Genomic DNA, 288,358 nt, shown 5'->3' with positions numbered 1-288,358 from the left:
AGCTCATTTTCCCAATCAACTTCTAAGAAATACTTCTTTAGGTCTTGATAATTTCCCTTTTTATAGTTTAGGCTCTTTTTCTAACTGTCATTGCTGTTTACTATGTCATATGCTATCCTGAAGTTATAATTTAGTACTGCATGATCGCTTTTGCCGAGTGGAGGGTGATATATTAAACTGTCAATATCATTTTCTTGCCTAGTAAATATTAGATCTAGCACTGAAGGTACATCAAGTCCTCTTTTTCTGGTGGCCCTCACATGTTGCGTTAGGAAGAACTCTTGTACAAGATCCAGGAGCTTTTTGTCCCAGCAGCTTTCTTGGCTAATTATATCTAGAGTATTCCAATTTATATTTGTATTGAAATCCCCAGTTAGTATAATTCTTTCTGATTTCTCTTCCATTTTATGTAGCAATGATCTTAAACTCTGAATTGTACTCTCTGCCAGGTCCACATATTCATCTCTTTCCCATGTGTTTGATCTGGGTGGCATGTACAAATTGGCTACAATTACATTACCTTCAGATGTGTTGATCTCTACTGCAATCAGTTCTACTTGTGATGGTATATCTAGTTTTATTTCACTGACTTTTAGGTTTTTCTTAGTTAATATTATAATTCCTCCTCCTTTTTTTGAATTTCTGTCTCTTCTCCATATATTGTATTCCTCTAAGTTTAGTATGTCATTGGATATCCTTGGTGTTAATTTTGTTTCAGTTAGGCATATTATTTGTGGTTCATTTTCTCTGAAATAATCATTCATCTCTAGTAATTTAGATACCATTCCGTCCACATTTGAGTACATCAACTTTATCTTCTTGTTTATATACTTGTCATGACATGGTTCTACTACCTTCCTCCTTTTTCTTCCATCCTGTTTGTGTACCACTTTCGTACCTGCAATCCTATTACTTTGTAAAAAAAAAACTTCTTCTTCTCCTCTTCCGATCTTCCCTCATTTTTTGTTTTTGCTTCCTCCCTTTTCTCTTTCAGTAATTCCAGTTCATCTTGTGTTAGGCATCTTTTTATCCATACATTTTTGAACTCCTCTTTTTCCATAAGATTCTTTGCATTTTTTAGTATCTCTTCCACAGTGTTTACACTCTGGAAAGTCACCTTTAGAGGTCTTGTCTTGCTTTTCTCATATTTCCCTAACCTTTTGTGTTCCTCTATGTCTTTACTACAGATTTCCTCTGATACTTCCTTCAGTAAGCTCATTACATTTGCCATCTCCTTTTTGTCTCTTGTGATCTTGTTTTTTAGATCTTCCTCTTCTATACCAGTGATTACTTTAGATTTGTTTATATCTACTGAATCTCTGACTAACTTTGGATTGTTTTGAATTATTCTTTTCACTTCCTTTTTAATGCTTTTTTCCTCCACCCTTGTTTCTAAGTCTTTCTTTACTTTCACCATTTCAGAATACGTGGTTTCCACATCATTTTTGTAGCTTTGCACAGCTTCATTCACCTGTGTTATCTTCTCCTCAATATCACTGCTCTGGTCAGTAAGACTGCTTACTTGCCTAATTGTCTCTGTGTCATTTTTTAAATCTTCCATAACACTCTCGTGATTGACTACTGTACTTGCCATTTCACTCACTTTCTTCCTAAGTGTACTCAATTCCACTGTTAGTTCACTGATGGTTGTGTCTTTCTTATTGGCCTCCCTTCCCAGTTTTTCTATCTCTTCCTTTTGCAAGTGCATCTACTTCTTTATTTCATCAATTTCATTTTTGAAAGCCATTTCTAGTTTGTGTACACGTTCAGCCAGTCTATTGTGAGTCTCCACTTCAACCAGTTCTTGGTAGAAATCATCATTTTGCTTTTTACCTTTATCCCTTTTCTTTTCCAAATTGCTTTACTAAAGTATGTATCTATTTTGCAATACTAATGGTGCAAAGTATATACTTACAATCCCCGTGTTGTTGTAGTCTAAACAAACCTCAGATGACTCAGCATTATTTTTTCGTCTTGTTTTTCTTTCCTGTTTGATCAAGTCTTGTTTAAACTCATTATTTTTTTCCTTTTAATAATGAAAAATCATTTAGTCTAACCTAGTACAGAGCTTGACTCATGCAAAGATACTAAGTTAGGCAATGCCACTGGCCGTGTTGATTCGGTACGGAGCGCCGATGTCGCACGTCCTACTCGGTTGAATCCCTCCACGTGTGTGTGTGTGTGTGTGTGTCATTGTTTTCCTTTTTAAAACCTCAAATTAATGGATTTTTTGGAAAATTGTCTGATGTATAAATATGTAAAAAAGTTGATATATCTAAGCATTATATATTTAAAGTATTTTCTGTATAATGTTTAGATTCAGTGCTTATTGTTCCCGTATTTATTATTATTATTATCACCACCACCATTACTGTTATTATTGTTATTATTATTATCATTATTAATATTATTGGTGTTTCTTGATTTATTATATTAACACTTGGCTTTATTAATGTACCGTATATCGTCATTTGTGGTATTGCTGTATGTTTGTTTGTTTTCTTGCAGTATGTGTAGTAGACGTTGCATTGTATGTTGTAATTATTGCATGTTCAACATTGGTACTCCTCACCCTACCCTAGGGAGGGAAAGGGGGTCCAGATGGTGATAATTTGTGATTTCTTTATTATTAATATTGTTAGCAATATTATTATTATTACTACTAGTATTATTGTTACTATTATTACTATTGTTATTATCTTTATTATTATTGTTGTTGTTATTGAGTGTGGTAGGGAAGGTATATGGAAGAATTATTATAGAAAAAGTAAGAGAGATATCAGAAGTCCTAGTGAGTGATGAACAGGGTGCCTTTAGGAGTGGCAGAGGATGTGTGGATCAAATATTTGCAGTGAGACAGATAGCAGAGAAGGCTTGTGAGAAGGACCATAAGGCATTTATGGCATTCATGGATCTGGAAAAAGCATACGACAAAGTGGACAGAGAAGGATTGTGGAAAGTTTTGCGCATGTATGGTGTAGATGATAAGCTACTAGGTGCCATCAATAGTATTTATGATAGAAGTGAAGTATGTGTAAAGGGTAAATGGGCATCTAAGTGAATGGTTCGCGATCGGTGTGGGCTTGCGATGAGGTTGTGTGGTGTCCCCATGGTTGTTCAGTATATATTTGGGGTGATGAAAGAAATAAAAAACACGAGTAAATGAGAGGGGGGTGTCGTTGGTAATGAATAGTGATGGATGGAATATCTCAAATTTCTTGTATGCTGATGATGCAATACTACTTATAGATACCGGACAAGAACTTGGTATGCTAGTGCAGAGTTTTGCTGATGTCTGTGGTCATCATGCCTTCACAGTAAACATAGAGAAGTGGAAAGTGATGGTTATTGAGAGAATGGGACTCCCAGTGCAATGTCTCAGTGAATGGAGAGTGACTGGAATTGGTGAGAGTGTTCAAATACATGGGTACAGTGATAGAAAAGAGAGGAAAGTGTGCAAAAGAAGTGGAAAGTAGAGTTACATAAGGAAGGAAAGTAGCTGGTGCAATGAAGGCCTTGATAAGAAAGAGAGACTTGAGTGTTGCAGCTGCATGAGGCTTACATGAAGGTGTCTCAATGCCAACTTTAACATGTGGATGTGAGACTATGGTGTGGCATGAAAATGCAAAATCAAGAATAAGAGCAGTGGAGATGGAACTGCTGAGGAATGTATGTGGAGTATTGAGAATGGATAGGATACGAAATAATGTGATTCCTGAAAGGTGTGGAGTGAGGAAGTCAGTGGACACCAGAATCAAAGAGAGTGTACTGAGATGGTATGGTCATGTAAAGAGAATGGATAACAACAGTGTTGAAAAAGGGATTTCTGAACTAATTTGAAGGAGAGAGGAGGCGAGGTAGCGCAAGAAGGTGGAGGGATATGGTGGATGAGTGTGTGAGGAAGAGAGGTATGGAAGTCGGCGAAAAAGGTATATCTGAGCGAATTTGGAGGAGGAGGAGGTGAGGTAGGCCAAGGAGAAGGTGGAGGGATATGGTGGATTAGTGTGAGGAGAGGTATGGAAGTCAGTGAAATAGGTATATCCGAGCGAATTTGGAGGAGGCGAGGTAGGCCAAGGAGAAGGTGGAGGGGTAAGGTGGATGAGTGTGTGGGGAAGAGAGGTAGACCAAGGAAAAGGTGGAGGGATATGGGGGATGAATGTGTGAGGAAGAGAGGTTTGGAAGTCGGTAAGGGTAGGAGACTGACAAGAGATCGAGCTGGCTGGATGAATGTTGTGAGGAGAAGTGCATGATAAGAGATTTGGCACCCCTTTTTAATGTGACAGCGTCTGGATTGACTCTGTCGGATATGTTTATGTGAAGCTACAGAACATGGTGAATGTTTTTGGCATATCCGATAAAGCCAGGATTCCAGGGGCTTGAGTGGTGAGTGAATGGAGGCGTGGCCCATTGGATTGAGCAAACTTAGGCTGTCTGGACGTTGCTACTCTTCACTTTGCCCTAGGGTAGGAAAAGAGGTCCCGTAGATGATGATAGTGTTATTATTATTATGTATGATGGTGCTAAGGCTGCAGTGCGTGTGGATGGTGAACTGAGTGAATTTTTCTCTTTGAAGGTTGGGTTGAAATGGATGTGTCATGTCTCCATGGTTGTTCAGTCTGTACATGGATGGGATAATAAAAGAGATACAGGGTAGGGCAGTGGATGTTGGAGTGGCCCTAGTGAGAGAGGGTAGTGTTTGGAAACTACCTGTACTGTTGTTTGCAGATGATACTGTGTTAAGTGAAGACGAAGGGGAGCTGCAAGGCTTGGTGGATGAGTTTGGGAGAGTGTGTAAGAAATGGAATCTAAAGGTGAATGTAGGGAAGAGTAAGGTGATGGTCTTAGAGAGAGGTGAAGTCAGTGAATGTACAGTGAGGTTGGATGGTGAGGAAATGGAAAATGTAAGTACATTTAAGTACTTGGGGAGTGTGATGAGTAAGGATGGAAGTTTGGAGGGTGAAGTGCTTGAAAGGGTACAACAAAGAAGAAAGGTTGCTGGTTCCTGGAGAGCAGTGATAAGAAACAGGGAAGTGAGCACGGAAGTGAAAAAGTTACTACATGACTGTATTGTGATACCAACTCTAATGTGTGGAAGTGAAGCTTGGGCGTTGATGGAAGGACACAAGTCAAGAGTGAGAGCAGTGGAAATGAGTAGTTTAAGAGGAGCTTTTGGAGTCACATGGAGAGACAGGCTGACAAATGAAGATATAGAGGAGCATTGTGGCGTGGGTGTGGTTGTGATAGGAAGCGTTAGGAGGAACACACCGAGGTGGTTTGGCCATATGGAAAGGATGGAGGGTGAGAGACTGACGAGGATAATGTATGTGAATGAGGTGGAGGGGGGGAGAGGGAGGGGGAGGCCGAGGATGAGATGGAGGGATGGGGTGGAGAGGTATATGAGAGAGGAGGGTGTGAGTTGGGAGCAGGGCAGTGACATGGCGGGGGACAGGGCGACGTGGAGGCGATTTGCTTGTGGCCACCCCGTACGGGATTAAGGCGTCAGGCAATAGATAGATCGATTATTTTCATCATTATCTATTTACTCCATGCATAAAATTTTAACCATAAAAAACTTCCATGATACAGTGAACTCTCAATTATTGTGCCTAATTCAGTGAACCTCTATCCCGGATATTGCCTAGTACCCCCATCGGCTCAACATTGGGCAGATATTACATCACTATCCATCTTGACCCTCTATCCTAAAAACTTTCCCATGAATTAAAGAAAACTAAACATAAAATACAATACAGTAATGATAAAGTACAGTAATAGAGTAAGGCGTCAAATCGGATATTGTTACTATCCGTCTCCAATCCTCTGGTAAAAATTCTCCTGAGTAAAAGATGTAAACTAAGCATAATATACAATACAAGAATGATAAATTGATATTGTACAGTAATGACGCAGCACAGACGATACAATACAGTAATACAGTAAGGCGTTGAATTGGATATTGTAGTACTATCCGTCTCGACCCTGTCCTAAAAATACACATGAATAAAAGATTAAAACTAAGCATACAGTACAGTAATACAGTAAGGCATCTACCTGGATGTTGTATTACCATCAGTCTCGATCCTCTATCCTAAAAATTCCCCTGAGTAAAATATGAAATATGCAGCCACCGCCACTAACACACATATATATATATATATATATATATATATATATATATATATATATATATATATATATATATATATATATATATATATATATCTCTTGAAGGAAGGGAAAAATATGATGGTGTATAACTTAGTATAGTAAAAGAATATAATGGTATATACTTAAATATGATAAATCCATAGACATTTTATAAAAGAAAATAATTGTGTATAATTCAGTGTAATAAATCTATATGAAACCAAAGAATATAATTATGTATATTTCAGTATAAATCCACATCCTGCTTATTGCCCTGCTCACAGTACCTACATTCTTCATTATTCTTCACGCTGCTCACCACTACCCATCCTTCATCATTCTTTACACATCATCACTACCCTTCTTTCATCATTCTTCACACACTGCTCACCACTACCCTTCCTTCATAATTCTTTACACACTGCTTACGGTACCACTAACCTTCCTTCAGTACTCTTCACCCACTGCTCACCACTATCCTTCCTTCATCATTCTTCACACACTCTTTACCACTACCCTTCCTTCATCATTCTTCACATACTGCTCACCTATATCCCTATTCTCCCTCTTCACCTGATTTGCCACCTTAAATATCACCATCTTCCTTTCCACACAGTTTAGGTTATCAAGAAAATTTCTCCTTGGCTTAGATTTCTCCCTTTATACCTATCTTCTAGCCCTACGCATGGCAGACAAGTATTCAACTTTATCACCCTTCGTTCATTCCCGTAAAAGCCTTCGTATCTCCCTTCTCGCATGTTCTATACTCTAGTCCCACCATCAGGTTACTTGACGTCTTGGGTGACCTTGTGTCCATCCACTCGATGAATTATTAGTAACTGTAGTGATCATTAACACTTCCATCCATGTCTCCCTGTTCAGCCACCACTCTCATAATCTCTCTGTTCAGCCCACGATTGCCTATTCCCCTGTCAAAAGCCTCCCTTACTGCTTGGTGTTTCAGTTTCCATATTTTCCTCTTAAGTACATTAGCCCTCTTTTTTTATCATCCTCTTCTTATATTACTATTATATACTATAAGAATACAATGCAATAAAAGTACAATACAATACAGTAAGAATACAATATATTGAGTACAGTACAATGATAATACAATACAATAAGAATACAATATAGTAAGAATACAATACAATAAGAGTACAAGACAATAAGAATGCAATAACAATACATGGAAATACAATAATAGTAAATATAATAGAATACAGTATTGGTGCACACACTTCTCACTCCTTTTATCGAAGGACAGTAATGTTAAATACGTTAAGGTACTATTAAATACAATAAGAATACAATAACAATACGTGAAAATATAATAACAGTACATATAATAGAATACAGTATTGATGCACACACCTTGCTCCCTATAGTCATGTGCATTAACCATATGTACACCAAAATATAATAACCATAAATACATGAAACTACAATAATAGTAAATACAATAACAATACAGTAACAATACATTAAAATACAATAATAGTAAATACAATTTAATATAGTAATACAAAACTATAATAAAATAACAAAATAAAAACTATTACATACAAATACTGTAATAATTGATTCAGTACAGTAGCAGGAAATACATAATACAATAATAAACTTGAAAATACAATAACTACATAGAGACAGTAACTATGGAAATGCACTGAATACAATAACAATACACATGAAAATACAATAAAATAAAGTAACATAGGTGCAATATACTGATGATAAATCACAGTATAGATGAATATGTAAGAAGGCAGTTGAAAAAAAAAAATGAGTTGTCAAAATGAAGTTGTTACTGTATATATAATTTAGTTGTATATGCCTACTGCCTTTTTTATATATCTTTTGCAAGTTTATTTACTGTATTATGTGTGAATTTATAAAGACATGAAAAAAAAAATATCCTAAAAATATCGGCAGAAAAATTTTGAAATTAAAATACCAAAAATTTCACGTCATTGTACAGGAAAAATATACTAATAAAAGTTTTCCCCATATAAATTTTGAAATACGATTTTTTTTTGGTTACAATGCTATTTGTGTGTGTGTATTGGGTTTATATATTTTTAAATTATAAATATGTACTGTTTCTATTTTTTCCATGTATTTGGTATACCATTTGTGCTACCCCCTGCCGCACCCCTCCTTCCTTCCTTCCATTCCTTCCATCCTTCCATTCATTCCTTCCTTCCTTCCTTCCGTGCCTTCCATTCCTTCCTTCCTTCCGTGCCTTCCATTCCTTCCTTCCTTCCTTCCATGCCTTCCATTCCTTCCTCCCTTCCTTCCTTCCTACCTACCCTGCCTCATCCCCCATATATACCTAGCCTCACTCCCCCCCTTAGTACCGTCTCACATTCCCCTATGTACCCTGCCTCATTCCTCCCCTACATACCCTGCCTCACTCCACCCCTACATACCTAGCCTCACTCCACCCCTATATACCCTGCCTCACTCTCCCCCTACATACCCTGCCTCACTCTCCCCCTACATACCCTGCCTCACTCAACCCCTACATACCCTGCCTCACTCTCCCCCTACATACCCTGCCTCACTCTCCCCCTACATACCCTGCCTCACTCAACCCCTACATACCCTGCCTCTCCCCCCCTACATACCCTGCCTCTCCCCCCCTACATACCCTGCCTCACTCCCCCCCCTACGTACCCTGCCTCACTCCCCCCCTACGTACCCTGCCTCACTCACCCCCTACGTACCCAGCCTCACTCACCCCCTACGTACCCAGCCTCACTCACCCCCTACGTACCCTGCCTCACTCACCCCCTACGTACCCTGCCTCACTCACCCCCTACGTATTTGGTAATTTCCAGTGGCTTGTTGCATTGGAATGTGAGGAATGCAGCATATAAATATCCATATAATTCTTGTTTTTTTTTTTTTTAATTGGTTTGTTTCATTGGAATTTGTGGAATGCCGACCTAATGGCTTTTCATAAGTGATTAATTTTACTTATTACACCTTAATGTTATTCTCTGTTACATAAATCCTTCCAATATTACTGTACTGTATTACTATTACTGTACTGTCTACTATGACTGTGCTATTTTTACTATTACTGTGCTATATTGCTGGTACTGTATTATTACTGTGACTACTTTTATCACTATGACTACTGTTACTACCGGTATTACTGTTATTATTATTGTACTATTGTTATTGTAATGCTGTGTTTTTAAGGCGACTTCTCGTCGTAAAAGCACGAGCACTGGGACGGGGTCCTTTTGCTAGACCGGATGTAATGCACTAACAAAGGAACAGGGCATAAAAAGAGACAGTACACCGAATCACATCTATTGCTTAAATTCTATCCCTTACAGTGCTACATACACAATATTTGACACACAGTAGAACAGAGATACAATAATACACTTATAACTTGATCCAATATACATTTACACAGGGCACAGGGCAGTCAGGGATATGTGTTACTGTTACTTAGAGGAGATATCACTTCACTGCGGTTGTCAATTGAGAGTAATTGTCGTGTCACTGGTGGATAATAATAAACGGGGGAGTTTCACTTGTATTCACTGTGATCGGGAGTCTGTGGGGGAGATGTTACTATAATAGAGGTAGGGTGCGTATGGCGACATCCGACACTGTCACCTAGTCTCGCGGGGGAGCACTTCACTTGCCTTTCGGCTCACTCACGCACCTACCTCCAATTCCACAGAAAACTCCCCGCTTCCTTCCTATAGAGGGGGAACTGAACTGTTTAACGTTTACGCACGACTTACTATGATACCACTGTTTAATATAACTTTTATTAGACACTGCCACTGTGCATTGGATCACTGTCACTGTATTAAGGGTCACTGTCACTGTCACTGTTTTACACTTGTTTCTTGGGTAGTGGAGTCACTGGTACTTACTGTCAGGGAGGCTCCCTTGTTTAGGGCCTCGACCTGAGGGGCGGCTCCTTCCTAGGGCCGCGCTGGTGGGGTGCAGGGAGGCCCTGTAGTCTGAGGGCCTCGACCTGATCGGGGGCCCTCGGGACTAGGACCGAACAGTCGGAGGATTCGGGCCTGCTTCCTCTGCTGCCGGGGCGTGAGGGAGCCTGGGTCGCCGTTGTCGGGGACCGTGGTGGAAGGCCTGGGCGTCCGGGGGCTGCAGGTGCTCAGGGGGAGAGGCGCCGTCAGGGCTGGGCTGCGGCAGCGTTTCCTGTAGGGCTCCGACAGTGCTAAGGAGCGTCCGGGTGTGGGCGGTAACTCCGCAATCGGGCCTTGCCACCACTCTAACACCTCCGCTTGGCCAAGAAGCCTGGATGGCGACGAAGGGCTCCCCGGAGGGAAAGAGGCTTGAGGGAGACTCATGCTCTTCGTGGTTCCCTGAGTGTGTTCATTGGGCTGAGGTGGGGCTCTACTTCCCCTAGTATGGACTTTGGCTGGAGCCATGAACTTGCCCGGCGTGCGAGGGACACCAGTAGGGTGATCGGGGTCGCCCTTTCGCCAAGGCAAGAGGCCGTCAACGTGGTGTTCCTCCCACAGTAGGGGACAAGCCGGAGTGAGGGGCTCAAGAGCCGCACTCTCTCCAATTCGGACAGATCCTACCGTCAGGGAATTCTCCACCCTGGTACGTGCCCCGGCCGTAGCCGAGTGTCTGCCCGTACGGGAAACGACTAACGGAGAAACGGGATCACCCGTCTGCTCCGGCGAGAGGCCGGCCCCGAGTCGCCGCTTCCGTAATTGGGTAGCGCTACACGTACGGTAGCAGGGTCTCTCTACCCTGGACCGTATTCTGGCCGTAGCCAAAGTACAACTGGAGAGAGATGCACACAGGCAACTCTCTCTCCTCAGTGTGTTAAGGCCGGAGCCTGGGATCACCTTCCCCTTTACACACTTTGTCAGGCCGTAGCCTGTGTCTATTTCTCTTTTAAGGCCGTAGCCTTGGGCCTCTTCCTGCCCTTGGGCCTCTTCCTGCCCTAGAGGGTGTAACAAGACCGTCAAGACGGTGTTACCTGGGACTGACCTCTTTTCAGTCCCACCCCTGGTCTGACAGTCACTACCCCGCCCGCACAGTAGTTCAGGTTGTCTGAACGCCTGGGGTTGGGGCACTTGCGGGGAATAGGGGCTCAGGGTCGGGATGCCCCGATGACCCTCTTGCCCGAGGTCATTAACCTCACCGGTGTGTCCTCCTGGGGTGGTGGTGGGGTGGCGGCTCGGCGGTGGTGTGGGGGATGATGAGGTGGGAGGTCCTGTGGCGGTCTCGGCGGGCATTTTACCACCCTCCGCGTCGTTGAAGTCACGGCCCCGTGACTGGAGGTGGTAGGTGGTGGAGGTGGCTGTCTGGTAGGCCGGGGTAAGGTGTTGGGTGAAGCTGACCCAGTGCGTGGTGACGTGATTGGGCTCCTGGTGGGGGCAGAGCGTGAAGTGGAGGGAGGACGGCTGGTTGGTCCGGTGTAGGAGGCATAGCAGGTGGTGGGTGCCTCTGATTCTGGTTGGTGGGTGGTTGTGAGGTTGCCATCGGACCCTGGTTATCTTCATCTCGGGGAATGGTGCCTGGTGGGGAGATGAGATTTGAATGCTGGAGAGTGATGGGAGGTTGGTGCTTTTATTTGGGCTAATGTGGTGGGAGGAGCGTTGTACTTTGGGGAATTGGGAGTTAGGAAAGTTCCAACGTGCTTGGTGGAGGGGTAGGGTTATGGGGGAGGTATTGGGGGTGGGTGGTGATGGTGGATTTTGGGGTAAGTGGGTGTTGGGTGGGGGTGTCGGGGTGTATCTCGTGGGTGGGCGTGAGAGTCGTCCCGATCTGGTGGTGGTCGTGGTTATGGTGAGTGTGGGTGGTGAGGCTGGTTGATTGCATGGTGGCGGTGAGGGTGTACGGTGGTGAGGTGGGTGGATGGTTGGTGGTGCGGTGTGACGTGTATAATGGGAGTGGTCATGGGGGAGGTCGGTGGTGGGTGTGGGGTTGGCGTGATTCTCGGGGGAGGTGGGCGGTTGTGGTGGCGAGGGCGGCCTGGGTGAGGTGGACTGGGGGGTGGTGGGTGGATGGGTGTTTGGTGGGTGAGTGTCTGGTTGCGAAGTAGGGGTGGTGGTAGGTGGTTGCGGTGATGGTGTGCTCGGTGGAGAGCTGGTAGGCGGAGAGTGTGAGGAGGGGGGGGAGAAGGAGTAGTAGTAGGAGTGTGGGGGGTGAAGTTGAGGAAGGTCAGGGTGGCCAGGTGTGCAGGCCTGGGTGGAGGTAGGCTTAGTGCGGGGGTGGGCAGTGTCGGGTGGGTTGAAGGGACGCACGTGGCGGTTTCTGTATGTGCGGTGTTGCCCATGTTGATCCACGGTGACTTGATACGGATTAGGCACCCACACAATTTTGTAAGGTCCATTGAATCGGGGGGCGGTCTTCGGTGGGGTAGGGAGGTTTGCAACCACCACAGATTGGCCAGGTGTATATGGGTTGGAGTGGGTTGTGTCAGGTGCTAGGTCCTGCTTTGAGTGTAGGTGGTGGAGGTGGCATTTGAGGTGGTGGAGAGGGTCGGTGCTGGAGGGTGGAGTGGGCAGTTGTAGGAGGTGGCGGAGGGGTAGGAGTAGGGGTGGTTCCCCGAACACTCTCTCGTGCTGGGTTATTCCATCTTCCCTTGGGCACGTGTTTAACCCCCATTGTACGATCTTTACATGTGCAGGCCAGTCTTCATTTCCCGTTTGCATAATGCGTGTGCGAACTTGGTTCATCAGGGAGCGGTGGCTTCTTTCGCATACGCTGTTGCCCTGGGGCCAGTAGGGAGATGAGTGGGAGATGCTGTATCCAAAGATGTTGGCTAGTTCTTCCCATATTTTCCCCGTAAATTCAGGGGCATTGTCCGAATGGATGGCCTGGGGAATCCCGAAATAAGGGAAAACATGTCGGGTGAGGGCGTCGGCGATTGACGGTGCAGTGTGGTCCTTGGCGGGGCAGGCGATGATGAATTTAGAGTACACATCCACGAAGGTAATTATGTACTTATTGCCGGATTTTGGTGTAAGGGGGCCGACGACGTCTAGGGAGAGAAGTTGCCACGGTTTTTGTGCTGTGACTTTTCCTGTAGGGCCTGGTGTTCGGGTGATATCTTTGCCAAGAGCGCATGCTCGGCATGATTGTATGATCTTCTTTGCGATGGTGGATGGGTTGGGGGTCCAGTACATATTGTTAAAGATCTGTAACAGCTTCTTAGTTCCTAGGTGGATGCCGTTGTGGGCATGGAGGTGGAGCATGGTGTCGTGGGCCGTGGCTGGGCTGAGGACAGTGTGTCCGTTTGGGTCAAAAAGATGTTCGCCATGCAGGTGGAGTTTGTTGAATGTGGTCTGTGGAATCCAAGTGGGGCGTTGTTTGTCAATCCACATTTTAACCAGGTCGGGTTCTTCTTTGATGGTGTTGATTGGGAGACGGGATAGGGCATCAGCGTTGGTGTGTAGCTTGCCTGGTCGGTACGCAATTTCGAAGTCGTATTCTTTGAGGGTTTCCCGCCAGCATATCAGTTGGGCGTTGTTTGTATTTGACTGTCGTAGCCATTGTAGGGATTGGTGATCGGTAATGACTACTACGTGGGTGCCCGAGATGTAGGATTTGAAGTACTCCAGGGACCAGATGATCCCTAGACACTCACGTTTTGTGGCCGCGTAGTTCCGCTCTGCCGTGTTAAGGGTGCGACTGGCACAGGCGATGATGTGTTCTCTCCCATTTTGTACCTGCGCAAGGACAGCTCCTATGGCGATGAGGGACACATCGGTATAGAGGCGGAAGGGAAGATTGTAGTCTGGGAACGCGACTACTGGTGAGGTGGTTAATTTTGATTTGAGGGTGGTGAAGGCTGTCTGTCTTGTCTCGGTCCATAAAAAAGGTTCGCCCTTTTTTGTTAGTTCATGGAGGGGTTTTGCGATGTCAGCGAATCCTTTGACGAATCGCCTGTAATATGATGTTAACCCCAGAAATGCTCTGACTTCGTGCACGTCGCGGGGGAGTGGGATGTCTGCGATGGCTCGAAGCTTTTCTGGGTCTGGTGAGATGCCCTCTGCATTAATTAGATGTCCTAAGAAGGAAACTGATCTCTCTGCTAATACACATTTCGTAGGTTTCAGTTTAAGTCCTGCTTGGCGTATGCGGTGAAACACTTGCTTGAGGCGGTGAAGGTGGTCGGCCCATGTACGACTGAAGACAATGACGTCGTCGAGGTATGCTAAGCAAGTCTCCCAAGTTAAACCGCTAAGGACTGACTCCATTAAACGGGAGAATGTGGCAGGAGCATTGCAGAGTCCGAAAGGGAGGACATTGAACTCGTAATGTTTGCCGTTGGATGTGGAAAAGGCGGTTTTGTGTTTGTCGTCGGGATGCACAGGGACTTGCCAGTACCCCGACTGTAGATCTAAGGTGGAGAACCATGTCGAGCCATGTAAGGAGTCTAGTGAGTCGTCGATACGTGGCAGGGGAGTTGCGTCTTTGACTGTGACATCATTTACTTGGCGGTAATCAACGCAAAAGCGCATTGTCCCGTCTTTTTTTCTTACGAGTACCACCGGAGAGGACCATGGGCTAGTAGAGTTGGAGATAACGCCGGCATCTAGCATGTCCTGGACCTGCTGGTCTTCTTCCTCTCGTTGCTTAGGATTTTTCCGTCGTGATGGTTGGCGAATTGGAGGTCCTGTTGTGTGTATCTCATGGCTGAGATAGGTGGTATGGCCAAGGTCGGTCGGGCCTGAGGAGAATAGATCTTGAAAATCCAGGAGGAGTTGTCGGAGGCTGTTGGTTTGGGCTGGGGATAGGTGTGATGGTAGGGTGGGTAGAGTGGGCGGGTCTGGGGGCGGCGTTTGGCATGGTTCGGCTTCTTCAGTGTCGCCGATGATGAGTCCTCTTGGTAAGGTTAGTGGTGTGGTAGCGAGGTTGGCGACACGGATTTCTTGGGCATGTGGGGGAAGGAAGGTAGGGCTTACTAGACAGGAGGAGAGTGGTCCGGTGGGGATGGATGGTGAGAAGAGAACGGAGGTATGAGAAGGTTTGTTAAGTTTTACCCAAGCTTCATGATGTGGTGGAATGGTGATAGAGGAGGCGACAGTGGCTGGAAAAGATGGGGAGGGATGTAGATGATGAGTGGTGGGTGGTGGTGATGGGAGTCTAGTGGTGTGAGGGGCTGGGTTGGGTGTAGGTGTGTCTGTGGTATGGGACAGGTGAGTGTCTGATGGTAGTGTGTGGGGGTGTGGGTTTTTGGTGTGCCTTCGTTTTTTTTTTTTTTTTTTCTTCCTTAGTCTTGACTGCTGGTTGGTTGTGGTGGGCTGGATTGAAGTGGAGGCGGCGTTGATGGCAGTCAATGGTGGCATGTAATTTCTGGAGGAGGTCCAGCCCTAAATATCCATCGTATTGACTGCATGTTGAGTTGAATATGATGAATGGGTGGCTAGTGGATATTTGTTGATGGGTGTGGGTCTGAAGGGCCCGAGTTTCCCCACAGATAGGCAGGGGGCCGTCCCCTGCGTCGACGAGGTTGGCTGAGGTGGGGAAGAGGGGGCCGAATGCACCCATGTGGCGGGAGTAGAAGTGGGAGTAGAGGCACGATCTGGCTGCTCCCGTATCCACTAGTAGAAGTGCCTTGACCCCGTTTAGCCAGATTTTGTCGTAAACAGGGGGTCTGTAGTTGTGTGAGGTGGCCCCCGCCACCGTGGGGAGGTGCGGGGGCGGGCCTAAAAATCCATTTGCTGTGGAGTGGTGTCCTCTTGGTCGTCGTCGTCTGTTCCCGAGAGGGTGTGCGTCGGTGTGTCGTCTTCCTGGGCGTCGTCGTCTAAGGAGGAGACTTTCTTGCGCCCTTGTTGAAAACTTCTGCGCCTGCTAGCTTTGAGCTGTTCCCTAATGTCGTGTAGAGGGCAGGTGCGGCTGCAAGCCGTGAATTCCCAGGGGTTAATGGTGATGAGGTTTCCTTGTTCCCTCGGGTTTGAGCGCTTCTTTTGGGGGTAAGCTCTAGGGACTGTGGGCGGCTCAGTGGCTGGCTGATGTGGCGGCAGTTTAGGTTTGGAAGAGGGTTGTTGCCTTGTAGGAAAACGTGTCACCGCGTGGAGTGGTTGTGGTGTGGGGCGGGCGGCAAGCAGACGTCGGACGAGTTGTAGGTCATTTTCCATGTCCCCTGACGGGTCGTAGATTGAGAAATGCTCCCTGACTATGCTGGGGAGGATTCTCAACAGTGCATTGAATGTATGGATATCCCGGGCATTGGGTGGTGCCTCAGGATAGGCAGCGCTGACGAGGCGCCTAGCCCGGGTGAATGTATCATCCAGGTTTCCGTCGTAGGTGAGGGCGTCGAGTTGAGAAAGAGCGACAACTCGGCCTATTGATGGCGTGAAAGCCTGTCTCACTATTTGTGAGAATTGGTCCCATGACAGTTCTGGGACGATTTTTGGTGCGACACTAGTGATTATTTTACCCAAGTTAGGTAGAGTGACAGTGATCTTTTCTCTGTCTGAGTCAAACCCTATGTCCAGGAGGGGTTTGACCATGTCCAAATATACGTCTATGTCACACTGGTCCGGGTTGAACCTCGGCAATTGGATGTGCGGTTTAGCTGCCATTGTAAGTTCCCTTTCGTGTTCCTCCATGCGTTACTCGGATCTAGGACCACCGCTTGCCACCAGTGTAATGCTGTGTTTTTAAGGCGACTTCTCGTTGTAAAAGCACGAGCACTGGGACGGGGTCCTTTTGCTAGACCGGATGTAATGCACTAACAAAGGAACTGGGCATAAAAAGAGACAGTACACCGAATCACATCTATTGCTTAAATTCTATCCCTTACAGTGCTACATACACAATATTTGACACACAATAGAACAGAGATACAATAATACACTTATAACTTGATCCAATATACATTTACACAGGGCACAGGGCAGTCAGGGATATGTATTACTGTTACTTAGAGGAGATATCACTTCACTGCGGTTGTCAATTGAGAGTAATTGTCGTGTCACTGGTGGATAATAATAAACGGGAGAGTTTCACTTGTATTCAATGTGATCGGGAGTCTGTGGGGGAGATGTTACTATAATAGAGGTAGGGTGCGTATGGCGACATCCGACACTGTCACCTAGTCGCGGGGGAGCACTTCACTTGCCTTTCGGCTCACTCACGCACCTACCTTCAATTCCACAGAAAACTCCCCGCTTCCCTCCTATAGAGGGGAAACTGAACTGTTTAACGTTTACGCACGACTTACTATGATACCACTGTTTAATAAAACTTTTATTAGACACTGCCACTGTGCATTGGATCACTGTCACTGTATTAAGGGTCACTGTCACTGTCACTGTTTTACCCTTGTTTCTTGGGTAGTGGAGTCACTGGTACTTACTGTCAGGGAGGCTCCCTTGTTTAGGGCCTCGACCTGAGGGGCGGCTCCTTCCTAGGGTCGCGCTGGTGGGGTGCAAGGAGGCCCTGTAGTCTGGGGGCCTCGACCTGATCGGGGGCCCTCGGGACTAGGACCGAACAGTCAGAGGATTCGGGCCTGCTTCCTCTGCTGCCGGGGCGTGAGGGAGCCTGGGTCGCCGTTGTCGGGGACCGTGGTGGAAGGCCTGGGCGTCCGGGGGCTGCAGGTGCTCAGGGGGAGAGGCGCCGTCAGGGCTGGGCTGCGGCAGCGTCTCCTGTAGGGCTCCGACAGTGCTAAGGAGCGTCCGGGTGTGGGCGGTAACTCCGCAATCGGGCCTTGCCAGCACTCTAACGCCTCCGCTTGGCCAAGAAGCCTGGATGGCGACGAAGGGCTCCCCGGAGGGAAAGAGGCTTGAGGGAGACTCACGCTCTTCATGGTTCCCTGAGTGTGTTCATTGGGCTGAGGTGGGGCTCTACTTCCCCTAGTATGGACTTTGGCTGGAGCCGTGAACTTGCCCGGCGTGCGAGGGACACCAGTAGGGTGATCGGGGTCGCCCTTTCGCCGAGGCAAGAGGCCGTCAACGTGGTGTTCCTCCCACAGTAGGGGACAAGCCGGAGTGAGGGGCTCAAGAGCCGCACTCTCTCCAATACGGACAGATCCTACCGTCAGGGAATTCTCCACCCTGGTACGTGCCCCGGCCGTAGCCGAGTGTCTGCCCGTACGGGAAACGACTAACAGAGAAACGGGATCACCCGTCTGCTCCGGCGAGAGGCCGGCCCCGAGTCGCCGCTTCCATAATTGGGTAGCGCTACACGTACGGTAGCAGGGTCTCTCTACCCTGGACCGTATTCTGGCCGTAGCCAAAGTACAACTGGAGAGGGATGCACACAGGCAACTCTCTCTCCTCATCGTGTTAAGGCCGGAGCCTGTGATCACCTTCCCCTTTACACACTTTGTCAGGCCGTAGCCTGTGTCTATTTCTCTTTTAAGGCCGTAGCCTTGGGCCTCTTCCTGCCCTTGGGCCTCTTCCTGCCCTAGAGGGTGTAACAAGACCGTCAAGACGGTGTTACCTGGGACTGACCTCTTTTCAGTCCCACCCCTGGTCTGACGGTCACTACCCCGCCCGCACAGTAGTTCAGGTTGTCTGAACGCCTGGGGTTGGGGCACTTGCGGGGAATAGGGGCTCAGGGTCGGGATGCCCCGATGACCCTCTTGCCCGAGGTCATTAACCTCACCGGTGTGTCCTCCTGGGGTGGTGGTGGGATGGCGGCTCGGCGGTGGTGTGGGGGATGGTGAGGTGGGAGGTCCTGTGGCGGTCTCGGCGGGCATTTTAATTATTACTGTACTATCGCTATTATTAGTATTACTGTACTACGATATTACTATTATTACTATTACTGTACAATTATTACTATTATTGTACTATTACTGTTAACTCTTATTACTATTACTGTACTATATGTTATTATACTAGAGTTCCCCCAATCATGTGAAAGAGAAGGAGAGAGTGGGTAATTTAAAGGGTAACCATAGTGATTTTGTTCTCAGGTCTCTCTCTGTTCTCCTCTGTTCTCTCCTCAGTTCTCCTCTCTGTTCTTTCCTGTTCTTTTCTGTGTTCTTTTCTGTTCTTTCCTGTTGTTTTCTATGTTTTTCTCTGTTCTCTTCTTTTCTCTTTTCTGTTCTCGCCTCAGTTCTCCTCTCTTCTCTCCCCAGTTCTCTTCTCTGGTCTCTTTTCAGTTCTCTTCTCTGTTCTCTTCTCATTGCTGTCTGTGTTCTCCTCTGTTCTCTCCTCTCTTCTCTGTTCTCCTTTCTGTTCTCTCAGTTCTCTCTCTTCTCCTTTCTGTTCTCTCCTTTGTTCTCTTTTCAGTTCTCTCTCTGTTCTCTTCTCAGTTCTCTCTCTGTTCTCTTCTCAGTTCTCTTTTCAGTTTTCTTTGTTCTCTTCTCATTTCTCTCTGTTCTCTTTTGTTCTCTCCTCAGTTCTCTCTTCTCTGTTCTCAGTTCTCTGTTCTCCTTTTGTTCTCTTTTTGTTCTCAGTTCTCTCTCTGTTCTCAGTTCTCTGTTCTCCTTTTGTTCTCTTTCTGTTCTCAGTTCTCTCTCTGTTCTCCTGTCTTGCCCTCTCTGTTCTCTGTACTGTACTATTATTATTATTACTGTTACTGTACTATTACTATTATTGTACTATTACTATTATTACTATTACTGTACTATTTTATTACATACTAAAGTTCCCCCAATCATGTGAGGGAGGACGAGAGAGAGAGAGAGTGGATAATTTAAAGGGTAACCATAGTGATTTTGTCCTCAGTCCTCTGTTCTCTCCTTTATTCTCATCTCAGTTCTCTCTGTTCTCCTCTCAGTTTTCTCTGTTCATTCCTCAGATCTCCTCTCTGTTCTCTTCTCTTTCTCTGTTCTCATCTCAGTTCTCTCTGTTCTCTCCCCAGTTCTCCTCTCTGTTCCCTTCTCAGTTCTCTCTGTTCCCATCTCAGTTCTTTCTCTGTTCTCTTCTCAGTTCTCTCTGTTCTCATCTCAGTTCTTTGTTCTCTTCTCAGTTCTCTCTCTGTTCTCATCTCAGTTCTCTCTCTGTTCTCATCTCAGTTCTTTGTTCTCTTCTCAGTTCTCTCTCTGTTCTCATCTCAGTTCTCTCTCTGTTCTCTCCCCAGTTCTCCTCTCTGTTCTCATCTCAGTTCTCTCTCTGTTCTCTTCTCTGTTCTCATCTCAGTTCTCTCTCTGTTCTCATCTCAGTTCTCTCTCTGTTCTCATCTCAGTTCTCTCTGTTCTCATCTCAGTTCTCTCTGTTCTCATCTCTGTTCTCATCTCAGTTCTCTCTCTCTGTTCTCATCTCATTTCTCTGTTCTCCTTAGTTCTCCTCTGTTCTCTTCTCAGTTTTCTGTTCTTCCCAGTTCTCCTCTGTTCTCTTTTCAGTTCTCTCTCTGTTCTCATCTCAGTTCTCTCTCTGTTCTCATCTCAGTTCTCTCTGTTCTCTTCTCAGGTCTCTGTTCTCATGTCAGTTTTCTCTCTCTTCTCTTCTCAGTTCTCTCTGTTCTTACTCTGTTCTTTGTTTTCTTGTCTGTTCTCTCTTCTCCTCTCTCTTCTCTCCCCATTTCTCTGTTCTCTCCTTAGTTCTCCTCACAGTTCTTTGTTATCTCCTTTGTTCTCTCTGTTCTCTCCTCTCCTCTGTTCTTTTCTCTCCTATGTTCTTATCTCTCTCGTCTGTTCTCTATTCTCTCTCATGTTCTGCTCTCTCCTCTCTGTTCTTCTGTTGTTTCTTTCCTGTGTTCTCTTGTTCTCTGTTGTTTTCTGTTCTCTGGTCTTCCCTGTTCTCTCCGCATGCTAATTCTTTTAATAAGGAAAATTAAAATCAGGCTTGTTTTATTATAATTTTATTATTATTTTATTATTATTATTATTATTATTATTATTATTATTATTATTATCATTATCATTTATTAATGTTAGTATTAGTATCATTATTGTTATTAGTATTGATAGGAAGTTATTATTGTTACTGTTGTTATTGCATTATTATTATTATTATTATTGTACTCGTCAGTATTATTGATGCTTATTATTGATGCTATACTTTACCTTTGTAAATAAAATATATGTTAATAAGGTAATAAGGTATAATATATATTAAATATTAAGTCATTGCTTTAAAGGTATGTGAATTGTTATTAGGAAAGGTTAGGGTACATAGGATATGGTACACACAGGATAGGGTACACATGGTACACAGGATACGGTACACATACAGTACACACAGGATAAGTTACACACAGAACAGGGTACACTCAGGATAGGGTACACACAGGATAGGGTACACACAGGACAGGGTACACTCAGGATAGGATACACACAGGACAGGGTACACACAGGATAGGGTACACACAGGACAGGGTACACTCAGGATAGGATACACACAGGACAGGGTACACACAGGATAGGGTACACACAGGACAGGGTACACTCAGGATAGGATACACACAGGACAGGGTACACTCAGGATAGGATACACACAGGACAGGGTACACACAGGACAGAGTACACCTAGGACAAGGTACACATAAAATGGGGTACACATAGGACAAGGTACACATAAGGTGGGGTATACACAGGACAGGGTACACTCAGGATAGGGTACATATGGTACACGGAATAGGGTACACACTCAGGACAGGGTACACACACAGGATAGGGTACACACAGGACAGGGTACACACACAGGACGGTACACACAGGATAGGGTACACACACAGGACAGGGTACACACACAGGACAGGGTATATACTCACACGATAGGGTACACACACAGGATAGGGTACACACACAGGACAGGGTACACACACAGGATAGGGCACACACACAGGACAGGGTACACACACAGGACAGGGTACACACACAGGACAGGGTACACACACAGGACAGGGTACACACACAGGACAGGGCACACACACAGGACAGGGCACACACACAGGATAGGGTACACACACAGGATAGGGTACACACACAAAACAGGGTACACCCATAGGATAGGGTACACCCACAGGACAGGGTACATTCACAGGACAGGGTACACACACAGGATAGGGTACACCCACAGGACAGGGTACACACACAGGATAGGGTACACACACAGGATAGGGTACACTCACAGGATAGGGTACACACACAGGACAGGGTACACACACAGGATAGGGTACACCCACAGGACAGGGTACATTCACAGGATAGGGTACACACACAGGATAGGGTACACCCACAGGACAGGGTACACACACAGGATAGGGTACACACACAGGATAGGGTACACTCACAGGATAGGGTACACTCACAGGACAGGGTACACTCACAGGATAGGGTACAACCACAGGACAGGGTACACACACAGGACAGGGTACACACACAGGATAGGGTACACACACAGGATAGGGTACACACACAGGATAGGGTACACACACAGGATAGGGTACACTCACAGGACAGGGTACACACACAGGATAGGGTACACACACAGGATAGGGTACACTCACAGGACAGGGTACACACACAGGACAGGGTTCACACACAGGACAGGGTACACACACAGGATAGGGTACACACACAGGATAGGGTACACACACAGGATAGGGTACACTCACAGGACAGGGTACACACACAGGATAGGGTACACACACAGGATAGGGTACACTCACAGGACAGGGTACACACAGGACAGGGTACACACACAGGACAGGGTACACACACAGGATAGGGTACACACAGGACAGGATACACACAGGACAGGATACACACGTTAGGGTATACACACACAAGATGGGGTACACACAAGATGAGGTACTCACAGGACAGGGTATGCACACAAGATACATACAGGATAGGGTACACATACAAGACTGGGTACACACAGGACTGGGTACAAACAGGACAGGGTACACACAGGATAGGGTACACACAGGACAGGGTACACACAGGATAGGGTACACACAGGACAGGGTACACACAGGATAGGGTACACACAGGACAGGGTACACACAGGATAGGGTACACACAGAATATGGTACACACACAGGACAGGGTACACACAACAGTGTACACAGGACAGGGTACACACTGGATGGTACACACAGGACAGGGTACACACACAGGACAGGGTACACACACAGAACAGGGTACACACATAGGACAGGGTACACACACAGGACAAGGTACACACACAGGACAACGTACACACACAGGACAACGTACACACACAGAGTACACACGCAGGACATGGTAGGGTATACATACGGTGGTATACAGGGCAGGGCAGGCTACAGTACTGGTTGGATGGAGGGTTTACCTGGTGGGTTGGGTACTTCTCTGGTGGGCTTGGTTGGAGGGTTTTTGCTGGTGCCACCTCCCCCAGGGGGGACTTGAGTGGGGGTCTGCTGGTCCCTCCCCTGGGGAGCATGAGAGGGGGGGTCTTCTGGTGCCCTCCCATGGGGGGCTTGAGGGGGGGGATGCCGAACCCTCCCCGATGGGTTGGGGTTCATTCATCTCCCCCCCTCCCCCCGACTAATGAATATATATATATATATATATATATATATATATATATATATATATATATATATATATATATATATATATATATATATATATATATATACACACACTATGTGGTAGGTGGGGGTGCTCCCCATCCACTCACTCGATGTAGTGTTCTCTGATGCCTGCCCCTTCCTCCCTTCCTTTCTTCTTTTCTTCCTTCCTCTTTTCTAAGTCTTTCCTTCATTTTTTCCTCTTCTGTATGTGTGTGACTCTACACTGAGTGACAACCCAAATGATTTCCTGTACACCTGGAAACCATTTACCATGCTGGGTGATGACCATACAACTAGATTATGGCACCTGGTGGTTTAGTGGGTAATTACGGCACTCCAATGGGATTGATTCTGTGTAGGTTTATATTCAAGGGATGGTTGGGGTTTATTGCCCACGTAATGCCACTCAGGGATGAGTGAGGCTGGTCACTCTCGTCTTAAATGTCAGAACCAACTTGCCTAGCCCCGGGCTTCTATGCTTCTCATGGGGCAACACAGGATTTGATGATGTGATTCTGGCCGTATCTGGATGTGAACCTGGTGGACTGCAGGGTGAACTTGTCTTTTTTCCTGCAGCCCACTATCCAGTTTTCAAGGGACAGGGAGGAGGGCGAGGGAAATATAAGTGCCTCCACAAAAAAGCATCGCCAGTACCACACACTGAGTACAAAACAATAATATAATAGTGTAAACTGGAGGAAACTGTCAAATTAGCTTTATTGAGTGACAGTGGGAACTTTTATGTAGATATTTTTGTTATGAACTTTAAGAGATTTATAATGAAGGTGGACTTTATGACTGGTGGTAATAATAGAAGTGTTGCATCATTAACTAGTAATATCTTGCAGTGCAGTGTTGTCCATCATCAGCAGTGGAGTCACCTCAACTCATCATCCTGGCTTCATGATGGCAACAAGATGTGTGCAGCTTTTATGCCATTGGAGTGTTGCTGTGGCTCTTTACATTGCACATCAGTAACAAATAATAATCTGATGGACTGGTGTTTGATGTGCTGCTGCTACAGTAAGGCAGGTTCCTTGTTTGTGTACTGTTTGTAAACAAAATACCACATATTATTAATGCTTTATATCAGGCAGTGTTAATGGTTTATATCAGGCATTGCTTATGACTTATACCAGATATTACTAATGGTTTATTCTAGACATTGTTAATGGTTTGTACCAGGCCCATTCAATGATGTTTTGATAGTGGTGGTGGTGGTGTTATATATAATGTGTTAAGATGGTGGTGGTGTGATGGCAGAAATTAATTTGAATGATTGTTAGGGTTTGTGTGCCTGGCACCTGATCATCAGTCCTGTTATACTCTAGTGGTTTGTTGTTATCCGACAGAACTGGGCCACTCCCACAACTTGTTTACCAGGTTGTGGTTGCATGAAATATGATGAGCCTTAGTTATTTAGTTAGGAAGTAGTCTCCTTGGTTGTTAGTCAAATCTGCCCTCCTGTTTGAAGACACTTTGCCATCAACTAAGATGGAAAGGGTTACAGATCTTTGTCAGGGTAGGGTAAATGCTGTGTGCCAGGGATATAGGTGTGTGTGTATCAGGTATATACTGTAGGTGTGTGTGTATCAGGGATATAGGTCAGTGTCACACACACAAATATCGTAGATTATATCTTGACAAGGGGTGGGGATATTACCGTTGTTCAGTACAGTATACACGTTTGTTCGTTCATTTTTATCAAGGTATATGTGAGCAGGAGAAGGGAGGTTAAGAGACTGGTGAAGGAGAGTAAAAAGAAAGTGGATGAGGAGTTTGGGAGGAATCTGAGTGTGAAATGGAGGGAGAGTAAGAAATTGTTTTGGAAGGAGGTAAAGAAAGTAAGGCAGTGTGAAAGGGGAAATAGTAGGGGAGTGAAAGATAGGAATAATAGATTGTTGGTGGAGAAGAGAGAGAAACTGAGGAGATGGAAGGAGCACTTTGAGGATTTGTTGAATGTGGAGAGTGAGAGCAGTGCGAGTATAAGTGGTTGGGGAATGGCTGGGAGAAGAAGAGATGAGAGGAGGGAGGAAGAGATCAGTAGGGCGGAAGTAGTGGAAGCGATGAAGAATATTAAGTTGGGAAAGGCCCCAAGAATTGATGGAGTGTGTGGTGAAATGCTTAGGTATGGGGGTGAGATTGTTGTGGAGTGGATATGGAAGTTGTGTAGATTGGCTTGGGATGAGGGAAGGGTTAACCAGAGGACTGGAAATCAGGTATAATTGTTCCTTTATACAAAGGAAAAGGAGAGAGAGAAGTATGTGGTAACCATAGGGGTATTTGCCTACTTAGTGTGACTGGTAAAATATATGGTAGAATACTCATTGATAGGGTTAGGCATATGACAGAGGAACTAGTTGGAGAAGAACAAGGGGGATTTAGGAAGGGAAAAGGGTGTGTAGATCAGATATTTGTTCTAAGATGTTTAGTGGAGAAGTATCTAGAGAAGGGAAGGAAAGTGTATGCTGCCTTCATGGACCTTGAGAAAGCTTATGACAGAATAGATAGGCAAGGTATGTGGAAGGTATTAAGAATATATGGAGTGGAGGGGAAATTGTTGAGTGCTGTGAAGAGTATGTACGAGGGAGCTAGGGTTACGGTGCGAGTGGATGGTGAGCTGAGTGAGTTCTTTGATCTCAATGTGGGACTGAAACAGGGTTGTGTGATGTCTCCGTGGCTGTTTAATATATACATGGATGGGGTTGTAAAGGAGGTGCAAGGTAGGGCAGTGAATGTGAGGGTGGCTCTAATGAATGAGGGTGAGATTTGGAGGCTTCCGGTGTTGCTGTTTGCTGATGATACAGTACTGTTGAGTGAAGGTGAATGGGAGTTGCAAGGTTTGGTGAATGAATTTGGGACAGTGTGTAGGAGGAGGAAGCTGAAAGTTAATGTAAACAAAAGTAAAGTTATGGTGTTTGAGAGGAATGAAGTCACAGAGTGTGCAGTGAGGTTGGATGGTGAGGATATGGAGAATGTGAGTGCATTCAAGTACTTGGGTAGTGTGATGAGTAAGGATGGAACTTTGGGGGATGAAGTGCGTGAAAGGGTATAGCAGGGAAGGAAGGTTGTTGGTACACTGAAAGCAGTGATGAGAAATAGGGAGGTGAGTATGGAAGTTAAGAAGTCACTGCATGATAGTATTGTGATCCCTACCCAGACGTATGGAAGCAAGGCATGGACCTTGCAAGAGGGGAACAAATCAAGAGTGAGAGCAGTGGAAATGAATTACTTGAGAGGAGCATGTGGAGTGACGTGGAGGGACAGGTTGACGAATGAAGAAGTGAAGGAACGCTGTGGGGTGGATGTGGATGTGGTTGAGAAGATTAGGAGAAATACACTGAGGTGGTTTGGACATGTGAAGAGAATGGAGAATGAAAGACTGACTAAGAGGGTGTATGTAGGTGAGGTGGAGGGAGGGAGTGGGAGAGGTAGACCGAGGATGAGGTGGAGGGATGGAGTTGAGAGGTATATGAGGGAGGGGGGGGTGAGTTGGGGGGAGGGTAGTCAAATGGTGGGTAACAGAGCGACTTGGAGGCGTTTTGTCTGCGGCCACCCTTTGCGGGATTAGGGCGTCGGGCTATAGATAGATAGTCAACCTACTTGCACTGGTCAGCATTGGTCAGCCAGTGGCGGCTTTCCACGCTGTCACAGGAAATGTATGGGATAGTTTGGGTGGTGATTGTTCGCCTGATTTTGATAATTTCTGTATTGGTGTATTATGATGGGTTCATTTGTTATTAATGGACCAACAATTAATGATAACCCTATGCCAGGAATTGGTCTCCCTCATAATTGGTGATGATAGTAATTAATTGTAGTGGTGGTGGTAGTTGTGATGTTGATAATTTTAGTGGAGGTATTGGTGGTGGTGATGATGATAGTTGTGATCCTGTTAAATGTGATGGTGTTGGCAATTGTAAAGGCTGTTTGTGATGGTGCTAGTAGTTGTAAAGGTTGTTCATGATGGTTGTAATTGTGATGGTGTTGGTAATTGTGATACTGGTAACTGGTGTTGGTAGTGATGATATTGGTACCCACTATTCACCCACCTGCCCATTCACCAAATCATGCAACTGTCTTTATCTGATTACCTTTTTATCAATTTACCCACCTATTTACCTGGTTGCCTTTACTGGTTTACCCACCTGCTTATTTACCTGTATACTTATCAGTTTACCCACCTGCATATTTACCTGTATACTTATCAGTTTACCCACATACATATTTACCAGGTAGCCTTTGTTGGTTTACACACCTACATATTTACTTGTACTCCCATCAGTTAACCTACCTCCATATGTACCTACTTATATGGTTACCAGCCAGCTTGTTGACCAACATAAGTTTACCTGTGTATTTACTTTAATGTTTATTTATCTGTTGCTGTCAGTTTAAATACAGATAGTCCTCATCTTATGACGGGGTTGTGTTCTGATGGATCAGTTACATGGCAAAAATGCCTATACAGTACAGTACTGCCAGAAGTTTGACATACAGTACTGTACACATAACTGTCACACATGTGTGCAGACACTTATAGTTAATAATATGCATAAATACTGCAAATAACTAACTCAGAATATAGAGGAGTATTTAAATAATTACAGAACAGCAGTAATAAACAAATAAAAACAATTCCTCCATGAACATCTCAGCTGCCATCACGTTGGCACAGCAGCCTCACCTTGACATTATGGAACATTCCTTTAGCATCACATAGAAAACAGGCTGTAGGCTTGGCTTTGAGATGAAACAAGTGCATCCTTGGTATCAAACTGTATACAGTGTGATATATATATATATATATATATATATATATATATATATATATATATATATATATATATATATATATATATATATATATATCTTTGCAGTAAAAGAAACTGTAAACAACAACATGTAACAATGAACAGTACATTCAAATATTGATGACACAGCTGTTTATTACAGCTGTACAGTATTACTAATTTGACATTCAGTGCCATTATTCTTACCGCTGGCATCACAATCAGTTTATTGTGTGAGCGATCCTCAGGAACTCCACCACTGATGACTACAACTGCTGTTGGTTGCAACTCGAAAGTGCTTGTGAAGGCTGTATGGGGCCTTTGTCGTAAGTTGAGGACTGCCTGTGTATTTTTAATAAGTGAACAAATAAATACAACTGAAATTAAGCATTTTTGACATGCCATATAATGTATTAAAAATTGCTGATGTAATTCATGTTTAAATTGCTGTTCTTATATCACATTTTAAATCCTGCCAACTGGTTAGGAGGGAGTGTTGGAAGTGGAGCCCGTGAGTTGTCATGTACTGTTTAAAGAATTATGCATGTAGTGAGTCTCTGCTGATTAATGTTGATATAGAGTTGTATTGAAACAACTTTGTATGTACATACAGTAAGTCTGCTGATTTATGTTGTTATATAACTATACTATGATTGTACCCCTGTACAAATAATAAAGGTGAGCAAAGTGAGTGCAAGAATTATCGTGGCATAAGTTTATTGAGTGTGGTAGGGAAGGTATATGGAAGAATTATTCTAGAGAAAGTAAGAGAGAGATCAGAAGTCCTAGTGACTGATGAACAGGGTGGCTTTAGGAGTGGCAGAGGATGTGAGGATCAAATATTTGCAGTGTGACAGATAGTGGAGAAGGCTTGTGAGAATGATGTAAGGAGTTTATGGCATTCATGGATCTGGAAAAAGCATATGACAAAGTAGACAAGAGAAGGATTGTGGAAGGTTTTGTGCATGTATGGTGTAGTTGGTAAGCTGCTAGGTGCCATCAAGAGTTTTTATTATGGTAATGAAGCATGTGTAAGGGTTAATGGGCATCTAAGTGAATGGTTCACTATTGGTGTGGGGTTCGACAAGGTTGTGTCATGTCTCCGTGGTTGTTCAATATATATATGGATGGGGTGATGAGAGAAGTAAAAACACGAGTAATGGAGAGAGAGATGGCGTTGGTAATGAATGGTGATGGATGGAATATCTCAAATTTGTTGTATGCTGATGATGCAGGGATGGCGTTGGTAATGAATGGAATATCTCAAATTTGTTGTATGCTGATGATGCAGGGATGGCGTTGGTAATGAATGGAATATCTCAAATTTGTTGTATGCTGATGATGCAGTACTGCTTCCAAATACCAGACAAGAACTTGGTAGGCTATTGTAGTTTTGCTGATGTCTGTGAGCGTCATGCCTTGAGAGTAAATGTAGAAAAGAGTAAAGTGATAATTATTGAGAGAGAAGGTGACTCCCAGTGCAATGTAACGGTGAATGGAGAGAGACTGGAGTTGGTGAGAGAGTTCAAATACCTGGGTACAGTGATAAAAAAGGGAGGAGAATGTGCAAAAGAAGTTGAAAGTCGAGTGACACAAGGAAGAAAAGTAGCTGGTGTAATGAGGGCCTTGATAAGAAACGAGGCTTGAGTGTTGCAGCTGCACGAGGCTTACATGAAGGAGTGTTAGTGCCAACTTTAACATATGGATGTGAGACTATGGTGTGGCATGGAAATGAAAAGGTTAGAGTAAAAGCAGTGGAGGTGGGACTGATGAGGAATGTATGTGGAGTACAGAGTGGATTGGATACGAAATAATGTGATTCGTGGAAGATGTGGCATGAGGAAGTCTGTGGACACCAGAATCGAAGAGTGTACTGAGGTGGTTTGGTCATGTGGAAAGAATGAATAACAATAGAGTGGTGAAAATGGTATATCTGAGTGAATTTGAAGGAGGGGGTAGGTGAGGTAGGCTAAGGAGAAGGTGAAGGGATATGGTGGATGTGTGAGGAAGAGAGGCTTGGAAGTCGGTGAGGCTAGGGAACTGACAAGAGATTGAGCTGGCTGAATGTATGTTGTGAGGAGAAGCACATGATCAGGGATTTGGCACCCCTTTTTAATGTGACAGTGTCCGTATTGACCGTGTTGGGAATATTTGTGTAAAGCTACAGAACGTGGTAAATGTTTTTGGCGTATCAGATAGAATCAGGATTCCGGGGGCCTGAATGATGAGTGAATGGAAGCGTGGCCTATTGGATTGGGCAAATTTGAGCTGTCTGGACATTGCTACTCCTCACCCTGCCCTTGGGTGGGAAAGGAGGTTCGGATAATGATGATATCCAACCAACAGCAGGACTACATTGTTCATCTCTCCACAGTGCCAAAATTGGGTTTGTAAATCGCCTTCCATGACATTCTAAGTTTCTTCTAAATTCACTCATTCCTTTTTTATAATATGTTTTATTGTCTTAGTCCATTATTTAAAAAAGAAAAAAAATTGGATAATAAAAGACCAGAGTATCGGATGATGTCATTTTTTGTTTGTGATAAAGCCGGATGTGTGGGGGGAGATTTATGCATTCTTTTATGCACTATTAATTATTGTAATGCTTAATTTCTTTGTTTTTCTTTAGCTTTCATGATTATTATGAATGCATATACAGTATATTTATATGTTAGTGAAATATATCTGTACAGTATGAAGTTCTGTAATTGGGGTCATAGGTATGGGGCCATATTTTACAAACAACGTACAGGGTTTTGCCATCAGCGATCCACTAAATTGACGGTTTACTGTATGTCAGACGTGGCAGACTGACCAGCATACAGCTGCACTGTCCTGAGTATATACACTTACTCTGCTGCTATACAGCTGCATTGTCCTGAGTATATACACTTACCCTGCTGCTATACAGCTGCATTGTCCCGAGTATATACACTTACCCTGCTGCTATACACCTCCATTGTCCTGAGTATATACACTTACCCTGCTGCTATACAGCTGCTTTGTCCTGAGTACATACACTTACCCTGCTGCTCTGCCAGTTAACCTTGATAATGTCATCCTTCATTGATGTAATTTATTAATAACAAAATCGTTCAAAATATATACAGGTAGGTCCTGTTACACAAGCCTGAGCATTTTAGATCCATTCTCGGACATCCAAGGTTCCAAGCTTTGCCAATCTGCTGTTATCAGTGAAAGCTTGGAGGTGAGAGGAAAATTTGCCTCTTACAGTGTTTTGATACAAATTATACTGCTTGTTGACATGTTTATTATTTAGGGTTGCTACACGCTCATCTTAAATGTCAGGACCAACTTGCCTAGCCCCGGGCTCCTATGCTGCTCATGGGGAAATGTAGGATTGAATGATGGATGGATATAGTGTTTTGATACAAATTATACTGCTTGTTGACATGTTTATTATTTAGGGTTGCTACACTCTCTTCTTAAATGTCAGGACCAACTTGCCTAGCCCCGGGCTCCTATGCTGCTCATGGGGCAATGTAGGATTGGATGATGGATGGATACAGTGTTTTGATACAACTTATACTGCTTGTTGACATGTTTATTTTTCAGGGTTGCTACACTCTCATCTTAAATGTCAGGACCAACTTGCCTAGCCCCGGGCTCCTACGCTGCTCATGGGACAATATAGGATTGGATGATGGATGCTACATTCATGTTTCCCTACAAGTTGTTTGCAATCACTAATCAGATTTACAAGTTTGTGGACTAGATGCAATATCAGTGACATTTCTTGGGATATTTATGTTTCTGTTACAACAGATGAGCATTAGTATAGAATTTGTATGTGTGTTTTAAAGGTAACTTGTTTATAATTCCTTTACATAATATTATAGATGTCAGCTGGTGGTAGTCAGTTAACCTAACCTATTACCCATAAGTTATGTACTTTTTTTTTACAAGTTTACACTCAACAAGCAGATTTTCATAAGCATAATTATTACTAGTAACATCAGGACCCACCTGTATATGTTTGCAATATTAATTTGTAATGGAAATGTACACTTCCATATGTTTGCTATAGTAAGTTGTAATGGAAATGTACAATTGTAACTTAAAGGTCTTGAGTAAGGAAGATCCAAATCCACAGCCATCGTGACAAGATTTGTACTGTATACCATTGGCTGAGTTGATCCACCATTTGGCCCAACACTGACGTACAGTGATGGATTCCTTCCCCACCCCCCCGTGAAACAACCCTTGGCTGGGTTGATCCACCATTTGGCCCAACACTGATGTACAGTGATGGATTCCCTCCTCCCACCCCCAATGAAACAACCCTTGGCTGGGTTGATCCACCATTTGGCTCAATACTGATGCACAATGATGGATTCCTTCCCCTCTCCCCAATGAAACAACTCTTGGCTGGGTTGATCCACCATTTGGCCCAACACTGATGCACAGTGATGGATTCCCTCCCCTCCAATGAAGCAGTCATAGTTTTAATTCACCCCATAATTCAGGGACTTTCAGCTGCAGGTGTACCTAATGTACACACAGAGATATATATAATGAACATATGTTTATGTATTAAGATATTCAAACGTCAGACTTCAAACTTTATATTGTACCAGTGCACTGCATGTCCTAATTATAAATCATTAAGAGGGGTTGTTGTATATTGTGTGCTTAGTATCTGCAGTTTTATTTATCTCAGGACTCGAAATGGAAGGGCCAGAAATTACCTTTTGTAACCCTTTGATACAAAACACCTTTTTGAATTAAAATGGCAGCATAGCATAAAAGATGTTACCACACTGAAGGATAAACACCTGTATTATCATTCGTTAAAAATAAACCACCTGTAGGTAGTAAGCATAAAAGATGTAACCAAGCTGAAGGGCAAACATCTGTATTATCATTGGTTAAGAATAAATTACGTATAGTCAGTAAGCATAAAAGATGTAACCAGACTGAAGGACAGACACCTGTATTATTTTTGGTTAAGAAGTATATTATTTTGTACACATTAGTCTTGTTATGTATTTCTGTCTCTCTTTTCTGTATTACTACGTATCTTACTGCCCCTCTCTCTCTCTCTTCACTGCCCCCCCCCCCTCCTCTCTTGTCTCGTACTGACCCGCCCCCTCTCTCTTGTCTCATACTGACCCCTCCCCTCTTGTTTCTTACTGACCCCTCCCTCTCTCTTTTACTGTCCCCCCCCCTTCTCATTTTCATTGCCCCTCTTTCATTCTTATTGCCCCCATTCTCTCATTTTCAGTCCCCCCACCCCTCTGTCCTCTGTTCTCTTATTGCACCCTCCCTCCTCCTCCCTTTCTCTCTTTCCCCCCTCCTTTCACTGCCCCCCCTCACTTTCTCTTACTGTCTCTCTCCTTACTAACCCCCCTCTCTCTAACTGTTGCCTCACTCTTACTTTCCCCCCCCCCTCTCTCTCATTGAACCCCCTTCTCTTTCTTGCTGCCCCCTCGTACTACCCCCTAATGCTCTTAGTGAACCTCCCCCTCTTTTTCATACTGCCCCCCTTCTCTCTTTCTTTAACTGTCCCCCTCTTGTTTCTCCTTCTTACAGCCTCTCTTTTACTCTCTTACTGCTGTTAGGACTCCATATTATAATTACAAATCATAATAGATAGATAGAGAGACAGATAGAAGCAGGGAGTCAGATGATGAGAAGGTATTGTGTCTACGAGAATCGAGCAATGTTAAACATGCTTACACACTCTAACTCAAGGAATGCTTTATAGGCACACGACAGCGCCTAGTGACCATACACACTTACACACAGGCTTCTAGAACTTTCCACTCACAAGGAACACACTTGATACGTCTCCTGTTTCACCAGAATTTAGGAGAGGGCAGAAAGAAGCTAGCCATAGAACAGACAGGTCGCAGGGAGAAGGGCTTAGCAACTTGAGAGAGAGACAGAGAAAGCAAGACAGAGAGATAGCTAGTGGGACTCTACGTCGCTCTGTGTGAGAGACTTGCTAATATTTCCAAGACAAAAAAAATAGTCCCACACTATTCTTTACCTCTCCTGTCACTACATGACAAATGGGAAAGAAGATTAGCTACTCACGAAGCTACTCAAGTATAACAACCGCTCGTCCACAAGTCTAATATATATATAACAACTACAAGTAACCACAAAGGAGTTGCAAAGTCTTTATGACATTTGGTGGCAGCGAACGTATACGAACCTCGTCTACGAATCAACAGTGAATTCCTACAAAATATCAAGATTGAAAACAAGAATACCTCTCACAACCAGCTCCTGACAGTTCTCTCCAACCAGCCCCCTCCGTCTCCCCAATCATCACGCTGATGTAGAGGTGAAGAGATCACACGACGCCTTGCAAGTAGTTTAACAAAGTACTGATACAAACAATCTTGAAATTTCTACGACGAACCAACGAACTACAACCATCTACAATCAGCTACAAGTAACAACTCTGCGAGTCGTCTGTATAATCTTCTAAACGCACCTACAAGTAGCGGCAGTCTTCATCCTACAATGAGTAAATCACAAGAAAAAAGGACCACGAATGCCTCGAGGAAGAAAAACGGAACAAACAAACGAAGTGAGACACGACTCATAACTCATCTTACTCACTCGTCTTCACTCAAGTTACTCATCGCTACTCATTCACTCACCACAGCTACCAGTGTGGGAAGTCGACGTCATCATGCGTGCTTGCTGAAGAGACGCCACGTCAGTCAACTCACCACTTGCACCATCACTAACACCATTCCCACCACGGTAAAAATTAGTGAGTTACATAGTTACTTCATTTATACAATACACAGTGATAGACAATAAGCTTCTGCACAAACATATAAAACGTGCTGTATAGTTACAGCTTAAATACACATACTTACTACAGTTATCTGCATAACTCAAGCACTAAATAATCACCAACAATATTCTACACTGTATATATTCATTCATTTATTATAACATTTATTTTTTTACCAACGAATGTTACCATTTATACCTACATAAAATACGTGTTTCATACATACAGCTATACATTATTACATCTACAAAGTAATAAAGAAAATATACCATCACAGTTACTCAGTGAGCAATTAAAAGAACTGTATTTAACATTTATTAATTAAAGCTACCTAGTGGAAACAGACAAATTACGTTACAAGGTAAACTAGAGAAAAAAAAAAATGGCCAACACAAATGACGTTAGCAAGAGTGAACATCTTCAACACAATCGTGAAGACAATAATTTCCACACAATGCTGACACACATATTACTCACGATAGGTACAAGTGAACAACAAGTCAGTGTATATGGTTAATACTGTATACAGTGTATATATATATATATATATATATATATATATATATATATATATAAAATAACAAAATATGGGACTATATTATATAATTTTCAGTAATACCTGTGCAATATAAACTAAACTTTAAAAAAGTATCCCAAGGAAATTAGCCAGTAATTATGCAACCATGAATAACATGGAAAAAGCGTACACAAGCGAAGAAAAACAAACTATAGAAAAGCAATACATACAAAAAAAAAAAAAAAAAAAAGTAATAAAGAAAAAAGAGAAATAGAGTAAGATCACATAACAAACAAATGAAAATAAGTGTAAGTGTTACTACATATGTCAAAATACCACATAAACTACAAACAAAAAAGCAAATTGTTGTCTCCACAAGCAAGTGGCATGACACATCATCACTATCATCGACCGCAGCATGACCGGATTCATATGTCAGGACTGCAATTATTACAATTATGTAACTACAAACAATATGTACCATTTATGTAACAGTTGCATTAACAAGATGTAACTTTTATGTAACTTTAACTACAATTATATAACTACAAACGATATGTAACATGTAACGACAAACGATTGCATTATGTTACACTTGCTACAATTATGTAACTACAAACAATATGTACCATTTATGTAACAGTTGCATTAACAAGATGTAACTTTTATGTAACTTTAACTACAATTATGTACCTACAAACGATATGTAACAATTATGTAGCGACAAACGATTGCATTATGTTACACTTTGCCAATTATGTAACAGTTGCATTAACAAGATGTAACTTTTATGTAACTTTAACTACAATTATGTAACTACAAAAGATATGTAACAATTACGTAACGACAAACGATTGCATTATGTTACACTTTGCCAATTAACAGTTGCATTAACAAGATGTAACTTTTATGTACCATTTATGTAACAGTTGCATTAACAAGATGTAACTTTTATGTAACTTTAACTTCAATTATAAGGCCAAGACACTTATGTAACAGTTGCATTAACAAAATGTAACTACAATTATAAGGCCAACACATGTATGCATTTCACTACAAAAACCCAAGTACATACCGTATTACAGTTAAATAATTTACTTTAATGCATTTATTCAAATATGTATACAACTTGTTTAAAATGTAATATTACTAAATAATCACTATTTACTATTATATGTATACAATATTCATACAATTATGTTACTTTTACAATATTATGTATTTCACTTAATTAGCTTATAAGTTCATCATAATGTGTATATAATATGTATTAATATGTTATGACTATTAACTGTCGATGGTACGCCATTTTCGCGTGACCGAGCAATATGTTAGGACTCCATATTATAATTACAAATCATAATAGATAGATAGATAGAGAGACAGATAGAAGCAGGGAGTCAGATGATGAGAAGGTATTGTGTCTACGAGAATCGAGCAATGCTAAACATGCTTACACACTCTTAACTCAAGGAATGCTTTATAGGCACACGACAGCGCCTCGTGACCATACACACACATACACACAGACTTCTAGAACTTTCCACTCACAAGGAACACACGTGATACGTCTCCTGTTTCACCAGAATTTAGGAAAGAGAGGGCAGAAAGAAGCTAGCCATAGAACAGACAGGTCGTAGGGAGAAGGGCTTAGCAACTTGAGAGACAGAGAGACAGCTAGCGGGACTCTACTTTATACGTCGCTCTGTGTGAGAGACTTGCTAATATTTCCAAGACAAATAAAAATAGTCCCATACTATACTTTACCTCTCCTGTCACTACATGACAAATGGGAAAGAAGATTAGCTACTCACGAAGCTACTCAAGTATAACAACCACTCGTCCACAAGTCTAATATATATATAACTCAACTACAAGTAACCACAAAGGAGTTACAAAGTCTTTATGACACTGCCTCCCCTCTCTGTTACTACTACTTACTGAATCTCCCCCTCCCCCCTTCTCTCTGAATCTCTCACTCATTGTCCCCCTCTCCTCTCACTCTTATACTGAAACCCCTCTCTCTCTCCTATTTAGTACTCCTGTCCCTCCTCTCTCTTTTTGCCCCCCCCCCCCATTTCTTACTGTCCCTCTTTTTAACTGCTCCCTCCGCTCTCTTTCTTACTGCCTCTCTCTCAATCTCTTAATCCCCACCCCTTCTCTGCTACTGTTCCCCTTCTCTTTTACTTCCCCCTTTCTCTTACTACTCTTCATGCCTCTCTCTTTGCCCCCTCCTCTTCTAACAACTGCCCCTTTCTCGTTTGCAGTCCCCCCCCCTTTCTCTCTTGCTGCCCCCCCTCTCTTACTTCCTTTATCATTTACTACCCCCCCCCCTTTCTCTTACTCTCATGAAACTTCCTTCTCTTACTATCCCCTCTTTCTTGTACTTCCTCTCACTGAACTCCCTTCTCTCTTACTATCCCTTCTTTCTTGTACCTCCTCTCAATGAACTCCCTTCTCTCTTACTAACCCCTCTTTCTCGAACTGCCTCTCACTAAACTCCCTTCTCTCTCTTACTATTCCCTCTTACTAAACTTCCTCTCACTGTCCCCCCCCCCCTCCTCTACTTCTTACTGAACCATTTTTTTTCTTAGTCCCCCCCCCCTTGCCCTTGTTTGTCTGTCTCTCTCTTTCTCTTTCATACTGCCCCCCAGTTCTCTCACTGCCCCTCTCATTCATTGTCCCCTTTCTCTCTCTGTCCCCCCCTCTCTCTGTCTCACACTGACCCCTCCCCTCTCTTTCTGTAACTGCCACTCACTCACTACCCCCCCCCTCTCTCTTACTGCCTTTCCCTCTCACTGAACCTCCTTTTTGCTTTCTCATACTGTTCCCCCCTCCCTTCTCTCTTATCGTTTCCCTCCTCTCTCTTCCTGTCCCCCTTCTCTTTCTCTTCCTGTCCCCCTTCTCTTTCTCTTCCTGTCCCCCTTCTCTAATTCTCTTCCTGTACCCCTTCTCTCTTTTAACTGCCTCACTCACTACTCCCCTCTCTTATTGCCCTCTCTCTCTTACTGCTGCTGCTCTCTTTCTCATAGTCCCCCCTCTTCTCTCTTTCTCTTCCTGTCCCGTCCTCTCTTAACTGCCTCACTCACTACCCCCCCATCTCTTACTGCCTTCCCTCCCTCTCTGTTTCTGAACCTCCCTTTCACTTTTAAGCTCCCCCTCTCACTGCTTCTGCTCTTTCTCATACTGTCCCCCCCCCTCTCTTACTGTCCCCTTTTCCTCTCTCCTTTCTGTCCCCTTCGTCTCTCTTACTGTTCCATTTCTTTCTTACTGTAACCCTTCTCTCTCTCTTGTACAGTCACTTCTTTTGTCCCCGTTGTCTCTTTTACTATCCCCCTTCTCTGTCTCCCTTTTCACTCTCTTACTGTCCCCCTTCTCTTTTTCTCTTAGGGTTCCCCCCCCCCAACACCTCATTGGTCCCCAGACGGAGCATAATCACCTCGGGGTGGGCCCCGGATGGAGCATAATCACCTCGGGGTGGGCCCCGGACGGAGCATAATCTCAGCTGGGCCCTGGACAGAGTATAATCTCCCACCCAAGGAGATTATGCTCCGTCCGGTGTAGCGTCATGATCTGTCCCCCTGTCCGCCCCCTACGGCGCATGCGCGGAAGTTGCCAGAGGCCGCCACAAATATGCCATTTGTCCTCTGATCTCTGTAGGGGTAACATGATCGGAGCCTCTCGCCCTTTATTTACAAACGGCAAATGGTCATTCCGGCGTCTCATATCATTCGTCTCAAAGCTTTCTCGGGTAGTTTTCGCCCTTAAATTAAATTAGGTTAGGCGGAAAGCAGTAAAAATTCGAATTTCTAAGGTATGAATGAGTTAAGTTGGATAAACATAGTTATAATTAATCATCTGGGGACGAGTTATCTAATCTGTTAGGCGTGAGGATTGCCTTAGCTTTGAATCTTTACAGGAATGAGTCAAGCTCGTATTGTCCCGTGTATTAAACCGTTTTTATCATACATATCCTTGAAATTATAAATAGTTTTGGCACACACTACCTCATTCGGTTGTGCATTCCACTGATCAATTGTCCTATTAGGGAAACTGAATTTCCTTACATCTTTATCACCTCTATTTTTATGCTGTATTTTGCAATGTCCTCTTGCTGAGGCTTCACACATATGATATATATTCATTTATGTCTATTTTCTGTTCCCCTGATATGCATTTATATAGCATAATCATGTCTCCTCCTCTCCTGCAGCGTTGGTAAATTCAATCTTTCCAGTCTTTCTCAGTAACTTAAATCCCTTAAGCTTGGTACCCATCTTGTAGTGGCCCGTTGTACTTTTTCAATCTTATCTGTGTTTTTTGAGATGAGGATTCCAGACTACTGTGATGCATACTCCAGAGTTGGTCTGATGAATATCTTCCTCAGCATATCTTCATTTATATACGTGAATGCTATTCTCATATTAGCAAGCAATGTATACATGTTTCGTACCTTCTAACTGATGTGATCATCAGGAGATAGTCTGTTATTGATAATTACTCCTAGGTCCTTCTCCTTTTCTGATATGTGTAGGGTTGATCTTCCTAACTTATAATACCAATCTGGTCTTTTCTCACTTTTACCAAATTTTATTACATGACACTTGTCCACTTTAAATTCCATTTGCCATTTATTGCTCCATTCATGAAGCTTGTTCAATTCCTCTTGCAGCTCTTTGCAAGAATCTATGTTAGTAATTTTCTTTTGAATTTTTGCATCATCTGCAAACATACTTAGATAGCTTCCTCTCTGCGTTATATATTCACTTTAATACCCACCCAACCCCTTTTAAATGCCATAGAGTCAATAAGTGGCTTGGTGCTGGCTTTTCCTTTTCTTTCCAATTATCCAATCCAATCCCTTTAGTTTGAGAAATCTTACATCTTCCTTTAGTTTTGAGAAATCTCACATAAGTGTTAGGCTAGTCCAGTATAGTTCAAGTTCAGTCAATGTGAAATGAAAATTAGCCTCTGAATTTCATTTATGGAAAAGTACTTTTAACTCCAGACACTATGAAAACAGTATGCACTCCAGTAGGGTATGCTTAGTGAAGTTTCCTGTTCACACTGTTACAGCACTTCTACTGATTCAATGGATAATGATAAAGTTAAGACCCTTATCAGTTACGTTACTGAGATCACTTCAGATACTAGTTATGGGAAATAAAAAAAAAAAAATCCTAAGTTAGGTTATTCAGCACATTGGGTACATTACTACACATCACTGATTGGCATATTTTAATACCAATCGTTTATTTAAATCTGCACACATGTGCAGTAACATATACCCTGTCGTGTCCAGTAGCACAGGATATATTTATATACTGTACTATCAGTGGAAATGCAATGAACACAGTAATAAAAAAAAAGAAAAAAGCAAAAGTTAGCACCAAGCCAATGAAAATATGGCACTGAGGTGGAAGAGGGTTGGGTGGTTATTAAAGTGAAAATATAAGGCTGAGAGATAAGACACATGAAGTACAAGAGGAGGTGAATATTAAGCGCCAGTACCAAGCTAAAACAATGACTACATGGCACTATAATGGAAGAGGGTTTGGTGGGTATTAAAGTGAAAATGTAAGGCAGAGAGGTAAGACAGATAAAGTACAGGAGCAGAGTGGGAAGAGGGGAAGGATGGAGATTAAAGTGCCCTTTTTGCGACAAGCAGGGATACTGAGGAAGTATTCTGTCCCCCCTCCCCAGAAGGGTACTATCAATGGAAACTAAGTCAGCTCCCAGTCACGGTTATCTCACGAGTCCTTTCCCCTCGGGGAGGGGGGGATAGAATACTTCCTCAGTATCCCTGCTTGTCGTAAAAGCCGACTAAAAATCCTTCCCCTTTTCCCCCCTGCTTCTTGTACTTTATGTTCCACCTCTCTGACATATATTTTCAATACCCACCCAAGTTAGTGCCATATAACTTAGTCATTGAATGGAATGGATTATTTAAAAAAAAAAAAAAAGAAAGAAAGAAAGGAAAGCGAGCACCAAGCCACTCAATGACTATATGGCACTACAATAGGAGTTGGGTGGGTATTAAAGTGAAAATATAAGGCAGAGGTGGGACAGATAAAGTACAAGAAGCAGAGGGGGAAAAGAGGAAGGATGAAGATTAAAGTGTTCCTTTTAGACGGTTTTTACGACAAGAAGGGATACTGAGGAGGTATTCTATCCCCCCCCCTCCCCAGGGGGAAACTTAGTCATTGAGTGGCTTGGTGCTCGCTTTCCTTTTTTTTTTTTCTTTTTTTTTTTAAATCCATTCTATTTCATTCCATTCCATTCATGAGTCCTTTACTCATCCCTCTTAACCACCTGTGAGGTCTACAAATACCTGTACACTAGTCAAATTTAACACAGTGAGAACTACTCAGCTACAGACCAGTATCACTGACCAGTGTTGTAAGATACTAGAAAAGCTGATAAGGGAAGTTTGGGTAAGACATCTAGAACATGGTATGATAAAAGAGAGGCAGTTCGGTTTTAGGAAGGGAAAATCATGTGTTACTAATCTTCTATGCAATTATGACAAAGTTAGAGAAACATTACAGAAAAGAGAAGGATGGGTGGACAGTACCTATTTAGATTTTAAGAAAGCATTTGACAGTACCGCACCAGACTTTTATGGAAACTGTACCATCAAGGAGGTATCCAAGGCAATCTCCACTGTTGGATGCAGGATTTTCTCAGAAAAAGGGAAATGAGAACAATATTAAGGGGGAATTACTGATCATGGAGGGAAGTGACCAGCGGAGTTCCACAGTGCTCAGTTATGTTTTTAGTATATTATGTTTTTAGTATATATAAATGGCATAGATAGTAATATTGGAAATGGAAGCTATCTAAATATGTTTGCAGATGATGCAAAAATTCAAAAGAAAATTACTAACATAGATTCTTGTAAAGAGCTGCAAGAGGAATTGAACAAGCTTCATGAATGGAGCAATAAATGGCAAATGGAATTTAAAGTGGACAAGTGTCATGTAATAAAATTTGGTAAAAGTGAGAAAAGACCAGATTGGTATTATAAGTTAGGAAGATCAACCCTACACATATCAGAAAAGGAGAAGGACCTAGGAGTAATTATCAGTAACAGACTATCTCCTGATGATCACATCAGTTAGAAGGTACGAAACATGTATACATTGCTTGCTAATATGAGAATAGCATTCACGTATATAAATGAAGATATGCTGAGGAAGATATTCATCAGACCAACTCTGGAGTATGCATCACAGTAGTCTGGAATCCTCATCTCAAAAAACACAGATAAGATTGAAAAAGTACAACGGGCCACTACAAGACGGGTACCAAGCTTAAGGGATTTAAGTTACTGAGAAAGACTGGAAAGATTGAATTTACCAACGCTGCAGGAGAGGAGGAGACATGATTATGCTATATAAATGCATATCAGGGGAACAGAAAATAGACAAAAATGAATATATATCATATGTGTGAAGCCTCAGCAAGAGGACATTGCAAAATACAGCATAAAAATAAAGGTGATAAAGATGTAAGGAAATTCAGTTTCCCTAATAAGACAATTGATCAGTGGAATGCACAACCGAATGAGGTAGTGTGTGCCAAAACTATTTATAATTTCAAGGATATGTATGATAAAAACGGTTTAATACACGGGACAATACGAGCTTGACTCATTCCTGTAAAGATTCAAAGCTAAGGCAATCCTCACGCCTAACAGATTAGATAACTCGTCCCCAGATGATTAATTATAACTATGTTTATCCAACTTAACTCATTCATACCTTAGAAATTCGAATTTTTACTGCTTTCCGCCTAACCTAATTTAATTTAAGGGCGAAAACTACCCGAGAAAGCTTTGAGACGAATGATATGAGACGCCGGAATGACCATTTGCCGTTTGTAAATAAAGGGCGAGAGGCTCCGATCATGTTACCCCTACAGAGATCAGAGGACAAATGGCATATTTGTGGCGGCCTCTGGCAACTTCCGCGCATGCGCCGTAGGGGGCGGACAGGGGGACAGATCATGACGCTACACCGGGGCCCACACGAGGTGATTATGCTCTGTCCGGGGCCCACCCGAGATGATTATGCTCCGTCCGGGGCCCACCCGAGGTGATTATGCTCCGTCCAGGCCCCATAGTGACATGACCATCACATAATGTAACAGGTTATTAAATAAATATATAATGTAATAATTTTCTCTATTCTCATGTCTGGGAGAGGGTTTACCTCTCCCAGACATGAGATGGAGGAGGAAGGGGAACAAGGAGGAAAGGGAAGAGGGAGGAGGAGGGGGAAGAGGCAGGAAAAGGGAAGGAGAAGAGGAGGAGGAGGAGAAGGGGAAGAAGCATAATTAGGAGGAAGAGGAAAGGGAAATGGGAGGAGAGGAGGAAGGAAAGGAGAAGAGAGAGGAGGAAGGGGAAGAGGGAGGAGGAGGAGGAAGAGGGAGGAGGGGGAAGAGGGAGGAGAGGGAAGAACCAGGAGGAGGAGGTAGGGGATGAGGAGGAAGGGGAAGAGAATGGGGAAGAGAGAGGAGGAGGAGGAGTGGGAAGAGGCAGGAGGAGGAGTGAGAAGAGGCAGGAGTGGGAAAAGGCACGAGGAAGGGGAAGAGGCAGGAGGAGGAGGAAGGGCAAGGGGAAGGGGAAGAGGCAGGAGGAGGAAGGGCAAGGGGAAGGGGAAGAGGCAGGAGGAGGAGGAGGAGGAGGAAGAGGAAGAGGCAGAAGGAGGAAGGAAGGGGAACAAGGAGGAAAGGGAAGAGGCTAGAGAAGAGGAAGAGGGAGGAGGAAAGGGAATAAGGAGGAGGAGGGGGAAGGGGAACAAGGAGAAGAGGAAGAGGGAGGAGGAGGAGGAAGGGGGAGAGGCAGGTGGAGGAAGAAGAAGAGGGAGGAGGTGGAGGAAGGAGAATAAGGAGGAGGAAGGGGGAGAGGCAGGAGGAGGAGGAGTGGGAAGAGGCAGAAGGAAGGGGAAGTGGAAGAAGGAGAAGAGGGAGGAGGAGAAGGGGAAGAAGCATAATTAGGAGGAAGGGGAGAAGGAGGAAGGAAAGAAGAGGGAGGAGGAAGGGGATGGGAAAGAGGGAAGAGGCAAGATGAGGAGGAGAGGGAAGAGGCAGGATGAGGAGGAGAGGGAAGAGGCAGGATGAGGAGGAGAGGGAAGAGGCAGGAGGAGGAGGAGAGGGAAGAGGCAGGAGGAGGAGGAGAGGGAAGAGGCAGGATGAGGAGGAGAGGGAAGAGGCAGGAGGAGGACGAAGGAGAAGAGGGAGGAGGAGGACGAAGGGGAAGAGGGAGGAGGAGGACGAAGGGGAAGAGGGAGGAGGAGGACGAAAGGGAAGAGGGAGGAGAAGGGGGAAGAGACAGGAGGAGGGGGAAGAGAGGAGGGAAGGTACAGGAAGGGAGGGAGGAAGAAAGGGAAGGTAAAAAGAGGGGGGGGGGAGAGTGGAGGTTGAGGGGGAGAAAAGAAACAAAGGAGAGGGAAAGAGGTGGGGGGGAGGTAAAGGGGGGGAGAGAGAGAAGTAGAGGAGAAGAGAGCGGTAAAGGGGGGAGGGGTAAGTAGAGGGAGCGACATGAAAGAAATGTAGAGAGAGGGGGGGACGTAAAGAGTAAGAGGGTGGGTTGAGGGAGAGAGGACAGATAGGGAGAGGAGGGGGGGGAGGTAAAGGGGAGGAGAAAGAGCGGTAAAGGGGGGAGGGGTAAGTAGAGGGAGCGCCATGAAAGATGTAGAGAGAGGGGGAGAGAGGAGGGTGGGTTGAGGGAGACAGGACAGGGGGGGGGGTTAGAGAGAGAGAGAGAGAAAGGGAGGAACAGGAGGTGGAGATGGAAGGAAACAGGGGGAGGGGGAGGTAAAAGGGTAGAGAGAGGGGGGGGAGATGTAAAGGGAGGGAGGGACGTAAGGGGAAAGACGGAGACACACTGGTTTGAGAGTTACGAAGCAAAGGGAAGAAGGAAGGACAGGTAGGGTGAAAGACAAAACAGACATTGGGCTGGAGCAGTTTACAAATCCTATATCTGAGTATTAATAATGTTTTCTATTTACTGGAAGCTAAACTGCCAAAAGCAATTAATATCCAACAGTTGCTAGAAATTGTTGGGAAAACTAAAGATACATAGTACTTGTAAATGTGAAAATCTTTGTTGTTTGGGCTTAGATTAAAATAATGTTTTCTACTTAACAATGATGATTGTGTGGCTATACTTCTTTCATTTTAACTTGGCCCAGGTTTTCCACTTATGCATCTGCTTTTTCTCCATATCACTCATGATTAGCACCATATTCTCGTGCTATTTACTCAGGATTACTAGACACACTGACGTCCCTTTTAGGCCAGGTTAACAAGAAAAGACTATATTGTTACCCTGAACTTCATATATCTTGTAATTACTTAAAAGTACAAAATAAAGTAATGCATACACTATGGTTTTTCTGTGTCCTCCCTATAAGTACTGGGTGTACAGCTACTACTTTAAATAGTTACTAATTATACATACTGCTGGAATAAACATATTCTTAACCTAAAAAGTAGATACATACAAATATAAGATGGACAGAGACATACTTTATGTATAAATATATAACCAACTCTAACTTATAAACCATCATACTCTGGCCTGATGAGATTTGGGGGGAATAAATTTACATCACTGGCCTCAAGGGTCTACTGTGTCAATCATGAAATAAGGACTCACAGGAAAAGGGTGTGATGCCGAGAAGGGGTTTTTAGTTCACATATTTTCCGACAGATGGCACCACTTGCAATTCTTAAGAAAATGCAATGACCAGTGGCGCCATCTATTAAGCCACAAGTAAAACTTATAAAAGTTTCCACAAGTTCTCAGTACATGACACCACTTGTTCTTTTATACTCTGCCTCCGGAGGGCGCAGGGGGGAAGTGGAAAGGGGGAGAGGAGGAGGGAGGGAGAGGGGAGAGGAGGAGGGAGGGAGAGGGGAGGGGAGAGGGAGTGGGGGGGAGGGGAAAGGAGGGAAGGGGGAAATGGAGAAGGGAGAATGGAGGGGAAAAGGGGAGAGAAGGGAGAATGGACGGGAAGAGGGGAGAGAAGGAAAAATGGAGGGGAAGAGGGGAGAGAAGGGAGAATGGAAGGAAAGAGGGGAGAGAAGGGGAGGGGAATGAAGAGGAACAGAGGAGGAAGGAGGGGAGAAGGGGGAAGGAGGGGAGAGGGGAGAAGGACGGGTGAGGGGAGAAGGGAGGGGAGACAGGAGGGGTGAGGGGAGACAGGAGGGGTGAGGGGAGAAGGAGGGGTGAGGGGAGAAGGGAGGGGAGAGGGTAGAAGGAGGGGTGAGGGGAGAAGGAGGGGTGAGGGGAGAAGGGAGGGGAGAGGGGAGAAGGGAAGGGGGGATGGGAAGGGGAAGGAGGAAGGGAGTAGGAGGTGAGGGGGAGGGGGGAGGAGTGGGGGAGAGGAGGGGAGGGGGTAGGAGGAGAGGACGGGGTAGGAGGAGGGGATGGGGTAGGAGGAGGAGGGGATGGGGTAGGAGGAGGAGGGGATGGGGTAGAAGGAGGAGGGGACGGCGTAGGAGGAGGAGGGGACGGGGTAGGAGGAGAAAGGGATGGGGTTGGAGGAGGAAGGGATGGGGTAGGAGGAGGGGAGGGGAGAGAGAGGAGGGGAGGGGAGAGAGAGGAGTGGAGGGAGAAGAGGGAAGAGGAGGGGAGAGAGGAGAGGGGGAGGAGGAAGGAGGGGAAGGGCAGAGGGGAGAGGGGAAGGGCAGAGGGGAGAGGGGAAGGGCAGAGGGGAGAGGGGGGAGGAGGAGGGAAGGGAGGGGAGAGGGGAGGAGGAAGGGGAGGGGAGAGGGGAGGAGGAGGGAGGGAGGGAGAAGGGGTCAAGGAAGAGGAGAGGGTGGTGGAGGAAGGAAAGGAGCGGGGGAAAGGAAAACAGAAGCAGGAGGCGTAGGATGGGGAGAAGGAATGATTCGGATGAGGATGAGGAGGAGGCGAGGGAAGGGGAAGATAAGAGAGGAGGATGACGACGGAAGAGGTATGACAGTCCTAACGCCCCCGGTTAGCTTGCACAAAATCACAGTGAAAATCAGCTGTTTTGAGGTTGATTTCGAGGCCATAAACAGAAAGTCAGCAATATCTCGAAAACGGTGCATTTTAGAGCAAAACGGAGCAAGCAGGTGACCCCTTTGTATGACCTGGGCCTGTTCTCTCCTTCCCAATCGACTGAGCAAGGTTTCATCCACCTATCACTCATGGGGAAATAGGTAATATGTAATTTTGGTTAAAAATTATTTTTTGATGTAAATATCTTACACATTCGTCTCAAAATGAAACAGCTAGTAGATCTGTGAAATACCTATCAAGGCCAGTTAATAAATATGCTAACACCAATTGGGTTCAGTGGGTACAAATGAGTAAAATATCGGAACAAAAACATGAATTTGTGACGTAAATATATAATATATTCGTCTCAAAATGAAAAAGCCAATAGATCAATGCATTACCTATGGAATCCAAGCAATAAATATGCTAAAAACAACGCGGTTCAATAGGTATGAATAGGCAAAATCCTTGATACAACAAAGTATATGGGTGTTTCACTCCCCCTTCCATACAATACTTGCGTACTATCGGTATGTGTGTGTGTGTGTGTGTGTGTGTTGTGCACATATTCATGTACAGTGATAAATGTGCACATAATGATCCATTAACTTGTTACATGTGTATGTATGTCATGTGCACATAATGATCCATTAACTCATTATGTCTAGATGTATGTATATGTATACCGTGTTATGTGTACATAATGATCCATTAATTCTGGTTATGTATGTACTGTATGTATAAATGTATGTCATATGAACATAATGATCCATTACCCTTGGTTGTCTGTCTGTATGTATGTATGTATGTGTCATGTGCACATGATCCATTACCCTTGGTTGTCTGTATGTATGTACAGTGTCATGTGCACAAGATCCATTACCTATGCTTACGTAGTCTGTCTGTATGTATGTCATGTGCACATGATCCATTACTCTTGGTTGTCTGTCTGTCTATCTGTATGTATGTGTCTTGTGCACATGATCCACTACCCTTGGTTGTCTGTCTGTTTGTCTGTATGTGGCATGTGCACATGATCCATTACCTTTGGTTACATATATATGTGTATAGCAGACCCACACACCACCCCTGACTGAGACATTTGTGTGCATATGTATTTTTGTATGTATCTGAGTGTATGACTTACCACGTGAATATGTTATACAGTATACCTGAGCGAGATTTAATTTGCTAAGCTAAAGTATCTGTGGACTGAAGATATAATTAACTAATGTGATAATTATACAATCATATACCACCACAATATAGACAATCTATTGCTATATATAATTTATGTACTGCATATATATACATATGTATATACTGTATATATATATATATATATATATATATATATATATATATATATATATATTCATTCATTGCCAGACGCCATGTATCCCAGACGGGGTGGCCAAGGGCTTAGAGTTAATTGTTTTACGGGGAGGTGCACTAATCCTCCACCAACCCCACTTGACACGTAGGGATGCCAACAGCATCTGGTGTTCCCAGGCGGTCACCCATCCAAGTACTAACCAGACCCAACGTTGCTTATATATATATATATATATATATAATATATATATATATATATATATATATATATATATATATATGTATATTATATAAATATAGATAGATAGATAGATAGATAGATAGATATATAAACTCAAGACATAATTAACTAGACAAGCAATATAAAACCAGATGTCAAAACTACCACCACACTATTAATGATACACATCACTATAGTCTTCAGATACTGATATGTTTAGGTGGCTATATCTCATGCCTCCCATACACTTTTCAGAAATCTTATGCTCTTTTCAGGCAAATTTCATCATTATTTTACGACACGCAATTAAATTTTACGCTCTTTTATGCTGGTAACTATAGTTTTCTAATGCTTTCTTATGAGTTAACTAACCATGAATCATCAAGTGGTAGGTCAAAAAACATAACTAAAAACATAATGCATTGATCTATTTTGGTGTAAACTGCAACATCAGTATTCTGTGCTGGTTCAGTAACAATAACTGAACTCAAATTAACTCAGATGTCCTTCAGAGTGGACGGTAACTAATTTTACAATAAGCATACATTCAATGCAAACCACCTTAGTTTACTGTGAAGCTAACAGCACAACATTTTGTGTCCACTATTAAAGATGCAACATCAAATAGTACATCTGGAACACTATTAGATTCCCAGGTATGAACAACAACTGTTTCTTAATTCATATATTCGTGGTATAACGGGAAATTCCCAAGTATGAACAATAACTGTTTCTTAAAAATTCATATATGTGGTATAACAGGATATATACCAAAAGAAGCTAGTTGAGATGAGAAAATATATAAAAAATATAACAAGCATAATACCAGACTTGTGGTATAACTAAAATATACCAAAACGTGATATGAGGTATGAGACAAAATATATCAGAAAAATATAACAAGCATAATACCAGACTTGCGGTATAACAAGAAATATACCAAAAGAAGTGACTTGAGGTATAACAAGGCAACATATATAAGAAAAATAAAACAAGCATAATACCAGACTTGTGGTATAACAGGAAATATACCAGAAGCGTGTATGTGGAATAACAAAAAGCATAATAGTGGCTTTGGGATACAACAAAAGGTACCAAAAAGAAGAAATATGAGGCACAAAGAGACAAATACTGTGACTTCATACTGACCTATAAAAGCCCATTTCAAACATACCGGTATGTATGTATATATATATATAGATATATATATATATTTATATTTATATATATATATATATATATACAGTATACATAAAAAATACAAAATTATCACACCATGCTTTGCTGTACATTTTTTTTTTTTTTTATGAAACTGAATCACTTCACGATGTCACCCGTATTATGTCACCAAACGCCAAGATAATCCAAGTACCTCTTATGACTAAATCTTTAAGTAACGTCACCAAGTATTATGTAACCAAGCATATACTGTAATGTCACCAAGCATATACTGGTACTTCGTCACCAAGCATAGATTTTAAAGCCAACAACCATTTTTTAATGCCACTAATTGTGTTACTAGACAAACTTTGTCAAAAATTGCAACTTTCAGCTAGTGTGATCTTCATTCATATGCTTCTAGCTCCTCTAAAATATGGTCATAGTGAGGGACGCCTTCACGTGGTGGCGCTGATGTAACTGGGTGCTTCTACTGCCCACCCACACAAACATCCCTCAACTATCTCCCAAACAAGAATCGTACCCTGCAGGAGAACAATTTCAACATCCCTCGCCTCATATTCCAAACAACGGTTGTGGGCTGCAGGAAGGCAATTTCAGGCTGCAATCCACAGGGTTTATATTTCTAATGAACCTGGAGCCACAGCAACAATATATACATGAAGATCACTCTACCCAGGTCCACCACGAGGAGGTAAGCTGCTCGGACCCACACCATGCCCGTCCCAACCACCCTTCCATTGGACATGCTGCCATCATCATTGCATAGGCCTTGCAGTTTGATATGCTGAAATCTGTGTTGAACGATGGCAATAGGCGTTTGACATTTGGAGAAACGTTTCAAACTGGAAGCATTAAGTTTAGTCTTCAATTTCTTCTTGATCTTTGTCTTTGGAACACTCCAAGAACAGGAAGTGGTGTGTGTGACAAAGAAACCACACCAAGAGCAGGAATTGGTGTGTGTGACGTAGAAATCACACCAGCAACAGGAACTGGTGTGTGTGAGACGCAAAGAAACCACACCAGGAACAGGAACTGGTGTGTGACACAAAGAAACCACACCAGGAACAGGAACTGGTGTGTGATGCAAAGAAACCACACCAAGAACTGGAACTGGTGTATGACGCAAAGAAACCACACCAGGAACAGGAACTGGTGTGTGACGCAAAGAAACCACACCAGGAACAGGAACTGGTGTGTGTGACGCAAAGAAACCACACCAGGAACAGGAACTGGTGTGTGTGACGCAAAGAAACCACACCAGGAACAGGAACTGGTGTGTGTGATGCAAAGAAACCACACCAAGAACAGGAACTGGTGTGTGTGACGCAAAGAAACCACACCAGGAACAGGAACTGGTGTATGTGTGGAATTGTAAGCTCACGCTGAGAACAGAATCGAATGCTGGCCACAAAGCAATCCCCGCTGGTGCAAGCTTAGCACCTTCCAAACGAATGTACATCGAAAGAGTTCTTGCTAGCGAATCAAGCTGGCCTATACCACAGGCTTTATCCGGATATATTTTTTATACAGAGTAGCTTGGTGACATTTTGGTGACATCATACTTTAGAATACCTTGGTGACGTTTCGGTGACATTGTACTTTTATAATATATAAAAGTACGTCTAATCTGGAAACCTAGCAGCTTGGTGACATTTTTAACGATTAAAAATCTCACCCATTTAGGAAGCTAATGGACTGGAGGCACCCTGGAAGACACACACACACACACACAAATGCCTTTCCGAAGGCTTGCTAGTTACTACAGAATATTCAGGTGGTCCATGTGGCTGTGATCGAAAGCGATCCAACTCAAGGGGTGTTTGGGGTGCCATGCCCATCAAAGCAATGGTGTGTGAACCATAGCCATCAGAGCAATGGTGTGTGAAGACTGGGAGGATGTGAAATATGTATCAGCGTCCCACGTATGACATTCAGATAAGTGCTGGTGCCCTGATTAACGAGCAACACATCGGCCCAGACTATACTCAATTCAACAAGTCCGACACCATCAGGAATGACATCAATGCCTCAGATGTTGATGACCCCACAGATATGGTGCCAGGCAGGGTGAAAATGGCATATAGCCCGACTGTTTGTTGTACCCAGGGGTTATGGCCTCAAAAGCGTTCTCTCAGGTACATCCAACACCCACACGGCACATAATAAACATTTGTGATAAAAATTACTAAAATCAAAATTGAAAATACATTATTCAATGGAAAAAAATACAAAACAAGCAACCACGTGATTGTCACACGCAAGGGTCGAGTGAATGTGATGGCCGGAACGTCCCCCCTTTGTGACATCTCGCCGTTCACCTTACGTGCCTGTTGTGGGTTCGCGCAGTACATCCTAGGGCCAGGGCATCACATTTAAGACCCCTTCTTAGCGACCCCCTGGTAAGAAGACCATCCCCACACAACATACAAGCATGGCGAGACGACATCAAATTGACAGAAACCGGGGGGAGGTGTATGTGTGGACTATTCTAAGTACCCAGCCACCCAGGCCTCACACGAAGAGAGACAGTGAGAGAGAGGTAAGGGGGAGGGAGGGGGGGACATGACTCAGCCAGGGAAAACACCTGATATTCGGTCAGCTAAACGGTACGGTAAACTATACCGTGTCTGGGCTTGGCAAATTTTTACGGCCGGACACCCACTCCTGACACCAACCCTCCCCAATTCATCCGGGCTTGGAACCGGCATTGAGTTGAGCCGGCATCCTCCTGGGATCAAACACAACTCAATGGCTGGGTTAAAAGGTCATATACTCCTTCTAATTTAACTTGGCCTAAAACTGCCATCTACCCATGATTCCCTGCAAGGTTAACAAGCACCTGTCACCTGGTGTACGGATTATTTTTTTATATTTTTCCTCCCTCCATTCTGTTATTTTATAATCATCATCATCATCATCATCATTGGGACCTCCTTGCCCACCCAGGGCAGGGTCAGGAGTAGAAATGTCCAGACAGCCCAAATTTGTCCAATCCAATGGGCCACGCTTCCATTCACTCATCATTCAAGCCCACGGAATCCTGGCTGTATCGGATATGCCAAAAACATTCAACACGTTCTGTAGCTTCACATAGCCTAAACATGTCCAATAGTCAATCTGGACACTGTCACATTAAAAAAAGGGTTGCCAATTCCCTGATCATGCACTTCTCACAATATTCACCTTCAGCTTGGCCTACCTCGCCTCCTCCCTCCTTCAAATTCATCCAGCCAGCTCGATCTCTTGTCAGTTCCCTAGCCTCACCAACTTCCATACCTCTCTTCCTCACACACTTATCCACCATATCCCTCCACCTTCTCCTTGGCCTACCTCTCCTCCTCCCTCCTTTAAATTCACTCAGGTTAACCTTTTTCACCACTCTATTGTTATCCATTCTCTCCACATGACCATACCATCTCAGTACACTCTCTTCGATTCTGGTGTCCCCAGACTTCCTCACTCTGTGACTTTCATGAATCACATTATTTCGTATCCTATCCACTTTCTGTACTCCATATACATATACAAGACAACAGCAATAATAATGCAAATATATCAATGGAAATTACAATAGGAAAAAATCTACATGAGTAATCAGAAAAATCGCACATCACAAAACAACAACAACAACAATAATAATAATAATAATAATAATGATAATAATGTACAGCAAATGCATAATAACAGGGAGAGAAAACGAATAACTCCCCTACATTTACTGCAAGCCAATTCAATATGCATTTTATAACCTGAGGCTGTTTCCCTCTTTTTCTTTTCTTTCTCTTTTCTCTCTCTCCTTTTTTTTCTGTCTGATTGTAAGTTTACTGTTTCAACGTAAAAACATGACCCCTTTCAGCTCAGTGACTATTTCACTAGTAACCAAGGAGATTCTAGAGTACAATTGCAGTTGATTGATTTGATTAGTAACCAAGGAGATTCTGAAACCTGACTGCATGAAATAGAAGATTCATTTGACTAGTAACCAAGGAGACTAGTGTACAATCACATGAATGAGGTTTGATTTGACTAGTAACCAAGGAGGTTCTAGAATATGATCGCCGGGGAGGTTTGATTTGACTAGTAACCAAGGAGTATGATCGCTGGGGAAGTCTGACTAGTAACCAAGGAGATTCTAGAGTATGATGGCTGGGGAAGTTTGACTAGTAACCAAGGAGATTCTAGAGTATGATGGCTGGGGAGGTTTGATTTGACTAGTAACCAAGGAGATTCTAAAGCTTGATTGCAGGAAAGAGGTTTAATTTCACTAGTAACCAAGGAGATTGTACAGAACGATTGCTGGAAATAGGTTTGATTCGACTAGTAACCAAGGAGGCTCTTAATGAACTTAGACTATAATATTTTTTTAACAATCCAGAAATTAATTTGGTTTGAATAAAAAAAAAAGACAGGTTATAAATTACTTAGCCACATGTTAATAATAATAATAATAATCTGTCTATCTATATACCTAGGCTGCTTCCGCCAAGGAAAGGGAGGTAGCTGAGACAGGACGACACACTCCCCATTTACTCATCCATTCAAACACATTCATTCGCATCTTAGCCCCAAAGGGGAGAACGGACAGATCCTCACCGCACCACACCGCACAAGGGTCAACTGCGCAATGCAATCAGTGACATCCGCAGCAGAGCCCGACAGCAGAGCTGGTTTACCCCTGCCACATCATAACAGACCCATCCCCTTACCCGCACCTGACCTCACTAGCTGATAAGACCAAATGCAGAATATCCCCTCAGGGCTGCGTCATCACTTATTCATTCACAATTTCTCTCCATTTATTTCTTGCACGCACAGCCACTCTTCCTTGCTCAACAGACATCCCTCTCGCATCCAGCGCTCTCTTCACACTGTCCGTCCATCCTATTCGTGGTCTTCCTCTCAGCCTTACACCTCTCACACCAGATCTAGTTATCTTTTTCACCAATCGCTCATTATCCATTCTCTCCATATGCCCAAACCATCACAACACCCTCTGCTCAACTCTACCAGCCATCTCCCGAACAACTCCAGTTCTCCTTCGCACTTCATCATTTCGCACTCGATCAAGACACCTCATCTCCATTACATTCAAACTTTTCCTCTCTGCTACACCCATATTCCATGTTTCAGCCCCATATAACGCAGTCGGTACCACAACACCCTCATACAGCCTTCTCTTTACATCCATTCTAAGCAAACAACATCTAAACACTTTTTTCATTCCTCCCAACACCTTTCCTACTTCATTTATTCTAGACTTCACTTCTGCATCTATTCTTCCATCCACAGCAACATGTGACCATAGATATTTAAAACACTCTACCTCCTCAAGCAACTCGCCATTCAAAACTATATTCATCCCCCTACCATCTACCAACCTCGTACACTTCATCACTTTACTCTTATTCTCATTTACTTTCAATTTCCTCCTTTCACACACCCTTCCAAACACCTCTACCAACTGTCTCAATCTCTCCTTTGAATCAGCCACCAGTGCAGTATCATCTGCAAACAGCAGCTGCTTCAGATTCCACTCTCCACCATCAACATTCACCAGACTCAGACCTCCACCTAAAACTCTTGCATTCACCTCCCTTACAACACCATCCATGTAAATATTAAACAACCAAGGCGACATCACACATCCCTGTCCCTGCCCCACTCTCACGGGAAACCAATCACTCACAGTATTTCCCACTCTTACACACGCTCTACTATTTACATAAAAACTTTTCACCCCTTTTAGTAACCTACCATCAAGTCCATATAATCTTAAAACAGTCCATAAAGCTTCCCTATCAATTCTATCATACGCTTTCTCTAAATCCATAAATGCCCAAAACACATCCTTGCCTTTCGCTAAATACTTTTCACACACTTGTCTCACAGCAAACACCTGATCCACGCATCCCCTCCCTCTCCTAAAGCCACACTGCTCATCACCAATCACTCCCTCTGTACCCTCTCTAACTCTCATAACACTCTACCATACACCTTACCTACAACACTCAACAGACTTATACCCCTAAAGCTAGTACATTCATACTTATCACCCTTGCCATTATACAACGGGACCACACAAGCACTTGCCCAGTCAAATGGCACCACACTTTTCACAAAGCACACATTCAACAATCTTACTAACCAGTCAACAATAGTCACTCCACCACCCTTCAGTCATTCCACAGCACACCCATCCATACCTGCAGCTTTCCCTGTTTTCATCTCCTTTACTGCCTTCTCCACTTCCTCCTTCGTGATCAAAGAATCATTCAACTCTCCCAACACATTTATTTCTTGCACCCTTCCATCCGCCACCATCTCAGCCACCCTCTCCTCGTCTACATTTAACAATCTTTCAAAATACTCCGCTCATCTCTTCCTTACTGCATCCATCTCAATTAACATCCTTCCATCCTCTGCTTTTACTCGTTCTTCCTTCCCAGACTCTCCCTTTCGCACCCTTTTCACCTCTTTCCAAAACATTTTCTTATTCTGTTGAAAATTCTCTGTCAGCCGCCTACCCCACCTCTCATCTGCTGCCACTTTAGCATCACGCACAGCCCTTCTCGCCCTATTCCTCTTTTCCTTATACCTTTCATGTGACATCTCATCCTTCCTCTGCAGCCGCACTTCATATGCACGTCTCTTCTCAGCCACAGCCATACTTACTTCGTCGCACCACCATTCACTTCCTTTTCTTACACCACCACCCACACGTCTCACACCACACACCTCTTCTGCATGCCCCACCTCAGCACTCTAAAACAACTGCCATTCCTCATCCACACTACCATTTTCCCGATCTTTCACTGCGTTCCACTCATCTTTCAATTTCTACCGATACTCTATCCTTTTCTCTCTTTTATCTAACTCACTCACTTTCAAAACCTCCCTGCCACACCTACCCCTCCTAGCTCTCACCCATCTCTTACCTACTCTTAATTTTCCCTCCACCAGGTAGTGGTCAGACATACCTCCACCCTCCCCTCTCAGAACTCTCACATCCAACAGTCTTCCTATTACATTCCTAGACACAACCACATAGTCCATCAAAGCTCTATCAACAACCCTTCCACCCTCCTGTCTCACGCATGTATACTTATAAATATCTTTCTTCTCAAACAGCGTATTTCCAATCACCATCTCTCGCTCAACACACATCGCTACCATTCGTTCCCCATTATTATTTCTTCCAGGTACACCATGCATACCAACTACACCTTCAACTGCTACATTTCCCACTCTAGCATTCAGATCTCCCATCATTACCACATTCACATTCGCTCCAAAACTCTGCAGACACTCATCAACATCATTCCAGAAAGACTCCCTCTCTTCTTCAACCCTTTCACTACCAGGCCCATATGCACTCACAAACACCCACAACTCACGTTCAAATTTCGCTTTCACCTACATCAGTCTCGATGACACCTCCTTCCATTCAATCACACACTGCTGTACTTCCGGACTCACTAACAAGGCCACACCTTCTCTTGCCCTTCCTCTATCAACACCTGACAATCTTCCATTCACACTTCCAAACATAGACTCACCCTTCCCTTTCATCTTCGTTTCACTCAAAGCTAACACATCCAACTTTCTTCTCACAAACATTCTCCCAATCTCCTCCCTTTTAGCCTCAATCGTACTAAGTCCACGCACATTCATAGACCCAATCTTCAGAGTACGGGGATAACTCCATCCCCCATCCTTTTCTCTGCCCTGTCTCTTTTTAGGAACTAAAAAACAGAGGAGGGGGTCCCTAGTCCCCTCACCCCGCCCCTTTTAGTCGCCTTTTACAACACGCAGGGAATACGGAGGCAGTATTCTTCCTAACACAACCTGGCCGCAGAGTAGTAGTATCACCCCAAAGTGCGGCCAGATTGTGTCCCCCCCGCCACAGGGAGGATAATAATAATAATAATAATAATAATAACAATAATGACAAGCTGCTCCTCCACTTATGAAATTATAATTATCATCACTGTCATTATCTATCTATCATCTGTCTATCTGTCATTGTTTATTTATCTATTAGTTTATATATCACTATCTATAAATTATCAATCACCATCTATCTATCATCACCACTACCTATCACAACTGTCTAGCCATCATTATCACCATCTACCGTATCTATCATCACCATCATCACAACTGTCTAGCCATCATTATCTATCACCATCTATCTATCATCACAACTGTCTATCCATCATTATCTATCACCATCTATCTATCATCATCATCATCACAACTGTCTATCCATCATTATCTATCACCATCTATCTATCAATCACAACTGTCTATCCATCATTATCTATCATAATCACAACTGTCTATCCATCATTATCTATCATAATCACAACTGTCTATCCATCATTATTCATCACCATCTATGTATCACCATCATCACAACTGTCTATCCATCATTATCACCATCTATCATCATCACAACTGTCTATCCATCATTATCTAGCACCATCTATGTATCACCATCATCATCACAACTGTCTATCCATCATTATCTATCACCATCTATCTATCATCACAACTGTCCATCCATCATTATCTATCATCAACACAACTGTCTATCCATCATTGTCTATCACCATCTATCTATCACCATCATCATCACAACTGTCTATCCATCATTATCACCATCTATCTATCATCATCACAACTGTCTATCCATCATTATCTATCACCATCTATTTATCACCATCATCATCACAACTGTCTATCCATCATTATCTATCATCATCTTTCCATCATTATCTATCACCATCTATCTAATCATTATCATCACAACTGCCTATGATCTCCAGTCTTTTAAACGCAGTGTGTCCAGGCATCTCGAAATGATCGGATCTTGAATTTGGCTCTCTCTTGTATTTTGTTTTTCTCTTGGAGGGAACTGTTATTGCGGGCTCATGGCATTTGGTTCCTTCTTCCTCGCTTACAAAATAAAGTCTATCCATCATTATCACCATCATCACAACTGTCTGTCCATCATTCTCTATCACCATCATCACAACTGTCTGTTCATCATTATCTATCACCATCATCACAACTGTCTGTTCATCATTATCTATCATCATCTATCTAATCATCATCACAACTGTTTATCCATCATTATCTATCACAATTGTATCTATCATCATCACAACTGTCCATCATTGTCTATCACCATCTATCTACCTATCTATCACCATCATCACAACTGTCTATCCATCATTATCCATCACAATTGTATCTATCACCTATCTATCAATCTATCTATGAGAGGAACTCAATTTAGTGGTGATGCAACTCTCAACATATCTATCCAATTATGTCAGTCTATCTATCTATAACATTTATCTATCTGCCTAACTGTCTACTGTACCTAAAAGGTGAAGGAACTTTTAACACTATTTATCCACCAATCTACCACTATCCACCAATCTATCAGTCTGTCTATCTATAACATTTATCTATCCTATCCACCAATCTATCAGTCTATCTATTACACTTATCTATCTGCCTATCAGTCTATTTAAAAAGGTGCAGCAACTTAACATATCTATTTCACAGGAGCTCATATGGTGGAGAAACTAACATCTATCTATCTATCTATCAATCTATCTATCAAGTGGTGGTGCAACTGTCAACATACTTTAACTTGGTCAAAAAAAATGCTAGTCACAAAGAAGTCCTATGGAGGAATGTATTGCATAGTAATAACACTAGAATATGATGCTAGTCACAAAGAAGTGCTATGGAGGAATGTATAGCATAGTATTAACACTAGAATATGATGCTAGTCACAAAGCAACGCTATGTAGGGATGTATAATATAGTATTAACTCTAGAATATGATACTAGTCACAAAGAAGTGCTAAGGAGGGATGTAGAACATAGTATTAACACTAGAATATGATGCTAGTCACAAAAAAGTGCAATGTGGAGATGTACAACATAGCATTAGCACTGTAATATGATGCTAGTCACAAAGAAGTGCTATGTGGGGATGTATTGCCACAAAATTACAATATATTGGCCAAGTTAAACTGAAAGAAATATTGAATAACTCACGATTTTGATGCATTGTAGTTGTAGTGGTGGTGGTGGTAGCAGCAGCAGCAGCAGTAGTAGTAGTAGTAGCAGTAGTAGTAACAGCAGCAGCAGTACTAGTAGTAGTAGTAGTAGTAGCAGCAGCAGCAGTAGTAGTAGTAACAGCAGCAGCAGTAGTAGTAGTAACAGCAGCAGTAGTAGTAGCAGCAGTAGTGCTGACAATTTCCTCATCATCGTCACTACACAGGATGGCCTTGCAGGAGTGCTGCTTGCCTGTGGTTGATGGGTCTGCTTCTTTAGACAACTGGCGTAACGCAACAACTGAAAAAATAATCTGATTTTAGCAAGCGATATCTAGTTAAGGAACTCACTCTCTCTCATGGTAGGTTTTATCTAACCATCTATCTACCTCTATCCATCTGATCTACCTTATCTATCTATTCATGTATCTACCTAGCAAACAATCACTCTATCATCTAACAATCAATTCATCTATTGAACATAATAAACAAACAATGACTTTGTGTGCAAGGGAGGCATCATTCATTTGTATCGTTTCAGGAACATATTATTAACATGTTACAATCTTCTGAGTAACATTATTAACACATTCCGATCACTGAGTAACACATTAACACATTCCAATCTTTTCAGTAACACATGAACCCATTCCAATCTTTTGCGCATCACCAATAACCCATTACGATCTCTTGCGTATCACTAACAACACATTACAATCATTTTGCATAGGGTGTGCCTGTTGAGACAGATGAGAATTGAAGTGCTTTAGTGGACATTTGTGCCGGGAGGGGGTTGGTGATAACCAATACCCTCTTCAGGCACAAAATGATCCACAGGTATACATGGCGAGTGATGATAAGGGTGGGTGGTGAACTGAATGAAAGGAAGGCAATGATTAATTATGTGTGTGTGGATGAAAGGATGCGAAGGTGTGTAATGGATGCAAGAGCATATAGAGGTTGGGGGAGTGGACTTTCTGACCACCACTTGGTGGTGGTCAGAATTAAGGTCCAAGTAAAACGGAGAAATAGAAGAAGGGAAGGACAGGAGGAGGGAGTAGGTTCAAGGAGAGTGGAAGGTTACAAGAGGATGAGAAAAAGGCAGAATATAAGAGAGAAGTGGAGGGGCGATTGGGTAAATATGGATTGGAGCAGATGGACGACGTGGAAGGTGTGTGCAAGATATTTATAGAAGAAATCTGTGCAGCATGTGAGGTGGTGTGTGGGGTGAAGAGAAGACGAAAGGGGGTGCAAGGAACAACTTGGTGGAATGAAGAGGTGAGACAGGCTGTGGCACAGAAGAAGAAAACATATAGTGAGTGGATGAGAAATAGGGTGTGGAAGACGTTCAGAAACAGAAGAGTTATATGTAGAGAAGAAGAGAGAGGTGAAAGGATTAGTGAGAGAAAGAGTAAAAGGAGGGTGGATAAGGAATTTGGAAGGAATTTGAGTGTAAGGTGGAGGGACTGTAAGAAAATGTTCTGGAGAGAAGTAAAGAGAGTCAGACAGGGTGGAGATGAAGTTAGTTGGGGAGTGAAAGATAAAAACGGTAAATTACTAGTAGAGAAGGGAGAAAAAGTGAGCAGATGGAGAGAACACTTTAATGAACTGTTGAACACAGAGAATGAAAGTAATGTGAGTATAAGTGGCTGGGGAATGGCTGGGAGAAGGAGGGATGTGAGAAGAGAGGAAGGAATCAGTAGGATGGAAGTTGTAGAAGCAATGAAGAAAGTCAAAATGGGGAAAGCCCCAGGAATTGATGAAGTGTGTGGTGAAATGCTGAAGCATGGGGGAGAGATAGTAGTAGAATGGATGTGGAAGATGTGCAGGTTGGCCTGGGAGGAAGGTAGAGTCCCGGGAGGATTGGAAGTCAGGTATAATTATTCCTTGTACAAAGGAAAAGGGGAAGAAATGTGTGGTAATCATAGGGGCATTTGTCTTCTTAGTGTAACAGGAAAAGTATATAGTAGAATACTTATTGACAGAGTTAGGGAAATAACAGAGGAATTAGTTGGAGATGAACAGGGAGGTTTTAGGAAGGGAAGAAGTTGTGTATATCAGATATTCATTTTCTTAGATCATTAGTCGAAAAGTTTCTAGAGAAGGGAAAGAAGTTGTATGCAGCCTTCATGGATCTGGAGAAAGCATATGACAGGGTGGATAGACAAGGATTGTGGAAAGTATTATATATGGAGTTCTTGGGAAGTTGTTGAATGCAGTGAAGAGTATGTATTAGGGGGCTAACTCTGCAGTGCTTGTGGATAGCGAACTAAGTGAATTTTTCTATCTGAAGGTTGGATTGAAACAGGGATGTGTCATGTCTCCATGGTTGTTCAATCGGTATATGGATGTGGTTATAAAAGAGATACAAGGTAGGGCAGTGGATGTTGGAGTGACCCTAATGAGAGAGGGCAGTGTTTGGAAACTCCCTGTACTGTTGTTTGCAGATGATACTGCGTTAAGTGACGATGAAGGGGAGCTGCAAGGCCTGGCGGACGAGTTTGGGAGTGTGTGTAAGAAACGGAATCTAAAGGTGAATGTAGGGAAGATTAAAGTTATGATCTTCGAGAGAAGTGAAGTCAGTGAATGTACAGTGAGGTTGGATGAGGAGGAAATGGAAAATGTGAGTACCTGTACGTTTAAGGACTTGGGTAGTATGATGAGTAAACATGGAAGTTTGGAGGGTGAAGTGCTTGACAGGGTACAACAAAGAAAGGTTGGTGGTTCCTTGAAAGCAGTAATAAGAAACAGGGAAGTGAGCATGGATGTGAAAAAGTTACTACATGACAGTATTGTGTTACCAACTCTAACGTATGGAAGTGAAGCTTGGATGTTGTTGAAGGGACACAAGTTAAGAGAGCAGTGGAAATGAGTTATCTGAGAGGAGCATGTGGAGTCACAAGGAGAGACAGACTGACAAAAGAGGATATAAAGGAGCGTTGTGGTGTGGATGTGATAGAAAGCGTTAGGAGAAACACAATGAGGTGGTTTGGCCAAATGGAGAAGATGGAGTGAGAGACTGACGAGAAGTGTAAGGGAGTGAGGTGGAGGGGGAGAGAGGGAGGGGAAGGCCAAGGATGAGATGGAGGGATGGAGTGGAGACGTATATGAGAGAGGGGGGTGTGAGCTGGGAGCTGGGCACTGAAATGGCAGGGGACATGGCGACACGGAGGCGTTTTGTTTGTGGCCACCCCGTACGGGATTAAGACGTCTGGCAATTGATAAACAGATCACTAATAACACATTACGATCTTTTGCGTATCATTAATAACACATTACGATATTTTGCGTATCACTAATAACACTTTACAATCTTTTGCGTATCACTAATAACACTTTACGATCTTTTGCATATCACTTATAACACATTACGATCTTTTGCGTATTACCAATAACACATCACGAGCTTTTGCGTATTACCAATAACACATCACGAGTTTTTGCGTATCGCTAACTGCATATCACTAATAACACATTACGATCTTTTGCATACCGTATCACTAATAACACATTACAATCTTTTGCGTATCATATCACTAATAACACATTACAATCTTCTGCGTATCATATCACTAATAACACATTACGATCTTTTGCGTTATCACTAATAACACCTTTCAATCTTTTCAGTAACACATTATTAACACATTCCAATCATTTCAGTAACACACCAGTAAAACATTCTGATCTTTTCAGTAACAGTATACCATACAACTAACACAGTTCGATCTTTTCAGTAACACACCATCAGCACAGTCTTTTGAGCTACACAGTACTGTATTAACACATCCGATCTTTTGACCAACACTTTATCACATTCCGATGTTCATAGTAATATGCTAGTAATATATTCTGATCTCTGAGTAATAATAATAACACACTCCAATCTTCTGAGTAACACTTTTGTAACACATTCTGTTCTTCTGTTCCCATCCTCTGCGTAACACATTCTACCATGTAATCATGTACCTCTACAGTAGGTGAAGGGAACAATTAGTGTGATAGGTGAAAGTAAACTATGTTCCTTATTATTACCATCAAAAAAAGTTACACCCACATGCATATACTGAAGCTATTTTTAGAACAGTAAACCCTCGCTTTCCCATTTCCCACTACACCAGATACCAGGATTAAACTCCCACATACATGTACTGATGCTGTTTTTACTACACTAAAACCTCGCTGTACTGTACCTCGCTGGACCGGATATCGGATTTAATGAACACTTTGAGATCCCTAGACAAACCTTTGTGTACCAGATACCATCCAGTTAAATGGGACAAACCATGTGGACCAACTAAACGACTCTGGGCCCTCCGGACAATTTTTTATAATTTAACATACACTATCAATTACATAGGGCGTAGGACACACCGATGCTGGTGGCGGTTCTTCCCTACTGTTTGGGCTAGTCATGAAGAAATCCAATGCAAGGGTGTGAAATTATGGACAAAGTCAGTGTAAAATGGGACGTTTTCATTCTGTGTACTAGAACCTGCTGCTTCACTCATTATTATTTCCATCGTGAGTTTGAAATCCCACTTCAGGGGAGGACCATCAGACCTACCAGAATATCAGCATCATCAGATTGGAAAGAATGTAAAGTAGTAATACTGTCCTATTCCGGCACTAAGCTACATGAAATTAATAGGCTGCGAAAGGACAACAAACCGGACAAAGTTAAGTTAAGAGTACAGAACAATGTAAGAAAATTAGCTGCAAATGGAAAAGGTGTCTCCAGTAATTAGTGCAAGTTAACATTTTTCAGTTTTTTTTTTTTTTTTTCTTATACAGGATTACAACACAAAACCATTAAAAACCACCTTACTCCTATTTACCGCCTTTAACATACTTAATATTAGCAACTAGAATTGGCTTACCTAATACTGACAACTAGATGGAGGGATAGAGTGATGTAGGAGAGTGCAGTCACATGGCAGGGACAGGGCGACGTGAGCGGGGGAGGAGTTGGAGAGGGGACAGCAAAATGGCACAGGACAGGGCAACGTGGTGTGTGCCCATCCTCTACACCCAGGGAGGGGGGGGGGGCCGGGCCCGGGCCTTCCCCCTTAGCTCTCTGGGTCCTTTAAAAATTTATATGTATTTATTTTGATAACAGCAAAACATGAAAAACTGGCAAGTACAAACAAATAGGTAAATACATGAGCCAGCAGCTCTGACTCTAAACCTACATATGACCTCCCAGTAATAATCGGATTACCTGACCTCGCCTCACTACGGTCCCCCCCCCCCTTTGAAATTCCTGGGTGCGCCCCTGTCTATACCTATGGAATGAAGGTCCCTGGCAATAAATAAGATAATGTAAAAAAAATCAGCTGCAAGTAGACAAAACGTGTAATTGGAAAAGGACAGCTTTTCAAAAATTTCTATCAACAGCCGAGAACTATTAACTATCCAAAAACAACAGAATTTCCCCTCCAAAAAAAACAAATCCTACTTATCTTATTAACTTATAGATTAGTAAATAGAATAATGGAAGGAAATTAAAGTGGCAAAAAAGGCAAAATCAGAGCAAGAATTTCTTGTCTAAAAATTTTGGTATAAACCCTAAAAAAACGACAGCCATTAATCATATAAATCTGCAAATTCCTTTACCATACTTTTATTTTAGTTACCTCCACCAACTTATCTAACATTAATAAGTAGAATAAATTGTGTAAATAGCCTGTGATGAAAAAAAAAAATTTGAATTATCTCAGAGTACTTGGTATGGCAACGTTCGTTGGTATCTGGTCTCACAATATAACCACTCATCAACCTAATTTCCAAAAATGCCTTAGTATACTTATATCCCAGTTCTCTCCATTAACTTTTCTAACATTAATAAGTATAATTAATGTAAGTAAATTATTCACAAGTGGTCAAAAATGATCAGAATACAAAAATTACCAAGGCAACCATCTTCTGTGTACCTCTCACAATAAATCATCACATAATACACCAAGATTATCTTCACATATATCCTATTAATCTCTATTCACTTCTCTGACATCAGTCATAATAATAATGTGCGCAAAATACCTAAAAGTAATAGAAGAGAACGGGATAAAGAGTAACTAACAGGACGAAATTTGAAACGACTGAAAAACAATCAAGAAATAACTATACTGTTTTTACACTAACTTGGCCCAGATATTTGTCCTTTGCAGCATATTTCACAGCTTATTGATATAAAAAGACAATTCTACGGCTCTACATACATTCCATAGCACTTCTTCGTGACTGGCACCGTATTCTTGGGTTAATCTTTCGTTAAAACCCAGTATTCAAGGCAGAGTCTGACAATTTTAGGACAAGTTAGGATAAAAAAGGTATAATCACATAAATACCCTAACCATATTCACCTCTTTCTTACCTCTATTAACTGATTTAACATTAAAAATTGGATAAACAAGCTGTACCAGTAAGTAGGTAAAAGGTGGAATTAGAGACGGGGACTTAACAACTTTTAGATTTCACCTCACAATAGCACCAATCATATCCTCAAACAATCCTAATCTCCACTTACTTATAATTACCAGTAAACAGAAACGTGTTCATAAAATAGCTGCAACTAGAAAAAAAACTAAATTAAATATCAAGACGAAATTTAAAAAACCTAAAATCTATCTATCTATCTCTCTATTGCTGTCAATAATTTATCACAAAACACCAATTTCTTTACCATACTCTCATCCTCCTTATCCCTATTATATAACTCATTTAACATAACAGAAAAAGGTGAATAAAGAGGCTGTAACAAGGTAGAAAAATGGAGTTAGATCAGGATATCAAGACAACTTTCATCACCTAATAGTAACACAATTTCATCATAAAACACAAAAATTCCCTTAACATTTATATCCTAGTTATCTCCATTTGCTTATCTAACACTAGGAGGCATATTATTGTACATAAATTACCAGCAAGAAGTCAATATACATAGGTTTATAGATGGATAATTATCTAAACTTTCTTACATTTGCTCTCAGAAAAACACTAAGATATCCTTAACTGAAATCTGAGACAGTGGTTCCCAAACTTTAACATCTGCCGGAACGCTTTCTCAATCGCTGTTGCTTCTCGGCACACACACACACACACACACACACACACACACACAATGATGCGAATCAATTGAAAATCACCGTAGAGCTTCGTCATTTTTACAGTTTTGTGTGGTGTATGGGCTTGCTTTTGGTCACAGAGACTATCAATATCTGAGAGGATGCTTGTTAGTTGCAGGCGCTTATCAGGTTCTGCATCCAACTTGTATTTGTTTTTAGTGGCAATATAGCGTGAGAAACCATCTTCACGCCTATACGGTGTTGCAAATGGCATCAGATGTTTCATAGCTCGTTTTGTAATATCAGGATACTCGTGCAAGAGCTTTGACCAAAAGGTAAGCAGCGAGTCTTTATCAAATGTTGTTCTGAGCGTTTGTTCTCTTGAAATTTCAATCAGTTGCTAATTCTCGTTCACAGACAGGGTTTGTCCTATTACAGAACCAGAATCCATAAATGGACAGAGGGTCTGCCTGCCTGGGAAATTATTCCCTCAAAGTATTAATTGTTTTAAACGGTGAACAATGCATTCTCCTGAACTTCCATCCAACTACAAGGAATTTTTAGTCAGGAACAGACGAATAGTTGGAAAACATTCATTTTGTTTTGCCTTTGCAGAATCAACCTAAAAGTTTACTTTGAGAAGATTCAATTTTGTCCTGAACCTTCAGTATGTCACATCTGAGCCTTGCAATGGCAAGTTCAGTGGGTTTAGTTTTTTAAAAACATCTGTAAATTATCCGTTCATTGACTAGACTTAGTCACTAAACCTATTTGACAGAGAAAAGATGTTTCCTGTTAGAAAGATTCTATCTCATTTTTCGTATCTCACACACGTGAAAGAATTTTGTCGCGGGATAACCAGCGCACCTCCGTACGCAGTAACTGGGCCCCATCTCCTAGCCAAGCCGTACGCAGCTGCGAATTTCGTGGTCTAGCTTTGATGAAATTTACCACCTTGAATACCTCATCAAGCATAACTTTAGTTAGCATGGCATCTTTACTGCAAGTGCACGTCTATGAAGGCAGCAGCGTCTGCCTGATGGAGCAACGTTTCTAATAAGAGCCAAAACACCTTTTTCTGGGCCTGTCATTGCTTTTGCACCATCAGTGCAAACGGCAGTACGAATACAGTACTAATTTTAGCGAATTAAGTTACAGTACACCAATTACTACGAATTTAAAATTCAAATATTCTACAGTTTCTACCCTTCATTACAATGTAGCTGTCAATAATCACAGATATTTAAGTCTGACACGTATTGGATGCGTGCCTTGACACACGGAAACTTTGGTAGCCTACCACGGAATCGCGTAACCCTTTGGGAACCAATGATCTAAGAAATTTACATTATCTAATTATCTATCTATCTATCTATAGCCCGACGCCCTAATCCCGCAAAGGGTGGCCGCAGACAAAACGCCTCCAAGTCAGTCACCCACCATTTGACTCCCCTCCCCCCAACTCACCCCCCCTCCCTCATATACCTCTCAACTCCATCCCTCCACCTCATCCTCGGTCTACCCCTCCCTCTCCCTCCCTCCACCTCACCTACATACACCCTCTTAGTCAGTCTTTCATTCTCCATCCTCTCCACATGTCCAAACCACCTCAGTGTATTTCTCCTAATCTTTTCAACCACATCCACATCTACCCCACAACGTTCCTTCACTTCTTCATTCGTCAACCTGTCCCTCCATGTCACTCCACATGCTCCTCTCAAGTAACTCATTTCCACTGCTCTCACTCTTGACTTGTTCCCCTCTTGCAAGGTCCACGCCTCGCTTCCATACGTCAGGGTAGGGATCACAATACCATCATGCAGTGACTTCTTAACTTCCATACTCACCTCCCTATTTCTCATCACTGCTTTCAGTGTGCCAACAACCTTCCTTCCCTGCTGTACCCTTTCACGTACTTCATCCCCCAAAGTTCCATCCTTACTCATCACACTACCCAAGTACTTGAATGCACTCACATTCTCCATATCCTCACCATCCAACCTCACTGCACACTCTGTGACTTCATTCCTCTCAAACACCATAACTTTACTTTTGTTTACATTAACTTTCAGCTTCCTCCTCCTACACACTGTCCCAAATTCATTCACCAAACCTTGCAACTCCCATTCATCTTCACTCAACAATACTGTATCATCAGCAAACAGCAACACCGGAAGCTTCCACATTTCACCCTCATTCATTAGGGCCACCCCCACATCCACTGCCCTACCTTGTACCTCCTTTACGACCCCATCCATATATATATTAAACAGCCATGGAGACATTACACACCCCTGTTTCAGTCCCACATTGAAATCAAAGAACTCACTCAGCTCACCATCCACTCGCACCGTAGCCCTAGCTCCCTCGTACATACTCTTCACAGCACTCAACAATTTCCCCTCCACTCCATATTCTTAATACCTTCCACATACCTTTCCTATCTATTCTGTCATAAGCTTTCTCCAAGTCCATGAAGGCAGCGTACACTTTCCTTCCCTTCTCTAGATACTTCTCCACTAAACATCTTAGAACAAATATCTGATCTACACACCCTTTTCCCTTCCTAAATCCCCCTTGTTCTTCTCCAACTAGCTCCTCTGTCATATGCCTAACCCTATCAATGAGTATTCTACCATATATTTTACCAGTAACACTAAGAAGGCAAATACCCCTACGGTTACCACATACTTCTCTCTCCCCTTTTCCTTTGTACAGAGGAACAATTATACCTGATTTCCAGTCCTCTGGAACCCTTCCCTCTTCCCAAGCCAATCTACACAACTTCCATATCCACTCCACAACAATCTCACCCCCATACCTAAGCATTTCACCACACACTCCATCAATTCCTGGGGCCTTTCCCAACTTAATCTTCTTCATCGCTTCCACTACTTCCGATCGGTAGGTCGGAAGTAGTGGAAGCGATGAAGTAGATAAAAGTAGGTAAATTACCTGTATCATGTATATGGGAAGGGAACTGGTGCAGCATCCTTACCGCGACGAAATATGGGGACGTAACCTGAAAAGCAGTCAACAATTTTACACCATAAAACAATAAAAGTTCCTCACCATTCTAACCTCTAAACAATCCCTATTAACTTGCCTAAAATTAACAAATGCAATAATGTAGCTAACTTGGTTGAAAACGGTTATGTTTGGAATCAAAGCTAAGTGCATGGGACGCCGGCTTCTTGGGTGTCTGTGCACTCCATCACCATTTACCATCTCAAAACACCAATAACCATTATGATACCTAATTCAAAGTTATCTCTGTTACCTTTACTAAAACTAGTAACAAGAATAAAGTGGGCAAAATATGTGTAAGTAGTCAAAAATTTGAATTAGGACATACTTACGAAGCCAACTTCTCGGAGTCGCCTGCCCCAATCTCATCAGTCACCTAAAAGCATCACCATGAAACCTTTTCCCTACCATACCCACCTCCAAGTGATCACCATTAGCCTATCTAAAATCAGTAAATATAGTAATGTTTGCAATTTAACTGTGACTAATAAAAAAAGATGAATTAAGGTCGGATGCTTACCGCGCTGTCTCTTTTCTTTCCTCAAAATGGCGTCGGGATACAACTTCCTGTCCGATCTGCTTGGCATTCATAAAACACCTTCAACAATTTCTGGGATTTTCTGGCGTTCATTAGCAACTTACTATTAACCGAAAAAGGCTTGTTTGGTCAAATTTTTTTCAGTTTAATATTTCCCTACCTTGGTTGCAGTGAAAGAAAAAATATAAAAAATAAAACATTCTTATCCACGCGCACCTGCTGAAAAACGTTTATAATTTTGGAACCTGCCCGCCGATTTCACAAGTTCAAAGTTTGCTTCACTCATTTCACTTTAAACAGACCAAAAACTGTCATCTGTATATTTTGACCGATGAGTTACAGCAATAAATTAATAACAGAATATGCAGCTGCTCATGAAGTGGTGTAGGAATAATGTAAGGCTGCACTATTCTCTATGCCATTTAGCTACGAGACGAGCAACAAAAATTTGAGCCAAGGAGCTTGTAGCGTTGCATTATGATCAACAGCAATGTAAAAGATTCTGTGCTAAATAAGCTATTTGCATGAATTCCAAGACTGCATGATAATCTAATTGGTTGATGACAAGACGAAACCATGGCTAATAAGTACGATTAAAAAACAAAAATCCACATCTCCCCATATCTTAAGGTTTTAGTGTTTTTATTCTATCTTGACCTAAAACTGACATTTTAAATGCTGAGTTAACTACAGATAAACAGATGAGTACGAGGCTTGTCACGAAAATCTTTTGGAGAAGATCCATAGCCATATCATTAGAATAAGGGGCTAGTCACGAAGTGCAATAGAAAGGATGCAGAACCATAATATTAACACTTGAATACGAGGCTAATCACAAAGAAGTGCAATAGCAAGGATGCAGCCATTACATGAACAAATACGAGGCTAGTCATTAAGAAGTGCTAGGGAAAGGAAGCAGCCGTAACACTAGAGTACTGTAAAAGGCTTGTCACGAAGTAGTGCTATGGAAACGAAGTAGTCACAGTATTGTCTTTCTGCCAGTTATAAGAAATAAGCTGCAAACTGACGAATATCTGGACCAAGTTACAGAATGAGTGGTGAGAAAAACTGGCACCAAGCCTAGAGAGGCTATGTGACACTAAAGCAGCAAAGAATGGAGGACAATCAAGTTAGATGCAAAATACGCAGAGCAGAAAGAAAGTCAATAATCTTAGAAATAGAAAAAGTAGGAGAATCACCAAGGAAATCAGAATGCAACGAGGGGCGGAGCAATAATGAGAGGAAGGGAAAAGCAGAGCGACGGTCGCAAGGTATGAACAGGCATTCGAGAAAAGGATGTCTGATAGTCAAGGGATAGTTACAGAGTGCACAAAGTGGCGGGAGGGTAACCACTCATTATGTGACCATGAGTGAGGCGAGTGTGACCCAAGCGAAGACGAGCAAGGACAGTCTCCCATCGACGACTGGGATGAGTAGAAATAGGTCGTGGAAGAACAGAAGGTTTAACGAAATGAAGTTAACTGGGGGTCTCAGGAATAGGTCAAAGAAGAAGCAAGTAAGAACAGGAAAACAAGGGCCGTAGCCTATCTCCTCCTTAGACTTATCACCAATTATTTACCACACTGCAACACCCGTACAGATAAAGGTTGGTGGGGTTGAGTGAGGTGTTGTGTCCAAGAATTTAAAGGTATGTCCTTGAGAATTAAGGTCCCCGAGAATTAAAGGTTTGGCCCCGAGAATTTAAAAGGTTAGCTCCAGGAATTTAAAGGTTGGCGGGGTAGTGGGATGTGGTGGCCCCTGGTGGGAGCGACGGCATCACAACAACTGCGTGTGTTGTGGAGGGGAGGGAGAGAAGGTTACTATTTTACCGGTCTCCTTATTATCATATTCTACATGAGTTGTATGACGGTCAGTAATGGATGGGAGGGATTGAAGGAGTATAGTTGGTGTGGTAGTAGAGGAAACTGAAGGAAATTGTCGCTAAGAAAAGAGGAGCGAAGAAGAGAGGGAGGGTAGAAGGTCTTGTTTACTAACTGATAACCACTTTCTATTTGCAAGGTTTCTCTGAGAGAGCAGCCATTACACAGTTTTGTTAAGTATATGATGCCAAAGATCAGAAAGTTCAAAGTAACTGCAGTTGGAGGAAGGAGGGCATGGAAGACAATGTGAAAAGGTAATAGTGAAGTGTGGAAAGTCGTGGAACATGCTACACGACTGATAGATAACGGCGCTCTGAAGGGAAGTTTCATTATTTCATGGTAATTTGCATGTGCGCTCATGATTGTTGCTGTGACAGGTATACAGAAGTCATTTAAACCTAGCTGAATCCTATTTCGTCAGATGTTACAAGCTGGTAGTCTGTATTTGTAACAACCTATTTAGGACTGGATTTTTTTTTTTTTTGCATTGCAGGCCATGCATGATCCAGTTATTTTTATGATGTTCTGTAGTTAAATCTTGCATGTGCAAACACCATCTCTTCTATGACACATTTGTTGGAAATAAGTACCGGTAATAACAGAGGTGTAACTATTTCATATTCAACCTAACCAGTTGGTGGCCAGAATGAGTCACATCATTTATTCAGGCTGGCCACTGAGTTATTGCCTGCCAGTTCAGTTTTGCTGAGGACACTGTAAAAGTAACAGGCTCTCTTCCATTCTTGTTTTTTTTTTTTTCCAGGAATATTAAGCCCATAACTAAAGCAAAGTTGGGATTTGTTTAGGTTAGAGCTAATTTCTTGCGGTTCTTGGTAATGCTAAGTGGTGTCAGGATAGGGTAATGCCTCAAATGACTTGTAATTCACATTAATTATTTGCAGCAGTGATGTGGCATTTCCAGATTTCCTATGGAAAGAAAATGTTGACAAAATTCTTTGTTATTTTTTGTAATTAGCATATATAGTGGGCTTTTGAAAATGGTTTCAATCTCTCTATCTATCTATCTATAGCCCAACGCCCTAATCCTGCAAAGGGTGGCCGCAGACAAAACGCCTCCAAGTCACTCTGTCACCCACCATTTGACTACCCTCCCCCCAACTCACCCCCCCCTCCCTCATATACCTCTCAACTCCATCCCTCCACCTCATCCTCGGTCTACCCCTCCCTCTCCCTCCCTCCACCTCACCTACATACACCCTCTTAGTCAGTCTTTCATTCTCCATCCTCTCCACATGTCCAAACCACCGCGGTGTATTTCTCCTAATCTTCTCAACCACATCCACATCTACCCCACAACGTTCCTTCACTTCTTCATTCGTCAACCTGTCCCTCCACGTCACTCCACATGCTCCTCTCAAGTAACTCATTTCCACTGCTCTCACTCTTGACTTGTTCCCCTTTTGCAAGGTCCACGCCTCGCTTCCATACGTCAGGGTAGGGATCACAATACTATCATGCAGTGACTTCTTAACTTCCTTACTCACCTCCCTATTTCTCATCACTGCTTTCAGTGTACCAACAACCTTCCTTCCCTGCTGTACCCTTTCACGTACTTCATCCCCCAAAGTTCCATCGTTACTCATCCCACTACCCAAGTACTTGAATGCACTCACATTCTCCATATCCTCACCATCCAACCTCACTGCACACTCTGTGACTTCATTCCTCTCAAACACCATAACTTTACTTTTGTTTACATTAACTTTCAGCTTCCTCCTCCTACACACTGTCCCAAAGTCATTCACCAAACCTTGCAACTCCCATTCATCTTCACTTAACAATACTGTATCATCAGCAAACAGCAACACAGGAAGCTGTTTGCTGATGATACAGTATTGTTTCAAAAATTCATAAATTGGGATTGCATTGTTGTACTTCATACTGTCTATCTTAGATTCAATGGAATTTGAAGTGTTTATTAAATCACTGAGTACTATTTTGCTAACCTATATCATATTTTAATGGATGTCTCCTGTGCGATCTATTTAAAGATAATTACTCAGTGATTGCACCTACCTTCGCTATCACGTGGTCATGTGTTAATTACCGAACACACCATGATTCCTGAACACTTAATGCATGATAGTGTTTTGGCACACGTTTCGGCGAATGCACATGGAACAGTTTTTAGTCTCCTGTGGTTTGCATGATGTAACTACATTAACCTGATTTGAAAAATCTGTAATACAGAGTTCGAATTTTTGAAAGTGTGATGGACATGTCTCATTGCTCTCTCTGGTTTTGCTCTGTTTTCACGGCTTTTATCAGTTAATATCTCGAAGTGTTTGTAAATTCACAAATCTAAATAACTAGTATAGCCGAGAAGTGTATTAATTTATGAGAAAGTGGTGAGGAATGGTGGGTAAACTAGTGAACAGTAGGAGCACTAACTCTGGGAAGGTTCAAACAGTGAAGAAGTTGACGGAAACAGTGGAATCAACATCAGCTAGGGACACCTTTTGTGGTAACGTGGAAAACGTGTGAGAGATCTGAATCCTGCCTTATGCTGTGAAGTCTGAGAGTTATGTCTCCACATTCACTGTGAAAAAATTCCCCTTCAAATATATGACATCATGGTCAGTGAGGAAGTTGGTCAACAGCTGAACTGGTATCTTCGTAAATGTGGCTATGAAAAAATGCATAAAAGATAGTAAAAGGTCTAGAGTCAACAGGATTCTTTTTTCTTTTTTTTTTTCCCTCTATGTCCAGCTCTGGGCATAGGCATCACAGCCTGCTCCAAAGGCCCAGTAGTCCTATGTAAGAAGTATGAAATGTTCAAGGCAGAACTATGTGAGACCAAGGAAGCTGTGAAGGAGAAAATGGTGCAGGTGGATGATAAAGGTAATAGCATGGGTTTATTAGAGGCTAAGACCCTTGAGGCAACTGATTATATACAACAGAATGAAACAGTGAAGCTGGACCTGGTGAAACAAGCTGAGGAATTGGAAAGTAAGCTATGAACAAGAAATCAAGACCATGGGGAAAGGAAGGAAAAGGCAAATAGTGAAAATGAAGGCAAGCAATAGCAGCCTTAAAAGCAAGTTGAATTTGTAATAGGTGAATGGAACAAAAGGAAGACAAGAGAAAGCAATATACAGTAGTATATGGACTACCAGAGGTGAGGACTGAGAGAGTTGAGGATAAAATTGATGGTGACAAGAACTGCATACAGAAGGTGCTTGATGCTTGTGGTGTGAGTAACAGTCAGGGAAAAATTGGGAAGATGATCTGATTGGGAAAAATCAGAACAGCCAATAAGGATAGGCCATTGCTAATTGCACTCACCAACATCTACACAATGTCACAGATATTCAGGAACATCAGTAACCTCAAAGACAAAGATGAATTCAGAAAGATTAGTATACAGCATGATATGACAAAGCTAGAGAGGGAACGAGAGATGTCTCTATGCAAGGAGACAAAAAAACGGACAGAAACAGATTATTCAGGTGCAAAATACTGAGTGAGGGACCCACCATGGAGACATCGGATCAGGGTAACTACAGGATGAATTCAATAAAAGACGAAGCTTCTGCAATTCCCAATGATGTAAATAGGCTACAGATAATACTGGTATGAATTAATGTTGATGGGTTTACTGGGAAAAAACTTAATGAGCTGAAATGCAGAATTAAGAAAATGAGGCTTCTACCACACATTGTGGCACTGCAAGAAGTCAACCCAAAGCATTGTAGATATGAGAGGATTCTGGACGAATAGGGCCTATAGTATTGAGAACTATGAAATGATTGAGAAGAATCTCTCCAGTAAGGATTACAATACGAATATAAATAATGCAAGGGATGAAATATACCACTGTACCCTTTATATACCATAAATCCTCTGATAGTGAATTTATCTGTCTGGAAATTTTCAGTACCGTAACGATAAACTTTTTCTTTGCCTCGGTTTACAGAAGCCCAAATAGTGACAGAGGTGATAATATTAAGTTACAGTATTTCAGTTAATGCAGGACATGAGTGACATGCAGTTCAAGTATAAGGTGATTGTGGGTGACTGATATTCCTCAAGTTAATTGGGCTAGATACTTATCATTAGCAGGAGTGGATGATATTTACACCTTGTCTCTGGAGTGTGACACATGAGGGAAGTTACTGGAACCCAAGGTGATAACAGGGGCAGTACTCTGGATCTGATACACTCAATCCTCGTAAATTGCGCGTTTATAAATCATGTATTCGTAAATCATGGTTAAGTGGCTGTCAGACTGTCGGCACCATTAAATCGGTTAAGTCACGAAAATCACGGACCTAGGCACCAAAGTGGGCCTTTTCTGAGGAGAATCGTAAACTGCGGCATTCAATTTGAAAATCGCGACCCAGCAACCAATCACCACCTGTCCCTGGTGGCAAGTGTGCATACTAATGCCGCCACGTTGTTGTTCTTCCCGCCAGTCCGCACACTACAGACCATCGCCGTGGAGTACAAGAGCTACCTGCCTTTTTTTGTGGACCTTCCCCCCTGCCTTCTACCTTCCATGGCCCCTCCCGAACCCCCAATGAAGCGCTCTAAGCAGTATGGCATCAAGAAGCAGCCGCCGTTGTAATACAGTCAACGTTTGGAGAAGGGAGAACAGCATGAGGGAGCACCCCCACCTCATGCTGAGGGGTTCTAAGTTCTTCCCAACACCACCCCACTCCATTCACTTAAGCAATATCGTCATAGGATTAAGGTGAGATCCTGTAACATTGCTTATTTCTATTAAATACTTGTACATGCACTGAATATTCCTAAATTTGTATGTTTGTGTTTGATGGTGCCTAGATAAGTGTAGGTAGGGTGCTGTGGGGGGTGGTTGGCCAAAGTCCAGACCCAAATTCATTTTTCATATAAGAGTTATTATTTATAAACCACGGAATTTGTAAATCGCGGCAGGGGTCCAGACCCAAATTGCCGCGAGTTATGAGGATTGAGTGTATTAAGTAATTATGAAACCATAGTAGAAGACATCTGTGTTGACAGTCCTTTGAGGAAAAGTGACCATGCCTGCATTGGGTTTTATTGCAATGTGGAGGAACTGCAGGAAACAGGTGAAAAAGTATTATACAGTATGTGTATGAAAAAGCCGACTGCAATCTCTATCTATCTATCTATCTATTGCCAGATGCCTCAATCCCGTTCGGGGTGGCCATAAACAAATTACCTCCACGTCGCCCTGTCCCCCGCCATTTCACTGCCCTGCTCCCAACTCACACCCCCCTCTCTCATATACCTCTCCACCCCATCCCTCCATCTCATCCTTGGCCTCCCCCTCCCTCTTCCCCCCTCCACCTCACTCACATACACTCTCTTCGTCAGTCTTTCACCCTCCATCCTCTCCACATGGCCAAACCACCTCAGTGTATTCCTCATAACGCTTCGTATCACATCCACATCCACACCACAACGCTCCTTTATATCCTCATTCATCAGCTTGTCTCTCCATGTGACTCCACAGGCTCCTCTTAAATAACTCATTTCCACTGCTCTTACTCTTGACTTGTGTCCTTCCAGCAACATCCAAGCTTCACTTCCATACATTAGAGTTGGTATCACAATACTGTCATGTAGTAACTTTTTCACTTCCATGCTCACTTCCCTGCTTCTTATCACGGCTTTCAAGGAACCAGCAACCTTTCTTCCCTGCTGTACCCTTTCAAGCACTTCACCCTCCAAACCTCCATCCTTACTCATCACACTACCCAAGTACTTAAACGTACTCACATTTTCCAATTCCTCACCATCCAACCTCACTGTACATTCACTGACTTCACCTCTCTCAAAGACCATCACTTTACTCTTCCCTACATTCACCTTTAGATTCTGTTTCTTACACACTCTCCCAAACTCATCCACCAAGTCTCATGAAGCAGAAATTGGCAATTGATTGGAGGAACTTTTTATCATCTGAGCCAGACATAGAAGGGAAGTGGACCAAATTCAAGAAGATACAAGATGCATTTGAAGAGTGTGTTCCCAAAAAGTCATTCATTATTGGTAATGCAAAAAGGAGGCTAAACAGGAACTTACCAGTGAGCAGGAAACTATGGCGTAAAATTAAGAGAAAACAAAGACTGTGGGAACAGATGAAGAGACTGAAAGACAATTACTATAGGAATGGTGAGAACAGAATGGAGGGAAGGATGAACACTGAAACTGAAAGAGCACATTGGAGAGTCAACATTCCGAGTGAGAAGAGAAACAAGGAAAGCTGTGAAGAACGAGGAGCAAGAAATAGCAAGGCCTGTGAAGGAGAACCCAAAATTATTCTGGAAATATGTCCAGTTGAAGACTACAACCAAGGCAGGAATTCCAGAGTTTTACATTGGTCAAGACAAAGAAGGGGACGATGGGAGGAGGTAGCTAAGATATGCAAGGAGAGTGGAAAGGTTACAAGAGGTTGAGAAAGAGGCAGAATATAAGAGAGAAGTGGAGGAGCGATTGGGTAAATATGGATTGGAGCAGATGGGGGACGTGGAAGGTGTGTGCAAAATGTTCACGGAAGAAATCTGTTCAGCATGTGAGGTGCTGTGTGGGGTGAAGAGAAGACGAATGAGGGTGCAGGGAACAGCATGATGAACTAAAGAGTTGAGAGAGGCAATGGCACAAAAGAAGAAAGCATATAGTGAGTGGATGAGAAACAGAGGCATGGAAGAAGTTGAGAGACTGAAGAGAGAGTTATATGTAGAGAGGAAGAGAGAGGTGAAAAGATTACTTAGAGAGAGTAAGAAAAGAGTGGATGAGGAATTTGGAAGGAATTTGAGTGTAAAATGGAGGAAATGTAAGAAAATGTTCTGGAAAGAGGTAAGGAAAGTTAGACCGGGTGGCAATGAAGTTAGTTGGGGAGTGAAAGATAAAAATGGTAGATTACTAGTGGAGAAGGGAGAAAAAGTGAGCAGATGGAGAGAACACTTTAAGGAATTGTTGAACATAGAGAATGAAAGTAATGTGAGTATAAGTGGCTGGGAGAAGGAGCGATGTGAGGAGAAAGGAAGAAATCAGTAGGATGAAAGTTGTGGAAGCAATGAAGAAAGTCAAAATGGAGAAAGCCCCAGGGGTTGATGGAATGTGTGGTGAAATGCTGAAGCATGAGGGAGAGATAGTAGTAGAATGGATGTGGAAGATGTGCAGCGTGGCCTGGGAGGGTAGAGTCCAGGAGGATTGGACGTCAGGTATAATTATTCCCCTGTACAAAGGAAAAGGGAAAAAGAAGTGTGTGTTAATCATAGGGGCATTTGTCTTCTAAGTGTAATAGGAAAAGTATATGGTAGGATACTTATTGACAGAGTTAGGGAAATAACAGAAGAGTTAGTTGGAGAAGAACAGGGAGGTTTTAGGAAGTGAAGAGGTTGTGTAGATCAGATATTCATTCTTAGATCTTTAGTGGAAAAGTTTCTAGAGAAGGAAAATAAGTTGTATGCGGCCCTCATGGATTTGGAGAAAGCATACGACAGGGTGGAGAGACAAGGATTGTGGAAAGTATTAAGAATACATGGAGTAGATGGGAAGCTGTTGAATGCAGTGAAGAGTATGTATGAGGGTGCTAAGCCTGCAGTGCATGTGTATAGTGAACTGAGTGAATTTTTCTGCTTGAAAGGTGGATTGAAACAGGGAGTGTCATGTCTCCATCGTTGTTCAATCTGTATATGGATGAGGTTATAAAAGAGGTACAAGGTAGGGCAGTGGATGTTGGAATGGCCCTAATGAGAGAGGTCAGTGTTTGGAAACTCCCTGTACTGTTGTTTGCAGATGATACTGTGTTATTAAGTGAAGACGAAGGGGAGCTGCAAGGCTTGGTGGATGAGTTTGGGAGAGTGTGTAAGAAATGGAATCTAAAAGTGTATGTAGGGAAGAGTAAAGTGATGGTCTTCGAGAGACGTGAAGTCAGTGAATGTACGGTGAGATTGGATGAGGAGGAAATGGAAAATGTGAGTGTGTTTAAATATTTGGGTAGTGTGATGAGTAAGGATGGAGGGTGAAGTGCTTGAAAGGGTACAACAAGGATGAAAGGTTGCTGGCTCCTTGAAAGCAGTGACAAGAAACAAAGAAGTGAGCATGGAAATGAAAAAGCCATTACATGGCAGTATTGTGATACCAACTTTAGCATATAGAAGTGAATCTTGGACCTTGTTGGAGGGACAGAAGGCAAGAGTGAGCAGTGGAAATGAGTTAATTGAGAGGAGCATGTTGAGTCACACGAAGAGACAGACTGACAAATGAGGATGTGGAGGAGCATTGTGGTGTGGATATGGATGTGATGGGAAGCATTAGGAGAAGCACACTGAGGTGGTTTGGCCATGTAGAGAGGATGGAAAGTGAGAGACTGACAAGGAGAGTGTATGTGAGTGAGGTGGAGGGGGGGAGGGGGAGGCCAAGGATGAGATGGAGGGATGGAATGGAGAGGTATATGAGAGAGGGGGGGGAGTGAAATGGCGGGGGACAGGGCGACATGGAGGCATTTTGTTTGTGGCCACCCCTTACAGGATTAAGGCATCTGCCAATTGACAGATAGATAGCAGACAAATCTAATAGGATGGCAAGTGACAGAGAAAAAGCTGAGGATCTTTCAAGGCACTTATCTAATGTATTTGTATAGGAACCAGATGGGCATTCCCCAAAGGGGACAGAGGAGGCAACATCGCCTTTGCTGAAACTAGACATCACCGGGGAGAAAATTAGGAGAGTTATACAGAAGATGAAGGACAAATCGCCGGACCCTGATCAGCTATACCCAAAGATAGTTAAAGAGGTGATGTAGGAAATAATAGAGATAGTTAAAGAGGTGATGTAGGAAATAATAGAGATAGTTAAAGAGGTGATGTAGGAAATAATAGAGCCACTGAGAATCCTCTTTAAATGTTCCTTCCACACCCGACAGTTACCAACAGATTGGAGGCAGACATCATAGCAATATTCAAAAAAGGGGACAAAAGTGACCTGGGAAATTTAAGACCTGTGAGCTTGACCAGTGTTATTTGTAGGTGTTTGGAGAGTTTGATTAGGGAGGAGATAATGGCTTCCTTGAGAAAAAATAACTTGTTCAGTAAAGAGCAGTACAGATTCATATCGAGAAGACCCACAGACCCACAGCTTATCAGAGTACTTGACAACTGACAGTGGATGAAGGGAAAGCTGTGGATATAATTTACTGTGATTTCATGAAGGCTTTTGATCATGTCCCACTTAAGAGGCTCCTGGAAAAAATCTCCTGTTGTGGCATACCGGTAAGGGTTACCTACCTAGGTTGGATTGAAGAGTTTCTCACCAAGAGGAGGCAGAGAGTGGTAGTGAATGGGGTGGCTTTGGAATGGAGTGATGTCATCAGCAGTGTACTGTACCTCAAGGACCAGTGCTGGGACCATTGCTCTTCATCATTTTTATGAATGATTTGCCAAGTTCCATAGAGAATGGAAATGATACATATCTGTATGCAGATGATACAAAAATATTTAGGACGGTAGAGAATGAATATGATCATTTCAAGCTCCAGAAGGATTTGAATAAAATGAAGAACTGGACAGAAAAATGCCTGCTTAGTTTTCATTCAGAAAAGAGCAGGTGCATGAGAATTAGCAGAACAGAATTAGGAGACAGTGATTATCACCTTTAAAATCCAGTTGAAAGATCTACAGTGGAAAAGGATGTTGGTGTAGTAATTGATGATGACATATGAATTGGAGCAGATGGGAGACATGGAAGGTGTGTGTAGGATATTTACAGAAGAAATATGTGCAGCATGTGATGTGGTGTGTGGAAGGAAGAGAAGACAGAGGGGGGTGCAAGGAACAGCGTGGTGGACTGAAGAGGTGAGACAGGCTGTGGCACAAAAGAAGAAAGCATACAATGAGTGGATGAGAAATAGGGGCGTGGAAGAAGTTGAGAGGCGGAAGAGAGAGTTATATGTAGAAAGAAAGAGCGAGGTGAAAAGATTAGTAAGAGAGAATAAGAAGAGAGTGGATGAGGAATTTGGAAGGAATTTGAGTGTAAAGTGGAGGGACTGTAAGAAAATGTTCTGGAAAGAGGTGAAAAGAGTAAGATAGGGTGGAAGTGAAGTTAGCAGGGGAGTGAAAGATAAAAATGGTAGATTACTAGTGGAGAAGGGAGAAAAAGTGAGCAGATGGAGAGAACACTTTAAGGAATTGTTGAACATAGAGGATGGAAGTAATGCGAGTATAAGTGGCTGGGGAATGGCTGGGAGAAGGAGGGAGGTGAGAAGACAGGAAGAAATCAGTAGGATAGAAGTTGTGGAAGCAATGAAGAAAGTTAAATCGGGGAAAGCCCCAGGAATTGATGGAGTGTGTGGTGAAATGCTGAAGCATGGGGGAGAGATAGTAGTAGAATGGATGTGGAAGATGTGCAGATTGGCCTGGGAGGAAAATAGAGTCCCGGAGGATTGGAAGTCAGGTATAATTATTCCTTTGTACAAAGGAAAGGGGAAAAAGAAGTGTGTTGTAATCATAGGGGCATTTGTCTTCTTAGTATAATAGGAAAAGTGTATGGTAGGATACTTATTGACAGAGTTAGAGAAAGAACAGAGAAATTAGTTGGAGAAGAACAGTGAGGCTTTAGGAAGGGAAGAGGTTGTGTAGATCAGATATTCATTCTTAGATCTTTAGTGGAAAAGTTTCTAGAGAAGGGAAAGAAGTTGTATGCGGCTTTCATGGATTTGGAGAAAGCATATGACAGGGTGGATAGACAAGGATTGTGGAAAGTGTTAAGAATATATGGAGTAGATGGGAAGTTGTTGAATGCTGTGAAGAGTATGTACGATGGTGCGAAGGCTGCAATGCCTGTGGATGGTGAACTAAGTGAATTTTCCTCTTTGAAAGTTGGGTTGAAACAGGGATGTGTCATGTCTCCATGGTTGTTCAGTCTGTACTTGGATGGGGTAATAAGAGGTACAAGGTAGGGTAGTGGATGTTGGAGTGGCCCTGGTGAGAGAGGATAGTGTTTGGAAACTCCCTGTACTGTTGTTTGCAGATGATACAGTGTTGTTGAGTGAAGACGAAGGGAAGCTGCAAGGCTTGGTGGATGAGTTTGGGAGAGTGTGTAAGAAACAGAATCTAAAGGTGAATGTAGGGAAGAGTAAAGTGATGGTCTTTTGAGAGAGGTGAAGTCAGTGAATGTACAGCGAGGTTGGATGGTGAGGAATTGGAAAATGTGAGTACTTTTAAGTACTTGGGTAGTGTGATGAGTAAGGATGGAGGTTTGGAGGGTGAAGTGCTTGAAAGGGTACAGCAGGGAAGAAAGGTTGCTGGTTCTTTGAAAGCTGTGATAACAAACAGGGAAGTGAGCATGGAAGTGAAAAAGTTACTACATGACAGTATTGTGATACCAACTCTAATGTATGGAAGTGAAGCTTGGACGTTGTTGGAAGGACACAAGTCAAGAGTGAGAGCAGTGGAAATGAGTTATTTAAGAGGATCCTGTGGAGTCACGTGGAGAGACAGGCTGATGAATGAGGATATAAAGGAGTGTTGTGGTGTGGATGTGGATGTGATAGGAAGCGTTATGAGGAATACACTGAGGTGGTTTGGCCATGTGGAGAGGATGGAGGGTGAAAGACTGACGAAGAGAGTGTATGTGAGTGAGGTGGAGGGGGGAAGAGGGAGGGGGAGGCTGAGGATGAGATAGAGGGATGGGGTGGAGAGGTATATGAGAGAGGGGGGCGTGAGTTGGGAGCAGGGCAGTGAAATGGCGGGGGACATGGCGACTTGGAGGCGATTTGTTTGTGGCCACCCCAAACGGGATTGAGGCGTCTGGCAATGGATAGATAGATAGAATATTGAAGTTTTCAGGACATCTCTCAGAAAAAATTACTACGGCAAATAAAATAGTAGGAATTGTTTGAAGAACATTTATTAGCTTGAACGCAGTGATGTTTAGATACTTAAATATAGCCCTTGTTTGCCCACACCTGGAATATGCCAATCAAGTATGGAATCCTCAGTTAAGGACATACGGTAGAGGCAATGGAGAATGTACAATGCAGAGCAACCAGGCTCCTGCCAAATACAGTATGAAGAACTTGTCATATGAGGAGACACTGAGAGTCGTGAATCTACCCACACTGTTATAGAAGATCAAGAGGAGATTTAATTGAGGCCTTCAAGATTCTCAGTGGAAAATATGACAAGGACTGCAGTGAGGACATTTTTCAGGAAAAGGAGGAGAGCATAACAAGGGGTAACTCTAAGAAGCTGTTTAAACCAAGATCGAGACTGAACGTGAGAAAATATTCTTTTCCCTCTAGAGTGGTAGGTATGTGGAATGCATTACCAGAGTGGTTGATCAATCACGAATCAGTGGCAGTGTATGAAAAACAACTATATAAATTCTGGAGTGACCAAGAGCAGAGGTTTAATTACGAGGCACATATATCCACCACACGTAACCAAGACGTCAGCCATAAAGTTAGTGTTGACGGTGAAGAAGGTGTAGAGCTGGAGTCACAGGCTCATTAGCCACATCCAGATGATCTTATGTAAGAACAGAACAAGGCAGGGTTTTAGCTAATTTAGGATATTAGTCAGATCATCAGCTGCATTATAAAAGATTGTTCAGTTGGCTCAAAGAGTTTGGGTAGGCCACAGTTTGATAAATGGACGTGTATTATAAAGAGGGTTTACAGTGTATAAAAATACACAGTTAGGTGTAAATGGGGGTGTATATAAAGAGAGTTTATAGTGTATGGAAATAATTTTAGTTGAGAGGTACATTCTGGTAAGAAAGATCATTTCAAATGGCAAATAATATTCAAGATGTCATGAATTTCCCAAATTGTGTTTTTATTCAAATTCACGATATTGTATTATTATGGAAACGCAAGATGCATTAGTGAAAAAAAAAACAGAAATATTCACTCAGCTAACTGTCCCGGGAGTGCTGTAATTGGGATTGTTCTCAAAACGTTCGTTATTGTTTCATTAGTGATTGTTTTTATGCACGCCCTTGGTGCATTGCTGAGTGATAATTTTGTGTATTAATCGTTCCTCTACCTTGCCTCACTAGCTGTCAAGCTAAGCTACTCCTACTTCTGGTGATCATGTATTGTTTTGTGGCTGGCGTGAGAACATGAGTCAGTTGGTGTAATGCTGCCATGGGAGGAGGATCTCAAGAACAGTACTGAGCAGTGAATACCCCATCTTGTGGCTTATCACCCAGTCTCTAGCAGTTCTATGACCCCTGCATCTCCCCACCGAGTTGGTAACAGTGGATGCCAGCAGTGCAGTGGCCTGAGTAGCAGTACCACCCAGTCTCTTTGCAGCCACAACCCCATTTTCTCCTATGACCAGTATTTTCTTTCTGCGTTTTCTAAGCTTAAGAGTATTAGCTAGTTGTCTGATTTGAGTGAGTGATTACTCATTTATCTTAAGAATTAATTTTGTTTGTAATTAATAAATTTACAGTTCTTTTCTTTGGGCTTGATTAAATGTAAGAATTGTGTTTCATTTCTCCATATTGTGCTTACTTTAGTTTGCCACTCCCAGTTTGCACAAACTTCTTGTATCAATCACAACTGGTAGTTAAGCCAGTTCTTTCATATTAATTCGTAAATCTGTTTGTGCCAGCCAGGAATTAGCATCAGCAAGAATCTGTCTTTATTAGTACAGTATTAATTATTGACAATCAGGGGTAAGGACGCTTTCTCAGAGGCCAGCAGTATCAACAATTCAGCATTTATGAGTGATTAGCCTCCACTGTGTACTGTTGAGAAAGTTTATGAAATTCACTTCTTTAGGGAATCGGCGAAGTAAGCCAGAATAAAGTAAAACTTACTACCGGTACTTTATTTCATAAGTCGTTAGCCCTCGTGTCAGTGGTGACTTTCCTTTTTTTCTCCCATAAGTAGTGGAGATATATTCAGTATATTTCTTTTCCCACCATGACAACTGATGACTATTTGCAATTTATTCATATTTCACTTCCCCCTTGACACAAGGTATCATATTGGTCTCAAACTGTACCAGTAGTTGATTTTTTGACAGAGTATATTAGTATTCATTAAATTTACAGTAGATTTAATATGAATTTTTAGAAATAAGTGATACATTGTATCAGTACTTACAAAAGATAAATTGCTCTGACCTGTCACTTTACGTTTGGAGTGCTTAATGATAAACAGTGGTGTTTTATATAAAATATGTTTTTGTGTCGATGAATATCTATATACAGCAATGAGAACATGCTAAAGGAAAGTGTGTTAGATGGGCAGTTACTGGATATTTGTTTGTGTTTGTTCATTAAAAGTAAGCTAATGCATGTCCATTAACTCCCTCTCTGTTCCGAAAAGGAGGATGGTTGACAGCAGGAGAATGGCTTCTTCAGCCTTTAGTCTACTAGGTTCACACCCAAATGAGTGTGGGACCATGACAGCATCAACAGGTCATTGTACTTTTTATGTTTCAGTGAGGTTGGGCTCTACTTTTAACAATGGAGGGGCAGAGCGGGACTGAGGGTGGGCGGGGGAGTTGGAGAGACAGGACCTATGATGCAACTGACCAGATAAAGCAGCTCCTCAGGATTCCTCCAGATCATTTGACACAACCTAGCTCCAATGGCAAGCCATGCACGCCTTCACAAGGTGTACCTACTCACAAACAGGTACAGTAATGTATTGTAAACCCTGACAGACTCAAGATTTGATAATACAGAAGAGCCCCTTTAACTCAGACCCCTGTTATGCAGACAAAAAAAAAAATCTGGGTGAACAAAGTCAGTTAACTCAGACCAGTGGTGGATTGTTTCATTTTGTTTCATTTTTGAAGACTCGAACATGCTTGCATGTGTCGGCCTTGGTCACCTAATGACGGCTTCCCATGCTGCTCGATCTCTGGCAGCCTTCCTGTTTAATTCCTTAACCCTGAGGTCACACTTAATGACCTCCTCCCAGGTCTTTTTTGGTCTACCCCTCACAGCCCCACCCCTAATGTTAATGCTTCACATTTTCTGCATCCTAATTATCATCCTTCATCCTCTCCACATTCTCAGACCACCTTAGTCTACCTCTCCTCATTACAACACCAATACACTCTTGTCCCATCCTACCTCTCGACTCTTCCATCGTAAACCTAGTCCCCCCAGGCCTTGCACTCAGGGACGCACTGCACGTCCACCTAATCTTTGTCATTTCTGTACATTTGAGCCTGCGAATATCCTATTCCTATGCTGCCCATGTCTCACCAGAAAACATTTTTTTTTTTTTTTTTTTAGAGGGGGGGGGGTACTGGGCAGAGAAGTTCACATACTATAGTACCTACACTTGTAATCTGCATCTTCTGTGGTTTGGTACTTATTAAACTACTGAAAATTTCTGTGACTGGTAATTGTTGAAGCAGTGTAATACAGGTAGATAACATAATGTATGCTACATCTTTTGAGGACTGTCACTGGTGTAGCAAAACTAAATCAACTCCTAACTTGCAGTGTGGCTTAATGTCTGGGTTTCTGACAAAAAAAACACATGTGATTGTAATAGTTCCAAAAGTGCAGTAGATGCTCCATTTAACAAACTCCGATGTAGCGGAAGGTGGAGATAACGGAATTATTTTTTTCCGGTGTTTTTGCCCTATTGAACGGGAATTCCATACACAATAATGCATTTCTGGGTATTAATTATGGGTTCAAACTGCTGTGTGTAGCATTCAGAATTAGCATAGGTTGCTAGTTTTGGGTTGCCTTCAAGGATTTAGTGGAAAATAGCTTGAGATACCAGAAAATTTTCCTTTATATTGAGCCTTGGTTACAGAACTCGATGTAGCAGAAAATTTGAGATAACGGAATGGTGGTTGGCTGAATTAGTTTGTTAAATTGAGCATCTTCCTTATATTTTACTAAATTATATGTCCCAACATTCACTGTACAAAGAGACTAAATTAGATACTGAATGTATTTAACCCATTCACTGCTTCAGTATTTGTTTACATGTAGATCCCGTGTGTGGCAGTTTTCAAATATTTAGGGAAAAATATTAGAAAAAAAATAATGTTGTCAAAAGATAGAGAAAAAAATCCCGAATTCAATGGTATATAGCTATAGAGAAAAAAATCCCGAATTCAATGGTATATAGCTATAGAGAAAAAAATCCCGAATTCAATGGTATATAGCACAATATAGCAAACAAAAAAATTACCTCTGAAACAGGTCCATGAAGTAATAAATATTCCCTGTGCGGTGGTGCCGGGTGAATGTGTTATGGTCGCACTGTGTCGTCAGTGTCAATCTTGCGATCAGATAAGGTGTAAATCAGAATTTGAACCATCACTGTCATCATCTAACAACGTATCACTGTCATCACTACACTCATCCAGAGATTTCATCCAATATTTACTTGGGCTACTGCCAGCAGCAGCATGGAGAAGATTTCATACCATTACCTTCTGCATTTTGTAGGTAACTGAGCTGAGCTCTGCTCCTCATGAAAATGCATAATCTATGTATGACACTATTCTATAGGATGCCATGAGTTGCTAGCTGATTTATTTCATGTCATTTCTGACAGCGGAATTTTTGAAAGCAGGAAATCATATATGATACAGCTGCAGTCAGAGCCATTAGGACTCAAATATCATATATGGTACAGCTGCAGTCAGTGGGTTAAACAGAAGAGAAAAACATTGTCTCATGTGTACATGATCATTCTATGAATTAGTAAGTTAAGTCATTTTCATACAGTGCTTCTCTCATCCTTTATATGGTTGGGGGGGGGGGAAGTTGAGTATGGTGGTGGTTGAGTACCTCATAGAATAAAGTCTTTTGTATGTTTTTTCTTCTTTGAAAACACATCATTGACAGTTGTGACAAAATTTTCTATAAGGTTATCATTGGACGGTTCACGGTGTATGCATAATTTTGCAAGGCCATTCAATCTTTCTTCGCCCGTAGTATGATATTATGATATTATATGGTTAAGCATAGAAAAACTTCATTCAGCTGTAGCAGATAAAATAGGCAGAGTGGCATAGATAAGCATCATTTTCTTTGTAACAGGATCACTTTGTGAACACTGCTCATGTGTATCAATTATAGTATTCAACCAGGAGCTTTTAGGTACAGAAGACCATTGTGATCTCCACACAGTATGTTCAGTGAAATATCATGGATATCATTCAGTCCCAGCACTGGATCATTCAAGAGGTAGTCTTTATATATCAATAAAGCTGGAGACATATCATCAAAAGAAGTTCAGTGAAGATAGCTTGGAAGTAAGGAACACATTGAGCTGGCAGTAGCCTGATAATTTGAAGAACGTTCCTCAAACTGGCTGAGTACAAAATCTAAAAAGGGGATAAAGACTGCTCAGCAGTAGTAATCACTGGGACTGTAATATGGATGATTTTATCTGTGAGACTGTCTTTTTGCAAACCTGGGCACAGATTCATTTACTGACCATTGATTTCAAGTCCGAACTTGATTGCATTATCTTAAACTCCATCAAAAACTTTATCATTTTCTCTCATACTTTGGACTCTTTTGTGAGCTGACTTTATGTGAGTGGAACATTTCAATATATTGGTACTGTTACCTGACTGTGTTGTGACAGTGGCTTGCTGTCGGTTTACAGTGCACAAAGAACGTTCAGTGAAACAACCTAAAATCAGTCTTCTTAAGTAGACCATGAACATTTCCGGCATTTGTCCAAGATGCCGTCTCAGTGAGAGCTTCAATGACATAGGGAAGTAACAGATAATCTTTTCATAGTCAGTAATCTCCATCAACATACCCATATCCCACACCAAGCCCTCTTCCTCCCATCATCCCCTAACATCACCTTTTGCTCCCCAAACCTCGTCCCCACAACGTCCTGGAGAGTGGTCAAAACCCTTGGCTCTGACCACCTCCCAATCATCATCATTACCAAAACCAGAATCACCCCAGCTGGCCACAGACACACACACACTGATTATAGGAGAGCCAACTGGGATGTCTTCACAACTGAAACAAAACAACACTTTGAAACATTAAATAGTAAGCCATCACAAACATCAGCACCGCTGTGCAAACATTAAACAGTAAGCCATCACAAACATCAGCACTGCTGTGCAAACATTAAACAGTAAGCCATCACAAACATCAGCACTGCTGTGCACACTTTCAGTACAATTATTCAAAATGCAGACAAAAGACACATCCCTAGAGGCAACAGAGACACAACCCCAACTTCACTCTAAACACTTGATCACAAAACATACATCAGCAAATGCTACAAAATATTAAACAGCATCACACTCGTCAATGCAGCACTACACAGTCACATGCTGCCATCACAACAACAGACACCATACCTTCAAACAAACAACAGGCAAACACTCTCATCAGTCACTTTTCACATGTCAGCCATGTAAACCCCCATCACGACGACAGACGTATCATCCGACACAAGAGACAGTTCCCCACAGACCCAGACTTTGCACCTTTCACTTACAACCAGACGAAGCACATCATTAGCAACTTTAAGAACTCATCTGCCTATGGCCCAGACAACATAAGCAACATACACCTTAAACACCTTGGACCACGAGGCATACAAGCACTCACCAACATATCAAACTACAGCTACTCACACAACATAATACCAGACATCTGGAAGCATAGCACTATCATTACTATCTCCAAACCCAACAAAGACCCCACATTACCTTCCTCACACCGCCCCATCCCACTCCTCTGCCCCCCTCCAATTTCACTGCACGACTGGTACAACTAGTTACACCTCACACCCCCCTAGCCCCATCACAACATGGTTTTAGGCCACTACACTCCACAAACACTCTTCTTACAGGCCTTACACAGTGAGTTTTTGATGGCATGAATTCAGCTAGGCCACCACACAGAACACTCCTAGTCACACTAGACATTAGCAAAGCATTTGATGCCATGCCCTGCCACAACCTTACAAACAAAATATTCAACACAAACATGCACAATAACACAAAAAGATGGCTAGCAAACTATTTAGCAGGCTGATGTGCACACGTAACATTTGCCGGTCAATCTCTGAACATCAGAAACATCACAGATGGCATCCCTCAGGGATCTGTTGTATCCCCTACACTCTTTAACCTATACATGCATGACATACCCACACACCACAAATACACATTGCTTCCAATGTGGACGACATAAAACTTACTACATGTACACACCAAAACGCAGACACAGCTGCACACATCCTCCAACCTTTCTTCAACACACTACACGAATGGTTCACCACAGACAGGCTCAAAATAGCCCCAACCAAATCTACAGTGACCCTTCTCACAAACTGGACAGCAGAACAGAGTCACATTCCACACCTCACCATAAACAGCATTCCCCTATCCTCCCCACACACACACACACACACACATCCTTGGTGTGTCATACAATACATCAATGTCATTTACACAACACATCACAAACATTAAAGATAAATTAACACCAAGACTCAACGCCTTGAGGTCACTTGCCCATACAACATTTGGACACACCAAAGAAACCGCCACCACAATATATAAACAATATATACGTTCAGTGATGAATTATGCAAGACCTACTTGGGCTCCTAACCTCACTAAAACACGCTACAACACTCTACAGACCATACAGAACATGGTCCTAAAAATAATCATAGGCTGCACAGCTACTATACCCACAGACCACCTACTCCAAGAAACCAAAGTCCTCAGAGTCAAGGATCATCTAGATACAAGAAGCACCCAAATTCTCGCTGCAGCCTCCACAAATGCACACCATCCACTACATTACATGGCAGCACATCCACACATGCCAAGGAACATCAGAACAACACCCAGCACACAATACTATACCGGTACACAAATACAGTACTGTCATCTCTCCCCCCTCACCCACCTCAGACCAACTTCCAGAAGCATATCCATATTCAAATCACTCACCGGTCCATTCAGTCACTCAGAGACAACACATAGCTGGATGCACGGTTTCCTGATATCCACCCTTCTGAATCCTATCTCCCTCGCGAGGACAGGGTCCACCAGGCCAGGCTGAGATGTGGACATCATCCAGCCCTCTTGAGTTATCAAAAGAGGCTGGATGACTCTGTTGCTGATGCCCATCCAGGATGCAATACAGCATCCCATACTATTAAGCACATTATGTAAGAGTGCATTGCACACAGTCACCTGCGCCAGCAACACAACATACGCTTCTTGAGAGCTCTGTGGGAAAGCCCTGTCTCAGCCATGGCTTTCCTTAGGGACTCGGGGGCTGTTCGGCCAGCCTACCTAGGGAACAACTACTACTACCTCTTGAAAACAATTATAGCATCATGCCCATCTACCTACGTAGTGCCACTGAACTTGTGCAACCATAATATCTGTGAGGATGACTTCATTTCAACTTTCCAGATTATGTTTTCCATAGCTTTTATTCTCTGTGATGAAAAAAAAAATCATTAATGTCATCCCAACAAATACAGATGGCAGGCACCTGGCAGGATTTTAAGATCAACAGATTCAAACAAGGAGCAGCACAGTTATTATATAAAGCTGCAGGGTACTTTTCTCTGATTATGGCCTGGCATCCTTTCAAAGCACCACTCATAGCACTGGCACCGTCATACTCCTGGCCAGTCATGTAGGACTAATCAATTTTATGTCTCATTAATTCATTCATTATTTTCTCGGCTATAACCTCTTTGTGAAAAATCATCAATTTCTACAATTCCTAGAAAATCTCGCACTTTTCCTTCATTTAAGTACCTGACACATTGATAGTTATTCCTTCTTGTTGTTGTTAGTTGTTTCATCGGCTATTACCAAAAAGAATTTAGATTTGTTAATCCATCCATCCGTCTATCATCCAGTCCTATGTTGCCCCATGAGGAGCATAGGAGCCCGGGGCTAGGCAAGTTGGCCCTGACATTTAAGATGAGAGTGACCAGCCTCACTCATCCCTGAGTGGCATTACATGAGAAGTAAACCCCAACCACTCCTTGGATATAAACCTACACAGGATCAATCTAATTGGAGTATCTTAATTACCTAATAAATCACCAGGTGCCAGAATTTGGTTATATGGCTACCATCCAGCTTGTCACTGAGTGTAGTCACCCATAGGCAAGAAGGGAGAGGAAAGATGAAGGAAAGAAGAATTCTTTGTGAAATTACATCAGAAGTGTGCTCATCAGTACAGTACAAGCAGTAATATCATTTTGTGTACTCTTACTAGTGTATATTGCATTTTTTTTAGCATTTTCGAAGTGTGTTTCTAAGTCAATATCCCCTCTCCTGAATGCAGACCGTAAGAGCTTGCGAAAGTTGCCGTCATTCCCTTCTCTCTCACTTTCGTGAATATTGCCATCATCTGTATGACCTCTCAGTGATAAAACTTGTCTTCCCAAATAAACAGTAAGGTGTATGATTCCTTCCAGTCCTTTATGGTTCAAAGATACTTCTAGTTTATGTTGCTCATCAAGTAATGCATCAATATTGATCGTAGGATCTTTCATTCTTCCAGGAAAATTGTCTGCTTTTGCTGCATTTGTCTGGTGATATTCTGTCTGATTGTGTCGAACCAAATAACCATCATTACCAGTCAGCCTGTCAGATCTCATAAAGGATTCCATTACTAATGATTTCAGTCCCTGTTTACTTTTGCCACTAACCTTTTGCTCAAATACTTTGCATACTTTATTAAATAATCCAGACTTTACATGAGAATAAACTAACCATGGATAATGATCTAAATGGCTTCATCCAAGATATTGCTTCTTTCTGCTTCTAACTATGTATGGTAGTTGAAAGTTATTCCCAGGTCTCCATGAATTCTGTAGGATATCAACCATATCTTTATCAGTTTTTGAGACTCCAAACCATAAACCAAAGTCCATGACTGACAAGGTGCTTTATCTCCACCTTTTGTAATAGAATACAGGTAACTCAGAGTATCAGCTTCAATAGTTGGTTTTTCTTAAGATTTATGGAACATAGAGGGTTCTGTTTCATTGGAGGTGAGGCATTCCAGCCACTGCTATGCAGTGGGTTCTCCAAAGTTTCAGCTGAGTTACCACACTGCTTTTCATTCCTTGAACCAGGCCTAGTTGAGAAACAGAACATTATAATTTTTTTTATGGCTCTAGAAAACACAGAATTTAAGGGAAAGGTAAAAATAAATAAACAAATAATCATCCTGAAACTAGGGCAAGTTACCTAATGCCTCCCTTTGTGTACTTCAATATTTTTATATTGTAAAGAAATCTATCTATTTATCTATTGCCAGACGCATTAATCCTGTAAGGGGTGGCCACAAACCAATTGCCTCCATGTCCTCCGCCATTTCATTGCCCTGCTCCCAGCTCACCACTCCATCCCTCCATCTCATCCTTGGCCTCCCCCTCCCTCTTCTCCCCTCCACCTCACTCACATACACTTTCATCAGTTTCTCACCCTCCATCCTTTCAACATGGCCAAACCACCTCAGTGTGTTTTTCCTTATGATTCCTATCACATCCACATCCACACCACAATGCTCCTTCATTTCCTCATTTGTCAGTGTCACTCCATGTGACTCCACATGCTTCTCTCAAACAGCTCATTTCCACTGCTCTCATTCTTGACTTCTGTCCCTCCAACAACGTCCAAGCTTCACTTCCATACAATAGAGTTGGTATCACAATACGGTCATGGAGTAGCTTTTTTACTTCCACACTCACTTCCCTGTTTCTTATGACTGCTTTCAAGGAATCAGCAACCTTTCTTCCCTGTTGCACCCTTTCAAGCACTTCACCCTCTAAACTTCCATCCTTACTCATCACACTACCCAAGTACTTAAATGCACTCACATTTTCTATTTCCTCCTCATCCAGGCTCACTGTACATTCACTGACTTCATGTCTCTCGAAGACCATAACTTTACTTTTCCCTACATTCACCTTTAGATTCCGTTTCTTACACACTCTCCCAAACTCATCCACCAAGCCTTGCAGCTCCCCTTCGTCTTCACGTAACAACACAGTATCATCTGCAAACAACAGTACAGGTAGTTTCCATACACTGCCCTCTCTCACTAGGGCCGCTCCAACATCCACAGCCCTACCTTGAATCTCTCTTATAATAAACCCCATCCATATACAGATTGAACAGCCATGGAGACATGACACATCTCTGTTTCAATCCAACCTTCAAATAGAAAAATTCACTCAGTTCACTAGCCACAAGCACTGCAGCCTTAGCACCCTCGTACATACTCTTCATGGCCTTCAACAGCTTCCCATCTACTCCGTATATTCTTAATACTTTCCACAATCCTTGTCAATCCACCCTGTCATATGCTTTCTCCAAATCCATTAAGGCCACATACAACTTCTTTCCCTTCCTAAAACCTCCCTATTCTTCTCCAATTAATTCCTCTGTTATTTCCCTAACTCTCTTAATAAGTATCGTACCATATACTTTTCCTGTTACACTAAGAAGACAAATGCCCCTATGATTACCACACACTTCGTTTTCCCCTTTTCTTTTGTATAGGGGAATAATTATATCTGACTTCCAATCCTCCAGGACTCTACCTTCCTCCCAGGCCAGTCCACACATCTTCTACATCCATTCTACTACTATCACTCCCCCTTGCTTCAGCATTTCACCACTCACTCCATCAACTCCTGGGGCTTTCCCCATTTTAACTCTTCATTGCTTCCACAACTTCCATCTTACTGATTTCTTCCTCTCTTCTCACATCCCTTCTTCTCCCAATCATTCTCTAGCCACTGATACTTGCACTACTCTCATTCTCAGTGTTCAACAATTCCTTAAAGTATTCTCTCCATCTGCTCGCTTTTCCTCCCCTCTCCACTAATAATTTACCATTTTTATCTTTCACTCTCCAGCTGTCTTCTTTGGGACCATGTCTAACTTTGTTTACCTCTTTCCAGAACATTTTCTTTCATTCCCTCCATTTCACACACAAGTTCCTTCTAGACTTCTCATCACTTTCTTCTTACTCTCACTTACCAGTCTATTCACCTCTCTCTTCCTCTCTACATATAACTCTAGCTTCTGTCTCTCAGCTTCTTCCACACCCCTGTTTCTCATCCACTCACTAAATGCTTTCTTCTTTTGTGCCACAGCCTCTTTCACCTCTTCAGTCCACATGCTGTTTCCTGCACCCCCTTTCGTCTTCTGTTCATCCCACACTCCACATCACATGCTGCACATATTTCTTCTTGAAATATCTTGCACACACCTTCCAGGTCCCCTATCTGCTCTAATCTATATTTACTCAATCGCTCCTCCACTTCCCTCATACATTTTGCCTTTCTTCCATCCTCATGTAACTTCTCCACCCTCCTTTTATGTATTACTTTCTCGTGTCCTTCCCTTCTTCTATTCCTCTATTTTATTTTGACTTTAATTTTGACCACCACCAAGTGGTTGTTTGAAAATCCACTCCCCCAACCTCTGTATACTCTTGCATCCATTACATACTGTCTCATCCTTTCATCCACACCTACATAACCAGCCATTGCCTTCCATTCTTTCAGTTCGCCACCCACCCTTCTCATCACTCGCCACGTATGCATGTGGATCATTTTGTGCCTGAGAGGGTATTAGCTATCACGAACCCCCTTCCGGCACAAGTGTCCACTAAAGCACTGCCATTCTCACCATCTCTGCAAGCACACCCCACTTACCACTAGTCCATCCACCGTCCCTTTGCCTACTTTTCCATTCATATCTCCAATCAAAAACACTCTCTCATTCCTTTCAGACTTTTCCATGCACACTTCCACATTTGTCCAGAACATTTCTCACTCTGCTTGCATGATCTTACATTGATGCATACACGCACACAATCGCCCACATTTGTAGTCCAACTTTCAATCATACCCACACAGTCCTTGTGCCAACTGATCCATACTCTCTTATATTCTCCTTCCATGTGTTACTCATAACAATAGACGCTCCTTCTTTTGCCCTTTCATTCTCACCTACTCCTGTGCAAATACCCCATCCTTACTTCCATTCTCTCACACTCTCACCTCGCCATTTGGTTTCAGTTAACCCACATACATCCACTTTTGCACCCTCAAGCATATGGACAATCACTCTTTCTGTCATCTCATTATTTGCATCTCTTACATTCCATGTAGCTAACTGTACCAAGTCCTGAGTTCGGTCCTTAGTCATCACCTTGGGTCAGTTCTTGTCCGAGGCTTCTTGTTCTTATTTTAGTTACCGGTAGTTGTTTTCCGGGGAGGGGCACAAACCCTCCGCCAATCCACTTGTTGTCACGTAGGGAACACGTGTTGGTTGGTTATAAGGTTACCACCCAGCGTTGTAAATGCTTTCCTGGTTTACAGGAAATCATTTGGCTTGCCACTTAGTGTAGAGCTACCCTAAAAAGAGTATCACTGTACTAAGTGGGTGGAATTTTTGTTTGAATTTCAAAAATAAATGTTTAATATAGAAATAATTTACCAGTAGTTTTCACTTTGGCATATTTTTCATTGAAGGGGTACAGAATATCATGAAGCATAAGAAAGTGATATGAGAAAACTCCAGTCTCCACTACTTGGCACGAGTTGTCTCAAATAAATACAGTACAAAATAAATGAAATTTCGGCACATGGACAGCCATGCTATTGATTGCATGCTATTTGGAATGATATATATATATATATATATATATATATATATATATATATATATATATATATTTTCAAGATAAAGATACAGTATACAGGGAAGATGTTCACAACGACTTTCAGCCCTTGTGTAAGCCTGCCCCTATACATAAAGAAAAGTGTCTGTCTGTCCAAGAAAAACTGAAAATCCTTGAAATGCTAGACAAAGGGGGAACTTCAGGCCAAATTGGGACTGAATATGAATTTTGAAATTGTGTCTCTGATAGTTACTGTATAAAAAAACAATCAGTAGTGAAGCAATTTAGAAAGATAAATTGGGAAAATTTAGATTAGGCTGTCTATAGATGCTATAGATGGTACTTAAAGCAAACCTTCAGTGGGTATTGGAAAGGGATTGAAATTCAAGCAATTGCTGAATGTCTAGCAAAACATATGAAATAAGGGGGTTCAAAACCAGTGCCAGGTGGCTCTTTAGATGCATAACATGTGAATTGTAATTTATGGTGACCAAAACTATCTTTGAGACTATTTAAAATATGTTTGCTGTGATTCGGACAACCTCACGACTCGGATGGCCCCCTACCCCCACCCAGTCAATAGAGGGATTCTACTGTGTAAAGTAGCAGCTAGATGTATTGATCCCAGCTGTGACCTCAGATGATGAAAGTCTGTTCACCTATTGTTACTCATGTCTTAATCCTGTAAGGAGTGGCCACAAATGAATCACCTCCATGTCGTCCTGTCCTCCACCATTTGTCTTCCCTCCTCCCCTGCTCATATAACTCTTCACCTCCTCCCTTTACTGTATTTCATTCTTTTCCCCTCCTTCCTCTCCCTTAATGTAACCTAATCTAACCTAAGTTAGGTTAAATATTTTTGCTGAACATTAATAACTTTTTCTTGTCATCAGGTTGTGAATAGAGGTGAGAGTATGTGTGGCGAAAGCCCTGGCAGCAGACATCAGCGTTGGCCCTCAACCAGGTAAAATATGCCTTGTGGTTTAATCTTGGGACCAAAATATTTTACAGACTTGCAGACAAGCAGCTGCAGTGTCATTTTTAACTAATCCTTCACTAATATCTGTACCTGATTCTTTCATTATTAGGGGCAGTGTGGTGCAGCCCTGACATCTGCAAACCTAACTTCTGGAAAACCTTATTTACTTATTTTTTTAAATAAAAGTAATGTGATCTTTCTATGGCAGATCATTAAAATAATGAAAAAGAAACATTATGAATGAAGAACTGAGTTGTGTGTTATTGAAGATAAGGGGATAATTACCCGGTATATGGAAGATTGTGCCACGTTGAAATACGGAGGATTTGTTCTGTTCTGTTTCTACTGTCCAGATTAATTTGAGTAATCTTTGTAGGTATAATGATGGGCGACACAACAGTCCAGGTCGAGGTGGCTCTAGGCAGTTCACTGACACAGCCAGAGGTCATTATGATATGACTAGGAACCAATATGACATGGCAAAGACTCCACCCCAGCGCTACATTCCTTCAGGTTCCCGACGAAATGATGGCTATGGCAGTCCTGGCAGAGGAGCCAACTCACAAGGATATGAGGTAATTACCGTATGTATTTTTGCCAGCAACTTAGTATACTCCTGAATTTTGCAGACGTACTGTAGCCAGTTTTCGTCAATGACAAATTCTGATGAGTGAGAATTATTGCCACTTTTTTTTTTTTTTTTTTTTTTTTTAATACTGCTGCTGTACTGCACTTTATCTTTCTAGCTTGCTGCTGTACTGCACTTTACCTTTCTAGCTATATATGTTTAAAATGGTGAATACACTAGTTTAATCCCTTAAACGCGGATCGTTGCTTTTGTGACGATCGCCAAAAAGGACATAATGGCGGATCATTGCATTTGCGATTTGAGTTAATTCTGAATAAACGCAGGCAAGCATGTTCCAGCTGGTATTGTCTATCAGTACTGCCACCCTTTAGCTACAATTAGCATACTTGACCTTTGTACTACTGACCTCCGTTGTTGCCAAGTATCGCGTCCCCCCCCCCCCACGGTCCGGCCAGCCTGGCTGTGATATATGGGACCGTGCTGACTGCTCAGAACTGTCAATCTGCGCTCTCCTCTCACAAGCAGTTTATGCTAATAGGAAACGCTTGTTTCCCCAGTTGTCACACTAGCTTTTTTTCGCGCGGTTTTCCCCTGTTTAGCGTCAGTTTACCGCAGGCTTTCAAAGTGACATTATGGCGAGTTCTAGCTCTTCCGAGTCAGTGCCTTCCAGCCCTCCGCAAAAGGGCTTTGTGACTTCAACCCCTTCTAAACCCTTACTAGGGAGTGCATATTGTACAAATACGGATTCCAAACTACCTGTTCGTTGTAGTATAAAGTTTACTGTGACAGAATGAGGCTGTGGTAGAGGGGAAACCAGGTTGCTGGAGGTGTGAAAGTGAAGATTTTGTTACCCGACTTTGCAAGTCTCCACAAGTCCTTGGGTAGTCCATGAAGGCTCAACACCTGTCTCTGGAGAAAGCTGAATGTAAGCACTATCTGCCATACCAAGTATAATGTTCTAGGGTTAATCTCTGATTTTTGGCTAATATTTTCCTACAGGTACTCAGACCGCGATCCAACCCCGCCACACGGGGTGGGGTCAGCTGTCCATGGCCGCGTTTTAGAGGTTGAACAAATATTATACAGGAGGACTCTGATGATGTCCCAAATTATCATTATGGTACAAAATGTCCCATAAAGATTAGAATCTGACTATTTATATGATAATTGTGCTCACTAGAAAGTGTCATAAGTATGTCATAAATGCATCATCTTGTAATCAGGTTTATCAGAGTGGGGTGGAATCGTTGGGAATATCAGCTTGTCTCAGTCAGAGAGTGCACCGATACTTTTTGGGGAAAATGCACACTATTATTACCAATTGAATTTTTTACACTTATTACTATAACTGCTATTCATTTTGTATTTTACTGCATGTATTTATATATGTTCTGACATCTGTGGAGAGTATTGTAGGGAAGGAAAAAAAGATTTTAAGCTCTTTGTCTGAGGATCTGTGTGTGTCCTGAGTCCAGAGAAAAAAAAAACATGGTAGATATTCAAAGTAGATGGTGGTGGTTTGCTGGCAGCTTGTTTGTTCATACCAAAGCATAAACTGACTGACACACACACACACACACACACACACACACACACACACACACACACACACACACACACACACACACACACACACACACACACACACACACACACACACACACACACACACACACACACACACACACACACACACACACACACACACACACACACACACACACACACACACACACACACACACACACACACACACACACACACACACACACACACACACACACACACACACACACACACACACACACACACACACACACACACACACACACACACACACACACACACACACACACACACACACACACACACACACACACACACACACACACACACACACACACACACACACACACACACACACACACACACACACACACACACACACACACACACACACACACACACACACACACACACACACACACACACACACACACACACACACACACACACACACACACACACACACACACACACACACACACACACACACACACACACACACACACACACACACACACACACACACACACACACACACACACACACACACACACACACACACACACACACACACACACACACACACACACACACACACACACACACACACACACACACACACACACACACACACACACACACACACACACACACACACACACACACACACACACACACACACACACACACACACACACACACACACACACACACACACACACACACACACACACACACACCTCTTACAGGATTTCAGCACGTGCAACACTTGCATAGCAGTTGCCACTTCCCCATGGTGCTAGGTGATGGCAACCATCATCTGCTCACATGATGTAATACTACCCACTTCTTCCATCTTATTCTTATATCTCTGTCTACACTCCTCTCGCACTACTTCTCCCTTTCCTTCCTGTCACTTTTTACTTTTCTTTCCACTTCAGGTGGCTATACACTGAGTAACAAACCTAATGGTTTCATGTAACCCAGGAAACTATTTGCAGTGTTAGTTGATGACTACACTGATCCTGTGTTTGTTATGCATAGTTAGTACAACACCTAGTGTGTGATAATGATAGCACAGAATCTTTGGTATTTATCCTAATTGAGAGAGTGTGTAAGAAACGGAATCTAAAGGTGAACGTAAGGAAGAGTAAAGTTATGGTCTTCGAGAGAAACGAGACCACTGAATGTACAGTGAAGCTGGATGAGGAGGAAATGGACAATGTGCGTTCATTTCAGTACTTGGATAGCATAATGAATTTAAAGGGTGAAGTGCTTGAAAGGGTGCAGCCGGGAAAAAGAGTTGCTGGTTCTTTGAAGGCAGTGATAAGGAACAGGGAAGTGAGTATGGAAGTAAAAAAGTTGCTGCATGACAATATTGTGATACCAGCTCAAAAGTATGGAAATGAAGCTTGGACCTTGTTGGAAGGACACATGTCAAGAATGAGAGCAGTGGAAGTGAGTTGTTTGAGAGGAAGATGTAGAGGTAGTGGAGAGACAGATTGACGAATGAGGAAGTGAAGGAACATTGTGGTGTGCATGTGGATGTGATAGAAAGCCTTAGGAGAAAATCATTGAGGTGTTTTGGCCATGTAGAGAGGATGTAGAGTGAGAGACTGATGAGTGTATGTGAGAGGTGGAGGGGGGGGAGGCCGAGGATGAGTTGGAGGGATGGAGTGGCGAGGTATATGAGAGAGGCGTGTGAGAGCTGGGAGCAGGGCAGTGAAATGGGGTTAGACAGGTGACATGGAGACAATTTGTTTGTGGCCCCCCCTTACAGGATTGAAGTATCTGGCAGTAGATAGGTAGATAGATAGTACCAGGCACCCCACTTGTAAACCAAAATTTTCCCTTTTGCAACAATTTGGGCATACTAAATACATACACTTTGTATCAGAAACACACATAGGCATGATTAGGTTATGATAAGGGCACCATAAGGAAGAAACACCATATAGAGACCTGAGATGGGCTTGAGGTAAGGTTTATAGGCCAAGGGGTGGAGAGTTAGTGGTCTCATCCATCTGGGATTAACTCCTTAAGTAGGGCCTCATCTTTGAATCCCTCAAAGCCATCAGAAACCACAGAATTTGCACCATCATTATCAGCGGAAGCCAGTTCAGATGCTTAATAATTAAGGTTTTTAGCCAAAAAATGCACGATAACAGTAGGAGTGCAGATTTTCATCTAGGAGTGATAACAAAAACAGCAATAACCAAGCGCAAGATAACCATAGGATCACTGCGTATACCCAAATAACAGGGTGAATTGGAGCCTGCTATGGTCCCCCTGTTAACTGGGTGGAGAGAGAGGAATAAGGTATCCATCCAGGAACCAAACTTCCACATGTTTCCCTATGTCTCTTTGTAGCGAGGCACTGTCAGCCACGTGGGAACATTAGTTCACAATTTGAGATGGTCCTGGAGGGGTGGTTGCTTGCCTGTGGTTGGTGGGTCTGCTTAATTAAACAGACTGGGGTTGATCAACAACAACTCATTCCCTATTGATATTTTGCTAGTATGGGGAAGAGTTAATTGTGATAAACTCACTCTTTTTGAGTAGGACATAGTATTGGACCTCTAATTATGGGCTGTTATAGTTGTAATTTCATTAGTATAGTAGCTGCTAGATTAACCCATTGCTGATGTTGGATTTCCCTCGATTGTTTATAATTCTTTAACATGGTTCGAGGTTTTTTCTCCTTTCTTTCAAAAGTCTTCACTAAAACTGAATAGTCATCTGATGTTAGCATGAATAAAATATTTATAGTGTTCCATTGCTCTTAACCCCTCAAGATCGATGCCACACGATCGTGCTTTTGTGCAATTTGACACGCCAGCCTGTCCCACACGATCGATAAAGACACACAAAAATACTGGGGGAGGGTAACTCCACCCCTTTGGTGATGATTATAGGATCAGACCAATGAGAGCTAGAGTGTCTGGGGAGTTATGGCGTGATTGGCCCCTAAGGTGGGGGAGAAGGAACCCCCCCCCCACCACTGTCACTTACCTCCCTCAGCCCCATTGCATCATCTCCACATTTTCCCCTTCCAACCAACCATACCCCATCATACCCCCTAGAGCGGTGTGTGTGCATAGCAAACCTTCTTCCCTCTCCCTCCTCCCCCTCTCTCCTCCTCCCCCACCAGCCAGACACACTCCACCTCCACTTATCGCCTGGCTTGTTTTGTTGCTGTGAGTGTATGCCACACTGACCTTTCATGCCTAAGGAACACTTCACATTGACATTAGTTATGTATATATAATTATTTACCATAAATAATTCATTTTCTGTACATTTTCTATTTTTGCCCATGGGGGATTGGTAACTTTTTTGCATCTTTGATGGGCGATTGTGCAATAACTATTTGATCAGTCTGGCTGAAACATACATTTTCAGGTGTGTAAATTCAGTCTCTTGAAATGTGGAAGAAAAATTTTTACCTTGATGAAAGTCAAAAAATCGACCCTTTTTGCAGCTAGAGGGACAGACCTGCTGAGCGAATTACGTACTTTAGGGGTTAATATACACATGTTGCAGTTTTTTTTGGTGAGCAGGAATACATATAAAATGGATAGTGTGAAATTTGATATAATAAATACCCAATGATGTTTGATTTGACGATTGCAGCAAAAGGACTTGCGGCACACCGGCAGTAATGGACCGCGCCTGCCTGTCAGCTGCATGAACAACAGCAATAACAACAGTGCTCTGGCTGATTCTGAGCCTCCAGATTTTCTGCCTTGCCCGGAAGTTTTAGCAGAACTTGAACAGCAATTTCTGTTCCCTCTCAAAAAGGTTAGTTTGAAGGTGATTACTGTATTTTAAGTTTGACTTAACCTTAGTTCACTAGATCTTTATCTGTCTTTATAGGCTTTACTTAGCTTCACTTCACTAGATCCAGTTGTCTACGTACTGTATTTTAATCCCAGAGAAGCTGTCCACAAACAAATCACTATCATATTAGTTTTTCCTTGGCCATCAGGCTGCCCTGCCTCTAACTCAAACCACCCTTATTTGTTTACCTCTCCACCTCGTGCTCGATGTCTTCTCCTCCCTCTTTCCCTTCACCTCACTTTCATTCACACTTCATCAAGATTAACTATAGAAATCTGGAGGGTTTCCTTCAGCTGAGTAAATTTAGTTTGGTATTGGTATGGCTCAATGTAAATCGTATAAGTGGAGTTGACAGGTAGGTGGTATTAAGTGTGTAATTGTGGATGTTTATACCTGTGAAGTGGAGTAGAATGACAAGGGCTTGAATGCTGTATGAATAAGAGTGAGTCCCATTCAGTTTGGCAAACTTTGGCTATTTCCTCTCCTCATGCACACACACTTTTTTTTTTTTAGGATGGGAAGGTAGGAATGATGATGATGTAAGTTACCGTTTGTTTTAGGGGAAACAGAACCAGGTAAGGTTGATAAATATTTTCAACATGCTGATAAGGACAATGAATATAAAAACCACAACCATCCTAATGATAACAGTATTATAGTCATAACATGAATATGAAAACCACAACCATCCTAATGATAACAGGAGTATAGTCATAACATGGTACTACCTTGTCTGCAACTTATCCATCTTGTAGTGCAGAAGGTCCTTGTTATGTGTGTCACCATCTAATCCATTTTTGCCCCATGAGGTGCGTAGGAGCCCGGGGCCAGGCAAGTTGGTCCTGACATTTAACCCGCCCCATCCCGACGACGTATGGGTACGTTGCAACGATTTGCATTTGCCAGTCCCGGCGACGTACCAGTACGTCGTGCAATTGCAATGTCGCTAATTTGCACAATTTTCAATTTTCGCACGTGATTTTTCGTATGTATACACGGGACACCTTCCTCTATTCCTGTACAAGATACCAAGCAGGGACAATGCCTTACACTGCATAACCTCCCCCCTCCCCCCCTCAAGACATTGTCTAGGCAAAGGACCTGTTACCAGTGACCTGGCTAGTAAAGTTATTCAGGGCCAGAGTGATTCCCCAATCGATGACAATGTGGAGGACAATGTTTACATAGCATTAGAAGAAGAAACAGCCAGAAATAATGATCAGGTAGTGTGGCAAAAATAGTTCAGGTATGGTGATTAGTTAGTGAGTGAAACAATGCTTATAATGCCTTTATTACTGCTTGAAAACCAATATACTGTCATACTACATATACATTCGTACCAAGTAAATAAATAAATACCGTTTATGAGTGGATAAAATAGTTTCCCTCCCATAGAACTCGTTTTCTTTGGTGCCAGCATGTTAGAAAACCCACTCAGGTAAGGAGGAACTCCTACCTGGATTGGGCACTTTAAACCTCAGGTGAGCGATTTCTCTATGAATTTTCGATGTTTCTCACCAAAAGCGAAGGTTTTAGCCAAAAAAAAAAATTTCGAAAATACCTCGGGACTGGGGGATGTCGGAGGTGCGGAAAACCTCGGGACGTGACGGGTTAAGATGAGAGTGACCATCCCCACTCATCCCTGAGTAGCATTACCTGAACAGTAAACCTCAACCATCCCTTTGATATAAACCTGCACTGGCTTAATCTGATTAGAGCACCATAATTATCCACTAAACCACCAAGTGCTTTAGTTTGGTTAAATGGTTACCACCCAGCATAGAAAATGGTTTCCTGGTGTATAGAAAACCATTTGGCTGGTCGCCAGTGTAGAGTCACCTGTAGAGAGGAGGAAGAGGAAAGAAAGACAGGAGGAAAGAAGGAAGAGAGGAAAGGGCAGGCGCCCGAGAGCAGTACGACATCGAGTGAGTGGATACATATTTTTTTTTTTTGCCATTAAATTTCTGAAAAAAAAAAAAAAAAATACAGTATATATATATATATATATATATATATATATATATATATATATATATATATATACTGGTATATATAAAAGTGCCATTGCTACTGATACTAGTAAAGCACATTTGCTAGTTTACCCCCATTTACATTGCCAGTTTTATGGAAAAAGGTGTGATATCTTGGAAGACATCTCAACCTACTGTATAACAAGGACTTACTGTACTGTACTGTACAATATTGTACTGTTATCCAAATGCGCAACATGTCCTCGTTCCACGTGCTTCATGACAATAAGTTTACATTTTGAGTTTGTTGCCTTATAAAAAGCTGATGGACTTGCATTAAAGGACGGGAAAAAAAAAAAAATCTTAATTTTCATTAATTTGACTAGTTGAGTGTTGATTGACATCTAGTTTATTCTTACTTGTACCAGACATTTTTTTATTTTTTTCCAGCTAAGGAAAGACCTACAGTAACGAAGGAGAGAAGGAAAGTTATATTTAACCCTTCCAGTTTAGAATATCTCTTAAACTTAATGAAACAGTATTAGGGTAGCAAGAATGTAGTATATATAGAAGATATTACTGGACTGAAGGGTGTAAACAATTTCTCTAGCATGTCATAATGAATATGGTGTTGGTTTTCAGAAATCACTCAAGTTCCCCAAAGCAAAATACTTCTGTCGGCTGTGTGATTACCATTGTGACTCCTTGGCTGTTTGTAGAAGACATGTAATGGATTCCAGGCATAACAGACTCAAAGAGGTGAGTTGATTATTATGCAGGGTGTAGTTGAACGTATAGTTTATTCAAGGAGGTTGATTGAGTATAATAGGATACTGCTGAATATGCAGTAGATGCAGGTAGGTAAGTTGAGTATTATAGGATAAAGTTGAATTTTTAATGGACTGAGGGAGGTGGGTCAAGTATATGTTTTATATGTTAGAGTTGACAATGCAATGGACTCAGTAAGTAGACTAAGTATGTAGTGGACTTAAGGAGCTGGGTTAAGTATCGCAGAATCATATTATTTTTATTGTTTATAAAGGCTCCAACATGTTTGCATGCATCAGCTTTGGTCACCTAATGGCAGCTTTCCACGCTACTTGATCTCTGGCAGCCTCCCTATCCAGTCACTTATCTCTGAAGTCACACTCTATGACCTCATCCTTTTTTTTTTTTATTACAGTACTTTTATTTGTTTAATTTTTATTTTATTTTTATTTTTATTTTTTTTGCCACTTGCATCCCTACCCCTGATGTCCACACTTCACACCTTCTGCACCCAGTTGTTATTAAGGTTAAAATTTGGTAGACTGTGAGAGGTACCGGTACTGGAAAGGGATGCCATTGCATGGTGGCATCAGAATAACCAGCCGGATTCAGCTTTATCACCCGTCCTTACCCCGGAGGGGCTTGTGGACAGGTGTTGTTTTCACTCGGTTTGTCTGTGTCTGTCTGTCCGTGTGTCTGTCTGACTGTCTGTTAAAGGCTCTAACATGCTTTGCATGGATCAGCTTTGGTCACCTAATGGCAGCTTTCCACACTGCTTTATCTCTGTCAACCTCCCTGTCCATTCACTTATCACTGAGGTCACACTCTATGACCTTGTCCTTTTTTTTAATTACTTTTATTTATTTTTTAAATTTTCTTTGTATTTTTATTTTTTTGCCACTTGCATCCCTAACCCTGATATTCACACTTCACACCTTCTGCACCCAGTCGTTATAAATGTGGTAGACTGTAGGAGGTACCGGTACTGGAAAGGGATGCCATTGCATGGTGGCATCAGAGTATCCAGCCAGATTCAGCTTTATCACCCGTTCCCACCCCAGAGGGGCACGGGGATGGGTGTTGTTTTCACTCGGTTTGTCTGTTTGTCTGTCCGTGTGTCTGTCTGATTCATAACAACTTTACACGAAAACTACTTGTGCGATTTTGACTAAAATTACAGGGATGATGGGCTAGGATCACCTGATTAAATTTTGGGCCGAGTCCCAGGGTGTAGGCCCAAAAAATGTAAAAAAAATAAAGAAAAAAGAATAATAGTAAAATATCAACATGAAATCACAACCTAAATGTGCATCTTTCAAATCTGCATCCTATATCTTTTGTCATTGCATCAGGGGGGTCACCCCCTAGTTAGCAGTATGGGGGTCAATGTCAGGTGGGTCAGGCCTAAAATTTTAAATGGGCATAAAATCGTCAGTTTTCACCTGATTTACTCCAAATTTGATATATGACATCTTTGACTAGATATCCTGTTGTGCTTATATGGCAGCACTAAAGTGACCGCTGGGGACGGGCTTGCTGTGCTTTGGCACCGCTTCTTGTTGCTTTGTTATGCAACTGTCCCTTAGCTCCCTCCTTGTCTCTCAGATGTGGGTAGGTGACTGCAATAGGGGAGTTTTAACCTGCAGTCTACGAGGCTCGTGTCTGTACGAACCTGGGGCACCAGCAGTAACAATAGTTGAAGCATCTGTAAAAATATGTAGAGATGATTTTTCTTCTTGGAGTGGACCTAAGGTTCTGGGAGCCTGAATGATGTATGAAGAATTGTGTGACTGATTTCATTGTTCATGCTGTTATTATGTCTTTCACTTTGGTACATTACGTTCTTTCTTGTTTCTTGAATCAGTATTTTTCACCAATTTTTCAGGTAAGGAACAGTGAGACAAAAATTGTGGAATGATTTAGTACAGTACCTGTGTACTTATTGAAATACAGTGAAGTAAAGCAAAAGAAAATGAGTACTGTTTCATGTTTTCCACACTTGTTTTTTTGCTATTTTAAAAAATCTAATTTCTTTTGTACCTTGTTTTTCACATACATTTTTCATGGCTCACTTAGGCAAAGGATCTTGAGACAACACTGAAGAATGTTCCGCCACCAGTGGATGCACAGATCGTGGCAATTGAGAGTCTGGTAAAGGCAGTAGCGGCTGAGTGGCGAGTAGATGAGGCTCATGCATGCCAGAGACAGGAAGTGGCAGCCAGACTAAGTGACCTCCTGAATGCTGAAGTCAAAGGTGAGTTGGAAATGGTCGTGATAGTAGTGATTGAATTGGTGGTGGTGGTGGTGGTGATGATGATGATGATGATGATGATGATGATGATGATGATGATGATGATGATGTCTTGACAGGGTGCAGCCTGGAGGTGGTAGGATCTACACTGAGTGGATTTTGCCTCAAGAGCAGTGATCTCAACCTAGATATTGTAACCCCAGCTGACTTGACCCCCTCTACCCCTCTACTGGCTGTCAGAGACCTGGTAAAGCAATACCAGGAGTACAGGTTAGTGCCATCTTTCTTATCGTTTCCTTTTTAGAGTGATATCTTCTTTTCCTTCTTTACATGATACCCAGGTGGTCTAGTGGTTAGAATGCCCCATTTAGATTAATGGCTTTGCGTAGGTTTGATCCCCAAGAGGTGACTGGAAGTTTATCACACATGAAATGCTATCAAGGGAAGTATGCTGATCATCTTTCCTTTAAAACATACTTCACTGTGGTTCCTCAGTCTCAGACTGTGTTGATTATTTTTGTTTTCTGTTGTTCCTCCTCTCTTCTTTCCATTTTTGCTTTGCTTACAGAAAGATATTGAGTTTGTAGACACCTGGAATCACTTCTATAAGTTGCGACTTCTGTTTGCACATGATGGTCTACACTGAAATGCAGTTGGCTCTGCTCGTCTTGGTCATTTATTGGATGAAACAGTGCTTTTTCTCTGGCAGAAAAGCACTCATCATATGAGGCGTATAGGCGAGTTGAAGTAGATGTCATGAATCATAAACAGGCAAATGGAGGCAAGCATATTAAAGCTCTTCTTGTGAACACGCGTAGTTTGCAAAATAAATTTTCTGATTTAGAGGCATACCGTATGTTCTTGCTGAAAATTATGATGTAATAGGCATAACAGAATCATGGCTCAACACGGAACGAGATTTTTTAATGGAGTATAACATACCAGGTTACGGTATTTTTAGTAGTGAGAGAAATATTAAAGAGTTGGGAGCAGTGTACTGTTTTATTTTAAAGTAGGACTTCATCCAGTTGTAATTCATAAGCCCTCTGTTGACAATGTTGATAGTATTTATCTTCAACTTAGAAATACATCCCGTGGCAAAACAGTACTTGGATTGATGTATCGTCTGCCCATGCAGTCCAGTAACACAGATAGTGATATTTACAACCAAATTGCTGAAATATGTAGCACCCATAATACTGTAATCTTTGGTGATTTTAATTTACTAGTTGCCAAGTGGGAGAGAGACTGTTGTCATTCACAGGGTTGGACCTGTATGCTAACTTGCAAGAAAGTTCATTGCATCAGTTCGTAGACTGCCCAACACGAGGAGTTAACATATTAGACCTGATTTGGGCCACATTGGAAAACTTGGTAAATAATGTTATCATAGGGGAAGGGCTTGGTACTAGTGACCATCGCATGGTCACATTAAATATTAGTTTCAGTGACGACAATGTCAGGGCTGGTTATGAGAAAGTGCCTGACTACAAGAGAGCAGATTTTAAAAAATTAAGGAAATAATTGGTTCCAGTGACTTGGACCCCATTGTTCAAACAGTGGATATTAATGAAGCATGGAAAATACTCACAGATATTCTCGGTAAAGCAGTAACATTAATTATTCCAATGCAAAACCAATGGCCTGCTAAAAATAATAAACCCAAATGGTGGAATGTGGAAATTAAACGTTGCCTATCAGCTAAAAAACTTGCACTCAAAAGTTATGCTATAACAAAGAATCTGTCTATCTATCTATTGCCAGACACCTTAATCCTGTAAGGGGTGGCCACATACAAATCACCTCCATGTCGCCCTGTTCGCCGCCATTTCACTGCCATGCTTCCAGCTCACACACCCCTCTCTCATATATCTCTCCACTCCATCCCTCCATTTCATCCTTGGCCTCCACCTCATTCACATACACTCTCCATCCTCTCCACATGGCCAAACCACCTCAGTGTGTTCCTCCTAACACAGTGGTTCTCAACTCGTTTCAGGCCATGGACCACCAGCCCAATGAAAAAAAATATCGTGGAAAATTTCATTTTTGAGTAATGATAAGTAAAGCATAGACAACAAACATTTTGGGTAGAAATATATTTCTGGCAAACAGAATTTTGAGAAATGATATAAAATAGTAGACAGCTGACATTTTGGTCTGAAATATATTTCTTCCAAACATAATTTCCAGGAAATACATGAACACTTCTCTAACATTCTGCTGTGAAATTGATTTCTAACAAACAAAATTTTGAAATTATGTAGGAGTATACAGCCAACATTTTTCTTTGCAACCAGACTTTTGGATTCTCTTCTCATTGACAAGCTTTTTAATGTTAGGAGTGGTACTTGGTAATGCACAGTGAATATCGCTTTCCACTGCAAGCCGATTCCTCTGTTTAGACGTAATGTGCAACAAACATGAAAATCTGCTCTCACACATGGAAGTTGATCCAAATGGCAGAAGATATCTGACTGCATGTGTTGACAGATCTGGGTAAGTACCAGTCTTACTGGAATAATCAATAGGATTAATACAATAAAATGAATGGCCAGTTATTTATTTTGATAAAATTTTTCATACTGAATTTTCAATAAATTTAAAAATATATGCACCAATCTCCAGTTTATTACCAAATATTGTGAACATCCTGTGGACCACCCAGAAAGTCACCATTGACCACCAGTTGAGAAACACTGTCCTAACGCTTCCTATCACATCCACATCCACACCACAATGATCCTTCACCTCCTCATTTGTCAGTCTGTCTCTCCATGTGACCCCACATGCTCTTCTCAAATAACTCATTTCCCCAGCCCTCACTCTTGATTTCTGTCCCTCCAAGAAGGTCCAAGCTTCACTTCCATACGATATAGTTGGTATCACGAATCTGTCATATAGTGATTTTTTCACTTCCATGCTCCTTTCCCTGTTTCTTATCACTGCTTTCAAGGAACCAGCAAATTTTCTTTCTTGTTGTACCCTTTCAAGCACAAAGAATAAAAGTGATAAAAATAAAAATGATGCTCTTCATTGAAATGCAAAAAAATTAATAAACCACACTAAGAAAAACTTTGAAAATTAAGTTTCATATGCAGGCATACTCCGGTTTAACGATCTGATTGGTTAGGTAAGACCCCATCGTTAGACAGGGTATTGTATATTGGGGTACTTTTAACTTGTATTTCAATGTGGACCATTTACCAGCTTTGGGTTTCCCCCCAAACCAGGTTCAAAACCCACCCAGATGAGCCCAAAAACAGGTTTAAAGGCAATCTAAATGGCCTAACAGCTGTCAGGGAAGCTAACCCAAGCCTAACACCTGTAAATAACTCACTGAAAGCAACAAATATAGCATGAAAATCATAAGGAATAGGTTAGAAAATATCAAACACCTCTCATCACGTTTAAGTCCATGACCAGTCCTGGTCATCATCCTTTCTATTCCCCTGAGGCTAGGGGACATTTGGTGCTCCCCAACATTCAATCACCCTTCTCAAAACCTTCAAACCCGGGCCAGAGGGGGGTGGCGATGGAGTGCAATATGATGACAGGCGGAGATGCAATGACTCAGTTGGAGGCGATGGGGTGTGATGCGCTGGCTCAGGCGGTGGCGATGAGGTGCGATGTGATGGCTTTGGGGGTGGCGATGGAGTGTGATGCGATGACAGGAGGTGGTGAGGGAGACAGCTGCGATGACCGGTGAGATGGCGAGGGAGACTGCTGAGATGAATGATGATGTAACGATGGAGGCTGTTGCGGTGGCTTTCGTCTTGGCCAGGGAGACAGAGACAGTGGCCGAGGTGGTGTGGGAGATGGAGGCTGGGACGAGGAAGGCAGCGATGGAGTGGCAGAGTGCCTTACTGGAGACACAGGTGACACGGGAGACAGCGATCAGCTGGACGTTAGGGTCCAGCACAACGGGCTGAGCACATCCTCGGCAGGAGGTGTCCCTTGGTGTTCCTCTGCTGGTTGAAGGCTGGGGAGATGCTCTGCTGGTTACAGGCTGGGGAGATACTGTGCTAGTTGAAGACTGGTGAGATGCTCTGCTCGTCAAGGGCTGGGGAGATCCTGTGTGACTTGCTGGCCTGGTGGTGGCCTACTTGATGAAGGCTGTGATCATAGTCTGCCTGGCTGCCATTTTCTTCTCTTTCAGCATCGTCCTGTAGACTTTCATCCCCTCCTTGAGCTGATTAGCTGTGTCTCTGCTTTATCCGGGCGGGGGCCATGTGTTTGCAATAGGTCAGTTATCTTGTCCAGCTTTGTTAGCATCTCCTTCAGGATTTTGATGTTCAGAGCTCAGACGTCAGGCACAACCTCCTCCTCCTCCTCTGCCTCTTGGTATGCCCACTGGATCTCAATATTGAGGAGCTCCTCTTTGCTGAGGTCCTCACTGTGGCTCTCGAGAACCTCCTCCAAGTCATCCTTGTCGACCTCCCTGAAGCCCGCCTCGTGTGACAATTTGACTATGTCCTGCCACACACGCTCAACAGGCAGATCGTGCATGCCCTCGGGGAAGCTGGTGAAGGAGTGTACGCACTCTGGCCACAGCTTCCGCCACACACCGTTCATCGACGCCTGGCTAGCCTTGTCTCATACAGCAGTTATATTTTCAAGGGCGTGGTGTATGTTGTACCCCTTCCAAAACTGCTGCACTGCTGTCCTGTCTTCACAGTTGCAGGCCCTTACCAACTGTGTCATCATCCGGCGGAGGTAGTAACCCTTAAAGGCTCCGATCACCCCTTGGTCCATCGGCTTCAACAAAGATATGGTGTTGGGGGGCAGGAACACCACCTCAGTATTGCTGGCCCATTCCTTCATCGCAGGCGGGTGGCTAGGTGTGTTATCCACCACCACGAGAAATCTGTTTGCGAAATTTTCACATGACGCATACCTCTTCAGCACACAAGAGAGGTACAAGTGGAAATAGGATGAACAGATGTCTGAAGTCAACCAGGCCTTCTTGTTTGACTGCCAGATAACCCCAAGGTTCTCCTTAACATATCCCACCAGAGCCCTGGGGTTCTCAGAGTGGTAGACTAGGAGCAGCTTCAACTTGAGGTCGCCCTCGGCGTTGCCCTCCTGCAGCAGTGTCAGCCGGTCCTTCAAGGCCTTGAATCCTGGTGTAGACCTTTCCTCCGTTGCAAGATAAGTCTTGGAGAACATTTTCTTCCAAAAGAACCCAGTCTCATCAAAATTCAGGACCTGCTTCACACTATGGCCACCCTCCGCAATGATACGTTTCAGCTCGTCAGGAAATGCTGCCACCACCACTGTATCTGCACCCGCCGCCTCACCATAGATCTTCTTTTAGTGGGGGTTTGCCCGCCTCTTGAACCAGTCAAACCACCCATGGCTAACCTTAAAGGTCTTGCTTTCATCCAGATTCTGCCTGACCTTTAAGTTGTCACAGAGCGAGAGCTCCTTTGTGCATATTATGGCTTGGCTCATGGGTCCCTTGCGCCGGTTCTGATCTTCCACCCACATGCGAATTATCCGCTTCAGCTCCTCCATTGCAGGCTCTCACTGGCGGGTGATACGGGAGGTGGATAAGGTTGCAACCTCCCCAGCAGCAGCCATAATGGCCTCCGTCTTCTTTATGATGGTGGAGACAGTCGACTGGGCCAGGTGGAGAGCTGAGGTGATAGCACACGCAACTTTGCCATTGTCATGGTGCTTAAGGATTTCCAGTTTCACCTTGACAGTGACACAGTCTGATGCACATGCTTTGCGGGAACATCACCAGCACTACCACTAGCAGGCCGCTTACGTCCATGACTATGGCCACCACCAGCACCACCACATGCAGCACCCTTACCAGACATTATCACATATTTGGCCCCAAAATCACACAATATTGCACTCCACACACGATCAGTATCACTGCTCTACTCATGGCACTGCTCAAACACAGTTGCCATGCACTACAATTGCAGCTTGCGTAACATTGGTGGTACAACACGATGCATGGTGGGTGAGCGTAAGGGAGATCTTCGCTCTGAGATGGCTGGTGCGAGAAGAGCGATATGGGCGAGCGTGGGGTGAGCGATGGCTATTGGGCCTACGTGAGCGTTTCTGCTCATCCTGGGAGGCTGGTGGGCTTAGCTGGCTGCAGGAACGTGCACTATTCAAAATTTTGGCCCTTTGTCTCTGGGTGTGACATTGTAGGGCCCATCATTAAAACGGGCCTCGCTTATTGGGTATTGGGGTGTGATGGTATTTGTACCCTCACTGCTAAGCCGGGGTATCGCATATCGGGGTATTACTGTATCTGTAAATCCAGCCTGAAAGAATTTTTCAGCTATATCAGAAACAAGGTAATATCACCAATAATTGGCCCACATGTAACATTTGCCGTTCAGTCTTCGAACATCAGAAACTTCACAAATTGCATCCCCCAAGGATCTGTTTTGTCCCCTACACTCTTTAACCTATACATGCACAACATACCCACACTCCACACACCACAGATCCACATACTGTAGCTTCCTATGCTGATGACATAACACATGTACACACCAAAACGCAAACACAGTCGTACACATCCTCCAACCTTGCCTTAACACACTACATGAATGGTTCACCACAACCAGCCAAATCACCAGTGACCCTTCTCACAAACTGGACAGCAGAACACAGTCACATTCCACACCTCACTATAAACAACACTCCCCTACCACACACACACACACACACACACACACACACACACACACACACACAGTGATCATGTGGTCATTGAGTTCCAGATGCTAACAGGGAATGTGGAGCCAAGAGATGAGCTTTATAGCCAGGGAAAATACAACTGTGGGAAAGCAAACTTTACAGGATTGAGAATATTTTTTCAAAAATGCAGATTGGAGAAAATTCAGAGAAACAAGAGAGATACAGAGGAAGTGGGATATTTTTCTAGGCCTCTATAATTCAGGAGTGGAGAAATTTGTGCCAAGAGTAAGGAGGAAAGAAAACAGGAAAAAGGAGTGGTTTAATAGAAGGTGTATGATAGCAAAAAGAGAGAGAGACATGGCATGGAACAATTGGAGAAGGAGAGGTAACAACAGAACAAAGGAAGAATATAAAAGAACTAGAAATGAATACACAAGAATACGTAGAAAGGAAGAAAGGCATTTTGAAAAAGGTATAATAGAGAAATGTAAGGATGAACCCAAACTGTTTTATGGATTTGTCAATAGCAAATTGAAGCAAAAAGAAGGAAGGAATCACCAAACTGAAAGTGGAAGGAGAGGTCTATAAAGATGCGGCAGTGCAGGCTGAAATAACAAACAAATGTTTCCAATCGGTTTTCACTAATGAAAGGGGTTTTGTGGAGGGGGAGGGAGTGACTAGAAATGTAGTGATAAAAGATATAAAAGCGGAAGTGCAGGAAGTGTATAAATTACTGGAAACTCAAGATGTAAGGAATGCCCCAGGACCGGATGGAATCTCTAATTGGGTACTGAAGGAATGCAGTGAACAACTGGCAGATATGATTCACAGTTTAAGTGTGTGTTTTCTGGAAGAGGGGAAAGTGCTTCGGAAATGGAAGAAGGAAAAAGTGGTACCAGTTTACAATGGAGGAAACAAGGAAGAACCCCTGAATTATAGACCAGTGTCCCTGACCAGCGTGGTAGGAAAATTGTGTGAGAGAATCCTGAAAGATAGATGGATAAAATATATGGAAGAGATGAATATTTTGGCTGAAAGTCAGTTTTGATTCAGAAGTGGAAGGTCATGTGTTTCCAACTTGTTGAGCTTTCACTCAAGAGCTATTGATGTGCTACAGGACAGAGACATCTGATAAATTTACCAATATGCTGGGAATCGAACCAGGGACTCTCAGGTGAGAGCCAGGCAGCATACCACTACACCACGACCAGGTAAAAGTTAACTCATGTTGTCACAATCTTGTAACCAACGTCCCTCCGCCCCCACTGTGGGCATCAAGAGGATGAGTTAACCCCCTGGCACTCGGGCAAGTAGATGCTTTTAATCTATCCCAAGCACTTACGGCAAGTCAGAATGAAGGGAGAAACCTGTACTGTACACAGAAATTTATCAGATGATTTTTCCTGTGTACAGTACAGGTTTCTCCCTTCATTCTGACTTGCCGTAAGTGCTTGGGATAGATTAAAAGCATCTACTTGCCCGAGTGCCAGGGGGTTAACTCATCCTCTTGATGCCCATAGTGGGGGCGGAGGGACGTTGGTGACAAGATTGTGACAACGTGAGTTAACTTTTACCTGGTCGTGGTGAAGTGGTATGCTGCCTGGCTCTCACCTGAGAGTCCCTGGCTCGATTCCCAGCATATTTGTAAATTTATCAGATGATTTTTCCTGTGTACAGTACAGGTTTCTCCCTTCAGGACAGAAACAATTGGGTGGATTGTGTGTATTTAGATTTGGAGAAGGCCTTCGACAAGGTACCCTATAAGCGACTATTGTGGAAATTGGAGCATATACGAGGACTGAAGGGTAACCTCCTGGAGTGGATGAGAGACTTTTTGAGAGACAGACAAATGAGGACAGCAATAAAGGACAGGATGTATGGATGGAGGGAAGCAACAAGTGGAGTCCCACGGGACTCGGTGTTAGCACCAGTAATGTTCCTGATTTACGTAAATGATATGGGAGATGGAATGAACAGTTATGCAAGTCTGTTTGCTAATGATGCAAAGATCTTGAGGAAAGCAGAAGTTGAGGAAGACTGTAAAATCCTGCAGGAGGATCTGGATAGGATACGTGATTGGAGCCAGATGTGGAAAATGAAATTCAGTGCAAAAAAATGTAAAATACTGGAAATGGGTAAAGGTACCAAGAGGACATCACTGAATTATTTGATGGGTAATGAACCAATCACAAAAGCGAGAGAAGAGAAGGATTTGGGAGTGCTGGTCCAGGAGAGTTTATCACCTGAAAAACACATTAACAAGACAGTAAGAGAGACATATAAACACTTGACTAACATAAGAGTAGCATTTCATCACATAGATGAGGAGAAAATTGATAGTGGCCATGATCTGCTCCAGGTTAGAATATGCAGCAGTAGTGTGGTCCCCACACAAAAAGAAAGACATAAACAAGATTGAGAGAATACAGAGAACAACAACCAAGATGGTCTCAGCCTGCCCAGCCTGGCAGATCAGTCTTTACAAAGAGAGGCTGGAAAAGCTGAATATACCTTCCTTAGGGGAAAGGAGAGAGGGGGGAGACATGATTGCAGTGTTCAGGGCCATGATGGGAGTAGATAAAATTGACAGAGAGGATCTGTTTGTATGGGATACGGGAGTAATGAGGACACGAATGAAACTGAAGAAGCCAAGCTGCTTGAAGGATATCAAGAAATATTGTTTCCTTGTAGGTGCATAGACTTGTGGAATAGCCTGGACAAAGAGATCATCCAGTCTAAAAACTTAAACTTAGTTTAAAACAAAATTTGACTTACCTGTACTGAGAAACAGAGACGGGACTCCACTAGCGTAGCTCATTTCCCGTATATCACAACTAGGTAAATACAAATACTGTCATCTCTCCCCCCTTGCCCACCCCAGACCAGTTTCCAGAAGCATATCCATACTAAAATCACTTGCCACTCCATTCAGTCACTAAAAGACAATACACAGCTGCATGCACAGCCTCCTGATATCCGCCATGCTGAATCCTATCTCCCTCGTGAGGACTGGGTCCACCTAGCCAGGCTGAGATGTGGGCATCATCCAGCCCTCTTAAGTTACCAGGAGAGGCTGGGTGACTCCATTGCTGATGCCTGTCCAAGATGTAACACAGCACCCCATACTGTTAAGCACATTATGGAAGACTGCATTGCATACAGTCACCTATGCCAACAACACAACATACACTCCTTGAGAGCTCTGTGGGAAAGCTCTGTCTCAGCCATGGCCTTCCTTAGGGACTCGGGGCTGTTCGGCCAGACTGCCCAGGGAACAACTACTACTATTACTACAGTTGGCCCACTATGGTCACTGCACGCAACTCTGAGGTTGTTATTATCGTGCCCTGGCAATCTACCATTCAAAAGTGTGTCTGATTTTGTGTATAATATGTCGCATGTGATTCATGTATAATGTTCATGTATAATTTACTCGTGCATAATAACATGATTCATGTATAGTATGATACAAAATTGGACGCACTTTTGAATGGTAGGTTGCCAGGGTACGATAATGACAACCTCAGAGTTGTGTGTCGTGATTATAGTCACAGATAATGGAGACCATACTGAAGATGAAACAGAGATGGCTAAAATTCTCAACAATTTCTTTGCATCCATATTTACAACTGAAAATACAGAATCCATTCCCATAGCTTTAACTGATACCTTAGAAGAGGGCACCATTATTAGTGACATTGCTGTTAGTGAGAATGATGTATGACTTGCCATTGGTAAACTTAAAGTGAGGAAAACACCTGGGCCAGATAGAATATATCTGTTTATTCTAAAGGAAGCAGTGGATGTAATATGAAGGCCATTAGCTGAGCAATTCAATGAATCACTAAGAAACAGTAAGGTGCCTCGTGAATGGAAACTAGCAAATGTAACCCTGATATTCAAAAAAGGCATCAAATTGCAGCCAGGAAATTATCAATCAATAAGTTTAACTTCAGTGGTGTGCAAGTTATTGGGAACTATTCTTAGAGGTAAATTTGTTAAGCACTTATAAATAATCACTTCAACGATTCACAATATGGTTTCGAAATAATTGCTCTTGCCTCATTCATCTCTAGGATTTCTTCTAGGACATGTTCAGTATTTATGATGAGACCAGATCTGTTGACATTGTATATCTCGATTTTCAAAAAGCATTTGATAAAGTTCCCCATAAAAGATTACTTCAGAAATTGAATGCACATGGGTTCAGAGGGATTATGCTTGGGTGGATCTATAATTGGCTTACAGAATGTAACCAGAGGGTTGTAATAATGGTAAAGAATTGGACTGGAAAGATGTTAATTAGCGGTGTGACACAGGGCTCAGTACTGGGTCCTATTCTGTTTTTAATATACATAAATGATGTAGATGAGAGTTTAATTTGTAAAATAACAAAATTTGCTGATGTTACTAAAATTGGTAACAGAGCAGACGCATCTTTACAGAGGCAGGCAATACAGTTACCTCGGTCAACTGTTTAATTGGGCCCAAACCTGCAGATGGACTATAATATTAGTAACTGCAAAGTGCTAAACATTGGAAATCGAAATTTAAAAGCCATGAATAACATTCAGCTTGATAATGTCAGTCATGAAAAAGACATAGGAATTATTATAACAAATGATCACCAAGCAAACAGTGTAAGGAGGCTGTTAAGAAAGCCAACAAATTAATCAGATTCAGTGGTAGAGCATTCGAATATTAATCCAATAATATCATCCTCACATTATATAATTCTCTAGTTTGGCCACATTTAGAATATTGTGTCCAGTTCTGGTCATCTTATTACAAAAAAGATACAGAGAAACTTGAAAGAGTACAATGACCGGTAACCAAAATGATATCTAGCTTGAGAAATAAACCATACAAGGAGCATTTAGAAGCCCTGAATCTCTTCACCCAAACTAAAAGATTACGAGGAGATTTAGTTCAAGTATTTAAAACATTCAAAGGGCATGATAACAAGGCTTTTGATAAATACTTCACAGTTGATCTCTTGAATTGTATTAGAGACAGTGGGCACACAGTAATTGGCATACGATTCCAGTCGCATGAAGCTAAGCATTTCTTCTTTAATCTATCTATCTATTGCCAGATGCCTCAATCCTGTTTGGAGTGGCCACAAACAAATCTCCTCCACATCGCCCCGTCATTTCACTGCCCTGCTCCCAACTCACACCCCCCTCTCTGATATACGGTACCTCTCCACCCCATCCCTCCATCTCATCCTCGGCCTCCCCCTCCCTCTTCCCCCTTCCACCTCACTTACATACACTCTCTTCGTCAGTCTTTCACCCTCCATCCTCTCCACATGGCCAAACCACCTCAGTGTATTCCTCATAACGATTCCTATCACATCCACATCCACACCACAACGCCCCTTTATATCCTCATTCGTCAGCCTGTCTCTCCATGTGACTCCACAGGCTCCTCTTAAATAACTCATTTCCACTGCTCTCACTCTTGACTTGTGTCCTTCCAACAACGTCCAAGCTTCACATCCGTACGTTAGAGTTGGTATCACAATACTGTCATGTAGTAACTTTTTCACTTCCATGCTCACTTCCCTGCTTCTTATCACTGCTTTCAAGGAACCAGCAACCATTCTTCCCTGCTGTACCCTTTCAAGCACTTCACCCTCCAAACCTCCATCCTTACTCATCACACTACCCAAGTACTTAAACATACTCACATTTTCCAATTCCACACCATCCAACCTTGCTGTACATTCACTGACTTCACCTCTCTCAAAGACCATCACTTTACTCTTCCCTTCATTCACCTTTAGATTCCATTTCTTACACACTCTCCCAAACTCATCCACCAACCCTTGCAGCTCCCCTTCGTCTTCACTCAACAACACAGTATCATCTGCAAACAACAGTACAGTACAGGGAGTTTCCAACCTCGCTGTACATTCACTGACTTCACCTCTCTCAAAGACCATCACTTTACTCTTCCCTACATTCACCTTTAGATTCATTTCTTACACACTCTCCCAAACTCATCCACCAAGCCTTGCAGCTCCCCTTCGTCTTCACTCAACAACACAGTATCATCTGCAAACAACAGTACAGTACAGGGAGTTTCCAACCTGGCTGTACATTCACTGACTTCACCTCTCTCAAAGACCATCACTTTACTCTTCCCTACATTCACCTTTAGATTCCATTTCTTACACACTCTCCCAAACTCATCCACCAAGCCTTGCAGCTTCCCTTCGTCTTCACTCAACAACACAGCATCATCTGCAAACAACAGTACAGTACAGGGAGTTTCCAAACACTACCCTCTCTCACCAGGGCCACTCCAACATCCACTACCCTACCTTGTGCCTCTTTTATTACCCCATCCATGTACAGATTGAACAACCATGGAGACATGACACATCCCTGTTTCAACCCAACCTTCAAAGAGAAAAATTCACTTAGTTCACCATCCACACGCACTGGGGCCTTAGCACCATCATACATACACTTCACAATCCTTGTCTATCCACCCTGTCATATGCTTTCTCCAAATCCATGAAAGCCGCATACAACTTCTTTCCTTTCTCTAGAAACTTTTCCACTAAAGATCTAAGAATGAATATCTGACCTACACAACCTCTTCTCTTCCTAAAGCCTCCCTGTTCTTCTCCAACTAATTCCTCTGTTCTTTCTCTAACTCTGTCAGTAAGTATCCTACCATACACTTTTCCTATTATACTAAGAAGACAAATGCCCCTTTGATTACCACACACTTCTTTTTCCCCTTTTCCTTTGTACAAGGGAATAATTATACCTGACTTCCAATCCTCCGGGACTCTACCTTCCTCCCAGGCCAATCTGCACATTCTTCTTTAACAGAGTTGTAAATACATGGAACAAATTGCCCTCGAATGTAGTAAATTGAGATACAGTACTGTCCTTAAAGGTCGCCTGGATAAGTATCTGTCATCTACTCCCCAGCTTGATATGTTTACTCCAGAATATAACAATTGTGTATTTATATACAGTATATATTTTCTTTTCTCAGAGCCTGGATCAATTTATTAAATGCAAATATAGTATAAGCTTAGACAAGGATATGCACAGATAGCCCTAAGTTATCAGTCACTACTCTTACTTCCAACATGTGATGGGATGTGGATCACTGAGGGTGCCTGTTAGTGAAATGACCACCATCGGGATTTTTTTAATGTACCAGGGGTCACTGCTTCTGGAGGAAACTTCTGTACTTGTCCTGCATGGGAAAGTTCTATGTCTCAGTGGAGTGAATGGAGCTTGGGCCTGATTGACAGCTGCCTACCTTAAAAGCACCAGGCAAGGCTGCCACACCATCCCTGGTCATCCACTCTGTGCACTGTGCAATTTCCACATTGTGTCTACAGATGCCTTGTTAACTCAGTGTACCTTATATGTCATGCCTTTGTTATTTATTATTTGATTATTCATTTTACATTATTACTTTCTCTTTCAGGTTATTCAAACTGGTAACTTATAGATAAAATAGAATGTAACTTTTCCTTTCAGTCGTTCCTATGAAATTTCCATATTAGTATTCCATGCTGCATGGTGATTTTTCTCACTTTTTCCTGCCAGTTTTAATGGAGGGTTTGGAGGTGGGGGAGAGCCTTCTAACCCTTTGAGATTCAAATGACTATTTCGATCGTCATTTCAAATCCAACCTCAGAGATTCGGAGGACGCTTTTAATCGTCATTTCAAGAATCTTTTGGAAAATATTCACCATAAATCGCATTTACACATCATAACAAAGAGACTCAAGCATGTTGTCACAGAATGGGTACTCTGTGTGTGGGGTTACTGCACAGCTGGTCTGACTCATTGCTTTGTTTCTTTATAACTTTATTCTTGGTGATATTTTTCTACACCAAGGTATAAAATTTTTTATTTTTGCCTAACATCAACTCATCACTTTGACTTTTTATTTTCTCTGTTTTCCTTTTTTGAACATACTACGATAAAGTACAACTACTGTATTCAGCTTCAAGTTAACACCACAACCAGCATCCTATCATAAAAAGTATATTTACACTGACCGATCAAAGAAAAACATTCATTTCATCATTCATTGCCAGACGCCATGTATCCCAGACGGGGTGGCCAATGGCTTAGAGTTAATTGTTTTACAGGGAGGGGCACTAATCCTCCACCAACCCCACTTGACACGTAGGGATGCCAACAGCACATCCTGAAGTGAATGTGCGGCCAAGACTAAAATAAAATTGTGCATCTCTTTCCTTTCGCTTCACTGCACAATGAAATGCAAAAATTACAATTATCTGTATATCATTGTAAAGGTAATTTATTGTATTTTTGCATGGTTTGAACCAAATTTAGATATCTTTACTCGTTATTTTTTGTTGAATATTTTTCTATGGCAATATATAAAATTATTGCTTTTCACCTAACTTCAACTCATCATTATGACATTTTATCTTCTTTGTTCTCCATTTTTGAACATACTACAATAAAGTACAACTATTCAGCTTTAAAATGACACCAAAACCAACATTCTATCTTGAAAAGTGTATTTACACATACCGATCAAAGTATAATATCGGGCCGCAAAGATGTGGGGAAGCTTGAGTGGCTGACTTTGACACAGACATAATCTACGTGGCCCAAAAACCTGATAGGGTTAATTTACTATCCTTATGCTTCAGCATGTAGAATTAGATCTTGTAGTCATAGTCTACTCTGTAACAAGTAGCCTCAAAAGGACCATGAGGTCTGTTGCTGTTTGCTTTTCTTTGTACTTCTCTGTATTCTTCTGTACTATTTTCCACTATTTTCTCCCCATTTTGCCTTGCTCTCTTTTTCTCTTCTTATTTTTTCACCATTTATTCCACTCTATCTTTACCCCATCAGCATGATGATGTCTGTCATTTGTTTTTCATGCTATCTCCAGATGAGTTTATCTTAGTAAGGAGTTGTTTGCAAACTGGAAGGATGGGATATAGCTGTCATTAACTTTACCAGCATTTGAGTCTTTTCATAAATGATTTAAATAATGCTGTAACATTAAGAATAAAATATGACATGTTGTTGGACTGAAGGAATTAAGATGGATAAGTATATACTGTTTATGTAACCATCCATCCATCGATCATCCAATCCTATATCGCCCCATAAGGGGCGTAGGAACTGGGAGCTAGGCAAGTTGGTCCTGACATTTAAGATGAGAGTGACCAGCCACACTCCTCCCTGAGTGGCATTATGTGAGCAGTAAACCCCAACCACCCCTTGGATATAAACCTACACAGGCTCAGTCCAATTGGAGCACCTTAATTACCCACTAAACCAGGCACCATGTACGTACCATCCTTTAGTAATCCATAAGGAGCATAGGATTCCGGGGTTACGCTACTTAATTGAGGCACTGAAGGTGAGAGTGCCTAGTTGCTAACCTCTTCAGTAACATTATATGAGCAGTAAACACCAAACAACCCTTGGACTGAAATCCTTAACCCCGAGGTGAGAGTGCCTAGTTGCTAACCTCTTCAGTAACATTATATGAGCAGTAAACATCAAACAACCCTTGGACTGAAATCCTTAACCCCTACACGCCGGTTTTTTTCCGATGTTGCATGCTCCTCCCTACGGGGTATTTTTGGATTTTGGAAAAAATATCCATACTTTAAACCCTAATATCTGCCAAACTATAACAGCTAGAGAAAAAATTAAAGATACATAAGACTCACCAACTCTTCCTCTTTCAAATGAAAGTATTGCCACATCTCCAAGTGGTCTCGTCAATGAGTAAAGATAAGTTAAAGTTCAAAGGGTGGCCGGAAGACACTTGCAGCTATGCACATCAACCGGCATTGCCCCGCTCCCAAAGTCGTGACGGCTATAGATGTCAACCGGCAGGTAGGGGTTAATGGGTCACATTTGGTTAGAGTGCCTTAACCCACCAGACCACCAGGTCCTCTTGTTGGTTATAGGGTCATGACTCAGAAAAGTAAGTAGTTATTAGTAACAAGTAAATTAAGTTGGACAGTTGCACAAGCCTGAAATAACTATCTGGCAGAACCATACTTAAAAAGTTAATGATGTTTCCTGTATTTACAGGGATGTGAAGGATGACCTTTGCTCCTCTTTCCCAACTATATCTTTCACCCACTGTGGAACGGGAGTGAGAGTGGTGGTAGGAGTTGGTGGGTCTGCCTCTAGACAGACCAATCAGCTATTAGCAGATTATGCCACATTGGACCCAAGGGTTACTATACTAGCTCTTGCCTTCAGAAGATGGGCCCAGGTATGAATCTAGTCACATGTTTGGCCCAAGTGGTAATATACCCTAACACTTATGGGACAGAAAAATAACCCTGCCTCCCCTTAAACCCCAAAGCACAAACACACACACACATGCATGCACTCACGCAAACACACACACACACACACACACACACACACACACAGGTCGCTGACAGAGACAGCTCTTCCTGGATTGTGCTGAAATAATCTCTAAATCAGCGGCAAAAATGAAGACCAGCCTATTGTGATTATGAAAATGAGTGCGTGAGTGGTCAATAGTAAAAAAAAAAACTGCAGGTTTCGGTCAAAGAGTACATGATACAGTGGAAATTGAAAGATTCTATACTGTTGCATAGTGGCAGAGGGCGACGGAGCTTTGTTTACATATGGTGAAAAGGAATTCGAGGGCTTCTCCAAAGATGGTGTGGGAAATGCAAATACTATGTTGAACGAAACAAGAGTAGCTGGGTGAGCTGGAGTAGAGAAAACACCGGAGAGGAATGTCCAGGAAATAAAAAAGATATGGGTAGTAATTAGAGAGTTACAGGAACGAACCCAAGAGCAGGAGAGAGTGATCATAGTTCTACGAAGTAAACTGGAAAAAGTTTGCACACGCAATTTAGAGCAAGAAAGAGAAGTCACAGAATTGAAAGTAAGTAACGAATCAGCATCAAATGAATTAAAACAGCTCAAGAGGGAGAATAAGAGGTTGGAAGAAGAAAGAGACAGGATGAAAAGCAAACTAGATGAGTATGAATCCAAAGGAAGAATACGGGACGAGCACATTAAAGAAATCAGGGAGCAACATAAGGGGTGGAAGAAAATTCAGGAAGAGGGAAATGTAAATTTGAAAGAGATTATAGAACAACAAAGCAAGGAAAAGGTGGAAAGGGAAGTGGTTAGGATGCTGAGAAGTAGAGAATCTTTAGTTAAGGATGTAGCAGATAAGAAAAAATGTGTAATAATTTCAGGAGTTAAAGAAAAATGTATGACAGTAAGATCAGAAAGAGAAAGAGAAGAACTGAGTAAGGTTAAAGAAATAATATCAGTAGTCATGGAGGAAAACAACGAAGTTCAAGAAGAGATTGAAGAGGTGTTTAGGTTAGGAAAGTATGAGGAAGTAGGGGCAAGGCCATTGAAGGTTAAGTTTAAGTCTCAGGCAACAGTAAATGAAATTATCAGTAGAACATGGAAATTATCAGACAAGGAAGGGTAAAAAAATCTTTGAATAAGGAGAGATGCAAATGAGGAAGAAAGAGCTAAAATAAAGGAATTAGTAAAGGAAGCAAAGGTAAAAAACAAACAGAGAACGGAGGAAGAGAAGACAGTGTTTTATTGGAGAGTCATGGATCAGAAATTAAGGAAGTGGTACCGGCAGAGAGAAGAAGAAAAGAGGGTATAAAAAAACTTCAAAAATAATTGGAATGTGGCATATACTAATGTTGATGGTTTAATTTCGGCAAGGCTAGATATCAACGATTTTTTTAGGGTACATGAACCTGATGTTATGTGCTTTGTAGAGACCAAATAAAAGAAGATATTGATGTTCATATGGGAGATGGTAAATACAAACTGTAGAGAAGAGACAGAAAAGAAAAAATGGGAGGAGGGGTGATGATAGCAGTGAAGAACAACATAATGTAGATACCTTGGAAATGGGAGAAGGCATGGCCGAAGTGATAAATATGAAATTAGAAACTGGAGAGAATAGCAAGAGAGATATGGCAGTAGTGTATGTTCCCCCTAAGACAAGAGCATGGAGTGATGAATACTAGGAAATGTTGTCAGACATGGCTAGCTATTTACAGAAAATGATTGAGCAAAGTAACAATATAATTTTAATGGGTGACTTTAATTGTAAAGAGGTGAACTGGGAGGAATGGGACTCAGGAGGCAGCGAAGATTCGTGGGGCACTACGTTATTAAATATAACAATGAACAATGTGATGATGCAATGGGTCAAAGAAGAGACTCGGTTCTGAGGTGAGGACACGCCAGCAAGACTAGACTTACTGTTTACCAAAGACCCCGATGTAATAGAATCTTTGGAATATCTGTGTCCTATTGGAAAAAGTGATCATGTGGTCATTGAGTTCCAGATGATAACAGGGAACGTGGAGCCAAGAGACGAGCTTTATAGCCAGGGAAAATACAACTTTGGAAAAGCAAACTTTACAAGATTGAGAATATTTTTTCAAAAATGCAGATTGGAGAAAATTCAGAGAAACAAGAGAGATACAGAGGAAGTGGGATATTTTTCTAGGCCTCTATAATTCAGGAGTGGAGAAATTTGTGCCAAGAGTAAGGGGGAAAGAAAACAGAAAAAAGGAGTGGTTTAATAGAAGGTGTATGATAGCAAAAAAAGAGGGAGACACGGCATGGAACATTTGGAGAAAGAGAGGTAACAACAGAACAAAGGAAGAATATAAGAGCTGCAAATGATTACACAAGAATACGTAGAGAGGAAGAAAGGAATTTTGAAAAGGTTTAATAGAGAAATGTAAGGATGAACCCAAACTGTTTTATAGATTTGTCAATGGCAAATTGAAACAAAAGGAAGGAATCACCAAACTGAAAATAAATGGAGAGGTCTATAAAGATGCAGCAATGCAAGCAGAAATAATGAACAAACGCTTCCAGTCAGTTTTCACTAATGAAAGTGAGTTTGTGAAAGGGGAGGGAGTAACAAGAAATGTAATGATAAAAGATATAAAAGTGGAAGTACAGGAAGTTTATAAATTACTGGAAACTCAAGATGTAAGGAAAGCCCCAGGACCAGATGGAATCTCTAATTGGGTACTGAAGGAATGCAGAAAACAACTGGTGGATAAGATTCACAGTTTAATTGTGTGTTCTCTGGAAGAGGGGAAAGTGCCTCAAGAATGGAAGAGGGCAAATGTGGTACCAATTTATAAAGAAGGAAGCAGGGAAGAACCCCTGAATTATAGACCAGTGTCCCTAACCAGCATGGTCACAAAATTGTGCGAGAGAATTCGGAAAGATAGTTGGATAAAATATCTGGAAGAGATTAATATTTTGGCTGATAGTCAGTTTGGATTTAGAAGTGGAAGGTCATGTGTTTCCAACTTGTTGAGTTTTTACTCAAGAGCGATTGACGTGCTGCAGGAGAGAGATGGTTGGGTGGATTGTGTGTATGTAGATTTGGAGAAGGCCATCGACAAAGTACCTCATAAGAGACTATTGTGGAAATTGGAGCATATACGAGGACTGAAGGGGATCTTCTTGGAATGGATGAGAGACTTTTTGAGAGAGACAGGTGAGGACAGTAATAAAGGATAGGATGTCTGGATGGAGGGAAGTAACAAGTGGAGTCCCACAGGGCTCGGTGTTAGCACCAGTAATGTTCCTGATTTATGTAAATGATATGGTAGATGGAGTGAACAGTTATGCAAGTTTGTTTGCTGATAATGTAAAAATCTTGAGGAAGGTAGAGGTTGGGGAGGATTGTAAAATGCTGCAGGTGGATCTGGATAGGATACACGATTGGAGCCGGGTGTGGGAAATGAAATTTAATGCAAAGAAATGTAAAATATTGGAAATGGGTAGAAGTACCAGTAGGCCATCATTGAATTATTTGATGGGTAATGAACCAGTCACAAAAGTGAGAGAAGAGGAAGATTTTGGAGTGCTGGTCCAGGACAGTTTGTCACCTGAAAAACACATTAACAAGGCAGTTAGAGAGACGTATAAACTCCTGACTGATAGTAGAGTAGCTTTTCATTATATGGATGAGAAGATGATGAAAAAATTGATAGTGGCCATGATTCGCCCCAGGTTAGAATATGCAGCAGTAGTGTGGTCCCCACACAAAAAGAAAGATATAAACAAGATTGAGAGAATACAAAGAACAGCAACCAAGATGGTCCCCAGTCTGGCAGATCTGTCATATAGAGAGAGGTTGGAAAAGCTGGATTTGCCTTCCTTAGAAGAAAGGAGAAAGAGAGGAGACATGATTGCAGTGTTCATGACCATGATGGGAGTAGATAAAATTGACAAAGAAGATCTGTTTTTATGGGATAAGAAAGTAACAAGAGGACATGGAATGAAACTGAAGACACCAGGCTGCTTGAAGGATATCAAGAAATATAGTTTTCCTTATAGATGTATAGACCTGTGGAATAGCCTGGACAAAGAGATCGTCCAGTCTAAAAACTTAAACGAGTTTAAAGCTAAATTTGACTTACAGAGAAACAGAGACGGGACCCCACGAGCGTGGCTCATTTCCTGTATATCACAACTAGGTAAATACAACTATGTAAATACACACACACACACACACACACACACACACACACACACACACACACACACACACACACACACACAGAGTAGAATTGCCTGTCATTTAGTTTACAAATTGATGTAGTATTTAAAAATGAAAAATGAAATATTACAGTCTAGAATGTTGGGGCTAGAGCACTCCATTGTTATTATGTTTATCATCATCATCATCATCTTCATCATTATCATCATCATCATCCAGTCCTATGTTGTCCCATGAGGAGCATAGGACCCTGGGGCTTGGCAAGTTGTTCCTGGCAGTTAAGATGAGAGTTACCAGTCTCGCTCATCCCTAATTTCATTATGTGAGAAATACACCCCACCTACTCCTTGGATATAAACCTGCACAGGCTCAGTGCAGTTGGAGTGCCTTAATTACCCACTAAACCACCAGGCACCATAATTTGGTTAACAACCATCATAGTAAATAGTTTCCTGGTGTTCAGGAAACCATTTGGCTTAGTCACCCATGGGCAGAAGGAAGAGGAAATAATGAAGGAAATGGTGACAGAAGGGTAAGAAAGGAAAGAAGAGAGGAAAGGGCAGACCCCTGAGAGCAGCACTACATCGAGTGAGTGGATGGCGAGCATCCCCACCTACCACAAATTATCATTCACCATTATTGTTATTATTATTACTACTACAGGTGGTAGGTGGAGGTGCCCATCATCCACTCACTCAGTGTAGTGTTGTTTTATGGTCGTCACACTGAGTGACAAGCCAAATGGTTTTTCTGTTCCCAGGAAACCATTTACTATGCCGGGTGATAACCATATAATCGGGGTTCCTGGCTGGGTTAAGTGTCCCCCAGATTCCCTTATCTATAATAATTAAATCATGGCAGATATTTTGGAGAGTCTTAGAGGACCCAATTCCTGCCCAGGGTCCCAACCTAATGGGCAGATTTGCATGGCCATGTGGAATGTGAGAGGTGTGAATGAGGAGAGCAAGAGGGTGGAAGTGATGAATGTGTTCAAGAGCGCGAAATATGCTATGATGGCTTTGTGTTAAACAAAGATGAAAGAATGTGAAGTGGAGGGATGGGAGGGTATAATTTGTGTAAGGTTGGGCATGAATGGGTGAGGAAAATGCAAAAGGAAGGAGTTGCTTTGTTGATGACTAAAGTGTGGCAGAGTGGAATGAGAGACTACAAGTGTGTCAGCTTGAGATGTATGTATGTCATGTTCAAGTTTGAGAAGATGAAAGTGGTAGTGATTGTAGCATAAGCACCATGTGATGATAGGAGTGACACAGAGAAAGAGGTTTTGGGATGAGCTTTATGAAGTAGTAGGAGAAATGCCCAAGAGTTATAAGGTGTTTGTAATGGGCGACATGAATGGGAAAGTAGATGCTATCCTGTGAATGATTTAATGGGTAATAATGGAGTACCAGGAGAGAATGATAATGGGAAGTGACTGAAGGACATGTGTCAGGAAAGGAGGTTGTGCACATAAATATACATGGTATAAGAGGAATGGAGATCATGTTAAAAGGAGCCTGATTGTGTACGTTCTTGTAGAGAAATCGATGCTGGAAGTGAGGTGGACCAAGATAGAAAGAAGCAGTCGGGGAGAGAGACTGAAAGTCGAGAAGCTGAGGATCAAAGAAATGGTAGATAGATAAATACAGGACCAGAGTAGAGGAGGAGTTAGAATCAGTGAATTGGAATGAAATGGATCTGGATAGCTTGTGGAATGCACATAGGGATTGCTTAGTTTGGAATGCTAAAGCAGTGTATGGTGTGGCAAGCGTAGCAACAAAGAAGAAAGGTATGGCATGGTGGGATGAAGAGTTTAAGAGAGCGATGGAAGAAAAGAGAAAGAAGTGGTTAGAATGAATAAAGGATAGGGGTTCAGGTGAAATGAGAACTGAATATATTGAGAGCAAGAAGCACATAAAGCGGCTAGTGAAGAGCAAAAAGAAGGAGGTAAAGGATGCTGTTAGAAGAAAAATGAATGCAAATAAACTGAATATAGGGAGTTATTCTGGAAAGAGGTGTGGAAATGTAGAAGTGACAGTAAAAAGAAATGTGAAAGTGTGAAGGATGTAAGTAGTAGATTATTAACCCTTGGGGATGAAGTAAGGACCAGATGGAGAGAATATTTTGATAGTTTGATGAGTGGGAATGGAGAGAGCAAAGCAACTGTTAACATGAATAGAATCTGGGGGCGTACAGAGATGGAGTGCAGTGCCAGGAAACGTGACACTCTCAAATGTGAAGAATACTATGAAGCAGCTGAAAAATGAGAAAGTAGCTGGGGTTGATGAGGTGTATGCAGAGATGATTGACTAAGTGTAGTGGAGGGAGCGGAATGAAGTGCTTGTTGGAGATATGTGAGAAGGCATGGATGAGTGAAACTGTGCCAGTAGAGTGGAAAAAGGCAGTGATTGTGCCCCTGTACAAAAATAAAGGTGAGCAAAGGGAGTGCAAGAATTATCGTGGCATACCATGGTAGGGAAGGTATGTGGAAGAATTATGTTGGGAAGGTGTATGGAAGAATTATTATAGAGAAAGCAAGAGAGATATCAGAAGTACTAGTGAGTGACAAATGATGGCATTAGGAGTGGCAGAGGATGTGTAGATCAGATATTTGCAGTGAGACAGAGTGTGGAGAAGACTTGTGAGAAGGACTATAAGGTGTTCATGGCGTTTATGGATCTGGAAAAAGCATACAACAAAGTAGAGGAGAAGAGTTGTGGAAGGTTTGGCACATGTGCTGTGTAGATGGTAAGCTGTTAAATGCTGTCAGGGATTTTTATGACGGTAGTGAGGCATGTGTAAGGGTAAATGGGCACCTGAGTGAATGGTTCACGATTAGTGTGGGTGTTCGACAAGGTTTTGTAATGACCTCATGGTTGTTTAATTTACAGTATATATGGATTGAGGGGAGAGAGAAGTAAAAACAAGAGTAATGGAGAGAGGCATGATATTGGTAATGAATGGTGATGGATGGAATATCTCAAATTTGTTGTATGTTGATGATGCACTGCTACTTGCAAATACCGGACAAGAGCTTCATAGTCTGCTACAGAGTTTTGTAGATGTCTGTGAGCATTGTGCTTTGAGTGTAAATGTAGAAAAGAGTAAAGTGATGGTTATTGAGAGAGAAAGTGACTTCCTCTGTGATGTTACAGTGAATGGAGAGAGACTGGAAATGGTGAGAGAGTTCAAATACCAGGGTACAGTGATAGAAGAGAGAGATAGGTGTGCAAAAGAAGTGGAAAGTACTGTGACACATGAAAGGAAAGTAACTGGTGCTATGAAGGCCTTGATAAAAACCAGAGGGTTGAGTGTTGCAGCTGTCCAAGTCTTATAGGAAAGAGTGTTAGTTCCAACTTTAACATACTGATGTGAGACTATGGTGTGGCATGAAAATGAAAAGTCAGGAGTAAGAGGAGATGGGACTGCCGAGGAATGTATGTGCAGTACAGCGGATGGATAGGGGGAATAACGTGATGCGTGAAAGATGCAGAGTGAGGAGGTCTGTTGACCCCAGAACCGAAGTGGGTGTACTGAGTTGGTTTGGTAATGTGGAGAAAATGGATGACAATAGAATGGTGAAAAAGCTATATCTGAGCAAATTTGAAGAAGGGAGGAGGTGAGGTAATTCAAGAAGAAGGTGCAGGGATATGGTGGTTGAGTGTGTTCGGAAGAGAGGTATGGAAGTTTGTGAGGCTACAGGACTGACAAGAGATCGAGCCGGTTGGATGAATTTTGTGCAAAGTGCACAACCAGGGATTTGGCACCCCATTTTAATGTGATATTGTTTGGATTTGCTCTGTCAGATAGGTATATGTGAAGCAACAGAATGTGGTGAAATTTTTTTGACCTATTTAATGGAGCCAGGATTTTGAGGGCTTGACCTGTCCTAGGGTGGGAAAGGAGGTCGGATGATGATGATTGTTATTATTATTAATCATCATCATCCAATCCTGTGTTGCCCCATAAGGAGCATAGAACCCCAGGGCTGTGAAATTTAGTCCTGACATTTAAGATGAGTGACCAGTCTAACTCATCCCTGAGTAGCATTATGCGAGCAATAAACCCCAATCACCCCTTGGAGATAGACCTATACAGGCTCAACCTGATTGGAGCTCCTTAATTACCCACTAAACCACCAGGAGCCATAATTTGGTTGATTGGCTACCACCCAGCTTAGTAAATGGTTTCTTGGTATACAGGAAACGTTTTGGCTTGTCACTCATTGTAGTCACCCATTGGCAGATGGAAGAGGAAAGAATGAAGGAATGAAAGACAGAAGAGGTAATGTAAAGTCACCCTTAGGCAGAAATAAAAGAGAGACAGAAGAGGAAGGAAGGAAGAGAGGAAAGGGCGGACACCCAAAGCAGCACTACATCGAGTGAGTGGATGATGAGTGCCCTCATCTACCACAATTATTTTTATTTTTATTATATATTTGTGGTAGGTGGGGGCACTCACCATCCACTCACTTGATGTAGTGCTGCTCTCGGGTATCTGTCCTTTCCTCTCCTCCATCCTTCTTTCCTTCCATCCTCTTCTGTCTTTCTTCCCTTCATTCTTTCCTCATCCTTCTGCCTTACTGATGACGTTACACTCCCTCTTCTGCCATTCTTTCCTTCATTCTTTCCTCTTCCTTCTGCCTGTAAGTGACTCTACACTAAGTGACAAGCCAAATGGTTTCCTGTACACCAGGAAACCATTTACTATACTGGGTGGTAACCATATAACCAAATGTCGGCGTTTTGTGGTTTAGTGTGTAATTACGGCGCTCCAATCGGATTAAGCCAGTGAAGATTTATATCCAAGGGGAGGTTGGGGTTTATTGTTCACATAATACCACTCAGGGATGAGTGAGGCTGGTCACTCTCATCTTAAATATCAGGACCAACTTGCCTAGTCCCGGGCTCCTACAGTCCTCATGGGGTAACATAGGATTGGATAATGAATGAATGATGAATATTACTATATATAATCATCATCATCATCATAATCATAATCTGGACTTCCTTTCCCACCCAGAGGCAGGGTGAGGAGTAGCAGTGTCCAGACAGCCCAAATTTGCCCACTCCAATGGGCCACACTTCCATTCACTCATCATTCTGGGCCCCGGAATCCTGGCTCTGTCTGATGCGCCAAAAGCATCCATCACATTCTGTAGCTTCACATAAACCTATCCGATAGAGTTAGTCCAGTCGCTGTCACATTAAAAAGGGGGTGCCAAATCCCTGATCATGTGCTTCTCCTCACAATATTCATCCAGCCAGCTTGATCTCTTGTCAGTCCTCTAGTCTCACCAACTTCCAAACCTCTTTTCCTCACACACTCGTCCACCATATCCTTCCACCTTCTCCTTGGCCTACCTCGCCTTCTCCCTCCTTCAAATTCGTTCAGATTTATATTTTTCACCACTCTATTGTTATCCATTCTCTCCACATGACCATACTATCTCAGTACACCCTCTTCGATTCTGGTGTCAACAGACTTCCTCACTCCACATCTTTCACGTATCACATTATTTCGTATCCTATCCACTCTTGGTACTCCACATACATTCCTTAGCGGTCCCATCTCCACTGCTCTTACTCTTGACTTTTCATTTTCATGCCACATCATAGTCTCACATCCATAAGTCAAAGCTGATACTATCACTCTTTCATGTAAGCCTCGTTCAGCTGCAACACTCAAGCCTCTGTTTCTTATCTTGGCCTTCATTGCACCAGCTACTTTTCACCCTTGTGTCACTCTACTTTCCACTTCTTTTGCACATTTTCCTCTCTTTTCTATCAATGTACCCAGGTATTTGAACTCACCAATTCCAGTCTCTCTCCATTCACTGTAACATCACACAGGGAGTCACCTTCTCTCTCTGTAACCATCACTTTACTCTTTTCAGCATTTACTGTACTGTACTGTCAAGGCACGACGTTCACAGACATCAGCAAAACTATGCACTAATCTACCAAGTTCTTGTCTGGTATTTGCAAGTAGTACCGCATCATCAACAAACAAATTTGAGATTTGCCATCCATCACCATCCTCCTCACTATTACTCATGTTTTTACTTCTCTCATCATCCCATCCATATATATATATTGAACAACCATGGGGACATCACACAACCTTGTCACACGCCCACACCAATCGTGAACCATTCACTTAGATGCCCATTAACCCTTACACATGCTTCACCAATCATTTGAATTCTTGATGGCACCAAGCAGCTTACCATCTACACCGTACATGCGCAGAACCTTCCACAATCCTTCTCTGTCTACTTTGTCGTATGCTTTTTGCAGAAACATGAATGCCAGAAACACCTTATGGTCCTTCTCACAACCCTTCACCACTATCTCACTGCAAATATTTGATCCACACATCCTCTGCCATTCCTAAAGTCACCTTGTTCATCACCCACTAGGACTTCTGATATGTCTTACTTTATAATAATTCTTCCATATACCTTCCCTACCAGACTCAATAAACTTATGCCACGATAATTCTTGCACTCACTTCGCTCACCTTTCTTTTTGTGCAGGGGTACAAGCACAACCTTTTTCCTCTCTGCTGGCAGTTTCACTCATCCAAGCCTTCTTACATACATGTATCTCCAACAAGCACTTCATTCCGCTCTCTCCACTACACTTAATCATCTCCTTATACGCCTTATCAACAGCAGCTGCTTTCCCAGTTTTCAGCCACTTCACAGTGCTCTTCACCTGTGCAAGTGTCACATTTCCTGGCACTGCATTCCTTCTCTGCACACCCCTGACACAAATCATGTTTACATTGGCTCTGCTCTCTCTATTCCCATTCATCAGGCTTTCAAAATGTTATTAGTATTATTATATCTTATTCCTCAGTTAAGCCAGATAGATGACCAAGCACGTGGAACCCTGCCACCCCATGTGTTTCCTCTGATGCTGGTCCACTTCCTGCAGCAACACCAACCACCTGTACTACCCTGCCTTCATGCCCTTCACCCTACACCATCTCAGGACTCATACCTTAGTGAGTACTGCACTGCTAAACCTGCACAGTATTCATGTCTGCTTAGGAGTCTGTCTGTAGTCAGTTTGTTTTTATACTTGATGCACCTAGACACTCTCACAACTTAGTATTGTACTAAGTCTTGGTTGCATGGAATTGGATGAGCCTTAGTAAAAGTAATAATAATAATAATAATAATAATAATAATAATAATAATAATAATCTGGTCCTTTGTTTCTGAAAAGCGCCAGTTCATCATTTGGGAATTCACTAGTGCTCGACAAACGTATTTTGTACAAGTACAAGAATTGTGACATCTCTTATATACAATACAAGCGACATAAAAGAAAAAAAAAAAAGGTATATCTCGGCAGATAAGATGACCCCCAAATTTCAATCTGAGTTTCATGGTTTTAGTTCATATCGGTCGTATAAGATGACCCCCAAACTACTAAACCATCTGTGATGAAGTTTAGGTGAGTGAGCACCAAACAACCGAGATGGTGCTATACCAGTACAGTGAATTAAATAGTACCTTGAATTAAATACCTAGAATGTATTACCAGTAATAAGGTACCATACCTTAACCCTTAGCCGTCGGGGGGTTCCCAGTCGCCACACACTCCTCCCTACAGGCGATTTCTGAGATTTTGGAAAAAATACTCTTACTTCAAACCCTTATATCTGCCAAACTATAACAGCTAGAGAATCAGATAAAAGTTCATAAGACTCACCAGCCCTTCCTCTTTCCAATGAAGGTATGTCGAGGTCTCTAGGTGGTCCCGTCAATGAGTAAGGATGAGTTGAAGACGAGTGGTTTTTCACGTTTTGGCACACGGCTCCGAGCGCGCACCACTGGCTATGGCCTTGGCCCGGCCAGCTAGTGTTGGCAGCACTGACTGGAGTGGTGATTGTAACACTGCCCGTGCATCTTTGGATGGAATGTGGAAGATTCCACTCGTTTCCTAATCCTCCTTACTCACCGCTGTGAAAATGAGTCATCACCCGGTTCATGTGGCTCACCCAAGGATTTACAGCCCGCTCCACCATGCCATTGTGCCCTGTAGGTGTGTGTGAAAGGAAATATCTCATCGTTTTTCTGTACTCACTTCTTCCGTAAATTATCATATTTCTCCTTCACTAAGACACTTAGAACTGCACTTTACATACGATTACGGGTAATTGCAGTTGGACGAGTAAATGCTGTTGCTCTTTCACGCAGTATCGTACAGTATGAGGTAATTATTTGTATTTTAATTCATAGGATGGAAGTAATGCAAGTATAAGTGGCTGGGGAATGGCTGGGAGAAGGAGGGAGATGAGAAGACAGGAAGAAATCAGTAGGATAGAAGTTGTGGAAGCAATGAAGAAAGTTAAATTTGGGGAAAGCCCCAGGAATTGATGGAGTGTGTGGTGAAATGCTGAAGTCTGGGGGAGAGATAGTAGTAGAATGGATGTGGAAAATGTGCAGATTGGCCTGGGAGGAAGGTAGAGTCCTGGAGAATTGGAAGTCAGGTATAATTATTCCCTTGTACAAAGGAAAAGGGGAAAAAGAAGTGTGTGGTAATCATAGGGGCATCTGTCTTCTTAGTATAATAGGAAAAGTGTATGGTAGGATACTTATTGACAGAGTTAGAGAAAGAACAGAGGAATTAGTTGGAGAAGAACAGGGAGGCTTTAGGAAGGGAAGAGGTTGTGTAGATCAGATATTCATTCTTAGATCTTTAGTGGAAAAGTTTCTAGAAAAGGGAAAGAAGTTGTATGGGACGTTCATGGATTTGGAGAAAGCATATGACAGGGTGAATAGACAAGGATTGTGGAAAGTATTAAGAATATGTGGAGTAGATGGGAAGTTGTTGAATGCTGTGAAGAGTATGTATGATGGTGCTAAGTTTGCAGTGTGTGTGAATGGTGAACTGAGTGAATTTTTCTCTTTGAAGGTTGGGTTGAAGCAGGGATGTGTCATATCTCCATGGTTGTTCAATCTGTACTTAGGTGGGGTAATAAAAGAGGTACAAGGTTGGGTAGCGGATGTTGGAGTGGCCCTGGTGAGAGAGGGTAATGTTTGGAAACTCCCTATAATGTTGTTTGCAGATGATACTGTGTTGTTGAGTGAAGACGAAGGAGAGCTGCAAGGCTTGGTGGATGAGTTTGGGAGTGTGTGTAAGAAATGGAATCTAAAGGTGAATGTAGGGAAGAGTAAAGTGATGGTCTTTGCGAGAGGTGAAGTCAGTGAATGTACAGCGAGGTTGGGTGGTGAGGAATTGGAAAATGTGAGTACGTTTAAGTACTTGGGTAGTGTGATGAGTAAGGATGGAGGTTTGAAGGGTGAAGTGCTTGAAAGGGTACAGCAGGGAAGAAAGGTTGCTGGTTCCTTGAAAGCAGTGATAAGAAGCAGGGAAGTGAGCATGGAAGTGAAAAGTTACTACATGACAGTATTGTGATACCAACTCTAACATATGGAAATGAAGCTTGGACGTTGCTGGCAGGACACAAGTCAAGAGTGAGAGCAGTGGAAATGAGTTATTTAAGAGGAGCCTGTGAAGTCACATGGAGAGACAGGCTGACAAATGAGGATATAAAGGAGCTTTGTGGTGTGGATGTGGATGTGATAGGAAGCGTTATGAGGAATACACTGAGGTGGTTTGGCCATGTGGAGAGGATGGAGGGTGAAAGATTGACGAAGAGAGTGTATGTGAGTGAGGTGGAGGGGGGAAGAGGGAGTGGGAGGCCGAGGATGAGATAGAGGGATGGGGTGGAGAGGTATATGAGAGAGGAGGGTGTGAGTTGGGAGCAGGGCAGGGAAATGGCGGGAACAGGGCGATGTGGAGGCGATTTGTTTGTGGCCACCCCAAACTGGATTGAGACGTCTGACAATAGATAGATAGTAATTCAGTCTACATTGTACTAATCAGGGTTATAGTGAATATCATTTAAATGTTTTACACAACTAACATTATTTGTACTTCACATCACAGATACACTGATGCTCATATTTGGCACAATCCCCCTGAGTATTGAGTGAAATAATTTTGGTATAGCCAAGCAGGTATTGTTCTTTGTGGCCCGCTCACAAGTGGTTTTCTTTCACGTAACGGGTAGGCAAACTCAAGGTATTTCCAATAATTTTCTAACTAATATCCAATAAATAGTATCAATTTCTATATTGCACCTATTATAAATCACTTATATGCACTTGTAGAACTTATTATAAAAGAGTTATATGCGCTTGTAGAACTTACTATAAAAGACTTATCTCTTTGCACTTACTATATTTCACTTATAATATCACACACTCCACTCATTTACGAAAATACACAAACTTGTGCGTTGCTGTACGCTATTTACACTTCCGCACACACCTGCTCAGTACTGAGCTGAGGTGTGGGGGAACGCTGGAGGAAGATACGCCGGTGAGCAGGCGGCGGGAGTGTTGTGGAAACGGCTCTGCGGCGTTTTTTCCGAAGATGACCACCAGGTCCACAACCTTTTTCCCAATGTCCTGGGTCATCTTGCGCCTCCTCATCGCCGAAATCGCCACTCTCGTAGGCTGTCCCTTCCTCCTGGAGAAGTTGGAGAGCCTTCTCTTGCATCGGAGAGCGAGTAGGGGTTGGCATGGTAGCTTCTTTTCTCCTGAGAGGACGTAATCTCGTTGAGTGTACGAGAGGATATGGTGTCGTCAAGGACACGTCCTATGGCACTATCATTTAGCCCTTTCCCTGGTACTAAGGGCTGAACTTTCGCGGGGGTTGATGAGGCGATCGGCACTTCACGCGGTGGGAGGGAATCGGACGATGTCGAGGAAGATGACATAGCTCCTCACAGACTGAACCGTGCATCCGCGGGGTACCTGGGGGTCCCGCATACCCTGTAGGTATCACAGAAAATGCTCCCACGCTCAAACAGTGACGGGAAGGTGAGAGAGGTATATCAAGTCAGCCAGCGGCCCTCCACGTCCTGAATCCTGTCGTGCATACACGTCAGCTGGAGGATTGGGATTAAAGTATTACCTGTAAATCGTTTGAAATATCGGTATGTTATCAATGAGGTATATAATAAGGTAAATACTATAAGTAGAGTATCGTCTAGTGGTAGTTGGTACTGTAGTTTAACCAAGGTCGATGACCGATTTCTTTACATGCTGTACATGCGGTGTCATGTTGACTGAGCTGGTAGGCCTGGCCAGTAGGTAGGTGAAGCACCATTACAAAGCGATCCACGGCTGAGTCTGTTGCTAGCTTCTGTCTTAACCAATTTAAAAATTTTTATCTAATTGTTATCATGGAGACACCAGCAAAACAAAGAAAGTATGAAGTTAAGTTTTAAGTTAAAAGTCATTGAAGTGGCCAAGGAATCTAACAACTTTGCTGCTGCTTGGACATATGACATAACTGAAAAGATGGGAAGAGAGTGGAGAAACAATGAAGATGTTTTAAGAAAAATGTCAAAGAAAAAATGTTCGATGAGAAGAGGTCGTTGGCCAGAGTTGGAAGATCACACTGCAAAACGGGTAATCAGACAGGCAATATTGCTACACTGTCACAAGAAAAATTATCAGAGTATATGCACTGAAGTGGGCAAGGTCAAACCCAGAACACAGTAGAGATTTTAAAGGTACAGCAGGCTGGTGCGACCGTTTCATGAACAGGAAAATCTGGTATTCAAAAAAAAAAAAAAAAAAAAAAAAAATGCTCAGGAACTACCAAGAGATCTTGATCATAAAGTTACCAGTTTTCAGTAGTTTATTATACGTCTGAGGCAGAAACACCAGTTTCCATTGTCAAATATTGGAAACATAGATGAAACACCCATGAATTTCGACATGATAGGCAATAAAACAGTGGAATGTCTATCTATCTATCTGTCTATTGCCAGATACCATAATCCCATAAGGGGTGGTCATTTGACTTAGAGTTATTTGTTTTACGGGGAGGGGCACTAACCCTCCACCAACCCACTTGTTGACATGTAGGGAGCACGTATGGTTTGGTTATATGGTTACCACCCAGCTTTGTAAATGGTTTCTTGGCTTACATGAAACCATTTGGCTTGTCACTCATTGTAAAGCCACCTGTAAGGGAAAGAATAGCAATAAGAAGCGACAGGAAAGATGGGAGAAATAGGAAGAGAGGAGGGCAGGCACAGAAAAAGAATGATAAAGGCTAAGGCAGAAGTAGGCAGCACTACATCAAGTGAGTGGATGATGGTCGTCACCACCTACCACAACAGTGGAATGTAAAGGTGTAAAAACTGTGCAAGTCAGAAGTACAGGCCATGAAAAGACCAGGTTTACAGTGGTGTTATCATGCATAGCCGATGGTGCGAAGTTAAAACCCATGGTCATCTTCAAGCTCAAAACTAAGCCTAAAATAAAATTCCCATCAGGTGTTTTTGTACATTTTCATGAAAAATCATGGATAGAAAATATGTGGAACAGGCGGCTAGGCGGTATATGCAACGAACGTAGTTTGTTGGTCTGGGATATGTATTGCAGTCATTTAACTAATAGCACTAAGAAGCGATTATCGCAAAAAAAAATACTGAGATTGTTGTTATACCAGGTGGTTTGACTTCTCTAATGCAGCCACTAGACGTCAGCTTGAACAAGTCGGTTAAAGATCGTGTGCGTGAAGAATGGAATAATTGGATGATAAATGCTGAGAAATCCTTTACAAAAGGTGGGGCTATGCATGCGCCATCACTTTATGTGCTGTGTGATTTTGTAATCAGTTCATGAGATAAAATGAAAGTAGAGACTGTAATAAAATCTTCCAAAAAGTGTGGTATATCTAATGCAATAGATGGCACGGAGGATGATTTGTTGTGAGACACTGACGACAAAGCCGAAGCCAACTCACCAGATTCAGACTTGGACCATATGACAACAATGTAAACAGTGAGACTCAGGATGTGCGAGGAGAGTTCTCTACCTCAGATGATGGAGCTAGTGATTTTGAAGGATTTTAAATGATTTTTTTTTTTTTTTTTTACACCACATTTGTAATGAATTTTAGTGAAAAATAAAAATTGTGCACACTACAACAGCTGTTTTCAAGACTAAAGACCCCAGCAACCTTCGCCAACTCGTCATTACGAAAGATTGTACGAGATTTGAGGTTAGTGTTTTTGTATTTACAATCTAGTAGCTTAAAAATTTGTTATAGGGTGGTATTTTGAGTAGAATTTTAAGGCTTCTGTTTTTGTACCTGGCCTATAAGACAGCCCCTGGTTTTGGGGTGTTTTTTTGATGATTCAAGGGTCATCTTATCTGCTGAGGTATACAGTAGATAAAAATGGCAATAATTAAACCCTATAATCATTCGTCGTAGTACCTCTCTCCAGGTCATAGCATTTTGAAAAAAGAAAAGCTTCGAGCTGTCTCTTAAAGGATTCAACAGAAGAGAGTTGTCTCATGGACAGTGGCAACCTCTTATATAATCTAGGGGCTCTATACACAGAAAAACAATCAGAGAAGGATGATTGGTGACTGGCTGCAGGTTCGTCAAGATGCAAGGAATCATCTTCACTATGTAACATCACACCTGGGTGCGCCGATGGGATTTTAACAATTCAGCAAGATACTCTGGTTCACCAAACTTAAGAACTTTGAATGTAATAAGACACAGTTTAAATTCAGTTCTAGCCTTTACTGGTAGCCAATGCAGCTCAATTAGGAAAGGGGTAGTCGAGGTTCTTGGGGGGAGACCAAAGGTTAGACTGAAGTTCTGTAGTATATTATTTGGAAGACCAATCCACAGTGAATTACAATAATCAAAACGAGACGAGACCACTGCATGGACCAGTGTTAAGAGGCAATGTCTATTCACAAATTTTCTCACTGAGTACAGATTTTTTATATGCAAGCTACACCCTCTGACGACTTGAATAATATTTTCTTTGTAATATAACTTCGAATTAAAATAAACACCCAGATTTCGAACAGAACTGACTGAACGAAGCTGTGACACGCCAGTGTTCAGAACCAGGGTGTTATCAGTGTCATCACCCTTTCTGTTTCCTCTGATGATGATGATAATCTCAGTTTTACCATCATTCAGCTTAAGTTTCCTTCTAGCCATCCAAGTCATAATATCAGACATTAGAGATTCAAGCTTTGTCTTGGTACATTAATATCTGACATCTTATCATACAGCTGTCATCAGCATTGAATGATGGGACATGTCATGAGCATCAAGTAAAAACAGTAAACTACTCTTGTAGATTGTGAATAGAATTGGACCCAAAACTGATCCTTGAGGGACTCTGAAGAGAAGGGGAGCAGAATCAGAGCTAGCATAATCAACAACCACTCTCTGAGATCTGTCCAACAGATACAACTTAAGAAGCAAAAAAGCACTGTCATGAATGCCATAAAAATACAGATCATCCACAGTAGTTTATGATCTATTGTATCGAAAGCTGCAGACAGATCCAACAGAACTAGGAGAGTGGGCATCCCACTACAGATGGTTACCACCAAGTCGCTATGAATCCTTGTTAGTGCAGTTTCAGTTTAATGGTATTTTCTGTATGCCGATTGAACAGCAGGAACAACTCTATTGTGATCCAGTAGCAGTAAGAGTTTATCAAGTATGGCCTGCTCAATAATCTTGGATAAGAAAGACAGGTTAGAGACGGGATGATAATATGTCATGCTCTCGATATCAAGGCCAGGTTTCTTGATTAGGGGCCTAAGCATGGCACGTTTCTCAGACTGCACAAAATTACTTTCTGCAAAGCAGTATTGTGTTGCAGATAGATTCTCCACCATGCTCGTACACATCAGGCAGTCATGACATGTAACACGGATCAAATGGGCAAAATGTTTTGTTAAATTCTCTGATGTAACATTTGACTTTGTTTACATCGTGTGGATGAAATGTTGAAAGCAAATGACCCCCAGTGCGCCGTGATTGGAAGTCAACTGAGTACACGTCACTAGGAGAACTGTTGTCTAAATCATTTCTTATGCGAGATATCTTAGTTGTAAAAAATGAAGCAAAATCAGAAGCCAATTGGGCATCAGATACAGAGGTTGGTTTAACAGTTACATTCCTCCGGCCAGCAAAATTGTTCACAACTGCAGACAGTTTTTTTTATCGCCACCACATGAATCAACTTCTTTTGATAATGCCTAGCCTTTTGGGCTTTTACAGCGGGAACGACTGCTCTTCTCGCAAAAACAACGGAAATGAGTTCATTCGACCCGCTGCAAGCACCACTCACACTCTGCCTTTCTACGTTGTCTATGCAAAGAATTTATGGATGGACCATACCACGGAGAATTATCATGTACAGTGATTGTTTTTGCTACCTCAGGACAATAATGGTCATAAATTGACCTAAGCTCATTGCTGTATATATCAACCAATTCATCAGAAGAAAGATTTGAAGAATCAATGTAGTTTAAATGCTGGTCAATTTCGAGACACATGAAATGGGGGTCAATATTCCTGTACTCTCTGGACCTGATAACATTTTTATAGGAAGGGGCTTTCGGAATATCAGAACTAAGAGTGATCAGAGTATGATCAGAGATGAGAGGGTCAACTGAGTCAACTTCCACATCAGATACACACCAGCAACCAATAGGGGACAAGATCAAGTCAAGGACATGTCCCGAGACATGAGTTGGATCACTCACGTGATTGAAAAAATTATTCTGGGTGATCAACTCAAGGAATTCTGAAGAAAATGGCTTTGACTGTGGACTGTCAACCCAAGAATTGAAATCACCCCAAACAAGAAGTCCTCCAGGTTAAGAGAAAAAAATTCAAGAAACTGCCCAAACTCCTTCATAAAACCTCTGTCTGTGCCCGGATGACCTGGTTGATAGACAGTTTCAATTTTAATGGCATTCTGATGGAAATTTATTAATACTTCCATAATTCAAATGAAGATGGGGCCAGGTCTGAGTCTATGACAGAATGATTTCATTGATACTGGTCAGTCAGACCTCTGCCCTTATTTCATAAGTCCATCAGTTAAGCCAGAAAAAAATGGAACAGGTATTTGTTAGCTTAGGTGGCTTTTGAGCTTTCCAATATCTTGAGCTTGACCACTTAGATGCAAAGAACTGTACCTACTTTCTGACTGATGTAAAGGAAAAAAAATAACATTTAACTTTTTTATGTCATCTTGTTATTAAATCTGCAATATCTTAGAAACAAATTGCCTGTGATGTTTCAATACCACATAGAAATTTGGCTTTCCAGTTTCCCACAGTTGACGGTTGAAGAAACTTGTGATATACCATACAGTGACCCCTCTGTATGTGCTGACTGTGTGCCCAGCTTCCTTGCATGCAGATGAAAAAATGGTATCAAGAACACTGTATGTGCAAAAAGCATGCAGATTGTGTGGCATACTTTTTGTTCATCTGTGATAATTGAAACTTTGTGGTTATTTATTTGTTTATTTTTTTTTAAGTCTCTAATGTCACTGTTTTCAGTTGCTTTACCTATTTACAGTAGGCAGTGCCTATAGGAAGTGTAACGGCGTACGCAGCTTGGGGTCGTAGAGGAACTTCAGTATGCAAGATGAGGTTAGGTGAAAGGGCTGGTTATCATTTTAAACTTTTATACATTATTGGGATATAGATCTCTGAGCCTGTGGATTGCACTCCGAGTGCACAGAATCATAGTTTAACACTGTGTCCATACATACAGAGGGTCACTGTATAATCTTGGAATATGTTACCTATATTTAAGGATTTTTTTTTTTTTTAACACAGGCAGCCCATGAATTAGGTAAGGGAAGTTCTCTTTTTGCATACATTCCAACTGTACCTTGTTTGAAAATCAACGTCATCATGATCATCGTCATTATTTCTGATGCCTTGCTCCCACTTGGCAGCTGCCCAACAAGGTATGAATAAAACTACTGTTAAGTATAAGGCAATTTTTTTGTAGTGGGGAATAAGCAAAAAGAAAATGTGTAAAAGTGTTTTGTAGTAAGGTGTGGACTTATTGTCTGTACTTCACATTTTGCAGGCCCTAAAGAGTTAGATAACAAGTGGCAGTGTCAAAATAGTGAGAGCATTGGTCAGCTGTGGATTCAGTTGTTCCGGTTCTACACCGTTGGCTTCCGCACATCTGACTTTGTGATAAATGTCCGCCAGCTACACCCTATCACTAAAGTGGAAAAGACATGGAGCAAGAAAATTGCTGTTGAAGGTAAGAATTTTGTGTGTGTGTGTGTGTGTGTGTGTGTGTGTATTTACCTAGTTGTGATATACAGGAAACGAGCTATGGGTGGAAGTGAAGTTAGCAGGGGAGTGAAAGATAAAAATGGTAGATTACTAGTGGAGAAGGGAGAAAAAGTGAGCAGATGGAGAGAACACTTTAAGGAATTGTTGAACGTAGAGGATGGAAGTAATGCGAGTATAAGTGGCTGGGGAATGGCTGGGAGAAGGAGGGAGGTGAGAAGACAGGAAGAAATCAGTAGGATAGAAGTTGTGGAAGCAATGAAGAAAGTTAAATCGGGGAAAGCCCCAGGAATTGATGGAGTGTGTGGTGAAATGCTGAAGCATGGGGGAGAGATAGTAGTAGAATGGATGTGGAAGATGTGCAGATTGGCCTGGGAGGAAGGTAGAGTCCCGGAGGATTGGAAGTCAGGTATAATTATTCCCTTGTACAAAGGAAAAGGGGAAAAAGAAGTGTGTGGTAATCATAGGGGCATCTGTCTTCTTAGTATAATAGGAAAAGTGTATGGTAGGATACTTATAGACAGAGTTAGAGAAAGAACAGAGAAATTAGTTGGAGAAGAACAGGGAGGCTTTAGGAAGGGAATAGGTTGTGTAGATCAGATATTCATTCTTAGATCTTTAGTGGAAAAGTTTCTAGAGGAGGGAAAGAAGTTGTATGCGGCTTTCATGGATTTGGAGAAAGCATATGACAGGGTGGATAGACAAGGATTGTGGAAAGTGTTAAGAATATATGGAGTAGATGGGAAGTTGTTGAATGCCGTGAAGAGTATGTACGATGGTGCGAAGGCTGCAGTGCGTGTGGATGGTGAACTAAGTGAATTTTTCTCTTTGAAAGTTGGGTTGAAACAGGGATGTGTCATCTCTCCATGGTTGTTCAATCTGTACATGGATGGGGTAATAAAAGAGGTACAAGGTAGGGTAGTGGATGTTGGAGTGGCCCTGGTGAGAGAGGATAGTGTTTGGAAACTCCCTGTACGGTTGTTTGCAGATGATACTGTGTTGTTGAGTGAAGACGAAGGGAAGCTGCAAGGCTTGGTGGATGAGTTTGAGAGAGTGTGTAAGAAACGGAATCTAAAGGTGAATGTAGGGAATAGTAAAGTGATGGTCTTTGAGAGAGGTGAAGTCAGTGAATGTACAGCGAGGTTGGATGGTGAGGAATTGGAAAATGTGAGTACGTTTAAGTACTTGGGTAGTGTGATGAGTAAGGATGGAGGTTTGGAGGGTGAAGTGCTTGAAAGGGTACAGCAGGGAAGAAAGGTTGCTGGTTCTTTGAAAGCAGTGATAAGAAACAGGGAAGTGAGCATGGAAGTGGAAAAGTTACTACATGACAGTATTGTGATACCAACTCTAACGTATGGAAGTGAAGCTTGGACGTTGTTGGAAGGGCACAAGTCAAGAGTGAGAGCACAGTGGAAATGAGTTATTTAAGAGGAGCCTGTGGAGTCACATGGAGAGACAGGCTGACGAATGAGGATATAAAGGAGCATTGTGGTGTTGACGTGGATGTGATAGGAAGCATTATGAGGAACACACTGAGGTGGTTTGGCCATTTGGAGAGGATGGAGGGTGAAAGACTGACGAAGAGAGTGTATGTGAGTGAGGTGGAGGGGGGAAGAGGGAGGGGGAGGCCGAGGATGAGATGGAGGGATTGGGTGGAGAGGTATGTGAGAGAGGGGGGTGTGAGTTGGGAGCAGGGCAGTGAAATGGCGGGGGACAGGGTGACTTGGAGGCGATTTGTTTGTGGCCACCCCAAACGGGATTGAGGGGTCTGGCAATAGATAGATAGATATGATAGAATTGATAGGCAGGCTTTGTGGACTGTTTTGAAACTGTATGGACTTGATGGTAGGTTAGTCTATATCTATCTATCTATAGCCCGACGCCCTAATCCCACAAAGGGTGGCCGCAGACAAAACGCCTCCAAGTCACTCTGTCACCCACCATTTGACTCCCCTCCCCCCAACTCACCCCCCCCCTCCCTCATATACCTCTCAACTCCATCCCTCCACCTCATCCTCGGTCTACCCCTCCCTCTCCCTCCCTCCACCTCACCTACATACACCCTCTTAGTCAGTCTTTCATTCTCCATCCTCTCCACATGTCCAAACCACCTCAGTGTATTTCTCCTAATCTTTTCAACCACATCCACATCTACCCCACAACGTTCCTTCACTTCTTCATTCGTCAACCTGTCCCTCCACGTCACTCCACATGCTCCTCTCAAGTAACTCATTTCCACTGCTCTCACTCTTGACTTGTTCCCCTTTTGCAAGGTCCACGCCTCGCTTCCATACGTCAGGGTAGGGATCACAATACCATCATGCAGTGACTTCTTAACTTCCATACTCACCTCCCTATTTCTCATCACTGCTTTCAGGTTAGTAAAAGGAGTAAAAAGTTTTTGTGTAAATAGTAGAAAGTGTGTAAGAGTGGGAAACACTGAGTGATTGGTTTCCTGTGAGAGTGGGGCTACAGCAGGGATGTGTGATGTTGCCTTGGTTGTTTAATATTTATATGGATGGTGTTGTAAGGGAGGTGAATGCAAGAGTGTTAGGTGGAGGTCTGCATTAATGTTGATGGTAGAGAGAATCTGAAGCAGCTGCTGTTTGCAGATGATACTGCACTGGTGGCTGATTCAGAGGAGAGATTGAGACAGTTGGTAGAGGAGTTTGGAAGGGTGTGTGAAAGGAGGAAATTGAAAGTAAATGAGAATGAGAGTAAAATGATGAAGTGTACGAGGTTGGTAGGTGGTAGGAGGATGAATGTAGTTTTGAATGGTGAGTTGCTTGAGGAGGTAGAGTGTTTTAAATATTTAGGGTCACATGTTGCTGTGGATGGAAGAATAGATGCAGAAGTGAAGTTTAGAATGAAAGAAGTAGGAAAGGTGCTGAGAGGAATGAAGAAAGTGTTTAGATGTCATTCGCTTGAAATGGATGTAAAGAGAAGGCTGTATGAGGGTATTGTGGTACCGACTGTGTTATATGGGGTTGAAACATGGAATATGGGTGTAGCAGAGGAGAAAAGCTTGCATGTAATGGAGATGAGGTGTCTGAGGAGTATGTGTGGAGTGACGCGTATGGATCGAGTGAGAAATGATGAAGTGCGAAGGAGAACTGGAGTTGTTCGGGAGATGGGTGGTAGAGTTGAGCAGAGGGTGTTGCGATGGTTTGGGCATATGGAGAAATGGATAATGAGCGATTGGTGAAAAAGATAACTAGATCAGATGTGAGAGGTGTAAGGCTGAGTGGAAGACCACAAACAGGATGGATGGACAGTGTGAAGAGAGCGTTGGATGCGAGAGGGATGTCTGTTGAGCAAGGAAGAGTGTCTGTGCATGATAGAAATGAACGGAGAGAAATTGTGAATGAATGAATGATGATGCAGCCCTGAGGGGATATTCTCTTGTACTTTGTCTTATCACCTAATCAGGTCAGGTGTGGTTAAGGGGATGGGTCCATCATGATGTGGCAGGGGTAAACCAGCTCTGCTGTCGGGCCCTGCTGCGGGTGTCACTGATTTCTCTGCACAGTTGACCCTTGTGTGGTGTGGTGTGGTAGGGATCTGTCCTCTCCCCCCTCTGGGACTAAGATGTGAATGAATGTGTGTGAGTGGATGAGTAAATTGGAGTGTGTTGTCCTGTCTCAGCTACCTCCCTTTCCTTGGGGGAAGCAGCCTAGGTATATAGATAGATACATAGCATTGCAGGATCTTTATAGAACACTCCTTCTTCTTTCAGTTTGGTGATTCCTTCCTTTTGTTTCAATTTCCCATTAACAAATCTATAAAACAATTAGGGTTCTTCCTTACATTTGTCAGTTATACCTTCTTCAAAGTTCCTTTCTTCCTCTTTACATATTCTTGTATATTCATTTCTAGTTCTTCTATATTCTTCCTTTGTTCTATTATTACTTCTCTTTCTCCATTTGTTGCATGCCTTATCCTCCCTCTCCCCTTTTTTTTTTTTTTCTTGCTATCCTACACCTTATGTTGAACCAATCCATTTTCCTGTTTTCTTTCCCACTTACTCTTGCCACATATTTTTCAACTCCCAAATTATACAGGTCTAGAAAGATATCCCACTTCCTCTTGCCACATATTTTTCCACTCCAAAATTATACAGGTCTAGAAAGATATCCCACTTCCTCTGTATCTCTCTTGTTTCTTTGAATTTTCTCCAATCTGCATATTTGAAAAATTTCCCCAATCCTTTCAAGTTTGTTTTTCCAAAGTTGTATCTTCCCACCCCGTTTGGGATACATGGCGTCTGGCAATGAATGAATGAATGAATGTATCTTCCCTGCCTATGAAGCTCATATCTAGGCACCACATTCCCTGTTATCATCTGGAACTCAGTGACCACATGATCATTTTTTCATATAGGACACAGATATTTCAAAGATTCTATTATGTCAGGTTCTGTAAATCTAGTCTTGCTGGTGTGTCATCACCTCTGAATCTTGTCTGTTCTTTGACTCACTGCATCATGACAATATTCATTGCTACATTTAACAATATAATGCCCCATGAATCTTCACTGCCTCCTAAGTCCCATTCCTCCCAGTTCACCTCTTTACAGTTATAATAAGCCATCAGAATTATGTTGTTGCTTTTCTCAGTCACTTTCTGTAGATATCTAACCATGTCTGACAACATCTCTCGGTATTCATCGTTATTCCATGCTCTTGTCTTAGGGAGAACATATACTACTGCCATGTCTCTCTTGCCATTCTCTCTAGTCTCTAATTTCATATTTATCACTTCAGCCCTACCCTCTCCCAGTTCCACATTATCCACTTTTATGTTCTTCACTGCTGTCATCGCTTCTCCTGTTTTTTTGTTTTTGTCTCTTCTCCACGGTTTGTATTTACCATCTTCCATATGGATATCAGTATCCTCTCTTAACTTGTTACTACAAAGCACATAATATCTGGTTCATATACCCCCGAGAAATCATTTATTTCTAACCTTGCCAATATTAAACCATCAACATTAGTATATGCCACTTTCAAACTTTTTTCATTGTTTTTTATTCCCTCTTATCTCCCTCTCTCTGCTGGTACCACTTCCTCAATTTCTGATCCATAATTCTCCAATAGAACACTGTCTTGTCTTCCTCCGTTCTCTGTTCGTTTTTTTACCTTTGCTTCCATTACTAGTTCCTTTCTTGTAGCTCTTTCTTCCTCATTTGCATCTCTCATTATCCAAACATTTTTGAACTCCTCTTTGTCTGATAATTTCCATCTTTTGTTGATGATTTCATTTACCCTTACATGAGATTTAAACTTCAGTTGGCCTTGCCCCTCCCTCCTTGTACTTTCCTAACCTAAAAACTTCTTCAGTGTCTTCTTGAGCTTCGTTGTTACCCTCCATAACTACTGATACTACCTCTTTAGCCTTACTCAGTTCTTCTCTTTCCCTTTCTGATCATACTGTCATACGTTTTTCTTTTACTCTTGAAATTATCATGCATTTTTTCTTGTCTCGCTTTTGTGATTGGTTTATTACCCATCAAATAATTCAGTGATGGTCTCTTGGTACTATTACCCATTTTCAATATTTTACATTTTTTGTGTTGAATTTCATTTCCCACATCCGGCTCCAGCCATGAATTCCATCCAGGTCCTCCTGCAGCATTTTACAGTCTTCTTCAACTACTACTCTCCTCATGATACTTGCATCATCAGCAAACAGACTTGCATAACTGTTCATTCCATCTCCCATATCACTTATGTAAATCAGGAACATTACTGGCGCTAACACCGAACCCTGTGGAACTCGATTTGTTACTTCCTCCCACCGAGACATCCCGTCTTTTATTACTCTCCTCATTTGTCTGTCCCTCAAAAAGTCTCTCATCCACTCTGAGGGGTTCCCCTTCAGTCCTCCTATGTGTTTCAATTTTCACATTAGTCTCCTGTGGGGTACCTTGTCGAAGGCTTTCTCCAAATCGAAATGCACACAAACCACCCAACCATCTCTCTCCTGTAGCACGTCTGTTGCCCATGAGTAGAAGCTCAACAAGTTGGAAACACATGACCTTCCACTTCTGAATCCAAACTGACTTTCTGCTAAAGTGTCCATCTCCTCCAGATATTTTATCCATCTGTCTTTCAGGATTCTCTTGCATAATTTTGCAACCATGGTGGTCGGGGCCGCTGGTCTGTAATTCAGGGGTACTTCCTTGTTCCCTCCCTTATAAATTGGTACCACATTGGCCCTGTTCCATTCCCAAGGCACTTTCTCTACTTCCAGAGAACACACAATTAAACCGTGAATCTTATCCACCATTTTTTCTCTGCATTCATTTAGTATCCAGTTAGAGATCCTGCCTGGTGCTGGGGCCTTCCTCACATCTTGAGTTTCCAGTAATTTGTATGCTTCATGCCCTTCAGCCTTTACATCTTTTAACACTACATTTCGAGTCACTCCCTCCTCCACAAAATCACTTTCTTTTGTGAAGACTGATTGGAAGCATTTTTTCATTATATCAGCTTGCATAACTGCATCTTAATAGACATTTCCTTCTACTTTCATTTTATTGATTCCATCCTTTTGTTTCAATTTGCCATTAGCAAATTTGTAAAACAATTTAGGTTCATCCTTACATTTGTCAGGTATATGTTTTTCAAAGTTTCTTTCTTCCTCTCTGTATATTCTTGTATATTCATTTCTAGTTCTTTATATTCTCCCTTTGTTCTACCATTACTTCTCTTTCTCCATTTGTTCCTTGCCCTATCCTTATCTGTTTTTGCTGTCATACACTCTTTGGTATGCTAGTCATTTCTACAGTTCTCATTCCCACTAACTTTTGACACATACAGTTCCACACCCATTTTATAGAAGTCTAGAAAGATATCCTACTTCTTCTGTATCTCTCTTGTTTCCAAGAATTCTCCCCAATCTGCTTCTTCAAAAATTTTTGTCAGTCCTGTAAAGATCTGCTTCTTCAAAAATTTTTGTCAGTTCTGTAAAGTTTGCTTTCTCAAAGTTGTATCTTCCATGCCTGTAGAGTTCATCTCATGTCTTCCCATTTCCTTCTATCATTTGGAACTATCACTACATGCTCACTTTTTCCTATAGGACACAGATATTTCAGAGATTCCATTGCATCAGGTTCTTTGGATAGAATTAGATCTTGTCTTGCTGGTGTGTCATTCCTCCTAAATCTTGTCTTTTGTTTGTCCCACTGGGCCATTACATTATCCATTGCTACATTTAATAGTATACAGCCCTACAAATCTTCACTACTTCCTGAGTTCCACTCCTTCTGGTTTACCTCATTACAATTGAAGTTCCTCATCAGGATTATGTTGTTACTTTTCTCAGTCACTTTCTGTAGGTATCCAACCATGTCTGACAACATCTCCTGATATTTCTCCTCATTCCATGCCCTTGTCTTCAGGGGGGACTTACTGTATGCTACTGTGATGCCTGTCTTGTCTTTCCCTCTGGTTTCAATTGCCATGTTTTCACTTCAGACATACCTTCTCCCAGTTCCACACTATCCACATTTAGGCTGTTTTTCACCAATATCAACACTCCCCCTCCCGTTTTTTTTTTCTTTTTCTATCTCCTCTTCATAGTTTGTATTTCCCATTTCCCACTTGGATTTAATATTCTCTTTCAGCAAGGTATCTATGAAGCACATAATGTCTGGTTCATTTACCTTCAAGAAATCATCTGTTTCTAGCGTTGCTGAGATTAAATCATCTGCATTAGTGTGTGTGTGTGTGTGTGTGTGTGTGTGTGTGTGTGTGAGAGAGAGAGAGAGAGAGAGAGAGGCTTGTTCATACTAGTCTGCCACAGCTCCTTGACCTAAGACTATTGTCTAGGTATTTTTATCCATCTTCATTCTAACCACAGTGATATGATGTTCTAAATATTTTGTGTGTTTTAACTCAAGCATTTTACCATTTAAGACAGTCAGTAGAATGTGGGAAACGACCAGATCTCTGAAAAATGATCATTACAACGTTAGTTTACACCAAAAATGGTAGAGAAATAAGTGCTAGAGTCTAGGGTCATTAGGTAAAGCAAACATTTATATATTTTTCTTCATTACTTAACAGATTCAGGTACGATTCCAATTATTGGATAATTTTTCCCTTCTGTTATCGATGCCGATATTAAGAGGCCTTTGCTTGCCAATATACAGCACTGGGCTAAGGGACTGACAAGAGATTGAGCTGACTGGATGAATTTTGTGCAGAGAAGTGCATGACCAGGGATTTGGCACCCCTTTTTAACATGACAGTGACCGATTGGCTTTATCAGATAGGTATATGTGAAGTTACAGAACATGGTAAAAAATTTTTTGGCGTATCAGATGGAGCCAGGATTTTGAGGGCTTGAATGATGAGTTAATGGAAGCATGGCCCATTGAATTGGGCATACTTTGACTGTCTGGACCTTGCTACTCCTCACCCTGCCCTAGGATGGGAAAGGAGGTCTGAATGATGGTGATTGTGTTGATGATGACTGAAGTACTGGATGATGATGGGTCACTTCTGTGACAGAAACTGGTGTGACTTGGCCCTATGGATCAACATTCCTTTAGAACCCATGAAGCAGAGCTTAAATACATTTAATAAAGCTGCTCATCAATGTCAAGCATGTGCAAGGCAGTCGCTACAAAATCAATGCCTGTGGATGGGACTGTAAGGATGGAAATTCCCTGATTTTGTACTGTCATTGGGGTGTGGTAAATCCATCTCCCAAAACTTGTGTTGTAAGCAGCATTTCAGCATCCTACTCTGGTTGAAGAGAGACATTATTACAATTAATAATTTTTTTTAAGATTACGAGAACTATAGGGCAGTTTCCCCAGATTTTTTTTTTTTTAATGCGAGGAAAAAGGAACCAAAGGCCATGAGCCCGCAGTAACAGTTCCCTCCAAGAGAAAAACAAAATACAATAGAGAGCCAAATTCAAGATCCGATCATTTTGAGATGCCTGGACACACTGCGTTTGAAAGACTGAAGATCATAGGCAGCAGGAAATACAGACAGAGGGAGACAGTTCCAGAGTTGACCTGTTGCATAAATGAAAGACTGGGAGTAACGGTTAACTCTTGCATTAGAGAGTTGGACAGAAAAGGGATGAGAGTTTGCTGCCAGACGGGTGCTACGCGCCCGTCGTAGAGGTGGAGGAATGCAAGCAGACAGTTCAGAGGAGCAGTGATCATTAAAGTAGCGATAGAAAAGAGATAAAGATGCAACAGTGCGGCAAAGAGACAGAGGTTGAAGGGAGTCAGCAGGAGGAGGAGAGTTAATGATGCAACCGTCGTAGAGGTGGAGGAATGTAAGCAGACAGTTCAGAGGAGCAGTGATCATTAAAGTAGCGATAGAAAAGAGATAAAGATGCAACAGTGCGGCGAAGAGACAGAGGTTGAAGGGAGTCAGTAGGAGGAGGAGAGTTAATGAGACGAAAAGCCTTTGACTCCACCCTATTGAGAAGAGCTGTATGTGGGGAGCCTCCCCACACATGAGAGTTGTACTCCACACAGGGGCGGATAAAACCCCTGTATAGAGTCAACAATTGTGCAGGGGTAAAGAACGAGCGGAGTTGGCTTAGCACACCCAATCTCTTGGAAGCAGATTTTACAAGAGATGTAATATGATCTTTCCAAGATAAGTCCCGAGTAAATGAAACCCCAAGCATGTTCAAGGATGATGCAGGATTAAGCTGAATATTATTAAACATTAGTGGGTATACCTGTGGAAGATTTTGTCGGATTGCCGTTCTTTGTAAACAGCTTCTCATAGAAGGATGTGCTTATGTTTGATTCATCACAGTATGCTCTTACCACTGACTCTGCTTTATGTCAAACTAAGGACCTCTCTCCTAACCACTTGAATAAAGTCATTTGGGGGTTTTGATATGTGGGGATCTGTAGAGGATGTTATTTGGCTGAAAGTTTTGGTTGGCTCTTGTGGCTGTGCTTTTACTTATTATAACCTTCATCAACCCCTCTCCTGTTATGTCTGTCCTACACTGAATAAAGTCCTCTGATGGTAGCAAGATTATTGTAAACATCATCATCATCATCATCCAGACCTCCTTTCCTACCCTAGGGAAGGGTGAGGAGTAGAAACATCCAGACTGGCCAAGTTTGCCCAATCCAGTGGGCCACGCTTCCATTCACTCATCATTCAATTCCCCGGAATCCTGGCTCTATCTGATACACCAAAAACATTCACCATATTCTATAGCTTCAAAAATTTTTCCAGTCGCTGTCACTTTAAAAAGGGGTGCCAGATCCCTGATCATGCACTTCTCACAACACTCATCCATGCAGCTCGATCTCGTCGGTCCCCTAGTCTCTCTGACTTCAATATCTCTCTTCCTCACACACTCATCCTCCATATCGCTCTACCTTCTCTTTGGCCTACCTCGTCTTCTCCCTTCTTCAGATTCACTCAGATATTTCACTGCTCCATTGTTATCCATTCTCTCCACATGACCCATACCATCTCAGTACACTTTCTTCGAATCTGGTGTCCACAGACTTCCTCACTCCACATCTTTCACAAATCACATTATTTCGTATCCAATCCACTCTCTGTACTCCACATACATTCCTCAGCAGTCCCATCTCAACTGCTCTCACTCTTGACATTTTATTTTCATGCCACACCATAGTCTCACATCCATATGTTAAAGTTGGCACTAACATGCCTTCATGTAATAATAATAATAATAATAATCTGGCCTTTTGTTTCTCAAAAGCGCCAGTTCTTCCTTTAGGAATTCACTAGCGCTCGACACCCATACATTATTTTTTACAATGACAAGAATTGTGACATTTCTTATATATAATACAATCTACATCATATATACATGAAAGTGGCAATAATTAAACCCTATAATCATCCGTCATAGTACCTCTCCCCAGGTCATAGCATTTTGAAAAAAGAAAGGCTTTCAGCTGTCTCTTAAAGGATTCAACAGTAGAGAGTTGTCTTATGGACAATGGCAATCTGTTATATAATCTAGGTGCTCTATACGCAAAAGAACGATCAGAGAAAGATGACTGGTGGATGGCTCCTGGCTCATCAAGACACAAGGAATCATCTTCACTGCATAACATCACACCCGGGCGTGCCGACAGGAGTTTTAACAATTCAGCAAGATGCTTCGGTTCACCAAACGTAAGAACCTTGAATGTAATAAGACACAGTTTAAATTCAATTCTAACCTTTACTGGTAACCAATGCAACTCAGTCAGAAATGGGGTAGTTGAGGTTCTCGGGGGGAGACCAAAGATAAGCCGTGCTGCCCTGTTCAACACAGACTGAACTTTTGTTAGTATATTATTTGGAAGACCAACCCACAGTGAATCACAATAATCAACACGAGACAAGACAACTGCATGGACCAATGTTAAGAGGCACCGTCTGTTCAGGAATTTTCTCACAGAGTACAGATTTCTGATATGCAAGTTACACCCTCTCACAACCTGATTAATATGTTCTTTGTAATTTAATGTAGAATTAAAATAAACACCCGGATTTCGAACAGAACTGACTGGGTGAAGCTGTGACACGCCAGTGTTCAAAGCCAGGGGATTATCTGTGTCATCACCCCTTCTGTTTCCTCTGATGATGATGATCTCAGTTTTACCATCATTCAGCTTAAGTTTCCCCCTAGCCATCCAAATCTTAATATCAGACATTAGAGATTCAAACTTTGTCTTAGTATCGTTCATATTTGACATCTTAACATAGAGCTGGGTGTCATCAGCATAAAAATGATAGGACACATTATGAGCATCAAGTAGAGATGATAAACTACTTGTGTAGATAGTAAATAGAACTGGACCCAAAACTGATCCTTGAGGGACTCCAAATAGAAGGGGAGCAGAATCAGAGCTAGCGTAATCAACAACCATTCTCTGAGATCTGTCCGACAGATACGACTTAAGGAGCAAGAGGGCACTATCACGAACGCCATAAAAATACAGATAGTCCAACAATAGTTTATGATCTACTGTATCAAAAGCTGCAGATAGATCCAACAGAACTAGGAGAGAGGACATCCCACTACAAGTGTTTGCCACCAAGTCACTCTGAATCCTTGTTAGTGCAGTTTCAGTTGAATGGTATTTTCTGTATGCTGATTGAACAACAGGAACAACTCTGTTGTGTTGCAGTAGAGTTATGAGTTGATCGAGTATGGCCACCTCAGTAATCTTGGATAAAAAAAGACAGGTTAGAGACAGGACGTTAATTTGTCATGCAGGTTAGAGACGGGACGATAATTTGTCATGCTCTCGACATCAAGGCCAGGTTTCTTAATTAGGGGCCTAAGCAAAGCATGTTTCTCAGACTGCACAAAATTACTTTCTAAGAAGCATCTGTTTATTATGTTGCAGATAAAGTCTGCAGCGTGCTCATACACATCAGGTAGTTGTGACATGTTACATGGATCGAGTGAGCAAAAAAAAGTTTTCTGATATAACATTTGACTTTGTCTACATCCAGCGGATGAAATGTTGAAAGCAAATGATCCCCGGTGCACTGTGGCTGGAAGTCAACTGAGTACGCTTCACTAGGAGAACTGTTGTCTAAATCACTTCTAATGCGAGATATCTTACTTGTAAAAAATGAAGCAAAATCAGAAGCCAATTGGGTATCAGATGCAGAAGTGGGTTTAACAATTACATTCCTCCGGCCAACCAAATAGTTCACAACTGCAGACAGTTTTTTTTTTTTTTTATCACCACCACAAGAATCAACTTTATTTTGATAATACCTGGCCTTTTGGGCTTTTACAGTGTGAATGACTGCTCTTCTCGCAAAAACATAACGCAAACGAGCTACTTCGGTCCGCTGCAAGCGTCACTCACATTCTGCCCATCTATGTTGTCTACGCAAAGAATCAATGGATGGACCATACCACGGAGAATCATCACGTACAGTGATTGTTTTTACTACCTCAGGACAGTAATGGTCAAAAACTGACCTAAGCTCGTTGTTGTAAATATCAACCAACTCATCAGAAGAAAGACCCGAAGAATCAGTGGAGTTTAAACGTTGATCATTTTCAAGACACATCAACTGGTGGTCAACATTCCTGTAATTTCTGAACCTTATGACCTTTTTATATGAAGGGGATTTTGGGACATCAAAATTAAGAGTGATCAGAGCATGATCAGAGATGAGGGGGTCTAATGAGTCAACCTCCACATCTGATACGCGCCTGCAACCAACAGGGGACAAGACCAAGTCAAGGACATGTCCTGAGACATAAGTTGGATTACTCACATGATTGAAAAAATTGTTCTGGGTGATCAACTCAAGGAATTCCGAAGAAAATGGTTTTGACTCTGGACTGCCAACCCAATAATTGAAATCACCACATACAAGAAGTCCTCCAGGTTTAAGAGAAAACCCTCCAAGAAACTGCCCAAACTCCTCCATAAAACCTCGATCTGTGCCCGGATGACCTGGTCAATAGAAAATTGCAATTCTAATGGTATTCTGATGGAAATTTATTATTACTTCCATAAAGTCAAATGAAGATGGGGTCAGGTCTGAGTCAATGAGAGAAACGTTTGCAAGTGCTGCCGAGTAGATGAGTGCTACACCTCCTCCTGGATAGTCAGCAGCAGGCCTTGGAATACTAATTATAGAATGTGTCTTAGGCAAAGCATTACGAATAATATCGATATCCGACTCATACAACCAGGTATCAGTCAAGCACAAAATGTCAAGCTCATGCTGCTTTAGAGTTTCATTAATATAGTCTATCTTATTTCGGATAGAACGAATATTTAAAAGACCCATCCTTAACTGGTTCGAGAGGGATGTAGTCAGTTTTTTGAATGGTAAAAATTGGTGTTTTCAATCAATCTATTCCTATGAGAAATCATAATTGGACAGTCTTTACTTGATGCTAAATGGGCAACCGACTGTGAATTTGAATTAGCATCTTGATGTCTTAAAGAAGAGCAGTTGATGCATTTTGGAGAATTTCTGTTACTACAATCCATAGATTAATGGGTTCCAGCACAAAAGACGAATTTAGGTTCATCATTTTTCCTAGAACATCTCTCAGATGTATGACCAAAGCCTTGATGGTGATGACACTGTGTAACCCAGAATCTATTGAATGCGCGGGATCTTGTAAGATCCACATAGATGTAATTGCCCTGTTCTACAATGGAGGATCTCACCTCTGGCGACATCTTCAAGCCAGCATTTTTGGTGTCATTCCTTGTTCGTGTGAAGAGAAGGTTGAGGGTACAACCTTGATCAACGAACATCTTAATTTTATTATTTTTTCTCAGAATGTTTGGGATGATGTCATAGTCACCTAAGGAAGAGGAATGGCCTGTCACGGTCATTTTAGGCAACATTTTCTTTGGCACTGATGTGCAAAAAGTGCCCTCAGAGTCAAAATGATCACTCAGCACCCCAGTTGCTTCACCCTTGGCTTCAGCTGACGGAAACTTCATTACCAACCCACCAGACTTGGTCTTAAGACAGCTATCAACCGGTACCGAGTTAAGTACACCTCTGATGTCTTCTGGTCCCATCTGATTTGTCCGGGCATCAGCACCACTCTTTGGTTTCACAGTCAGTACATGCTGACTATGAGCTTTTTTCTGGCCATGAGCACTGATCTCAACCACGCCCTCAGGCAGATCCTTCCCTTCCCCCACGAGAGACCCGCGAACAGCATCGGCAAATGACTTGGCCTGATCTTGCGTGACCGCCATGGGTGATGAGACCTTGGTCTCTAGTACCTCCAGTCTAAATGAAACATCTCTAATTGCCTGAAAGATTGGCCCAATAACTTGATCTTCAAACTCCTTCTTGGTACTACTTCCTCCACCAGCCAAGACCTCATTCGCTGGTGCAACACATTGGCTACACAGCCAGCGGAAGCCTAGCTGGTGGCTCTTCTTCATAAATGGATAGTCGTCTGTGTCCAGATTTTCACAAGTTATATGAACCCACTCACTGCAGGAGGCGCACTTCAGTGCTTGTGCACTTTTCGCTACAGACCTACTGCAGTTAGGGCACTGGTGTTGTTTGCTCATGATAAAGAAGAACAAAAAACAAAATAAAATAACAACAACAGCAAAAAGTATATACAATATTACCCGGGATAAACCTGGGTAGCGCCGCCCCCATTTGTGTCATCCTAATTTAGGAGAAAAAAGAAAACCGAAATAAAACACAAAGAAGAGAAATGGAAAAAAAATAGGGTGTCTGCGAGGTCACCACGAGCAGGTGGGGTACGACTTGACTACCCTTCTAGGAAAGGTAACCCAAACCAAGGTGCCGCAAAAGTGTTGAGATGGTATTGACAACTTTTCCCAATTCGAGCTTTATAGCAGCATCAAATATGTCACTTCAGCAAGACCTCATTGGTTATGATACTGCCACTGCGCAAAGCCTCATTCAGCTGCAACACTCAAGCCTTTGTTTCTTATCAAGGCCTTCATAGCACCAGCTACTTTCCTTCCTTATGTCACTCTACTTTCCACTTATTTGTACATTTTCCTCTCATTTCTATCGCTGTACCCAGGTATTTGAACTCTCACCATTTCCAGTCTCTCCATTCTCTGTAACATGACGCTGGGAGTCACCTACTCTCTCAATAACCATCACTTTATTCTTTTGTACATTTACTCCTCCGGCACGACGCTAACAGACATCAGCAAAACTTTCCACTAGTCTACCAAGTTCTCATCCGGTATTTGCAAGTAGTACTTCATCATCATCACCATCATCATCATCTGGACCTCCTTTCCCAGTCTAGGGCAGAGTGAAGTGTAACAATGTCCAGATTTCATCATCGGCATACAGCAAATTTGAAACATTACATTAATTATCAATGCCATCCCTCTCTCCATTAACTCGTGTTTTTACTTCTCACATCACCCCAGCCATTCAGTATATGTATTGAAAAACCATGGGGATGTCACACAACCTTATTGCACCCCCACACTGATTGTGAACCATTCTCTTAGATGGCCATTTACCCTTACACTTGCTTCGCTTCCATCATATAAACTCTTGACGGCACCTAGCAGCTTACTGTCTACACCGTACATGTGGAAAACCTTCCACAATCCTTCTCTGTCTGCTTTCCCATATGCTTTTTCCAGATCCATAAATGCCATAAACACCTTATTGTCCTTCTCACAATTCTTCTACACTATCTGACCCACTGCATTTATTTTATCCACACATCCTGTGGCACTCCCTAAGCCACCCTGCTCATCACTCAGTAGGACTTCTGATATTTCTTTTACTTTCTCTATAATTTTTCTTCCATGTACTTTCCCTACCACAGTTACTAGACTTAAGCCATGATAATCTTGCACTCACTTTGCCCACCTTTATTTTTGTTCAGGGGTACAATCACAGCCATTTTCCACTCCGCTGGCAGTTTCACTCATCCATGCCTTCGTACATATCTCCAAAAAGTACTTCATTCTGCTCTCTCCACTACACTTAATCATCTCAGGATACACCTTTTGAACCCCAGTTGCTTCCCCATTTTTCAGCCGCTTCACACATTTTATATATATATATATATATATAAAATGTGTCCAACTTTGAGCATAGGCTTTACAGCCTGCTCCTAAGGCCCAGTAGTCCTCGTACATATCATACACCTCTACATGTCACCACTTTGGTGCTAACACCCACCGTCAATAATGAATACAGTACATGCTAGGGCTGTCTCATACAGAACTGGTGTATTGGTATTAGCAGGGGTATTTTTATGACATGGCAGCGGGTCTTCTGGTAGATAAGTAAAGTCTGATTTTAAGATATTCAAATCCTTAAACTGTTCCCCACCCCAGCTGTGATTTGAATCTGGGTCCAGTAGGACTGCAGGCCACCTCTCTACCGATTGAGCCACCGCCTCCCCCTAGCCACTGCCTCTGCTCTCTCTATTCCCATTCTTCAGGCTTTCAAAATATTCTTTCCATGTGGTTCTTCCTTCATCCCCATGGGTTAATAATCTACCACTTACATCCCTCACACTTTCACATTTCTTTCCGCTGTCACTTCAACATTTCCGCACCTCTTTCCAGGATGACTTACTATTTTCAGAGTAATTTGCATTCATTTTTCTTCCTAGATCAGTTGTAAACAGTTGATGATATTTCTCTCACACCTGACTTCTTTCAGATCCTTTCCTTCAGAAGAGGAACCTAACTCGGACTGTAAGTGGTAACCAAGTCTTTGAATACATTGCTGACCGCCTCAAGATGACCTACAGATACTTCTCAGTCCCGCAGCTCCATTATGGCCCACTCTTTCTCCATATAGTGATCAAGGAGGTAAGTGGTTCAGCATGGATGGTTTGGTTTAGGATGAGAATGTCAAGAGGATAGACCTGGGGAGTTGGGTGAGGGGTTGTAGAAGTATTGTGGTACTCTCACCAACCAAGGGTCTGCCATCTACCTTCTGTCAGTGGTCTTTGAAAATTAGGCTCCTTAATCTGAAGCAGATGACACTGATCTATGATGAAATAAAGCAATCATTGTCAGTTGCTGTAGAATCTCAAGACAGAAGTAGGTGATGCGACAGGACTTTGGTCACTGGGTGTACTGGGTTGTCAGCAGAGAAATAGAATGAGGAAGACATGAAATGAGGTGGTGTATGCAGACCTTTGATCTATAGTCCTGTTACTTCTAACTTGACCCCCCCCCCTTTTTTTTTTTTTTTTTTTTTTTTTTTTTTTTTAATGTGGCTCAGTGACAGAATGAGATAATTCTGTGGCTCTATATCCTTTGTATGCCATTTTTTCACGACAGCCATCATATTCATGTGTTAATTTATTGCTACAACTCAGCATTCAAGATGGAAAGATGGCAGTTTTAGGCCAAGTTAGAGTAAAAAGGGTATAGTTACGGTATATTACTAGAGAGCCAGCTCAAAACAAGGTGGAGTGGTATCAGGTGAACCTATCCTATTCATGCCACAAGAAGGACACGTAAAACTGAAAATGATGATAAACGATTTTTAGTGAGTGAAGAATTATGAAGTTTAAACAATTCATGATGACATAAAAAGAGAAACCTGTACTTTACAAGGAAAAATCATCCAGTATATTACCATTGTGCTGGGAATCGAACCTGGGACTCTTAGGTGAGAGCCAGGCAGCAGTCCACTACACCACGATCAGGTAAAAGTTATCTCACGTCGTCAGTCTTGTAACAAATGTCCTCCACCCCCACTGTGGGCATGAAGAGGATGAGATAACCCCCTGACTCTCAAGCAGGTTGATGCATTTAATCTATCCCAAGCACTTATGGCAAGTCAAAATGAAGAGAGAACCCTGTACTTTACATAGGAAAAATCATCCAATATATTACCATTATGCCGGGAATCGAACCCGGGACTCTCAGGTGAGAGCCAGGCAGGAATCCACCACACCATGACCAGGTAAACATTATCTCACAGTCTTGTAACCAGTGTCCCTCCTCCCTCACTGTAGGCTTGAAGGGGCTGAGATAATCCTCTGGCATTGGAGCAAGTAGATGTTTTTAATCCATCCCAACCACTTAGGGCAAGTCAGAATGAAGAGAGAAACCTGTACTGTGCACAGGAAAAATCTTCCTGTTCTTCTCAAATAACTTGTATCCACTGCTTTTCTCTTAACCAGTCTCTTTCCAGGAGGGTCCATACTTCACTTCCATATGTTTGATTTGGGATCACAATACTGTCATGGAGTAACTGTTTTACTTCCATGCTGACTTGCCTAAGTTGAATTCAATAATTTGGTTTTAGCAAGAAAAAAATAAATGCATCATCAGTTTGAAGATGTTAAGTTTTTCTGATACTGTTTGTTCGTTAGTTTGTTTTTGAAGGCTCCAGCATGCTTGCATGCATCAGCCTTGGTCACCAAATGACGGCTTTCCAAGTTGCTCGAGCTCTGGCAGCTTCCCTATTCAGTTCCTTATCCCTGAGGTCAGATTGTGTGACCTCATCCCAAGTCTTTTTTGGTCTACCTCTCGTAACCCTACCCCTAACATTAACATCTCACTTTCTTCACGCGGTTACCATCCCCCATCCTCTCCACATGCCAAAACATCAGTGATTACGTTATTGTGTTCCCCCCCCCTTTTTTTTTTTAAATAATCAATATATTTAAGTACAGATCATATGATTGTGGTATGCAAGATCAAGCTGAGAGAAGTGAGGTGGATCAGGAGAGAGAGGAGCAGTCAGGGAGAAAGACTGAAAGTTGAGAAGCTGAGGATCAAAGTAATGGCAGATGAATACAGGACCAAAGTAGAGGAGGAGTTAGAATCGGTGAATTAGAATGAAATGGATCTGGACAGTCTGTGGAATGCATATAGGGTTTGCTTAGTTGGGAATGCTAAAGCAGTGTGTGGTGTGGCAAGAGTAACAACAAAGAAGAAAGGTACAGCATGGTGGGATGAGGAGGTTAAGAGAGCGGTGGAGGAAAAGAGGAAGAAGTGGTTAAAGTGGTTACAGGATAGGGGTTCAGTTAAAATAAGAAATGAAAATATTGAGAGCAAGAAGCACGTAAAGAGACTAGTGAAGAGGAAAAAGGAGGAGGTAAATGATGATGTACGGAGAAAAATGATTGCGAACTACTCTGAAAATAGGAAGTTATTCTGGAAAGAGGTGAGGAAATATAGAAGTGAAAGTGGAGAGAAATGTAATGGTGTGAAGGATGTAGGTAGATTATTAATCCATGGGAATAAAGTAAGGACCAGATGGAAAGAATATTTTGAAATCCTGATGAATGGGAGTAAAGAGAGCAGAGTGGCTGTAAACATGATTGGTTTTCAGGGTGTACAGAGAAGGAATGGAGTGCCAGGAGACATGACGCTCACACAGGTGAAGAGTGCTGTGAAGCGGCTGAAAAATGGGAAAGCAGCTGGGGTTGATGAGTTGCAGGCAGAGATGATTAAGTGTAGTGGAGAGAGTGGAATGAAGTGCTTGTTGGAGATAAGTGAGAAGGCATGGATGGTGAAACTGTGCCTGCAGAGTGAAAAATGCTGTGATTTTACCCCTGTACAAAAATAAAGGTGAGCTAAGTGAGTGCAAAAATTATCGTGGCATAAGTTTATTGAGTGTGGCAGGGATGGTATATGGAAGAATTATTATAGAGAAAGTAAGAGAGATCTCAGAAGTTCTAGTGAGTGATGAACAGGGTGGCTTTAGGAGTGGCAGAGAATGTGCAGATCAAATATTTGCAGTGAGACAGATAGAAGGCTTGTGAGAAGGACCATAAGGTGTTTATGGCATTCATTAATCTGAAAAAGCATATGACAAAGTGGACAGAGAAGGATTGTGGAAAGTTTTGCACATGTATGGTGTAGATGGTAAGCTGCTTGGTGCCATCAAGAGTTTTTATGATGGTAGTGAGGCATGTGTCAGGGTTAATGGGCATCTAAGTGAATGGTTCATGATTGGTGTGGACGTGTGACAGTGATGTCCCTATGGTTGTTCAATATATATATGGATGGGGTGATGAAAGAAGTAAAAACACGTGTAAAGGAGACGGGAATGGCGTTGGTAATAAATGGTGATGGATGGAATATCTGAAATTTGTTGTATGCTGATGATGCAGTACTGCTTGCAAAGACCAGACAAGAACTTGGTAGGCTAGTGCAGAGTTTTGCTGATGTCTGTGAGCATTGTGCTTTGAGAGTAAATGTAGAAAAGAGTAAAAAAGTAAAGTGATCGTTATTGAGAGAGAAAGTGACTCCCAGTGCAATGTAACAGTGAATGGAGAGAGACTGGAATTGGTGAGAGAGTTCAAATACCTGGTTATAGTGATTGAAAAGAGGAAAATGTGCAAAAGAAGTTGAAGTGTAGAGTGACACAAGGAAGAAAGGTAGTTGGTGCATTGAAGGCCTTGATAAGAAACTGAGGCTTGATGGTTGCAGCTACATGAGGCTTACATGAAGGAGTGTTAGTGCCAACTTTAACATATGGATGTGAGCCTATGGTGTGGCATGAAAATGAAAAGTCAAGAGTAAGAGCAGTGATGAGACTGCTGAGGAATGTATGTGGAGTACAGAGGGTGGATAGGATGCAAAATGATGGGATTCGTGAAAGATGTGGAGTGAGGAAGTCTGTGGACACCAGAATTGAAGAGAGTGAACTGAGATGGTATGGTCATGTGGAGAGAATAGATAACAATAGAGTGGTGAAAAAGGTATACGTGAGCGAATTTGAAGGAGGAAGGAGGCGAGGTAGGCCAAGGAGATGTTGGAGAGATATGGTGGATGAGTGTGTGAGAAAGAAAGGTTTGGAAGTCGGTGAGGCTAGGGAACTGACAAGAGATCGAGCTGGTTGGATGGATGTTGTGAGGAGAAGTGCATGATCAAGGATTTGGCACCCCTTTTTAGTGTGGCAGCGTCTGGATTGACTCTGTCAGAAACGTTTATGTGAAGCTAGAGAACGTGGTGAATGTTTTTGGCGCATCCGATGGAGCCAGGATTCCAGGGGCTTGAATGATGAGTGAATGGAAGCATGACCCATTGGATTGGGCAAATTTGCGCTGTCTGGACGTTGCTACTCCTCACCCTTCCCTAGGTTGGGAAAAGAGGTCCGGATGATGATGATTTAAGTACAGAAACTATAGTCAGGGATATTTTAGACACCTAGGTTCTTTAGTATGTCTCATATGAAGAGGTCCATCCAGTTAGTTATAAAGTTTTTGCACTGCCATGTTGTTGTAAAGATGGAACTGATGGGGACCACCTGTATAATGGATGTTGTTCTGTAGCTTGGAGTAGAAAAGCTGGTGTTATTTGTTACAGGACAGGAGTAGTGCTGGTCGAGATGGCAAAGGAGGAACCAAGAACAAAAAGGCTGACATGTTACTGGAGTCCATTGAGAAGGTGAATTTTTGTTAAGCTGTTAAATTAATTAGAAAATGTTTGCTAAGATTGTCAAAAGTTTTGCCTTGTTAATTTACATTATGTACCACATAATGTGAGTTAGAGAGGTTGATACTATTTCCAACATGTTACTTTACATACAGGGTGTACGAATAACCCACCAGTAAGCCAAAATTCTCTTGAATAAGTGACACATGAATATGAAAGTACAGGCATACCTATGACAGTTGTTGGATATCAGTTCTGTCAAATTTTGAAGCAGTTTTTCCCATTAATTTCGTAAGAAATAAAGAAGGTGCATTCCAGCCCCCACCCAAAATTCACAGATATGTAATCTACCTACAAGGGATATAAATGAAATTGATAATGTTTATATCCCCCTGTGGCAGGGGGGACATAATCTGGCCGCACTATGGGGTGGTACTACTACTCTGCAGCCAGGTTGTGTTAGGAAGAATACTGCTGCCGTATTCCCTTCGTGTTGTAAAAGGCGACTAAAAGGGGTGGGGTGAGGGGACTAGGGACCCCCTCCTCTGTTTTTTAGTTCCTAAAAAGTGACAGGCCAGAGAAAGGGATGGGGTATTGAGTTATCCCTGTACCCTGAAGATTGGGTCTATGAATGTGCGTGGATGTAGTATGATTGAGGTTAAAAGGGAGGAGATTGGGAGAATGTTTGTGAGAAGAAAGTTGGATGTGTTTGCTTTGAGTGAAACAAAGATGAAAGGGAAGGGTGAGTTTGTTCGGAAGTGGGAATGGACGATTGTCAGGTGTTGATAGAGGAAGGGCAAGAGAAGTTGTGGCCTTGTTAGTGAGTCCGGAAGTACAGCAGTGTGTGATTGAATGGAAGGATGTGTCATCAAGACTGATGTGGGTGAAAGTGAAATTTGAACATGAGTTGTGGGTGTTTGTGAGTGCATATGGGCCTGGTAGCAAAAGGGATGAAGAGAGGGAGTCTTTCTGGAATGATGGTGATGAGTGTCTGCAGAGTTTTGAAGCGAATGTGAATGTGGTAATGATGGGAGATCTGAATGCTAGAGTGAGAAATGTAGCAGTTGAAGGTGTAGTTGGTATGCATGGTGTGCCTGGAAGAAACGAAAATGGGGAACGAATAATAGGGATGTGTTAAGCGATAGATGGTGATTGGAAATACGCTGTTTGAGAAGAAGGATATTTATAAGTATACATGGGTGAGACAGGAGGGTGGAATGGTTGTGGATAAAGCATTGATGGACTATGTGATTGTGTCTAGAAATGTAATAGGAAGATTGTTGGATGCGAGAGTTCTGAGAGAGGAGGGTGGAGGTATGTCTGACCATTACCTGGTGGAGGGAAAGTTAAGAGTAGGTAAGAAATGGGTGAGAGCTAGGAGGGTTAGGTGTGGGAGGGTGGTTTTGAAAGTGAGTGAGTTGGATAAAAGAGAGAAAATGATGGAGTATCAGGAGAACTTGAAAGATGAGTGGAACGCAGTGAAAGATCAGGAAAATGGCAGTGTGGAGGAGGTATGGCAGTTGTTTTAAGAGTGCTGTGGTGACGACTCGAGCTGCCTGGAACCACTGTCTGACTCTCTTCTTCTTCATTTCTGCAACATTCGCGGCCTTTCCTCGAACTTTTGCTCTGTTGAGCACCACCTCTCCTTCTCTAAACCTCACCTTCTTTTTCTAACTGAGACTCAACTGTCTGAGGCAACTGACAGCAAACCCTTTTCTGTATCCTTCTACTTTCTCTATACTCATTTCAAAGCCAAAGGTGGATGTTGCGTATTCCTGAACTCGATTCTTCTGAATTCTCTACACTCTGGCTTCGGCTTTCCTGTCATTCTCTGACTAAATATATCTGCGCTGTTTACTTCTCTCCTAATTCTACTGACTATCAAAAATTCTTTGACTATCTTACTTCTACGATGGAACACATTCTATCCATTTCTCCTTTCTCTGAAATCTCCATTCAAGGAGATTTCAATGTTCACCACCACCTTTGGCTCTCCTCTCCTTTCACTGATCCACCTGGTGAACTAGCCTACACCTTTTCTATCCTTAATGACCTAGAGCAGCTTGTACAGCACCCTATCCATATCCCTGACCGCCTTGGAGAGAGCTCCAACATACTTGACCTCTTCCTTACTACTGATCCTTCTGCTTACACTGTTAATCTTTTCTCTCCGTTGGGCTCCTCCAATCACAACCTTATCACCTTAACCTGTCCTATCGCTCTGGTACGGTCTGTGGACCCTCCAAAGAAACGACGTCTGTGGCACTTTGGAGCTGCGGATTGGGAGGCCCTCAGGCAGTACTTCTTTGATTTTCCATGGAATGATTATTACTTCCATGGCCGGGAGCCATCTGGGTGTGCCTTACGTATTACGGAGGTTATTCTCTCGGGCATGGAAGCATACATTCCTTTCTCATATCCTCTGACTAATGCAAGAAAGCCTTGGTTTAACCCCTTAACCGCGGGGCGTCACTTTCGTGACGCTTGGGAGCAAGGGATCATACCGCGGGGCGTCGCTTTTGTGATTCTGTGTTATTTTGAATTCACCCGGGCTTTCCAGTGGGGGCTTGTATCATCTATCAGTACTGACAATGTCCAACACTAGTCAGCACTCCTAATCTCATCTGTACTCCAATCCATTGTTGACAATTTAGCCATTTCTCCCCGTTCTTGACTCCCCTCCCTACCCCCCCTCCATTACCCTATGCTCTCGCCTGCCCGGCCATGCTACGCTAAGTAAATCTTCCCTGGAATTTTTCACTGATTTCATCCATTGAAATAAGCCCTATGTCGTATTCTTATACCAAATAATATATACAAGAAAGAAATCAGGTAAGTGAGAGTGCCATACACCTGGAATTGGCTAATTATCACCTGACAACACCTCACGTGCACTCGTTCGCTAATTTTCGCTGTTTTTTTCCCCTTGAAATATGCCTTATAATCTATTTTCGTAATAAATATACATGTAAGGAGAGAAGGGAGAAGCCTAAATGATATTTACATTCACCTGGAACTACCTAATTTATAATGTATTGTCTAGATTTCCTGCCAATCATATCAGTGCTACACAAAGCTGTTTCAAGATTTAACATTGGTAGCTCTGATTATATATCTCCTAAGTAGGCCTCTAATCTATTTTCGTAATAAATATACATGTAAGGAGGGAAGGGAGAATATTTACATTCACCTGGAACTACCAGATTTATAATGTATTGTCTAGATTTCCTGCCAATCATATCAGTGCTAGACTTAGCTGTTTCAAGAAGTAATATTGGTAACTCTGAATAACCCCTAAAGCAGGCCTCTAGGCTGCCCCTGCGTTATCAGTGTACTCTCATCTTCCGAAGTGAGAGGACGTACGTTTCATCTTGCTGACTTCAAGGCCTTTTTTCACCCCCATGCAAATGGCTCTGTGACCTTTACCCCCTACTAAACCTCGTGTGGAAAGAGGTAAAGGGCTGACACTTGATAAAAGAGTGACTACGATCTTTCTATTGAGTAAAACAGTGCAAGTGGAATTGTAAATAATGTGTAAATAATGTGTAAACAGCAAGTGAAAGTAATGAATGTAAATATACGTGAACAATGGAAAATAGTTTTATAAGTTATTTCAAGTGACAGTGCACAACACAGTGTAAATAAAATAGAAATGTAAATAACGTAAATAAAATAGAGAACGTAAATAGAAATGTATATGAGTAGTATTATAAGAATACGAGTATATACCCTAGGAGTAATGAAAGTGAAAGTTTCACTCTAGCTTGTCTGAATGCTATGAGTTATGAGAGTGAAGATGAAAGTGATATTCACTCTCAATGCCAGTATACAGGACGAGAAAGTGAATGCTACGTATTTTACTGAAAGAAATTGAATCCCTACAGTGACAATAAACTAATACTACTGAAGGAAACTTATGGATAAAGACTGTAGATATATATAAGTGTTATATAGTAATAGAAATATAAAGTGTGAGGGGTTTTATGAATAATAAATGACAGACTACCATGAGCGAACTAGTGCCAGTGCGACGATCAGACGCGCTCGTAATTTCCATTGCTTTCACAGTGTTTTTTTTTTTTAGTATGGATCCCAAACTACTTGAAAATTGTAGAATAGTGTTTATAGTGTTTGAATCTGGCTGTGGTAATCATATTACGGGTTGTCGGGAAGTGTAAAGTGGAGACTTCGTTACCCTACTTCAGAGGTCTTCACAAGTCCTACGGTAACCGACGAAGGCTCAACAATCATTCCAGGAGAAAGCTGAAGGTATGTGCCATAAGCATATTTAATTTTATTATTCTAGGGCTAATAACTGATTTTTGGCAAATATTTTTTGAGAGTCTGTCGGAGCCCAAATAACCCCGCGGCACACGCAAGTTATCGGTAAACAAGCCCGCGGTGTAGGGGTTAATCACGCTTGTTCTAATGCTGTCCGCAACAAGGAGAGGGCCCATAAAAGGTACCAGAGCCAACCCACCCCTGAATCACATCTTTTATACTTTTCTGCCCAGAATCGTTCCAAGTCTGTTCTTCGCACTGCTAAAAATAATTTCATCCATACTAAATGCTCTCAACTCTCCAACTCGAATTCTTCCCGCTCCTTCTGGCACCTTGCCAAAAACCTTTCTGACAACTTTACCTCATCATCCTTTCCTCCTCTTTTCTACTCTGATGGCTCTGTAGCTATTTCTTCTACTGATAAAGCAGATCTCTTCGCTCAGACTTTCTCCTCCAATTCTACCTTAGACGATTCCGGTGCTGTTCCTCCATCAATTCCCCCCTCTGACTTTTTCATGGCTGACATTAAAATTTCTTCAGCTGATGTATTCTCTGCCATCACTGGCTTCAATACTAACAAGGCATATGGGCCTGATGGAGTCCCTCCTGTTGTTCTCAAGAACTGTGCTTCTGTGCTTACACCCTGCCTAGGCAAACTCTTTCACCTTTGTCTATCAACTTATACCTTTCCTTCTTGCTGGAAGTTTGCTCTCATTCAGCCAGTCCCAAAGAAGGGTAACCATTCCCAACCCTCTAACTGTCGTCCAATTGCTTTAACATCCTGTATCTCAAAAGTTTTTGAGTCAATTCTTAATAGAAAAATTTTAAAGCATCTTTCCTATCACAACCTTCTTTCTGATCGTCAGTATGGGTTCTGTCAGGGACGCTCCACTGGCGATCTTCTCACCTACCTTTCAGACTCCTGGTCATCCTCCTTTCGGGACTTTGGCGAAAGCTTTGCCATTGCACTTGACATCTCAAAGGCTTTCGATCGAGTCTGGCATAAATCTTTAATTTCCAAACTGCCCTCTTACGGTTTCTATCCTTCTATCTGTGCCTTCATCTCTAGCTTCCTTTCTGGTCGTTCTATAGCCGCTGTTGTAGACGGCCATCATTCTTCTCCTAAATCTATCAACTGTGGTGTTCCTCAGGACTCTGTCCTATCACCAACTCTCTTCCTTTTATTCATCAATGACCTTCTAAGCTGTACATCCAACCATATCCACTCATATGCTGATGACTCCACCCTTCACCTATTCATTCGATTCCCGCAACGTCCATCTCAGCAGTTACTTCAACAAACAAGGGATGAGGCTATTGCACACCTAATGTCTGACTTGGCTTGTATTTCTGACTGGGGTAAAAAAATCTTGTTGTTTTTAATGCATCTAAGAATCATTTTTTACACCTATCAACCCAACAAAATATTCCGCAGGTATACCCACTAATGTTTAATAATATTCAGCTTAATCCTGCATCATCCTTGAACATGCCTGGAGTTTCATTTACTCGGGACTTATCTTGGAAAGATCATATTTCATCTCTTGTAAAATCTGCTTCCAAGAGATTAGGTGTACTAAACCACCTCCATTCCTTCTTTACCCCTGCACAATTGGTGACTATGCAGGGGTTTTATCCGTCCCTGTGTGGAGTACAACTCTCATGTCTGGGGAGGCTCCCCACATACAGCTCTTCTCAATAGGGTGGAGTCAAAGGCTTTTCGTCTCATTAACTCTTCTCCTCTTACTGACTCCCTTCAACCTCTGTCTCTTCGTCGCACTGTTGCATCTTTATCTCTTTTGTATCGCTGCTTCAATGGTCACTGCTCCTCTGAACTGTCTGCATGCATTTCTCCACCTGTAGAACGGGTGCGTAGCACCTGTCTAGCAACAAACTCTCATCCCTTTTCTGTCCAACTCTATAATGCAAGAGTTAACCATTACTCCCAGTCTTTCATTTATGCAACAGGTCAACTCTGGAACTGTCTCCCTCTGTCTGTATATCCTGCTTTCTATGATCTCCAGTCTTTCAAAAGCAGTGTGTCCAGGCATCTTGAAATGATCGGATCTTGAATTTGGCTTTCTCTTTTATTTTGTTTTTCTCTTGGAAGGAACAATAATTGTGGACTCGTGGCCTTTGGTTCCTTCTTCCTCCCAAAAAAAAAAAAGAAGAAGAAGAAGAAGAAGAGGTGTGTGGTGTGAGACGTGTGGGTGGTGGTGTAAGAAAAGGAAGTGAATGGTGGTGCGAGGAAGTAAGTATGGCTGTGGCTGAGGAGAGACGTTCATATGAAGTGTGGCTGCAGAGGAAGGATGAGGTGTCATATGAGAGGTATAAGGAAAAGAGGAATAGAACGAGAAGGGCTGTGCTTGATGCTAAAGTGGCAGCAGATGAGATGTGGGGTAGGCAGTTGACTGAGAATTTTCAACAGAATAAGAAAATGCTCTGGAAGGAGGTTAAAAGGGTTCAAAAGGGAGAGTCTGGGAAGGAAGAGCGAGTAAAAGCAGAGGATGGAAGGATGTTAATTGAGATGGTTGCAGTAAGGAAGACATAGGCAGAGTATATTGAAAGATTGTTAAATGTAGAGGAGGAAAGGGTGGTTGAGATTGTGGCGATGGAGGGGTGCAATGAATAAATGTGTTAGGAGAGTTGAATGATTCTTTGATCATGAAGGAGGAAGTGGAGAAGGCAATAAAGGAGATGAAAACGGGGAAAGCTGCAGGTATGGATGGGTGCGCTGTGGAATGCCTGAAGGGTGGTGGAGTGGCTATTGTTGACTGGTTAGTAAGATTGTTGAATGTGTGCATTGTGAAAGGTATGATGCCAGTTGACTGGGCAAGTGCTTGTGTGGTCCCGTTATATAAAGGCAAGGGTGATAAGTATGAATGTACTAGTGTCACGGGGTTTTTAAAATAAATGCAAATATTATTTAAATGATAATTGTTCAATAATACTGAACAGCAGGAACAAGACTTTCTTGCTACATCAAGCAATGATTACTTTACCGGTCCGCTTCGCCGGACTCTCTCAGAACGAGAATTTATAAACTTTCTCAACAGTACACAGCAGAGACTAATTACTTAATTGCTGTTTATTAGTACAGTTAGCCTCTGGAGAAAGTTACTTCACCCCTGACAATAAATAACTAATATTATTAATAATATCAGGTTCTTGCTGGTGCTTAACTCCTAGAAGGCACAACGGATTTTAAACTTAATACAACAAGACTGGCCTAAGTACCAGTTATGAATGGCAAACGTTTATGCAAGCTAGGAGCTATAAGAGAAATAAGCTTAATTGCGGAGAAATGAAACAGGAGTTTACATTACATTAAGCTCAAGGAAAAGAACTGTTAAATTTATTGATTACAAAATAAATTTAACGTTACATTTCAAAATCAAATTAATGAGATCGCACTCACTCACTCACTCACTCAAAAGCTAAATTCTTACGCCTAGGAAAAACACCTTAACTAAACTCTTAAGTCTAGGAAAAACGAAAAGAAAATACTCGTCAATGAATGCAGTGTATCACCAACAAAGGGTGGGAGCCTGGAGAACTGTAGTCTAGTGGAGCCTGGGTGCTAGTTGACCTCTCACTGCTGGAGCACAGAACCTCACTCCGTCACAGCAGACACTGGACTGCATAAACTCGTGGGAAAAAGGGAGCGCTAGGGGCCGCATTTTAACGGCTAGAGTGAGCGAAACACGCCCAAAACAAATCGCTCAGCGGAAGCGCTAATGTCTCACACAAAGACGATCACTTATGACACTGAGAAATTGATTTGACAAGGCTCCCGACCGAATGAGCGGTTACTAAACGATAAACTGGGATTCCACTTGAGTTCGTGGTTTCCCACAAAAGCCAATGTCACTAGCCGACTCGTGACATTCACACCACAGTGTGAATCTTGTGTGACTGAGTTAGGATTTATATGTATGTATATTGAAATCTTTTTTCTGAAGAAAGAAAGATTTGATTTTTATGGGGCGTAATGTCACGAGTCGGCTAGTGACATTGGCTTTTGTGGGAAACCACGAACTCAAGTGGAATCCCAGTTTATCGTTCAGTAACAGCTCATTCGGTCGGGAGCCTTGTCAAATCAATTTCTCAGTGTCATAAGTGATCGTCTTTGTGTGGGACATTAGCACTTCTGCTGAGTGATTTGTTTTGGGCGCGTTTCGCTCACTCTAGCCGTTAAAATGCGGCCCCTAGCGCTCCCTTTTTCCCACGAGTTTATGCAGTCCAGTGTCTGCTGTGACGGAGTGAGGTTCTGTGCTCCAGCAGTGAGAGGTCAGCTAGCACCCAGGCTCCACTAGACTACAGTTCTCCAGGCTCCCATCCTTTGTTGGTGATACACTGCATTCATTGACCAGTATTTTCTTTTCGTTTTTCCTAGACTTAAGAGTTTAGTTAAGGTGTTATTCCTAGGCGTAAGAATTTAGCTTTTGAGTGAGTGAGTGAGTGCGATCTCATTAATTTGATTTTGAAATGTAACGTTAAATTTATTTTGTAATCAATAAATTTAACTTCTTTTTCTTGAGCTTAATGTAATGTAAACTCTTGTTTCATTTCTCCGCAATAAAACTTATTTCTCTTATAGCTCCTAGCTTGCATAAACGTTTGCCATTCATAACTGGTACTTAGGCCAGTCTTGTTGTATTAAGTTTAAAATCCGTTGTGCCTTCTAGGAGTTAAGCACCAGCAAGACCCTGATATTATTAATAATATTAGTTATTTATTGTCAGGGGTGAAGTAACTTTCTCCAAAGGCTAACAGTACTAATAAAGAGCAATTAAGTAATTAGTCTCTGCTGTGTACTGTTGAGAAAGTTTATAAATTCTCGTTCTGAGAGAGTCTGGCGAAGCGGACCGGTAAAGTAATCATTGCTTGATGTAACAAGACAGTCTTGTTCCTGCTGTTCAGTATTATTGAACAATTATCATTTAAATAATATTTGCATTTATTTTAAAAAGCCCTTGACAATTGACGACCTCATTCCAGGATATTAACTCCTAGCTCTAAAGCTATTCCAGAGATAATACTCACTCGTTCATATTTAGGTATTTATCATTAAAGTTTATAGGCACAAGTTTACTGGTGGTTACCGTTAATTTAGCAAGTGAATTGTTGCTTTATTAATCCACAGAGTACTTAACTCTATTTAGTTCTTTATTCTCGGTAACGCCAGACGATTTTAATTCGCTCCTGGGTAGCCGTCGTACCCATTGTGTTAATTATTGAGTCTTCTCAGTTATTTGCATTTTTGCTTTATTCTTTTCCAGTTAACTAGATAAGACTGGTCACCACTAGCTTGTGTCTGTATTCTTTACTTGTGTTATTAGCATTCGTTTGTGAAGCAGTCAGTACTCAGTTTCGGTTTGCTTAGTAAATTAGCGCCATGGCAGCCAGTGTCTATGTACAGGAAGCTAAAGAAATGGGCCTCACTGACCCAGAGAAAATACAAACCTACGTCCTCTCACAGTTTAATTATGGGCAGGAACGTGAGAAAGATGCCCTTGAAGAGCGTAAGATTCAGTGCGAATATGAGCGAGAACAGCGTGAGGAACGTGAAAAGGAGCGCGAATACGAGCGAGAACAAAGCGAATACAACGAGACAGAGAACGAGAACATGAACGTGCCGAGCGAGAAGCACGCGAAAAACATGAACTTGAAGTGCTGAAGCTCAAGCGAGATTCCTTGGCTTCAGATACATCTGGCGCAGTTGGTCAAAGCTCCACGAGTGTTCTCCCTGCACATGTCCTGGCGACCCCACGCATCAAGCTTCCTTCATACAAGGAAGGCGAGCGAATCGAGCCGTACATAGCTTGTTTTGAGGACATGGCAGACATGTATCAACTGGATGAGGCAGCTAAGCGGCTCCAATTTCTTAGTTTATTTGAGGGCCCTGCCCTCGATATTCTCCACAGAATTCGTGGAGACAATCTCACTTATGAGATGATGAAAGCTGCCTTCATTAAGGCGTATGGGCTCACAGTAGACAACGCCAAAGTTCAGTTCTTGCGAGCTCGTCTCCAAGACAAGGAGACAGCTGTTCAGTTCCTCGACTGTCTCACTGCTTACTTAGGTGAGTGGATGGAGAAAGATGAAACTCCTTCCACGCGTGAGGGGATAATTGACCTTATGCTGCGTACACAGCTAGAGAGGTCGTGGCCTGCTGAGCTCATAGCACAACTTAAGATCTGCCAGGTGAAAGATGCCAGCCAAATGGTAGAAAAGGCTGACGCATTCTTTACTGCATACGGGTATCAAACTCGTAAGCAAAACACCTGGAACAGCAGAAAAGATACTGCCAAGTCTGGGAAGCCGTCTCAGACTGAATCCCAGCACCAAGGCCGTTCTCAGAGTAATGGCCAAGGTCCAAGCAAACAGCAGAAGGACCAGGGGCAAAATACACAGCAGCCTGCTTGGAAGCGGTACAACAAGCACCCCAACCAGCAGCAGTTCCCCAAGCAGCAGCAGCAATACAAGGACAAGCCACATAACCCTCAGTCAGGTCAATTAGTGTATCGGAGGCAGGAGGCAAATGCAGGCTTCATTCCATGACAAGCACACGGTGGTGCCATCTCTGCCAGTACAGGAGGTACTTCCCAACAGTTCACGAGTCCCCCTCCGACCATGAACTCTCCTCCACAAGTAGTCAATGCTCCACCTCCTCAGGTGGTGAGTACGACCTCTCAGACACCTAGTACCCAGGGCGCCATGTTTGCTGCATTGGTTGTTCCGCAATTTCATGAATGACTGGCTGCTACCGCCTCAGACCCTTCCACCAGCAACACTGCCTTTCTTGTTCAGCCAGGGTTTGTGGGAGGTGTTTCTGTAAATGTTCCGAGGGACAGTGGTTCCTCAGGTTGCTCTGTTAAGCAGAGTTTAGTTCGGCCTGATGAGTATACAGGTCGACAGATCCAGGTTAGACTTATTGATGGATCAGTGAGATTGTTCCCTGGGGCACGTATCCAGGTGCCGTCTCCATTTTTCACTGGCCTGACAGCTGCAGTTGTCATGCCAGAACCTTTATTTGACCTCATATTAGGCAATATACCTGGCGTCAAAAATAGTTGTGCCGTAGATGTTGCTACTCAGACTTCGGCTGCTGCGGTAACACGAACCATGGCCAAGGCTCCAAATCGTGTCACTCCATTGACCGTCGCAACGCCGCAAGATCTGATTCGTAGTCAAGATGTTGTCCAAGAGCAACAGACTGACTCAACACTTGCCTCAGTGCGTAAGAAGCTGGAGGGTAAAGTGATTAAGTATTCACAGGGAGGACAAGCCAGGTTCCTTCGTAAGCGAGGACGGCTGTACCGTGAGTCACAGACACCCCAGGGTGAGGTTCGACTGCAGTTTGTCGTTCCTGCAAAATATCGCCGAGCAGTGTTTGAATTAGGTCATTGTTCAGCGATGGGAGGTCACATGGGTCAAAAGAAGACCTCTGACCGCATCCATGCTGACTCTTTCTGGACAGGAATGGGACGGGAAATAACGAGGCTCGTATGTTCCTGTGATGTGTGTCAGCGTACCACTGACCAGGGACGTGTCCGTCCTGCGCCATTGAAACCAATGCCCATAATCTCTGAACTGTTCGAGAGAGTAGCAGTTGACATAGTTGGGCCAATCTCCCCTAGGGCTAGTGATGGATCAAAGTATATCCTCACTATTGTTGATTTCAGCACACGGTGGCTTGAAGCCGTGGCCCTTAAGAATATAGAGGCCGTCACTGTTGCTGAGGCATTAAATGAAGTGTTCTGTTGTGTAGGTATCCCTAAGGAGGTCTTAAGCGACCGGGGTTCACAGTTCACTTCAGCAATGATGAACGAAGCGTTCAGGTTGCTGTCCATCTGAGGCTTACGGACTATGCCGTATCATCCCATGTGTAACGGGTTGTGTGAGAGGTTCAATGGAACTCTCAAGAAGATGTTGAGGTGCATGACCACCGAACAGCCAAAGGAATGGCCGCGGTTCATTGCTCCTCCTCTATTTGCTTATCAAGAAGCCCCACAGCATTCATTGAAATTCTTGTACTGGTGTATGGAAGGTCGGTCCGGGGCCCACTTCAAGTCCTTCGTGAGTTATGGGACGATGAAGAACCCGACCCTGAAGTCAAGACCACCTACACCTACGTCCTTGATTTGGCTGACCGCCTCCAGTCGACGTGCGAGTTAGCTGAGGAAGAACTGATCAAGGCACGTGAAGTTCAAAAGGCTTATTACAATAAGAAGGGAAAGCTTCTGAAGTTTAGTCCGGGCGATAAATGCTTGGTATTACTCCCCACTGCCCAGAACAAGTTGTTGGCGCAGTGGAAGGGTCCATTTGATGTAGTAGAGCGCATTTCAGACCTCAACTACATAATTCAGATGGGGAATCTTCGTAAAAGGTTCCACATTAACATGTTGAAGGCTTATCATGAGTCAGACCCGGAGGAGACTGGCCTACGAGTAGCTGATGATAGTGACCAGCCACTGGAAGAAACTGGGGCAGCCACGGTGATCCCAGCTGATGACCATGATGACGAGCCCTTAACCGCTCAGTCCCGTCAGGAAGAGACTGTCAGAGATGTTTTACTTAACCCTGGCTTAGCAGTAGGAGACCAAAATGCCTTAAGGTCACTGCTCTGTCAGTATGCTGATGTCTTCTCAGACCAACCTAGACTTGCGAAGGTTGCGTGTCATAAAATTGAGTTGACCAGCAATGCTCCCATAAAGGTTAAGCCATATCCGATTCCCATGCGACTACAGGATGCAGTAGACAAGGAAATTGCTGACATGGAGACTGCAGGCATTATCGAAAAGTCCTCATCTCCTTACTGTAGTCCGATGGTAGTAGTCCGCAAGAAAGATGGTGGAGTCAGGATTTGTGGCGACTATAGAAGGCTCAATGCAATCACCAAAGTGGACGCTGAGCCAATGGGTGACCATATTGCCATCTTCTCCAAGCTGGCAGGGTCACGAAATTTCACGAAGCTCAGTCTAGCAAAGGGATTCTTCCAGATTCCCCTTCATCCTGGCGAGGTCGCCAATTGTCACGGGGTTTTTAAAATAAATGCAAATATTATTTAAATGATAATTGTTCAATAATACTGAACAGCAGGAACAAGACTGTCTTGCTACATCAAGCAATGATTACTTTACCGGTCCGCTTCGCTGGACTCTCTCAGAACGAGAATTTATAAACTTTCTCAACAGTACACAGCAGAGACTAATTACTTAATTGCTCTTTATTAAAGTCTGACAAATCTAAACATAGGGTTTTGGTGGAGTCTGCCTCTGCCTACACTATTGCCATGTTTCCTAACCCTACGATGTATAACGCCTGTGGTTTGTGTAGTAGGAATGATACATAAACATAACTCATACTAATATAACTGTAATGAAAGTGCTGACATGTATCAAGGAAGAATAAAACTATTCTGCATACTATATTATACGATAATAGAGAAATGTGGCATAAAAATTTGGCAGTGTTGCTCTAAAAATATTCTAATTATTATTTACTTCCCCAACACTTCTAACATTGCTAATTAATTTAGCAAGTATAATTGCAAGAAAATTTGAAGGGATAAAAGTGGGAAGAGGCGATCCTTTCATAATTAAAATAAATATATCAAACAGCTCTGGGGTGGCAGCACTCACGCGACACGTGTTTGTGTGTACGCTGTGGGAGGTTACCAACCCCCTACAGGATTTAGGCCTATTGGGGAAACCTCTATAAAAAAAACGCGCCGTGACTTTTACCTCAAGGGTGGTGCGGAAATAAAGTCAAAATTATAATCCATACATAAAAATGGAAGTAAAAAACCATGGATGACACATAACAAAATCTAGTGAGAGAGAGAGAGAGAGAGAGAGAGAGAGAGAGAAAGAAAGAAATAATAATAATAATAATAATAATAAAACTTTATTTCCATTAAACAGTGGGTATTCTTATACATTATACAGTACTACAGCATACAGTATGAAAGTTCTATACACAATACAATACAAGTTGATACATATGGTGGAGAATAGTGACAGAGAGGTTAGTGGTTTAAAAGGTGTGGGGACACTTAGGTTAAGAATAGATCAATTAAGGGATTTAGGAACGAAGGCAGTGGGAAGGATTAAGACAGATGGGATTGTAAGATTAGGGAGTTTGAGCAATAGGGTAGAATGTTTCCCAATGCACTTGGGAGGAGGAGGAGGAGGAGGAGGAGGAGGAGAGAGAGGGAGAGAGAGAGAGTTACGGTACGGTAGGTTACATTTCCGTATGCTCTCAATAAAATAGCATAGCAATTATCAATGGCTAATTATTATACAGGTGTTGATGGTGGGGGTCTATATTTATAGGAGGTGTTGGTGGTGGAGGTATAGCGGGTGTTGTTGATGGGGGTGTTGTTGGGGGTAGGGGTATAGGGGGTGTTGGTGGCAGGGGTATAGGGGGTATTAGAAAAACGGAGATCACAAGAGGGAAGCAGTGTCAATGTCATCGCTGATGGAGAGGTCAGCTCGGAAACGTGGCAACAGTGCAGGGAGGGGCTGACTCCACCAAAACCCTACGTTTAGATTTTTCAGACTATAGTACTGTTAGCCTGTGGAGAAAGTTACTTCACCCCTGACAATAAATAACTATTATTATTAATAATATCAGGGTCTTGCTGGTGCTTAACTCCTAGAAGGCACAATGGATTTTAAACTTAATACAACAAGACTGGCCTAAGTACCAGTTATGAATGGCAAACGTTTATGCAAGCTAGGAGCTATAAGAGAAATAAGTTTTATTGCGGAGAAATGAAACAAGAGTTTACATTACATTAAGCTCAAGAAAAAGAAATGTTAAATTTATTGATTACAAAATAAATTTAACGTTACATTTCAAAATCAAATTAATGAGATCGCACTCACTCACTCACTCAAAAGCTAAATTCTTATGCCTAGGAAAAACACCTTAACTAAACTCTTAAGTCTAGGAAAAACGAAAAGAAAATACTGGTCAATGAATGCAGTGTATCACCAATAAAGGGTGGGAGCCTGGAGAACTGTAGTCTAGTGGAGCCTGGGTGCTAGCTGACCTCTCACTGCTGGAGCACAGAACCTCACTCCGTCACAGCAGACACTGGACTGCATAAACTCGTGGGAAAAAGGGAGCGCTAGGGGCTGCATTTTAACGGCTAGAGTGAGCGAAACACGCCCAAAACAAATCGCTCAGCGGAAGCGCTAATGTCTCACACAAAGACGATCACTTATGACACTGAGAAATTGATTTGACAAGGCTCCCGACCGAATGAGCGGTTACTAAACGATAAACTGGGATTCCACTTGAGTTCGTGGTTTCCCACAAAAGCCAGTGTCACTAGCCGACTCGTGACACTAGCTTTAGGGGTATAAGTCTGTTGAGTGTTGTAGGTAAGGTGTATGGTAGAGTGTTAATTATGAGAGTTAGAGAGGGTACAGAGGGAGTGATTGGTGATGAGCAGTGTGGCTTTACTAGAGGGAGGGGATGCGTGGATCAGGTGTTTGCTGTGAGACAAATGTGTGAAAAGTATTTAGCGAAAGGCAAGGATGTGTTTTGGGCATTCATGGATTTAGAGAAAGCGTATGATAGAATTGATAGGGAGGCTTTGTGGACTGTTTTAAGATTGTATGGACTTGATAGTAGGTTACTAAAAGGGGTGAAAAGTTTTTATGGAAATAGTAGAGCTTGTGTAAGAGTGGGAAATGCTGTGAGTGATTGGTTTTCCGTGAGAGTGGGGCTGCGACATGGATGTGTGATGTCGCCTTGGTTGTTTAATATTGATATGGATGGTGTTGTAAGGGAGGTTAATGCAAGAGTTTTAGGTGGAGGTCTGAGTCTGGTGAATGTTGATGGTGGAGAGTGGAATCTGAAGCAGCTGCTGTTTGCAGATGATACTGCACTGGTGACTGATTCAGAGGAGAGATTGAGACAGTTGGTTGAGGAGTTTGGAAAGGTGTGTGAAAGGAGGAAATTGAAAGTGAATGAGAATAAGAGTAAAGTGATGAAGTGTACGAGGTTGGTAGATGGTAGGGGGATGAATATAGTTTTGAATGGTGAGTTGCTTGAGGAGGTAGAGTGTATTAAATATTTAGGGTCACATGTTGCTGTGGATGGAAGAATAGATGCAGAAGTGAAGTTTAGAATGAATGAAGTAGGTATGGTGCTGGGAGGAATTAAAAAAGTGTTTAGATGTCGTTCGTTTGGAATGGATGTAAAGAGAAGGCTGTATGAGGGTATTGTGGTACCGACTGCGTTATATGGGGCTGAAACATGGAATATGGGTGTAGCAGAGAGGAAAAGTTTGAATGTAATGGAGATGAGGTGTCTTAGGAGTATGTGTGGAGTGACGCATATGGATCGAGTGTGAAGGAGACCTGGAGTTGTTCGGGAGATGGCTGGTAGAGTTGAGCAGAGGGTGTTGCAATGGTTTGGGCATATGGAGAGAATGGATTATGAGTGATTGATGAAAAAGATAACTAGATCTGATGTGAGAGGTGTAAGGCTGAGAGGAAGTCCACGAATAGGATGGACGGACAGTGTGAAGAGAGCGCTGGATGCGAGAGGGATGTCTGTTGAGTAACGAAGAGTGGCTGTGTGTGGCAGAAATAAATGGAGAGAAATTGTGAATGAATAAATGATGATGCTGCCCTGAGGGGATATTCTCCCGCATTTGGTCTGATCAGTTAGTCAGGTCAGGTGCAGGTAAGGGGATGGGTCTATTATGATGTGGCAGGGGTAAACCAGCTCTGCTGTTTGACCATGCTGGGGATGTCACTGATTGCACTGTGCAGTTGACCCTTGTGCGTTGTGGTGCAATGAGGATCTGTCCCTTCTCCCCTTTTGGGCTAAGATGTGAATGAATGTGTTTGAATGGATGAGTAAATGGGGTGTGTCGTCCTGTCTCGGCTACCTCCCTTTCCTTGGGGGAAGCAGCATAGGTATATAGATATAGATACATTAATAAATGTACAGTGAAAGTCGAATTCTTGACGGCTGATTATTTGGTGGATCCAATATTTCGGCAGTTTTGAGAAATAGTCTCATTTACAAAAGTCTTTTATTGTTCGGCAGATATTCTGAATCATCTCAGCAGCCTAGGAAGTGTTATCTTTGACTTATAGGCCTCTTGTGTCATTACACTTGTATATGTTTACTAATTTCTATATTTTTCAGATTCAAGTATAGTACTGTATTGATTGCAGTATTAAACAATATCATACAGTACAGTAACCCCCTCCCAAATGAGTGAGGGTTATGTTCCAAACCCCCTTACTAATTCTTGAAATCGCACATTCTTGACGCCCTCCTGAAAGTGACATTTGCCGGCAGTTGCGTAGCCCATGAACTACTGATACTGTCATGCATTACCCCTAAATAAACATTTTTTATTAAATCTGTTTCCCCATTGTTTTTCTCTGTTTTGCTGTGACAGCTCTTGTTTGATTTGTCAGTGTAATAGCAGACTGTCTTATGTGTTTAACTAAACCTAACCTAACCTACAGTTGGGAAATTGGGAAACGAAAGCCATCTTTGAGTATGTAGAGTAAGTTTCTTCCATTGCGCCGGAAACAAGCAGTCTTAGGAATGGCCTAACAGCTTCACCCCTCAATAGCCAGAGGTTCAGAAATTTGCATGCACCCCTGGCTGGCCCTGGAACAATTTAAGAGTTCTAAAATCAATTTATTTCTCTGAAAGATTTGAAGAGAATCATGTGACACACCTAGCAATGTGTTTTTTAGATATATATACACACAGTACAGTCACTATTTTCGTGCCTAATTGGTACTGCAATTGCAGCGTGAAAGTTAAACTCGTGAAATTCATGCATATACTTTACACGTTATAAGTGGTAATTGATTCCAGGGTCAGCCGCCTCATTCCCCCTGAGCTACCCATTAATGACACAATACCCCTTCTGTAAATTACATACAGTTAATCAGACATATAATGTATTACTGAACCAAGAATTTAGTAACACTGACACTTATGTTAAACTGCTTGATGGGGCTTGAAGATGAGTTCCGAGGCTGAGAGCGGTGGTTAGTTACCACCTGCCCCCTCACTGCTCCCCGCCACCACTGTTGAGTCCCCAACACCACCACTTCCTAATGTTTCAACATCAAAGCCCTCAGAATCCAGTGGGAGCCATCAAGCTCCCCAATCTCATCAGTGTCCTCGTCCACAGCACCGTCGTCCTCCTGAGCCTGCATGTTCTCCAAAGCCAGGGCTTGTTGAATACGAGAGGACAGGAATGATGTTATCAGAGTCTGATGACGTGCATGAACTCTGGCATTGAAAAGGTCCTTGTAATTAGCCAGAAGTCTATCCATCATCGGGAGGAAAGTGTCCCTGATCTCTGTCCTCCCATCACTTTCCTCAATTTGCTCTTTCAGACGAGCAGTGGTTGCCAGCAAGTCTTTCATTTGGCAAGATGTTGGCTCACCTGGTGGGACAGGTAAGGGTTCCTGATCTTCATTGTCATCGACTTGTTCGTCTGCTTCCAACATCTCCTCAATGGTCGGTTCAAAACAAGTGACTGTGGAGATGCGGGGGCTCGCGAAAATCGTAGGAAAAAAACGAGGCTCCTAGGGAAGAAAATATTCCTTTGCCATCACGAAACGAAATTTTGCGAGAGTATATATCGCGAAAATGTGACTGTACTGTATATATATATATATATATATATATATACTGTATATATATATATATATATATATATATATATATATATATATACAGTATATATATATATATATATCCACTGTGGTAGGTGGGGACGCTCACCGTCCAATCACCCGATGTAGTTCTGCCCTCGGGTGTCTTCTCTTTCCCCCCGTCCATCTTTCTTTCCTTCCTTCTTCTTCTGTCTTTCATACCCTCATTCTTTCCTTCTCCTTCTGCCTACGGGTGACTTTACACTCCCTCGCCTGTCTTTCTTTCCTTCATTCTTTCCTCTTCCTTCTGCCTGTGGGTGACTACACAGAGTAACAAGCCAGTTGGTTTCCTGTACACCAGGAAACCATTTACTATGCTGGGTGGTAACCATATAATCAAATTTTGGTGCCTGTTGGTTTAGTGAGTAATTACGGTGCTCTAATCAGATTGAGCTGGTGAAGATTTGTATCCAAGGGTGGTTGGGGTTTATTGCTCATGTAATGCCACTCAGGGATGAGTGAGGCTGATCACTCTCATCTTCAATGTCAGGACCAACATGGCTAGCCCTGGGCTCCTACACTCCTCATGGGCAATGTAGGATTGGATGGATGGATGGATGGATGGATGGGTATATATCCATCCATCCATCCATCCATCATCCAATCCTACATTGCCCCATGAGGAGTGTAGGAGCCCGGGGTTATGCAAGTTGGTCCTGACATCTAAGATGAGATTGACCAGCCTCACTCATCCCTGAGTGGCATTATGTGAGCAAATAAACCCCAACCACCCCTTGGATATATATATACAGGGTGTCCCGGGAGTTAAGTCATAAAGTTTGGGAAATGATAGAGGAGGGAATTCTAAGGAAAAAATGTTATATGAACACGTGTCCAAATTCCAACCGTTACGGAGCTACAGTTACTGATGACCCTCTGGGCGAATTATGAAGGAGACCATTTTCACCCATAAGGTCATCAGTAATTGTAGCTCCGTAACAGTTGAGATTTGGATACATGTTCATAGAACATTTTTTGCTTAGAATTCTCTCATCTGTCATTTCTCAAAGTTCTTGAGATAACTCCAGGGACATCCTGGATATATATATATATATATATATATATATATATATATATATACTGTATGTATATATATATATACATTGTAGCAGCCGTGGCTCAGTGGGTTAGAGCGCTCCGCTCTGACCGAAGGGTCGGAGGATCGAATCCACCCAAGGGTCATTGGTAGACATCAGGAAGGGCATTCGGTCATATTATGCTACACGCCCCAGTCCAAAAGTCCTCTACCCAGGGGCAACGCCTTAGCCCTTCGGGGATACCTGGCGTAAAACCAAATTATTATTTATATATATATATATATATATATATATATACTGTATATATATATATATATATATATATATATATATATATATATATATACACACACAGTAATCCCCGTAATATCCGGACGCCCAATTTCCGGACGTCCCCAATTACCGGACATTGTGGGCCTGGACCTTCTGAACCCAAAAATGGCCAAAAAAGAAAAAAAATCCCCCCCAAATCCGAATTTTTTCCCACCCGTAATTTGAAATTGCCGCTCGGCGCCGAACAGCTGTTACACCACGGACCATCACCCCTTCCTTCCTCCTTCCTCCCCCATCCCCTGTCAGGGTTGCCATTTGGTATTTATCATTACCAGATTTGGGCCAATTTGGTCTTGAAATATTCGTTTGGTAATGAATCAGAGTAATGCATTATCAAATGTATTTTTCATATGTATGAGGATACACAGAATGGAGATGGTGGATTGTTTGCTCTCTCCGATTAATCTGCTAACATACATAGCATGAAAATAACCAACATGCTGTTAATTATACGAAAAGTGATTACATGTATTTCCACTTGTATATATAATTAATGAAGAATGAATGCTAGCTTTATGAATTTGGTAATGAAAAGTTAAAAATGATAATGAAAATTGAGAAGTTTGGTAATGTGGCCATTGCAATCTGGCAACTCTGATTCCCCCTCACCAACACCCAAATAGTTATTGCCAAACTTCGATCACGAGTGGTAGCATATCGTAATGGGAGCCACACGTGCTCATTTTTTTTGTGAATAAACAGTGAATAAACTGCAATACCTCGCCACTAGACCACACGGGAATTTACAATGTTGTGCACAGTGTTAAGAAATTAGAATTTAGATTACAAAGGATTAATTGTGGAGTGCAAACCTGACGGTTGAAACTGGCGGTTCAAACTTGCCTGATGCAATTAACAATGTACAGTGTTAAACAGTTATAACTCACAGTGCAAAGAATTACTGTAAGTGCAGCACAACATTGGATTACTGTACGTGCTTCAAGAGCATTTTCACCACTGCCAAAACCTTACAAAAGGCTGCCACAAATGTGCTGTAATTACCCTGGATGAGGTACAGTCACTTCTAATTCCTCTTTTTTGGTTCCTTTTCGTTTATTTCAAGCTTTATGTCCATTATTGGTATGAATAGGGTCTTAAATAGGTTTAAATATGTGCTATGCATGTCTGGTAGGGAGATATTTAGGTGGCTTTCAAAATTAGGCTGGGTTAGGGTCCATAAGTACCAGTCCAGGAGCCAGGGACTTGTTGTAAGTACCTAGAATGTTTAATATTGTATAAACTCACCTCTAAAACCTCATTCTCTGGTTCTTTTGCATTTATTAAAGTCTTTTATGTCCCTTATTGGTGTGATTTGGGTCTTAAATAGATGTTGTATAGGTGTTTTTCTGAGTTAGGGCCCATAAGTACAAGTCCAGGAGGCTGGGGCGCACTATCCGGACAGGACCACTTTCCGGACATGCCTTTGGCTCTATTACATCGGATATTGGAGGGATTACTGTATATATATGAGGCGTCTAGAGCCAAAGGGGCATCCCCACCAATATACTGGTTTTGAGTTAGGTAGGGGAGACAACAGGCTTAACCCTCTTCTCAGTGACAGCACTGGTTGCCATACAAGATTCGGCCTTCTGGACAGTGGTAGAGGGGCTCAAAGTCACGTGGTTTTGTCCATGCTGCCGGGCGAACAAATCAGAGCAGGCAGGCATCTAAGCCACACAGCCCAAACCAATTAGCATTCTCACTCTCTGCCACTCCCCCAGAGCAGCCAATCAGCAAGCGTGTGGCCCGCCCGGTGTGCTGGTGAGACTTCCCTCCCGTATTAACTGAGGTGTCTAATTATTACGTATTGGATTTTTACCCCATTTATCGTAGATTATTGGTGACAAGATGAGCTGTTGTTATTGGGGTTGAAGGGGGGGTGACAAGATGAGTTCATCACATAGTTACAGTGAGGAGGTGGTGCCTATAACCTCTCGTAAGTGTCAGAAGTGTGTGGAGAAGTGGAAAAAGGTAGAAAGGAAGAGGAAAAGAGAGTGGTGAGGGGAGACAGCGGGAGGGGGCGTGGCACCGAGGAGGCAGAGTTGGATGTCGTTCTCCTAGATGACGACCCCACCATTTAACCCCCCACTACCCCTTCTCAATTTACTTAAGCACTACACTTTTTTTTTTTTTTTTAGTGTTATTATTTCAATCTATTATGGTAGAGGAAAAATAATAACTGCATTGATTTCAGATTTAGTTGTCAAAAACGTGAAATTACAGTAATAATCATTCGTTTATTAATATTAAGTGAACTGGAATCTTCAGTTAATAAATTTTTGTACATTAATACATTCGTTGATGTTTTTTCTGCCATGTTTTTAAATCCCTACAATATGTTATTATGCCCATTTATAAATTGGGGGTTTGGTTTACTGCCTATTTTGTGGTTACAGTTATTACTGTTTTGTTTTTTTGGCTGTACATGTAGAGCATAGGCGCTGATGATCATTTAGATGTATAAAAGGTCTGTTTATTGCCTTCTGGTTGTGACGTTGCCATAAACACAACTTTAAAGCGTCATAACTCAAAAGTACATTTTGGCGCCGATGCCCCTTTGGTTCTAGACGCCTCATATATAGTTTGTATCTTAATCCTTTTGACTGTGAGAATTCTGTAACAGACTGAATATATATATATATATATTTATATATATATATAGTTTGTATCTTAATCCTTTTGACTGTGAGAATTCTGTAACAGACTGAATAAACTGATATATCCATTGTTAAAGTAAAACTGTAAAGACATCCACAAAAGGAAGGGGTTAATTGTAAGTGTCTTTAACCCCTCCAGTATGAGGGGGATCTCAAAAACTAAATTGTCTGTCAGAACCCAGAACAAGTTTTTTTTTTTTTTTCACTTGTCTGCAAGATATATACAAAGGTAAATAAAAGTATCTGGCAATAGCCAGAAGGGTCCTTAAGTAAGACACTACCTTATTAGCTTTGGTAAGGTAAACTATGTGTGTTTCAGTAATTTATTATAGTATGAAGAACTTGCTGATTACAAATGTAATATTGGGTATGGTAATGATGACTGATAAGAGAAGAATTTTTAAATTATTATCAGAATGTGAATTAGAAGAGCTTGATAGTTTGATGTGCATTATCATAGGTTGTATATGCGTTATATTATGATGCTTGTGGCCCAGAGCTTCTGAAGTTTATATAGTGTTCCCTCTTATTAGCTACAATTTCTCCATATTTTGTATAGCCCATTTCTCTTGGCTTTGTGTTATAACATCTCTGACCTTTTGTTTTCTTATTCCAGGATCTTAGAATTGAAATTGTATGTACTTGAGGTAGGATGATAAATTTTCTTTTTCCAGAAATCTGTGGAAGATACATCCAACTACAATGGCATGGAGTTTAAGGATGATGAGGGTGAGCATGAAGGTACAGGAGCAGGGTTAATAAATTTTGAAGATGTATCAGAACCCCTTCCTAGCGTCACCCCTACTCAGGCTGCCCATCTGATGGCACAGCTACTCTCACACCATATTAATTACAAGTGAGTTACACTGTCTTGATTGGGAAGGAAAAAGAGGTCAGGGATGATGTTGAATTATCCTGTAAATTATTCAGATTGAAGAATTATGTATATGTATTTTTTTATTTTATGCAGATACATTAGTTTTGGCTCAACCTTAACTCGAAGAGGATCCAAACAAGAAGCCCCAGTGCTAGTTAGTATTATAATGATTTGATGCTTAAACATCTTGTTTTGTTTCTTGACAGGTTTTTGGGTGAGGTGTTCACGTGTGGGCATCCTCCACCCCTAATCTGTGGGTCATGTCAGAAGGAGGGACACTGTAAGGCTGACTGTCATGAGGATGATCTTCCCCCACTCAAATCACTTCCTCCCATAAATAACTACTTCCTGTCACAGCTGTCATCCATAATTCTCAAACTTCAGAGTAAGTGCTGCTTTATATATATATATATATATATATATATATATATATATACAGTATATATATGTAGAGAGAGAGAGAGAGAGAGAGAGAGAGTATATATATATCCATCCATCCATCCATCATCCAATCCTACGTTGCCCCATGAGGACCGTAGGAGCCTGGGGCTAGGCAGTTGGTCCTGACATTTAAGATGAGAGTGACCAACCTCACTCTTCTTGAGTGGCATTATGTGAGCATTAAACCCCAATCAACCCTTGGATATAAACCTTCACCGGCTCAATCCGATTGGAGCACAATAATTACCCACTAAACCACCAGGAGCGAAAATTTGGTTATATGGTTACCACCCAGCATAGTAAATGGTTTCCTGGTGTACAGGAAACCATTTGGCTTGTCACTCAGTGTAGAGTCACCCACAGGTAGAAGGAAGAGGAAAGAATGAAGGAATGAAAGACAGGCAAGGGAGTGTAAAGTCACCCGTAGGCAGAAAGACGAGGAAAGAATGGAAGGAAAGAAAGACAGAAGAAGATGGAAGGAAAGGAGGATGGAGGGGAGGACAGTTATATACAGTTTATATATATACTGTACACACACACACACACACACACACACACACACACACACACACACACACACACACACACACACACACACACACACACACACACACACACACACACACACACAGTAAACCCTGTATAATTCGGATTAATTGGGGGAACCCTATGTCGAATTATCCAAAAATCTGAATTATTGGAGCTCATGCTTGCCCCTATCCCCAAATCACATCCACACTTGCTATGACATGGCTTTTTCGCAAAAACATTGAACAGTACAGTATATTTTTACTTTATACTCAAAGAATGCACAATACAATAAATAAAATAGTGTCAAACCTTCATAATGAAGTCTTGCGACACAGTAGTCAAGTACAGTACACTTAACTGTGCCAAATATACTGTACAGTTCTTAAAAATTACATTTATTACTACACTTATCCCTACAAAAGCTGTTCACGTCCACTTATCACTGGAACCCTTTTTGGACTTGTTTTGCTTAATTTGAATTATATCCAAATTAAAATTATTTGTCTGCTGGTTAACCCCTACACCGCAGGGATGTTGGAGCCGCTCCTTGCATGTCCCGCGGGGATATTCGTGCTCCTACTGACGCTTTAAAAATATTTGCCAAAAATCAGTTATTAGTCTTAGAATATTATAATTACATATGCATATGGCACATACCTTCAGCTTTCTCCTGGGATGCTTGTTGAGCCTTTGTCGACAACCGTAGGACTTGTGGAGACTTCTGAAGTTGGGTAACGAAGTCTCCACTTCACACTTCCCAACACCCCGTTATATGATTACCACAGTCTGATATTATCGCCAGAAACACTGTTCTATGATTTTCAAGTAGTTTGGAATCCATACTCCAAAAAAAACACTGTGAAAGCAATGTAAATTACGAGCGCGTAGGAGCTTCCCACCTGTGATCGTTCCCCGCTGGTATTCTGTTATTTATTATTCATAAACACACTCATACTTTATATTTCTATTACTTTATTACACTTATATATATCTACAGTATTTATCCATAAGTTTCCTTCAGTAATAGTAGTTTATTTTCACTCCAGGCATTCATTTTCTCGTTCAGTAAACTACGTGATGTATTTTCAATATTTACATTTCTATTTTATTTACACTATGTTATGCACTGTCACTTGCAGTAACTTATAAAACTATTTTCCACTGTTCATTCATATTTACATCCATTGTTTTCACTTGCTATTTACACATTGTTTACACATTATTTGCATTTCCACTTGCTCTGTTTTAGAGTCACCAGAAAGATCGTAGTCACAGTCCAACATTATCATTGATAAATTAGCCAGTTTACGTTCCACAGCAGAGTCACTTAGCCCTTTACCCCTTCCCACACGAGGTTTAGTAGGGTAGAGGTCATAGGGCCCTTTGCATGGGGCTAAAAAGCGGCGGAATTGGACAGGCGCGAGTCCGACATGGTTTCGCCTTGAAAGACAACAGTACACTGAATGCTGTGGCCTAGGGACAGTGAAGGGTTGCCAATGTCAGTGTGGTGACAGCTACTAATTTGTACGCAGTGAAATGATTGGCAGGAAGTCTAGACAATACATAATAAATTAGGTAGTTCCAGGTGAATGTAAATATCACTTAGGCTTCTCCCTTCCTTTCTTATACAGTACATATATTTTTATTATGAGAACAGGTCATATGGCATATTTCAAGGGTAAATAAACAGGGAAAATTAGCGAACGAGTGCACGTAGGGTGTTGCCAGGTGATAATTAGCCCATTCCAGATGTGTGGCAGTATCAATTACGTTTTCTGTTTCTTTTATATATTATTATTTATAAGAATAGGGCATAGGGCACATTTCAATGGATAAAATGAGTGGAAAAATCCGTCCAGAATTTGTGTAGTGCAGCGCAGCTGGGCAGGCAGGAGGAGAGGGTAATGGAAGGGAGGTAAGGAGGGGAGTCAAGGACAGGGGAAAAATGGCTCAGTTGTCAACAGTGGATGGGAGTACAGATGACATTAGCAGAACTGAGTTTAGCTGGACACTGGCAGTACTGATAGATGATACAAGCCACCACTTGAAAGACCGGACGAATTCAAAATATCACAGAATCACAAAAGTGATGCCCCGCGGTGTGATCCCTTGCTCCCGAGCATCACAAAAGTGACCCCCCGCAGTTAAGGGGTTAAAAAAGATCTGAATTAACCAATTTCCTAATTATTCGGGTTCGAATTGGAGAGGGTTTACTGTATATATATATATATAGAGAGAGAGAGAGAGAGAGAGAGAGGGTTTGCTGTGTATATATATATATATATATATATACACAGTATATGTAAATAGACGGCACAGTATTTTAGTCCCCAAGCTAAGATTCTCTGAGAGCCTGCTTATTCTTTCTTTACAGGTATATAAATGCATATGATTGTGGTGTCTGGCAATAGTTAGATAGATAGATGATTGAATAGGGAAAAAGATTCCTATAAATAGCTGTATTATTATTAACATGGTACAGTAATCCCCGTACTATCCAGACGCCCACTTTCCGGACACCCCACTTACTGAATATTGTGGGCCTGGACCTTAGGAACCCAAAAATGGCCAAAAAAAAGAAAAAAATACCAAAAAAATTCGAATTTTTTCCCACCCGTAATTTGAAATTGCCGTGTGGTACCGAACAACTGGTTTACACCATGGCCCCTTCACCCCTTCCTTCCTCCCCCTACCCCTCTCAGCGTTGCCATTTGGTATTTTTCATTACCAAATGTGGACCAATTTGGTAATGAGAAATTCATTTAGTAATGAGGATGCACAGAATGGAGATGGTGGATTGTTTGCTGTCTCTGATTAATCTCCTAGCCTACATAGCGTGAAAATAATCAACATGCTGTTAATTATAAGGAGAGTGATTACATGTATTTCCATTTGTATATAAAATTAGTGAAGAATAAATGCTAGCTTTATGAGTTTGGTAATGAAAAGTTAAATTTAGTAATGAAAATTGAGGAGTTTGGTAATGTGGCCGTTGCGATCTGGCAACTCTGTTTCCCTGTCATCAACATTTATTGCCTAACTTCGATGGTGAGTAGATGATTATCGCAGTGGAAGCCACACATGCTCATTTTTTGTGAATAACAGTGAATAAACTGCAATACCTTGCCACTAGACCACACGGGAATTTACAGTGTTGTGCAGTGTTAAAAAATTAGAACTTAGAGTGCAAAGGATCAACTGTGGAATGCAAATTGACGGTTGAAACTGGCGTGATGCAGTTAGGAACAATGTGCAGTGTTAAACAATTATAACTCACAGCGCAAAGAATTAAGTGCAGCACAACACTGGACATGCTTCAAGAGCATTTTCACCACTGCCAAATCCTTAGAAAAGGCGGCCACAGACGTGCTGTGAGTACCCTGGCTGAGGTACAGTCACTTCCAATTCCTCACTCTTTGGTTCCTTTTCATTTATTTCATGATTTATGTCCATTATTGGTGTGAATAGGGTCTTAAATAGGTTTAAATAGGTACTATGTGTGTCCGGTAGGGAGCTATTTAGGTGGCTTTCAAAGTTAGGCTGGGTTAGGGTCCATAAGTACCAGTCCAGGAGCCAGGGGCCCACTTTCCGTATGGGACCACTTTCCGGACATGCCTTTGGCTCTATTACATTGGATAGTAGAGGGATTACTGTATTAGATACAGTTTCACAGGCCTTTAAAACTCCGCAAAAATATTTAATCGAGGCTGGGCGATGCTAGACCACCTGGTGGCACACCTCAGAAACAGGGTTTAGTGAAGCCTCTAATTGATGTGTGGCAGGGGTATTGTTATGATGCAGGACCCAGTCCTTGTTCTTCCACCATTTTGGACGTTTGCGGCGGATGTTCTCCCTCACTCGCTGCAAAACTTCACAGTAAAACTTTCCGCTAACAGATTGACCTGGTGGGACGTATTCCTTGTGAACAATCCTTTGGATATTGAAAAAAATGATCAACATCGACTTGACATTGCTGCACTATTGGCCCGCCATTGCAAATCCGCCAAAGCACCTACACACTACATTACAATAGTAAGCGTAGCTCAACAACATTTCCCCTCACAGACATGGCCGGGGCCACACTGACTCACAAGGGGTGCTGCTGACTCCTCCTAGTGGCAAAAGGCAAAACTGCAAATGGTTGGCTCCCTCTGTTCAAATTACTGAAACTTTTGGGTAGCACCTCATATATCTTGTGCCACAGTTGCATTTTACTCGATGATTAGTCTGTCCAGTAGAGGCGTAATGAAACGTCCTTCCCTCTACTTGCATTTAACACCGCCTAGACTTGAGGTAATAGCGCTTGCCTTAGAGTTCAAGACCATAGAAAATTATTATTATTATTTTCTTTCTTTCTTGCAATGGAAATATTTACAAGTTCTTATGTATTGCACCCTGGTAGGTGGGGGTGCTCACCATCTACTCACTCGGTGTAGTGCTGCTTTGGGTGTCTGCCCTTTCCTCTCATTCATCCTTCCTTTTCAGTCTTTCATTCCTTCACTCTTTCCTATTTCTTCTGCCTGCAGGTGAATTTACACTCCGCTTCTGTCTTTCTTTCCTTCATGTTTTCCCCTTCTGCCTATGGGTGACTTTACACTGAGTGACAAGCCAAATGGTTTCCTGTACACCAAGAAACCATTTACTATGCTGAGTGGTAACCATATAACCAGATTGTGGCATCTGGTGGTTTAGTGGGTACAGTCATTACTCACTTTACGGTGATTCGGTTTACGATAATTCGCAACAACAATAATAGAAAAGTTCCACCCCAAAATTTGATTTACAATAAGTTTCCCGCTATAACAATTTTGCTATCAGAAAGCGCCAGGCACACTCAAGGTGACCGTCGCTTGTCTCAGGCAAGATGGCGGCCCCGGCGTGCAGGCATTGTTATGGTTCAGGTCCCGCCTCCCTTTCAAAGCCCTGTCTTTTCAACTTGTTCATGTGTGCCACCCTGTTATCGTCACCTCTCAGCCAAACATCGTACTACAGTACTGTACTGTGGATTTGTGTGCCCGGTGGTAAGGTCAGTGCCAGTGTAGGCCCCAGTGCTATGGTTGGTGCAGGTATGGGCCCCAGTGCTAAGGTTGGTGCAGGTATGGGCCGGATTCCCCTCCCCCTAACCTGTTCCTGTCAGACTCAGAGGCTGACCACTAGTGCCTGTAATCACAGGCTGTCCCCCAGCCTCGGGGGGGGATGACTTTGAGATGACTTGGACCAACACAGGAAGGAATGAAGGTGGGTTGTCATTTATGGTTCAGTCTTGGTTAGGTGACTTTGGGAAGTTGAGTTGACCTAACCCCCTTTTTATAATGGGTTTCAATCTCCCATTTTACAATAAAATCGGTATACGATATGGTATGACCTGATGTAACCCCATCGTAAAACAAGTAATGACTGTAATTAACCCCTAAAGTACTAGGCTCGATAATCGATATTTCTTCACAATATTTTAAGTGGACGAGGAATGTCGATCATGCAACTTCCACGAAAAACTGATGGCAGCTTGCTCCACCCCTGCTGTAACGTAGGTGGCTTCTGACCAGCCAGAACTAAGTGTTGGACACATGGGAGGGAAGATCCAGGCCTGTACCCAGGCGGTGAGGGGTGAACCCCCCACCTCCCTCTCGTCATGTCCCTCTACCCTACTGCATTATTACTACCCCACCTCCTTCCGTTCTAGCCACCACCACCACACCTCCCACACCCTCCTCATGCATCCTCCACCCTTCTGATGTCAATCCCCCCCATGTCTCCCCCTCCAGTCGTCTGGGAGGATGGTATTTCTCCCCTACTCTCTCTCTCCACATCTCTGTACTCCACTGGGGCCCTTCCTTTGTGTCTGGTGGTGTTCTCCTCCCATCCCTCCATCCTCGTACACCTCCTGGCCTTACCATCCCCCACCCCATAGCACAGAGTATTTCTCCCCCCGCCCCCCTGGGCTCGAATATTTTGCTTAGTTTTTACCCTTTATGGCGCGGTTTGAATAATTATCTATACAATATTCGTGTCTGCATACAGATACACACACCACAATTACTTTGTTATATTTGTTGTTTTTATTTTTTTGGGGGAAAAAATCCTTTTTCCCTGCCTACTTTACCTGCCTGTGGATATAATTGTGTACTTGTCAAAGATTATTGCACATTTTCTTCATTCCTATGTATTTCTTTGTACATTTTATATGTCTGAACATATGGTGACACTCCTTATCACTTGTTTATGGTTTCAGCTGTCTCTCCCTATCTGTCCCAAGATTAACACTCATGAAAAAATCCTTGTTACGTGCCTACTTTACCAGCCTTTGGATATACAGTAATCCCTCTAATATCCGGACGCCCAATAACCGAACATCCCCACTAACCGAACCTTATCGTCCTGGGATCAAACATTCCCAAAATGGTCCGAAAATCCAAAAAAATTGGAAAAAAAATCGATTTTTTGCCGTCCGTAATTTGAACTTGCCGCGCGCGCCGCGTGAGAGCATTGTTTTGGTTCGTCATTTCTCCGACGTCCGATAGAGCGCCGCTGCATCCTCCCCACTTCCCGCCTGTCTCTCACCGCGACAAGACCTACGCTCTTCGCCATGGCTTGGGAAAAGTTAATGTGCAACACTTAAATTTAATGGAACATTATTTGGACTAAAGTGAACACTGTGAAAAGAACGGACTTCTGTGTGTTAGTGACTAAGTTCAGTGCAAGACTTCAGGAAGAGTGTAGTGCAAGTGCTTCAGGAAATCGTTCTTACTGTCAGAGTCCGAGAGGAGGCGGTTATTCATCGAGGTGGCCAGGGACTTGCTGTAAGTAGCCAAAATGTTTCATATTGTACTATTTTCCATACTATATTTACCAGAATGTTTCATATTGTATTTTTTCCCATACTATACTTACCAGAAAGTGTCATACTGTACTTCTTTCCATACTAAACTTACCTCATGCATGTGCAGTAGGAATGTGTTTTTCAGAGTTCGGTTAGGTTCGGTTAGGTTAGGTTCGGTTAGAGTCCATAAGTACCAGAATGTTTATTAATGTATGAACATACTTCTAAACCCACATTTTATGTGTCTATTGCATTTATTTCAGTCATTTATGTGCCTTATTGGTGTGATTTGGGTGTTAAATAGGTGCTATGCATGTCCGGAGGGAGTTGTATAGGTGTTTCTCTGTGTTAGGGTCCGTAAGTACAAGTCCATAAGCTGGGGCCCAATATCCGGACAAAACCAATATCCGAACCTACTGATGGCTCTATTGATCCGGATATTGGAGTGATTACTGTAATTGTGTACCAGTCAAAGATTATAGCGTATTTTCTTCCTTTTTATGTATTTAGGCTATTTTGCTGTTATAAATAATGATATTTATTTATATTTGTGCCTTTTTTTCAGATGTACATAAATATTTACCTGTCTTTATTCGAAATCCACTCAAAAAAGAAATTTTATTTTCCCGAGCTAGATTTGACAGCTCAGAGGGGAGGGGAGGGGAAGAGAAGGAGGGGATGGGAGGTATGGGGAGGGGAGAGGAGGGGAGGGTAATTTTTACTATTTATCATTTTGGGAGGGGGGGTTCATGACCATTTTATTTTTTTAAAGCACTTTACAATGTACGTATTTTTGGGAAGAAAACGGGTGCAAGTGGCATATTTTCTTTCTCGTCTCGGCCGTGATGGGTAACTGTTGGGTCTAGGAGGGTGGGGTTTGCATTTTTGGGTGTGTAAGTTCTATCTGTCTATTGCTTATTGCCAGACATCTTAATCCTGTAAGAGGTGGCCACAAACAAATTGCCTCCATGTCCCCCGCCATTTCACTGCCATGCTCCCAGCTCATACACCTTCTCTCTTATATATCTCTCCACTCCATCCCTCCATCTCATCCTCGGCCTCCCCCTCCCTCTCCCCCGCTCCACCTCACGCACATACACTCTTCTCTTCAGTCTCTCACTCTCCATCCTCTCCATATGGCCAAACCACCTCAGTGTGTTTCTCCTAATGCTTCCTATCACATCTGCTTCAACACCACAATGCTTCTTCACTTCCTCATTAGTCAATCTGTCTCTTCATGTGACCCCCACATGCTCCTTTCAAGTAGCTCATTTCCACTGCTCTCACTCTTGACTTCTGTCCCTCCAACAGGGTCCAAGCTTCACTTCCATCTGTTAGAGTTGGTATCACAATACAGGCATACCCTGGTTTAATGATGTTATTGGTTAGGTAAAACTTCATCGTTAGGCAGGGTATCGTATATCGGTGTACTTTTAACATGTAAACAATGTGGAGCATTTACAAGCCTTGGGTGTCCCCTTAAACCAAGCCCAAAACCCACCCAAATGAGCCCAAAAACAAGTTTAAAGCCATTCTAACTGGCCTAACAGCTGTCAGTGAAGCTAACATAAGCCTAACACCTATAAATAACTCACTAAAACCAAGAAATAAAATCTGAAAATCGTCAAATATAAGTCTGGAAAAAATCAGGCTTAGTAAACTGTACCCCAAAATGACAATGTTCACCCCACATATGGTTAAAATACATTAATCTAAGTTTAAAAACAGTTTATAAATCAAACTAAATACACAATTTTAGACTAAAACATGTGCTCCTCGCACTTGCTCCTGCGGAGGGCTCTCATGTTTATGTGCTGTTCTAGTGTAACATTGTCACTTGGATTCTTTGCAGCTAACTAATTGATTGCATTATTTGCAGCTTCGGGAATGGAACCCAAGTTGTCCGAACACTAGTCCGAAATACTTTAGTTGTACCTGTGGGCAAAAAATTCTACGAAGATCCTATGCCGGACACTAGGAGCGGCGTTTTTTGGGTCATAATGTGATCGCTCATTAAATATAGTAAAAGTTTTTCAATCGTGATGGGACCAAGTTTTCTCACATCAGCGAAGTTTTTGCGATTTCTGTGCCAATTTTGGTGCAGTTTGAATGTGTAGTTTTGGCTGCCCAAAATACACACACACACACACACGGCTACTCCTATAGTATATTAGATATCAAAATCGATAAGAAAAATAAAAACCTATCGTTAAACCGGGGTTTGGCCATTGTTAGGTGGGCTATGGTGGTACAGTAATCCCTCCAATATCCGATGTAATAGAGCCAAAGGCATGTCCGATTAGTGGTCCTGTCTGGATTTTGGGCCCCAGCCTCCTGGACTTGTACTTATGGACCCTAACTCAGAAAAACACCTATACAACTCTCTCTGGACATGCATTGCACCTATTTAAGACCCTAATCACACCAATAAGGGACATAAAAGACTGAAATAAATGCAAAAGAAGCATAAAATGAGGTTTTAGAGGTGAGTTTATACAATATTAAACATTCAGGGTACTTACAAGTCCCTGGCTCCTGGACTGGTTTGAACAGCCAGATTGCAGTCCATAATTAATCCTTTGCACTCTAAATTCTAATTTCTTAACACTGCACAACACTGTAAATTCCTGTGTGTTCTAGTGGCAAGGTATTGCAGTTATTCACTGTTTATTCACAAAAAATGAGCACCTGTGGCTTGCACTGCTATAAGCATCTGCTCTCGATCGGAGTTAGGCTGTGACTGTTGATGATGGCGGGGTAACAGAGTTCCCAGATCTCAACGGCCACATGACCAAACTCCTCAATTTTCATTACCATTTTTAACTTTCATTACCAAATTCGTAAAGCTAACATCTATTCTTCACTAATTATATACACAAGTGGAAATACATGTAATCACTCTTCTTATAATTAAGAGCATGTTGATTATTATCACACTATGTAGGCTACCAAATTAATTAGAGAGAGCAAACAATCCACCATCTCCATCCTGTGTATCCTCATACATGTGAAAAATACGTTTGGTATTGTATTATTCTGATACATTACCTAACGAATTTTTCATTACCAAATTGGCCCACATTTGGTAATGAAAAATACCAAATGGCAACCCTGAAAGGGGAGGGGGGAGGAAGGATGGGGCGAAGGGACCATGGTGTAACAGCTGTTCGGCGCCACGTGGCAATTTCAAATTACGAGTGGGAAAAAATTCAGATTTTTTCAAATATTTTGCAGTTTTTGGCCCATTTTGGGAATATTGGATCCCGGGACGAAAATGTCCGGTTATTGGGGATGTCCGGAAATTGGGCGTCTGGATATTACGTGGATTACTTTCTATCCCTATTGTTAAGCCGGAGTAATGCATCTACTGTAGGGGTATCGACTGTCATGTAGTAACTTTTTCACTTCCATGCTCACTTCCCTGTTTCTTTTCACTGCTTTCAAGCTCTATAAATTGGGCATAAAACTTTTAACCTTTGAGAAAGTCAAAAAATAGGCCTGTTTTTGTGTCCTGGGGGTAGTCGAGGCTGGAGAATTGCGTACCAGAGGGGTTAAGGTGCTCCAATCGGATCGAGCTTGTGTAGGTTTATTTCCAAGGGTTGGTTGGGGTTATTCACATAATGCCACTCAGGGATGAGTGAGGCTGATCACTCTCATCTTAAATGTCAGGACCAACTTGCCTAGCCCTGGGTTCCTATGCTGCTCATGGGGCAACATAGGATTGAATAATGGATGGATGGATTATAAGTAATCATCAGAATCTAAATACTGTAAATGCATTGTAAAGAAATAATAGTAAAAAAAAAAAAAAAAAAAAAAAAAAATGTTATCATCAATATCTTCATACCTAAGCTACATATTGGGACTGATTCCTTTTTCCTCATGTGCAGCAGACTGGTTCACTTTGAATTCAGATAAATGTAAGAGAGACAAAGGTGTATAAATTTTCTTATACTGTAATAATGTGGCACAGTTTTTTTTTTTTTCCCTAGATGTTACAGCTTTTTTTGTAGCTTAACACTTTGAATTGAGGTAAATGCAAAACATAATCTGTATAAATTTTCTTAAAATAATGTGGCACAGTTTTTGTTCATTTCAGATGTTATAGCTTTTCTCCTAGCTTAATGATTTCCAAGGGATTATCCACTATTCAGGTAAACTGTATCTTGCAAAGCTTCTTCATCTGAGAGAAATTTGTGGAATGTAAAGCACAGCTATTCCTAATGAGAAATCACATTATTACAGAAGATTTTGAACCAACAAATGAAGAAATTGAAGAGAGAGATCGAGTGGTGGCAGACCTCGAGAGCTACATTCGACAGTTTTTCCAGTCAGTCAGACTGCAGCTGTTTGGGTCATCAGCCAATGGCTTTGGGTTCATGCGCTCAGATCTGGACATCTGTCTTACTTTCCAGGGCAACCCGACTGGCGTGGTGAGTATATACTGTACATTGTTTTATGTATATAGGTGGAGGCACTCATCATCCACTCACCCAATGTAGTACTGCTTTCGGATGCCTGCCCTTTCCTTTCTTCCTTCCTTCCTCTGCTTTTCTTTTGGGGTGCTCACCATTCACTCACTCGATGTAGTTCAGCTTTCAGGTGCCTGCCCTTTCCTCTCTTCCTTCCTTCTTTCCTTGCGTCCCCTTCTGTCTTTCCTTCATTCTTTCTTCTGTCTGTTGGTGTGTCTACACTGAGTAGCAAGCCAAATGGTTTCCTGTACACCAGGAAACCATTTAACTTACTTACCATGCAACCATTTGGTTATCAAAAGTAATTTTGTGCAGTCTTAGTGCATTGCTTGGGCCCTTAATCAAGAAACCTGGCCTTGATGTCAAGAGCATGACAAATTATCGTCCCGTCTCTAACCTGTCTTTCTTATCCAAGATTATTGAGCGTGCCATACTTGATCAACTCTTACCACTGTTTGAACATTACAGAGCTGTTCCTGTTGTTCAGTCAGCATACAGAAAATACTATTCAACTATAAATGAACCCACATGGTGGCAAACACCTGTAGTGGGATGTCCTCTCTCCTAGTTCTGTTGGATCTGTCTGCAGCTTTTGATACAGTAGATCGTGAACTATTGTTGAATGATCTGTATTTTTATGGCATTTGTGATAGTGCTGCTTTGCTTCTTAAGTCGTATCTGTCAGACAGATCTCAGAGAGTGGTTGTTGATTACGCTAGCTCTGATTCTGCTCCCCTTCTCTTCGGAGTCCCTCAAGGATCAGTTTTGGGTCAATTCTATTCACAATCTACAAGAGTGGTTTATCATCTGTACTTGATGCTCATGATGTGTCCTGTTATTTAATGCTGATAACAGCTGTATATTAAGATGTCAGATATTAATGTACCAAGACTAAGCTTGAATCTCTAATGTCTGATAGTAAGATTTGGATGGCTAGAAAGAAACTTAAGCTGAATGATGGTAAAACTGAGCTCATCATCATCAGAGGAAACAGAAGGGGTAACGACACTGATAATGCCCTTGCTTTGAACATTGGTGTGTCACAGCTTCATCCAGTCAGTTCTGTTAAATCTGGGTGTTTATTTTAATTCAGAGTTGAATTAAAAAGAACATATTAAGTAGTCAGAGAGTGTAACTTGCTTTTCGTCTCATTAACTCTCCTCCTCTTGCTGACTCCCTTCAACCTCTGTCTCTTCACTGCACTGTTGCATCTTTAGCTCTTTTCTATCACTACTTCAATGGTCACTGCTCCTCTGAACTGTCTGCTTGCATCCCCCCACCACTATGGCGGGCACGTGGCACCCGTTTGGCAACAAACCCTACATTTTCTGTCCAACTCTCTAATTTAAGAGTTAATTGGTACTCCCAGTCCTTCATGTATGGAACAGGTCAACTCTGGAGCTGTCTCTCTCAGTTTGTTTTTTACTACTGCCTACGATCTTCAGTCTTTCAGACGCAGTGTGCCCAGGCATCTAGAAATGAATCGATCTTGAATTTGGCTCTCTGTTGTCTTGTTTTTGTTTTTTCCTTGGAGGGAGCACTTTGCAGGCCCCTGGCCTTTAGCTCCTTCTTCCTTGCATTAAAAAAAAATAAAAAAAGGGATAAAAAATCTACACTCTGAGAATATTCCTGAATAGACGTTGCCTCAAGATTGGACCATGCAGTGGTCTCGTCTCGTGTTGATTATTGCATTTCACATTGGATTGGTCTCCCAAATAATTGCTAACAAAAGTTCAGTCAGTGTTGAATAGGGCAGCAAGGCTTATCTTTGGTGTCCCTCCGAGAACCTCGACTACCCGGTACCTAATTGAGCTGCATTGGTTACCAGTAAAGGCTTGAACTGAATTTAAACCGTGTTGTCTTACTGTACGTTCAAGATAGTAATAGTAGTAGTTATTCCCAAGACAGTCTGGCTGAACAGCCCCGAGTCCCCAAGGTAGGCCATGCCCAAGACGGGCTTTCCCACAGAGCTCTCAAGGAGTGTATGTTGTGTTGTTGGTGCAGGCGATTGTGTGCAATGCAGTCTTCCATAATATGCTTAACCCCTTAACCACGGGCTTGTTTTGCTTTGACTTGTGGCTCCCGCGGGCATATTCACGCTCCAACAGACTCTCTAAAAATATTTGCCAAAAATCAGTTATTAGCCCTAGAATATTAAAATCACATATGCTTATGGCACATACCTTCAGCTTTCTCCTGGGGTGTTTGTTGAGCCTTCGTCGAGTACCATAGGACTTGTGGAGACCTCTGAAGTTGGGTAATGAAGTCTCCACTTTACACTTCCCGACAATCCGTAATATGATTACCACAGCCTGATATTATCACTAGAAACACTATTCTATGATCCTCAAATAGTTTCGAATCCATACTCCAAAAAAAAAAAAAACACTGTGAAAGCAATGAAAATTACAAGGGCATATGACCTTCCCACTTGACATCGTTCACCGCTGGTGTTCTGTCATTTATTATTCATAAAAACACTCACAGTTTATATTTCTATTACTATATAACACTTATATATATCTACAGTCTTTATCCATAAGTTTCCTTCAGTAATAGTAGTTTATTGTCACTGTAGGCATTCAATTTCTCTTTCAGTAAAATACGTAGCATTCACTTTCTCGTCCTGTATACTAGCGTTGAGAGTGAATGTCACTTTCACTTTCACTCTCATAACTCATAGTATTCATACATGCTAGAGTGAAACTTTCACTTTATTACTCCTAGTATATATACTCGTATTCTTATAATACTACTCATTTACATTTCTATTTATGCTCTCTATTTTATTTACATTATTTACATTTCTATTTTATTTACACTGTGTTAGGCACTGTCACTTGCAGTAACTTATAAAACTATTTTCCACTGTTCACTTATATATACATTCATTGCTTTCACTTGTTGTTTACACATAATTTACACATTATTTACAATTCCACTTGCACTGTTTTACTCACCAGAAAGATCGTAGTCACTCTCTATCATTTGTCAGCCCTTTACCTCTTTCCACACGAGGTTTAGTAGGGGGTAGAGGTCACAGGGCCCTTTGCATGGGGCTAAAAAGTGGCGGAATTGAGCAGGCGCGAATCTGATGTACTTTCACCTTGAAAGACAACAGTAAACTGATACTGGTGGGCCGGGGTGGCCTACCAAGGGAGAGTGAATTACTGCCAACGTCAGCCTCGTGAGAGCTGCTAATATATAGCTATGAAATGATTGGCAAGAAATCTAGACAATACATTATAAATTAGGTAGTTCCAGGTGAATGTAAATATCACTTAGGCTTCTCCCTTCCCTCCTTATATATATTTTTATTACGAGAATAGATTATACAGCATATTTCAAGGGGAAATAAACAGCAAAAATTAGCGAACGAGTGCACATGAGGTGTTGTCAGGTGACAGTTAACCAATTCCGGGTGTATGGCACTATCACTTACCTTATTTCTTTTTTGTATATATTATTTGGTATAAGAATAGGGCATAGGGCTTATTTCAATGGATGAAATCAGTGGAAAATTCCAGGGAAGATTTACTTAGCTTAGAATACAGTGTGGTGGCCTGCAATAATTAGGTAGTTCCAGGTGAATGTAAATATCACCTAGGCTTCTCCCTTCCTTTCTTATATATATTTTTATTACGAGAATAGATTATATGGCATATTTCAAGGGGAAATAAACAACGAAAATTAGCGAACGAGTGCACGTGATGTGTTGTCAGGTGATAATTAGCCAATTCTAGGTGTATGGCACTCTCACTTACCTTCTTTCTTTTTTGTATATATTATTTGGTATAAGAATAGGGCATAGGGCTTATTTCAATGGATGAAATCAGTGGAAAATTCCAGGGAAGATTTACTTAGCGTAGCACGACCTGGCAGGCGAGAGGAGAGGGTAATGGAGGGGAGGTAGGGAGGGGAGTCAGGAACGGGGAGAAATTGCTAAATTATCAACAATGGATGGGAGTACAGATGAGATTAGGAGTGCTGACTAGTGTTGGACATTGGCAGTACTGATAGATGATACAAGCCACCACTTGAAAGCCCGGGCGAATTCAAAATAACACAGAATCACAAAAGTGATGCCCCGTGGTATGATCCCTTGCTCCCAAGTGTCACAAAAGTGACACCCTGCAGTTAAGGGGTTAATAGTATGGGGTGCTGTGTTGCATCCTTGACAGGCATCAGCAGTGGAGTCATCCTGCCTCTTCTGATGACTCAAGAGGGCTGGATGATGCACACATCTCAGCCTGGCCAGGTGGACCCTGTCCTCACGAGGGAGGTAGGATTCAGAAGGGTGATCAGGAGGTCATGCAAGCGGCTGTGTGTTGTCTTTAAGTGACCTAATGGAGCAACGCGTGATTTGAGTATGGATATGCTTCTGGAAGCTGGTTTGACGCAGCCAAGGGGATAGAGTTGACAGTATTTGTGTATGATATTGTATGTTAGATGTTGTTTTGCTGTTCCTTGGTGTGGGTGGATGTGCTGCCATGTAATGTAGTGGATGTTGTGGGTTTGTGGAGGCTGCAGCAAGAGTTTGTATGCCTCTCATGTCTAGGTGATCCTTGACGTTGAGGACTTTGGTTTCTTGGTGTAGGTGATCTGTGGGTGTACTAGCTGTGCACTCTGTGATTATTTTTTGGGCCTTGTTCTGTTTGGTCTGTAGAGTGTTGTGTGTTTTAGTGAGGTTAGAAGCCCAAGCAGGGTTTGCATAATTCATCATTTAATGTATATGTTGTTTGTATGCTGTGGTGGTGTTTTTTTTATTGTGTCCAAATGTTGTATGGGCAAGTGACCTTAAGGCAATGAGTCTTGGTGTTATCTTTAATTTTTATGATGTGTTGTTTAAATGACATTAATGTATTGAATGTTACACCATGGATTTTTTGTGTGTATGTGTGTGTGTGTGTGTGTGTGTGGTAGGAGAGTGTTGTTTATTGTGGGGGCACTTACAATCCACTCGTTCGATGTAGTGCTGCTCTTGGGTGTCTGCCCTTTCCTCTCCTCCATCCTTCTTTCCTTCCATCCTCCTCTGTCTTTCTTTTCTTCATTCTTTCCTCGTCCTTCAGCCTACGGGTGACTTTACACTCCCTCTTCTGTCTTCTTTCCTTCATTCTTTCCTCTTCCTTCTGCCTGTGGGTGACTCTACACAAGTGACATGCCAAGTGGTTTCCTGTACACCAGGAAACTATTTACTACACTGGGTGGTAACCATATAACTAAATTTTGGTGCCTGGTGGTTAGTGAGTAATTAAGGCACTCCAGTCGGATTGAGCCGGTGAAGGTTTATATCCAAGGGGTGGTTGGGGTTTATTGCTCATGTAATGCCACTCAGGGATGAGTGGGGCTGGTCACTCTCATCTTAAATGTCAGGACCAACTTGCCTAGCCCCTGGCTTCTACTCTCCTCATGGTGCAATGTAGGATTGGATAGTGAATGAATGAAATGGAATGTGACTGTGTTCTGCTGTCCAGTTTGTTAGAAGGGTCACAGTAGATTTGGCTGGGGCTATTTTGAATCTGTTTGTGGTGAACCATTCATGTAGTATGTTGAGTTAAGGTTGGAGGATGAGTGCTGCTGTGTTTGCGTTTTGGTGTTTACATGTGTTATGTCATCTGCATAGGAAGCTATGCATATTTGTGGTGCATGGGGTGTGGGTATGTCATGCATGTGTAGATTAAAGAGAGTAGGGAACAACACAGATCCTTGGGAGATGCTGTTTGTGAAGTGTCTGATGTTCGATGGCTGACCGGCAAATGTTACTGCTAAATAGTTTGCCAGCCATCTTTCTGTATTATTGTGCATGTTTGTGTTGAATATTTTGTATGTGAGGTTATGGCAGGGATTGGCATCAAAAGATTTGCTAATGTCTGGTATGACTAGGAGTGTTCTGTGTAGTGGCCTGGCTGAATTGATGCCATCAAAAATTCTCTGTGTGATTGGGAAAAGGAGCTTAGAGGATAAGATTTAAATGCTGTATATAAAAAATTCTGTGAACTTTATGAAATTGGAGTCAAGAAGTACATCCCACAGCACAGATAAGCAGAAAAGAAAATAAAGAAATGGTTCAATACAGAATGTAAAAAATCAAAAGAAAAAAGAGATTTGTTGTGGAATAGATACAGGAGACACAGTAGTGAAAGGGAATATAACAATTATAAACAGGCAAGAAACGATTATACAAGAATAAGGAGGGAAGCCCAAAAACAGTTTGAGGAGGATATCATAAATAAAAGTAGTGATCAACCAAAGCTATTTTACAGCTACATCAGAAGCAAAACCAAAGTAAACGATAAAATACAATCCATTATGGACGAGGGAATCACGTATACACAAGAGAAAGATATTTGTGAATCACTAAATAAGAATTTCCAATCAGTTTTTACAGAAGAAGAAAATTTTGAGAGGGACTATGTGGAACATGCATGTCCACGCATACTACCAGATATACAAATATCAGAAAAAGTAATACAGGAGGAGTTAAGTAAATTAGACAGAGGAAAAGCAAATAGTCCTGATGAAATTTCATGTTGGGTGCTACGTGAATGTGCGAAGGAGTTAAGTAAACCAGTATTTTTAATTTTCAAAAAATCCTTGAGACAAGGTAAACTACCTGATATTTAGAAGAAAGCAAACATTGTTCCCTTATTCAAGAAAGGGAATAGACAAAATCCACTCAACTACCGATCAGTATCACTAACCAGTGTTGTAAGCAAGGTATTAGAAAAGCTTATAAGAAAAGCTTGGGTAAATCATCTAGAAGAACAGAAAATGATAACAGAAAGACAGTTTGGTTTCAGAAAAGGAAAATCATGTGTTACTAATCTATTGAGCTACTATGACAGAGTAACAGACACATTACAGGAAAGAGAAGGATGGGTGGACAGTATCTATTTAGATTTCAAGAAAGCATTTGACACAGTACCACACCAAAGACTTTTATGGAAACTGTACCATCAAGGAGGAATTCGAGGCAAACCGTTTTGTTGGATGCAAGATTTTCTCATGAAAAAAGAAATGAGAACAGTACAAAGGGGAAATTACTCATCATGGAGAGAAGTGACTAGTGGAGTACCACAGGGCTCAGTGCTGGCACCAGTCATGTTTTTAGTGTATATAAATGATATAGACAGTAACACTGGAAATGAAAGCTATCTAAATATGTTTGCAGATGATGCAAAAATACAAAGGAGAATTACTAACACAGACTCTCGTAAAGAGCTACAAGAAGAATTAAATAATCTTCATGAATGGAGTAATACATGGGAAATGGAATTCAATGTGGACAAGTGTCATGTAATCAAGTTTGGTAAAAGTGGAAAAAGACCTGATTGGGATTATAAGTTAGGAAATAAAACCCTACACACATCAGAAAGAGAGAAGGACCTGGGTGTGATTATCAATAACAGACTATCTCCGGCTGACCACATCAGTGAGAAGGTACGGAACATGTATACACTGCTTGCAAATATGAGAATAGCATTCACATACATAAATGAAGACATGCTAAGAAAGATAACATCATCATTCATCAGACCAACCCTGGAGTATGCATCAGTAGTCTGGAGTCCTCATCTCAAAAAACTCATAGACAAGATTGAAAAAGTTCAAAGGGCCTCTGCAAGATGGGTACCAAGCTTAAGGGATCTAAGCTATGAAGAAAGACTAAATAAACTGAATCTACCAACACTACAAGAGAGAGAGGGAAAAGAGGTGACATGATTATGCTATGCGCTCAATCCTCGTAAATCGCGGCAATTTGGGTCTGGACCACTGCCGTGATTTACGAATTCCGTGATTTATAAATAATAACTCTTATGTGAAAAATGAATTTGGGTCTGGAGTTTGGCCAACCTGCCCCCACAGCAGCCTACCTTCACTTATCTAGGCACCATCAAACACAAACATACAAATTTAGGAATATTCAGTGCATGTATTAAATAGAAATAAGCCATGTTAAGGGATCTCACCTTAATCCTATGATGAAATTGCTAAAGTGAATGGAGTGGGGTATTGTTGGGAAGAACTTAGAACCTTCCAGCACTTGTTCTTCCCAAACTCTTTCGCCAGCTTTGAAAACTTCTCTCCCTTCTCAACACGACAAATGAGCTCCAAACGTTAATTGTACAACAATTGCGGCAGCTTCTTGACGCCATACTGCTTAGAGCGCTTCATTGGGGGGTCGGGAGGGGCCATGGCAGGTAGGAGGTGGGGGGAAGTTGCATAAAAAAGGCAGTTAGCTCTTGTACTCAATGGCGACGGTCTGTAGTGCGCGGACTGGTGGGACAAGAACAACAACAACATGGTGGCATTAGTATGCACATATGCCACCAGGGACTCACAGTGATTGGTTGTTGGGTTGCGATTTTCAATGTGAATGCTGCGGTTTACGGTTCTCCTCGGAAAAGGCCCACTTGGGTGCCTAGATCTGCGATTTTCCTGACTTAACAGTGATTTAAGGTTGCCGGCAGTCTGACGGCCACCTAGCCGTGATTTATGAACACGTGATTTACGAAGATTGAGTGTATAAATGCATATCAGGGAAGGAGAAAATAGACATAAATAATTACTTTACCTATGGGGAAGCATCAGGAAGAGGACAGTGCTAAAAACTGCATAAGAAGAGAAGTGATGAAGATGTGAGGAAATTTAGTTTCCCAAATAGAGCTATTGATCAGTGGAATGCACTGCTGAATGAAATAGTGTGTGCCAAAACAATTCACAAATTTAAGGATATGTATGATAAATATGGTTTAAGACACGGGACAATATGAGCTTGACTCATTCCTGCAAAGATACAGTTAGGTAAGAACACACACACACACACACACACACACACACACACACACACACACACACACACACACACACATATGTATGCACACGGGCAGCAGGTAGACATTTTTATACAGTATTTTATTTATTTCTCATATAATAAACTTATTTATTTGAATACTATAATTTTATGTTTTAATTATTGTACGAAAAATTTGTGGATAACTGAAATCGCGTGAAGAAAGTTTGCGTGAATTAAGGGATTACTTCTGTGGATTTGTGTGTCCAGTGGTAAGGTCAGTGCCAGTGTAGGCACCAGTGCTATGGTTGGTGCAGGTATGAGTCCCAGTGCTAAGGTTGGTGCAGATATGGGCCGGATTCCCCTCCCTCGAACCTGTTCCTGTCTGACTCAGAGGCTGGCCACTAGTGCCTGTAAGCATAGGCTGTCCCCCAGCCACGGGGGGGACGACTTGGACCAACACAGGAAGGAATGAAGCTGGGTTGTCATTTATGATTCAGTCTTGGTTAGGTGCCTTTGGGAAGTTGAGTTGCGTAACCCCCCTTTTATAATGGGTTTCAATTTACCGATTTATGATAAAATCGGTATACGATAAGGTATGACCTGATGTAACCCCATTTTGAAACGAGTAATGACTGTATAGAGCCCCTAGATTATATGGTAGATTTCTAGTGTCCATGAGACAACTCTCTTCTGTTGAATCCTCTCAGAGACAACTGAAAGCCTTTATTTTTTTCAAAATGCAACGACCTGGAGAGAGGTACTGTGACGGATGATTATAGGGTTTAATTATTGCCACTTTCATACTTTTTTATTGATGAAGTTTGTATTGTATATGAGAGATGTCACTTCTTGTAAATGTAAAAATATTGTATATGTGTGCTGAGTGCTAGTGAATTTGCTGTGGAAGAACTGGTCTATCTATCTATCTATAGCCCGATGCCCTAATCCTGCAAAGGGTGGCCACAGACAAAATGCCTCCAAGTTGCTCTGTCACCCACCATTTGACTACCCTCCCCCCCCCAACTCAATCCCCCCTCTCTCATATTTTTTTTTTTTTTTTTTTTTTTTTTTTTATGCGAGGAAGAAGGAACCAAAGGCCATGAGCCCACAGTAACAGTTCCCTCCAAGAGAAAAACAAAATACAATAGAGAGCCAAATTCAAGATCCGATCATTTTGAGATGCCTGGACACACTGCGTTTGAAAGACTGGAGATCATAGGCAGGAGGAAATACAGACAGAGGGAGACAGTTCCAGAGCTGACCTGTTGCATGAATGAAAGACTGGGAGTAACGGTTAACTCTTGCATTAGAGAGTTGGACAGAAAAGGGATGAGAGTTTGCTGCCAGACGGGTGCTACGCGCCCGTCGTAGAGGTGGAGGAATGCAAGCAGACAGTTCAGAGGAGCAGTGACCATTAAAGTAGCGATAGAAAAGAGATAAAGATGCAACAGTGCGGCGAAGAGACAGAGGTTGAAGGGAGTCAGTAAGAGGAGGAGAGTTAATGAGACGAAAAGCCTTTGACTCCACCCTATTGAGAAGAGCTGTATGTGGGGAGCCTCCCCACACATGAGAGTTGTACTCCACACAGGGGCGGATAAAACCCCTGTATAGAGTCAACAATTGTGCAGGGGTAAAGAAAGAGCGGAGTCGGCTTAGCACACCCAATCTCTTGGAAGCAGATTTTACAAGAGATGCAATATGATCTTTCCAAGATAAGTCCCGAGTAAATGAAACCCCAAGCATGTTCAAGGATGATGCAGGATTAATCTGAATATTATTAAACATTAGTGGGTATACCTGTGGAAGATTTTGTCGGGTTGATAGGTGTAAGAACTGAGTCTTAGAAGCATTAAAGACAACCATATTATTTTTACCCCAGTCAGAGATATGAGCCAAGTCAGACATTAGGTGTGCCATAGCCTCATCCCTTGTTTCTTGAAGTAACTGTTGAGATGGGCGTTGCGGGAACTGAATGGAAAGGTGAAGGGTGGAGTCATCAGCGTATGAGTGGATAGGGTTAGATGTGCAGCTTAGAAGATCATTGATGAATAAAAGGAAGAGAGTTGATGATAGGACAGAGCCCTGAGGAACACCACTGTTGATAGATCTAGAAGAAGAACGATGGCCGTCTATGACAGCAGCTATAGAACGACCAGAAAGGAAGCTAGCGATGAAGGTACAGATAGAAGGATAGAAACCGTAGGAGGGCAGTTTGGAAATTAAAGATTTGTGCCAGACTCGATCGAAAGCCTTTGAGATGTCAAGTGCAATGGCAAAGCTTTCGCCAAAGTCCCGAAAGGAGGATGACCAGGAGTCTGAAAGGTAGGTGAGAAGATCGCCAGTGGAGCGTCCCTGACGGAACCCATACTGACGATCGAAAAGAATGTTGTGATAGGAAAGATGCCTTAAAATTTTTTTATTAAGAATTGACTCGAAAACTTTTGAAATACAGGACGTTAAAGCAATTGGACGATAGTTGGAGGGTTGGGAGTGGTCACCCTTCTTTGGGACTGGCTGAATGAGAGCAAACTTCCAGCAAGAAGGAAAGGTACAAGTTGACAGACAAAGGCGAAATAGTTTGCCTAGGCAGGGTGTAAGCACAGAAGCACAGTTTTTGAGAACAACAGGAGGGACCCCATCAGGCCCATATGCCTTGTTAGTACTGAGGCCAGTAATGGCAGAAAATACATCAACTGAAGAAATTTTAATGTCAGCCATGAGGAAGTCAGAGGGGGGAAGCGATGGAGGAACAGCACCGGAATCATCTAAGGTGGAATTGGAGGAGAAAGTCTGTGCGAAGAGATCTGCTTTATCAGTAGAAGAAATAGCTACAGAACCATCAGAGTAGAAAAGAGGAGGGAAGGATGATGAGGTAAAGTTGTTAGAAAGATTTTTGGCAAGGTGCCAGAAGGAGCGGGAAGAATTCGAGTTGGAGAGTTGAGAGCATTTAGTATGGATGAAATTATTTTTAGTAGAGCGAAGAACAGACTTAGCACGATTCCGGGCAGAAACGTAAAGATTATGTGATTCAGGGGTGGGTTGGCTCCGGTACCTTTTGTAGGCCTTCTCCTTGTTGTGGACAGCATTAGAACAAGCGTGATTAAACCAAGGCTTTCTTGCGTTAGTCAAAGGATATGAGAAAGGAATGTATGCTTCCATGCCCGAGAGAATAACCTCCTTAATGCGCAAGGCACACTCAGATGGCTCATGGCCATGGAAGCAATAATCATTCCAGGGAAAATCAAAGAAGTACTGCCTGAGGGCCTCCCAGTCCGCAGCTCCAAAATGCCAGAGACGACGTTTCCCTGGAGGGTCCGCAGGCCGTACTGGAGCGATAGGACAGGTTAAGGTAATAAGGTTGTGATCGGAGGAGCCCAACGGAGAGAAAAGATTAACAGAGTAAGCAGAAGGATTAGTTGTGAGGAAGAGGTCAAGTATGTTGGAGCTCTCTCCAAGGCGGTCAGGGATACGGGTAGGGTGCTGTACAAGCTGCTCTAGGTCATTAAGGATAGAAAAGATGTAGGCTTGTTCACCAGGTGGATCCGTGAAAGGAGAGGAGAGCCAAAGGTGGTGGTGAACATTGAAATCTCCAAGAATGGAGATTTCAGAGAAAGGAGAAATGGACAGAATGTGTTCCATCGTAGAAGTAAGATAGTCGAAGAATTTTTGATAGTCAGTAGAATTAGGGGATAAGTAAACAGCACAGATATATTTAGTCAGAGAATGACAGGAAAGCCGAAGCCAGAGAGTGGAGAATTCAGAAGAATCAAGTTCAGGAACACGGGAGCAAGATAAGTCGTTGCGTATGTATACACAACAGCCACCTTTGGCTTTGAAATGAGTATAGAGAAAGTAGGAGGATACAGAAAAGGGTTTGCTGTCAGTTGCCTCAGACAGCTGAGTCTCCGTTAGAAAAAGAAGGTGAGGTTTAGAGGAGGAGAGGTGGTGCTCAACAGAGCGAAAGTTAGATGAAAGGCCGCGAATGTTGCAGAAATGAAGAAGAAGAGAGTCAGACAGTGGTTCCAGGCACCTCGAGTCGTCACCGGGAGAGGGGCAGATGGCGGGGGCATTTATGGTCCCCCCCCCCTGGGGACTCCGAGGCTGGGTGAATTGACGCCATTTTGGTAAATTTTGAATAGGAAGTGTAGTGTGTACTGTGCATGTAGTTTGGTGAAGATAGATAGAGAAATTTGTACTGGAGAGCATGCTGGCCTACTCTCTGTGTAACTGAGACACTGAAAAAGTTCAGCAAAGGGGGATGGTCAGGAACTAGTCCTGAGGGCTGATGAAACGGGAGCTCTAGCACTCCCTGTCATCAGCTTTCCATCCACCTCGGGAGTACTGTCCTGCTCGACTGGTGCTACAGTCTACTCCTTCAGCTCCATCCCTCCACCTCAACCTCGGTCTTCCCTTCCCTCTCCCTCCCTCCACCACACTTACATACACCCTCTTAGTCAGTCTTTCGTTCTCCATTCTCTCCACATGTCCAAACCACATCCAGATCCACATCCGCCCCACAACGTTCTTTCACTTCTTCATTCGTCAACCTGTCCCTCCATGTCACTCCACATGCTCCTCTCAAGTAACTTATTTCCACTGCTCTCGCTCTTAACTTGTTCCCCTCTTGCAAGGTCCATGCCTCGCTTCCATACTTCAGGGTAGGGATCACAATACTGTCATGCAGTGACTTCTTAACTTCCATACTCACCTCCCTGTTTCTCATCACTGCTTTCAGTGAACCAACAACCTTCCTTCCCTGCTGTACCCTTTCACGCACTTCATCCCCCATAGTTCCATCCTTACTCATCACACTACCCAAGTACTTGAATGCACTCACATTCTCCATATCCTCACCATCCAACCTCACCGTGCGTTCTGTGACTTCATTCCTCTCAAACACCATAACTTTACTCTTGTTTACATTAACTTTCAGATTTCTCTTCCTACACACTCTCCCAAATTCATTCACCAAACCTTTGCAACTTCCACTCATCTTCACTTAACAATACTGTATCATCAACATACAACAACACCGGAATCTTCCAAATCTCACCGTCATTCATTAGAGTCACCCCCACATCCACTGCCCTACCTTGCACCTCCTTAACAACCCCATCCATGTATATATTAGACAACCATGTAGACATCACACATCCCTATTTCAGTCCCACTTTGAGATCAAAGAACTCACTCAGCTCACCATCCACTCGCACCGTAGCCTTAGCTCCTTCGTACATACTTTTCACAGCACTCAACAATTTCCCCTCCACTCCATATAGTCTTAATACCTTCCACATACCTTGTCTATCTATTCTGTCATAAGCTTTCTCCAAGTCCATGAAGGCAGCATGGATACTTCTCCACTAAACATCTTAGAACAAATATCTGATCTACACACGCTTTTCCCTTCCTAAATCCCCCTTGTTCTCCAACTAGCTCCTCTGTTATATGCCTAACCCTATCAATGAGTATTCTACTATATATTTTTCCAGTCACACTAAGAAGGCAAATACCCCTATGGTTACCACACACTTCTCTCACCCCTTTTCCTTTGTATAAGAGAACAATTATACCTGATTTCCAGTCCTCTGGAACCCTTCCCTCTTCCCAAGCCAATTTACACAACTTACATATCCACTCCACTACAGTTTCACCCCCACGGCATTTCACCACACACTCCTTCAATTCCTGGGGCCTTTCCCATCTTGATCTTCTTTATTGTTTCCATTACTTCCGCCCTACTGATCTCTTCCTCCCTCCTCTCATCTCTTCTTCTCTCAGCCATTTCCCAACCACTTATACTCACACTGCTACATTCAACAAATCCTCAAAGTGCTACTTCCATCTCCTCTATTTCTCTCTCTTCTCCACCAACAATTTATTATTCCTATCTTTCACTCCCCTATTATTACCCCTTTCATACTGCCTTACTTTCTTTACCTCCTTCCAAAACAATTTCTTACTCTCCCTCATTTCATATTCAGATTCCTCCCAAACTCTTCATCTACACTCTTCTTACTTTCCTTCATCAATCTCTTCACCTCCCTTCTCCTGCTCACATATACCTCTCTCTTCTCTCTCTCATCTTCTCCCCTACCTCTAATCGCTAGCCATTCAGTATATGCCCTTTTCTTTTGTTCCACAGCTCGTTTCACCTCATCATTCCACCATGGAAGAACTGGTGCTTTCAAGGAACAGAAAACCAGATTATTATTATTATTATTATTATTATTATTATTATTATTATTCACTCTCATCTTAAATGTCAGGACCAACTGCCTAGCCCCGGGCTTGTACGCTCCTCATGGGGCAACGTAGGATTGGATGATGGATGGATGGATTATTATTGTTATTATTATTATTATTATTATTATTATTATTACTAGTATCATATAACCAAATTATGGCACCTGGTGGTTTATTTGGTAAGGCGCTCCAATTGCATTGAGCTGTTGCTAGAAGAGTGAGAGAAGAGTTCTGGACAAATGTAGAAGTATGCATGGAAAAGTTTGGAAGGAATGAGAGAGTGTTTTTGATTGGTGATATGAATGGTATACCAAGTTGGGAATGTGAAGGTGGATGGAATAGTTGGTGAGTGGGGTGTGCCTGCTGAGATAGATGAGAGTGGGAGTGCGTTAGTGGACATTTGTGCTGGGAGGGGGTTGGTGATAGCCAATACCCTCTTCAGACATAAAATGATCCACAGGTATACATGGCGAGTGATGAGAAGGGTGGGTGGTGAACTGAATGAAAGGAAGGCAATGATTGATTATGTGCGTGTGGATGAAAGGATGCGAAGATATGTAATGGATGCAAGAGTTAATAGAGGTTGGGGGAGTGGACTTTCTGACCACTACTTGGTGGTGGCCAGAATTAGAAAGCAAGTAAGATGGAGGAATAGAAGAAGGGAAAGACGAGAGGAAGGAGTAGTTGCAAGGAGAGTGGAAAGATTACAAGAGGATGAGAAAAAGGCAGAGTATAAGAGAGAAGTGGAGGAACGATTGGGCAAATATGAATTGGAGCAGATGGGAGACGTGGAAGGTGTGTGTAGGATATTTACAGAAGAAATATGTGCAGCATATGATGTGGTGTGTGGAAGGAAGAGAAGACGGAGGGGGGTGCAAGGAACAGCGTGGTGGACTGAAGAGGTGAGACAGGCTGTGGCTCAAAAGAAGAAAGCATACAATGAATGGATGAGAAATAGGGGTGTGGAAGAAGTTGAGAGGCGGAAGAGAGAGTTATATGTAGAGAGAAAGAGAGACGTGAAAAGATTAGTAAGAGAGAGTAGGAAGAGAATGGATGAGGAATTTGGAAGGAATTTGAGTGTAAAGTGGAGGGACTGTAAGAAAATGTTCTGGAAAGAGGTGAAAAGAGTAAGACAAGGTGGAAGTGAAGTTAGCAGGGGAGTGAAAGATAAAAATGGTAGATTACTAGTGGAGAAGGGAGAAAAAGTGAACAGATTGAGAGAACATTTTATGAAATTGTTGAACATAGAGGATGGAAGTAATGCGAGTATAAGTGGCTGGGGAATGGCTGGGAGAAGGAGGGAGGTGAGAAGACAGGAAGAAATCAGTAGGATAGAAGTTGTGGAAGCAATGAAGAAAGTTAAATTGGGAACAGCCCCAGGAATTGATGGAGTGTGTGGTGAAATGCTGAAGCATGGGGGAGAGATGGTAGTAGAATGGATGTGGAAGATGTGCAGATTGGCCTGGGAGGAAGGTAGAGTCCCGGAGGATTGGAAGTCAGGTATAATTATTCCCTTGTACAAAGGAAAAGGGGAAAAAGAAGTGTGTGGTAATCATAGTGGCATTTGTCTTCTTAGTATAATAGGAAAAGTGTATGGTAGGATACTTATTGACAGAGTTAGTGAAAGAACAGAGAAATTAGTTGGAGAAGAACAGGGAGGCTTTAGGAAGGGAAGAGGTTGTGTAGATCAGATATTCATTCTTAGATCTTTAGTGGAAAAGTTTCTAGAGAAGGGAAAGAAGTTGTATGCAGCGTTCATGGATTTGGAGAAAGCATATGACAGAGTGGATAGACAAGGATTGTGGAAAGTGTTAAGAATATATGGAGTAGATGGGAAGTTGTTGAATGCTGTGAAGAGTATGTACAGTGGTGCGAAGGCTGCAGTGCGTGTGGATGGTGAACTAAGTGAATTTTTCTCTTTGAAAGTTGGGTTGAAACAGGGATGTGTCATATCTCCATGGTTGTTCAATCTGTACATGGATGGGGTAATAAAAGAGGTACAAGGTAGGGTAGTGGATGTTGGAGTGGCCCTGGTGAAAGAGGATAGTGTTTTGAAACTCCCTGTACTGTTGTTTGCAGATGATACTGTGTTGTTGAGTGAAGACGAAGGGGAGCTGCAAGGCTTGGTGGATGAGTTTGGGAGAGTGTGTAAGAAACGGAATCTAAAGGTGAATGTAGGGAAGAGTAAAGTGATGGTCTTTGAGAGAGGTGAAGTCAGTGAATGTACAGCGAGGTTGGATGGTGAGGAATTGGAAAATGTGAGTACGTTTAAGTACTTGGGTAGTGTGATGAGTAAGGATGGAGGTTTGGAGGGTGAAGTGCTTGAAAGGGTACAGCAGGGAAGAAAGGTTGCTGGTTCCTTGAAAGCAGTGATAAGAAACAGGGAAGTGAGCATGGAAGTGAAAAAGTTACTACATGACAGTATTGTGATACCATCTCTAACGTAGGGAAGTGAAGCTTGGACATTGTTGGAAGGACACAAGTCAAGAGTGAGAGCAGTGGAAATGAGTTATTTAAGAGGAGCCTGTGGAGTCACATGGAGAGACAGGCTGACGAATGAGGATATAAAGGAGCGTTGTGGTGTGGATGTGATAGGAAACGTTATGAGGAACACACTGAGGTGGTTTGGCCATGTGGAGAGGATGGAGGGTGAAAGACTGACGAAGAGAGTGTATGTGAGTGAGGTGGAGGGGGGAAGAGGGAGAGGGAGGCCGAAGATGAGATGAAGGGATTGGGTGGAGAGGTATATGAGAGATGGGAGGGTGAGTTGAGAGCAGGGCAGTGAAATGTTGGGGGACAGGGCAACTTGGAGGCAATTTGTTTGTGGCCACCCCAAATGGGATTGAGGCATCTGGCAATAGATAGATAGATAGATAGATTGATTATTATTATTCTATCTCTCTATCTATTGCCAGACGCCTCAATCCCGTTCGGGGTGGCCACAAACAAATCGCCTCCACGTCGCCCTGTCCCTCACCATTTCACTGCCCTGCTCCCAACTCACACCCCCATCTCTCATATACCTCTCCACCCCATCCCTCCATCTCATCCTTGGCCTCCCCCTCCCTCTTCCCCCCTCCACCTCACTCACATACACTCTCTTCGTCAGACTTTCACCCTTCATCCTCTCCACATGGCCAAACCACCTCAGTGTATTCCTCCTAACGCTTCCTATCACCTCCACATCCACACCACAATGCTCCTTTATATCCTCATTTGTCAGCCTGTCTCTCCATGTGACTCCACAGGCTCCTCTTAAATAACTCATTATGATTATCATTATTATTGTGGTTGTTATTATTATTATTAATTATTATTATTATCATTATTATCATTATTATTATTACTAGTATCATATAACCAAATTATGGTGCCTGTTGTTTTATTTGGTAAGGTACTCCAATTGGATTGAGCTGGTGCAAGTTTATATCCAAAAGATGGTTGGGGTATTTTGCTTAAATAGTGCCACTCAGGGATGAGTGAGACTGGTCACTTTTATCCTAAATGTCAGGACCAACTTGCCTAGCCCCAGGCTCCTACAGTTTTCATGGGACAACACTGGATTAGGTAATGAATGGATGTATGTACAGTATATATTCATGTTAATCAGACTTCCACTAGTTGATTTAAATCAGTTTTGGAAAAGCCTCTAGTAGTGAAAGGGTAAATGAAAGTTATACGAGGTCTGTTCAGAAAGTGTCTGACCTTAGGTTCTCCATCCATCCATCCATCATCCAAGCCTGTGTTGCCCCATGAGTTCTGAATAAATAAATAGCTAACCTGTTGAGCTAGAACACTAATCCCCCTCAAAATACAGTAGGTCCTTTCATACTTGACGCATGTAGCCCAGGTTTCATTCCACAGCCTGAAACATTTTTCAAAGTCAGCTTTCGGTATCTGCAAGTGATTCATTGCATTCGTCATAACTCTTCTCTCATATGAACATTGCTTAAGACATGTTGGAGTGTACTAATTGCTATCCAGACTTTCAGAAGACTGTTATCACCGGAGCTGAGACTTGGGTGTATGGGTTTGTCCCAGAAACCAAACCACAGTCATCTCAGTGGAAGCATGCAGGGTTGCCTTAGGCAAAAAAAGCACGACAGTTGCAGCAAGGTGAAATGCACTCGCATGTTTACAGTTTTTTTCAACAACCGTGTGGTGTGCATCACGAATTCACACCAGAAGGTCAGGCTTTCAACAGACATTACCATCTTGACATTATCTGTTGTCTCAGTGACGCAGTTTGGCAGAAGAGACCAGGCCTTTGGAAAGCAGCAAGTTGGAAGCTATACCATAATAGTGTCCCTGCTCATTCTCCTCAACTGATTAAAAAAATTTTGACCAAGCAAAACATCTCGGAGGTCCAAAGGGCTCCCTAGTCACTAGACATGGCACTGTGCGACTTTTGGTTATTCCCCAAGCTGAAAACTCTGCTGAAGGGTTCCGAATTTGAGACGAGAGAAGAAGTAATGAGGAATGCAATGAAGCACTTGCAAAAGATACTGAAAAACGACTTTGGAAAATGTTTCAGGCAGTGGAAAGAACACTGGGCTGTGTGTGTCAAGTCAGTTGGGGCATAATTTGAAGGGGACTAGTGTCCTAGTTCAACAAGGTAGCTATTTTTATTTTTTTTTATTTTTTTTTTTTAGAGCCTAAGGTCAGATACTTTCTGAACAGACCTCGTATAAAACCCTCTTGTTCATTGTCTCCCATGAGCCTGACGATGGAAAGAATAAGCGGAGAAATACTCATGTGTCATTGGACACATGACTGTGCCCTAACAGTATATTGGGAAGCAGATGCTGCCTGAGAGTGTTGTTCCTCATTGTGTCTCACTCAGCTTGTGAGTAGGAAAAAGAGGCAGGATGATGATGATGGTTAAGTTGCTGTTTTGTATGTTTAATTTAGCTTTGAACCTACATTAAATTACAAAAAACTACCTATTGAAGTTTGATTGCTAGGTGAAAAACTGAATTCCCATTTACCCCAGATTTGCTGCATTAGTTGTATGGTAAGTTGTTGCGGTTTAGAGAACATCCCTGACATACAGTGAGGATTGACTTTCTTATATATATTTGCTGGCTGATGCCATTTTGTAAGGACCATTTCCATTTTGTTATTTTTAACAAATTTTTCTGTATTTTTTCAGAGCATTGACCACATAAAAATCATCGAGTCACTTGCTGAAAAGTTGAAGCGTTACCGACAGTGTGGTCATGTGTTTGCCATTACAACTGCCAAAGTTCCCATTGTTAAATTTTCTATTCGTCGACCTATTCTGGAGGGGGATCTTTCTCTTTACAACACACTGGCATTACAGAACACCAAACTGCTCCTGACATATGCCAATATTGACCACAGAGTCAAGGTAAGAGGAGTGGGAAGTTGTGGCAAGTACAGGGTATCATAGTCTAAGTGGGTTTATCTTTCTTAGCAATTTTCTCAGCACATTGACCGCACTATCGTCTTGTATAACATTGATGCAAAGTAAGTAGATATTAAAATGATGAAAATAACATGCAAGAACACATTAAGGTTGACTTTGGAGATTTTGTAACACATCTTCCTTGGTGGTGGATGGGGGCGCCCATCATCCACTCAGTCAGTGTAGGGATGCCATATTGTCTCTACACCAAGTGACAAGTCAAATGGTTTCCTGCACCCAGGAAACCATTTACTATGCTGGGTGGTAACCATATAACCAGGGTTTTTGGCCGGGTTAAGTGTTCCCCAGTTTCCCCTATCTAAAATCACTTAATCATGGCAGTTGTTTCGGAGGGCCCAATACCTGCCCAGGGCCCCAACCAAATGGGGAGATTCACATGGCCATGTAGAATGTGAGAGGTGTAAATGAGGAGAGCAAGAGGGAGGAAGTGGTGAATGTGTTCATGAGTACAAGATATACCCTGATGGCATTGTGTGAAACAAAGATGAAAGGGTGTGAAGTGGAGGAGTGGGAGGGTGTGAAATGTGTAAGATTGGGTATAAATGGGTGAGGAAGATGCAAGGAAGGAGTTGCTTTGTTAATGAATGAGGTGTGGCAGAGTGGAATGAGAGACTACAAATGTGTCAGCTCAAGGTGTATGTATGTCAAGGTCAAGAAGGTGAAATGGTGGTGATTTTTTATTTTTATTTTTATTTATTTTTTTATGCGAGGAAGAAGGAACCAAAGGGCATGAGCCTGCAATAACAGTTCCCTCCAAGAGAAAAACAAAATACAAGAGAGAGCCAAGAGCTATAAAATGATCGTAATGAGCAATACGAATGGAAGAATAGGCATTGGTCATGAGGATAACATAATGGGTTGTAATGGAGTACCAGGTGAAAATGATAATGGGAAGAGACTAAAAGATATGTGTCAGGAGAGGAGGTTGTGCATTTGTAACTCGTATTTCAAACACAGAGATGCACATAAATATACATGGTATAGAGGGAACGGGGATTGTGTTGAAAGAAGCCTGATTGATTACGTGCTCGTAGAGAGGTCGATGATGGGAATGGTTGCTGATGCAAGGGCTGTGAGAGGACGATGTGGAGGTCTGTCAGATCATTTGATTGTGGTATGCAAGATCAAGCTGAAAGGAGTGAGGTGGATCAGGAGAGAGAGAAGCATTCAGGGAGAAAGACTGAAAGTTGAGTAGCTGAGGATCAAAGAAATGGCAGATGAATACAGAACCAAAGTAGAGGATGAGTTAGAATTACTGAATTGGAATGAAATGGATCTGGACAGACTGTGGAATGCATATGAGGATTGCGTAGTTAGGAATGCTAAAGCGGTGTGTGGTGTGGCAAGAGTAACAACAAAGAAGAAAGGTACGGCATGGTGGGATGAGGAGGTTAAGAGAGCGGTGGGGGAAAAGAGGAAGAAGTGGCTAAAGTGGTTACAGGATAGGGGTTCAGTTGAAATAAGAACTGAATATGTTGAGAGCAAGAAGCACGTAAAGAGACTAGTGAAGAGGAAAAAGGAGGAGATAAAAGAGGATCTAGGAAGAAAAATGAATGCGAACTACTCTGAAAATAGAAAGTTATTCTGGAAAGAGGTGCGGAAATGTAGAAGTGATAGCAGTAAGAAATGGGATGATGTGAAGGATGCAGGTGATAGATTATTAACCCATGGATATGAAGTAAGGACCAGATGGAAAAAATATTTTGAAAGCCTGATGAATGGGGATAGAGAGAGCAGAGCAGCTGTAAACATGATTGGTTTTGGGGGTGTGCAGAGAAGGAATGCAGTGCCAGGAGACATGACACTCGCACAGGTGAAGAGCGCTGTGAAGCGGCTGAAAAATGGGAAAGCAGCTGGGGTTGATGAGGTGTATGCAGAGATGCTTAAATGTAGTGGAGAGAATGGAATGAAGTGCTTGTTAGAGATATGTAAGAAGGCATGGATGAGTGAAACTGTGCCTGCCGATTGGAAAAAGGCTGTGATTGTACCCCTGTACAAAAATAAAGGTGAACGAAGCAAGTGCAAGAATTATCGTGGCATAAGCTTACTGAGTGTTAGGGAAGGTACATGAAAGAATTATTATAGAGAAAGTAAGAGAGATATCAGAAGTCCTAGTGAGTGATGAACAGGGTGGCTTTAGGAGTGGCAGAGGATGTGTGGACCAAATATTTGCAGTGAGACAGTTAGTAGAGAAGGCTTGTGAGAAGGACCATAAGGTGTTTATGGCATTCATGGATCTGGAAAAAGCATATGACATAGTGGACAGAGAAGGATTGTGGAAAGTTTTGCGCATGTACGGTGTAGAGGGTAAGCTGTTAGGTGCTGTCAAGAGTTTTTATGATGGTAGTGAAGCTTGTGTCAGGGTTAATGGGCATCTGAGTGAATGGTTCACAATCACTGTGGGCGTGAGACAAGATTGTGTGATGTCCCAATGGTTGTTCAGTGTATATATGAATGGGGTGATGAGAGAAGTGAAAACACAAGTAATGGAGAGAGGGATGGCATTGGTAATGAACGGTGATGGATGGAATATCTCAAATTTGTTGTATGCTGATGATGCAGTACTGCTTGCAAGTACCGGACAAGAACTTGGTAGGCTCGTACAGAGTTTTGCTGATGTCTGTAAGTGTTGTTCCTTGAGAGTAAATGTAGAAAAGAGTAAAGTGATGGTTATTGAGAGAGGTGACTCTCAGTGCAATGTAACAGTGAATGGAGAGAGACTGGAATCGGTGAGAGAGTTCAAATACCTGGGTACAGTGATAGAAAAGAGAGGAAAATGTGCAAAAGAAGTTGAAAGTAGAGAGAGACAAGGAAAAAAAGTAGCTGGTGCAATGAAGGCCTTAATAAGAAACAGAGGCTTGAGTGCTGCAGCTGCACGAGGCTTACATGAAGAAGTTTTAGTGCCAACTTTAACATATGGATGTGGGACTATGGTGTGGCATGAAAATGAAAAGTCAAGAGTAAGAGCAGTGGAGATGGGACTGCTGAGGAATGTATGTGGAGTACAGAGGGTGGATAGGATACGAAATAATGTGATTTGTGAAAGATGCGGAGTGAGGAAGTCGGTGGACACCAGAATTGAAGAGAGTGTACTGAGATGGTATGGTCATGTGGAGAGAATGGATAACAATAGAGTGGTGAAGAAGGTATATCTGAGCAAATTCGAAGGAGATAGGAAGCAAGGTAGTGAGAAGGTGGAGAGATATGGTGAATGAATGTGTGAGGAAGAGAAGTTTGGAAGTCGGTGAGGCTAGGGAACTGACAGGAGATCGAGCTGGCTGGATGAATTTTGTGAGGAGATGTGCATGATCAGGGATTTTTGGCACCCCTTTTTAGCTTGGCAGCGTCTGGATTGACTCTGTCAGATACGATTATGTGAAGCTACAGAACGTGGTGAATGTTTTTGGCGTATCCGATAGAGCCAGGATTCTGGGGGCTTGAATGATGAATGAATGGAAGCGTGGCCCATTGGATTGGCCTGTTTTGGGCTATCTGGACATTGCTACTCCTCGCCCTGCCCTTGGGTGGGAAAGGAGGTCCGGATGATGATGATGATGATAAAACTAAATGAGCCCTAAAGGAATTCAGCATCACAAACTGTTCTCTTTACAAAGGTCAACCATTTGTTTTGGGGATGAGATCTGTCCTTGGAGTATCTGTATATTATGTAATAGAAATTAACTGAAAAATACATGTAGCCCATTCCTTTGTTAACTGTAGAGATTATTTACCAGTTTAATGCCAGTTTTGTTTAAAATTTTAAGCAGTATTTTGATCTGTATTACAGTGCCTTGGTTATGCAATGAAGCACTTTGCAAAGAAGTGTGATATTGGGGATGCTTCACGAGGGTCGTTATCCTCATATGCTTACATCCTGATGGTGCTACACTACCTTCAACAGTGTCAGCCTCCAGTCATCCCAGTTTTGCAAGAGGTTTGTTAATTTAACTTTTTTGGCTGTTTGGATCTTATGTTTAACCACTTGACTCTTATGATGTATGTCTTATTTTACCTTTGCTATTTTCTATTTATCTATCTATCTATTGCCAGATGCCTTAATCCCATACAGGGTGGCCATAAACAAATCGCCTCCACGTCGCCCTGTCCCCTGCCATTTCACTGCCCTGCTCCCAGCTCACACCCCCCTCTCTCATATACCTCTCCACTCCATCCCTCCATCTCATCCTTGGCCTCCTCCTCCCTCTCCCCCCCTCCACCTCACTCACATACACTCTCTTCGTCAGTCTCTCACCCTCCATCCTCTCCACAAGGCCAAACCACCTCAGTGTGTTCCTCCTAATGCTTCCTATCACGTCCACATCCACACCACAATGCTCCTTTATATCGTCATTTGTCAGTCTGTCTCTCCACGTGATTCCGCAGGCTCCTCTTAACCCGTCACGTCCCGAGCTATTTCGCACCTCTGACACCCCCTAATCCCGAGATATTTTTGATTTTTTTTTTTTTTTTTTTAGCTAAAACCTCCGCTTTTGTTGAGAAACATCGAAAATTCATAGAGAAATCGCTCACCTGAGGTTTAAAATACTCGATCCAGGTACCAGTACCTCCTTACCTAACTGGGTTTTCTAACAGGCTGGCACCAAAGAAAACGAGTTCTATGGGAGGGTAACTAACTTACACCACTCATAAACGGTAATTATTTATTTATTTGGTACGAATTTATATGTGTACGAGAGTATATTGGTTTTCAAACAGTAATATAGGCATTATAAGCATTATTTCACTCACTAATTCATCACCATACCTGACCTTCTTTTGCCACATTACCTGATCATTATTTCTGACTGTTTCTTCCTCTAATGCTATGTAAACTTTGTCCTCCACATTGTCATCTATTGAGGAATCACTCTGGCCCTGAATGTCTTTACTGGCCAGGTCTCTGATAACAGGTGAATTGCCGAGACAATGGCATGAGTAGGGGAGGGGGGAGGTTATGCGGTGTAAGGCATTGTCCCTGCTTGGGATCTTGAAGAGGAATAGAGGAAGGTGTCCCGTGTATTTGTACGAAAAATCACGCGCGAAAATTGAAAATTGTGCAAATTAGGGACCTTGCAATTGCACGACGTACCAGTACTTCGCCGGGACTGGCAAATGCAAAATGTTGCAACGTACCCATACGTCGAGGGGACGGGGCGGGTTAAATAACTCATTTCCACTGCTCTCACTCTTGACTTGTGTCCTTCCAACAACATCCAAGCTTCACTTCCATACTTTAGAGTTGGTATCACAATACTGTCATGTAGTAACTTTTTCACTTCCATGCTCACTTCCCTGTTTCTTATCACTGCTTTCAAGGAACCAGCAACCTTTCTTCCCTGCTGTACCCTTTCAAGCACTTCACCCTCCAAACTTCCATCCTTACTAATCACACTCTCCAAGTACTGAAACGCACTCACATTTTCCATTTCCTCTTCATCCAACCTCACTGTATATTCACAGACTTCACCTCTCTCAAAGACCATCACTTTACTCTTCTGTACATTCACCTTAGATTCTGTTTCTTACACATTCTCCCAAACTCATCCACCAAGCCTTGCTGCTCCCCTTTGTCTTCACTTAACAACACAGAATCATCTGCAAACAGCAGTACAGGGAGTTTCCAGACACTACCCTCTCTCACTAGGGCAACTTCAACATCTACTGCCCTACCTCGTATCTCTTTTATTACCCCATTCATGTACAGATTGAACAACCATGGAGACATGACACATCCCTGTTTCAACCCAACCTTCAAAGAGAAAAATTCACTCAGTTCACCATCCAGGTGCACTGCAGCCTTAGCACCATCATACATGCTCTTCACAGCATTCATCAGCTTCCCATCTACTCCATATATTATTAATACTTTCCACAATCCTTGTGTATGCACCCTGTCATATGCTTTCTCCAAATTCGTGAAGGCTGCATACAACTTCTTTCCCTTCTCTAGAAACTTTTCCACTAAAGATCTAAGAATGAATATCTGATCTACACAACCTCTTCCCTTCCTAAAACCTCCCTGTTCTTCTCCAACTAATTCCTCTGTTTTTTTTTTGTTTTTTTTTTTAATAAATAACAGAACGGAGGAAGGAAAAACAAATGGGTAAAAAAAATAATCCATACACCAGATTACTGGTGTCCTCTGTTCATAAAATATCTGTAACAGTTAGACTTGAACAGTTGTGGGTTGAAATTTGGAGGAAAACAACTCTGGGGAAGCGAGTTCCAGAGAGATGCAGTTCGGGGAATAAAAGAATTCTGATAGGCAGAAGTTCTGCAGTATGGTTGAGTGACATTCCAGTCATGAACGCTACCAGATGCCTGTGTAGCACGAGGGAAGGCATGGAGAGGTGGCACCATGGACGCAACTTCGTCTGAGCATTTGCCAAAAAAATATCTGTAAAATAATGCAAGGGAGGCAACATTCCTTCTTACTCGCAGGGGAGGTAGTTTATATGTAATGGCAGGGTTGTTAATGATTCTAACAGCTTTATTCTGAATTTTGTCTAGTTGTCTTAATACAACCTCCCCTTTTCCTTTGTACAAGGGAGTAATTATACCTGACTTCCAATCCTCCGGGACTCTGCCTTCCTCCCTGGCCAATCTGCACATCTTCCACATTCATTCTGCTACTATCTTTCCCCCATGCTTCAGCATTTCACCACACACTCCATCAATTCTTGGGGCTTTCCCCAATTTGACTTTCTTCTTTGCTTCCACAACTTCAATGCTACTCATTTCTTCCTGTCTTCTCACCTCCCTCCCTCTCCCAGCCATTCCCCAGTCACTTATACTCGCATTTCTTCCATTCTTTATGTTCAACAATTCCTTAAAGTGTTCTCTCGTTCATAGGTTTTTATTCAACCTGAGAGAGACATTTTGCGATAGTTACAGGGTTAGTGAAGAGCATATATACATATATGTATCCATCCATCCATCATCCAATCCTATGTTGCCCCATGAGGAGCATAGGAGCCCGAGGCTAGGAAAGTTGGTCCTGACATTTAAGATGAGAGTGACCAGCCTCACTCCTTCCCGAGTGGCATTACGTGAGCAATAAACCCCAACCATCCCTTGGATATAAACCTTCACCAGCTCAATCTGCTTGGAGTGTCATAATTACCCACTAAACAACCAGGTGCCAAAATTTGGTTATACAGTTACCACCCTGTGTAGTAAATGGTTTCATGGTGTACAGGAAACCATTTAGCTTGTCACACAGTATAGAATAACCCACAGGCAGAAGGAAGAAGAAAGAATGAAGGAAAGAAAGACAGAAGAGGGAACGTAAAGTCACCCAGAGGCAGAAGGACGAGGATAGAATGAAGGAAGGAAAAACAGAAGACGATGAAAGGAAAGAAGGATGGAGGAGGGGAAAGGGCAGACAGCTGAGAGCAGCACTACATATATCTATGTATTAATACAAGCAAACCCCAATTTACGATACCCCAAGATGCGATACCCTGTAATAGTAATGGGGATAGAAATATCATCCTACCTCTCGGCCTACCCCCAGTAATGGGGATAGAAATACAGTATCATCCTACCTCTTGGCCTACCCCCAGTTTTGCGATGGGTTTTTATTTATTATTCTTTTACTGATTTTGGGGATATTTTAGATGTAAGTTTTGTGTTTAGGTTGATTTATAAACTGTTTTTAGACTTAGCTTAATGCTGTCTATCTATCTATTGCCAGACGCCTCAATCCCGTTTGGGATGGCCACAAACAAATCGCTTCCACATCACCCTCTCCCCCGCCATTTCACTGCCCTGCTCCCAACTCACACCCCTCTCTCTCATATACCTCTCCACCCCATCCCTCCATCTCATCCTCGGCCTCCCCCTCCCTCTTCCCCCCTCCACCTCACTCAGATACACTCTCTTCATCAGTCTTTCACCCTCCATCCTCTCCACATGGCCAAACCACCTCAGTGTGTTCCTCATAATGCTTCCTATCACATCCACACCACAACGCTCCTTTATATCCTCATTCGTCAGCCTGTCTCTCCATGTGACTCCACAGGCTCCTCTTAAATAACTCATTTCCACTGCTCTCACTCTTGACTTGTGTCCTTCCAACAATGTCCAAGCTTCACTTCCATACGTTAGAGTTGGTATCACAATACTGTCATGTAGTAACTTTTTCACTTCCATGCTCACTTCCCTGTTTCTTATCACTGCTTTCAAGGAACCAGCAACCTTTCTTCCCTGCTGTACCCTTTCAAGGACTTCACCCTCCATCCTTACTCATCACACTACCCAAGTACTTAAACGTACTCACATTTTCCAATTCCTCACCATCCAACCTCGCTGTACATTCACTGACTTCACCTCTCTCAAAGACCATCACTTTACTCTTCCCTACATTCATCTTTAGATTCTGTTTCTTACATGCTCTCCCAAACTCATCCACCAAGCCTTGCAGCTCCCCTTCGTCTTCACTCAACAACACAGTATCATCTGCAAACAACAGTACAGGGAGTTTCCAAACACTATCCTCTCTCACCAGGACCACTCCAACATCCACTACCCCACCTTGTACCTTTCTTATTACCCCATCCATGTACAGATTGAACAATCATGGAGACATGACACATCTCTGTTTCAACCCAACCTTCAAAGAGAAAAATTCACTTAGTGCACCGTCCACATGCACTGCAGCCTTAGCACCATCATACATACTCTTGACAGCATTCAACAACTTCCCATCTACTCCATATATTCTTACTACTTTCCACAATCCTTGTCTATCCACCCTGTCATATGCTTTCTCCAAATCCATGAAAGCCACATACAACTTCTTTCCCTTCTCTAGAAGCTTTTCCACTAAAGATCTAAGAATGAATATCTGATCTGGACAACCTCTTCCCTTCCTAAAGCCTCCCTGTTCTTCTCCAACTAATTCCTCTGTTCTTTCTCTAACTCTGTCAATAAGTATCCTACCATACACTTTTCCTATTATACTAAGAAGACAAATGCCCCTATGATTACCACACACTTCTTTTTCCCCTTTTCCTTTGTAGAAGGGAATAATTATACCTGACTTCCAATCCTCTGGGACTCTACCTTCCTCCCAGGCCAATCTACACATCTTCCACATCCATTCTACTACTATCTCTCCCCCATGCTTCAGCATTTCACCACACACTCCATCAATTCCTGGGGCTGTTCCCAATTTAACTTTCTTCATTGCTTCCACAACTTCTATCCTACTGATTTCTTCCTGTCTTCTCACCTCCCTCCTTCTCCCAGGCATTCCCCAGCCACTTATACTCGCATTACTTCCATCCTGTATGTTCAACAATTCCTTAACCCTTACACTGCGGGCTTATTTTGCTTTGACTTGCGGCTCCCGCAGGCATATTCACGCTCCGACAGACTCTCAGTGACCACATGTATCTTTGAGGTTGACACTCTGCAGGTTAAATAATCTAGGTACAGTAGTAAGTATGACATTATTGGACATAAGGGGTTCAGAATCAACCCCTTGTCTGTGGTATTTTTTTGTGTTGAGTAAAAATTTTTTTCTTAAGTTGCAATACAATCTGAAGTTCTTCATTACTAGTAAAAATTTTAATTTTTGGTAGTTTTTAGCATTTTTACCTCTGCCAACGAAGTTGGAGGAGGTTATGCATTGACTTATGTTATTCTGTCAGTCTGTCTGTTTGTCCAGATAGTATCTCCAAAAGGTATTATTGAATTTTTGTGGAAGAGTGGGACAAGGATTTTTTTTTTTTTTTTTTTTTTTTTTTTTTTTTTTACACCTGGTATCCCTGAAGGGCTAAGGCATTGCCCCTGGGTAGAGGCCTTTTTTGGACTGGAGCATGTAGCATTTTATGACCGGATGCCCATCCTGATGTCTACCAGTGACCCTTGGGTGGATCCAACCCTTCGGTCAGAGTGGAGCGCTCTAACCCACAAGGATGAGGTAATTAAATTTGGGGGCATATCCGTATCCAGATCTGGAGTATCCCGCACAGTATTTCGAAAAGTTCTCAGTGAACTTCAATGAAATCTTGTGGAAGGATAGGCCATGGGCCAAGAAAGAATTTATTAACCCCTTCGCCTCGAGGGTGACTAATCTCACGCAGTACCCTGTACGAGGCTTCCCCCGCTTGTTCCCCCACACTGCTTTTCCCTGGAAAAGCTGCTATCTTGCAAAAATAACTATGGTGTTTTGTATGTTTGTTTAGACAGTATGTATGTGAGTATAGGCCTGTGTGTTTAAGACTGAATCTGCCACTGCCTGTGTTTGTAATAAAATGATATAAATTGAAAGATTCTAAGTAAGTTTATAATACAGTGCAGTGAAAGATTACATGAATACAAATTAATTCAATATACAGTAATCCCTCGATTATCCAACGTAATAGAGCCAAATGCATGCCCGGCTAATAGCTTCGTATGGATAATGGACTTCTTCTGTGTCCCCCCTTCGTACATAACCTGACTTTGAAAGCCAGTGTAAAAGGCCACTATAATACATTGTACTGAAACACACTACAACTCCATACAGACCGAACAGAACATGGCCCTAAAAATAATTACAAGCTGCACAGCTACTAATCTACAGACCACCTGCACCAAGAAACCAAAGTCCTCAAAGTCAAGGATTATCTAGACATGAAAGTTACACAGATTCTTGCAGCAGCCTCCACAAACCCACACCATCCACTATATTACTTGCAGCACATCCACACACACCAAGGAATATCAAAACAACACCCAGCACATGATATCATACACAAATACTGTCATCTCTACCCCCTCACCTGCCTCAAATCAACTTTCAGAAGCATATCCATGCTCAGATCACCTGCCGTTCCATTCAGTCACTCAAAGACATCACTTAAAGACAATACACAGCTGCATGCATGGCCTCCTGATATCCACCCTTCTGAATCTTACCTCTCTCGTGAGGACAGGGTTCACTTGGCAGACTGAAATGTGGGCATCATCCAGCCCTCTTGAGTTACCAGAAGAGGCTGGATGACTTCATAGCCTGATGCCTGTCCAGATTGCAACACAGCATCCCATACTATTAAGCATATTATGGAAGACTGCATTGCACACAGTGTTCTGCACCAACAACACAACATACACTCTTTGAGAGCTTTGTAGGAAAGCCTGGTCTCGGTAGTGACCTTCCTTAGGGACCTGGGGCAGTTCAGCCAGACAGCCTAGAGAACAACTGCTACTGCTACTACACTTGTTCCTGTTGTTTAACACTACTCTGTCTAATCAAGCAGACCTATAAACCACAGTCAAGCAATTACTGTGGTCAAAGAGACCCATCAACCACAGACAAGCAATCACCACTGCAGGGCCATATCCTGCAGTGACCAAAAAAAAATAAAAATAAAAAGCTACACAAGAAAAAAGCAGTGGGCACACAAAGCATAATGGTAGAATGGAATAAAATCATGATAAAAGAGAATAAAATCATGGTACAGTACAGTATGCTAGAATAAAATCAAAGTCAACACTCACGGTTCAACCATCCTGTATCACTCTTACCCAGGATCTCGCACTTCTCCACAGTCATCATTACCCTCTTCCCTTTTCTTGGTGATTGGGCTATCATCACACACCCTAGGATGAGGCATGCAAGGAATAGCAAGGCCTGAAGCAGGTAGGAAATAACCACAAAAGTCACCATGTGCACTGCTATAACAACTGTCTGAGAGATATTTACTACACTGTTTCCTCACGGGAACTGAGAATGACTGAGGTGGTCTCTAGCAGTCACTGGGCAAACTACCCAGCCAGACAGGGTGGCGCAAGTGGGCTGCTCCCACCCGGCTGGGCGTGAAAATGTTCGTGTGGCCACAGTTTCTGGCTGGACACAAGCATTTTGTCCAGATACTATGAAAAAATGTACGAATAATGGTTTTGAACAGCCAGATCACAGCATCCAGTTAATTGATTGTCCAGGTGATGGCTGTCCAGATAATAGAGGGTTTACTGTACAATACTTACTTATTAGAAACTTTGCCCCTGAACTCACGTCTAGGCTGACAAACTGGTCACTACACATCACTTCAAGACAGAACACTGCCAGGCTGCCATACAACATAGTTTTGCTCCAGCACATGTAAATGCGAAGAAATTTTGCTATTCCTATGGCTAACAAAAGGCTGATAAAAGTGTACATTTCACTTTCTGAAGCTGGATGCCAAATAATGCTATTTACTTTGCCCTTTTTCTGTGGTTGTTCACTGAAAAATATATCTTCCCCCTGATTGGTCCACTTACATATTTTTTTTTCACCAAATCAGCATCAAAAATTAGTTTGGACGAATCCAAAGGTATCACAATTTCAGATTCACTAATTGCTGGGTTCAGCTCCAAAACAATCACTCATAAACTCAGGCACATAGTTGGGATGTGGGTTACCAAATATGTCACTTATCAGGCGCCAGCCGCCATCGACTTCTTTCTCTTCAGTTTCATCAGATTCAGCACTCTCTAGTTCATCACTGGATGAGTCAGCGATATCTGAGTCTTACACCGACGGTTGGTACTCATCACTCGAGGAATTGTGAGATTCCTAAAGAATAGTCTGTGATTCAGCCATAATTGTAGAGGGAGGAACAAAGCAATCTCCAATGATTCACTGCCAGGACTGATCATGGCAGCAGGTTTGTTAGTCAGCGATCCTGTGACCTCCCGCATGTATATTGGGATTGGCTGGAAAAAAAAAAAAAAAAAAAAAAGGTGGTGCTTATTTTATCCTCAGTAACATTTATTATCCATTATGAAAAGCCCAAGCACAGTAAATGAACCCCTTTGCTGTCTTCTTTGGTTTCATTGATATATGACAACACAGGGGCATATGCACTCTAGAGGGTTGTGACAACGTATGAGCGTCATTGTGGCAAAGGGGTTAAATTTAGGGGCGGATCTTGATCATATCTCCACTGATCTGGATGCATTTTAATGGCAGTGGGATTGGTGGAGGTATATGTCTCTGAGTGCTTTCTAGTTTTTAGTCTTAGATTTCTCTAGGGCATAGTAAAATCTGACGGAAGTTAAATTAAAATTCAATGAATTTAATATGCAACCATAGGGTTAACTTGCAAATGGAATGCATGCCCCTGAGTTTTTAAGGGTATTTATGGAATGCTTGTGGTTGCCAGGTATGATCAGCCTGCATTCCACATAACAGTGCTGTCATTAATTATAACAGAAAGGCAGACATTGTTCACTTTCATCATGTGGTGTAGAAATTATTGTTATATATTGGGACCTTGCATTCTGCCTTGCAGTTTAATGATTAAGCAAACTTTTTTAAAATTTATTTATTTATTTGTTTATTTATATATATTTTTTATTTTTTGCTAGTAAGTATGCAGTCATTTACATAGATATTGTCCAGCAAGCTTCATTTACTACCCTTAAATATGAAATGCCAGTTTCTGTCATTTGACATTACCAGTTTTAAGGAAAAAATTAATGATATTTTGGAATGGGGGGAAAATATCAGATTTCAGATTTGATACTAGCTTTATGAGATGGTAGTTACATCATGAATGATTATGAATGGAATTATTTGTTAACCAGAGTGTGATAGGTTAGAGAAAAAATGAAGATTAATGCATAGTTTCAGTTGGCATTATATGGCTAGTTCACTCATGGTGTTCAGTCTTCTTTGCCTCAAATGCAGTTGAATTTCAAGATGCAGAGTTGATTACTTCCTCATTTATTGTTATATGCTTGCACTCTGGACCCTGGCTCACCCTGTCCTCAAAAAAGGTCAGGATGATGATGTTGATTATTATTATTACAGGAATTAGGAGTAGTACCTGAATGTTAATGTATTAAATGTAACACACAATGTATTTGCAGCTTTATGACCACTCCAAGCCAGCTCCACAGCTGATGATTGATGGTTGGAACGCCTGGTTTTATAATGACCTTGACAATCTGGTGAGTTGCAGTATTGTTCTTAAGAGTCTGGAATCACTTGATGTAGTGTTGCCTTTGGGTGACTGTACACTGAGTAACAAACTGAGTAGTTTTTGATAACCCAGGAAACCATGTACAGTACTTCACTGAGTGGTGGCTGTACAACCAACAGATGGATGCTTTGTGGTGTAGGTGGTTGAGGTGTGCCAACTGGGTTTGGCTGTTGAGGGCCTGTGCTCACATAATGCCATGTGGGAGAGTAGTTTGTCTTAAATGTCTGGACTGAGTAGCCTTCTTTTATTCTTTTATTTGTCCGACTCTGGGCATAGGCTTCACAGCCTGCTATCAAGGCCCAGCAGTCCTCCTACATACCATACACCTCTACATGTCACCACTTCGGCGCTAACACCCACCGTCCATATTGAATACATGCTAGGGATGTCTCATACAGGACTGGTGTATTGGTATTAGCAGGGGTATTTTTACGACATGTCGGCGGGTCTTCTGGTAGATCGGTAAAGCCTGATTTAATGAAATTCAAATCTAACCCTGGAACTCTGTGATTCTGGTGATGTAGTAACAGACTGGATGAAAGGTGAATGGATTACAAGTTGTTGTTATTGGTAGCTTTTTTTTTTTTTTTTTTAAATGAAACTAAAGATCTCTCGTTTAAAACAAAGTTCCGTTGGTGGCCATGAATTGGTTTGCCATTTCCCCTAGCTTAAAAAGGCAGTTGTACTTGAAGAATTGTTGTGTAGAATTAATTTCTTATGTCTTGTTGGGGGAGGCGGTGGCCGAATCGGTAGAGAGGTTGCCTGCGGTCCTAATGGACCCAGGATCGAATCCCGGCTGGGGCAGGGAATAGTTTAAGGATTTGAATTCCCTAAAAAGTAGACTTACCTGATCTACCAGATGACCCGCTGACATGTCGTAAAAATACCCCCGCTAATACCATTACACAAATCTTGTATGAGGCAGCCCTAGCATGTATTCAGTATGGATGGTGGGTGTTAGCGCCGAAGTGGTGACATGTGGAGGTGTAGGAGGACTACTGGGGCTTGGGATAGGTCACTGCCCCAAAGAAATAGGCCCTGAAGCCTTTGCCCAGAGTCGGACATGTAAAAAAAAAAAAAAAAAAAAAAAATGCAGTCTTCCTGCCAAAGCAGACCCATTAATCACAGGCAAGCAACCACCCCTGCAGGCCCATCCTATTCAGTGAACCAAGCAAGATGAGGGGAAAAGTGTGGAAGTTTTGTTATTGGATGGGTGCTGCAATTGTGTCTCCACCCAGTTAACAGGGGCACCATAGCAGGCCCCACTTAGCCCGATAATTTGGTTATGTGCTTACCACCCAGCATTGTAAATGGTTTCCAGATTTAAATGAAACAGTTAGGTTTGTCACTTATTGTAGAGTGATCTGCAATGGAAAGAAAGGTAATAAAAAGAGATAGAAAGGAAAAGTGAAATAGGGAAAGAGGAAGGCAGACACAGAGATAGAATGAGATATGGGAAGGAAGAAGTAGGTAGCACTACATCAAGTGAGTGGATGATGGTTGCCAACACCTACCACCTTCATATCATGTAACAGAGATGGAGGTAAGACTGGAGACACACAGGTGGTCCTCTTTATAAGTTAGAAATGTCTGTATAAGTACCGGTAAGTATTTTCTTACTTCTGAAAAGGACCACCTATATGTCTAAAGTTACTTGACAGAATGGCCATGTTAGAACCCTAAGGCTATTTTTCCTTTAGTTTAGTATGGCATACCAATTAAAATGTGAGTGGAACAGTACAGCATATACTTTTGAATAAGTAATATGCCATTCAGATACAGTAGTCAGCTGTATACAGTATATGAAGTACTTATGCAAAAGACACATCTTATTTACTTTGGGGAGTTGACAATTGTGCCAACTTTTTGTCTTCAACAGAAAACTGTATGGAAGGACTATGGGTGTAACAAGGAGTCTGTGGGTCAGCTGTGGGTTGGACTATTATGCTACTACACTGAGACATTCAATTGGCGGGAACACGTGGTAACTATACGTCAAGCAGCCCCGCTAACACGCCTGCAGAAGCTATGGAACTCAAGGTGCATTGTCATAGAGGACCCCTTTGATCTCAGTCATAACCTTGGTGCTGGCCTCTCCAGGAAAAGTAAGTCTGCTGTAATTTTTCCTTTTGTTTAATTTGGAAAGGCTTTGTACAGGTGGTGGTGCTGGGAGTAAATGTGATTGGAGTGAGGCCTGGTAAGTCTTTACCATCACATTAACGAGAAATGTAGGTTCCGAGGTGTCCTTGTCACTATGGTTAGTTATTTACATTCATCTACATTGGTTTATAGTGGCAGTATATGGCATTTTTAGATAAAAATATTTCACAAGAGGACTGACCTTTGGGTCCTTGATAGCAAACCTCCATTATACTTGGTGCCTAGTGGTTTAGTGGGCAATTAAGGAGCTCAAACTGGATTGAGGCCGTGCAGGTTTATATCCAAGGGATGGTTGGGGTTTACTACTCGTGTAATGCTGCTCGGGTGAGTGAGGCTGGTCACTCGTCGTAAAAGTCAGGACCAACTTGCCTAGCCCTGGGCCCCTATGCCCTTCATGAGGCAACACTGGATTAGATGATGAATGATAAAATGCCGTAATGTGTTTGGAAGTGCATGGAACATATACCAGTAAGCACAATTTCAGTATGAAGAGAAAATTTTTCTTTATAACTCCTGAGTGAAATGAAGATCCAATATATCACTATTGACAGGAAGTACTATTTCTTTTTCTCCAGGCATGGATTGTGTAATTCTTTCACCTTAACTTGGCAGAGATTTTGTTCCTTTTGCAGCTTATTTCCTCTAGCTCAATGGCAGATTAAGATAATACCATGGCCCTACATCCTGTTCATAGCACATCTTTGTGACAAATGGTATGTCCTTGCTTTAATTGGTTGTTACAGTTCAGCATTCAAGATGGAGATGTGTCAAATTTAGACCAGGATAAAGTGAAAAGAGTATATTACCGAATCACTCACAACTTGTGCGAGCAAGCATAGGAAGCAGAACACATTCATACTTGGGACATAATTAATAATTAGTATTATTATCTGCATGATGGTATTGTGATCCCTTGCCTGACGTATGGAAGCGAGGCATGGACCTTGCAAGAGGGGAACAAGTCAAGAGTGAGAGCAGTGGAAATGAGTTACTTGAGAGGAGCACGTGGAGTGACGTGGAGGGACAGGTTGACGAATGAAGAAGTGAAGGAACGTTGTGGGGTAGATGTGGATGTGGTTGAGAAGATTAGGAGAAATACACTGAGGTGGTTTGGACATGTGGAGAGAATGGAGAATGAAAGACTGACTAAGAGGGTGTATGTAGGTGAGGTGGAGGGAGAGAGAGGGAGGGGTAGACCGAGGATGAGGTGGAGGGATGGAGTTGAGAGGTATATGAGGGAGGGGGGGTGAGTTGGGGGGAGGGTAGTCAAATGGTGGGTGACAGAGTGACTTGGAGGCGTTTTGTCTGCGGCCACCCTTTGCGGGATTAGGGCGTTGGGCTATAGATAGATAGATAGATAGATTATTATCTGCTCTAAGTGACAAGCCAAATGGTTTCCTGTACACCAGGAAGCCATTTACTACTCAGGTGGTAACCATATAACCAGGTTTAGTGGGTAATTAACCCGCCGTGTCCTGGAGACGTGAATTCACGTCCTCACATGATGTGCATTCATATCCCGGAGACGTGAATTAACGCGGCAACATTGCAAGGTCCCTAATTTGCACAATTTTCAATTTTCGCAAGTGATTTCGCGAGTGATTTTTGGCATGTATACATGGGACACCTTCCTCTATTCCTCTACAAGATGCCAAGCAGGGACAATGCCTTACACCGCATAACCTCTCCCCCCCCCCCACTGCACGCCATTGTCTCGGCAATTCACCTGTTACCAGTGACCTGGCCAATAAAGACATTCAGGGCCAGAGTGATTCCCCAATTGATGACAATGTGGAGGACAAAGTTTACATAGCATTAGAGGAAGAAACAGTCAGAAATGATGATCAGGTAATGTGGGAAAAAAAGGTCATGAATGGTGATGAGTTAGTGAGTGAAACAATGCTTATAATGTCTATATTACTGTTTGAAAACCAATATACTCTTGTACTACATATAAATTCATACCAAGTAAATAAATAAATACTGTTTATGAGTGGTTAGTTACCCTCCCATAGAACTCATTTTCTTTGGTGCCACAACGCTCCTTTATATCCTCGTTTGTCAGCCTGTCTCTCTAAGTGTGAAGTTAAGAATCAATGGGAAAAATAGAGGAGCATTCCAGTGGGACGTGTACCCACCATATCATTAAGTACTATAAAACCGAACAGGCCCTATGCAAAATTAACCCCTAAACCGCGGAGTTGTTTTGGCGCTCCTTGCGTGTCCCGCTAGGATATTCGCGCTCTGACAGACTTTGTAAAAATATTTGCCAAAAATCAGTTATTGGTCCTAGAATATTATAATTGCATATGCATATGGCACATACCTTCAGCTTTCTCCTGGGATGTTTGTTGAGCCTTCGTCAAGTACCGTAGGACTTGTGGAGGCTTCTGAAGTTGGGTAACGAAGTCTCCACTTTACACTTCCCGACACCCCATAATATGATTACCACAGCCTGATATTATCACTAGAAACACTATTCTATGATTTTCAAATAGTTTGGAATCCATACTCCAAAAAAAAAAACTGTGAATGCCATGTAAATTACGAGCGCGTACGAGCTTCCCACCCGTGATCGTTCCCTATTGGTATTCTGTCATTTATTATTCATAAAAACACTCACACTTTATATTCCTGTTACTATATAACACTTATATATATATATCTGCAGTCTTTATCCATAAGTTTCCTTCAGTAATAGTAGTTTATTGTCGCTGTAGGCATTCAGTTTCTCTTTCAGTAATATACGTAGCATTCACTTTCTCGTCCTGTATACTAGCGTGGAGAACGAATCTGTCACTTTCACTTTCATAACTCCCAGTAATCATACATGCTAGAGTGAAACTTTCACTTTCATTTTACACTTAGTATATACACTCGTATTCTTATATTACTACTTATTTACATTTCTATTTACAGTCTCTATTTTATTTACATTATTTACATTTCTGTTTTATTTACACTATGTTATGCACTGTCACTTGCAGTAACTTATAAAACTATTTTCCCACTGTTCAGTTATATTTACATTCATTGCTTTCACTTGCTGTTTACACATTATTTACATTTCCACTTGCACTGTTTTAGAGTCACCAGAAAGATCGTAGTCACTGTCCATCATTGTCATTGATAAATTAGCCAGTTCACGTTCCACAGCAGTCACTTAGCCCTTTACCCCTTCCCACACGAGGTTTAGTAGGGGTAGAGGTCACATGGCCCTTTGCATGGGGCTAAAAAGCGGCGGAATTTGACAGGTGTGAATCCGACGTAGTTTCACCTTGAAAAACGACAGTAAACTGAATGCTGTTGTCTTGGAGCAGTGAAGGGCTGCCAATGTTAGCGTGGTGACAGCTGCTAATATAAACGCTATGAAATGATTGGCAGGAAATCTAGACAATACATAATAAATTAGGTGGTTCCAGGTGAATGTAAATATCACTTAGGCGTCTCCCTTCCATTCTTATATATATTTTTATTATGAGAACAGGTCATATGGCATATTTCAAGGGGAAATAAACAGGGAAAATTAGTGAACAAGTGCACGTGAGATGTTGCCAGGTGATAGTTAGCCCATTCTAGATGTATGGCAGTATCAATTACCTTTTCTTTTTTTTTACATATTATTTTGTATAAGAATAGGACAAAGGGCACATTTCAATGGATAAAATGAGTGGAAAAATCCGTCTAGCATTCGTGTAGCGCAGCGCAGCTGGTCAGGTGGGAGGAGAGGGTAATGGAGGGGAGGTAAGGAGGGGGGGAGTCAAGGACAGGAGAAAAATGGCTAAATTGTCAACAGTGGATGGGAGTACAGATGACAGCAGAACTGAGTATAGCTGGACACTGGTAGTACTGATAGATGATACAAGCCTCCTCTTGAAAGCCCGTGCGAATTCAAAATAACACAGAATCACAAAAGTGACGCCCCATGGTATGATCCCTTGCTCCCGAGCATCACGAAAGTGATGCCCCACGGTTAAGGGGTTAAATGAAGAGTGTTTAGTAGTGCTAAAACAGCATAACATGAAGAACATGTACCTGAAAAGACATTAAAACTGTTATAATGAGCTGCAGCACTAAAAATCCTTACCAGAAATAAAGTGAAGACTGGCTTGAGTGGCAGGTGAAGGTGTGTTAAGGATGGATGGGCTAGTTCCCGATGTCACTAACCAAGGAAAAACTGCCACTTGTCACCAGATTATTTAATTTTCAACATCAAAGTTGGTCAACTAAATCTTGGTCATTTTATGTGCCCTGTTTGTCACTAAAAGTAAGGGAGAAATTATAACAACATGATATTACTCACTGCTTCAAGGAAAAGATGCTGTAATATAGTCGAACAGAATCAAAAATTGGTGGGCTGAGTCTACCATCTCTGTATTGGGACGGTGATTATTCTTTCCATCATTAAATATCAATAAGCTTTAATTTACATCTATTTCATGTATTTGTCCATCAAAACAAAAATAAATAGTGTTACGTGAAACATGTAACGATTCTTCGTTAAGAAATAGTAGCACAACACAGCTGAAGATCATACGTTACGATCATAAAAAATAACAAACTCACATGTGTCTACTGCCCCGCTGGAGGTGCTGTGTAAATATCATGGAAAACCGTTGCATTCACCGTTCCATTCACTTAAGCTGTTTCGTCATAGGATTAAGGTGAGATCCCTTAACATGGCTTATTTCTATTTAATACTTGCACTGAACATTCCTAAAGCTTATTTCTATTTAATACATGCACTGAATATTCCTAAATTTGTATGTTTGTGTTTGATGGTGCCTAGATAGGTGTAAATAGGGTGTTGTGGGGGCAGGTTGGCCAAAGTCCGGACCCAGATGCATTTTTGATATAAGGGTTATTATTCATAAATCACGTAATTCGTAAATCACGTCAGTGGTCCAGACCCAAATTGCCGCGATTTACGAGGATTGAGTGTACGGACAAGATACGTCAAATCCATTCTAGACAATTTACCTACCAATAAAGCTCCAGGCTCAGATGGAAATCCACCAATTGTTTTGAAAAAGTATTCCCCTGAACTAGCCTCTGTTCTAGCTAAATTATTCAGACTATGCATATGTACATCTTTATTCCCAAATTCATGGAAAGAGGCCAATATCCACCCAATTCCGAAGAAAGGAAGTTCCTCTGACCCCTCTGATATCAGACCAATAGCTGTCACATCTTCTCTTGGTAAGGTATTTGAAACTTTAATTAATAAGCACATTGTTAAACATCTTGAATCCAACAACTTAATTAATGATAGACAATATTGTTTTTGCCACAAAAGATCCACCATTGACATACTCAATCTCTTAACTCATACCATCCATCAATCAATTAATCTACATGGAGAAACTCATACAGTAGCCCTTGATTTTTCTAAAGCTTTTGACAGAGTATGACACCGTTCCCTGCAGTCCAAACTCCCTTGCTATGGACTAACGTCTTTTGTTCCTTTGATTTCATCATATCTTAAGTGACAGGAAAATAAGAGTAAAAGTAGATGATGTATATTCCAATTTCCACTCAATTAACGCTGGCGTGCCGCAGGGGTCAGTTCTGACGCCAACCCTATTCCTGGTTCATATTAATGATCTTTTATCTGTCACCTACAATCCCATCCACTCATACGCAGATGACTCAACACTACATAGTTCATTCACACTCAGACACCCATTTACAAAGTCTAGTATCTCTACCTCCCAACTCAATACAGCCATCTCCATAAATGAAGACCTATCTACGATCAGTGAATGGGGACAAAACAATCTTGTCTCTTTTAATGCTAGTAAAACTAAATACATACAGTTAACTGATAGACAGATATTGCCAGATTCGTACATTACCTTCACTGCTACTGATATTCCTATCTCCAAAAGTATTGAAATTCTTGGCATCTAACTTAACAATGCTCCCAGCTGGACCTCTCATGTTAGATAACTTGCTAAAACTGCCTCAAGGAAACTTGGATTATTGTACAAGTCCGTAACTTCTTCGCTGATGAGCAGTTAGCTATAATTTATAAGAGTCATGTGTGCTTTCAGCTTATTGCTCACCCTTGTGGAATGGATGTGGAGAGGTTGCATTAAAACAACTAGACAAAATTCAGAATAAAGCTGTTAGAATTATTAACAACCCTACCATTACAAATAAACTACCTCCCCTGCAAGTAAGAAGGAATGTTGCCTCCCTTGCATTATTTTACAGATATTTTTTTGGCAAATGCTCAGACAAAATTGCGTCCATGGTGCCACCTCTCCATGCCTTCCCTCATGCTACACGGGCATCTGGTAGCGCTCATGACTGGAATGTCACTCAGCCATATTGCAGAACTTCTGCCTATCAGAATTCTTTCATTCCGCGAACTGCATCTCTCTGGAACTCGCTTCCCCAGAGTTGTTTCCCTCCAAATTTCAACCCACAGCTGTGGGTGGCTAAATCAGTAGAGAGGCAGCCTGCAGTCCTGATGGACCCAGGTTCAAATCCTGGCTGGGGCAGGGAACAGTTTAAGGATTTGAATTTCATAAAAAGCAGACTTTCCTGATCTGCCAGAAGACTCGCCGACATGTCGTAAAAATACCCCCGCTAATACCAGTACACCAGTCCTGTATGAGACAGCCCTAGCATGTATTCAATATGGACGGTGGGTGTTAGCGTCAAAGTGGTGATATGTGGAGGTGTAGGAGGACTACTGGGCCTTGGGAGAGGTCTGTTACAGATATTTTATGAACAGAGGACTCCAGTAATCTGGTGTATGGATTTTTTTTTTAATTCATTTGTTTTCCTTCCTCTGTTCTGTTATTTAAAAATATATATATATATATATATTGTTACGGAACAGAGAAAGATAATGTACACTTAAAGTGAGAATACTAAAAATCACTACTGTCCCGTAAAGTTCCAGGTTCAAAACAAAGAGTTGGGTAAAATTACAAGTTAAAGTTTAATGCTTAAATTAACAACAAAACTTTCAGGACTCATAAGGATAATGTAATGGCAAAAAACAGGTTAAATATATGGTTAACTGCAATAGCCTCTATTAACACGAAATTAGCAAGAGTATATTTATCTAAGTCAGCCCTGATAAAATGAGATACCAGGTAATACTCAGTGAATGCCAGATAAATTATTACAGATACAAACTCTTATCAAAAATGATTGATATAAAACCCAACATTAATCAAAAACCTCACTAGGCCTAAGAATTAACCTTATGCTACACAGTACAAGAAAAAATACAACAGTTATACTCAAATTACACACAGCTGCTAGATGTTTGGAGATTTCTTGAGCACTCACAATAGTAATATCTGTACAGGGGAGGACAGAGATGTGAACAAAATGAGGAGCAGATCTAAGTGGCAATGATGCAGAGACTGAGCTCATTATATAGGGGCTGGCAGAGCTTGATACAACTTGTAAGAGGGACGCGCAAATGAAGCCATGGGGACAGAGAGCTGAAAATCCCGCAAAGTATAACAGAGAGAACGACTTACTCTACTATAACGGTAGAAGGGGGGGACTGAGGCAGAACACGCTCGTGATCAAACATGCAGCAACTGTGCGTTAATATTACACAAAGGATGATGAAATCATAGGCTATGTAACACCTCCCCACAAAGAAAAAAGAAATTTACAAAGGAAATTTCTTATGACTAAAACAATCTGTCTAAAGTCTAGATAAGCAATGTGCAATAACATTTTCTTTCCTAGTGTTACAAAACATGAGATCTCCCTAGCACGTTCAGTCATAGGTACTTGCCAGTATCCCTTTAACAAATCAAACTTACTTATGTACCTAGCCTTTCCGATCTTGTCTATGCAATCTTCCACACGAGGGAGAGGGTAAGTGTCTGTTTTGGTTATCTGATTAACACGTCTGTAGTCAATGCAAAGCCGCTGTGACCCACCTGGCTTAGGGACTAGAGTGACAGGAGAACTCCACTCGCTCTGACAGGGCTCAATCATCTTGTGGTCCAACAGGTAGCCAAGCTCCTTCTGGATGAGAGGAACTTTCACTGGGTTCACACGGTAAGGAGGCAATTTAATTGGCTTTGCGTCTCCAACATCGACATCATGCATCAACACAGTGGTTCTTCCTGGAGTGGCACGGAACACTTGCGGGTACTCCTGCAGTAATGCCGAAAACTCCTGCCTTTCCTTGGGAGGTAGATGAGAAAGCTTAGTCTGGAGATCATTCATGATATCAGGATTCTTCCCCAAACTATCACTCAGGCTCATACTGCATGGGAGAGCTTCACTTGCAGACTCGGGTGGAACAGCTACAGTGCAGACTGGATTATTTTCGTCCCGCCTGTGATATAACTTTAGCATGTTGATGTGACATAGTTGCTTGCTCTTTCTACGATCTGGTGTGGCGATGACATAGTTGACATCACTGAGTTTCTTCTCCACGAAATAAGGACCACTAAACTTGGCTTGAAGAGGTTGCCCATGAACTGGTAGCAGAATCAAAACCTGATCTCCTGGCTGAAAGTGGCGTAACCTGGACTTCTTATCATACCAAGTCTTCATCTTCTCCTGAGCAGCTCCTAAATTCTCTCTCGCCAGCTGTAAAGCAGTGGACAGCCGTTCTTTGAACTTCATCACATACTCCAGCAGGTTGACGTCATCTTCCTCCGACAGCCAGCATTCCTTGAGTAACTTAAGGGGTCCTCTTACTTCATGGCCAAACAGTAGTTCAAAAGGTGAGAAGCCCAGTGATTCATTTGGAGATTCTCTTGCGGCAAACACAACGAATGGAAGACCTTTATCCCAGTCTTTCTGATGTTCCAAACAGTATTTCTTGAGCATCGCTTTGAGTGTTTGATGATATCTCTCCAATGCTCCTTGGGTCTGGGGATGGTAAGCTGAAGACGTGATCTGGGTGATGCCCAACTCTTTCAGAGACTGCTTGAAAACGTTTGACATGAAATTACTTCCCCGGTCTGACTGTACCTCCTTGGGCAGACCAAACTTTGTGAAGAACCCTAGCATTTCCTTAACCACGTTCTTTGCTGAGATATTTCTAAGTGGAATGGCTTCAGGATAACGAGTAGCCATATCAATCATGGTCAACACATAAGAAAATCCTGAAGAAGTCTTAGGAAGAGGGCCCACAATATCCACCAACACACGGGTGAAAGGCGCCTCAAAAGGAGGAATGGGAACTAGAGGTGCAACCTTTTCGGTCTGATTACACTTCCCCACAACTTGACAGGTGTGACAAGACTTGCAATACCAGGAAACATCCCTGAAGATACCTGGCCAGTAGAAGTGTTTCAAAATGCGTGCCACAGTCTTCCTCACTCCAAGGTGTCCTGCCAAACTGGAATCATGAGCCACTCTAATGATATCCTGCCTACAAACACGAGGGATGACAACTTGATGTACAGCCTCCCATTCACAGTCGGCTGATGCTGTTGGGGGTCTCCACTTCCTCATAAGTACTCCTGACTTTACATAATAACAAGTAGAAGCACCAGCTGACTCTTCCTCACTGCAAGCAGAGTTAGCTAGACCTTTCAACTCAGGGTCAGCAACCTGCAACTCAACCAACTCTTGACGAGACAAATTATCAACACTACGGGGTACTGCCTCATCTGGTGAGTGGTCCAAATTAGCAAGAAAAGTGTCAGCTAGGATAACATCATCATCATCATTATCCTCTAAATCACCAGTAACTTTAGACTTAGCCCTAGTGACAGCACATGCAGGGAACACATCAGGGACATCACAATCCTGGGACGCAGCCACTGGCTCACTAGACAACTGAGGAGCTGTACACACTTGACTTCCACCAATATCATTTCCAAGTAAGAAAGTTACACCTGACATTGGGAGTGTCTCAACCAACCCAACCATAACGGAACCATTAACAAAACCAGACTCTAAATTCACTCTGCACAGAGGAACAGAGAAGTAATTATTCCCTACACCTTGTAAGATTACAGTTTCATCAGAGGAATTAAAATTAGAGCCTAGAACACTGGTCAGCATAAGGGATTGGCAAGCACCTGTATCACGATATATTTGAACTGATTTCCTGTCATTACTGTCCAGAGGACTGACAAAACCATCAGACAGGAAATTAGCACATGAACTCTTGAGAGTGTCACCCACGTTACTGCTCAAAAGAGGAGCTCCATCCTGAGAATTTAAGTTACCCCTCAAAGCAGGTTCAGTTAACTCAGTTAAAGAATTCTGGGAACTCTCAAGAGTGGACACTAGACCAATTGACTGAATATTTAAAGACTCCTTTTTGTTCACATCACGCTGTCTCCTGAAACATCTCTCCGTAGTATGACCAAGCTTACTACAATAAGTACATTTACTTTTCTGAAATCTAGAGGTGAAGCTGGTATTTACTTCCTGAGAAACATCATCCTTATTCTCTTTCCTGTTACCTGTACTCTGAGTAGAGGCAACGTACTTACTCTCAGCTTTCCCTTTTTCTCTAGAATATCTCTTGTGAGTGAGAACATACTCATCAGCTAAAACTGCAGCATCAGACAAATTATCTATTCTTTTCTCATCAAGATATAGGCTTACATCTTTACTAATACACCTTTTGAAATCCTCCAGCAAAATCATCTGCTTAAATTTACCAAAATCAGAATCCACATTCTTAGAATTTAACCATTGCTCTAACAGATCTTCTTTGATTTTTGCATACTCAACATGGGATTGCTTATCTTGCTTATAAGTTGTCCTAAATTTTACTGTATAAGCTTCAGGAACAAGCTCATAGGCCTTAAGAATCAAGCTCTTAACTACATCATAATTATCAGACTGATCCTGAGGCAAAGATGCATAAGTTACTTGAGCTTTACCGGTGAGAACAGTTTGAAGGAGTACTGGCCAATACTCCTTAGGCCAATTAAAACCTGTAGCTACCCTCTCAAACAACTGAAAATACTTTGTTAAATCAGATTCATTAAAAGGAGGGACAAGTTTAACATTTTTAGCCACATCAAAACCATCAGAGCTAGATGATCCAGTTCCACCTTGTTTCATGCGATACTCATGGTCTGCCTGAATCCTAGCAATTTCAACTTGTGCCTCAGCCTCCTTAGCTTTTGCCTGAAATTCAGCTTCCTTCACACGAGACTCCGCCTCCTTAGCCTTAGCCTCCTGCAGGGCTAGCTGTAACTTAGCTAATTCAATCTGCGTTTGCTCATTTGGAGGAGTTACATTAAACAAGCTTTTATTAATCATGCCAACAATTTGATCTTTAGAATGATGAGAGTGAACTGCAATTCCCAATTGTTGAGCAACAAGCTTAAGTTCATTCTTTGTTCTGTTTTCTATATCACACACTGTTTGCACATTTGACAAAAAATCTTTGGCTTCATCAAGTGTAGAAATAGTAGCCATCATGAATATATCACAGTCACAAAATACCAAACAATATCCTTATGATAATATCCTGAATATCCTGATATGAGGTCGCCAAATTTATGTTACGGAACAGAAAAAGATAATGTACACTTAAAGTGAGAATACTAAAAATCACTACTGTCCCGTAAAGTTCCAGGTTCAAAACAAAGAGTTGGGTAAAATTACAAGTTAAAGTTTAATGCTTAAATTAACAACAAAACTTTCAGGACTCATAAGGATAATGTAATGGCAAAAAACAGGTTAAATATATGGTTAACTGCAATAGCCTCTATTAACACGAAATTAGCAAGAGTATATTTATCTAAGTCAGCCCTGATAAAATGAGATACCAGGTAATACTCAGTGAATGCCAGATAAATTATTACAGATACAAACTCTTATCAAAAATGATTGATATAAAACCCAACATTAATCAAAAACCTCACTAGGCCTAAGAATTAACCTTATGCTACACAGTACAAGAAAAAATACAACAGTTATACTCAAATTACACACAGCTGCTAGATGTTTGGAGATTTCTTGAGCACTCACAATAGTAATATCTGTACAGGGGAGGACAGAGATGTGAACAAAATGAGGAGCAGATCTAAGTGGCAATGATGCAGAGACTGAGCTCATTATATAGGGGCTGGCAGAGCTTGATACAACTTGTAAGAGGGACGCGCAAATGAAGCCATGGGGACAGAGAGCTGAAAATCCCGCAAAGTATAACAGAGAGAACGACTTACTCTACTATAACGGTAGAAGGGGGGGACTGAGGCAGAACACGCTCGTGATCAAACATGCAGCAACTGTGCGTTAATATTACACAAAGGATGATGAAATCATAGGCTATGTAACAATATATATATATCATCAGCCATTACAAATCCACTGCTGAACAAAGGCCTCCCCAACCTTCTCCACTATTACCAGCGACACTGCCCACCTCTGGCTATTTTCATTAAGCTTCCAAGCTCTTTGACCATGTCATACTGCATGCCATTTATAGGGAAATTAATTTTCTTCTGTGTCAGTGAACTTTACAGCAATATTGTTGTTTACGTGTCCAAGGTTTTAGATCATCTCATACTGTGTGTCATATTTGGGTACCATATGCTAATTTTCCTCTCTTTTTCAGTGAACATTATTTTTCTTGTGGAAGATGCCTAGTTCTTAGAACATTTCATATGCCATAAACTGGTAAGCTACTTTTTCTCTCCATTTCAGTGAACACATTCATCATGAAAGCCTTCATCCGTGGGAGAGAAGTTTTTGGAACTGCTGTTCCAAATTGTCCACCAGGTTACAAAAATTTGATGGTAAGCACTGCTATACAGGAAAGTATTGTTGGTTGGATCATTTGTCCAATTAATAAGTTATTCTGTGGTGGTGTGCTTGTGACTTTTTTTTCCTAAGGACATGGTACAAGTATTCCAAAATTTGGGATAAATTTTGAATTTTGAGATTTACATGTTTAAATGTGAAGTACAGGTGACTCTACACAGAATGACAAGCTAAATGGTTTCTTGTACACCAGGAAACCATTTACTATGCTGGGTGGTAACTATATAACCAGATTATTGTGCCTGGTGGTTTAGTGGGTAATTATGGCATTCCAGTTGGATTGAGCCAGTGAGGGTTTATATCCAAGGGTGGTTAGGGTTTATTGCTCACATAATGCCACCTAGGGATGAGTGATGCTGGCCACTCTTGAGCTCTGGGCTTCTATGCTCCTTATAGGGCAACATAGAATTAGATGAATGAAAAAAATGAATGAATGAGTGTGAATTAAGTCAGAAATCTCTTGTGGCATACATTGGGCTAGGAAAGTTTCCGGTCTCTACCATTAGTTCAAAATATTTTTTAATGATGGGACTGGAGTGTGTTGGTGTTGTGATGAGAAGGGGTAGATTGAGGTGGTTTGGGCATGTGGAGAGGATGGAGGATGACAATTGAGTGTAGAAAGTGAGAAATATTAAGTTAGGGGTAGGGTTGTGAAAGGCAGACCAAAAAAGACCTGGGATGATGTCATTGAACGTGACCTCAGGCATAAGGGACTAAATAGGGAGGCTGCTAGAGATCAAGCAGCGTGGAGAGCAGCCATTAGGTGGCCAAGGCCGACGCATGCAAGCATGTTGGTGCCTTTATAAATGAAACGAAACAGTGCCACCCAGATCTGAGAGTTACACTTTCATCTCATAGAAAACCCCAGTTTATTTATTTATTTATTTTTTTTAATAACAGAACAGAGAAAGGAAAAACAAATGAAAAAAAAAAAAAAATACAACATCAGTATGCACAGTAGTTTATTCAGGCTGATCCTAGATGATTTTGCTCAACAGAGAAAAATCCTAACAGTCACAGCATGAAAAAGCTGTCTCAGGTACACATTTCATTGTTATTTACACACCTAGGGCTTTTGTTAGGGCCAGCACTAGACAGAGTTGGCAGAAATCCAAACAGTCAGAGGGATAAGAGGAAGCATAGCATTATTTTATTTTTATAATTAATATTATTTTTTTACTTGGTATCAGCAGATGCATAATATGTAAAGGTGAGGATCTCATGTCTCAGACGTTTGGACATGGAATCCTGATACCTTGTATTATTATACTCTGGGTATGACTGTTTGTGAGCGTTAACGTAGATTTAGCTATATTATTCCATTGGGATGATCTGTGTATCTCTGTCTATTGCCAGACACCTTAATCCCATAAGGGATGGCCACAAACAAATCACCTCCATGTTGCCAGGTTCCCTGCCATTTCACTGCCCACCCAGTTCACACCACCCTCTCTCATGTACCTCTCCATCCCTCCATCTCATCCTCGGCCTCCCCCTCCCTCTACCCCCTCCACTTCACTCACATACACTCTCCTCATTAGCCTTTCGCTCTCCATCCTCTCTACGTGGCCAAGCCACATCAGTGTATTTCTCCTAACGCGTTCTGTCACATCCACACCACAACACTTCCTTACTTCCTCATTTGTCAGTCTCTCTCTCTGTGTAACTTCACATGCTCCTCTTAAATAACTCATTTCCACTGCTCTCACTCTTGAATTGTGTCCTTCCAACAAGGTCCAAGCTTCACATCCATATGTTAGAGTTGGTATCACCATACAGTACTGTACTGTCATGCATTGACATTTTTGCTTCCATGCTCACTTCCCTGATTCTTATCACTGCTTTCAAAGCACCTGCAACCTTTTCTTCCTTGTTGTACCCTTTCAAGCACTTCACTCTCCAAACTTCCATCCATACTCATAGTGCTGTAACTGATACGATTTGCCGAACCGATATATTGCCGATGTTTGCATTGTTTCCGATACCAAACCGATACCAATTTTTAATGTCGATAGGATTACATAGGAAAGCAAACAGCAACAGACCTTATGGTCCTTTCGAGGCTGCTTGTTACAGAGTAAACTATGGCTGCAAGATCTAACTCTACATGCTGAAGGATAAGGATAGTAAAGCAAGAAGGCTCCCCCACCACCAAACCCTCCAGGAAAAAGTGAGAAAAACCACCATGCAGCATGGAAAAACTGATGTGGAAATTTCATAGGAAATACTGGAAAGGAAAAGTCACATTCTATAATACTTTGTCTATAGCTACCTGTTTGAGTAACCTAAAAGAGAAAGGAATCAAATAAACTAATAGTTACAGCATGACATTATAGACCGGTATATTGAGTTAGTGGAAAGTCTGTGGACATAACGTGGAAACTACACATTGCACAGTGTGGATGTTTAGGGGTGGTGTGGCAGCCTTGCCTGGCACTTTTAACCCCTCCGTGGCTGCCGGCGTCGAATGACGTTTAGCCAATAAATGGCTGCCGGCGTCGTTTGAGCGCGGCCTATAAAAAACTGCAAAAATTTTGGGAAGTGAATGGACGTTCTGAACGTCTTCACACTGACCTACACTACACTCCCATACACCTCATCCAGCAGTTCAGAGCCTGCTGCTGTGATAAGTGGATTTTCGATTATTTCGCTCCTGGCTGTGCCTTAACAAGCACAACTACACCCATTATCTCGACCCATGCAGAACATATAATCTTTGTCCTCTCTTGCAAAACACACACAACCACCTGTTTACGATTATGAAGTAATACAGGCACATAGAAAAAAGACATGATAATAACAGAAAAATACATTTTTGTCTTGGTATCTTTACGTATTTGCTCAGGTTTGCTGTAATGGTTTGGATCATTTGATGCAATGCAACTTGTAGAAAACTGTGAAAACTTTCGGGAAGTGAACGAAAATCTGGGACATGAGACTGACCTTGACTTCACGCTCTCATGTATCATCTGTCAGTTCACCACCTGCTGTCGTGACGAGTGGATATACGATTATTTTGCTTGTGGCCATGCCTAAACACACACAGTTGCACCCATTATCTCGACCCAGAAAAGAAAATACAATCTTTTTCTTCCCTTGCAAAACACACACAACCACCCTGTTTACGAGACAGCAATATATATTGTGAAAATAACATGGTAAAATGATAAAGATGAATGTAAAATGATAGAGAAAGATGAACATGTTATGACAGAAAAAATACATATTCCCTTGTCTGTAAACTTATTTATTTCTGCTTTGTATCTGTATTCGTAATAATTAGACTTATTCTTAGTTCTGAAACTGCATTACGATTCTATTTTTATCCATGCTTATGGTGTGGGAGCTGGAAGTTGCGACTCAACTTCCTCATTGCTAATCGGACTGACCCTCCACTTTATTCTCCCGTGGCAGAGTCTAGCCTTGGAGGACGTGCAGTTTTCTCATTTAGGACTGAAAATTCAACTCATTCGCTCCCTTTTCTAAGCATGGGCACAACGATAACTTAAAAAATAACTCGAAACTACCATAAACATATTTTATATCAAAAAGGTGAAAATGTATTCATAACATTTTTTTTTCCAGCCATTCCTAACAGATTATGTACTGAAATCATTCGATATAATCATATCTCATATATGCATAATATTTCAGCACCATTCGCATTGTTTTGGGAGAAAAAAAAAAAAAAAAAAACAACACCTGCCCAGTTGTGATGCAGCAGAGCCGCTGGGCGGCGATATCGATTGCCGATATTTTCTGCAACTCCTGCATTTCATTGCAAGCCACAAAATGCATCTAGGAAGCTGGGATTTGCACTGTTAGGTGCATCTGAACTTTCTCTTCAATATGACAAGAAAAAAAAATCAATTTTCAAAATTTCAAAAAATGGCCCCAGCGTCAGCCTGGGGTGCACGGAAAATTCCAGGCCTTCGCCCACAGAGGGGTTAAGGTAGGCAGCGGTCAATCAGGCCCTAGCTCCGTTCACTCCACTGAGACAAGGAACTCTCCCATGTGGGACAAGTACACAAGTTTCATCCTGAAGCAGTGACCCCTGGTACATTAAAAAAAATCCCAATGGTGGTCACTTGACTAACCCATCACAGGTCGAAAGTAAGAGTGACCGTTTACTCTGGGCTATCTGTGCAGATCCTAATCTGTGCTTATATTACTTTCTTTGGATTGGGGAGATTGAAAAATTTATGAGACGGGTGTCTTAGACAAAAGGGGACTGCACAGTGCACAGTGTGGATGTACAATGCACAGAGTGGATGTTTAGGGGTGGTGCGGCAGCCTTGCCTGGCGCTTTTTAGGGAGGCAGCAGTCAATCAGGCCCTAGCTCTGTTCACTCCACTGAGACAAGGAACTCTCCCATGTGGGACAAGTACACAAGTTTCCTCCTGAAGCAGTGACCCCTGGTACCTTAAAAAAATCCCGATGGTGGTCACTTGACTAACAGGGACCCTCAGTGATCCACAGCCCATCACAGGTCGAAAGTAAGAGTAGTGACCGTTAATTCAGGGCTATCTGTGCAGATCTTAATCTGTGCTTACTGTATATTACCTCATTTTGCTTTGAGTAAATCAAAAAATGTATAATGACGTAACGCGACGCTATGTTAAGTTTACGGGGTGTCCTGTAGACACGAGGGGACTGCACAGTGTGGATGTTTAGGGGTGGTGCAGCAGCCTTGTCTGGCGCTTTTAAGGTAGGCAGTCAGTCAGGCCCTAGCTCCGTTCACTCCACTGAGACAAGGAACTCTCCCATGTGGGACAAGTACACAAGTTTCATCCTGAAGCAGTGACCCCTGGTACATTAAAAAAATCCCGATGGTGGTAACTTGGCTAACAGGGACCCTCAGTGATCCACAGCCCATCACAGGTCGGAAGTAAGAGTAGTGACCGTTAACTCAGGGCTATCTGTGCAGATCCTAATCTGTGCTTATAGTACTTTATTTGCATTGAATAAATTGAAAAATGTATAATGACGTGATGCGACACAATGTACGGGTACGTTGTTTATGGGGTGTCTTGTAGACAAAAGGGATGTCGGATATGGATGGAAGAAACATTAAAATTACTTTATTGAATATTTTGGTCACTGTTTTGTTTAATTCAATGTGAAAGGATGTTGTTACCTGGACACTGTTTTGCTGTTAAATAGTCTTACTGAAACCCATTAAAGGTTCTCAATAATAAGTAAGTGAGTGGGAAAGGAGAAGGGAAAAAAAAAAAAAAGAAATGATGGCTGGAAGCAGCGAGTTGGGTGTACCATACTGTGTACTGTTGGTTTGTAAGTGTTGTGGCCATGTGGGTTTATGTATGTAATTAATGTACACGCTGTTGAAATAAGCGCGAAATGCCTGCACCCATTAGTTATTATATTCTCTATTTAGTTGCAACGTTTAGTCGCTCTTCTCACTGTAATCTAAATAAAGAAGTGATTTACTGCATATAATAAGAAAGAAGGCAGTAGTTGGGGGCAATAAGAGAACAGTAACTCTGAGATGAGGGGATGAAGTACATTTGGCAACTTCATTTTGGCTCAGCTTATACGGTGAAGCAGTCCTTTAGTTGATGGAAAAACGTTACATGTGGATCTTTCCTTGGCTTCTTCATTACCATGCTGTATATACTAGGTTTGCAATTTGGTACTGGTGCTCATGTGTGTGGTGTATTTGGTACTGGTACTCATGTGTGTAGTGTATGTATGTACTTATACATATAGTAGATAGATAGACATAGATAGATAAATAGATATACAGTTTACACAAAGGAAAGACGATTAGTTGAAGAGTGTGAACATTTTCTGATGATGTGTATGTATGGTTGATCATGTGTAAGCTACTAGTGTTTGTGTGCATAAATGATGCCCAGATTCTAGCATCATCTAGAATGAATATTTAGCATGACAGAAGGCACTGTCACCAAAAAGTGTCGTTCGCTTCAACCACGGAACCTTTAGTGCTAAACTTTTCAAACTAAGTAAGATATACTTGACTGAAGACTGTCTAAAAATCTAAAAAAGCATAACATTTGTAGTGTGTGTAATGTGAGCTACAATAGTACAATTTATTACCTATGTACGTGGATGAAATACACTGATCTCAGCCATTCATGCTTTATTTCATGGAAAGCAGTTTTGATCATGATATATGAGGAACAGTCCGTGACTACTAGTGTGTTAAATCCAATCTCTGGAACTAAGGCAGGTGTAGTTTTTCCACTGTGCATTAGCTGTAGGCAGGTCTGGGCTGAAAAGACTAATGATCAAAATGTTACATTTAAATATAACTGTTGTTTCATTTTATGACAATTGGCCAGCCGGCCAAGATTTTACGTACTTTTTTTTTTTTTTTTTTTAATGTGTCCGACTCTGGGCATAGGCTTCACAGCCTGCTTCCAAGGCCCAGTAGTCCTCGTACATTCCATACACCTCTACATGTCATCACTTCGGCGCCAACACCCACCGTCCATATTGAATACATGCTAGGGCTGTCTCATACAGGACTGGTGTATGGTACTGGGGGGGGAGTGTTTTTATGACATGTCGGCGAGTCTTCTGGTATATCAGTTAAGTCTGCTTTTATTAAATTCAAATCCATAAACTGTTCCCTGCCCTAGCGGGGATTTGAACCTGGGTCTGGTAGGACTGCAGGCCACCTCTCTACCGACTGAGCTACCTTCAGGTATAAATGCTGTGGTTTATTATTTGGGTAATGACCAGAAGCTTACATACATTATGCATTTCATATTTTGTTAATTGCCAAGATCTGTCTTAAATTTAGAAGCTGAAAGTTATGTGTTTACTATCTCCCTAATGACTGAATGTTGTGTACGTTTAGGGAAGCACAATATCTTAAATATCAGGACCAAATTGCCTAGCCCTGGGCTTCTACGCTCCTCATGGGGCAACGTAGAATTGGATGATGGATGGATGGACAAAATTTTTGGTATGTGCTTTATGTTTCCTGTTATTTGGCCGGTGGCAAAGATGTTACTTATGAGTATTAATGTCTTAATAAAATTTAAAATATAAAGGTATAGTCCAGTTATCATTTTATATCATCATAATCATCATCTAATCCTGTGTTTCCCCATGAAGAGTGTAGGAGCCTGGGGCTAGGCAAGTTGGTCCTGTCGTTTAAGATGAGAGTGACCAGCCTTACTCATCCCTAAATGGCACTACGTGAGCAATAAACCACAACCATCCATTGGATATAAACCTGCACAGGCTCAATCCGATTAGAGGCCTTAATTACCCACTAAACCACTAGGTACCATAATTTGGTTATATGGTTACCACCCAGCATAGAAAAAGGTTTCCTGGTGTACAGGAAACCATTTGGCTTGTCACTCAGTGTAGAGTAACACTTAGGGAGAAAGAAGAGGAAAGAATGAAAGAAAGAAAGACAGAAGAGGAAGGAAGAGAGGAAAGGGCAGTCATCTGAGAGCAGTAGAACATCGAATGATTGGTTCATAACTTCTTTAAAATGAAAATCCAAATGAAAAAGCTAAAAGAATTGTTATATTTCAGTGTAAATTAAAATATTAATATAATTTTTTTTTTTAATGTACCAGCATTTTTTTTTTTTGCATTGACTAAACAAAACAAGATTTGCAAGTAATGACCGAATTAGCACTAAATTCCTTAAACTCTAAGAAAGGCCTTGATAATTATGTTGTGTATATTATTTAATTATATACATTTTACTGAAGATTAATAGAAAAAATTAAAAGAAATCAAATATCTGCTCACAGCTCTTATACTCTTGAAAGTAAATATTAAGTCTGAGTCATACCATTGATGAAACACGCCAGTGTGTATGTGTGTACCGTCAGACTCGGAAGTTTATACCAGTCCACCATATGTACTTGGCAGAAGACTGCTGTCTAGATATTTGTGTTGAGCTTCATTCTAAATATTCCATATGTTTTAGTTAAAGCATTTTACCATCTAAGATGGTCAGTAGAATGTGAGATAAGATTGTATCTTTGAAAAATAATCATTGTTACAGCATTTATTCACACCTTATATGGTGGAGGAATAAGTGCTAGAGTCTAGGGTCATTGGGTAAAACAAACATTTATTTATTTTTCATTGTTACTGAGCCGATTGCATTATGATTCTGGTTATTGGATTGTTTTTCCCTTCCGATACCGATGCCAATATTAATTGGCTTCTGCTTGCCGATTTACAGGACAGCTTACTCATCACACTACCCAAGCACTGAAATGCACTCATATTTTCCATTTCCTCATCATCCAACCCCACTGTACGTCCATTGACTTCATTTATCTCAAAGACCATAACTTTACTCTTCCTTACATTCACCCTTAGATTCTGTTTCTTACACACTCTTCCAGACTCATTCACCAAGCCTTGCAGTTCCCCTTCGTCTTCACTTAACAACAGTATCATCTACAAACAGCCGTACAAGAAGTTTCAAAATGTTCCCCTTTCTCATTAGGGCCACTCCAACATCCACTGTCCTGCCTTGTACAGTATATATCTCTTTTTTACCCCCATCCATATACAGATTGAACAGCCATGGAGGCACGACACATCCTTGCTTCCAACCAGCATTCAAATAGAAAAATTCTCTCAATTCACTATCCATACGCACTGCAGCTGTAGCCCCCTCATACATACTCTTCACAGCATTCAACAACTTTCCATTTACTCCATAATTATATTCTTAATATTTTCCACATTCCTTGTCTATCAACCTGTCATATGCTTTCTCCAGAGCCATGAGGCTGCATACAGTTTCTTTCCCTTATCTAGAAACTTTTCCACCGAAGACCTGAGAATGAATATCTGATCTACACAACCTCTTCCCTTCCTAAAACCTCCCTGGTCTCCAACTAATCTCTCTGTTTCTTCACTAACTTTGTCAGTAAGTATCCTATCATATACTTTGCCTAATACATTAAAAAGACAAATGCCCCGATGATTACTACACATTCTTTTTCTCTTTTCCCTTTGTACAGGGGAATAATTATACCTGACTTCCAATTTTTCTGGACTCTACCTTCCTCCCAGGCCAATCTGCATGTGTTCCATATCCATTCAACTTCTATCTTTCCCTCATGCTTCAGCATTTCACCACACACTCCATCAATTCCTGGGGCATGCCTCATTTTAACTTTCTTCATTGCTTCCACAACTTCCATCCTACCGATTTCTTCCTCTCTTCTCTCGTCCCTCCTTCTCCCAGTCTTTCCCCAGCCACTTATACTCGCATTACTTTCGTGCTCTGTGTCCAACAATTCCTTAAAGTGTTCTTACCATCTGTTCACTTTTTCTCCCATCTCCACTTGCAATCTACCATTATTATCTTTCACTCCCCGATTTACTTCTTTATCACCCTGTTGAACTCTCTTTACCTCTTTCCAGAAGATTTTCTGAGATTCCTTTCACTGTACATTCAAATTCCTCATCCAAGCTCTTCTTACTCTCTCTTACTTTTCTTTTCACTTCTCTCTTCCTTTGTACATGTAACTTTTCCATCTGTCAACTTCTTCCTCGTTCCTGCTTCCCATCCACTCACTATATACTCTCTTCTTTTATGCCACAGCTTGTCTTACCACTTCATTCCACCATGCTGTTCCTTACGCCAACTTTTGTCTTCTCTTCACTCCACACACAACCTCACATGCTGCACAGATTTCTTCTGTGAATATCTTGCACACACGTTCCACCTCCCCCATCTGCTCTAAATCATATTTACCCACACCCTTCTCCACTTCTGTTCTGTGTTTTTCCATTTTTCCATCCTCTTGCAGCCTTTCTACCCTCTTTATGTGGATTACTTCCTCCTGTCTCTCCCTCATTCTATTCCTCCATTGCTTTTGAACCTTGACTTTTGCCACCATGTGATGGTCAGAAAGTCCACTACTTCAACCTCAGTATGCTCTCGCATTCAGTACACACCTTCCCATTCTGTCATCCATGCACATGTAATCAATCATTGCCATCCATTCGTTCAGTTAACCACCCACCCTTCTCATCACTCCCCACGCATGCCTGTGGATCATTTTGTGTCTAAAGAGGGTATTGGCCATCACCAATCATCTCCTCGCACAAATGCCCACTATAGCACTGCCATTCTCATCCGCTTCTGCAGGCACGCCCGACTCAGCAACTACTCGATCAACCATCACATTCCTTACTTTTCCATTCATCCCTCGAATCAAAAACACTCTTATTCCATTCAAACCTTTCCATGCACACTTCCACATTTGCCCAGAACTCTTCATTCACTCTATTTGCACAATCTTGTGTTGATGCATACGCACACACAGTCACACACATTTGTAGTCCTACTTTCAGTCTTATCCACACAATCCCTGAGCCAGCAGATCCTTACTTTCTTATGTTCTTCTTCCATCTCATGCACACAACAATACAGTAATGCCTTTAAGACTTGGACACCCCAAGTCCCGGACATCTTGGGCTTGGCTTCATTAGTCCAAGTCTCGGATTATTCCCTAAGATATTTGGACATCTGGGATACCAAAAATGACCAAAAAACGTCAAAATGGAAAAAAAAAAAAAAAAAAAAAAATCCGATAGGTGTTCATCCCTACTCAAAATTTGCTGCGCGTTAATGAACAGGTATGTTTTGGCACGTAGTTCTGCAAAGTCTGCTTAAGCGCCCCTGCATCCTCCCCACTTCCCACCTACCTACTGTCGTGACTGCACGCTCGTCAGCATGGCTGCCCATGTGCTCACTTTTTGTGAATAAATAGTGAATAAACTGCAATACCTCACCACTAGACCACATGGGAATTTACAGTGTTGTGCAGTGTAAAGAAATTAGAATTTAGAGTACAAAGGATTAAGTGGAGAATGCAACACTGATGTGTTGCGACTGGCATGACACAAGTAAGAACAGAATGTGCGGTGGTAAACAATTATAATTCACAATGCAAAGGATTAAGTGCAGTGCAACACTGGATTACTGTACATGCTTCAAGTGCACCTTCACCACTGTCAGAGCCATAGAGTAGGCGGGTCAATCTATGCAACGGCCATGGGTGTGTCGTAAGTACCCTGTGCACTGCTAAATATTTTCCTTACTTCTGCTTTCTCATTCTCTGGTTTCTTTTCATTTCTTTTATGGTTTCTGTCCCTTATTTGTGTGGATAGGGTCTTAAATAGGATTTGTGCATGTCTGGTAGGGAGCTATTTATATGGTTTTCAAAGTCAGGTTGGGTTGGAGTCTATAAGTACCTGTCCAGGGGCATTTTTCCTAAGTCCCGGACAAGGCCAAGTCCCGGACGTTGCTTGGGCTCTATTACATCAGATCTTGGAGGGATTACTGTACATACTCCTTCTTTTGTTATCTCATTCTCAACTATTCCCACACATAAACCCCATCCATACTACCACACCCTCACACTCCCACCTCTCAGTCAATCCACATATGTACACTTTTGCACCCTCAAACTCCCAGACAATCTCACTCTTTCACCTCACTATTTGCGACCCTTACATTCCACGTCTTAGTCTGCACCACGTCCTTTGTTCGGTTCGTAATCATCACCTGTTGGTCAGTCCTGGTTCGAGGCTTCTTGTTTGTATTTTTAATTAGTTGTTTTCAGGGAAGGAGCACTAACCTTCCACCAATGCACTTGTTGTCACGTAGGGATCACGTGTTGGTTGTTTATAAGGTTACCACCCAGCATTGTAAACGATTTCCTGGATTACAGGAAATCCTTGGGCTTGCCACTTAGTGTAGAGCTACCCTAAAATAGTGTGAGAACCTATCTAGATAATGAGGTATATAAAAATTTAGTGGTCTTTTCAGTACCACTGCCAAAAATTTGAGAATTCAGCTAATTCTGTGTTTGTACCAACAGGAGTACTTGTTTGACCGTAAGCTGCTGACAGATGGAGCACCACCCAATGATAGAGGATGCCGATTCTGTGGCAAAATTGGGCATATTCAAAAAGATTGCCCCAAGAAGCGGGCCAACATCGAGAAGAGAGACAAGAAAGAGCGACAGAAAGATCGACGGGAGCTTAGGAAGCTTGTGACAGAGGTGCCGGAGGCTGCCGCCCCTCAGTCAGGTCAGCAAAGGCAAGAGGAGGGTAGCAAGGAAACCCGGCCATCACAGCCACTGCCATCATCAGGCACTGCTGCAACTGCAAGTCTGCCCTTGAAGACCTCCCCAGCAGGTAAATTGAAGCTTGTTCTTCCTTTGAGCATGATGGAGGAGCACCAGAGACAGTGGGTAACCAACCCTAAGTATCAGGCCACTGGACGCACTTTGCTGGGCCTGACCAGAGTTAACCCTGACCAGTTACCTTACCAGCCAGCCAACCACATGCTGGTGTTCTGTGAGGCTCCTGGATCTGGTCACTCTTGTACTAGACCACCTGATATTAACCAGTCCAGCACTGACCATTGTGGATTTTGGTTGGTGAATCTTAACACAACTCTTAAGAGTATTTGGGAAGGTGCTGATGATACCCTTGACCAGAACCATGCATTTTATAGATTATTAATATGCCAGGTGACACAGTGCTGTAGCACATCCTCACAGGTAACTGGCACACCTCAGGAGTCTGGTAAAGCAAAAATAGCATGCTTGAAGCATCAGAAAAAGGAGAATAGAAAATTTCAGTACCGTAGGAAGATTGACAGTCTTGAAAACAAAGATTCTGAACTAATTAATCACAGAGTAAGCAATTCCTCCTTTGCTAAGATTGCAAGTTCTTATAATGGCAATAGAATCACTGTTAGTCACAGCACTTGCACCTTGAATAATAATGGGTCTGGAAGACGCTCTTGCACGCAAAAAAAAAAAAATCAACAAGAAAAAACAGATATTCACATCAGTGACATAGCAGGAACAAGAGAAAAAAGCTCACAGAGTAAAGCAGCTGTAAAAGGCAGAAAAAGAAGAAAGCAAAAGTCTCTACCATTCATGGGGCATCCAAACACAGAGGGAAGTGAATGCAAACCACAGCCTCTTATGGGATTAAAACTCAATTTTAATGCTGTAGGACCTGAGAGGGAAATAGTCACAGTATCATCAGATGTTAATGTTAGTGGCCCATCTCCTGTAACTCACCAAGCAAAAGCTCCTCAGGTACAGAACTTACTCACACAGAAGGGAAAGGATAATTATCCAGAACCACATCATGTGGATGACTTCCTCTCCCACTCAGTCAGAGTCAATACTGGAGCTGTGTCAGGATCAGATGGTGTGTCAGATACTTTGTTACCTGTGAGGTGTGACAGTCAGCAGTGGGGAAAAGGGAAGAAGTATAAGGATACTTTGACCTCTCAATCTGGGAAGAGGTAGAAGGATACTTTTATCTCTCAGTCTGGGGGTAGTCCTTTTAGTTCATTCTTGGTGCTACCAGATGATTTTATTCATCTTAAAAAAGACCTCTCAAACTGGAGGAGTTATTTTTGCTATATATAATCCCTCCAGTTCAAAAGTCTGTCCTAAACTGAATTAGATCATTAGGAGATGGCAGGAGTAAGATTTTAAAGATTTCTCAAGGCTCAGTGGGGTAAGGATGATGGATTGATTGTATGATTTGTGTCTTTGTAATTACTGTACTGTATATAGTGGTACCAGCATTTAAATACAGTTCAGTACACAGTATCAGAATTGGCACTTTGTGACAGTGACACTTTTGTGATACTGGTACAAAAAATATCAAAAGTCTTACCAGATGGTACAGTATATTGGGAACACGTGCTGTCACACACCACTAGAAGAGTGTTTCTATCCCCCAACCCTAATTATTTTTAAGTAGTAGTACCTTAACAATACTAGATATACCATTTCATTGGACATTTACATGGTTCTCTCTCTCTTTCTCTCTCTCTCTCTCTGCATGGACAATAGAGTGGTGAAAAAGGTGTATCTGAGCTGATTTGATGGAGGGAGGAGGTGAGGTAGGCAAGGAGAAGGTGGAGGTATATGGTGAATGAGAGTGTGAGAAAGAGAGGTATGGAAGTCGGTGACGCTATGAGACTGACGAGATCAAGCTGGCTGAATGAATGTTGTGAGAAGAAGTGTACAGTATGATCAGGGGTTTGGCACCCCTTTTAACCTGACAGCATCCTGATTGACTCTATCGGATACAATTATGTGAAGCTACAGAATGTGGTGAAAATTTTTGGCCTGTCTGATGGAGCCAGGATTCCAGGGGCTTGAATGATGAGTGAATGGAAGTGTGGCCTATTGGATTGAGCAAACTTGGACTGTCAGGACATTTCTACTCACCCTGTCCTAGGTTGGGAAAGGAGGTCCAGATGATGATGATGATGATGATGACTTGATTATTAACACTAAGCTAAAGAAGCATTTATAAACCAATAAAAATAAACAATAAAAACAATTTGGTGCATGTCAAGGCTAGGCTAGGAGAGAAGGTTGTGTATGTGGAGGGGTGCAACAGTCATGCAGTTATTTATTTATTTTTATGCGAGGAAAAAGGAACCAAAGGCCGCTAGCCCGCAATTATTGTTCCTTCCAAGAGAAAAACAAAATACAAGAGAGCCAAATTCAAGATCCGATCATTTTGAGATGCCTGGGAACACTGCGTTTGAAAGACTGGAGAACGTAGGAAGCAGGAAATACAGACAGAGGGAGACAGTTCCAGAGTTGACCTGTTGCACAAAAGAAAGAACTGGGATAACAGTTAACTCTTGCATTAAAGAGTTGGACAGAAAAGGGATGAGAATTTGCTGCTAGACAGGTGCTATGCACCCGTGGTAGAGGTGGAGGAATGCATGCAGACACTTCAGAGGAGCAGCTCTGCACTTTTTTACTTCACTTTGCGGTCAGTTGAACTAAAATGTAACACTTGGACTATAATAAACTAAAATGTAGCACTTGGAATATGAGAAACTACAGTGTAACACTGAATAAACACTAAGTCACACCTCAGTCAGAGTTCGACTTATCAAAGATACCACCTCCTGCCAGGTCGACATACCAAGTTTTACTGTATGTACAGCCATCTCGCTTACAGTGCGTGAATATGGGCAATACAGCTTGCCGCACTTTATAAATCTGCACTTTGTGAAGCGTAGGATCCCATGTTAAAATGGCTATATGGGTGATACATCCTGAATTTTCGTGTATTGATTCACCAATACCTATCCCTAACTAAAATGCAGAAGGAAAACTTACAATAGAAACATGCAAGAGTAATACTGTATATTTATTATAAAAATTCAAGACCTTACCAACATTGTACAGAGGGTAGATAATGCAAATTGTTGTTGTGGTACTCCCATGCCCTGATTTTCGACATTGATAACTGATGATTTGCTTGACTGAACAAAAGAAATGGGGGAACATACCTGCAGTCTGAACAGCTCTTGAATTGCTAGTCCGAACACTTCATCCCTCCCTAGGTTTGAAACGAGCATGCGTGAACGGGATGTGGTGGTGCACACGGCTCTCCCTGTCTTCCCTCCATCACCTTTCTTCTCCCTCCATCCCTCCTCCATCCCCCACCACACTCAGCACTGCCAGGTGTGTCTCCCTCTCCATCCCTCTGCCTTCCCCCACCCCTGGTTGTTTAACTCCCTGTCCCCCCACCCTCCCTTACCCCAGCTTGTCTCCTGAGTGTGTGTTCTTACCTAATTGTTCTTACCTAATTGTATCTTTACAGGAATGAGTCAAGCTCGTACTGTCCCGTGTCTTAAACCATGTTTATCATACATATCCTTAAATTTGTGAATTGTTTTGGCACACTGTTTCATTTGGTAGTGCATTCCACTGATCAAGTGCTCTGTTTGGGAAACTGAATTTCGTCACATCTTTATCACCTCTCTTCTAATGCAGTTTTTTGCAGTGTCCTCTTGCTGATGCTTCCACATATGTTAAGTAATCATTTATGTCTATTTTCTCCTTTCTTGATATGCATTTATATAGCATTATCATGTCACCTCTTTTCCTTCTCTCCTGTAGTGTTGGTAGATTCAGTTTATTTAGTCTTTCTTCGTAGCTTAGATCCCTTAAGCTTGGTATCCATCTTGTAGCGGCCCTTTGAACTTTTTCAATCTTGTATATGTGTTTTTTGAGATGAGGACTCCAGACTACTGATGCATACTGCAGGGTTGGTCTGATGAATGATGTTATTATCCTTCTTAGCATGTCTTCATTTATGTATGTGAATGCTATTCTCATATTTGCAAGCAGTGTATCCATGTTCCGTACCTTCTCGCTGATGTGGTCAGCCGGAGATAGTCTGTTATTGATAATCACACCTAGGTCCTTCTCTCTTTCTGATGTGTGTAGGGTTTTATTTCCTAATGTATAATTCCAATCAGGTCTTTTTCCACTTTTACCAAACTTGATTACATGACACTTGTCCACATTGAATTCCATTTGCCATGTATTACTCCATTCATGAAGTTTATTTAATTCTTCTTGTAGCTCTTTACAAGAGTCTGTGTTAGTAATTCTCATTTGTATTTTTGCATCATCTGCAAACATATTTAGATAGCTTTAATTTCCATTGTTACTGTCTATATCATTTATATACACTAAAAACATGATTGGTGCCAGCACTGAGCCCTGTGGTACTCCATTAGTCACTTCTTTCCATGATGAGTAGTTTCCCCTTAGTACTGTTCTCATTTCTCTTTTTTTGAGAAAATCTTCCATCCAACAAAACAGTTTGCCTCGAATTCCTCCTTGATGGTACAGTTTCCATTAAAGTTTTTGATGTGGTACTGTGTCAAATGCTATCTTGAAATCTAAATAGATACTGTCCACCCATCCTTCTCTTTCCTGTATTGTGTCTGTTACTTTGTCATAGTAGCTCAACAGATTAGTAACATGATTTTCCTTTTCTGAAACCAAACTGTCTTTCTGTTATCATATTGTGCTCTTCTAGGTGACTTACCCAAGCTTTTCTTATAAGCTTTTCTAATACCTTGCTCACAACACTGGTCAGTGATACTGGTCGGTAATTGAGTGGATTTTGTCTATTCCCTTTCTTGAATAAGGGAACAATGTTTGCTTTCTTCCAAATATCAGGTAGTTTACCTTGATTCAAGGATTTCTTGAAAATTAAAAATACTGGTTTACTTAACTCCTTTGCACATTCTCGTAGCACCCAACATGAAATTTCATCAGGACCGTTTGCTTTTCCTCAGTCTAATTTACTTAACTCTTCCTGTTTTACTTTTTCTGATATTTGTATATCTGGTAGTATGCGTGGACATGCATGTTCCACATAGTCCCTCTCAAAATTTTCTTCTTCTGTAAAAACTGATTGGAAATTCTTATTTAGTGATTCACAAGTATCTTTCTCTTTGTATAGGTGATTCCCTCGTCTGTAATTGATTGTATTATATCTTTTACTTTGGTTTTGTTTCTGATGTAGCTGTAAATAGCTTTGGTTGATCACTACTTTTATTTATGATATCCTCCTCAAACTGTTTTTGGGCTTCCCTCCTTATTCTTGTATAATCGTTTCTTGCCTGTTTGTAATTATTATATGCCCATTCACTAATGTGTCTTCTGTATCTATTCCACAACAAATCTCTTCTTTCTTTTGATTTTTTACATTCTGTATTGAACCATTTCTGTGTTTTCTTATCTGCTTCTTTGTGCTGTGGGATGTACTTCTAGACTCCTATTTCATAAAATTCACAGAATTTTTTATATACAGCATTTAAATCTTGTCCTCTAAGCTCATTTTCCTAATCAGCTTCTAAGAAATACTTCTTTAGGTCATGATAATTTCCCTTTTTATAGTTTAGGCTCTCTGTAACTTTCATTGCTGTTAACTATGTCATATGCTATCCTGAATTTGCAATTTAGTACTGCATGGTCGCTTTTGCCGAGTGGAGGGTGATATATTAAACTGTCAGTATCATTTTCTTGCCTAGTAAATATGAGATCTAGCATTGAAGGTATATCGAGTCCTCTTTTTCTGGTGGTTTCCCTCACATGTTGCGTTAGGAAAAACTCTTGCATGAGATCCAGGAGCTTTTGGTCCCAACAGCTTTCTTGGCTTATTATATCTAGAGTATTCCAATTTATTTTTGTATTAAAATCTCCAGTTAGTATAATTCTTTCCGATTTCTCTTCCATTTTATGTAGTAATGCTCTTAAACTCTGAATTGTACTCTCTGCCAGGTCCTCATATTCGTCTCTTTCCCATGTGTTTGAACTGAGTGGCATGTACAAATTAGCTACAATTACTTTCCCTTCAGATGTGTTGATCTCTACTGCAATCAGTTCTACTTGTGAGGGTATATCTAGTTTTATTTCATTGACTTTTAGATTTTTCTTAGTTAATATTATAATTCCTCCTCCTTTTTTTAAGTTTCTATCTCTTCTCCATATATTATATTCCTCTAAGTTTAGTATGTCATTGGATATCCTTGGTGTTAATTTTGTTTCAGGTAGGCATATTATATGTGGTTCATTTTCTCTGACATAATCATTCATCTCTAATAATTTAGATACCATTCCATCCACATTTGAGTACATCAACTTAATCATCTTGTTTATATACTTGTCATGACTTGGTTCTACTACCTTTCTCCTTTTTATTCCCTCCTGGTTATGTACCACTTTCGTACCTGCAATCCTATTACTTTGTAAAAAAAATGTGTTCGTCTCCTCCTCTGATCTTCCCTCATTTTTTGTTTTTGCTTCCTCCCTCTTCTCTTTCAGTAATTCCAGTTCCTCTTCTGTTAGACATCTTTTTATCCATACATTTTTGAACTCCTCTTTTTCCATAAGATTCATTGCATTTTTTAGTATCTCCTCCACGGTGTTTACCCTCTGGAAAGTTACCTTTAGAGGTCTTGACTTGCATTTCTCGTATTTCCCTAACCTTTTGTGTTCCTCTATGTTTTTACTACAGATTTCCTCTGATACTTCTTTCAATAAGCTCATTACATTTGCCATCTCCATTTTGTCTCTTGAGATCTTGTTTTTTACTTCTTCCTCTTCTATACCAGTGATTACTATAGATTTGTTGATATCTACTGAATCTCTGACTAACTTCGGATTGTTTTGGATTATTCTTTTCACTTCCTTTTTAATGCTTTTTTCTTCCACCCTTGTTTCTAAGTCTTTCTTTACTTTCACCATTTCAGCATACGTGGTTTCCACATCATTTTTGTAACTTTGCACAGCTTCATTCACCTGTGTTATCTTCTCCTCAATATCACTGCTCTGGTCTATCAGACTGCTTACTTGCCTAATTGTCTCTGTATCATTTTTGAACTCTTCCATAATACTCTCGTGGTTGACTACTATACTTGCCATTTCACTCATTTTCCTCCTAAGTGTACTCAGTTCCACTGTTAGTTCACATATGGTTGTGTCTTTCTTGTTGACCTCCCTTCCAAGTTTTTCTATTTCTTCCTTTTGCAAGTGCATCTGATTTTTTATTTCATCAATTTCATTCTGGAAAGCCAACCCCAGAGTGTGTACACGTTCTACCAGTTTATTGTGAGTCTCCATTTCAACCAGTTCTTGGTAGAAATCATCATCTTGCTTTCTACCTTTATCCCTTTTCTTTTCCAAATTTGCTTTACTAAAGTATGTGGCCATTTGCAATACTAAAAGCACAGAGTACTTACATTCCCTGGGGCAGTTGTAGTTTAAACAAACAATCGGCTGACTGAGCGCATTCTTTCGCAACTCGGTTCTCTTTTCTGTTTGAACAAGTCTTGTTTAAACTTTTTATTTTTTATTTTTTTATTTTTTTAATAATAAAAAACCATTTAGTCTAACCTGGTACAGAGCTTGACTCATATAAAGATACTAATTTAGGTAATGCCTAATGTGTGTGTGTGTGTGTGTGTGTATGTGTGTAAGAGAGAGAGAGAGAGAGAGTGAGTGAGTGAGTAAGTAAGTGAGTGAGTGAGTGTGAGTCAGTCAGTGAATGAATGAGTCAGTCAGAGTGAGTGAGTCAGGAAGAGTGAATGAGAGAGTGAGTCAGTGAGAATGAGTGAGAGTGTATCAGGAAGAGTGAGTGAGAGAGTGAGTCACTGAGAGTGAGTGAGAGTGAGTGAGACTGGATGGGGGGATAGCAGAGCAGTTTGGCTTTCTTGTCTCCCTGCCTGTTCCCCCCACCCTCCTCCATTCCTGCTTGTCTCCCTTCCTGTCCTCCCATCCTCCCCCACCCCCACCTGTCTCCCTCCCCCACCCCCACCTGTCTCCCACCCCCACCCCCACCTGTCTCCCTCCCCCACCCCTGCTTATCTCCCTCCCCCACCCCCATTTGTCTCCCTCCCCCATCCTTGCTTGTCTCCTTCCCCCACCCTCATTTGTCTCCCTCCCCCACCCCCATTTGTCTCCCTCCTCCATCCATATGTCTCCCTCCCATCCCCCTGCCCCCCTCCCATCCCCCTGCCCCCCTCCACCCCTGCTTGCCTCTCTCCCTTTCCCCCTACCCTCCATCACCCCCACTTGTCCCCCTCCCCCACTCCAGCTTGTCTCCCTCCAGGCTCCCCACCCTCCCCTGCCCCTGCTTGTCTCCCTCCCCATCCCCCTGCCCTCCCTTACCCCTACTTGGCACACTGCCAGCTGCCTGCTTGTCAGTTGCCCTGATGCATCTCACACCACATGTCCCACCCAACAGACCTTCCTGCACGTGATGTTTGATGTCTCGTTTTTTAGCTGTAGTATTGTTTATGAAGATAAAAACATAGTCAGTGGTGTTTTAGTGGCAGTCTCATTGATTGAGTAAGGTCTATGAGAGTTTGGGTTTGGGCCTGAAATGCATCTCTGGCTTTTCTTCAGTATCTTTTAGGGAAAATTGCTTTGATATCCGACTTACTCACTGACTGAACACTCCAAGTGGTACCCAACACAGCCGAAAATCGAGTTATGGGTGTATGAGAAAAGTGCGGATAATTATTGACTCACCTTCACATATATACACATTATTTTTTCCCACAGGGTCCACAGTGTTTTCCATAAAAATTGATTATCAAGTTCCCTGGCTGCCCTTGAAGCTGATCTGGTCATTTCCTACATTATGCAGTACAAATTATATGAAAGAAATTATGATATTTGGAATACAACCTTGATGCAAAACAAATACTCCATGTTTAAGATAAGGAATATATACTGCAGGTCAGAGGCAGATAGTAGTATCTTTTCCATAATATTGTTCTTAGATCCGTCATATACCTTGATGTATTGTATAGTGTATTGTAGTATAGGTTTTTAAATAGAAAACTTAAAATAGTGAGGTTGTATTCATTCACTAAATAAACTATTAAGAGTTTTTTTTATCTTGTGGTGACATTTTTTTTCATAATATTATGCTGTAAAGAGTATATACTGTATTGTAATGAATATATCCTGTATTTTTTAGCATAGTGTTGGTGCTTGAGATGGGCACCTTCATGTGGTGGCACTGATATGATGGGTGTGGAGCAACCCAATCATACAAATTTCCCTCAGTCTCATCCTTATCCCCCAAAATGAGATTGATGGAGTGTTGAAGGACAGTTTCGACCAGCAAGGTTTCTTGTAAGCCAGGAAACTATTTACAGTACTGGGTGGTAACCATATAACCAACCCGTACATATTCCCAATGTGTCAACAGGTAGGTTGGTGGAGGGTTAGTGCCCCTCCTCATAAAAGAACTAAGTCAGAGACAAATGGCCACCTCTTACGGGATTATGGCGTCTGGCCATAGATAGATAGGTAGATAGATCCCGCATCTTTCCTGTTTTATTCTTGCTCTCTCCAGTTTCTTGTCACACATCTCCCATGCAACTGGAGGCCTTCTTTATGTAGCAGTACTAGTTACCTCACTCCCAGTGCACACATATTGTCCCTTGGTTTTCCATCACTCTGTCCATATGTTTGGGAGAACATGAATGATGAGGAGGTAACCATATATATATATATATATATATATATAAAGCATGTCACTGGGCATGCTGTTCACAGTTCTCATACTTTTGTACTTTTCCTTTTCTTAATTCTGGATCTTACCTGACCTCATTCTTTTAGGTGGGAGTAAAGATGATGATGGTGGTAATGGTGATGATAAAACGTGAGATATTTGCACAACAACCCCAGATCATCAGTATTAATTATAAAGAATTCAAGGTTAGAACTGATGGACTAAAATATAAGTAGACTGCAGGACTGAAAATATTTGTTGACTGGAATTAACGTATTATACTGAGTATGTATGCTGCACCTTGGGCTGTAACTGCCAGATATTTACTATTTTTCACAGCTTTTTCTGAGTGGCTTGCAAGTTTTCTTGTTTTCTGGTCTACACAGATTGTTTTAACACCTCAGCTGTTTAGGATAGCCTAGGGCTGAATGAAAATATCAGGTTTTTTCAGGTTTTACCCCATTTCTAGGTGGGAAAAGGATCAGAATGATGATAAAATAGCTAGGTGCAGCACTGCCAGTGATTGGGGTTTTAACACATTATGCTTTTGGTACAGTTGCTAGAAGAGTAGTATTGTAAAGAAACACAAGTATTAAGTTCAGAATATAGCATCTGTTCTGATGAGATGTACTTGCTTTCATGTATACACCTGACATTAGAAATGTTTGGGGTTAGCCAAAGTAAACATCATAGGGTAGCATTAGTTGAGAAAGTGCTACTTGTGATAGTTTTTTAAGTCTTGCGAGAGTTTCTGTCAGCTGAAAAACTTCTGATGTTACCCTGAATATTTTGCCCAGTTCACCAACTGTGAAAGTGTGCAAGCAGTAGAATGATTTGAGTCAAATCAAAACATTGGTGAAATTAGCAAGTCCGTTATATACAATGGGTTTTCATGTGCTTTTGCACATAACTTTAATTACCTTTTTCATGATTTTTGTGCATTTGCATATAGAAACTTCATACTGTTCATGCAAAGCATGTGGCAACCAGGGGGATAGGAGAATATTGCAATGCAGAAAGTGCATGAAAACCCTGAGGATATTAAGTGAAGATTTTTTGAGTTAAGGGGTTATCCAGTATAGAGGTTTGATGAGATGGGTCCTTATTGATATATATGCTGTACATAACAAAGGTTGTTATGCTGCCCAGATTTCTTTTTTCACAAGTTTCTAGCACCTGATGGGAAGTAATTACCAGGTTATAGCACTTGGTTTAGCTTCCAGTCCATAGAAAATGGTAGTGGAACCACATCCAACCTTAATATTGGGATTCCTTTAAGAGGAAGCACTGCATCATATGATTGATTAGTTAACCTCATTATTGTGGTGACCAGTAAATTTAGTTTATTCTTACTACTTGCAGGTGATATTATTGTAAATAGGAATTTCCTGTCATATGAAGGGACTTAATGAAAGCTATATCAAATGCTTTCAGTGCAAAAGCTCTCTCATTTCAGATAATATCATCTGGACATTGTAAGAATGAATTAAAAGGGATGTTCTTGGCTGAACTCATTACTGAGGATTTTATTTGTTAACCGCTTCTTGTTTTTTAGTTACTCTTGTTACTGCCAGATGGTTTTCTTCAGTCTAGGAAAGCCCTCTTGTTTTGAATAAGTTATTGGAGGTTGTACTTAATCTGCCGTGGTTTGTATCCGAGAGGTGACTGGAAGATTTTGTCATCTAAATGGTGCCACGGAAGTATGATGATCATCCATCCATCAGCCAATCCAGTATTGCCCCATCAGGAGCACTGGGACCCAGGGCTAGGCTACTCAGTCCAGACATTTGAGGTGGGAGTGAACAGTTATTTACATCTTAATAGCATTATGTGAGTTGTAAACCCCAACCCCTCCTCAGAAATAGGACTTCACGGCCCACAACCAGTCAGAGCACCGTAACTTCCAATGCCTATAAGCATCTGATATTAATATGTGTGTAACAGAGCTAATGCACTGCTTCTGTACACAGCATGATGGTCCATCCTTGGATCTACCTGCGTACACCAGAGAACTCTCTCAAAAAGTGGAAAATACTCAAGTGTGACAGGGGTAGCATGTGACTTGAGTGGTCTGAATTGTGGTAGCCTTCCCATGGACCCTCATATGTCCTCAAAAGGACACACACACATATATATATATATATATATATATATATGATACACTGTACTGTACAATGATTTCCAACATTGAGAGCTTATTGTATGATTGAGAAAACTTATTTGTATATGTTTATGATTTAAAGATATTCATTTAGCTTGTGTCTTGTAGTTTTATGGAAAGGGGATATATTACATGATTGATTTTGATGAGAGTAGTAACAAACACTTCTTTGACATATTAGTACAGTAATATGATGTAATGTGGTAGTTGCATATATTCTAAATGGCTTTGGCTGTTTCATAACACATCCTCGTTTGTGATTTATTCTGCACATTACACCTCAGTGCCTTATGTATGTTATGATTGCAAACTATGTCAGTACAGTATCAGAGTGCTATAAGTAACATACTAGAGAATGTTACAATGAATTAAGCAAAATAAATTTCTAAGGACACAGTGCTATGAAGCCTCCTGTGCCACCCAGGATACAGCCTAGTAACTGATCATGATGTGTTGATGGTAGTGGTAGTTTGGTATTGGTGGTGCTAGTAATGATAAAGTCATGAAATAGTGATACTGTATATTGTTAGTTGCATTAGTCACAGTTAAATAATGTATGTCACTATTGTATAATAAGATTAGTGCTTTTTTTCCATGTTTATATCTCTTTGTATATGCTTGCAATGTCTGATATAGTCTTTTCAGTTATAAAGGGTTCCAGATTTTTTATACTGGTGGAGTTTTAGTTGCATTTTTAGCGTTCCAAAAGATGGTAACCTAGCCTTAAACTCCTATGCCATGAAGGGTATTGTAGGGGATTGGTTGTTACTGTTTTTGTTTGATGGTGATGATTATTTTAGATTATTTAATGTAGAATCCAGAGCCACTGTTTGGCTGCCAGTAAGCTGTGACTAATTATATTTCATATGATATGGAAAATTTTAAATAAAGTTCAATATCTTTAGCAATTGTGTTGACTTGAGACCTTCCAAGAGGTTGAGTTGGGCTGCCAGTGGTGACTCTGGACAAAGATATTATCTCTTAGTAAATAGAAAATTTTCCAATACTCAGTAAATAGTAAGCTCTTGAGGCAGAGTTTGTTCCCTCTATGAAGTACTATTGTCTGCCTGCCTTGAGCCCATCTCAAACCTTTGTCTCAGTCATGGCCTCTCCATAGAAAATATGGGCTTTTTTTTTTTTTTTTTTTTTTTTTTTTTTTTTTTTTTTAATAGGTTGACTGATATACTGTAGTATGGTTTAGTATTTTGAAGAGTATCTTGTTGGAATTTAAGAATGCCAGCAAGATACCAATGTCAGTCAGTCGTGATGGGCCACTAAGGAGATAATACTCATTCCAGGTGTTGCCCCTGGACCCAGCTCAGCTCCGGTGGTGTCCAGTGTGGCTAATGCGGTACACACGGATGGCCCAAAGCCAGCACGACAAAACAACAACAAAACTTTGCATAGTGCCATTGTGACAAAGCCAACAGGTGATGCAGGTGTTGGGTGTCAGAGTGCCATCAAGGAACAAAGGGATGCCTCGACTACCACTGTTGTCACTTCAGCTAGACCCACAGAAATGGGACTGTCTGCCACCTACCGGGTTAAGCTTGGTGTACAGAAAAGTGGATCAGGAGGAGAATCTGATAATTGCGAGACATGTAACAGTCAGCAGGTTTCGAAAAGTTGTCCAGAGCCTCCTGCTGCCAGTGTGTCGGTAGTGACTGCTCCTGGGGTGGCACGGCTAGGGGGAACAACTGTAGTGCAAGCATGGGGACATTCTGAGAATGTGATACAAAGCCAGTGTGGGGGGCTGGTAAGTGTACCCCCAGGCTTTCAGGCCATTACCCATCACACAAAACATGAACTTTCTAGCCAAGCAACTTCTCCTGACTTGTCACACACCACTCAGCCTCACACACCTACCACACAACTAACACAGGTTCAAAGCCCTCCTAGTGTAATAAGTACACAACTTTCATCCACTCAGGTGCAGCACAAAAAGCAAGTGCAGCAACAACTGCAAGTGAAGGTGAGCCAGCAGCATCAACAAGGAGGAATTCAACAGTGGCGATTCTGGCCCACAGCTGCCCTGCCGCAGCCACTCCATCTCCCTCCAAAAATGCAAAAGGAAGAATCAGAAAAATGCAAGCCATATGATGGGAGCAGCCCTGCCTGTAGCAGTGGAAATCAGGCAGCACATCAGCAGCAGTACCCATACAGTATCAGCCCAGCTGCTCTCTTCCATATGGCCAGCCAGGCAGCTGGTGGGCAGGTTAGTGCAGTTATGGTGCCAGGAAGTAGCCAGGCTGGAGTTGCAGGCAGCAGATCTGGACTGTTGGGGTCATCTGGACCATCAGAAGACACCAGCAACACCAGCACACCAGCACATCCACCCCCTGGTTTTTCAGCACCAGTAGCCATCAGCTATCACAGTCATACCCATACCGGGGACCCTATACCTGTCAATAAACTTGTGATGGGTTCACCACTGTATCGGTCATCAGTCTCCCAGTCAGATGGGCAGACTGGGGAAAACTCCAGTACACAGTCATTCCTAACAGTGAGCCAGGCAGGGAGTGGACCCCTGGCAGGTATATACTTACACCAGGTAGGTGGTGGCACCCCCTACCCTAGCCTGGCTTTAACTTCACACACCATCCCAGACACCACCCTCACTTATCACACCCGCCACTACCTCACCCAGCAAATGGCTCAGGGACCCCATCAGGCTCCCCACCGAGCTATGGCTCAAGGTCCCCACCAGGCTATGGCTCAACAGGCTGTGACTCCTGGCCCCCACCAGGCCATGCCTCAGGGATCTCATCAGGCTGTGGCTCAGGGTCCCCATCAGACTGTGGCTCAAGGTCTCCATCAAGGCATGACTCAGGGTGTGGCTTCAACAGTACCTCCTGGAGTGCCACAGGGAGGGGCAGGGGTCCCCTTACCACCCTCAGGCCTCCCAGTATCTTTGTCTCAAGGCTTAAGTCCAAGTGTTTCCCAGGTAAACCTTGGAACTGCCTTGTCTCAAGGAATAGCAGGCATGACACTTGGACATCCATTGCAGCAGCACACTTTCCCTCAGCCTGGTTTTCCTCAACAAGGGTATCAGGTAAGTTTTGAGGTTTCAGAAAAGTTGGTCTTCATAATGGTTTTCCTTAATATGAGATTCTCCTTCCTACATATGCACCATGTATTAACTAATTTTGTCTTAATTCTTACATCATTGAGTAAAACTGACAGGATAAACAACTTAGTCATTTGATATAGTCATTGGGTTAGGAAATAAAGGTAGATAAATACTGAACATTGAAGAGCTTTAATGGGGGTAGCAAGGATTTTTTTTTCACTCTCTCAAATGTTGCATTAAGATAAGTGGTTGTTGTGTCCCCATTGTGTTCATTGTCAGTATAGTTGGGAATGAAAATTCAATATGAATGTACTGGAACAGATCATGATAATGACAGAGAGTAAAAGAGTTACTTGAGCAAGTATGTGAGTGAAAGGAGTAAAAGAAGCCAAAGAAGATGGCTTAATATGATGATTAGATGTATGAGAAAGCAGTGAATGGAAGTTGAGGTTGAAGGTTGACAAGGGATGGAAATTGTAGTATGAATTAAGTATGGAGATAAACATGGTAAGGAATGCAAGCTCTTTTAACTTTACATACTACAAAAATTTTTTACTCGCACATTTGCAAAGTGACCTGTTGTACTTGAGTACTTTCTCCTTTATGCATGCAGAGAGATGCAATGCATTAGCCTTGAGATGGAGGGATGGGGTGGAGAGGTATATGAGAGAGGGGGGTGTGAGTTGGGAGCAGGGCAGTGAAATGGCCAGGGACAGGGCGACGTGGAGGCAGTTTGTTTGTGGCCACCCCGAACGGGATTGAGGCGTCTAGCAATAGATAGATAGGTAGATAGTCTGGTGGATTAGTGCATTAAGATGCTCCAAACAGATTTGGCCCATAAAATTCAACATCCAAGAGATGGTTGAGGTTTATTTCTCATGTAATGCCACTGAGGAAAACAACTGGTCATTCTGCCTTAAATGTCTGGTCCAAGTAGCCCAGCCCTTGACCATTATGCTCCTGATTGGGCAATGCTGGGTTGAGTATTGGATGGATGTACTAAATGATGCAGATGGTGGGGATAGCTTTTCCGTATGGGGTGGAGCCAAGTATAATAAATGATTGCTTGCAGACCTCTCACTGGGCATTCTTAGACAGATCTCTTACTTTCATATTCACCCCTTCTTCCTTGCAAGTGTACTTATTTTGTTCAGTTGTACTATAAATTTAAAGAAGATACTGTAATTCATCTGTTTATTGCATTCAGATGGCAGTAGGTGGTGGGAGTGGATATTACCCAGAATTTGTGGTGAGTGACCCAGGGCTGCAGAATCCTTCAGCAAGCACCCAGCAAGGACAGCCAGCTTCTCTACCAGCAGAAATGATGACGGATGTAGCATTCCAGCGTGCAGAAGTATACGATAATGGCTCTGCATTACAGCCTTTCCCACAATTTTTGTCCTCCACCCTTCCACAGCACCAGAATCTTTTGTCTCAACCTCACCCTAGCCTGTCCCATCCACTACCAAGTCTTGCACAGCCTCACTCCACCCTTTCTCAGCCTCATCCCAATATGGCTCAGTCTCACCCTAGCCTCCCCCAGCCTCACCCTGGTCTTGCACTGCCCCCGCACCACAATAATGGACCTGCCCCACCTTACACACCTGCATCACTACTTTATATTGAGGGAGAAAGGGACACCAGTCAGGTTATCCGGTAACTGCTAAATATGATCACAGTCCTCTATTAGTTCCACAGGTATTTTAGATTTTTAAAATTTGATCTCTCGTCAAGTATGAATATTAATTACATGCAAAGATATGAACACTTTTAAGAAACTTTTAGCATCATGCCCTTTCTGTAGTAGAGGTAGGGCCCAGCTCATGTACACAAACTATCAACACCACCTCCAGCTAAACCATTTTAACCTTCTGACATAATTGGTGGAATGGTGGACTATAAATTCTGTGGTCCTTAGTTCCAGTTTGAAGACCTCAGTGATTCACAGGCTACTACTCTTCCATTTGTGATAACAGGATGGTTCAGTTTGGAAGAGATGTTACAGACAATTTCTACATATGGTTAATGATCTCCCCAGCACTAGGTCATCCATGGTAATGGTCCCGTTCAGTGCTCAGGGCTGACAAGCTTTTTTCTTGTTTTTTATTTGTAGTGCTAATTTTACGTACTTCAGAAAACTTACTGACTGTTCTGAATAGCAGTGCAAAGCCATTGTGGAGATGCACTGCCTGTTGACTTTGGTATTCTCATACTTTATGTATGATTTTAATTATTATCTGTATGAATGTGAGTACAAAACTGGATGCAGTTTGTTGTTAATTTTATAAAACCTTGTTTGGTCATCCAGCTTTGGAAGAGACTAAGATTTTAGTCTTTTGTTGAGTGTTTAAGCTTTAATATATTTTACAGACAATTAGAGTATGTAAAAAGAGAGAGAGAGAGAGAGAGAGAGAGAGAATAGGTTTTAAACAACAGACTTTAGAGTGAAAATATTGTAATTTTTAGGAAGATTATAAAGCAATATACACTATGTCTGTATACACATTGTCATACATACATATATACATACATTATGTACTTACATATATATTTATACCAATGTAGACTGAATTTTTAGTGTACTATGTTCCATGGTCTATAACACTGGCTGTATTGCTCTTTAGTGTTAGCCATTTTAAGTATTTAAAGAGAAGTATATATGGTTGGTGTGGCCAGAAGTGATGAGGCAGTGAACAGTGCAGAGCTTCTGTTATTGTTAGTGTGGTACTCGTTGAGTCTGGTTCAGTCAGACCCTGGCCTGAGCTCAGGCTGGCTGTCAGGATATCACCTCACAATCTTTCAACTGTCGAGGGTACAAATTTCTTGATGTACAAAATGCTTGCAAAATTTACTTCTGCCATATTGTTCTGTACACACATATATATATATATATATATATATATATATATATATTTATGTTGAAAACAGTTGTATACATTTTATATATATATATATATATATATATATATATATATATATATATATATAATGTTGAAAACAGTCTGCCTTAACTTGATAAAAGGAAGGAACCAGTTAATTTTTCACTGTAAATGAAGGTACTGTACATTTTCAGCTGTTAGCTCAGTGTCTTGGTAACATTAATTATGAATTGCATTTTCATACACCCACTGATAACTTTTTGTACCTGCCCTAAAGTACCTTACATTTCCTCCAAAGCCATGTTGAAGGAGCACTTCACCTTCTATAGAGGCAGCTTGAAAGAAACAAAATAACTTGGCCATATATGTTAAACGCTCACTGATCCTACAGCACTAACACTGTCTACTGTATTTTTGTAAAATTTGAGAAACCTTTGATAGGAATATTTATTTATACCACCTTTGTAAGGTTACACATTTATTTAAATACGCAAAACAGGCCTCAGCGAATTTGGTGCATTCACAGCCAGTAAAGAAGGCTTCTAGTTTTTTTCATTTAAAGAAGATGTGCAGTGCCATCTGCCAATCATCCACCCCTCTTCTTGTAAATGTTTGGGGTCAAGTGCAGTACAATAAACCCTCCAGAAACAGAAATGAGTTGCTAGAAATAGCACTGGCAAATTTATTGTTCCTTTTTCATTAAACCCTTCAGTCTGACAACATGTATAGTGTATATACTGTAATATTAATTCTTGCTACCTCCAGTCAATTTTGTTAACTTTTGGGCAACAGTATTCTGTGGTGGGGTTAGAAACAGTGTCCATTATCTTCACATTCAGATATCTCTCCGTACGGTGAATAAAATCATTTAAAGGCAGCAAGAATATTATGTAATAAATGTCATCAGACTAAGGGGGTTAAATGTTATGGAAACTGCATTGTGGAAGTTATTTTAGACTCCAGGAAGTTTCTTGGTCCGTATTCTTGTCACTGTGGGAGGCATTCTGGCCCATGTTCCCTGCAACATACTCTCCACTCGGCACTTTTAAACTGTTTTCTTATGTATGCTGCTTACCATATCATTTATCAAGGCTCCAACTTGCTTACATGCATCAGCCTTGATCATCTAATGGTGCCTGTCCACATTGCTCAGCTCAGTCTTTAGCAGCCTCCCTATTCAGTCTCCTCTGTAACCTCGTCCCAGGTTATTTTTGGTCTTCTTTTGCAGCCTGGCCCCCAACGTTCACACCTTACTTTCCACACCCAGTTGTTGTTCTCTGTCCTCTCAAAATACCCAGACCATCTCAGTCTACCCCTCCTCATCACAATACATTCTAGTCCTATCCATCCTCTCAACTCAATCACAATCCTAGCCCTCCCAGTCCTTGAATTCAAGGACGCAATACACATCCATCAAATCATTGTCATTTCTGTATTTGAGCCTATGAATATTCTCTTTGTTGCCCTGATCTCACTGCCATACAATATTACACTCCTACCATATGCTGCATACAAAGATCCCTTAGCACAGAGGGAGAATTTATATCTTATTAATAATGATGTAGTATGTGTAAATTACATACAAAAATATATTAAGTATAGTACAAACTCTCAGATTTGAAATGCTTGGTCAAGGAGCTTGATGGAAAATGGAATATTTTGGAAAGTAGAATTATCATGATAACTATGAGTAGTCATGTAAAAAATATCCCATTTTACCATTAACAGTATATGCATATATGTCTCTTGTATCAGCAATATCTGTTGTTATACTTATGCTTAAATAAACTGTGTCATTACATATGCATTGACTGTCGCAAGACAGATGATATTAACACCCCATATTGCATGAAAAATATCTTAGAAAGTGAAGGTTTTGGGAAATGAGGTGTTCGGATTTGAGAGGTTGTACTAAGGTATATCAGCTACAGAAATAAACTAGTAAGGAAGAGATGGTAGGAAGCCTCTTAAAACC

The 288,358-nt window shown here is 41.9% G+C and overlaps 1 protein-coding gene across 1 annotated transcript; it reads left to right on the top strand.

Annotated features, from left to right (window-relative positions):
• Window positions 1-87,472: 87,472 nt before the first annotated feature.
• LOC145408784 (uncharacterized) lies at window positions 87,473-285,194 on the top strand. The gene is made up of 26 exons (XM_080279433.1): window positions 87,473-87,643; window positions 99,553-99,623; window positions 100,015-100,213; window positions 105,427-105,594; window positions 108,246-108,362; window positions 110,448-110,625; window positions 110,742-110,892; window positions 127,369-127,555; window positions 138,700-138,847; window positions 148,819-149,001; window positions 166,190-166,341; window positions 170,809-170,889; window positions 194,580-194,761; window positions 194,989-195,167; window positions 206,820-207,007; window positions 227,242-227,460; window positions 231,326-231,472; window positions 241,387-241,467; window positions 243,379-243,604; window positions 256,278-256,369; window positions 268,262-268,973; window positions 269,412-269,640; window positions 280,244-280,323; window positions 281,733-283,486; window positions 284,712-284,940; window positions 284,995-285,194. Exons 1-26 carry the CDS (start codon window positions 87,473-87,475, stop codon window positions 285,162-285,164), a joined length of 6,294 nt encoding a protein of 2,097 aa, XP_080135559.1. The 3' UTR covers window positions 285,165-285,194.
• Window positions 285,195-288,358: the final 3,164 nt, after the last annotated feature.

This window comes from Coenobita brevimanus, chromosome 78 (genome assembly GCF_032717465.1).
Source record: "Coenobita brevimanus isolate Jiangsu-jjx chromosome 78, ASM3271746v2, whole genome shotgun sequence".
NCBI lineage: Eukaryota > Metazoa > Arthropoda > Malacostraca > Decapoda > Coenobitidae > Coenobita > Coenobita brevimanus.
Note: the sequence above shows the minus strand (reverse complement) of the source record. Positions and strands in the feature narration are given on the sequence as shown.

What these genes read in the sequence shown, in the direction of transcription:
- LOC145408784 (XM_080279433.1), top strand. Translation starts at nt 87,473, where the DNA reads ATGGAGGGGCAGAGCGGGACTGAGGGTGGGCGGGGGAGTTGGAGAGAC. An exon ending in TGCTGGCCTCTCCAGGAAAA is followed by an intron (nt 243,605 to 256,277) that starts GTAAGTCTGCTG and finishes TCTCCATTTCAG; the next exon opens with TGAACACATTCATCATGAAA. An exon ending in TTCCTCAACAAGGGTATCAG is followed by an intron (nt 283,487 to 284,711) that starts GTAAGTTTTGAG and finishes TATTGCATTCAG; the next exon opens with ATGGCAGTAGGTGGTGGGAG.